Source organism: Microcaecilia unicolor, chromosome 5 (genome assembly GCF_901765095.1).
Source record: "Microcaecilia unicolor chromosome 5, aMicUni1.1, whole genome shotgun sequence".
Classification (NCBI taxonomy): Eukaryota; Metazoa; Chordata; class Amphibia; order Gymnophiona; family Siphonopidae; genus Microcaecilia; species Microcaecilia unicolor.
In genome coordinates, this window is record NC_044035.1 from 362,291,471 (window position 1) to 362,579,828 (window position 288,358).

Consider the following 288,358-nt stretch of genomic DNA (forward strand, 5'->3'; position numbering starts at 1 on the left):
GACCTCACAAAGTTTGGGAACCACTGGTCTAATGTTTGGCAGTTAAATTTGAATTCAAGGAAGTGCAAAGGGTGGGGAGAAATTCAAGAGAGCCATATGTCCTAGAAGGCTGATGTGCACAGACGGGGAGAGGGACCTTGGGGGTGATAGGGTCCGTGGATCTATAGGCGATGAAACAGTGTAACAAAGCGGTGGCCATAGCCAGAAACATGCTAGGCTGTGTAGAGAAGAGGCATAACCAGCAGAAGAAAGGAGGTATTGATGCCACTGTCGAAGTCTCTAGTGAGGCCCCACCTGGAGTATTGTGTTCAGTTGTGGAGGCCGTATCTTGTTAAGGATGTAAAAAGACCAGAAGCGGTCCAGAGGAAGGCGACAAAAATGATATGGGGCTTGTGCCATTGGACATATGAGATGAGATTGTACCACAGAAAGGTGGTATATCAAATCCCGTTACTCTTACCCTTATAGCCTAGAGGAAAGAAGGGACAGCGGAGATATGATACAGATGTTTAAATATTTCAGTTAAAACTGGAGGACATGAGCTGAGGTCGCAGGGTGGTAGACTTAAGAGTAATGTCAAAAAATTCTTTTTCATGGAGAAGGGTGGTTGATGTCTGGAATGCCCTCCCAAGGGAGGTGGAAAAGTGAAAAATGGTGATGAAATTCAAAAAGGCATGGGTGAACAAAGTGGATCTCTGTTTAGAAAATGGATGGTGTGTGTATATATATATTTTTTTTTAACTTAAAATGGCTGCATGTTTATAGGTGTGTGAGTAACGTTTATGGCTACTCTGGCTGTTAAGAACTAAGGCCGGTGCCGGGAAGACTTTGTAGGTCTGCGTTCTGTATATTGCAATCCAATTTAGGATGTGCTGGAAAGGGCTTCAATGGCAACTTCAGTAGCTGGAAGTGAGGGCATAGCTGGGCAGACCTTTACAGTCTGGGTCCCGCAAATGATAAGACAGATTCAGATAGGCTGGCGTGGGCTTTGACAGCAACTCCAGTAGTTGAAGCATAAGGACAGAGCCGTGCTGACTTCTACAGTCTATGTCCCAGAAACACCAAAGACCGGCCTTGATCTTTGGTGTTTCTGGGAGACTGGGCATCCAAATGGCAGATGACATTTAATGTGAGCAAGTGCAAAGTGATGCATGTGGGAAAGAGGAACCCGAATTATAGCTACGTCATGCAAGGTTCACCATTAGGAGTCACTGATCAGGAAAAGGATCTAGGTGTCATCGTTGATGATTTGTTGAAACACTCTGCTCAGTGTGTAGCGGTGGCTAAGAAAGCAAATAGAATGTTATTATTAGGAATGAAATGAAAAACAAAAAATGAGGACGTTATAATGCCTTTATATTGCTCCATGGTGCGACCGCACCTCAAGTACTGTGCAATTCTGGTCACTGCATCTCAAAAAAGATATAGTGGAATTAGAAAAGGTACAGAGAAGGGCGACAAAATTGATAAAGGGGATGGGACAACTTCCCTCTGAGGAAAGACTAAAGGCGGTTAGGGCTGTTTTGAGAAAAGACAGCTGAGGAAAGATATGATAGAGGTCCATAAAATAATGATTGGAGTGAATCGTTTGTTTACTCTTTCCAAAAATACTGGGACTAGGGGGCATGCAATGAAGCTACAAAGTAGTCATTTTAAAACAAATCGGAGAAAATATTTCTTCGCACAACATGTAATTAAACTCTGGAATTTGTTGCCAGAGAATGTTGTAAAAGCAGTTCGCTTAGTTGGGTTTAAAAAAGGTTTGGATAACTTCCTAATAGAAAAGTCCATTAGCCATTATTAACATGGCCTTGAGGAAAATCCACTGCTTATTTCTAGGATATTGCTGCCAAAACTCCTTGGCCAAACTCTTCTCACTTCACAAATAGTCCAAACAGTTAGCTGTGGTTAACCATATGAGACTCTACCTCACGTAGTTAATTCACTAAGCTAACTTGTTTAATACTCTCTGCTATTTTGTATTGGTTTGGACTATTTCTAGGATAAGCAGCATAAAATGTACTGGTTTGGAATCTTGCCAGGTACTTGTGACCTGGGTTGGCCACTGATGGAAACAAGATACTGGGCTTGATGGACCTTCGGTCTGTCTCAGTATGGTAAACTGTGTACTTAAGCTGATCAAGTATATAATATCAGATTCATTGTTAACTTAATCATGAATTGATAATGAGTGTGACTGTTGAGCACACTGGATGGGACCGTTCATGTCTTTATCTGCTATCACTTATTATGTGCTTTTTAATATATTTATAAATGATTTAGAGATGGGAGTAACTAGCGAGGTAATTAAATTTGCTGATGACACAAAGTTATTCAAAGTCATTAACTCGCGACAGGATTGTGAAAAATTACAAGAGGACCTTACGAGACTGGGAGACTGGGCGGCTAAATGGCAGATGACGTTTAATGTGAGCAAGTGCAAAGTGATGCATGTGGGGAAAAAAGAACCCGAATTATAGCTACGTCATGCAAGGTTCCACGTTAGGAGTTACGGACCAAGAAAGGGATCTGGGTGTCGTCGCCGATAACACATTGAAACCTTCTGCTCAGTGTGCTGCTGCGGCTAGGAAAGCGAATAGAATGTTGGGTATTATTAGGAAAGGTATGGAAAACAGGTGTGAGGATGTTATAATGCCATATCGCTCCATGGTGCGACCGCACCTTGAGTATTGTGTTCAATTCTGGTCGCCGCATCTCAAGAAAGATATAGTAGAATTGGAAAAGGTGCAGCGAAGGGCGACTAAAATGATAGCGGGGATGGGACAACTTCCCTATGAAGAAAGACTAAGGAGGCTAGGGCTATTCAGCTTGGAGAAGAGACGGCTGAGGGGAGACATGATAGAGGTATATAAAATAATGAGTGGAGTGGAACAGGTGGATGTGAAGCGTCTGTTCACGCTTTCCAAAAATACTAGGACTAGGGGGCAGGCGATTAAACTAAAGTGTAGTAAATTTAAAACAAATCGGAGAAAATGTTTCTTCGCCCAACGTGTAATTAAACTCTGGAATTCATTGCCGGAAAATGTGGTGAAGGCGGTTAGCTTAGCAGAGTTTAAAAAGGAGTTGGACGGTTTCCTAAAGGACAAGTCCATAAACCACTACTAAACGGACTTGGAAAAATCCAAAATCCCAGGAATAACATGTATAGAATGTTTGTACGTTTGGGAAGCTTGCCAGGTGCCCTTGGCCTGGATTGGCCACTGTCGTGGACAAGATGCTGGGCTCGATGGACCCTTGGTCTTTTCCCAGTATGGCATTACTTATGTACTTATGTTCTTGCTTCACCAAGGTGGTGATTTCCTTCCAAGTGACCTTCCTTTCCAGGTGACGGAGACACTGCCACACTGGACTTGAGAACTGCTCTCCTCTGTCTGCCTCAGCCACTCCAGGTCTGCTATTCTGGCCTCCAGTGACCTATTCAGATCATTATTACCTCCTTTGTTTCTGCTGGTTATGCCTGTCCTTATCATAATACTATCCCTCTGGCTCTTGCTATTGCCTTATCTAACTGTGAAATTATCAGATATAATTAGTCCAGGTTCTCTCTCTTGTTTGATGCACATCAGCTCTTCATGCCCCATCATCATGTACTACTCTCTTGTAGGTTTCTGTGCAAAGTGATTTATTTTTCTTTTGCAGTTAAAGTACTTACCACTCCTCAAGGTTACTTAGATCACTTCTGATTTTATTTCACTTCATCTGGATTATCCGTGAAATCTCATTGGAGATATGTACCCAGCTAGAAAATACAGAAACACATCTGAATATTGGATGCAAGCAGCACTAGATCCTCCTGTGACAGAAGGATATAAAATGAGAGAGGTTGGGGATATGAAGTAAAGGAAGGTTTGAGATTGAAATGCCTTTGACTAATTGATTTATTCTTGATGCAGGTGAAGCAATACCAGGAGCTTATAAAGCAATTAAAGACAGAAGTGACTGCCTGCCAGTTGGGCCAGGATTCTGCTGAGTCTAGCCTAAAGGCCAAAGAAGAATCGGTCAAGATGCTGCAGATAGAAGGAGATGTGCTTCGGCACAAAGTTAAGGAGCTCCAAAGAGAGGTATCAGTTTGGGCTAGCATAGGAAGTATGGGAAAACGTGAATGTTTTCTAGCACAACTAATAAGAATTTCCATGGCAATTATTGAGAATATCCTGAAGACTTTCTCTAATTCTTCATCTTTCTTTGTATACTCATTTGTTTTTCCTTCCCAATTCTCTGGCACACACATTAGTCGATATTCAGCCTGCAGCAGTCAGTGATTTTTAAGCTGCTGACATAACCCAGATACTCAATATTGGGCTGTGTTCAGGCACCAGCATTGAATATCCATAGCTAGGCAACAGCCCAAAAATATTTAGTGCTGGCAGCACATAGCTAAGCAGGCAAAATTGGACTGTGTTGTTCCACCAACACTGAATATAGGGAATGGGACTTATATACCACCTTTCTGTGGTTTTTCCAAGTACATTCAAAGCAGTTTACATAGTATATACAGGTACTTATTTGTACTTGGGGCAATGGAGGGTTAAGTGACTTGCCCAGAGTCACAAGGAGCTGCAGTGGGAATTGAACCCAGTTCCCCAGCATCAAAGTCCGCTGCACTAACCACTAGGCTACTCCTACACTCAGTGCCAGTGCCCACTTAAGTTCCAGCTGCTCCCACTCTCTGCACTACCCAGGCAGTGCTGTGGTGGTCACAGACTCTCCTGCCCACTTAAACCATACTGAATATTCACTACTCACAGTACTTTCTTTTTTGCTGCCTCTTTTCACTGGAACGCTATGCCTCTTTCTATTTGAGCTGAACTCTTTTAAGAAGTTTAAAGTTGCCTTGAAAATGTGGCTCTTCCTTTTTTTTTTATTTGCATTTAAAATTTAAGTACATCTATTACATAAATGTAAGATATGGAAACAAAATTAAATCACAATTCTAACATAGGAAAAGTAACACATTATTTAGACCACTATATATGAGCAAGATACAAGGAATAATTATATTACAAAAAAGAAAAATAAAAGACAAATATTAAAGCAGGGACATGCGGATGTCAGCAGCCGGAATATATCAGCATATTTTCTCTCTATTGGGAGTTCTGGGAAAGTCCTTGACTACTTTCTTTGGCAATTAAGAAATCTTTCATTTTTTGGGGTTCTGTAAACATATAATTCATAGCATTCAAGGACAAAATACAACGACAAGGAAAAGAAAACGTGGCTCTTCCATCAGGCTTTCAACTCGACCTAGGTTTTTGGTTTGCTCCCCTATTACTTTTGCCTTACCTATTTCTGTCACCGTATCCTTTGCTTTGTGGACTTTACTCTTCAGTTTGAATGCTAACTCTCCTATTTAAAATTGTAGTTCCTTTACTTTTCTGATTTTATGTGAAATTTTCGCATTGTACACCGCTGTGATCTGCAAGTTAGTTAACAGCGGTATAGCAAGTCTAAAGAAATAAAGAAACTTCTTAGTCTCTTTCCTAGTCTTTGCCTTTATTCCTCTGATTTTCTTCTCTCTTTTATTGTGTATTATCTTGTTTTCTGTATCTTGTTTGTCTCTGTTCTTTGAGCTGCCAGAGAAGAGAGAGACTGCATTTAACATAGTAACACAGAGAAGGATAGCACTTAAAGAAGGAAATGATCTGTCCAGTCTGCTCAGTAAGGTGGTTAAGCTATTAACTGTTGCTCCATGAAGATTAGCATTTCTTAGGAAGGCATCTGGGGCGGGAGGGGGTTAAAGTAATTTCATTGCTGTTTTGAGCTGTAGAGCTCAGTTCTTGGTTTCCATCCTCTTGCTGTTTATGGATCTTCTATGTTTATCCCACTCTCTTTTGAACTCTATCCCCATTCTTGTTTTCACCTTCTTTTCCAGAAGGCATTCCAGTATACACCACCCTTCATGTGAAAATATGCTTCTTAATGTTGCTCCTGAGTCTGTCTCTTTGCAGGCACATATCATATTTCCCTACAGCTTCCTTTCCTTTGGAAAAGATTTGTTTCTCATGCATTAGTACCTTTTAAGTATTGAACAGATGACAGTGGTTAATTGTCATGCTCCCCTCCTACCTGGTAATGTTCCCGGACGTGGGGCGAAGGTTCAAAGGTCTGGCCCTAGTATCGCAGATCAACTTCAGGGCAGAGTTTTGTGCTGGTGGGTGGCTGATGTCAGAGCCGTGCAGCGGCACGCCCTTGTTTCGACACATTCCTCCCACCGTCAGCGCCCTCTTCAAAAACTCTCTCTCTCCCCTAGCCTCAGTGCTTTGGCAACAGCTTTTCTCTTTGGATTGCTGACGGATGAAGCCTCTGTTCCTGCTACTACCAAGCAAGCTCCGCTTCTGTTCCTCCTATAACCAAATGAGCTCTGTTTCTGTTCCTTCCACAGCCAAGCAAGCTCTGCTTCTGTTCCTGTTATAGCCAAGTAACTCTGCTTCCATCTCAGCTACAACCTAGTAAGTTCTGAATCCGTCCCTGCCTTAGTCCAGTGAGTCTGTTTCCCGTTCCAGCTTTGCCTAGTTAACTCTGACTTCTTTGGATCCAGAAAGTCCCGCTGATCGCCAGCACCTTGGGGGCTCAACTCCTGGGGAAAGGCGGTTGGTTGGGTGAAGACCTTCAGGGTTCGTTGGCTACTCCTGGTCCTTTGGACCTAGAGCTAGACTCACTCTCATTGTGTCTCAGCCTGAACCAGACTGTGTACACAGGTGGGAGCGTTACAGTAATGTGTACAGTTGTAATAAAATATACTTTGTACACAGACACATGCTGTGAGAAATGTAATTCCTTTACAGATTTTTATTAAGAAGCAGTTTGCATTCTTTGTAGCAAACACTTCTCTGTAGGTTACAAAATAGACTTTGAAAAGATCTACACACAAATCGCTTTCTTTGTTATTTTTCACAAACTGTAACACCATTTCATAATTTTTTTTTAGAGAGTCCTCAGAATATAATTGCAAAAACATCTTCAAAAGATGTTTAAGAAAAACATGCAGTGGTGACCACAGGTAATTGATAGAGAGTGTTGTAACCGTCTTTTGTGGTACACAATAGCTTCACAATGCTTCTGTAAAAAAAAGTCCATAATACTGCTTAGAAACAATAAACCATGGCTGCTTTTATTTTTTATTTATTTGTTACATTTGTACCCCACATTTTCCCACCTATTTGCAGGCTCAATGTGGCTTACATAGTACCGTAATGGCGTTCGCCAAGTGAGTTGATAACAAATACAAGGTTATATTGTGCTCTGATGAAGTAGGTGTGTGTCAGGCACCATGAGGGTCGAAGGGAATGTAAAATTGTTTATTGTCCCGTACTATCATTGGTTATGCTGTGTTGCTGGGTGTTTATTTATTTGGTGCATTTTTACCCCACATTTTCCCACAAGAGCACGTGCAATGTGGCTTACAAAAACATGGACTGATGAGACAAAGTCAGCACGGATTTAGTGAAGGGAAGTCTTGCCTCACCAATCTAATGCATTTTTTTGAGGGGGTAAGCAAACATGTGGACAATGGGGAGCCGGTTGATATTGTATATCTGGATTTTCAGAAGGCGTTTGACAAAGTGCCGCACGAAAGACTCCTGAAGAAATTGCAGAGTCATGGAATCGGAGGTAGGGTATTATTATGGATTAAGAACTGGTTGAAAGATAGGAAGCAGAGAGTAGGATTGCGTGGCCAGTATTCTCAGTGGAGGAGGGTAGTTAGTGGGGTCCCGCAGGGGTCTGTGCTGGGTCCGTTGCTTTTTAATGTATTTATAAATGACCTAGAGATGGGAATAACTAGTGAGGTAATTAAATTCGCCGATGACACAAAATTATTCAGGGTCGTCAAGTCGCAGGAGGAATGTGAACGATTACAGGAGGACCTTGCGAGACTGGGAGAATGGGCGTGCAAGTGGCAGATGAAGTTCAATGTTGACAAGTGCAAAGTGATGCATGTGGGTAAGAGGAACCCGAATTATAGCTACGTCTTGCAAGGTTCCGCGTTAGGAGTTACGGATCAAGAAAGGGATCTGGGTGTCGTCGTCGATGATACGCTGAAACCTTCTGCTCAGTGTGCTGCTGCGGCTAGGAAAGCGAATAGAATGTTGGGTGTTATTAAGAAGGGTATGGAGTCCAGGTGTGCGGATGTTATAATGCCGTTGTATCGCTCCATGGTGCGACCGCACCTGGAGTATTGTGTTCAGTACTGGTCTCCGTATCTCAAAAAAGATATAGTAGAATTGGAAAAGGTACAGCGAAGGGCGACGAAAATGATAGTGGGGATGGGACGACTTTCCTATGAAGAGAGGCTGAGAAGGCTAGGGCTTTTCAGCTTGGAGAAGAGACGGCTGAGGGGAGATATGATAGAAGTGTATAAAATAATGAGTGGAATGGATCGGGTGGATGTGAAGCGACTGTTCACGCTATCCAAAAATACTAGGACTAGAGGGCATGAGTTGAAGCTACAGTGTGGTAAATTTAAAACGAATCGGAGAAAATTTTTCTTCACCCAACGTGTAATTAGACTCTGGAATTCATTGCCGGAGAACGTGGTACGGGCGGTTAGCTTGACGGAGTTTAAAAAGGGGTTAGATAGATTCCTAAAGGACAAGTCCATAGACCGCTATTAAATGGACTGGAAAAATTCCTCATTTTTAGGTAAAACTTGTCTGGAATGTTTTTACGTTTGGGGAGCGTGCCAGGTGCCCTTGACCTGGATTGGCCACTGTCGGTGACAGGATGCTGGGCTAGATGGACCTTTGGACTTTCCCAGTATGGCACTACTTATGTACTTATGTACTTATGAGGTAACATACAATGCAAAGATGACTCAGTTACAGACTGTGACAGGCTGGGAAAGGAACACGGGACAACACGGGGTGAAAGATAGGGGCAAGCAACCAGCAGATAGCCATGTACAGTCAGCAAGGGAGAGAGGTTAAACATAGGAGTTGCCAGTGGAATAAGCTCTGGCGAATAAGAATGTTTTTAAAGACTTTTTGAACAGCTGATGGTCGACTAGTTCCTTTAGCTGTCTCGGCAGCACATTCCAGAATTTTGGACTGATGTAAGGGAAGGACGAAGCAAAAAGGGTCTTGTACTTAACATTTCTGCAATTGGGATAATGGAGATTGAGGTAGGTTCTTGCAGATATTAGCGCATTCCTAGAAGGTAGATCAATGAGGTTGAGCATATATTCGGGGGCTTCTCCATAAATTATCTTGTGCATTAGGGAGTAGATTTTAAATTGAATACGATCTTTAACAGGGAGCCAGTGTAGATTAAAACGCAGTGGCTGAGCATGATGAAAACGCGATTTGCCCAATATTAGCCTTGCTACCATGTTTTGAGCAGTCTGTAGCCTTTTCAGAATGTAGTCCCAACAACCAGCGTAAATCCCGCTACAGTAGTCAATATGGGAGAGGACCAGCCAATGGACAAGGGTGCGGAATAGTTCTCTTGTAAGGAAATGCCTGATGCGCTTCAGCCTCCACATCGCATGGAACATTCTCCTAGTGATGATTTTCGCCTGGTTATCCAGTTGTAAGTGGTTATCCAGCTCCACTCCCAGGATTCTCAGGCTGTTTGAGATCGAAAGTTTACAGCAGTTAATGTCGAGGGAGCGTTGGACTATTTTATTGTGTTGGGTTGAAAGGATTAGACATTGTATTTTTTCCTGATTTAGCTTAAACAGGAACGCCATTGCCCAGAAATCCATGATGGAAAAACTGGCGTCTATTTTATCCAGTGCATTTTTTCTAGCAAAAAAGGTGCCGGTACTCAAATGCTAAGCCACCCTTCAGGAATGGGGTGATCACTGAGGGACCCACCCTACAATAGCCAGGCCCCCTGCAACCAGTCACAGAATCTATGACAAGGCAGAATTGGTGTGTAAGGCCTGAGCTCTTTCATTAAAACTTGGGGGTCCATGGGTCAATTTTAGCAGACAATGGAAAAGGTGCCGGTACTCAGTACCCCCTCAAAAAATGCCCTGATTTTATCGGAGATCTCTGCCAGAGTAGACTTGAAAGGAATGTAGATGGTCACATTGTCCGCATAAATGAATGGGTTTAGGCCAAGCTTAGATAATGCTTTTGCTAGTGGAATCAGCATAATATTGAAAAGGGTTGGAGAAAGAGGTGAGCCTTGCGGTACCCCACAGTAGGCTTTCTACGGTGCAGAAATGCATGAATTAGCTTTGACTTGGTATGTACGAGAGGATAGGAAACCCTGGATCCAGTGTAGCACGGCGCCTCTAATTCCGAATGTGTCTAGTAGGTAGATTAAAATCTCATGATCCACCATGTCAAATGCGCTGGACATGTCAAACTGGAGTAATAATATTTTTTTCCCAATGGATATTTCTCTTTTAAAATTGGACAATAATGTAACCGGTACTGTACTGTGGATGGAACCCCGATTGAGAGCAATGAAGAATATCGAAATTATTCAAATAGTCAGCTAGCTGACTATGGACCATACTTTCCATGGTTTAAACAAATAATGGGATGGATGCTACTGGCCGATAATTAGAAATGACATCAGCTTTCATTTTTGGGTTCTTTGGAATAGGGGTGAGAAGAATGCTACCATGCTCACGTGGAAAAAGACCCGTGTCGAGCATGAAGTTCAAGTAGGTTGTAAAATCAACGATGAAGCATTCTGGAGCTGATTTTAACAGATGACTTGGGCATACGTCAAGGCCACAGTGTTTCTTAGAGAACTTGGATAGTGCTCTTGCCACATTATCTGAAGTTAAGCTGCTAAACATGGACCAGCTTCTTCGGTCAGCTGGGCAGTGGTTTGGAGATGAGTCCAGTGTCTTGAGGAAGTCCTTGACAACTGTAATGCTACGGAAGAGTGGTTTCCTTAACAATTGGATTTTCTCATTGAAATATGTGGCACGTTTGTCAGTAGAGGGACTGTCAGCTTGCATGGATGCTGCCTTACTTATGTCAAGAAAAGAATTTAGGAGTTGCTGGAGTTTTTTTGCATCATTGCCAATAGACTCAAGTTTAGTTGAAAAGTATGATCGCTTTGCTTTTTTAATAGCGTAGTTGTACCGCCGACGACTTGCTTTCCACTCAGGGCACATTCGGATCTTAATTTACGCCAAGCTCTTTCAAGTTTTCTAGTTTGCGTCTTCAGTGCTTTCAGCTCCTTAGTAAACCAAGGTGTGGAGCAACAATTGTACGAGGTTTTACGTTTCAAGGGCGCTATATCATCTAGGACACACCTGCATCGTTTCTCCCAGGCAGTTAAATAGTGAGTGGAGGCAGCCTGAGCTATCCAGTTATCATTGTATAAAGACTTCCAAAATAACTGTGGTTCGATTATTCCTCTAGAAAAATAAGCGGTGGGCTCGCTAGGTTGAGATATACCTGATTTTAACCAGTGCAAGGTGAACTGCAGCTTGAGATGATCGGACCATGGTGTTGTAATCCACCTGATGCCGTCGAGCTGGAAATCCGCATCAGTGAGGAATTTGTAGGAAATGAGATCTAGCGCGTGACCCTTTGAGTGTGATGGACAAATACTAGGGCAATTGAGGTCCCAAAGACAGAGGAAATCCAGGAAATGGTTGGCATCCCGCGACTGTGGGTTATCCAGATGGAGATTAAGATCATCTAAAATTAAGATATTTGAATGAGCAATACATGAGTTGGAGATGAAATCCATAAGCTCTGTGTGGCAATAATTCCAATTAGTAGGTGGCCTGTAAAACAGGACGCAAGCTAGATGGTCACAAAGAGTAGAATGATGAATTTTGATTGCCGCAATTTCAAGGTAAATGGATATATGATCTGCGCAAGTTTCCACTTTGAGGTAGGATCGATAAATGAAAGCTATACCACCACCTCTACATAGTAACATAGTAGATGACGGCAGAAAAAGACCTGCACGGTCCATCCAGTCTGCCCAAGAAGATAAATTCATATGTGCTACTTTTTTTTATTTGTACTGTCCTCTTCAGTGCACAGACCGTATAAGTCTGGCCAGCCCTAACCCCGCCTCCCAACCACCAGCTCTGGCACAGACCGTATAAGTCTGCCCAGCACTATCCCTGCCACCCACCACCGGCTCTGGCACAGACCGTATAAGTCTGCCCAGCACTATCCCCGCCACCCAACCACCAGCCCCGGCACAGACCGTATAAGTCTGCCCAGCACTAGTCCCGCCTCCCAACCACCAGCCCCAGCACAGACCGTATATGTCTGCCCACACTAGCCCCGCCTCCCAACCACCTCTCTTACCTATTCTGTCCCAATGCACCAACTGGTAGCCTGGCGGGCAAAGGTCTAACACAACCGGGTCTTTTGGCACCTGGATCCATGTTTCTGAAATAAAGATGAGATCAAGGTCCTCAGATAGATCCAGTCCGATATAAGTTCAGGCTTGTTCATTATGGACCTGGCATTTATGTATCCCACTCGAAATTGATGGAAATGATCAGCCATCTTCATGTCACTCAGGATATTTATAAGGCATGTAGATCTTGCTGGAAGGGGAGCAGGCGAATTATGAATGCGCGGTTGCTCCAAAGGACTGACAGCGTGAGTTCAACAGCGGGTCAATGGTCTTCTGCTGTTTGTGATGGTAGGAATGATGCTGAACTCTGGTTCTGACGCGGTGAGCGTGGTGCGGATTAGGATAGATGAGTAGAGAATGAGGAGGAGGCTGGAGGAAAACATGGTAGCTGAACACTCAAGACGAATGAATTGGGCTCGTACTAAGCTCAGCTTAAATAGGCTTAATTTATTGTTCCAATAAGTTATTAACTGCAGACAGCTCTCAGCACAGGGATCGACAGCCTTATTCAATTTGACAATGGGGGAAGGTGTCAGCTGAATTGCAGTCGCGGGCAGTGATGGCGGACAGATGATGATTCGTTTAATTAGAGAGCAGATGCAATGCAGCAATCTGAGCTGGTAGACACAGTAGCATCCGATCAGCTGATCAACCTTCAAAGTTACCCTGAAGCAACAGGATTAGCAGACCATCCCAAGTTGATAAAACACCTCTGCAGAGCAAGAGGACAGACAGCAGGCACCGTAGCAAGATGAGAGGGAGCAGGAAAACCAGTTGAATGTTGTCCAGAGTTGAATGCTATCCACAGCTGAGCGACTTTTAACACAGAGGCGTCAACGGGCTGGCTCGCACTTCTTAAGTACACAAAATCAATTGTTCATCAGGGACGACCAGCATCGGGTACCCTGCAATACTTCAGACCCAGTGGGTGAGCAAGTGCCGGTTATCCGGATACAGAGTCCGCCATCTGTACTTCGAGCAGATTGGGCCGCAGGTGACCAACGGTGTATATCATTGTTGGTCACGAAGTGACAAATTCCTTTTCTTTTCAGTAACGTCTGTATTATTTAAAAACTCTTTACCGTTATCCATTTGTATTTTTTTAGGTGTACGGCCTAAACTAAATACCTTTTCAAAGGATTCAGCCACATCACAATATTTTTTTATTTTTAGACATGTGGCCTAAGCATATTTTGATAAGATGTCGATAATCGTCAGTATGTATTTATAGACATGGTTAGAAGAAAACAGCGCTGACAGATCCACCAGGTCCGCTTGCCACTCAGCATCCACCTCTGAAACTATGTTTTTCTTTCTTTGAAAATGAATGTGAGCAGGTCGGTGTAAGGTATGAGTGTCTTACTCCCTGAGCCATTCATCGACTTATATTCTGTTGAGACCTTTGTTATGTTTTCTAGAGGCGTGATGCCTCCTAAATTCCCACCTCCAGATTGTAGTAAATTCTGCTTAGGATTTCTTTGTACATGACTTAAGAGGGCGGTGCACGTTTCATCACTAGTGATGTAGGGTGGGAGGGGAGCTGTATAAGGAGGCGGTGAGGGGGGCTTAGGATTAACAGCACATTGCATCTCTCTACGTACAGCAGCTTGACTGGCCAGGGGGATGCAGACAGAGGTTTGCTTATCTATAACTTTTTTCCCCAAAGTAGGGAGGAACAGCCCGAATAAAACATTGTTCTGTTTGGGCTGATGGCTTTGCTAAAGGAACGGAGAAGGAGGGGCTGTGATGTATGGCTTGAGAGAAGGATGGGGTGCTATGGGGAGTGGCTAGGGAGAAGGAGGAGTGGAATATCTGTAAGGCAAAACAATCCCTGTATAAAGCATTTTATTCTGCCACTTTTTTCATTGCTATTTCTTTCACTGGTGCTGTACTGAACTTTTGTAAAACTTGTATGGTTCTCAGATGAACACTGCTAAAGCAAAATAAAGCATTCAGATTCAACATGCAGACTGAGCTCACACAGATGTCTCGAAAACAGGAGGGGGGAGGGTTTGTCACATAAAGCAGCACCACTGTGCCTTGAGAGATGAGTTTTATTGAGCTTTTTTTTAAATGCAGCATTGTTCAGAAAAAAACCTCTGGTTTCGTATGAAACTTACTTCACAAGAACTTTGAAAAAAAGGAAGGTGAACAGGTTTCTGCCTGTGTGAACGAGTCTGAAGGCAAAAACAGCTCTGTTACAACCTCTCTTGAAAAAGCAGGGTGGAAAAGTACATCTGCCTTATGCTGCTGCTTAAGACCACACTTCTTGGAAGATGCAGAGCCAGGATTCCATGTAAGTTAGTTGCTAGGGGAAAGGGGAGAGGATTTCGGGTGGAGGCTACACACCCCTATTGGTCTCACGCAGACCGAGAACAGCGTTCTTAATGGAAAAAGCAAACGGCTCTTGAAAAAACAGGACCATGAGAGTACTTGGAATAACCCCTTAGCGTTCAATTGAGTTCTTTCTATGGAGGATGGCTTGGAAAAGGGGAATTGAAGGCAGCAGACAAATTGGACTGTTAGGATAGAGAAAGGGAGGGGGTTGGTGTGGGTGGCTGCAGACTGAACAATTTTTTTTTTTTTACAACAGAGCCATTGCAGTCTCTTGAAAAAAGCAGGGAGGCTTTGTACGGCAGGCTACTTATCCAGCTTAAAGGTGTCCTTTTTTTGAGAGAAAAAATAAAAACGGTGAGTCCAGAGGTTACAAATGCCTATTTTCTTTGCCTGTGTGAAAAACGTTTGTGCTAAGCTCAAATAAATTCCACTGAGGCTGTAGGAGGCCATGTTGGGTTTTTTTTTACGTCACTTCCCAACATGTGACCCTATCCAAGATGGCGGCTAATAGTGGAAACAGGAAGTGACGTGATGTAGTAACCGCCATCTTGGAAAAGGGATGTGGCTATGATGGCATTTCCCATGACATCATCAAAAGGGGTGGGGCTATGTAATTAATGTGTGGTAAAGGTGGCTATACAAAAGGGGCGTGGCTTGGGCTGGGAAGTTATATCTGGTGCTGTCTCATCCAAGGAGGTGGGGGAGTGGGTATGGTTTGGGCTGTGATATCAGAGGGGTGGGGAGTGGGTGTGGATTGGGCTGTGATATCAGAGGGGTGGGAGAGGGTGTGGCTTGAGTGTGTCCTCACTTTTGATTGGCTGTGAACCTAGAAGTGGGCGTGTCACCTGTCAAAAGCAATTAATTTTGATAAATGCCGGTGAGATACACTACTAATTTATTTATTTATTTGTTATATTTGTATCCCACATATTTGCAGGCTCAATGTGGCTTACATAATACTGTAAAGGCATTTGCCAAGTCTGGTAGGGGATAAGTACAAAAGATGTTATAGTGGGATAGGGAAGATAAGATTCAGTCGAGTTGGGTTAGAGGTAGAAGGGTTTGTTAATGTCCAATATGATCTTTGATAGTGAAGTGTTGCAGGGTTGAGGCATTTAAATTGGGTCTTGGTTAGCGCAAGAGCCTATAAAAAGGTGGCAGTAATCGCAACTTTTCTAACTCCTCTTACCTTTTACACTCTTAGCTATCTATATGTTCCATCTTTGTTTATATATTGTGTTAAATGTATTGTAAATAGTACACTATGCCATTTGTATTATTTGAATATTTTTACTGCTGTAATTGCCTTTTGATTTATTCTTACTGTACACCACCTTGATTGAATTCCTTCAAATAAAGCCTAATAAATAAAAGCATCTTCTCTGTTACTGTTCAGTTCCTCCATTTGAGTCCGGGATCTATAGATCAAACTGGTGTGGATGAAGTGCCAACTGCCGTTTTCCAAAATGCTCCACAGCGCTTTCTGTTTTCCCCCATACCATCTGCATTTCAGTTACTTTTATATTATTTTTGACATGAAGAGCTACTGCTCACTGTTTCTCCTATCTCTGACCCTCCTAAACGGATTATATTCTATTATGGCCTATTCATGGGACTCATTGAACAATGTCTCCATAATAGCCACAATTCCAAGCCTGAGGTCTTCTAAATCTGGAACTTTATTGGTTAGACTACGAACGTTTATGCTCATGGCCTTTTAGCAAAATGTTGATAGCTTGCTTAATTTTTGGTTTTCTCTTGTACTTTGTTCCTGATGAGTCACTGTCCTTTTTAAATAATGATGTTCCTTTCCCTTTCTTTTATTTCACATTTACAAACCACTTTGATGTTCTTAAGTTGGTATAGAAAGTATTGAATAAACTATAAACCATATTTATTTTTTTTCTTTTACTGAGGGGTGACATCCCAAATTCATTTTTTTTCATTTGCTATCTCCTTCCTCTAGTTTGGCTAGCTATTGTTTGATTTTGTTGCTTAGGAATTTTTTCTGCAATGGGAATACAGAAATATTTAATCCATCATTACAGTATAGCCTTTCTTGTTTACACCAAGTTTTGAGCTATGTATTGAAATTGGCTGTATGATGTAGCCTTTCTTCTCCCTTGCTGCAAAATAGTAATTCATCTGAAAATGCTCTAGAATATTATGTTCTTAAGCCTCCCCCCCATATTGAACTTTTTGGTTTATTTTATAATATGCTTAATTAAGAATACTATGGTGGCAAGACTATGGAATTCTTTCCCAATAGAAATATATAGAGAAAAGTAACATTTTTTTCTCCGAGGACAAGCAGGCTGCTTGTTCTCACTGATGGGTGACGTCCACGGCAGCCCCTCCAATCGGAATCTTCACTAGCAAAGTCCTTTGCTAGCCCTCGCGCGCCCGCGCGCACCGCGCATGCGCGGCCGTCTTCCCGCCCGAAACCGGCTCGAGCCGGCCAGTCTTCTTTTGTCCGCACTCGGTACGGTCGTATTTTTCGCCGTGTCGAGCCCCGGAGAGTCGACCTCGCGCGTCCATATTGTTGAACGTGTTTTTTCTTCGGAAAAGCTTTTCTTCTACTCGGGAAGTGCTCCGGAACCACTCCACCGGGTTCCGTTTCAATCCTCCCCGTATTTCCAGCTTTTGGCCCCGATAAGTTTTCTTTCGTCGTCGGGGTAGGCCTCTTTTCGGCCTCGGTCGAGATTTTCTCCCTCTAAAGTTTTTGGTGCTCTTTTTCCGTCATTTCGGACTTTGATTTCGCCGGCGTGATTTTTCCGCCCATGACATCGAAGCCTTCCAGCGGCTTCAAGAAGTGCACCCAGTGCGCCCGGGTTATCTCGCTCACTGATCGACACTCGTCGTGTCTTCAGTGTCTGGGGGCCGAGCACCGCCCTCAGAACTGTAGTCTGTGTTCCCTGCTTCAAAGGCGGACTCAGGTAGCGAGACTAGCCCAGTGGAACGTTTTGTTCTCGGGCTCTTCGTCGGCATCGGCACCGGGATCTTTGAGTGCATCGACGTCGTCAGCGTCCAGACCATCTTCCTCGGCCGCCCTTGCATCGAGTGCATCGAGGCATCGGGCCTCTGCATCGGCGCCGAGACATCGGATAGCTGCATCGACGCCGGTGGTACCGGGACCTCGTCTGCTGATGTCGTCGGACGGTGGTGCATCGTCAGGAGTGCAGGTGAGGGCTGTCCATTCCCCTGCTGGTGGCGGTGAGCCTTCGGGTGGGTCTCCTCCCACCCTGAGGGCTCCTGCGGTACAGCCCCCCCGAGACCGACCTTCTTCGGCCTCGGCCCCGAGGAAGCGACGGATGGATTCTACGTCCTCCTCGTCGGTGCCGGGGAGCTCCGGTGACATGCTTCGGAAGAAGTCGAAGAAGCATCGACACCGGTCTCCTCCCCGCGTCGGCACCGAGAGCTCTGGGTCGCCGAGGGATTCGGCACCTAGCAGGCATCGGCACCGAGAGGACCGCTCACCCTATGTCCAAGAGGTGTCGATGCGCTCCACTCTGGACAGCCCGGAACAGCCTCCTCGCCCGGAACAGGTCCTGACGTCGACGCCTGCATCGACCTCACAGCCTTTCTCTGCAGCCGCTCTAAACGAGAGCCTCCGGGCCGTTCTCCCAGAGATTCTGGGAGAGCTGTTGCGCCCTACCCCTCCGGTACCGGCGGTGCTTGCGCCTCCGGTACCGTCGAGCGTGGCGCCGGCTGGCCCATCGCCCAGGTTGAGGTCCCCGACGTCGGTACCGCGTGCGGTGCCGGCAGCAGCCACCTCCCAGGAAGGCTCCCCGACTACGTCGGCGGAGGGAGCTTCGCCGATGCGGGCGAGGGAGTCTACCTCTCGACGCCCCCATCGTGGACGTGGCTCCACTGAGTCGAGCAGGGCGAGGTTGCAGACACAGGTTCGTGAACTTGTGTCTGACACCGAGGGTGAGGCCTCGTGGGAGGAAGAGGAAGATCCTAGATATTTCTCTGACGAGGAGTCTGAGGGTCTTCCTTCTGATCCCACTCCCTCTCCTGAAAGACAGCTTTCTCCTCCCGAGAGTCTGTCTTTTGCTTCCTTTGTCCGGGAGATGTCTACGGCCATCCCCTTCCCGGTGGTTGTGGAGGACGAGCCCAGGGCTGAAATGTTTGAGCTCCTGGACTATCCTTCTCCACCTAAGGAAGCGTCCACCGTTCCCTTGCACCATGTCCTAAAAAAGACATTGCTTGCGAACTGGACGAAACCCTTAACTAATCCCCACATTCCCAAGAAGATCGAGTCCCAGTACCGGATCCATGGGGACCCAGAGCTGATGCGCACTCAGTTGCCTCACGACTCTGGAGTTGTGGATTTGGCCCTAAAGAAGGCTAAGAGTTCTAGGGAACATGCTTCGGCGCCCCCGGGCAAGGACGCTAGAACCATAGACTCCTTTGGGAGGAAGGCCTACCATTCCTCTATGCTCGTGTCCAAGATCCAGTCTTACCAGCTCTACACGAGCATACACATGCGGAACAATGTGCGGCAGTTGGCGTTGGTTGATGCTCTTCCCCCTGAGCAAGCCAAGCCTTTTCAGGAGGTGGTCAGGCAGCTGAAGGCGTGCAGAAAATTCCTGGCCAGAGGAGTTTATGACACTTTTGATGTTGCGTCCAGGGCCGCTGCTCAAGGTGTGGTGATGCGCAGGCTCTCATGGCTGCGTGCCGCCGACCTGGAGAATAGAATCCAGCAGCGGATTGCGGACTCGCCTTGCCGTGCGGACAATATTTTTGGCGAAAAAGTCGAACAGGTGGTAGAGTCTCTCCACCAGCGGGACACCACATTCGACAAATTCGCCCGCCGGCAGCCTTCAGCTTCTACCTCTACAGGTAGACGATTTTTCGGGGGAAGGAAGACTGTTCCCTACTCTTCTGGCAAGCGTAGGTACAATCCTCCTTCCCGACAGCCTGCGGCCCAGGCTAAGCCCCAGCGCGCTCGCTCTCGTCAGCAGCGTGCGACTCAGCAAGGCCCCGCGGCTCCCCAGCAAAAGCAAGGGGCGAGCTTTTGACTGGCTCCAGCAGAGCATAGCCGACATCCAAGTGTCCGTGCCGGGCGACCTGCCAGTCGGAGGGAGGTTGAAAGCTTTTCACCAAAGGTGGCCTCTCATAACCTCCGATCAGTGGGTTCTGCAAATAGTCCGGCAGGGGTACACCCTCAATTTGACCTCAAAACCTCCAAATTGTCCACCGGGAGCTCAGTCTTACAGCTTCCAGCACAAGCAGGTACTTGCAGAGGAACTCTCCGCCCTTCTCAGCGCCAATGCGGTCGAGCCCGTGCCATCCGGGCAAGAAGGGCTGGGATTCTATTCCAGGTACTTCCTTGTGGAAAAGAAAACAGGGGGGATGCGTCCCATCCTAGACCTAAGGGCCCTGAACAAATATCTCGTAAAAGAAAAGTTCAGGATGCTTTCCCTGGGCACCCTCCTCCCAATGATTCAGCAAAACGATTGGCTATGCTCTCTGGACTTGAAGGATGCCTACACTCACATCCCGATACTGCCAGCTCACAGACAGTATCTGCGATTTCAGCTGGGCACACGCCACTTCCAGTACTGTGTGCTACCCTTTGGGCTCGCCTCTGCGCCCAGGGTGTTCACAAAGTGCCTAGCTGTGGTAGCAGCGGCACTTCGCAGGCTGGGGGTGCACGTGTTCCCATATCTCGACGATTGGCTGGTGAAGAACACATCCGAGGCAGGAGCCCTGCAGTCCATGCAGATGACTATTCGCCTCCTGGAGCTACTGGGGTTTGTGATAAATTACCCAAAGTCCCATCTTCTTCCAGTGCAGAACCTCGAATTCATAGGAGCTCTGCTGGATTCTCGGACGGCTCGCGCCTATCTCCCAGAGACGAGAGCCAACAACTTGTTGTCCCTCGTCTCCCGGGTGCGAGCGTCCCAGCAGATCACAGCTCGGCAGATGTTGAGATTGCTGGGCCACATGGCCTCCACAGTTCATGTGACTCCCATGGCCCGCCTTCACATGAGATCTGCTCAGTGGACCCTAGCCTCCCAGTGGTATCAGGCCGCTGGGGGTCTAGAAGACGTGATCCACCTGTCCACGAGTTTTCTCGAATCCCTGTATTGGTGGACGATTTGGACCAATTTGACTCTGGGACGTCCCTTCCAAATTCCTCAGCCACAAAAAGTGCTGACCACGGATGCGTCTCTCCTGGGATGGGGAGCTCATGTCGATGGGCTCCACACTCAAGGAAGCTGGTCCCTCCAGGAACGCGATCTACAGATCAATCTTCTGGAGTTACGAGCGATCTGGAACGCTCTGAAGGCTTTCAGAGATCGGCTGTCCCACCAAATTATTCAAATTCAGACAGACAACCAGGTTGCCATGTATTATGTAAACAAGCAGGGGGGCACCGGATCTCGCCCCCTGTGTCAGGAAGCCGTCAGCATGTGGACCTGGGCTCGCCGGAACGGCATGGTGCTCCAAGCCACATATCTGGCAGGCGTAAACAACAGTCTGGCCGACAGGTTGAGCAGGATTATGCAACCTCACGAGTGGTCGCTCAACTCCCGAGTGGTGCGCCAGATCTTCCAAGCGTGGGGCACCCCCTTGGTGGATCTCTTCGCATCTCGAGCAAACCACAAAGTCCCTCAGTTCTGTTCCAGGCTTCAGGCCACCGGCAGACTGGCATCGGATGCCTTCCTCCTCGATTGGGGGGAGGGCCTGCTGTATGCTTATCCTCCCATTCCTCTGGTGGGGAAGACTTTGTTGAAACTCAAGCAAGACCGAGGCACCATGATCCTGATTGCTCCTTTTGGCCGCGTCAGATCTGGTTCCCTCTTCTTCTGGAGTTATCCTCCGAAGAACCGTGGAGATTGGAGTGTTTTCCGACCCTCATCTCGCAGGACGAAGGGGCTCTTCTGCATCCCAACCTCCGGTCCCTGGCTCTCACGGCCTGGATGTTGAGGGCGTAGACTTTGCCTCTTTGGGTCTGCCAGAGGGTGTCTCCCGCATCTTGCTTGCTTCCAGGAAAGACTCCACTAAGAGAAGTTACTTCTTTCATTGGAGGAGGTTTGCCGTCTGGTGTGACAGCAAGGCCCTAGATCCTCGCTCTTGTCCTACACAGACCCTGCTTGAATACCTTCTGCACTTGTCTGAGTCTGGTCTCAAGACCAACTCTGTAAGAGTTCACCTTAGTGCAATCAGTGCATACCATTACCATGTGGAAGGTAAGCCGATCTCAGGACAGCCTTTAGTTGTTCGCTTTATGAGAGGTTTGCTTTTGTCAAAGCCCCCTGTCAAGCCTCCTACAGTGTCATGGGATCTCAATGTCGTTCTCACCCAGCTGATGAAACCTCCTTTTGAGCCACTGAATTCCTGCCATCTGAAGTACTTGACCTGGAAGGTCATTTTCTTGGTGGCAGTTACTTCAGCTCGTAGAGTCAGTGAGCTTCAGGCCCTGGTAGCCCAGGCCCCTTACACCAAATTTCATCACAACAGAGTAGTCCTCCGTACTCACCCTAAGTTTCTGCCAAAGGTCGTGTCGGAGTTCCATCTGAACCAGTCAATTGTCTTGCCAACATTCTTTCCCCGTCCTCATTCCTGCCCTGCTGAACGTCAGCTGTTCACTTTGGACTGCAAGAGAGCATTGGCCTTCTACTTGGAGCGGACACAGCCCCACAGACAGTCCGCCCAATTGTTTGTTTCTTTTGACCCCAATAGGAGGGGAGTGGCTGTAGGGAAACGCACCATATCCAATTGGCTAGCAGATTGCATTTCCTTCACTTACGCCCAGGCGGGGCTGGCTCTTGAGGGTCATGTCACGGCTCATAATGTTAGAGCCATGGCTGCGTCGGTAGCCCACTTGAAGTCAGCCTCCATTGAAGAAATTTGCAAAGCTGCGACGTGGGCTTCTGTCCACACATTCACATCCCATTACTGCCTGCAGCAGGATACCCGACGCGACAGTCGGTTCGGGCAGTCAGTTCTTCAGAACCTGTTTGGGCTTTAGGATCCAACTCCACCCCCCGAGGGCCCTGTTTGTTCTGTTCCAGGCTGCACTCTCAGTTAGTTGGTAAATTTTTTAGGTCAATCTCAGTTATGTCCTCGCCGTTGCGAGGCCCAATTGACCTTGGTTGTTGTTTTGAGTGAGCCTGGGGGCTAGGGATACCCCATCAGTGAGAACAAGCAGCCTGCTTGTCCTCGGAGAAAGCGAATGCTACATACCTGTAGAAGGTATTCTCCGAGGACAGCAGGCTGATTGTTCTCACAAACCCGCCCGCCTCCCCTTTGGAGTTGTGTCTTCCCTTCAGAGTTTTGTCTTGCTACATACTGGACTGGCCGGCTCGAGCCGGTTTCGGGCGGGAAGACGGCCGCGCATGCGCGGTGCGCGCGGGCGCGCGAGGGCTAGCAAAGGACTTTGCTAGTGAAGATTCCGATTGGAGGGGCTGCCGTGGACGTCACCCATCAGTGAGAACAATCAGCCTGCTGTCCTCGGAGAATACCTTCTACAGGTATGTAGCATTCGCTATATTTAGGAACAAGTTGAAGGCCTGGCTATTTGGTCAAAAGAAATGAATTCATATTGCTTCAAACTCCATGGGCATTTTTTCTCATGAGGTTTGCATCAGTGATCAAAAGGAAAGTCTGGATGAGCTTTCACTTTGTTTTTTTTCTGCACTTAATTTTCCCACTGGGAAGTAGCTGCATAGTTCTTATTCTCAAAAACTATGTATATACTTCTATAACTGCCCTCGTCTCACCTTCTCAGTGCACTTGCTTTTAGTTGTGGACTGGATCGGCAAAAATCACCGTCTTGATCTTTGTGGGTAAAGTGCTTTCTTCAAGAACAAGCAGGATACTTTTTTTTTTTCTCATAAATGAGGGTGTCTTCCCATAGAGCCTGGGACGGTGCATGTGGGTGTGATTCTTAGTTGGTTTTCTGAAAAGTAGAACTTCAAGAGTAAGTTAGCAGGAGCAGTATTCTTCAATTTGGACTATGGATATGGGAGGTCCACAGGGGTCACTACTATCACCAATCCTTTTTAATTTATTTCTTAATCCTCTAAGACTGGTATTAAAATTTATTGAGCATTTTGTATTATTTATATGTCAGTGATTCTCAACCTTTTTTCAGTTGGGGCACATCTGACAGACAATGCTTGCATATGTGATATACTGCATACATGACCCTCATAGACCTTTGGTCTGACACAAATGGCAGTTCTAATAAATGTAAACATGTTCTGCATCCACACAAAAAAACTATTTACACCCAACAGCAGGTGCAAATCTAGCACATTTTGCATGGAAGTTACCATACAAAACTATAAGTATTCAGATTCTCCGGTCATCTGATTAATAGCAAATGCTTCCAAATAATAAAGAACTTTTGATAATATATCAGTGACTTTCAAATGTGGAGGAAAAGACCCTGAGATATCTATTTATTTATCTTATTCAGTGTTCAGGGATTTTCATACATCAGGCAGGAACCAGCTCAGCTCAGTCCCTAACTTCCCGTTATGCCTTCATGATATAATCATGTTTCCCATCACTTTATTGCTGCACATAAATAATTCAAAGCAAGAGCATCTTATTTCCTCCTCGAAACCAACTACCTGTTCCTCTGATCCTATTCCCACCCATCTACTTAACACTATCTCTCCTACTGTCATCCCTTTTATCTGTCATATCCTCAATCTTTCACTGTCCACTGTGACTGTTCCTGATGCCTTCAAAGATGCCGTAGTCACACCACTCCTTAAAAAACCTTCATTGGACCCTACCTGTCCTTCCAACTATCGCCCCATCTCCCTCCTCCCTTTCCTGTCCAAGATACTTGAACGTGCTGTTCACCGCTGTTGCCTTGACTTTCTTTCATCTCAAGCTATTCTTGATCCACTTCAATCTGGCTTTCGCCCCCTTCATTCAACTGAAACAGCGCTTGCTAAAGTCTCCCATGATCTGTTCCTGGCCAGATCCAAAGGTCTCTATTCTATACTCATCCTTCTCGACCTGTCTGCTGCTTTTGACACTGTTGATCACAGCCTACTCCTTGATATTTGTACCCCGCACTTTCCCACTCATGGCAGGCTCAATGCAGCTTACATATTGTATACAGGTACTTATTTATACCTGGGGCAATGTAGGGTTAAGTGACTTGCCCAGAGTCACAAGGAGCTGCCTGTGCCTGAAGTGGGATTTGAACTCAGTTCCTCAGTTCCCCAGGACCAAAGTCCACCACCCTAACCACTAGGCCACTCCTCCACTCCATAGAGATTTGGATTTCAGGGCTCTGTTCTTTCCTGGTTTTCTTCTTATCTCTCCCAGCGAACCTTTAGCATATACTCTAGTGGGTCCTCCTCTACTTCTATCCCACTGTCAGTTGGTGTACCTCAGGGATCTGTCCTGGGACCTCTTCTTTTCTCCATCTATACTTCTTCCCTTGGTACTCTGATCTCATCCCATGGTTTTCAGTATCATCTTTATGCTGATGACTCCCAGATCTACCTCGCCACACCAGAAATCTCAGCAGGAATCCAGGCCAAAGTATCAGCCTGCCTGTTTGACATTGCTGCCTGGATGTCTCAGCGCCATCTGAAACTAAACATGACCAAGACTGAGCTTCTCATCTTTCCCCCTAAACCAACCTCTCCTCCTCCCCCATTCTCTATTTCTGTGGATAACACTCTCATCCTTCCTGTCTCATCAGCTCGTAACCTTGGGGTCATCTTCGACTCCTCCCTCTCCTTCTTTGCACATATTCAGCAGACTACTAAAACCTGTAATTTCTTTCTCTATAATATCAGCAAAATTCACCCTTTCCTTTCTGAGCACACTACCAGAACCCTCATCCACACTCTTATCACCTCTCGCTTAGACTATTACAACTTGCTTCTCACAGGTCTCCCACTTAGCCATCTCCAATCTGTTCAAAATTCTGCTGCACGACTAATATTCTACCAGTGTCATTATGCTAATATTAGCCCTCTCCTCGTCACTTCACTGGCTTCCTATCCATTTCCGCATACAGTTCAAACTCCTCTTATTGACCTATAAGTGCATTCACTCTGCAACTCCTCAGTACCTCTCCACTCTCATCTCTCCCTACATTCCTCCACGGGAACTCCATTCACTGGGTAAATCTCTCTTATCTGCACCCTTCTCCTCCACTGCTAACTCCAGACTCCGTTCCTTTTATCTTGCTGCACCATATGCCTGGAATAGACTTCCTCAGCCGGTACGTCAAGCTCCATCTCTGGGCGTCTTCAAATCTAAGCTAAAAGCCCACCTTTTTGATGCTGCTTTTAACTCCTAACCCTTATTCACTTGTTCAGAACCCTTATTTTATAATCCTCACTTTAATATTCCCTTATCTCTTGTTTGTCCTGTTTGTCTGTCCTAATTAGATTGTAAGCTCTGTCGAGCAGGGACTGTCTCTTCATGTTCAAGTGTGCAGTGCTGCGTACGTCTAGTAGCACTTTAGAAATGATAAGTAGTAGCATAAAAACAAGAGTATAATAACTCATCTTGTTTACTGCGCTCTGCATCAGGCTCTGCACTCTAGCTGCATTCATTTAAAGCATTCCTAAAAGTATACAAAATATCATAGATTATACTACTTACAAAAATTATTAAAACCCATCCATGCAAATATCAAACTCACCCAGCTTTGACCCCAATAATTCCTATAGGAGGTAAAAAAAAAAAAACCCACAAAGATGGCCCCCAGCCTGATGCAAAGCATTATGCTCAAAACTTGATCACATTGGTCTGTTCAAGTTGTGAACAAGATAAATTCTGCCTATGATGGTGGTACATTGGGAAAGGAGGTGTCTGAGGTGGGTCTTCACAGAGGGTGTGTAGGGAGGAGGGTACAAGGAAGGGGTGAGGTTCCAAGGTCTACAGGTAGGACGCGGGGATGTAAAGTGGAGGGGGGAGGTGTGAGCCTCAGGGAGGGTATAAGTACATAAGTATTGCCACTGGGACAGACCAAAGGTCCATCAAGCCCAGCATCCTGTTTCCAACAGTGGCCAATCCAGGTCACAAATACCTAGCAAGATCCCAAAAAAGTTCAATACATTTTATGCTGCTTATCTCAGAAATAGCAGTGGATTTTCCCCAAGTCAATTTAATAATGGTCTATGGATTTTTCCTTTAGGAAGCCTACCAGACCTTTTTAAAACCCCGCTAAGCTAACTGCCTTTACCACATTCTCTGGCAATGAATTCCAGAATTTAATTACACATTGAGTGAAGAAACATTTTCTCCGATTCATAATAAATTTACTACTTTGTAGCTTCATCGCATGCCCCCTAGTCCTAGTATTTTTGGAAAGTAAACAAATGATTCACCTCTACCCGTTCTACTCTACTCATTATTTTATATACCTCTATCATATCTCCCCTCAGCCATCTTTTCTCCAAGCTGAAGAGCCCTAGCCGCGTTAGCCTTTCCTCATAGGGAAGTTGTCCCGTCCCCTTTATCATTTTCTTCGCCCTTCTCTGTACGTTTTCTAATTCCACAATATCTTATTTGAGATGCGGTGACCAGAATTGAACACAATATTCGAGGTGCGGGAAAGTTTAAAAAAAGATTGAGGGGGGGTCAGGCTTCACTGGACCACCAGGGAAATAGCAAGATGGAGGGGGTGTTGTGGTCCATTGGACCACCAGGGAAATTTTAAAAAAAATTCAAAGGGGGGGGGGGGGGTGCCAGGAGGTGAGAGATAGAAAGCACAAGCAGGCAGTCTTTATAGCTTCCTGCTTGTGCTTCTCTTTGACAGCTCCAGAGCAGCCATAAAATGTCCTCGTTAAATTAATGCTGCTCTGAAGCTGTGCATCCTGTGGAATACACATTAGATTATGAATGAGCTCATTAGAATACATTTGCTTGGGGTTCTCAGTGGCTGCTAATGGTATATGCTTGATTCGCTTATACTGCCTCCATTACATGCAAATTCATTGTGGATAGCCTGAAAACTTGAATGGCATGGGGTAATCCAGGAGCACCTAGGGAAACCTCTCTAGGGCCCAGTGTAATATTTGTAGCACCGTCTTTTCATAGGTAGGTTTATGGTGTTGTAAGTATAGGTTCTGAGTGTCATGTTGCAGAGTTTTGTGTCCTATTTGTCTGGTCCTATTTGAAAGTAGGCTGTGGGGTAGGGGGCCCCCTTTGGTGGCACTTGTCACACAAAATAAAAATGCTCAGGACTAGTGGTCTCCACATCCTGTAGAATCACCACACAAACAAAAGCCCATCTGGTTTCAATAAAGTGTCCATCACTGGAAGGAGTATAAGTGCTGTTCCTGGGATGATGGTCACAATTTTAATATTTTTACTTGTAGTTAAGAAGATTCTCCGAGGACAAGCAGGCTGCTTGTTCTCACTGATGGGTTGACGTCCTCGGCAGCCCCCTCCATCGGAAAGTTTACTAGCAAAGGCTTTTGCTAGTCCTCACGCGCCCATGCGCACCGCGCATGCGCGGCCGTCTTCCCGCCCGAAACCGGCTCGAGCCGGCCTGCTCTGGCCAGTCCAGGGATCTCTTCTGCGTCCTGTCTCCTGATGTAACTTCCTGTTTCCTTGTAGGCAGGACGCAAAAGAGACAGCCTGTATTAATCATTGCCTGCCACAGCCACTGCACCTGAGAACAACACAGGCACTGCTGTCTAGCTGACACCAACCGGCGCCTATTTTATAAAAGTCTGCTCCCCTGTGATGTCAAAACCTGGCTACGCCTCTGCTCCACAACCACAGTGCACTGAGAAGCAGAGTGCTTTGCTGTGCCTTTGCTGCAACATCAGAGCCTCCAGACAACTGAAGCTGCAGAATGTTGGGCTCTTCCCTGCATGAGTCCTCAGAGGCACTGCAGAATGCAGATGCTGTAGATCAGCAGCTTCTCTTGGGGCTGGGGACACACCCCATTCCCCACAGAGCTCTCAGACAGTACCTGTGGGAGAGGTCCAAAACATAGCATGGAATTATCCAGGACTGGGGAACAGGAGTCATGCTAATGAGGCTGATCTCATATGTGTCCTGCACTTCATTGACAGCCTCTGCCCAGAGCAGAGAGTGAAAACAGCTGCTTCTCCCCCATGCTAATGAGACTGACATCATCGGAGTGGAGTACAGCACTGATAGCCTCTACACCTAGCTGACAGCCCGATGCACAAAGCTTACCGTGCTGTCGATGTTTGCTTGAGATTGATTGTAGCCAGTCTAAAGCCTTGGTTTACAATCCGCTGCACTAATCACTACGCTACTTCTTAGGTCTGCATGCTACTGTGTTCAGAATTCCCCTAATATCAGAAAGTGTCACAGAGCCTGGTATTCCTTTCCAGTTTCACTTTCAGTGGAGAGGGAGGGAGTCAGCAACTACTGGGAGATTAAGGAGGGACTATGCCTTAATCCCTCCAGTGGCCAGCTACTCAATCAGAGCATCTTTTTGTTCCCTGGACATGATTGAAACAGGTCTAACTAAGGACTTGGATGTTTCCTTCCCTTTGGTAATTGCTGTTGGATGTCCTGATCTTGAGCCCTTCCTATTCCCACCCAAAACACTCCCACAACGTTCCCCCTCGCTATTTGGACATATGGCAGTGTCGGACGTCCAAATCCTGCCTTTGCAGAATCAGGATTTGGACATTTCGAGCACATGGATGTCCGTTTCAGCATTTTGGGACATCCATATGCTTCAAACGTAAGCTCCATATTGTTCAGCCCTTTACATTCCCATTCTCAGAACCAATTGCTCTAGTCCTGAATTGAAATTCAGGCAAACCTATAAATTTGATAAAGGGAGAAATATGCCAATATAAATTGATTTGCAGGCTCATTTTCATGCCTTGATTTTTGGCTTTATTTTTGTGTTCATGCACACATCAGAGAGTTGCAATCTTTTTAGTTGTAAAGTATTACCATTTTATTTTGAGTCAGTTTTTGATATCATGGAGACTACATTATGGAGGTGATTTTAGAACTTGAATCTATTTCGGGCTAATGTGGGATATAAATGTCATGAATAAATAAATATGCTGTTTACACTTGCAACAAACAAACATACAGCTAGAAATCGACGAGCACATAAGTAGCAATTTTAGAAAAGGCACTGCTTACATGTAAATGCCTCATATATTGATTTCAAGGAGGTACTGTTTTGGAAGTGGGACTCATCCAAAATACCTGCTGAAAAAGACAGAAAGGTGATTTAAAAGAAGGCATCATTGCGTAGAAAAGTCCTGAGGTCCATCTTAAACTTATCTTCCATGGTGCATCTCAGTTTGAGGCAGGGGCTCTCTTCATGTTCAAGTGTACAGCACTGCGTACGTCTAATAGCACTATAGAAATGATAAGTAGTAGTAGTAGTAGTAGTAGTAGCAGCAGCTATGGCCATGTCCAGAGGCCACTCATGAGGTTGCAGAACTCTAACATAGTAACATAATAGATGATGGGAGATAAAGACCAGTATGGTCCATCCAGTCTGCCCAACAAGATAAACTCTGATCTTGATTTATCTTTGCCATTTTTAGAACTACTCAGCTGTATGCCAGAGAGTTGTCTTTCTCTTCCAAAGATATAAGGGGACATAACAATATTGATTTAGGACCAGGATCGGCACCAACAAATGTTGGGAGGTCATAGTTCCACAGCTGTCTACACAGTCAATAAGGCAGACCACTCCGGTCTTGGTGTTCTGAATTTGTTTCCTTAAAGGTCTTTTTAGCAAATAACTGGGACAATAACAATGGCAATGGCAGTCTTGGTAGAGGCAGCAATCAACAGTATTTACAAAGTCTCTTTACCTTCCACATGAAGATGCCAGAACCAGCCAGGATTCCACTCCTGTGGGACAGCACTTTACCAAACCAGAACACTGTACCAGTGATTTCATAGTAAGAATCCTGAAAGGTAACTTTAAAACAATACAGGAACGTAAGACCTTTGAAGTCAGAATGATTGAATATTTTGACACCCACCAGACAGGACTTAACAAAAATCGGGGTTTTCTAGCCCATTATAAACCATAAAGTTGTATTGCTCTGTTTGTCACCTTCCTCTCACCTATCCACCCCCATCCTGTTAGACTGTCACTGAAATGCTTTGATCTTCCCATGCATATCTCCTGGTCTCTCACCTATCCACCCCCACCCTGTTAGACTGTCACTGAAATGCTTTGATGTTTCACTTATATATACTGTCATCTACCAACACTTGCTTATTTCCGATCTGACAAAGAACTACTACTACTACTACTATTTAGCATTTCTATAGCGCTACAAGGCATACGCAGCGCTGCACAAACATAGAAGAAAGACAGTCCCTGCTCAAAGAGCTTACAATCTAATAGACAAAAAATAAATAAAGTAAGCAAATCAAATCAATTAATGTGAACGGGAAGGAAGAGAGGAGGGTAGGTGGAGGCGAGTGGTTACGAGTCAAAAGCAATGTTAAAGAGGTGGGCTTTCAGTCTAGATTTAAAGGTGGCCAAGGATGGGGCAAAACGTAGGGGCTCAGGAAGTTTATTCCAGGCGTAGGGTGCAGCGAGACAGAAGGCGCGAAGTCTGGAGTTGGCAGTAGTGGAGAAGGGAACAGATAAGGATTTATCCATGGAGCGGAGTGCACGGGAAGGGGTGTAGGGAAGGACGAGTGTGGAGAGATACTGGGGAGCAGCAGAGTGAATACATTTATAGTAGATGACGGCAGAAAAAGACCTGCATGGTCCATCCAGTCTGCCCAACAAGATAAACTCATATGTGCTATTTTTTGTGTATACCTTACCTTGATTTGTACCTGTCCTTTTCAGGGCACAGACCATGTATGTCTGCCTAGCTCTATCCCCGCCTCCCAACCACCAGCCCCTCCTCCCACCTCCGGCTCTAGCACAGACCGTATAAGTCTGCCCAGCACTATCCCCACCTCCCGCCACCGGCTCTGCCACCCAATCTCGGCTAAGCTCCTTAGGATCCATTCCTTCTGAACAGGATTCCTTTGTTTGTCCCACGCGTGTTTGAATTCTGTTACCGTTTTCATTTCCACCACCATTTCGAAAGCTAATCAAGAAATGTATTAAGTTATGTCCAATAAAAAAGGCATCATCTTATTTTCTTTTCCATGTTTTATTTTGTTTTATTTTTATTGATTACCTTTAAAAGTGGACTAACACGGCTACCACACCTCTTTACCTTCCTTGTAACTTTCTCCTGGTGAGAATATGTGAATATCCTCTCCTTAATTCTCCTTTATAATAGTGTAGCAAGTGGTATACAGTATATACTTGAATATAAACCGAGATGTTTAGGCCAAGAAAATGGGTCAAAAATGGGGGTTGGTTTATATTTGAGCCCCCACATGATAACCGTCACTACTGTCCCCTCCCTTCCCTGAGGTGTCCTGCCGTGGCCAGCTCTGCCCTCAGCAACCCCCAAAATGGAAACTCCCACTCACTCACTCACTCCCTCATTGTAAAGAGAACACTCCCCTCCCGGACCAGCTGTAGACCCCCTCCCCAGGCCTACCTTACAGCCCTGGTGGTCCAGTGGTGAGCTAGGGCAGAACTATTCTCCTACGCTCTTGCCCGTGCAGTCTCTAGTGAAAGTGGCTGCCGCAAGCTCCCACAGAAATCTCAAGAGACAGCTGCTGAAACTTGTGCAAAATTGAGCATCACAAAGGTGAAGCCCTTCATGGACTTTTTAAGTTTTTAGTTATTAAATCTTATTGCTATTCAGATAATTAAAGGATTTCTTGTCTTTTGCAGGTGTCCCAGCAGCAAGACCATCTAAGCACATATCTGCTAGAGTTTAAGCAACAGGCAGAAAAACACCAGATGAAGAATGAGGAGGTGCAGGACCTAAAAGAACAGCTACAGAAAACTCAATATGCACTACAGTGTATCACAAAAGCCAAGGAAGAATGCCAAAGGGAGGCTGATACTAAGGTGTGAATGCAAAATGAAGTTCTGAAGACTTGAAAAGTCTGAAGGCATAGCCTTGAACCATTATAATGATAATGTTATATAGAATCATAATGGTAGTTAAAGACCATATTTCCTATCCATACCGCCTACTGTCCCCTCCTCTCTATTAGAGATCCTATGTGCTTGTCCCATGCTTTCTTGAATTCAGATAAAGTCTCCGTCTCCACCGTGATGCCATTCCACACATCCACAACTCTTATTTCCTTGGATTACTCCTGAGTCTGTCCTCTTTCATGTTCATCTTATTCCTTTTGGTTGAAAGAAACTCATTTCCTGTGCATTTATGCCATGGAGGTATTTAAATGTCTCTTTCCTATCTCTCCTCTGCTGCTTTTTTTCCCCCCAAAGTATACGTATTGAGATCTTTTAAGTCTGGTCCCCGTACATTTTGTGATGAAGACCACTGACAATTTTAGTACCCACCTTGTAGACCGATTCCATCCTATTTATATCTTTTTGAAGGTATGACCTCCAAAAACACAGACTTGTACAGAGGCATCATTTTCCTGCTGGCCATTCCTCTCCCTATACACCTAGTATCTGTCTGGTGATTTTAAGATTATCAGTTATGATTACACCTAAGATCTGCTCTTCTTTTGTGTGCAAAAGTACTTCCCCCCCTATATTTTACCACTCCTTCATGTTTTTGCTGTCCAAATGCATGACCATGCATTTTTTAGCATTAAATCTTAGCTGCATGTTCTGGACCATTCTTCAAGCTTTGCTAGATTCTTCCTCATCGTCCATACTTTCCAAGGTGTCTAACCTATTGCATATTTTGGTACTATGCACAAAAAGCAAACCTTATCAGGCAGCTCTTCTACAATATCGCTTATAAAAATGTTAAAAACAACTGGAATCAAGAACTGATTCTTGAAGCACACCACTCGTAACATTCCTTTGGTCTGAATGAACTCCATTTACTACTACCCTTTCTCGCCTTCTACTCAACCAGTTTCTAACCAAATGATTCACTTTAAGGCCCATAACGAGGACACTCAGTTTATTTTTTAACTCACCTATGTGGAACCATGTCAAAGTCTTTTCTAAACTAAGTACAACATATCTACTACTAATAATAATCATTTCCATGGCACTACTAGACATAGGCAGCGCTGTACATGTTATATGCAGGTACTCTCTCTGTCTCCAGAGGTCTCACAATCTTAAGTTTTTGTACCTGGGGCAATGGAGGGTTAAGTGACTTGCCCAACCATTAGGCTATTCCTCCACTCTAGTATTCTCCCTTGATCCAGCTGTTTGGTCACCCAGTCAAAGAAATGAATCAGATTTGTTTGACAAGATCTAACTTTGCTGCCTTGGCAATTCATTGGATTCCAGAAGCTTCACTGTCCTCTTTCTTAGAAGCATTTATATTAGTTTACTTATTTATAGAGGTATTTCCCAGCCTCCTTCTTTCTTCCACTTTTGTGGAGACAGCCTTAGTCCGTTCCTCTTCAGTTCTCCAGAACCACAGTCACAACTCTGAAGAAACATTGCAAAGGTCAGACAGCAGAGCCACTAGAACTTCCCTATGTTACTTCAGTATCCTCAGATGTAGCTGATCCAGCTCCATCTCTTTCTCTGCCTTTAGTTTATGTAGCTCTTCGTGACCATAATTTTCTCAAAATTGTTCAAGGTCATTCCTATTTGTGTTTATGTTCTCTGGTTCTACTCCCAACCCTTCATCTGTGAGCATATAAGGACATTACTACTACTACTACTACTACTATGTAGCATTTCTATAGCGCTACAAGGCGTACGCAGCGCTGCATAAACATAGAAAAAAGACAGTCCCTGCTCAAAGAGCTTACAATCTAATAGACAAAAAATAAAGTAATCAAATCAATTAATGTGTACAGGAAGGAGGAGAGGGAGGGTAGGTTGAGGCGAGTGGTTACAAGTCAGCAATATTAAAGAGGTGGGCTTTCAGTCTAGATTTAAAGGTGGCCAAGGATGGGGCAAGACGTAGGGGCTCAGGAAGTTTATTCCAGGCGTAGGGTGCAGCGAGACAGAAGGCGCGAAGTCTGGAGTTGGCAGTAGTGGAGAAGGGAACAGATAAGAAGGATTTATCCATGGAGCGGAGTGCACGGGAAGGGGTGTAGGGAAGGACAAGTGTGGAGAGATACTGGGGAGCAGCAGAGTGAGTACATTTATAGGTTAGTAGAAGAAGTTTGAACAGGATACGAAAACGGATAGGGAGCCAGTGAAGCGACTTGAGGAGAGGGGTAGACATAAGGTTTGCCATACTGGGACAGACCAAAGGTCCATCAAGCCCAGCGTCCTGTTTCCAACAGTGGCCAATCCAGGTCACAAGTACCTGGCAAGATCCCAAAACAGTACAATGCATTTTATGCTGCTTATTCTAGAAATAAGCAGTGGATTTTCCCCAAGTCCATTTTAATAATGGTCTATGGACTTTTCCTTAGACCATTTCTATAGCGCTACAAGGCGCTGCGTATGCCTTGTAGCGCTATAGAAATGCTAAATAGTAGTAGTAGAAGCCATCCAAACCTTTTTTAAACCTTGCTAAGCTAACCACTTTTACTATATTCTTTGGCAATGAATTCCAGAGTTTAATTACACGTTGAGTGAAAAAATATTTTCTCTGATTCATTTTAAATTTACTACTTTCTAGCTTCATTGCGTGCCCCCTAGTCCTAGTATTTTTGGAAAGAGTAAACAAGTGAATCACGTCTACCCGTTCCACTCCACTCATTATTTTGTAGACCTCTATCATATCTCCCCTCAGCCTTCTCTTCTCCAAGCTGAAGAGCCCTAGCCGCTTAAGGCTTTCCTCATAGAGAAGTCTCCCCATTCCCTTTATCATTTTCGTCACCCTTCTTTGTACCTTTTCTAATTCCACTATATCTTTTTTGAGATGCGGTGACCAGAAATGAACACAATATTCGAGGTGCGGTCGCACCATAGAGCAATACAAAGACATTATAACGTCCTTATTTTTATTTTCCATTCCTTTCCTAATAATACCTTTCTATTGCCTTTCTTAGCGGCTGCCGCACACAGAGCAGAGGTTTTCAACATATCATCAACAATGACGCCTAGATCCCTTTCTTGGTCGGTGACTCCTAATGTGGAACCTTGCATTACTTAACTATAATTCATGTTCCTCTTTCCCACATGCATCACTTTGCACTTGCTCACATTAAACGTCATCTGCCATTTAGATGCCCAGTGTCGTAAGGTCCTCTTGTAATATTTCACAATCCTCTTGCGATTTAACAACTTTGAATAACTTTGTGTCATCAGTAAATGTAGTTACCTCACTAGATCATTTATAAATATGTTAAAAAGCAGCAGTCCCAGCACAGACCCCTTGGGAACCCCACTATCTACCCTTCTTCATTGAGAATACTGACCATTTAACCCTATTCTCTGTTTTCTGATGACACAAAGTTATTCAAAGTTGTTAAATTGCGAGAAGATTGTGAAAAATTACAAGAGGAACTTATGAGACTTTGAGTGAAAAAATATTCCACCCTATTTGTTTTAAAAGTATTTCCATGTAATTTCATTGAGTGTCCCCTGGTCTTTGTTTTCTTTTTTTTGAAAGAGTGAAAAATCTATTCACTTTTATCCATTCTACACCACTCAGGATTTTAGACCTCAATCATATCTCCTCTCAGCCGTCTCTTTTCCAAGCTGAAGAGCCCTAACCTCTTTAGCCTTTTATTATGGAAGGGATCTGAATTCTAAACTCATTTGAGTACATCAAGCATAAAGCCTAAGTTCCAAACTTAGACTGGGCAGTAAGAATAAGGACTGGATTCTCAACTTAGATGGGATGGAATTTAAAAGGCTTGTTACTACTATTATTACTACTACTTATCATTTCTGTAGTGCTACTAGATGTATGCAGCACAGTACGCTAAACATATGAGACAATCCCTGCTCGACAGAGCTTACAATCTAATCAAGATAGACAAACAGGACAAATAAGGGATTAAGGAATTACTCATGGTGGGAATGATAAAATAGACATGGGCACTGAACAAGTGAATAGTAGGAGTTAAAAGCAGCCTGAAAAACTGGGCTTTTAGCCTAGATTTGAATACAGCCAGAGACGTACTGACCTAAGAAGTCTGTTCCAGGCATATGGTGCAATAAGGTAAAAGGAACGGAGTCTGACATTGGTAGTGGAGGGGAAGGGTACAGATAAGAGAGATTTACTCGATGAATAGAGTTCCGGGAGAGGTCAGAGTGTAAGGGTACTGAGGAGCTGCAGAGTGAATGCACTTGTAAGTCAATAAGAGGCATTTGAACTGAATGTGGAAATGGAGCCAGTGACAGCACTATGTACCAGCTGATGATAGTACAAAGGAGGGGGGCAGTGGGTTTGGGGGCATCTTAGATTCCCTGTATAGATGGTACAGCAGCTGTAGTAGTAATTCAGGGATCTTAATTTTTAAATATTTGCTCTTCTGTCCTCTCCCTAGTTGAGAGAAAAAGATCATGAGATCAGCAACCTTTTCAGTAAGATCAGAAGCATACAAGAAAATATAAATGGCTTGCAAGAGCTGTGCAGTAAGCAAGAAAGGATGCTGACTGAAGCGAATCAACGTGTTCAGAGTCTGCAACGTGAGAGAGAGACCTTTCTCATTGAGGTAAGTGTGTAAGTTGTACTTATTCTACCAGCACTAGAGACATCTTATCTAATGTTATTGCTCGCCAGAGATATTTAGGTTTTTGGCCCACTGTACAGTAAACCTGTCTCTAATCTTCTGTGTGTGCCAAAAAGCTGAGTGATCTGAGCTATGAACTAATAAACCTGGAGAGCTAATTGGAAATCTATATGCTATACAAGGTACTTTTCTAGTGAAGATATGCTACTCATTATACTAGATAGAAAAGAAGTTGAGCGCTATCTGGAAATGTATGTTGCGATCTCTCTAATAAAAATTATTGAAAGATAAACCCACTTGTGCCCTTCATTCTACCCATCAGAATCATATGGCAATCCCGTCACATTTATAGGTACCTTCCGACGAAACCAGATGTTGCAGTTTTACTGTTATTGCCTCTACCTTGTGGAACTGTCTCCCTCTCTATATTCAACTGGAAACCTCTTATAAAAAATGGGAAAAAAACATTGAAGGCACACTATTTTGCTGTAGCTTACCCCTCTGATTAATTATTGATTGTTTTCAGCCTACTTTGCCTGCCCTGTACTTCTGCTAGGAATTCAAATTTATTACAGAACTTACTACTGATTTGATTTTAGGTGTATTTACCCCTCCCAATATAGTGGACCACCCACTAATACTTGGAAAGAAATAAACCACCCAAGGCTGCATCAGTTTGCTCTTTATTAGATACCTCATCAAGTATTTGTACAATTAACAGATCAGTTCAGTGATATCTTGAAGCCTGAATTGGCCACTGTCGGAGACAGTATGCTGGGCTTGATGGACCCTTGGTCTTTTCCCAGTATGGCGGTGCTTATGTACTTATATCTCACAGGGAATACAGAGTATAGCTACATGGAATTACCTCTATATCTGAGACTCCAAAGAATATACAAGCAACATGTGCAATCAATTGGATATGGGAATATAGCACCAGTCAGCTACACATAGGTGTTCTCTGGGTCTGAGTCTTTAATGCCAAAGCCAATTAGTGGATATAAAAGACTCAAAGCTACTTATGAGAAAGCAATTGGGTTACTTGCCAATTCAGATACAGTTGATTGGTTTCTCATAGGGACAGAACAGCTCGGCTGGTTCAAAGGTACCAGCTGCAGCTATCTCTCTCCTGCTTAAGGCAGGAAGTACAATCACTTTTATATGTCCATTTAGGATACAAGTAATTGGACATATTCACACCTTATTGGATATAATATATTGTAGTCACCACCTTAGTGACCATATATGGTACCATTTACCGTACGTGCTTGGCTTTTTTTGCATTGCTCGGAATCTTCTTGCGAGACCACTCAGCTCTACATTTTTGACCATATCTTCTTGGGTGTAACTGACTCTGCCCTGTTGGTACACCGCACCATCCTGTTTATGAGGTTTTTTGCACCCTTGCTCCTTCCTTATTTTACTGCATGGTGTGTCCCAACAGCTCAGGAGCTTACTGGAACTTCAGAGTTCAAATTACAGTTAAAGGCCTGTACTTTTTCTTGTCATTTCTAGATCCTGAACCAAAGCCAGGCTTTGAACCAAGGCTCAGCTATAGTAATAATATACACTACCCGCCTAGCAGATGCAGCAAGTTTGATTCACTCTTAAAAGTATGATCTAAATAGTGATCATCCCACTTGACTAGCATAGCCTACCATGCAGATTCAATAATATGTATACTGGTCTTAGAGTTATTACAGAATATCCAGGGTGCAGATGGACCCAGCTGCAACCCTCAGATACCCAGTCACAAGGATACCTGTGTTACCACTATGGTTTCTAGCATTTCTTATTGACCTCTTTGGCATCCATTCTGGCAGCCCCAATACCCACTGTTGAATTAGGCAAGGAAAGCTAGGTTGTGCCTTCTGCTCTGTTTAGTTTCAGCATCTATGCATTCCTTTGTTCTGCTAGATATACCCAGTTGGGGGCAGTATTTATTTGGCCATATACAGACAAATTGTGAATGAATATCTGATTAAACATTAGCTAGAGTTAGCCAGAAACAACCCCTAGGCACACTGTTTTTTGTCCAGATAAATTTTGTGTGGCCTATGAGATTTGTCAAGACAAAACTTACCCAAACAACAGTAGGAGGAGAGGGGAAATTAAATGGCAAGGTTTTTCCAACTAAATCCCAAACGTTGGTCAGAAAAGAACTTTGAATAGAAACCTGTTTGAATCTTTCCCGGTAAAAGAGCATTAGAAAGATCCAAGTCCAATATCAAGTCTAGTGCAGGACTATGAGAGCCGTTAAGCTGTGGCTCCTGCCACCAGCGGACATGAGAGAGAGTGGGGCTCATTTTCAAAGCAAAAGTTCCTTAGGTTCCTATGCAACTTTGTAAGTCTGTGCCTCACTATGATATGTCCACTTATCCAGTTTTGGTGCACGTGCTAACATCAGTTCTTCATATCCCTCTGTTATAGAATCAGAGACATGAAGAGTCTTTGCAGCACTTACAGGACAATCTAGACTCATGCCAGCAGTTGCACCAGGCAGAACTGGACCGACTGAAGAATGAAACTTTGCACCTTAAGCAGGAACTGCACATCTGTATGGAAAAGCAAAAGGATACCTTGAGTGAGCGGCAACATTGTAGAGACAATATGGGAAGAATGGAGTCGGAGCTAGCGCAGTCACAGCAGCGGCAGCAAGAGCTGGAGGAAGAGGTATTGAGAGCTACGATGGGACTGGGAGAGGAGAGGAAATCAATGAAATTTGTCTCCAGCAATGAATCCCCTGAATCAGAGTAGAGGCCTATTTGGAGAGGAGTTGGCAGACTGGGTGTTCACTGTTAGTATGTGGGTTAAGGGGACTGAAAGAGGGCAAAGTGTTGCAGAGCATTCTAGTCAGCAACGGGATTGGTGTTGATAGTTCCAAAAGTGCTGAAAAATCATTTAATACCAGTGCAAACATTATCAGCAGTCATGGGTGTAAATGGATATGTTAGTATCGACTAATGTGGTGACTTGAGATTTCTATGTTCAGCACTAGGGGGTCAGAAGTTATCATGAAGTCTGTGCACGGTATTGTGCGTAGCTGCAAGAACACAAGTGCAGAAAAGGGACCAGGCGTATGTGTAATGTGTGACAACAGCACAGTTTGTATTATAATGATATGATAATAAGGTTCTTAACTATTCAATCCTGGGTAAGTGTCACACAGCACAGCAGTTTTCTTTTTGCCAGAGCAAGGGGAAGCACGTGTCTCTGTAAAAATTTGCCCCTGTAAAGCACAAGGGAAGAAATATCATGGGAGGGAGAGGGGGGAGACATTAAACGTGCAAAGATAAATTGTTAGTGGGAATGGGCCAGAAGAAGTAGGAGACATCATCGTGGTGTGTTGCATGCTTCATAACATCGCATCAAACCATGGGATGCTAAATGAAATAGATCCACACCTGTCACTTGAACCTCACATTTGTCCTCCAGCATACTGTGAGGGGAAGCAAGCTCTAAGAAAAGGTTATAGTGGATTTCTTTTCATGAATGGAACTGTTTGAACCCAGTACTAAAAGAAACAGAGAAAATGTAGGCAGATAAAGACCATATGGCCTATCGTCTGCCCATCCTATGCCATCTATTTTCCCTATCACTTCCTATCACATATATAATGAAGCCCCCATGGATTTCTTAGTTTTCAGAGCAAAATATTTTCAGGAACTCATCATGTTGAGTTATAGCCTTATCATAAAATTATGTTGTGAATGTTGGGTCATTTGAGTCTGAAAAGGGATTGAAATTTGATAGCCTCACTAACATCTATTTGATGGGCCAATGATCAGAAGCAAACACAGGCGCTAGAGGCTGTTAGCATCATACTAGTGCCTGCGTTTGCTACCGCCCCATGATCAGAGCCCCTGAGCGCGTGAAACATGCTCGCGGGCTCTGAACACAACTAGCATGCAAATGCATGTAGAACAGGGCTAAACATAGTCATTCCTAATGATCAGCGACCAGCACGCCAAAGATTGACTTGCTGGCCACAGCAAACCGTAAGCCAGCTCGGAGCTGGCATTAGGGTTTGCAGACCATTGGGGAGGGATGGTGAGCCCTGTCCAGCATGTATTTGCATGCTAGCAAGCCCCCATTCCCCCCAATGCAGCAGGAACCCCAAGCCGACCTGACCGACACCCCCCCCCCAACACAGGTTCAGGGGGTGCTGGAGATCCGAGGGGTCTCCAGCAACTAACCCCCCCCCCCCCCCAGCATTCCTGAGATGTTCCTGCCCTGTGGGCCGCGGTCAATCCTTCCACCCCCCTACCTTAAGTTGGAGGTGGCCTCCCTTCTCTTCCATTGACGCCTCCTGCAAAATGGCGGCATCCAGCCCTGCCCAGTGCTTCCTGGGATGCGCTGGCTGGGGCTTCATGCCATTTAAGGGCGTTTCTCCCTTATATGGTGTGAAGCCCCATCCAGCGCATCCCAGGATACACTAGGCAGTGCTGGGTGCCGCCATTTTGCAGGCGGCGCGATAGAAGAGGAGGGAGGCCACCTCCCTCCCCCAACAAGGTAAGGGGTGGGGGGATTGACCGCGGCCCACTAGGCGGGCATGTCAGTAATGCTATGGGGGGGTAGGGGGCCTGGAGACCCCTCGGATCTCCAGCCCCCCCTGAACCTGTGTCGGGGGGGGGGGGCTCGGGAGGACTGGAGGTCCACCGGACCTCCAGCCCCCTGTCGCTGGGGGGGGGGTTATTGGTCACCCACTGGGCCACCAGGGACATTTGCAAGATGTTGGGGAGGGGTTAGAGGGGCTGGAGACCCACCGGATCTCCAGCCTCCCTGAACCTGTCGGGAGAATTGGAAGGACTGGAGGTCTGCTGGACTTCTAGCCCCCATTTCGCCTGGCTCGGGGCAGGGGTAGTTGGGGTCTGGTGGCCTTATGGACCTCCAGCCCCTTGTCACTGTTGGGGGGGGGGTCGTTGGTCGCCCACTGGGCCACCGGGGACATTTGCGAGATGTTGGGGGGAGGGGGGTTAGAGGGGCTGGAGACCCACCGGATCTCCAGCCTCCCTGAACCTGTGTTGGAGGGATTGGAAGGACTGGAGGTCTGATGGACCTCAAGCTCCCATTTTGCCTGGCTCGGGGCGGGGGTAGTTGGGGTCTGGTGGCCCCTTGGACCTCCAGCCCCTGTGTTCGACAGGTCTGAACTTTTGACAGCCCAGACCTGTCAAACAAGTGCGATGCGCTCAGGCACAATCCCCCCGCACTTCTACCCAATGATCAGAGAGAATTGCGTTCTTAAATTTGCATCAGTTATCTCTGATCATAGGTCCAGTAACGCCCCACGCTGTTCCAGCACTATTTTTAGAGCGCTGTTTAGAATCTACCTATCAGTTTTTTTATGTCTTCCCACAGAACTGATTTTGTTTCCATTGACTGTTGATTGCAACGTTCGTTTTTTGTTTGAGGCTTTGGAGTTTAATAAACTTTGTAGGTAACTAAAATGCAGTTGATATTTTTTTTCCATTGGGACTATGGTTGATGGTGTATGCTGGGGAATGGGAGGGCAGCAAAAGAGCTGGTATGGTGGCATCTTTGGGCACCACACTTATTCAGAGGACCACATGAGGGCTAGGTAGGGGTGCAGGTGGAGCAAAACAGATAATGGATGGCAGAGGAATGGGAGGGATGAATGCTGAGGAATGGATAATAGAAAAGGGGGGCAACAGTGGCAAGGGGGATGGTGCCAAGGCATCAAGCACTTGTGGGGCCCAGAAGCATAGCAAGCCGGAAATGCACCGTGTGACACGCCCCCAAGTGCTCCTGCATGCTTCCATCCCGCCCACTTGCGTCGCTCCAACAAGGGAAAGGAAAATGAACGGGGAGCATCTTCCCTGGTGGAGCCTGCACTGCAACTGAAACTGCAGCCAGGAGAGTAAGAGGAGGTCTGGTTCTCAGTGTCCTTGAGCTTGGAACATCCAGAGTAAATGTTTGGAATGCTGCTGGTGGATTTTTAAATAGTTTTATAAAAACATGCCACCCAGTTCCATACTTAGGAATGAAAACCAAAACCCATTTGCAGGCACGGAAATGGCAGAACTCATCTTGCACACATGCATTCACAGCATTGCATGTAGGAAAGTGAAACGGTGGCAGTGGCATATTTCCCATTTATACAAATGTATTCTCAGGTTATAAGCACACAGCTTGGGCAGCCCCCCCCCCTTTCCCAAAAATAATGTTTGCAAGTGCTCAGACCCACTACACTGAAGAAAATAATGCACACAAATGTTCATGGAAACATAGAAAAATGAAGGCAGATAAAAACCATATGGCCTATCCAATAGGCCCTTCCATGCCATCTACTATCTCTTCCTCTCCCTTAGAGATCCTATGTACTTGTCCCAAACTTACTTGAATTTACATACAGTGAAAGGCCATTCCACTTTGTTTCTAAAATCCAGTTTGGTGGGGGTGAAAAAAAACCTTCGGTATCTCATGTGGCTGAACGCCACTTGTCCCTCTAAGAAGTTGGATTCCAACCACTGGAGGTTGTGTAACTAGTTAGCATGGAGAAATCTCATTCGTTATCGGAATTAACCAGAAAAATCAGTCCACCAACGAAGAACGGCTATGCACCACCACCCACAAAATCGAGAAAGCTATCAATCTGTCAGTCTTCCATGTCGGGTAAAATTAAGCCAGAGGCGCCACTCCAGTCTCACTCCTTTTTCTTGCACAAAAGTTGTTTACCCCCTAATCTGTACTATTCTCTTGGGTTTTTGCAGCCCAAATACATGACCCTGCATTTTTTAGCATTACATCTTAGCTGTCAAATTCTGTCCATTCTTCAAGCTTCATTAGGTCCTTCCTCATGTTAGAAACAGAAAGAAACCAAGCAGACGCAAAATAAGGAATAAAAATGTTCTTTAATAGTAAAAGATAAGACGCGACACGGCACCGTGTTTCGGCAAGAAACGCCTGCCTCAGGAGTCTGTGTACAGTAAACGCCAGTAGGTGGAGCTGAACCGAATCAAGCCTTTAAAAAGACTAATGATTGGTGGATATGCAGGATACATTAGTAGAAAGCACTAGCAAAACTGAAAGGAGAATCATGTCCTCGACATTTTTGTGGACACTATTCTCTTTACCCGCAAAAGATCGAGCAGAGCACTTAAGTGCTATTCTTTTTTTTTTTTAAATATTTATTTTCAAACGTGCTCAAACAATGTCCATTATCAGTATAGTTACAAACAGTGCAATCAGGTTATCCTTGACATTGACAATAAATTGTCATAAATAACAACTTAATGGGAAAAAGTATACAGAGAGAACAGACCTCTCTAATACAGAAAAACAGCTTCCAAGTCACGTTGCTTTAGCACTTTTAAATGGTAATCACCCATGCAATGTATTATATCCTTACATCCATTCCACATCCAACCAACATCTATACATCTGACCAAGCACTTCTCTTTTTCTCCCCACACTCCCCCTAATTCAACCCCCCCAGGCTGTACATGGATGGCCACAAAGTTAAAAATCATAAGCAGGCAATCAATATCAGCAGCCCGTATTAGGGATGTATATATTATATAAGCGTCATTTTTGCATAATGAGACCATAAATATAAGTAATGGCACCGATCAGGCGTCATTTGCTTTTCTTTCTCTTTCCTGATCTCAAAACTGGCAACCTCTTTCATTTTTCAGTTTTTTCAGTTTGGTCACTTCAATGCAAAGGAATCTGCAAGTGGTAGAGGATGTACGCTGATCCATCAAAGGTTGACAATGTCCCAAAAGCAACACACTATAGTCCTAATCCACTTTGTGTTGGATGGTAGTCTCCAAAGATTACAAGACCTGGGTCCAAACTGTTAGTTTCGAACATTCCAGAAAATGGTGCAGTAGGATGCCAGGATGTGACTTACATTTAACACATTGATCATCATCCCACAACTTCAATTGACTCCCCTGTGCTCTAGTGATGTACACCCTGTGCACTATTTTAAACTGTCTCTCTTAGAGTTCCACCATTTTGAGAAAAGAAAAGGTAGAAATAAGACAGGTAAAAAGGAGTCTAAAATTCTGCCCCAAATCTATCTGCCACCGCTCACAAAGTTTAGAAATGCACTGTCTATCTGCAATATCCTGAACCATCTTGATAAACTATTGGGCGGGAGGGAACAAAGGCAAATTGGACATCTAATTTTGTTGGTACCCAAACATTACCATATTTATGAGATAAAGATTCATAATAATGATGAGCCTGAAAAAATGCCCATTTGTGGATGCGGGGCAAGTCCCAACATTTCTGAAGTAAGTCAAATGAAGGGAAACTCTTCCCCCCCCCCCCCCCCCCCAGAAGCTGATAAAATGAGAAGCATCCCTGGTCCTCCCAGAGTCTAAAAGCCGAGGCCCCAACCCTGGAGGGAAAATCTGGATTTCTCACCAGTGTAATAAAACAGGATGCCCTTGGAGTACCTCGTAGTCTCTTTCTCCACCACCTCCAAGCTCGTCAGAAAGGTTTCATGAAAATGGTCCTCCCCTGAAAGTCCCTCCCAAAAGGAGAGTCTCTATGTAAAAGATTTATCAGAGAATAGGGCTGACACCAAGAGCGTAACAGCTTCAGGGGAAAACATTTCTGGACTCCCGATGAATTCAGTGCAGCAATGCTGCTACATTATGTATTTGAATATCTAGAAAATTTAGACTTTCCTGTGTCTTATCTAGAATTAATTTAGAATATCCAATTCAAGCTGCCTTCCCCTGCCATACAAACTTGCGGAGTATGACCCTCAAGGCCAGCTTCTCCTTATGCCGAACCCAGATGGGTAGAGCTTGTAATGGGTATAGTGGTGTAGGGATCATTATCATTTTAACCAATGCTACCCTCCCCATAAGAGATAAGGGAAGGTCTATCCATTTCTGACATAGAGATTTAATTTTAGCTATCCCATCCATTATATTTTGCTGGTACATTACCAACTCTGAGGGGTGTAAATAAATACCCAAATACTTCATGTTAACCGCAGTGGATGTGATTGGCAGCGTCTTATGCCACCCCTCCCCCCTGTAATGGCATAGCATCTGATTTGGCACAATTGACCTTCAGCCCCGAGAAAGTACCAAACTGGTGGACTAAATCTAGGAATCTAGGTAAATTCTCGGGAGCCCTATTCAAATAAAAGATCATATTATCTCCGAATGTACTTAGACGGGTCTCCATACCTCCTAAATCTAGACCTTGGATGTCTGGATCTTGCCTGATCATGGCTGTTCCCCTTTAGTGGCCATTAAAGGCTGAAAAAATATACTTCGCCCACTCTGGATTGTTTAAGATTTTCATGTTCTTGAGCCATCAGATGTGCTTCCTGCAAAAATGCTGTGCCTGTCCCCATTTTGTGAAGCATGTTTAGAAATTTAGTGAGAAGTTAGACAAGGATCTGATAGAAGATATTCAAAAGATTGGTATGAAAGGGGAGGTGCTACTGTTGGGAGATTTCAATTTGTCTGACGTGGATTGGAACGTCCCGTCTGCGGAATTGGAAAGAAGTAGGTAGATTGTGGATGCCTGTCAAAGTGCCTTGCTCAGACAAATGGTGACAGAACCCATGAGGGACGGGTCGATGCTGGATCTAGTGCTCACGAATGGAGGTAGCGTTTCCCATATTTGGGTGGGTGCCCACCTAGGTAATAGTGATCTTCACACCGTATGGTTTGATATAAGGGCAAAGGCGGAGTGCGGACACACAAAACTCAAAGTACTGGATTTCAGACATACTGATTTTGATAAAATGGGGGAATACCTGAAGAAGGAGCTGTTGGCGTGGGAAGGCATAGGAGAAGTGGAAAAACAGTGGTCCAAGCTAAAGGCTGCTATAAATATGGCGACTGATCTTTTTGTGAAGAAACAAAAACAAGTACTTATCTGGAGATGGCATCTCAGGACACCATTTTCAACAAAGTGACGTAATCAGCGTATTCAGAGTGAGTAGTAAACGTGATAGTGCTCGTGTATTCGTAAAATAATTCCTCCAACTTCAATTCGACAAATTTCCTCAGTCCAAAACGTTCATTTTCCTCTTTCAGGACTTCCCAACACAAGCTGTGTTTCGCAATACATTGCTTCATCAGGGGAATTAGCATCTCCTAGAAGTTAGAAGCATATATCTCAAATTACTGTGTCTAATTCATTGTGCTATAAGTGGAGCAAAGAAGATGTTTGAGCAAGGTAGAGGTGTGAATTGATCCTTGTTGAATGTTGCATTCAGTGAAATGAGTGGTTGAGAGGGAGTGGTGTGAGATTTAAACCAGCTAAACACAGTCCCAGAAAGACATAGCTCTCTGGAATCCTCCCAGCTGGATCTAGCTGGTCAAGGAGTCCTTGGCTAATAAAGTGTCTATGAGTTGATTTAACATTCCTTTGACACAGAAAAATCTGTTTTGATGGCTCAGGCCTTTGGTTCAGGCTTGATCAAGCTAATTCTGATTTACACATAAAATGGTAACAAGGCTATGCCCCACAATTACCTTTGGAGACAGGAGAAGAAAAGACCATCAGAGAAAATTAATAGGTGGTTTAGTTTCAGGATTTATCAGTAATCTATTCAGCAGCCACAACTTACCAGGGGCAGTGAAAGCAGCATGGGGATAGGTGAGACAGGAGAGCATGGACGAAGAGTCAACAACATTGTGGTGGAGACTTGTTGAGATAAGACAAGGAAAGACTATCAAGGATGTTTTGAACATGTAACAACAAGGGGTCGATTAAATGGGAGCCACAATTTACCAGACGCAGAGAGAACAGCATGGAGATAATTAGGACTGGAGATCAGTAATATGGTGGTGGAGGCCGGTAGAGACATGAATTAATGATGTGCCTGGAACCACAAACAGGAAATGAGGGCGGGACCAGAGCTGAGAGACAGAGAAGGGAAAACTGAAGTGCCGAGCCTGCACGCTTTTTACTGCTGCTGCCGGCTGCCGTAACCCCGACGAGATAAGTCAAAATGACTTTTAAAATTCGGAGGGAGGAGGCCTGGAACTGGAATGGAGGGAGGGACGATGACCCTGGAACTGGGAAGAAGGGAGGGGGACCCTGGAACTGGGAAGAAAGGAGGGGGGACCCTGGAATTGGGAGGGAGGGAGGGGGGACGCTTAAAAACATTAATGGCAGAAGGTGATTACCTTGCTAGCGCCCATTTCATTTCAATGAGAAACGGGATTTTTTTTACTAGTATAGTTATAATAGACTCAACGGTCTTTGGAACCATTGAGTGTGGTGGAATGAGAGATCAGCATTGAATTTTGGGGTTTTCTTTTTTTTTTTTATGATTTTACAATTTTACATCCATTTCAAAAATGTAATAGATTTGGAAAATAATACATCTAAACATATTACTATCTTTATACAGATTAATATAACTTTTATATTGACCACAATCAACACCACACTATGACGCAAGAAACTAGGTATAACAAAAAAAAAAGAGGAAAAAAATAAATGAGTATATTCTACTCTTGACTAAGAGGAAGATAATCCTAAGTACTCGCTAGCCAAAATTAACAGCATATTTTTAAGTGGGGCATCAGGTCTGAACATCAATCTTACTTTGCTCTTTCGATTCTATATATGTTTGCATTTTCTTGGGCTCAAGGAACATGTAATTAACTCCTTCAATAGACAATTGACATCTACATGGATATTTTAGGACAAATGTCCCAGATAAGGCGAGAATTCGTGGTTTTAACACCATGAACTCTCGTCTACGCTTTTGTGTCTCTTTATTGAGATCAGAAAATATCTGAATCATGGCTCCAAAAATTGGATCAGCATTGAATTTTGGGGTTTCCTGAAGAAATATTTAGTGAAATGTGGTCCATGTTGGGACCCGCCAACTTTTGAAGAAGATAAGTGCATTGGTTCCTTTGATCATTTTTGTTTATGAGAGATGACATTCTGTACATATGTATGTTTTTTTGGACTGACATTTTCATAGCATGAAAATTGAATTTTTTGTTTAAAAGACTGAATAGACTATAAAAAGTGGGGATGGGACGACTTTCCTATGAAGAGAGGCTGAGAAGGCTAGGGCTTTTAAGCTTGGAGAAGAGACGGCTGAGGGGAGATATGATAGAAGTGTATAAAATGATGAGTGGAATGGATCGGGTGGATGTGAAGCGACTGTTCACGCTATCCAAAAATACTAGGACTAGAGGGCATGAGTTGAAGCTACAGTGTGGTAAATTTAAAACGAATCGGAGAAAATTTTTCTTCACCCAACGTGTAATTAGACTCTGGAATTCGTTGCCGGAGAACGTGGTACGGGCGGTTAGCTTGACGGAGTTTAAAAAGGGGTTAGATAGATTCCTAAAGGACAAGTCCATAGACCGCTATTAAATGGACTTGGAAAAATTCCGCATTTTTAGGTATAACTTGTCTGGAATGTTTTTACGTTTGGGGAGCGTGCCAGGTGCCCTTGACCTGGATTGGCCACTGTCGGTGACAGGATGCTGGGCTAGATGGACCTTTGGTCTTTCCCAGTATGGCACTACTTATGTACTTATGTACTAAATAAATTGACTGTTTGTGAAGGGTAGTGATTGTTGATTGCTTGTGATAGTTCTCTAGTCAGTCTATGTAAGGTTTTGTTTAGGGTACCAAGTAAATGAACCACCTTGTGGCTTTCCCTCCTCATCTCCTGCCAAATGTCATGTCGGGCAAGGCACATTTCTCAGTGCACGTCCAGCAAGTCTCCCAGAATAACATAATGCCAATCCTCTTGCTGGGTACAAATTTCTGCAACCTGCTGTTGAAGAGGTGTCAATGGCACCACCATTGACCTTCACTGCTTCAGACTCTTAGTTATCCACAATGCCATTGTGAGCAGTGCTAATGATTCATCACCAACATCTGTGGTAACAGGGCCAACCAAATATTTGTGAGAATCAATGGCTGTTTCTCTGTGCTTTGCTTATGTGATGCTCTTCACTGGTGTGTAGCTCATTCAGTGAATCCTCTTCTACCTAGTTAGCAGTCAACCCCTATCCCCCTGAATGCTGGCCCAGCTGCAGTCCCCTTCTGTGGACACAATCCTGTTGTCCCCCCATACCGCCATATATTCCCCCTCCATGACTTTCCCATGGCATAATCGTAAGTTAATGTGTAAGATCTACTCACCTTTTTCTGCATCGATGGACATGTCAGTCGTGTAAATACATTGTGACATACCACAAGGTTCTAACTTCTCCTTTACTTTGGAAGGTAGGAGGGTCTGATCACATTATATCATACTTAAATATATATTATTCATGATACAATTAATGTGTGGAGATGTTCCCATGATGTATTGTGTCGTTTGAGCGGGGAACGTTTAAAATTTAATTTTCCCATTTTTTGCTATTGAATATACCACTGTCGTGTCAGGCTGTATTGTGGCCATAACCAACTACTCCAAGGGTGTCAGCTGTAGTGGAACATGCTGACCCTCTCCCTGTCTGCCGAAAGGAGTAGTCAGTTTCTGCTGACGCCTTCTTAGCATTGCCATGTGTATGAAGCAATGACTCACCTGCCTAGCAGTATGTTTCATCATCCCAAGTGAGCTTATCTCTACAGCTAGCTCGTTTCATATTTTTCTTTCTCTGTCCAGCCGGTGTCCACACCACAGACAGTTTTTGATGTTCAGCTCAGACACAGTGGATCAGCAGATTCTTCTTCTCCTCAGCAAAGTGTGTAGCATGAACACAAATAGTGATAGTGAGCAGGAGGGGACCTCTTGCAACAGTCTTCCTCCAAATTTGTGCCACAGCTTTCTTGCTACCTCTATTCTCTGAAGGCCTCGTGGATACTCTGAAACATGCTAACAGTACTCTTTCCGCTCACCTGCTTTTCATTTTTGCCCACAGGTACACTGCAGCTCTCCTACCCCACATTTATCTACAGTACAACCAGCAAGGATACAGACCTCCTATAAATAAAAGTGTACAAAATGACAGAGGGCTAATGCAGAAACAATTCTGAACACAACACACACAATGAACAAGCAGAAGTACTGTAGATAGGTAGACATTTCTGTGATGAATGCAACCACAAAAACAAAATGGTCCCCTTAACAACTGGCTGGCCTTATATGCCCTCTAGCATTCACAACACTTTTTTTAGCACTTCCTCACTTTCTGGCATATTTTGCTGTTATAAGCATATGCACCCACTTATATATGTATTTTTCTATTTATTTATTTAATTATTGCATTGTGGGGTTGTTTTTTTTTGTCACATTCAGAGTTCTTTTTAACTGGCACAAATATTGGTGCGTAAACATGCCCATGAAAATGGAGGCTTGGAATTTCAATATTATGCACAGGTATAAGTGAGATGCATATATGCAGGCACATCTACAGGTGCTGTTTCAACAACTTTGAGATCATAGACAGGTCCCAGTCGAGTAATATGTTCATGTTCCATGCTGCAATTAGTGCAACTCATGTGCACATGCATCTGGTTAGCACACAAGTTTTGCAGGCATCCTGTTGGCATATAAGAGAAGTACTCTTGTGTTAGGAAGCCATGTGCTAAGCCATCAGTGGCCTCTAGGCCTGATAGAGCATGTGTCAGCAGTAGAATTGCTTGCTTAGTTACTGTCAGTACAGCTGCTATGATGGGTAACAGACCAGCATATCTTTGTATGGCTCCCTTAGGTAACTTGGTATGAAAAGGAAATGCAACAGAAATTGTCAGAATTATCTCAGCTGCAGGCAAAGCTAAAAGATGCAGAAGAGCATTTAGCCACAGTAGAAAGCAAGAGCAACACCGTAGAAAGCAGCCTGGACCTGTACAAGAAGAAGTACCAGGCATGTGTGAGTTGGGTAGGAGAGCTGGAGAGCACCCTTCAAAACCTAGAGGAAGACCTGAAAGATTCTCGTAGTCAGGTAAGGGGGATATCGCTAACCTATTGGATGTCTCCATTCTATTCCTTGCCTTTCATAATCTCTCTGTTTAACTTGGGGAAATACAATTACAATTCAGGCAAGGGTTAACTTGGAGCCAATATGATTTATAGAAATGAAGGGAAAGATCTCAACATCTCTTATCCACAATTTGCAGAAGGTTTTTCTTGCTCAATGACCAAGGGCTCATTTGCCAAATATAGCAGATATAGTTCTGCAAATTGTGGTTAAGAGAAGTTGAGTTTCTGAGGTTTTTCCCTCCATTTATATAAATCGTATTGGCTCCAAGTTAACCCTTGCCTGAATTGTAATTGTATTTTTAGTATTACTTTTGCAAGTGGTAAACCATTTTTGTTTAGTAGTTGTAACTTTTGGAAATCACATGGGGCAGCTTGGAGTGCCAGCCCTCGGCTTTGTGCTCCCTCTGGTACATTGTATCTGTGGGACTGCAATCTCACTTTCAAAGAGAAACTCTACGTGAGGCAACTGAGAGAACAGGACTCCATTTTCAGCACATGCTTTATACCTACTGAAAATAGCCGTGAGCTTTTCAAAGTGAAAAACTTTGCGCACTCTGCCTTCCTGCTTGCCCTCGGACAAGGTGAAGTTGCTTACCTGTAAAAGGCACTGTGGAAGGACAGTAAGATACCAATCCTCACAAAGCTAACCTGCCTCTTCTAGGAGTTCTCTCACTAAGACTAGATTTGTGCCAAACTGTGGAGCCCTATGTGATGGTGATGTATGAGCTCCTTTTTTCTGTTTCAACTCAGGTTCTGTTGGATGGTGTTAATTATAGGTAAGCCCTGGTAACCTGCCTGGTTATAGGGAGGCAGCTTCACTTTTTTTTGGAGGTGGGCTTTCCCATGAAACTTTGACTTACTTTGTTGCAGGTGGCTGATCGTGAAGGCTCCATCACAGCTTTGCGGGGTGAGCTGTTGGTCTTACAGCAGGAACTTGAAAGTAGGTGTGTCCAAATAGACAGGTGTGAAGAAGCCATTGACCATTTGACTCAGGAGCTGCAGGCCACTCAGGAAGACCTGGCTGAAAGCCGTGTGCACGCTCACCAGTGTGAGGGGATGATTCAAAGACTGAAAGAGCAGGCTGCTGATAAGCAGGATGAGGTAAGCAGAGAAGGTGATAGGTAGCCTATATTCTCCGAGGACAAGCAGGCTGCTTGTTCTCACTGATGGGTGACGTCCGCGGCAGCCCCTCCAATCGGAATCTTCACTAGCAAAAGCCTTTGCTAGCCCTCGCGCGCCGATGGGCACCGCGCATGCGCGGCCGTCTTCCCGCCCGAAACCGGCTTGAGCCGGCCAGTCTTCTTTTCTCTGCGCTCGGTACGGTTGTGTTTTACCGTTCGTGCCCCGGAAAGTCGACCTCGCGCGTCGTTTTCGACATTTTTCTGTGTGAAAACCAGAAATTTTTTGGATTAGCCACTTTCGGTTTTTCCTTTTCCTCTACTTCGAGTTCTTTCGCCCCGTTAAGTTTTCTTTCGTCGTCGGGGTAGGCCTTACTTAGGCCCCGGTCGAAATTTCCTTTTTTTCTGTGCCAAATTTCGCCATTTCGTCTTTCGACTTCGCCGGCATGATTTTTCCGCCCATGACATCGAAGCCTTCCAGCGGCTTCAAGAAGTGCACCCAGTGCGCCTGGGTAATCTCGCTCACTGATAGGCACGCGTCGTGTCTTCAGTGTCTGGGGGCTGGGCACCGCCCTCAGGCCTGTAGTCTGTGTTCCCTTTTGCAAAGGCGGACTCAGGTAGCGAGGTTAGCCCAGTGGAACATTTTGTTCTCGGGCTCTTCGTCGGCATCGGCACCGGGGGTATCGAGTGCATCGACATCTTCAGCGTCTAGACCTTCAACCTCGGCGGCCAGTGCATCGAGTGCATCGAGGCATCGACCCTCTGCATCGGCGCCGAGACATCGGATAGCTGCATCGACGTCGGTGGTACCGGGACCTCGTCTGCTGATGTCGTCGGACGGTGGTGCTTCGTCTGGAGTGCAGGTGAGGGCTGTCCATTCCCCTGCTGGTGGCGGTGAGCCTTCGGGTGGGTCTCCCCCTACCCTGAGGGCTCCTGCGGTACAGCCCCCCCGAGACCGACCCTCTTCGGTCTCGGCCCCGAGGAAGCGACGTCTGGATTCTACGTCCTCCTCGTCGGTACCGGGAAGCTCCGGTGACATGCTTCGTCCCAAGAAGTCGAAGAAGCATCGTCACCGGTCCCCTTCCCATGTCGGTACAGAGAGCTCTGGGTCGCCGAAGGAGTTGGCACCCAGCAGGCATCGGCGCCGAGAGGACCGCTCACCCTCTGTTCAGGAGGTGTCGATGCGCTCCACTCTGGACAGCCCGGAACAGCCTCCACGCCCGGAACAGGTTCTGACATCGACGCCTGCATCGACTTCCATGCCTTTCTCTGCAGCCGCTCTGAACGAGAGCCTCCGGGCCGTCCTCCCAGAGATTCTGGGAGAGCTGTTGCGCCCTACCCCTCCGGTACCGGCGGTGCTTGCGCCACCGGTACCGTCGAGCGTGGCGCCGGCTGGCCCATCGCCCGAGGTGAGGTCTCCGGCGTCGGTGCCGCGTGCGGTGCCGGCTGCCGTCGCCTCCCAGGAAGGCTCCCCGACGACGTCGGCGGAGGGAGCTTCGCCGATGCGGGCGAGGGAGTCTACCTCTCGACGCCCCCATCGTGGACGTGGCTCCACGGAGTCGAGTCGGGCACGGTTGCAGACACAGGTCCGTGAACTTGTGTCTGACACCGAGGGTGAGGCCTCGTGGGAAGAGGAAGAAGACCCCAGATATTTCTCTGACGAGGAGTCTGAGGGTCTTCCTTCCGATCCCACTCCCTCTCCTGAAAGACAGCTTTCTCCTCCTGAGAGTCTGTCTTTCGCTTCCTTTGTCCGGGAGATGTCTACGGCCATCCCCTTCCCGGTGGTTGTGGAGGACGAGCCCAGGGCTGAAATGTTTGAGCTCCTGGACTATCCTTCTCCACCTAAGGAAGCGTCCACTGTTCCCTTGCACCATGTCCTAAAAAAGACATTGCTTGCGAACTGGACAAAACCTTTAACTAATCCCCACATCCCCAAGAAGATCGAGTCCCAGTACCGGATCCATGGGGACCCAGATCTGATGCGCACTCAGTTGCCTCATGATTCTGGAGTTGTGGATCTGGCCCTAAAGAAGGCTAAGAGTTCTAGGGAGCATGCTTCGGCGCCCCCGGGCAAGGACTCTAGAACCTTAGACTCCTTTGGGAGGAAGGCCTACCATTCTTCTATGCTCGTGGCCAAAATTCAGTCTTACCAGCTCTACACGAGCATACACATGCGGAACAATGTGCGGCAGTTGGCGGGCTTGGTTGATGCTCTCCCCCCCTGAGCAAGCCAAGCCATTTCAGGAGGTGGTCAGGCAGCTGAAGGCGTGCAGAAAATTCCTGGCCAGAGGGGTGTATGACACCTTTGATGTTGCGTCCAGGGCCGCTGCTCAAGGTGTGGTGATGCGCAGGCTCTCATGGCTGCGTGCCTCCGACCTGGAGAATAGAATCCAGCAGCGGATTGCGGACTTGCCTTGCCGTGCGGATAACATTTTTGGAGAGAAAGTCGAACAGGTGGTAGAGCAGCTCCACCAGCGGGACACCGCATTCGACAAGTTCTCCCGCCGGCAGCCTTCAGCCTCTACCTCTACAGGTAGAAGATTTTTCGGGGGAAGGAAGACTGTTCCCTACTCTTCTGGCAAGCGTAGGTACAATCCTCCTTCTCGACAGCCTGCGGCCCAGGCTAAGCCCCAGCGCGCTCGCTCTCGTCAGCAGCGCGCGCCTCAGCAAGGCCCCTCGGCTCCCCAGCAAAAGCAAGGGACGAGCTTTTGACTGGCTCCAGCAGAGCATAGCCGCCATCCAAGTGTCAGTGCCGGGCAACCTGCCAGTCGGAAGGAGGTTGAAAGCTTTTCACCAAAGGTGGCCTCTCATAACCTCCGATCAGTGGGTTCTCCAAATAGTCCGGCAAGGATACACCCTCAATTTGGCCTCAAAACCTCCAAATTGTCCACCGGGAGCTCAGTCTTACAGCTTCCAGCACAAGCAGGTACTTGCAGAGGAACTCTCCGCCCTTCTCAGCGCCAATGCGGTCGAGCCCGTGCCATCCGGGCAAGAAGGGCTGGGATTCTATTCCAGGTACTTCCTTGTGGAAAAGAAAACAGGGGGGATGCGTCCCATCCTAGACCTAAGGGCCCTGAACAAATATCTGGTCAAAGAAAAGTTCAGGATGCTTTCCCTGGGCACCCTCCTTCCCATGATTCAGGAAAACGATTGGCTATGCTCTCTGGACTTGAAGGATGCCTACACACACATCCCGATACTGCCAGCTCACAGACAGTATCTGCGATTTCAGCTGGGCACACGTCACTTCCAGTACTGTGTGCTACCCTTTGGGCTCGCCTCTGCGCCCAGGGTGTTCACAAAGTGCTTGGCTGTAGTAGCAGCGGCACTTCGCAGGCTGGGGGTGCACGTGTTCCCATATCTCGACGATTGGCTGGTGAAGAACACATCCGAGGCAGGAGCCCTGCAGTCCATGCAGATGACTATTCGCCTCCTGGAGCTACTGGGGTTTGTGATAAATTACCCAAAGTCCCATCTTCTCCCGGCGCAGAGACTCGAATTCATAGGAGCTCTGCTGGATTCTCGGACGGCTCGCGCCTATCTCCCAGAGGCGAGAGCCAACAACTTGTTGTCCCTCGTCTCGCGGGTGCGAGCGTCCCAGCAGATCACAGCTCGGCAGATGTTGAGATTGCTGGGCCACATGGCCTCCACAGTTCATGTGACTCCCATGGCCCGCCTTCACATGAGATCTGCTCAATGGACCCTAGCTTCCCAGTGGTTTCAGGCTGCTGGGGATCTAGAAAACGTGATCCACCTGTCCACGAGTTTTCTCGAATCCCTGTATTGGTGGACGATTTGGTCCAATCTGACTCTGGGACGTCCTTTCCAAATTCCTCAGCCACAAAAAGTGCTGACCACGGATGCGTCTCTCCTGGGATGGGGAGCTCATGTCGATGGGCTTCACACCCAAGGAAGCTGGTCCCTCCAGGAACGCGATCTACAGATCAATCTTCTGGAGTTGCGAGCGATCTGGAACGCTCTGAAGGCTTTCAGAGATCGGCTGTCCCACCAAATTATCCAAATTCAGACAGACAACCAGGTTGCCATGTACTACGTCAACAAGCAGGGGGGCACCGGATCTCGCCCCCTGTGTCAGGAAGCCGTCAGCATGTGGCTCTGGGCTCGCCGTCACAGCATGGTGCTCCAAGCCACATATCTGGCAGGCGTAAACAACAGTCTGGCCGACAGGTTGAGCAGGATCATGCAACCTCACGAGTGGTCGCTCAACTCCCGAGTGGTGCGCCAGATCTTCCAAGCGTGGGGCACCCCCTTGGTAGATCTCTTCACATCTCGAGCCAACCACAAGGTCCCTCAGTTCTGTTCCAGGCTTCAGGCCCACGGCAGACTGGCATCGGATGCCTTCCTCCTGGATTGGGGGGAGGGTCTGCTGTATGCTTATCCTCCCATACCTCTGGTGGGGAAGACTTTGTTGAAACTCAAGCAAGACCGAGGCACCATGATTCTGATTGCTCCTTTTTGGCCGCGTCAGATCTGGTTCCCTCTTCTTCTGGAGTTATCCTCCGAAGAACCGTGGAGATTGGAGTGTTTTCCGACCCTCATCACGCAGGACGAAGGGGCTCTTCTGCATCCCAGCCTCCGGTCCCTGGCTCTCACGGCCTGGATGTTGAGAGCGTAGACTTTGCCTCTTTGGGTCTGTCAGAGGGTGTCTCCCGCATCTTGCTTGCTTCCAGGAAAGATTCCACAAAGAGGAGTTACTTCTTTCTATGGAGGAGGTTTGCCGTCTGGTGTGACAGCAAGGCCCTAGATCCTCGCTCTTGTCCTACACAGACCCTGCTTGAATACCTTCTGCACTTGTCTGAGTCTGGTCTCAAGACCAACTCTGTAAGGGTTCACCTTAGTGCAATCAGTGCATACCATTACCATGTGGAAGGTAAGCCGATCTCAGGACAGCCTTTAGTTGTTCGCTTCATGAGAGGTTTGCTGTTGTCAAAGCCCCCTGTCAAGCCTCCTACAGTGTCATGGGATCTCAATGTCGTTCTCACCCAGCTGATGAAACCTCCTTTTGAGCCACTGAATTCCTGCCATCTGAAGTACTTGACCTGGAAGGTCATTTTCTTGGTGGCAGTTACTTCAGCTCGTAGAGTCAGTGAGCTTCAGGCCCTGGTAGCCCAGGCCCCTTACACCAAATTTCATCATAACAGAGTAGTCCTCCGCACTCACCCTAAGTTCTTGCCAAAGGTCGTGTCGGAGTTCCATCTGAACCAGTCAATTGTCTTGCCAACATTCTTTCCCCGTCCTCATTCCTGCCCTGCTGAACGTCAGCTGCACACATTGGACTGCAAGAGAGCATTGGCCTTCTACCTGGAGCGGACACAGCCCAACAGACAGTCCGCCCAATTGTTTGTTTCTTTTGATCCCAATAGGAGGGGAGTGGCTGTGGGGAAACGCACCATATCCAATTGGCTAGCAGATTGCATTTCCTTCACTTACGCCCAGGCGGGGCTGGCTCTTGAGGGTCATGTCACGGCTCATAATGTTAGAGCCATGGCTGCGTCGGTAGCCCACTTGAAGTCAGCCTCTATTGAAGAAATTTGCAAAGCTGCGACGTGGTCATCTGTCCACACATTCACATCTCATTACTGCCTGCAGCAGGATACCCGTCGCGACAGTCGGTTCGGGCAGTCAGTTCTTCAGAACCTGTTTGGGCTTTAGGATCCAACTCCACCCCCCGAGGGCCCTGTTTGTTCTGTTCCAGGCTGCACTCTCAGTTAGTTGGTAAATTGTTTAGGTCAATCTCAGTTATGTCCTCGCCGTTGCGAGACCCAATTGACCATGGTTGTTGTTTTGAGTGAGCCTGGGGGCTAGGGATACCCCATCAGTGAGAACAAGCAGCCTGCTTGTCCTCGGAGAAAGCGAATGCTACATACCTGTAGAAGGTATTCTCCGAGGACAGCAGGCTGATTGTTCTCACAAACCCGCCCGCCTCCCCTTTGGAGTTGTGTCTTCCTTTGTCTTTGTCTTGCTACACATGAGACTGGCCGGCTCAAGCTGGTTTTGGGCGGGAAGACGGCCGCGCATGCGCGGTGCGCATCGGCGCGCGAGGGCTAGCAAAGGCTTTTGCTAGTGAAGATTCCGATTGGAGGGGCTGCCGCGGACGTCACCCATCAGTGAGAACAATCAGCCTGCTGTCCTCGGAGAATATCTTCTACAGGTATGTAGCATTCGCTTTACTGGAAAGGGCTAGAATAGATTCAGAAAGGCATCTCATGTATCTATGTTCTGCTTACATCAGGGGCGTAGCTACGGGGCCCAGGCCCACCCAATCACAACTCAGGCCCGCCCAGTCAGCGCTCGGAAAATCGGGCATTTAAAAATAAAATCTGTGAAGCCGTTTGACAGGCAGTGCTTCACGTCTGCCCTGCTTGCATTGCAAAAGAAGGAAATCGTCTTCGGGCCTTCCCTCACTGTGTCCCATCTTCCGAGGGCAGGACACAGTGAGAGAAGGCCTGAAGACAATTTCCTTCTTTTGCAATGCACGCAGGGCAGACGCGAAGCGCTGTCTGTCAAACGACTTCACAGATTTTTTTTTTTAAGGCGGTCGCTCCCCCAAATTTGTAAAAAAAAAAAAAGGCGCCTATGTGCACATGCGCTGTGTGGCAGCACCATTTCCCCTGGCAGTTGCACGTGGCGCCTATGAACATGCGCTGCACCACCACCCGCCACGTGGTACCACAGACAGAATGCCTCGGATAATCAGCCCAGCTGTTTGACGACAATGGCGGTGGCAGCGCTGGCTTGGCCTGTTGGCTGCGTTAGGTGAGACTGACGCTCGCCCTCTGCCTGACTGACTCATGTCATCATCAAACAACTGAAGCCTCTTCTTCTTAAGGTAGGGACCGCGACCACCGACACAGTTCCCGCTGTGGGTGCTGACTGCGTGTGTGGTGTGGGCTACTGGGTGGGGGGATAATGGATCCTGGAATTGGATGGGTCGGGTCAAGTCCACCTCCGTGGCACTTGCAGAAGCTCACCCGACCCATCCCCGACAAAGCACAGACAGGGCAGCCAGGAAGTTGGAGAAAACAGAAGATGAGGTGTTTCTTCCTAAGATGTTGTTTTCTTTTTACTTATTTGACAGCTTTTTAATTTATTTAAAAGTTTCCTGTATCTAGGTTTAAGTAGTAAATATGAAATAAAAACTGAACATCAGTAAAACAGCTTAAAAGTGATTATAGCTGGTAGAAACAGCAGTTATAATTCTCTGTATTTTTTGCTCATTTTTCTATGCTGTTCTAAACAATACACATTGCAAAATTTCTGTGAGAATGTTCCTTGATCTTAACTGTTTCTGTAATCTGCCTTTGGGATTGGGAAGCCCTGTGTTATAAAGATGGAATATACTGAAATTCAATGGAAGTAAAATTAAACTCTCCTTTCATTGGGGCATATGGAATCACATCTGCATCTGGTGTCTGTTCTGGTGGCCCTTTACTAGTTGAAAAGAGAGAAGAGGAGGGGAAGGGGAAAGGGAATGGAAAAGAGAAGAGGAGGGGAAGAGGAAAGAAGGGAGGTGGAAAGGGAAAAGTGGAAGAAAAAGGGCATGATAGAAGGGGAAGGAGAAAGGGTGGTAGGGGAAAGGAGAAAAGGGGGGAGGAGAGAGAAGGGAAGGTGAGGAGGGAAAAGAAGAAGAAGGGGGAAGGATAGGAAGGGTAAAAAGAAGAAAAAAGGGGAGAGAGAAATGAGGACAGGAAAGTGGAAAGGGTCAAAAAAGGAAATGGACGAGAGGGGAAAGAAAAGGAGGGAAAAAAGAAAAATGGTGAAAGATGAAAGGGAAGATCTGGTTTCGTTTTACAATAGGTGAATTGCTGTTCTAGTGCTCACTGTAGTGTTTAAGATGCTTTCCTTTTCCTTGTGTGACTCGTAGAAATAACTGCTTATGGTATGGTAGAATTGCTCTATAGGTCCTGAGTGTTTTGTATTCTCGGTATGGTGGTTTTAAGGTTTGCAACATAGATTCCGAATATGTATGTGGTTTATGTTGCTGTAGGACAGCTGTTGGGCAGACTGTTTATTAAAAATGATTTAGGATCCGCAAAAAAACTACTCACACCTATATATACATAGTGCCCACCCATATTAGCTGTGGGCCCACCCAAAATGTCAGGTCTGGCTAGGCCACTGGCTTACATGCCATCAGGACTGGCATGTACCTGGATTCAGAAAAATACCTGATGTACTGTGTTCTGCTTACTTGTGTGCATGTACATATTCTTATAATGCTTCTGCCTTCATAAATACAGGACTGGCTGGTCTACTTTATTATTTATTTTTAGTATGTTTATATTTTGCCGATCCAGCATTTCCCAGAATCTATTGTTACTAAATCACATACATTTTGCATGTGCACTTACGTTATGTTATCAAGGATTTATCTTTCGCTAATTCTCACATTTTGATTCAAGGCGAGTTACAAGCATTACAAAACTAACATCAGAGCAATCAGGAATATTACAAAAAAAGGAAAAACCCACAAGAAAACTTATTAGAAATTATATTTAAAATTTAACATTAAAACCCACCCAGTCTAGTAAATAAGTAAGTTTTCAAGGTTTTACAAAAAAAAAAAAAATTTCATTAGGTGCAATTTTGATGGAAGATTATTCCAGTGATGAACCAGTATGTAGAAAAATGATTGAGAAAAGACGGCCTAAAAATGTATATTTTTAGCTGAAGGAAATGTTAATATCAAATGGTTACACTTCCTTGAAATTGTCTTAGATCTTAACACAGCCTCCAACTGAGAATCTCCTTCAGGACAACATACCATTCAAAAATTTGAATACCAGACAGAGTACTTCAATAATAATCTGAGACTTCACAAGCAACCGGTGTAATTCAACCAACAGAGAACTCACATGATCTGACCTAGTTTTCTGAAATATTAGCTTAGCAACTGAATTCTGAACTAACTGAATCCTAGAAAGTTATTTAGAACAGAAACTCAAATATAATGAATTACTGTAGTCCAAAAGCAGTAAGATAGTTAACTGTATAATAATCCTAAAATGTTCTTCTAAAAAAGAGGATCTTAACAAACGTAGTTGCTTTAGCTTAAAATAACCTTTTCTAATTAAACTATTTATTTGAAGCTCCATAGACAAAGACAAATCCAATATAGTTCCTAAAAAGTTAGACGTTTTTTCTACTTTAAATTGAAATCCAGTGTTGTCCATAATAGTCTGAGGCTTTTTGTTTAGATCCATAGCAAACCACAGAATTTTAGTCTTATCAGCATTGTTTCATTTCGAATCTGTCTGACCAATGTTTTATCCTATTTATACAGCTATGAATTTAAAACATACCAAGAAAAAAAACAGACGATATCACCAACTACCGCCCAGTAGCTTCAATCCCACTGGTAGTCAAACTGATGGAAAGCGTGGTAACCAAACAACTCACTGACGACATAAACAAATTCACAATACTACATGAATCACAATCAGGATTCCGCTCCAACCGCAGCACTGAAACAGTACTTATCACCCTATTAGCTAAATTCAAACAAGAAATTGCAACAGGCAAAAGCGTACTTCTCTTACAATTCAACATGTCTAGTGCATTTGACATGGTGAACCATAACATACTATTAAACATCCTAGAATACTTCGGGATTGGTGGAAGTGTACTTAACTGGATCAAGGGCTTCCTAACAACCAGAACATACCAAGTGAAATCGAAATCGACCATATCTACACCATGGAAAGCAGACTGTGGAGTACCTCAAGGATCACCACTAGCACTGCTCCTCTTCAACCTAATGATGACCCCACTAGCAAGTCTCTATCCAATCAAGGCCTTAACCCTTTCATATACGCTGATGACGTCACATTGTACATCCCTTACAAAAATGATCTAACAGAAATCACCAAAGAAATCAAACTCAGCTTAAACATCATGAACTCATGGGCGAATGCATTTCAACTAAAACTTAACACAGAAAAAACACACCGTCTTATCCTCTCATCCCAATATAACACAGCCAAACCCACCAACATAACTACCCCAGATTATACCCTCCCTATCTCAGACAACCTGAAAATTCTCGGAGTTACAATCGTCTGAAATCTTACACTAGAGAGCCAAGTGAAAGCTACAACAAAAGAAAATGTTTCATTCAATGTGGAAGCTCAAACGAGTGAAACCTTTTTTCCCGAGGGAAATATTTCGCAACTTGATACAATCCATGGTACTAAGCTACCTAGACTACTGTAATGGAATATATGCAGAATGTAAAGAACAAATCATAAAGAAACTCCAAACTGCTCAAAACACAGCAGCCAGGCTTATATTCGGAAAAACAAGATTCAAAAGCGCCAAACCTCTACGAGAAAAACTACACTGGCTCCCAATCAAAGAACGTATCGCATTCAAAATCTGCACCCTGGTTCATAAAATCATCTACGGCAATGCTCCAGGATACATGACAGACCTCATAGACCTACCAAACAGAAACACAACAAGATCAACACAAGCATACCTAAATCTCCACCACCCAAGCTGCAAAGGACTCAAATACAAATCAACCTATGCATCCAGCTTCTCTTATATAAGCATGCAACTATGGAACGCACTACTAATCGCCATGAAAACAACATATGACCACCTAAACTTCCGGAAACTCCTAAAGACTAGCCTATTCGAAAAGGCATACCCTAACAAGCCAACCTAAATGCCTTACCCTGCTACACAACAAGATAAAAGTTTGTACTGGACATAACCTAACCCTTCTTCCTGCAACCTCCAATATGCCCATCACATTTGATCATTACTCTGCCATAACCTCACTTTGTATTTGTTCATACCGGTATTGGCGATCACCTCTACTGTACTATGTAAGCCACATTGAGCCTGCAAATAGGTGGGAAAATGTGGGATACAAATGTAACAAATAAATAAATAGAAGAAAAGAAACTGAATCAATAGCTTAACATATAGGAAACAAGAAGAAAATATCATCTGTGTAAGATAGTTCCTGCTCACCAGGTGCTAATGAAAGTTGACAAAGAGAACTTATGTATAGATTGCACAAGAGTGGAGAGATGGGGGAACTTTGGGGAACTCCACACGGAGAAACCCAAGACGATGAATAGATGCTATCCTTTAAAACTAAATATCGTCTGTTCTTTAAGTAAGATTAAACCAATTGGAAAAAGAACCATATAAACTTAATTCCGATAACAGAGATAAAATATCGTGGTTCACTGTATCAAAGGTGGCAGAAATATCAAATTGTAATAGAGCCGTCTCTCCCCCATTACAAAATCTTTGTCTTACTTCAGATGTTAAACCAATAAGAGTCTCTGTACTGTGACATGATCTAAAATCGTACTAAGGTTTATGTAAGAGATTTTGTTCTTCAATATAATTTGATAATTGAGAACTCGCCACAAATTCTATCACCTTAGCAAAACATGGAATATTTGCTATAGGTCAAAAATTAGAAACTGAATTTAAGCCCCCATCAAGCTGTTTAATAATGGGTATAAGAACAATCTTCCCTATATCATGAGAAAAACAGCCTAATTTTAATATAGTATTGACAAAAAAAAGCCATGTTCGTAGCTCCATAGGTTAAATGAAATAAGATCTAGCGGACAGCCAGCTTTAGATAATCTAGTTACTAAAGGGTGAAGAGAAGATACGGAAACATGATCAGAAGTAGGCCATATCCTATCAGAAGGACTGTCCACAGAAGCCTCATCTTCTGTACTTAACTTGACATAGTCATCATCAAATTCAAGAGAAGAGCTAAATGATAAATGAATATTAGATACTTTGGAGACAAAATAACCCACAAAAGCCTCTGCAGAAGTTTGAACCGAAGTAGCAGATCTAGATAACAGTATATTTTCATGGAACAAACCAGATAGTTTCCTCAAATCAGGTTGTTCAATCCCTACCAAACTGGAATAGAAAGTTCTTGTAGCTAAATTTAAACCTGTTTTATACTCAGTCTGAACAATCTTCCAGTTGACCTTTACTGCATCACTTTTTGATTTTCTCCAACAATGTTCAAGCCTTTGACACTGCTTCTTTAGCCAGGGCCGCCACTTCGCCTCCCCTCCTCCCGGATTGCCGCCGCCCCTCCCCCCAGCCATAATTCCACATACTTGGCCCCGCCAGCAGAAGACGCCTTTCTCCAGCACTGTTCTTCACTCCGCTGCATTGCCTGCCCTGCCCCTGTGGCTGCTTTTCCTCTCACATCACGCATGCTCATTTTCAGCAAAACCGAGCATGAGCGGCATGAGGGGAAAAGCAGCTGCAGGGCAGACGATGCGGCAGAGTGAAGAACAGCGCTAGAGGAAGGCTTCTTGTGCTGGCGGGGCCTGGGGACCCTCGCCAGCCAAAAAAGAGGCCCCGAAGCCCTGTGTCTGCTCCTCCCCAACCTTTAAGAGGGGGCCCTGCGCCAGAGTTTTCTCTCTCTTGCTTCTGTCAGGATGTGGTCACCAAAGTCCCATCAGGAGCAGGAGAGAGACCCCAGCACTGGGCCCCCCTTTGAGGCCGAACCCGAGGGAATCTTGCCCCCCTCTCGCCGGCCCTGTCTTTAGCTCTAGTAACTCATTAATGAACGATGGTGATTTCAATCTTCTTGAAATTTTAACCTCGCGCTCAGGAGCTATCTCATCCAATATTCTCTGAGTTGTAAACTTCCAATTAGATAATAAAACATCTGGATGTTCTTCTAACATATCTAAGTGAGGAATAACCTTAGACCAGTTCTGCACTGTCAGTCTCTCCCCTTCCCCATCTCTGTTTCCTAAAATAATTACATTTAACATCAGAAGTTGTAACATTCAAGGTAAAATTAAAACACAGATGGTCAGTCCAAATCGCAGGTTCCCAGTTACAAAAGCTTATCAAAGCTGGATCATTTGCAAAAAAGGAAATCTAGTAACATAGTAGATAATGGCAGATAAAGACCTGTACGGTCCATCCAGTCTGCCCAACAAGATAAACTCATTACATACGGTATGATGAGATACATCATATGTATTCCTGAGTGGAGGAGTGGCCTAGTGGTTAGGGTGTTGGACTTTGGTCCTGAGGAACTGAGTTCAATTCCCACTTCAGGCACAGGCAGCTCCTTGTGACTCTGGGCAAGTCACTTAACCCTCCATTGCCCCATGTAAGCCGCATTGAGCCTGCCATGAGTGGGAAAGCGCAGGGTAAAAATGTAACAAAAATAAAATAGGTACTATTGGAGATTCTACATGGAATGTTGCTATTCCACTAGCAACATTCCATGTAGAAGGCTGCGCAGGTTTCTGTTTCTATGAGTCTGACGTCAGACTCACAGAAGCAGAAGCCTGCGCAGCCACATTGGTGATCTGCAAGGGCCGACTTCTTCATGGAATGTTGCTAGTGGAATAGCAACATTCCATGTAGAATCTCAAATAGTAGCAACAGTGGTCCTGAGGAATTGAGTTCGATTCCCACTTCAGGCACAGGCAGCTCCTTGTGACTCTGGGCAAGTCACTTAACCCTCCATTGCCCCATGTAAGCCGCATTGAGCCTGCCATGAGTGGGAAAGCGCGGGGTACAAATGTAACAAAAAAAAAATCTTGATTTATCCTTCAGTGCTACAAATACCAGCTTGTATACAAAGCAATTATTCTCTCACAGTTTCCTTAAAGATATATCTATATATTAAACAATAGAAACCTCAAAACTTCCCAGTGAGTAAATTCAATGATGAATACTTGTATCACTACTGGATACACCTCAGCAGTACATGGAGCAAGATATTATCATTAGTTTCTAAATCTGATAAGGAGGAAAAAAAGAACCAAACATTTTTTTAAAACTCCTTCAAAAGGAGAAAAACCATTGGTTCCAAAAATCCCCCTCAATTCTCAATATGAAACTGTGAGAGAAAGTGCTTAACTAAAGTATAATAGCAACCTTAACTTCAAAAAACATTCCACAGACCTACATCAAAAAAACATAACAAGGAATGGTGCACCAATTTGTACTTATCCGACAAAAGAATATGAACTTCAAAATCCCATGTCGCTTTTTGATAACTTTCAACAATGTCACCATCCACTCTGTGCTGTCGAAATTGTTCCTAAACAAGAAAAAGAAATCTGCAAAATCTTCAACGAGCACCTTGTTTCGCTGGAGCTCACTGCTTCAGGAAGAAATGCTTCCAAATACACTCATCGCAAACTACAGGATGGCTATGGGATTCAAAAAGGCGCCAACCCAAGCATCTACCAGTTAGTATCAGGAATGTTTTTAAAGGCACATCATCTTAAAAGAACACATTCCTTTCAACATTTTTATTTAACTCGTGAGGCTCCAGGGGGCGTGGATGGGGAGGGCGCGGGCAGGTCAGGGGTGTGCCAAGCAATTAGGAACTAATTTATCGAATACTGTCAGTTATGCAATTAACTGCCAGAATTTGGGTAGGAACATTTACATCAGCCATTGACACAGTGTAAGTGGCCACACCTAGAGTTAGGTGCCAAAGTATGGACTTACCTTAGTATTCTATCACGACAACTATATGCAATACAGCCGCACCCTCCTCGATCCATCCTGATCCTTGACCTTCAAGCAGGTTACAAGTGTCAGCCCTCTTCCCCCACTTTTTCCTCTGGCACCTACTGGGGTTTTCCTGGTGCTTAGTGGGGAAACAGGAATGACTGCACTGGTGGCTGGAACCTGCTAGCAGTCGTATTGTTGTTGTTTGGCAGTGGTACAGCTGCTACCACACAACATTTATTGCGGTACCATAGGTTAATGATTCTCATGGTAAACAAGTGCACAAATGTACTAGTTTACCATAGGTTAGTAAACAGGTGCCTATGTTTGTAACTAAGGCAATAGAGGATGGTATGACCTGCTGAAGGTCAGCAGGAACAGTGGGATTTGAACCCTGGATTCACTGATTCTCAGCCTTCTCTTACCACTAGGTAGAGAATGACAAGGGGACGAGGACCCACGGGGGACAGAGTCCGCAGGGATGGGGCAGGATCCCACAGGGATGACGCGGGGTTGTCCCCGTGTCATTTTCTACTTTGAAGCCTGTAAATTAACTGGACTGCTATTTATGTTTGAGTGATGCAGACAACGATATTTTGATTTTTTGGAAAACAAGCAAACATGCTGGCTACAACTAGCAAAATTTGCAAGGGGGATCCTGTACATTCCTGCTATCAGCACATCTTCTAAGAAGACAAGTTGCTCGTTTTTATTATTGTTTTGTATTTGTTCCTTTTTCTACTTTAATAAAAAGATTTAAATATAAAATCATAAGTGTTCGATGCTTCTGCAGATGAGGACAGAGCCCGCGGGGATGGGACGGGGACAGAACCTGCAGGGACAGAGACAGGGATGGCGGGGACAAACTTTGTTTCCATGTCATTCTCTACCACTAGGTTATGTCTATTCTCCAATCTCCAAGGTGCCCTTGGCCTGGATTGGCCGCTTTCGTGGACAGGATGCTGGGCTCGATGGACCTTTGGTCTTTTCCCAGTATGGCATTACTTATGTACTTATAATCTCATTTCTTGCTTCGTTTCTTGGTAATGATGGGAGTGGTGACTCTGACTCTCCTGTGCAAACTTTGGATTAGATTTATTGGCATGTGTTAACAGATAAATGCATTTTAATTTGTCTTTTTCTTGCTTTAGCATGATAAACATGCATTGTTAATAAATAGGCCCCACTGAGAATAATGAACTTGCATTAAATAATGTACATTAATGTGTAATAAAATACATCTCTCACTTTTTGACGTTCTTGGTGGTGAAAGAGGCCAGTGTTGTGTTGTAACTCTAATTGGATTCCTTGCAGCTGGTAGAATTGGATGAGACCCTTGTGCAACTGCAGACAGAGTTTGCCTCTTACAAGGCTTTGCACAGGCACTCTGACACCAGTTACAGCAGCCAGCTTGCCCAGGCAGAACAGCTCACACAGGTACAAACTCTATGTTACTCATTCTCTATTCCCTATTTATCCTTTCCTGCATCATGTTTCTAGCTCTGGTATCTGTGCAATGTTCATTTCCCTTTTAACTCTAAAACATGAAGAGGTAAATATCCGAAGGAACTTATCCATTAGCAGGTACTAGCCAGAGAATGCTGCTGAATATTCCCTATGACCTATCTGGGTAGTGGGAGGAGCCCAGTGGTTAGAGCAGCAGCCTAAGAACCTGGGGAACTGAGTTTGATTCCCACTGCAACATCTTGTGACTCTGGGCAAGTCACTTAACCCTCAATTGCCCCAGGTAAGAATAAGCACCTGTATATACTATGTAAACCGGTATAGGAGCCGATGAGAGAAGGAAAAATTTTAGACTTACTCCTTAGTGGAGCGCATAATCTGGTGCGGGAGGTAATGGTGCTGGGGCCGCTTGATAACAGTGATCATAGTATGATCAAATTTGATATTAGCTTTGAAGTAAGTATACACAGGAAATCCGATACGTTAGCGTTTAACTTTAAAAAAGGAGACTATGATAAAAATGAGAAGAATGGTGAAAAAAAACTTAGAGGAGCGGCTGTGAGGGTCAAAAATTTACATCAGGCGTGGATGCTGTTCAAAAACACCATCCTGGAAGCCCAGGCCAAATATATTCCGCATATTAAAAAAGGAGGATGGAAGACCAAACAACAGCCATCATGGTTAAAACGTGAGGTGAAGGAAGCTATTAGAGCTAAAAGAAAATCCTTCAGAAAATGGAAGAAGGAACCGACTGAAAATAATAAGAAACAGCATAAGGAATGGCAAGTCAAATGCAAAGCGCTGATAAGGAAGGCAAAGAGGGGCTTTGAAAAAAAGATTGCGTTTGGAGGCAAAAACACATAGTAAAAGTTTTTTTAGGTATATTAAAAGCAGGAAGCCGGCAAAAGAATCGGTTGGATCGCTAGATGAACGAGGGATAAAAGGGGCGATCAGGGAAGACAAAGCCATAGCGAAGAGATTAAATGAATTCTTTGCTTCGGTCTTCACTGTGGAAGATTTGGGAGAGATACCGGTGACAGAAATGGTATTCAAAGCTGACAAGTCGGAGAAACTGAATGAAATCTCTATAGACCTGGAGGATGTAGTAGGACAATATGACAAACTGAAGAGTAGCAAATCTCCTGGACTGGATGATATTCATCCCAGAGTACGGATAGAACTGAAAAATGAACTTGCGGAACTATTGTTAGTAATATGTAATTTAACCTTAAAATCGAGCATGGTACCGGAAGATTGGAGAGTGGCCAATGTAACACCGATTTTTAAAAGGTTCCAGGGGAGATCCAGGAAATTATAGACCGGTGAGCCTGACGTCAGTGCCGGGCAGAATGGTAGAGACAATTATAAAGAACAAAATTACAGCGAATATTCAAAAGCATAGATTAATGAGACAAAGCCAACATGGATTTAGTGAAGGGAAATCTTGCCTCACCAATCTAACACTTCAATCGCTTCTCTGTAGAGTTCAGCGGCAGACGGATTATTTGCCAAGCAGTCTTTTTCAAGACCATTTTTAAGTCCTTGTCTGCAGATTTTTCATTTGTGATTTGAGATTCCTTTATTATATCAATTGATGATCTTATTTCACTGTTGATTTCAGTTACAAGACTCCTGATGTAGGCCATCTGGCCGAAACACAACGTTGTGTCGAGTCACTTTTAATGTGGAATTGTTTTATTATCATTAGTTTGAAAATTATTAAACGCTGTTTATTTTAAATTTCATTTTGGTTCCAGTTTTTGGATAGCCTGGCTCATATTCACACCTTTTTATTTTCAACTCACCAATCTACTACATTTCTTTGAAGGGGTGAACAAACATGTGGAAAAAGGGGAGCCGGTTGATATTGTGTATCTGGATTTTCAGAAGGCGTTTGACAAAGTATCTCATGAAAGATTCCAGAGGAAATTGGAGAGTCATGGGATAGGAGGTAGTGTCCTATTGTGGATTAGAAACTGGTTAAAATATAGAAAACAGAGAGTAGGGTTAAATGGTCAGTATTCTCAATGGAGAAGAGTAGTTAGTGGGGTTCCCCAGGGCTCTGTGCTGGGACCGCTGCTTTTTACATATTTATAAATGACCTAGAGTTGGGGGTAACTAGTGCGGTAATTAAGTTTGCTGACAACACAAAGTTATTCAAAGTAGTTAAATCACGGGAGGATTGTGAAAAATTACAAAAGGACCTTACGAGCCTGGGCAGATGATGTTTAATGTGAGCAAGTGCAAAGTGATGCATGTGGGAAAGAGAAACCCGAATTATAGCTACATCATGCAAGATTCCACATTAGGAGTCACCTACCAAGAAATGGATCTAGGTGTCATCGTTGATGATACGTTGAAACCTTCTTCTCAGTGTGCTGTGGCGGCTAAGAAGGCAAATAGAATGTTAGGTATTATTAGGAAATGAATGGAAAACAAAAATGAGAATGTTATAATGCCTTTGTATCGCTCCATGGTGCGACCACACCTCGAATATTGTGTTCAGTTCTGGTCGCTGCATCTCAAAAAAGATATAGTGGAATTAGAAATGGTGCAGAGAAGGCTGACGAAAATGATAAAGGGGATGGGATGACTTCCCTATGAGGAAAGGCTAAAGCGGCTAGGGCTCTTCAGCTTGGAGAAAAGACGGCTGAGGGGAGATATGATAGAGGTCTATAAAATAATGAGTGGAGTTGAATGAGTAGACGTGAAACTTCTGTTTACGCTGTCCAAAAATACTAGGACTAGGAGGCATGCGATGAAGCTATAAAGTAGTAAATTTAAAATGAATCAGAGAAAATGTTTCTTCACTCAATGTGTAATTAAACTCTGGAATTCGTTGCCAGAGAATGTGGTAAAGGCGGTTAGCTTAGCAGAGTTTAAAAATTGTCTGGACAGCTTCCTAAAGGTAAAGTCCATAGACCATTATTAAATTGGATTTGGGGAAAATCCACTATTTCTGGGATAAGCAGTATAAAATGTTTTGTACTTTTTTGGGATCTTGTATTTGTGATCTGGATGGCCACTGTTGGAAACAGGATGCTGGACTTGATGGATCTTTGGTCTTTCCCAGTATGGCAATACTTATGTACTTACGTATCCTTCAGTGAGATTTTTCAAATATAAGAAATATCATTTCGCCATATTTGCATTTCAAGCTGTGAGATGTTTAATGTTCTTCCTTCTTCTATTATATTAGAGACATGCTGCTTAAAATTAGAAAATTACTGAAGGAACTTTTATTCATTATGTTTTTAAATTAAGTGTTAATTGAACTTTGTATAGTAAGTTACCGTAAATGGTTATCATTTTTTTGTTATCCACGCAGAACCTTTTTGTTTGCATCGGAATACAAGTATTGTATGTTTCTATGAATACAGGAGCATTCTGGAATAGTAGGGACCCTGCAAGTATCCTTATATAAACCTGGAAGATGTAATGGTGCAATTTGACAAATTGAAGCATAGCAAATCACCTGGACTGGATGGTATTCATCTCAGAGTAGTGATAAAATTGAAAAATGAACCTGCAGAACTATTGTTAGTAATATGTAATTTATCTTTAAAATCAAGCGTAGTACTGGAAGATTGGAGGGTGGCCAATGTAACGCCGATTTTTAAAAAAGATTTATTTATTTGTTGCATTTGTACCCCACATTTTCCTACCTATTTGCAGGCTCAGTGTGGCTTACATAGTACCGTCAAAGGCGTTTGCCCAGTCGGTGGTTAACAAATACAAAGTTGTATAGTGATCGTATGAGGTATAAGTGGAGGGTCAGAATGAATGAAGATTGCGTGTTGACCTGTTCAATCATAGTCATGCTGTGCTGGTAGGTGAAGAGGTTCCACAGGGGATCCAGGAAATCATATACCGGTGAGCCTGATGTCGGTGCTGGGCAAAATTGTAGAGACTATTATAAAGAACAAAATTACAGAGCATATTCAAAAGCATGGAGTAATGAGACAAAGCCAACATGGATTTATTGAGGGGAAATCTTGCCTCACCAGTGTACTCCATTTCATTGACGGGGTGAGGAAACGTGGATAAAGGTGAGCCAGTTAATATTGTGTATCTGGATTTTCAAAAGGCATTTGACAGAGTATCCCATGAAAGACTCTAGTGGAAACTGGAGAATCATGGAATAGGAAGTAGTGTTCTATTGTGGATTAAAAACTGGTTAAAAGATAGAAAACAGAGAGTAGGGTTAAATGGTCAGTATTCTCAATGGATGAGGATAAATACTGCTTTTTAACATATTTATAAATGATCTAGAGATGGAAGTAATTAGTGAGATAATTAAATTTGCTGACGACACAAAAGTTATTCAAAGTTGTTAAATCGCAAGAGGATTGTGAAAAATTACAAGAGGTCCTGTGCGGCCGTAATGCAAGGTTACACGTTAGGAGTCACCGACCAAGAAAAGATGGCTGAAGGGAGATATTATAGAGGTGTATAAAATCATGAGTGGAGTGGAATGGGTAGACGTGATTTCCTTTGTTTACTCTTTCCAAAAATACAAGGACTAGGGGGCATGCGATAAAGCTACGAAGCAGTAAATTTAATACAAATCGGAAAAAAATTTTCTTCACTCAAGATGTAATTAAACTCTGGCACTCGTTGCCAGAGAATTTGATAAAGGCGGTTAGTTGAGCGGGATTTTAAAAAGGTCTGGACGGCTTCCTAAAGGAAAGGTCCATTGACCATTATTATATTGACTTGGGGAAAATCCACTGCTATTTCTGGGATAAGCAGCATAAAATGTATTGTACTTTTTTGAGGATCTTGCTAGGTATTTGTGACCTGTATTGGCTACTGTTGGAAACAGGTTGCTGGACTTGATGGACCTTTGGTTTGTCCCAGTGTGGCAATACTTATGTACTTATGTAGGACCTTACGAGACTGGGCATCCAAATGGCAGATGATGTTTAATATGAGGAAGTGCAAAGTGATGCATGTGTGAAAGAGGAATCTGAACTATAGTTACGTGATGCAAGGTTCCACATTAGGAGTCACCGACCAGGAAAGGGATCTAGGTGTCATCGGATACGTTGAAACCCTCTGCTCAGTGAGAGGCAGCGGCTAAGATAGAAAATGGGTATTATTAGGAAAGGGTTATAATGCCTCTGTGTTGCTCCATGGTGAGGCTGCACCTCGAATACCATTTGCAGTTTTGGTCATCATGTCTCAAAAAAGATATAGTGGAAGTAGAAAAGGTACAGAGAAGGGTGATGAAAATGATAAAGGGGATGGGAAGACTTCCCTATGAGGAAAGGCTAAAGCGGCTAGGGCTCTTCAGCTTGGAGAAATGACGGCTGAGGAGAGATATGATAGAGGTCTATAAAATAATGAGTGGAGTGGAATGGGTAGACGTGATTTCCTTTGTTTACTCTTTCCAAAAATACTAGGACTAGGGGGTACACAATGAAGCTAGAAAGTAGTAAAAAGTTAAATCTGAGAAAATATTTCTTCACTCAACATGTAATGAAACTCTGGAATTCACTGCCAGAGAATTTAGCAAAAGCAGTTATCTTAGCAGGAATTAAAAAAGGTTTGGATAAATTCCTAAAAGGGAAAGTCCATAAGCCATTATTTAGATGAACTTGGGGAAAATCCACTGCTTATTTCTAGGATAGGCTGCATAAAATGTATGCTATCTTCGGATCTTGCCAGGTATTTATGACCTGGATTGGCCACTGGTGGAAACAGGATGCTGGGCTTGATGGACCTTTGGTCTGTCCCAGTATGGTCCCAGTATGGCAATGCTTATGTTCTTAAGTCAACAAACCTCTCTGCTTCTTTTGCATTTTTCCCTCCATTTCATTCTCACGTTCCTCTCCCTCTGCTTTGCCATTGTTGAAGACCACCATTATTGTGATCACTCAGAAACTGGAGTCTAAACTAATCCGTTTGTATGTCTAGATGCTGAGCTTGGCAGAAGAGGAAAACTTGGCCTGTGCCCAGCAGGCTGAAAAATACCATTCTTTGGTCCAGGATCTGACCATGGAACTTGAGAAGACCAGCAAGCAGAACACCACCACCAAGAAAGGCAGGATATTGCAATTTTTTAGAGGGGGAGGGATAAGCTCTGCTCTCACTGTTATGGATCATTTGCTTTCTTTGTACACATTTCTGTAGATGTCAGAAAAGACTAAACCACACCAGTTCTGTATTGTTGTTTTTCATCACACAAATAACCCTTCTTCAAAGGAGGAGAAGCTGTAGAATTAGGGGACATGATATGAAGGTGCAAAGAGGTATACTCAGGAGCAATGTTTGTAAATATTTCTTCATGGAAAGCGATGGAACTGAGCATTGGTTTATACAGAGAATTCCTAAATGGCAGCAGGATAATACTCATGCTATAGTTTGTGCACTATAGGGATAATTCCAGAAGGAGCCGTCTTGTTTTAGATGGCAGGAAGGCATGTGAATGGCAGTATTCTAGTCATTTATGTGTGTATGTGGTCTATATTTATTTATTTATTATTACATTTGTACCCCGCGCTTTCCCACACATGGCAGGCTCAATGCGGCTTACATAGTAACATTAAAAAGAAATACAAGTCGTACTTTGCATTACCGCCAGGTAATGCAAAGTAGTGCCAATTAACAGCAATTAGAGCCAATAATTGGTTCCAAGTTTCCAAGTTTATTCGGGGCTTTTACCTATCATACAAATGTCTAGGCAGCTTGCATAATATAGGTAATAGAGGAAGAAGGAGATAACTTACAAAATTATACAGCAAATAGAGACCACAGCAGGGCAATCATTAGCCACAGCCATCTGAAAATAGAAAAGTCTTAAGAGCAGAAGAAAATTCCTGAAGGGAGGGACAACTTTGAATGAAGGGTAGGCTATTCCAAAGGACAGCCTTGCACAGAGAAGATGGCGTGTGACAGCACACAAACAGGAGGAGCTTGGAGCAAACATTGTTATGTGCAGCTTTGTGAAGGGGGATTATGTGGCAGTTAACGCCAATTAGTATCTACTTTTTAAATTACATTACTGCACAGCTGACCTTATTCTATTAATTGTGCGCATATATTTGCATGCTAGTCACAAATTTGGGTATGCAACTTTATAGAATTAGGAGAAGAATGTTTTCCTCATTATAGTCATCTTTTCGAAAATTAAATGCCGCTACAGTGGATTTCTTTTGTGGGTTCATCGCTGATAGTAGCTCAAACTTGATCATGTTATGATCACTGTTGCCCAGGGGACTCAACTCTGCCACCTCTCACATTATACCACAGATGGGGCATATATTATGATTTATTTAGAAAAAAATCGAAACTATATATATGTGGCAAATTGCAAAGCACTTAAAAAAATAGATTATCACCAAATATATACACAGATATATGATTATCCAAACGGACTATCTAAATGAGTGATCACACACTAATCACAAAACTGATATCCTGCTGATTATGAAACTATACCACTAACCTGACTTGTGTAAAACACTTAGCAGCTAATGATTCACTGACCACCAATCTATCACAGATAAAACTGTGGACTGACTATCTCCCTGACCATAGGTAGTATATCCAGTTATCTCACCTTTCTGTCTGGCAGACTTCCAATGGTAAAGAAACAGATTCCTCCTCTGAGACTCGAGCTGAAGCCCCCAGCGAGTCTCTCAGTCCAGGAATAAAGTCCAAGGTCTGTATTCTGAATACAGATGGCGCAGTCTTTCGGGGAGGCCGTGTATTGTAGCTGAGCTAACCTTGTGACTTTGTAACAAGGCATGCAGTTCACTAGTGTAGGAAATCAGTCTCTCTCTCTCTCTCTCTCTCTCTCTCCGAGCCTTCTATCTTTTTAGCCAGTCTTCTGGTTTTCTCTTCAGTCCAACTTTGGCATCCATCTGGGTCAGATGATACCCATAGACCAATCACAAGTGGCATAATAATGACCAGCCAAATTCATGGTCATGAAGAGAGGCTTTGTAATTAGCAAAGAAACTGTTATCAGATGAGCAAACCTCCCTCTTGACTCTCATTAAAACTGGGAGCCATGGTCTCCGTGAAGTACGCTCCTCCGCTCTTCCCAGGAGATAACTGGAGGCTAGGTTGCAGTAAACAACATGTCCTTGGATGAAGTCATCATGGTATGCCCAGCACTAATTTTCCTTTTGTAGAAAAGCTGGTGGTTTTTTTCCCAGCATTCTAGGTGAAGCACCTCATCTACACCGGTGGATAACAGTTGTTCTTTTTGTGCTGGTTTTTTCATGTTTCTCAAGATTGATGTGAACAAACATCCACTGTAGTACTAGCATTCCATTATACGGTTGATGGAAAAAGAAGCCAGCAGATCAATATAACATCAAAAAGATTTTATTGAAGATACCGCAGGTTTGACAGCAGTGCATCTGCTTGCGTTGTGTTAAGAGTCACATCATTTTAGGCATCTGCTGTATGCGCTGTTTTTTTTCCAATCTATTATACACCACAAGTTTTCCGTTTTTAGAGTTGCTCCTTTCAGAAGGTTTCAAATTAGCCCCTGACGCAGTCCTTGGTGGGCGAAACATGGCCTGTGTCGGGCAATTTGTTTACATGCGGTATCTTCAATAAAATCTTTTTGATGTTATATTGATCTGCTGGCTTCTTGTTCCATATTGGATTTTGCAGATCGTTTGCCTTGTTGTTTTATGGGACCATTATACGGTTGATACCATAGCCCCTGACGCAGCCCTTTGGGCGAAACACGGCCTGTGTCAGGGCAACATTCTGGTATATGGTACTACTAATAAAGTTTTTAATATCTCTCACTGATCTGCTGTTGTGTTTTCCACAATACTCCTACACCTTTGCAGGTGGACATGTGCATGTCCCAGAGTGGGTGGAGTTCACAGGTATGCATGCAAATGATAGAATTCTTTCATTGACATGTCTACATGCTAACATCGAGCCATGGGCATTTGTACCAGCTATAGGGCCATTTGTACTAGAATTCTTTACAGAAAAGTAAGTGTGTTATAGAATTCTCCTCCACATATTTGGAAAGCCTGCAAGCCTGTTGTGTCATTTGCTTTGTGTGTGACAGTTTATGGTTTATTAGATTTCCATTTCCTCCCTCATCCTTTGTGTGCATTGCTCTCGCTCAGATTTAGTGTGCTGTTTATGTACCTTTGAGGAAATTCTGTAAATAGCACACAAATTTCTGCACACAAAATTCTGGGCTATTCTGAGATGTGCTAATTGGGTGCTAACTATCAATTATTTCCATGAATTGACAGTATTTTTGATTTGCGTGCGCATCTTGCTAAGCACAATTCTAGAAAGATTCACATGCAAATCTTATAGCATGCAACTCAGCAGGGGGTGTGGCCATGGGAGGAGTATGGGCGAGTCAGGGGCATTCACTAAAGATGCATTTAGTATTACTGAATACGAGGGATCCGTGCCTTACTTACGCGACAAGATTTACACCAGGTTTCAGTTGGTGTAAATCCTCGTCCTTAAAGTTGGGCAGGAATCCCTGTGCTACACGCTATTCTGTGAAAGGGCAGCCATCTCGGAAAGCCCATTATAGAATACTGTTCCGAGCGCCATATACTGAATCCTGCCCCTTGTGCTTAATATGCACCGGAGTCTCAGGGTTTCTTTTACATTTAGCAAATTGATGCTATATATTTTCTTTATTCAGATATTCTAAGGCTGGAGCAAGAGGTACAGAACCTGCACAAGGACATTGTCACAGAGGTGCAGAACAGGCAACAGCAGCAAATCCTTCAGCTGGAGGCTGAGTTGAGTGAAGCCCACAGACTGTGCACACAGAAAGAGGAGGTGAGATTCAGAGCACAGGAGACAGAGAACAAAAGAAAGAAAGTATGAAAGACTGAGAACAAAAGACACAATGTGCATTAATGAGACAGAAACTGCTTTTGCTGCTAGGGAATCTAGACTTGTCAGTGTGGGTTTGCTGGCAAGTTTTCTGTTTGAAAACTTGGGGAAAAGAGAGATTGTGATTAAATTGTGTTCAGACAGCCCAAAGGGAACAGGTTAAAATTTGTTGTTTAAAAGCTAACAGGAAGTTCAAATTAAAAGTCCTTAAAACCAGTATTCAGTGGGATAGACAGTATGTAATTTCAAACATCAAATTTAAGTGCTGTCAAATTATATATATATTTAGTGGTACTACCCAGTTAGGTAGAGGCAATGAACATATGGCTATAAATAGCACATCCAGGGTAGACATTTCACTTATAACTGCTTTAAGAACATAAAATAAGGTTTGCCATACTGGGACAGACGGAAGATCCATCAAGCCCAGCATTTTGTTTCCAACAGTGGCCAATCCAGGTTACAAGTACCTGGCAAGATCCCAGAACAGTACAATACATTTTATGCTGCTTATCCCAGAAATAAGCAGTGGATTTTCCCCAAGTTCATCTTAATAATGGCTTATGGACCTTTCTTTTAGGAAGTTACCCAAATCTTTTTTAAACCCCACTGAGCTTGTACCACATTCTCTGGCAACGAATTCCCGAGTTTAATTACACATTGAGTGAAGAAATATATTCTCCAATTTGTTTCAAATTTACTACTTTGTAGCTTTGTTACTTTGCCCTGTAGTTCTAGTATTTTTGGAAAGAGTATAAACAAGCGATTCACATCTACCTATTCCACTCCACTCATTACTTTATTGACCTCTATCATATCTCCATCTTTTCTCCTAGTCGCTTTACCTTTCCTATTGTGCAGCTTTTGGACCTGGCAGTACCATGCGATGGTCATTAATGGAGTGAAGTAAATGCGTGGGAGGATAAGGGATGGTCAAAGAGGTCCCAGACAAAAAGCTGTGAAAAGTGAGCAGAAGAATCTTATATTGGATCCTCTAGGAGATAGGGAGCCACTGAAGTTTTCGGAAGAGAGGTGCTGCTCTTGGCTGTTAAGGCATTAGGTCTGAGGACTGGTGGGAGGAAAAACCAAGAGGCAAAAGGTTTGAATTTTGTTGCAGGCTTTATAGCCCTGCAAAATTCCCTCCAAGAAAAACTCCTCCTTTCATTATAATAACTGATTCCTTTACTCCTCCCTACGGAAAGGGAAGAGAGACTATCATTGCTCTTCTTTACTCGGTGATCAGTAATATCACTGAATGCACAATTCAGGCTTCTATTGATGGAGGCTGTGGGACTTTTCTAGCTCACAGTGGAACCAGTGTGAAAATCCCTCAGACTCTACATTTGCATTTGATATGTGCATAAATCAGCACTTAGACATTTATGCAAGATAAACATCTAACATAGAAAATGATGACGGATAAAGGCCATATGGACTATCCAGTCTACCCATTTATATCATCCAGTGTTTCTTCATCCCCCTAAGAGATCCTCCATGCCTAAGAAATTCCCATTTTACAAATCCAGGATATGCATGTCTCAAACCTAGGTATGTGGAAATAGCAAGGAGGCATGGTCTTGGCATGTTTGGGGAGGGACAAGGGCGTAGCAAGATCATAGACATTTATTTCCCATTTCAGATGGGAACTAAACATTTATGTTCTAAAAGATTGATGTTGAGAGTTATACCTGCTACCAAGCACGTTTATGAGTTGATAAACAGCTGCTATTGAGCAGAACTCTACTGGAGGAATTGGGATTGGTTTTCCCCTTCATTCGGCTGTCATTTTTGTTCCCCCGCAAATGCCAAACTGGCAAGGGAAAGTGGTCACTGTGACAGCATCAGGATAATACTTTCTTATATTTCTAAGGCTGTAAAAGATAACTGGTTATGTAATGGCACATCACCATTGTACAACATACCCAGTGAAGTGATTGAATATTAGCAAATTTAAGAGGATTGTGAAAAATTGCAAGAGGAGAGACTGGGCATCTAAATGGCAGATGACGTTTAACCAACGTCACCACTCTGTATTTCCCTACCGGAAATGGCGATCGCCATCACGGTACAATGTAAGCCACATTGAGCCTGCAAATAGGTGGGAAAATGTGGGATACAAATGCAACAAATAAAATAATGTGAGCAAGTGCAAAGTGGTGTATGTGGGAAAGAGGAACCTGAACTATAGCTATGTAATGCAAGGTTCACATTAGGAGTCACCAACCAAGAAAAGGAATCTAGGTGTCGTCGTTGATGATATGTTGAAACCTTCTGCTCAGTGTGCAGCAGCAGCTAAGAAAGCACATAGAATGTTAGGAATTATTAGGGAAGGAATGGTAATCTTTTGGTTAGCTGCGTTAATTTATGACAGATATATCTGGAGTCTGTCTCTACTATTGTGCTTACTCCTATTTCCAAGTCTCCTAGTGTAGATCTATCTGTGGTTGATAATTATTAACCTGTGGCTGGGATTCCATGGATTGCTAAGCTTCTGGAGTTTTTGATTTATTCGCAACTTCATGAGTGTTGGCACTATACACAGCATGGGTTTTGACACCTACATAGTACTGAGACTGTTTTACTTTCTTTGACTTCTGAGTAAAGGAGGTCAGGCTGTTTTACTTCAGTTTGATATTTGTGTAGCCTTTGATGCTATTGACCATTCTCTAATGCTTCATAGGCTTCTGAGTTGGGCATTGGTGGACGAGTATTAAAACGTTTTTCAAAGCTTTTGGAGAAAAGATCATATTTGGTTTCTAAGAATGGAGTTTTTTTGATCCTGGGATCCTTGGCTGCGAGGCGCCTCAGGGGTCCCATTGTTCCCTTTGTTATTTAATATCTATATGAAACCATTAGGTACCTGGATAACATGTCTTGGGCAACTGCGAATGGTATCTCTTTCCTCTGTCCTGTTTCAGATACTTTAAACAATACACTATCTATGTTAAAAACATTAATTGATTCATGGGCCAGTGCTAATTTTTTAAAGCTGAATAAACAAACTGCATTGTCTGATTTGGGGATTATGATATATTATTCTCCCCCCCCCCCCCCCCCCCCCCACCTAAGTTTCTGAGGTTAGATACAGGTGAAATTTTACAGATTTCTAATAGTTCAAAGGTGTTAGGGGTTATACTAGACTGTAAACTCTTCTTCAAGGAGCAAATCACAGCATTGGTAAAAAAAGGTTTATTTTCCAACTACGTCAATTAAGAGCAATTAGATCTATTTTAAATGTGGAATGTTTTTACAGCATTGCTCAGTCAGTCCTCTTACTATAGACTATTGTAACTCACTGTATGGGGAGGACTGACAGTGAAATTAGAAACATGAAAGCAGATAAGGGCCAAAAGGTCCATCCAGTCTGCCCGTCCTCAGTAACCACTAACTCCTCCTTTTCCTAAGAGATCCCATGTGCCTGTCCCACGCTTTCTTAAATTCTGACGCAGTTCTCGTTTCCACTACCTCCACCGGGAGGCCATTCCACGCATCCTTTCCGTGGAATAGTATTTTCTTAGATTCCATCCTTTCCGTGAAATAGTATTTTCTTAGATTCCTCTTAAGCCAATGTCCTCTTAATTTCATCGTATGCCCCATTCCAGAGTTTTCCTTCCCTTGAAAAAGGTTCACCGCCTGTACATTAACACCACTGAGGTATTTAGACATCTCTATCATATCCTGCCTCTCTTCTGCTTCAAAATACTGCTGCAAGATTGATTTAACGAGTCAGCAGATTTGAGAGAGTAACCCCTATTCTTGAGAAATTGCATTGTCTTCCAATTTATTCCCATATCAAGTTTAAAATAAGTTCTGTGATTTTTAAGAGTTTGCCAGGGCAAAATTTGGTTTGTCTTGCTAACTATTTCATTTTAATGTTTACGGGGTGAATTTGTCATTCAGTTTGTCGTAATTCTCTGTTGTTTCCAAGCTTTAAGGGGGTTAAAATTAAAGGCTACTTAACTCATTCTTTCCAATACTTAGGAATACAAATTTGGAATAGTATTCAGTATCAAGTTCAGTCTATCCAATCTTATTTATTGTTTAGAAAACAACTGAAAGCTCTTCTATTCTATGATACTCATCTTGTTTCATATTCTACAATGTTGTTTTGTAATTCCATCTAAATGAGATGTTTCTTATCTTGTAAACCACGATGAATCCTAGTGGAGATATGGTGGAATATAAGCTATGAATAGAATAGAAAGCAAAACTGAGAATATTATAATGCAGTCTTGGTCATTGCATCTCAAAAAAGATATAGCGGAATTAGTAAACGTATAGAGAAGAGTGACGAAAATGACAAAGGGGATGGGACGACTTCTCTTTGAGGAAAGACTAAAAATACTAAGAGTCTTCAATTTGGAGAAGAAATGGCTGAGGCTATGGTAGAGGTCTATAAAATACTGAGTGGAGTGGAACAACTGAGTGGAGTGGGTCGACATGAATAACTTGTTTACTCTTACCAAAAGTACTAGGTTAGGGGGCATATTTCTTCACTCAATGTGTAATTAAACTCTGGAATTCTTTGCCAGAGAACGTGGTAAAAGCAATTAGCGGGGTTTAAAAAAGGTTTGACTAACTTCCTAAAAGAAAAGTCCATAAACCATTATTAAAATGTACTTGGTTAAAATCTACTGCTTATTTCTAGTATAAATTACTGCCAACTTATGCAGCTTACTCCACTCAATGTAACTACTACCAACAAAAAATAAGCAGAGTGCTAAGGGAGAATTATATGGTGGAGTTTGTAGGTAAAGTCTGATAAACATGCAGCAGTTATCGTTTAGTATCTATTATGCTGCTTAGTTATAATCATAGACTGTTACCCACCGTCCTACCATTAAATGAGCTACCTAGCACGCTTATTTGTTACTTTTTTTCTTATATTTTTATAAAGCATGCCATTTGGCTCTTATATTATAATTATAGCTGATGGCGTAAGGGATCAGTCACTTATCTGTATGCCTATGCAGCAGCACACCCCAATAGGAGCCTGTTTCGCCCTCCTGGCTTTCTCAAGGGGTACTCTTCGTGCTGTTTCTATAAGAAAATATAGCAAACAAATATGTCATCCCTTATCCTTATGCCGCTCCCTTTTGTAGCCTAAAATATTTGTCAAAGTTCAGGACTCACCAGGCAATCAGTTTGTTCTCGTCTGCCATCTATCAATGCTTGCAAAATGGCAGCAGCGTCTTTTTAAAATCCTACCTTACCGGAAACAGCTGATCTAACCAATTGTGTTTCACATAAAGCAGGTCCACTGGATGTAAGTATTGAGACCATTTGGTTCCAGCGTATTTAGATGATAAATCCAATAAGTTTCCCGTTGTAGTAGCTGTCTATTATGGTCACCCCCTCCCAGACAACACTGGGATATTATTAAAACCCATTCTGTGTTTTCGCAGTGTGATTTGTGCACTGCCTTCTCTAGAGGAAGGAATCTTAAAGAACTGCTCAGTCCGGCAGAACTTTTTGAACCTGATATTGACGGACAATGCGAACCTATAGGACATTTTAAATGTATGAAGAAGAACTGCAAAACTTGTGATATCACAGTTGAAATTTGATCTTTTGTACATGACGGGAAAAGTTACTATTTGAAGCATTATACTACCTGCCGCACACGCGGAGTTATCTACTGTATAGTATGCCCTTGTGGTAAAAAGTATGTTGGTAAAACCAGCAGATCTTTACACGAGCGTATGGTTGAACATCGTTCTCGTATAATAGCTCAAGTACCGGGTCCCCCTCTAGTGCAGCATTGCATGCAATTTAACCATCAAGTGGAGGCCCTACAAGTCATGGTTATTGATCACATCAGTCCGGCTCCCAGAGGGGGTGCCCATAATAGACAGCTACTACAACGGGAAACTTATTGGATTTATCATCTAAATACGCTGGAACCAAATGGTCTCAATACTTACATCCAGTGGACCTGCTTTATGTGAAACACAATTGGTTAGATCAGCTGTTTCCGGTAAGGTAGGATTTTAAAAAGACGCTGCTGCCATTTTGCAAGCATTGATAGATGGCAGACGAGAACAAACTGATTGCCTGGTGAGTCCTGAACTTTGACAAATATTTTAGGCTACAAAAGGGAGCGGCATAAGGATAAGGGATGACATATTTGTTTGCTATATTTTCTTATAGAAACAGCACAAAGAGTACCCCTTGAGAAAGCCAGGAGGGCGAAACAGGCTCCTATTGGGGTGTGCTGCTGCATAGGCATACAGATAAGTGACTGATCCCTTACGCCATCAGCTATAATTATAATATAAGAGCCAAATGGCATGCTTTATAAAAATATAAGAAAAAAAGTAACAAATAAGCGTGCTAGGTAGCTCATTTAATGGTAGGACGGTGGGTAACAGTCTATGATTATAACTAAGCAGCATAATAGATACTAAACGATAACTGCTGCATGTTTATCAGACTTTACCTACAAACTCCACCATATAATTCTCCCTTAGCACTCTGCTTATTTTTTGTTGGTATTTCTAGTATAAGCAGCATAAAATGTATTGCACTGTTTTGGTACTTGTGACCTGGATTGGCCACTATTGGAAACAGGATGCTGGGCTTGATGGACCTGTCTGTCCCATTGTGGCAACGCTTTTATTCTTAGCTTCTTAAAGCAGTTATAAGTGAAATGTCTGTTTTACTCTTTTGGGATCTTGTCAGGTACTTGTGACCTGGCCTGGCCACTGTTGGAAACAGGATACTTGGCTTGATAGACCTTAGTCTGTCCCAGTATGGAACTTGTAACTCTAGGGTATAACATTCATCAAATATCAAATTCTCTAGTTGTGTCTTCACAACCTTTTGAAATTATTGGCATATAGATTGCCTACATATTTCCCATATTGGAATTTTTTGTTATTGGTTCAATTCTTTTTAATCTTATATTCAATAATCCACTTGCTCAAAACATCATACACCATTATATGAATGATATCAATAACGTCAAAGAGGGGGAAAAAGTTGACTTTAAAAAGCAGGGTATAAAGTTCCACTAGTTTAAGGTAAGTATTTTCAACCCAGTCCTTGGTACACACTCAGCTAGTCAGATGTTCAGGATACCCACAATAAGTATGCATGAGATAGAGTTGTATTAAATAAATTCCCTTCTGATATCCAATGAATCTTATAGATATCAGCAAAATCTAGCCAAAACATAAAGATAAATGTGTTGGACAATGAACCTTGGCAGTACCGCACTGCGCCCACAGACTCTTGCGTAGAGACTTACTCAGATCGTCATTGGATCAATGGCCGCCACCTTCCTATATTGTTGTTTTAACATCTAAATTTAATTCGGTAACTAATTTATTTATTTTACTTAGTACTCATCTTAAAATGAGAGCTCTTGGTCTAGTCGGCTTACAGAATTTTGGATGTTAAAACAACAATATAGGAAGGTGGCGGTCACTGAACCGATGACAATTTGAGTATGTAAGTCTCTTCGCAAGAGTCTGTGGGCGAAGTGCGGTACTGCCGAGGTTCATTGTCCAACATATTTATCTTTATCTTTTGGCTGGATTTTGCTGATATCTATAAGATTCATTGGATATCTGAAGGGAGTTTATTTTGTACAAACCCAGCATATATTGTATTTTGAAGCCCATTTTTGGTTGATGAGATAGAGTTGTATGCGCTACCTCCATTCTTGTGGCTGTGACCCCATGATTGCGGCCAAATAAAATTGTGTAACTCCCCTGGTGATGCAGAAACATAGAAACATACATAACGAGATATTTAAGTCTGTTCCCATATACTTTATGATAAAGACCACTGACCATTTTAGTAGCTGCCCTCTGGACCAACTCCATCCTATTTATATCTTTTGAAGGTGCGGTCTTCAGAATTGTACATTCCTCTCTATATGCACCCAAGAACGCTTCTAGCTTTTACCATTGTCTTTTCTACCTGTTTAGCCACAAAAGATCATTACATATGATCACAACCTCTTTCGTGTACAAACATTCATCACCCCCTAAACTGTACTGTTTCCTTGGGTTTGTGCAGCCCAAATGCATCACCCTGCATTTTTTAGCCTTAAATCTTACCTGCCAAATTCCAGACCATTCTTCAAGCTTCGCTAGGTCCCTCCAGCCTGTTATCCACACCATAAGGAGCCCTTTTGCAGATTTTGTTGTCATCTGCAAATATGGAGAGAGATTTTGTGGCTGCCGCAGGTGATGACTGCTATAAAATATGTCTTTAACGTTAGAGAAATGTCTAATTTGAATTCCACAATGTGGAGAAAAGAGAGAGATGGATCGGAAAGTCTACTGAACTCTACAGCTTTACATTTGATTATGTGGATATCCTGAAAACCTGACAGGCTGGTTTGGGGATCACTGATCTACATGAACCTTATTCAGGCTTTAACCGTGAGACTGGATTTAAAAAAAGCAGAGGAGCCAAGAAGATGTTAAAAAGGATGGAGGCCAGAAGACAGCCTTGATGTACCCCACTGCAATAAAGCTTGTGCCTGAGATAGGCTGTAACTTGAGAATACTCTAAAAGTGCTTGAACCAATTTAGTACCAGTGCAGTGATGCCTATTGCCTGAAGACCTTGAATAAACATATAGCAAGAATTCTCAACCCAATCCTTAGGACACACCTAGCCAGTCAGTTTTTCAGAATATCCACAATGAATATGCCTGTTAGTTTTGTAAACTGCCCTGCTGTCACTCCACTAAGGGTGGTATATTAAGTCCATAAACAAAGTTAATAGCAATAAACAGTACAGTGAGTAGACGAGAAGAGGAACAACATGAGTGTCCATATCACCACTGCCAATCTTCCTCACATTGCCACTCCAGGGAAAGTGAGGGAAAACAAATGTTTTTTCACGGCTGCCTTAAATCTTAGGAAAGATAATTCTTTATAGATTGAGAGATAGTGTGCATACCATAATGCTGGAGATAGAAAAATGCACTTTCAAAAAACAGATGTAATACATAAACGATGTTCAGAACTTGAACAAAGAGCTCTCTGGAGGGTATAAGGTGTAATGGTTGTTGCTAGGTATGAAGGTGTCTCAGTATGGAGAGCTTTATAAGTCAGGATCAAGATTTTGTGGTTTATCCTGTATTTAACTGTGAGACTGTAATGTTGAATGAGTAGGTGAATAATTCGGTCAAAGGGTTTGCATGAGATTGAAGTCAAAAGTGGTATTTTGAATGGACTGAACTCTTTCTAGGAGAGAGGAACGAAGGCCTGTGTGTATTGAATTGCAATAGTCAAGTCTAGATGTTACTAACATATAACGTGGCACAGGCAGGATAATTAATGCAATTGCGAACTGAATGGATAAGAGTGTTGAAGCATGATTTTGAGACTGCAGAGACCTGTTGATGGAAGGAAAGTTGGTAGTCGAAGTGAAAACCTGCATATCAAAACAAATCAACCAATGTCAATGATGTTCCCTGCTTAGAATGGAGGTATGCATGCAAATTTATCTCATGCATATTCACTGTTCGGTATCCTGAATATCTGGCTGGCTATGGGTGTCCCGAGGACTATGTCGAGAACCACTGATTTATATTGTTGATAAGCTTCAATCAAGAACTGGGTTCAGTTTCTGCTTCAGCTCCTTGTGACTGTGGACAAGTCACTTAACCCTCCATCGCCACAGGTACAAAATAAGTACCTTATAGAGGGGCGGCCGACCATTAGGCCACCTGAGGTGCGGGCCTCAGGTAGCACTCTTTCAGAGTGGCATCTCCCCCTTCCTTGCTCCACCCCATTCCCTGAGTTTACCTTCTTTCTTCATGTTTCAAAATCTGGCGACAGCTGGCATGATTCCCATACGCTGCCCTTCCGCCAGTACCTGCCTTTTCTATTTACTGTGGGCCGCCTTTCTGATGTAACTTTCTGTTTCCTCAGAGGTTGCCTCAGTAGAGAAGAGTGTTAAATATTTTATGTCTTTTTACCACCATCCCAATGTTTATACGTATCTCATCCAAAGATTGGAATGATAAAAGACCAAGGTCACGTATGAGAAAAGTAATTCATTTATTAACTTACCAATAAAGTATACAGAATTAATATAAAGTTTTTCTCATAGGAGTACAATTCTGCTTATACAAAAGTATTGGCTGAAAACTGCCTCCGCTGACACACACATACCTCCCCCTACCCAGGGACCTGCATACTGCCGCGATGGACCCGAGTATGACATTTCAGGCTGGCAAAAAAAGTTTTTAAAGTTGTTTTTTTTCAGGGTGGGAGGGGGTTAGTGATTACTGGGGGAGTCAGGGAGGGTCATCCCCGATGCCCTCCGGTGGTCATCTGGTCAGTTCGGGCACCTTTTTGAGGCTTGGTCGTAAGAAAAAATGGACCAAGTAAAGTCGCTCAAGTGCTCGTCAGGGACACCCTTCTTTTTTCCCTTATTGGTCGAGGATGCCCATCTGTTAGGCACGCCCCAGTCCCTCCGACACGCCTCCGGGAACTTTGGTCGTCCCCGCGACAGGAAGCAGTTGGGGACGCCCAAAATCAGCTTTCAATTATGCCGATTTGGGCGACCCTGAGAGAAGGAAGCCCATCTCCCGATTTGTGTCGAAAGATGGGCGCCTTTCTCTTTCGAAAATAAGCCTGATGGCCAACTTATAAATAAACTGAGTGCCTTTGGTATAAACCCTAAAGTGATTAACTGGGTTAGGAATTGGTTGAGTAGAAGATGACAAATGATTTGCACTCCTCACTGGCTCCATTTGTTTACGAAGCATTTGTTGTTATTCTTTTATAGGCTTGGCTACCCTGCCCACTTTAATAAGATACAGGTAATAACTTCTCACACAAAACAGAAAATGCAACTTCACAGACTCCAAAAGTTCAGACCAAGAACCCAGAAATAGCAAAAAAAAAACAACAAAAATTTGACTTAGTGGGTGACGGTGGACAGTAAATAATTTTGAGACCTGTATTCTTCATGTCTCTAGGCAGTCCAGAAGAGAGATAAGCTCCTGAAGAAATCAGAATCTGATCTCCTGCAGGCACGGAGCTCCCTGAAAGGAAAGTCTCTGGAAATACAAAAGAAAAGCTTGGCTGCTGAGGGCCTTGGTCAGGGTGTGCTGCATCTGCAGAAGGAAAAGGAGCAAAAAGAGAAAGAGAATCAATCCCTGAAACAGGAGATTCATCAGCTGAAGGAGGATCTGCAGGAGAGTCACAAACAGTATCAGCAAGTGGGTAAGAGTCAGAAGCAAGCCAGGACAGATAGAAAGGTTACCAGCACTCAGGGGCTGCTGCACTATAGCGTGCTAAGCTTTGTATGGAGGTTAGCTCAAGCTTTGGCACATAATTTTATGCGTACTCTATTTAAAAAGGAGTTTTGTGCTGGAGCTAAACACATTTATATTCATGTTAATGAAGATATTAGCTGTTCTGTGAGGATGCAGAGAAGTACACAGAAGGCAAAGATGCTGAGTACAACACTGGGGCTTTAACACAAGGGCTGAAGAGATGTGAAACATCATTAGTGAGGATTTCATGCCTGTTTTTTTCTCTTTGCTGCTGCTGCTGCTGCTGCAAGTATAAGGAGCCACAACATTTTTGTCTTCCATGAAGCACGTATGCTGAAAACACAGTAAAGTGCTGGACGGTTGACAAATGGGTATCGGCAATCATCGGACTGCATGCATATACATCTACACATATGCTGGAATGCTACTCTGCACACTATATTGTGAATAATTGTGAAAGTAGTAAAACTTTCACCCAAAACATATAAGTCGGATCATCAGATGGCAAATACAGCGATATAATTTCACCCTGAATTTTCACCAGAATTCTTCATTGATCCATTTTCAAAAGTCCAGTTTTCTAAGAGATCCAACTCATAGTAACGTTGTGAATGTAAGAAGATATCAAGACCTGCACAGCCCATCTAGTCTGCCCAACATGGTGGCCAGAGTTGTACAGGTGCCAATTCTTCATCATTAAGCACTGGTATACTTAGGGGCTCATTTTCAAAAGACAAAACGTCTCAAAAATGGCATAAAGTGGCATTTGGATGTTTTTCTCCGCTAGGGACATTTGAAAATGGATCAATGAGGAATTGGGGTGAAAATTCAGTGTGAAATTATGTTGCTGTATTCACCTTCTGATGATCTGACTCAAATTAAAGAAGTTATGGGGCATTGCTGCTTTGTGCATAACACAGAATAATGTTCTAGCATATGAGCAAACATATGCACATGGAATCCAACTAGTGCTGATACTGCATTTTGTGCACTGGACCTAGTTTCCACCAGCATAGACCGTGTGTATATGTCTCTGGTGTGCTATTCCATGTTAGATCCAAACAGGCCAAGCACAAAAATATATGCTATTTGCTTTCAACACTAGGGAGCAAATTGTGTTATGTTTGTGATAGGAAACTGTTCAGTGAGCTTTATGTACAGCATACCTGCCAAGTCTCCCACATTCAGCGGGAGATTCCCACTTTGGCGGGTCATCTACCACACTCCCACCAAAGCGGGAAAGTCTCCCGCTAAGATCTGCCATCACTGACACTGCCACTGCTTCCGCTGCTTCTCTCTTGAGCAGCTGCAGCCGTTGCAAAAGAAGAAAAACAAGCGCGGGGTCGCAGCAGCTTTCAGGCATGCACTGTCGACTCTGTCAGTCCTCTGCCCCCGGAACGGGAAATTTACATCAGTGGAGGCAGAGGACAGCAGAGCCGACAGCGTATGCCTGAAGACTGCTGCGGCCCCGCGCTTGTTTTTCTTCTTTTGCTGACACCACTGCTGCAACATAGGGAGGGAGAGAGGAAACATGGGGTACTGGGTGGAAAGGGTGTCCAGGTGGAGGCAGGAGGTGATAAATGGAGAGAGCAGAGGGGAGAAAAAGAAAGAAGAGTGAGGACACTGGAGGATACAGAGAGAGAGAGATGGGGAGAGAAAGAGGGGTCATGGAAAGGGCAGGGATAAGACAAGCTGCAGGGAAGAAGGAAGGGGAGCAAGGGGGAGACCTCAGATGGAGAGAGAAAGAGGAGAAATGCTGGATGAAAGGAGGGAGACGAAAAATGCTAGAAGGAGGGGGCAGAAAGAGGGAAGATGCTGGATAGAAGAGGGGTAAAGAGAGAGGGAGAGGGGACATGAAAAAGGGCAGAAGAGAGAAAGAAGCTGCTGGGGAAGAAGCATGGGGAGAAACTGGGGGAGACCCTAGCTGGTCAAATGGAGAAATGTTGGATGAAAGGAGGGATAGAGAGGGAAATAGTGGAAAGAGGGGGCAGGAAGAGGGAAGACGCTGGATGGAAGGGTAGGGAGAGAAAGAGGAAAGACACTGGAAGGATGGGGAGAGAGAGAGGACATGCTGAATGGAAAGGGGTAGAAAGAGAGAACTGTCTAGAAGGAAGAGGAGATAGAGGGAGACAATGGATTGAAGGATTGGTGGAAGGATGGGGAGAGAAAGAGGGATGATTCTGGATGGAAGGGTATGAGAGAAAGAGAGAAGGTGCTGGATGGAAGGATATGAAGAGAAAGAGGAGACGCTGGATGGAAGGAAGCAGAGAGAAAGAGGGGGAGACACTGGAAGGATGGAGAGGAAGAGGGGAGATGCTGGATGGAAAGGGGGAAAGGACAGAGTTAGTGAAAAACTGGAGAATAAGAGGAAGGGGCATGGGGAGAACAAAAGTGAGGAAAAGATGAACTGCCATTGGTAGATGAAGTAAAACGAGGGAAATTTAAGAATGCATAGTAAGCATGAATTAAATCTGGACAAAGAGAGAGGCAGAAAAATAAATTGAAGAAGGCTAAGAAAAAGGAGAGAAAAATGACAAATGGACAGGAAACCCTGGCAAGAGAGTTACGAGAAGACAAAGGAAAGCAGAATCAAGAGACTGGGACCAATACAATTAGAAAAAGTAAATGGCCAGACAACAAAGGTACAGAAAATAATTTTATTTTTAATTTAGGATAAAGTAATGTGGTAGCTGTGTTAATAAAGATTAATAAATGCAAATAAAATACAAAATAGAAAATAAAGTGATACCTTCACTGATTTTAAAACATTTTTGACTAGCATTCAGAGACCAGCACTTCCTTCTGTGGAGGAGTAGCCTAGCCTAGTGGTTAGTGCAGTGGACTTTGATCCTGGGGAACTGAGTTCGATCGCCACTGCAGCTCCTTGTGACTCTGGGCAAGTCACTTAACCCTCCATTGCCCCTGGTACAAAATAAGTACCCGAATAGATGTAAACCGCTTTGAATGTAGTTGCAAAAACCTCAGAAAGGCGGTATATCAAGTCGCATTTCCCTTTCCCCTTTCCCTTTCTTCAGGTCAGAAGAGGATACCATAATAGCATTTTCTCTGAGGACAAGCAGGCTGCTTGTTCTCACATGTGGGTGACGTCCAACGGCAGCCCCAGATCAGAGATTTTCCTAGCAACAAACGTTTGCTAGCCCTCGCGTGCGCATGCACGACGCGCTTGTGCGACCGACTTCTCGCCCGCACGAGAGCGTGTTCCTCAGTCTTCTTTTTTCCACGGCTCAAGACGGCTGTTTATGGTCGTTCTGTGCCTCAAGGAGACCCCTCGCGCGTTTTTCACCGCTTTTTTCCTTTTGCAAAGTGTTCGGAAAGTTCTCCGTTCGTGTTCTTGTTTAAAAAACAAAACAACTTTTCCTTTATTCTTTAGTTTTTTCCCGTTAAGTTTTCTTTTGTTCGTCGGAGCGGTCCTTTTGGCAGCCTGTACGGGTTTTTCCCTGTTTTTGGTGCTCTCTTGTTGGCATCATCGCGAATTTTGATTTCGCCGGCATGATTTTTCCACCCATGTCATCGAAGTCTGCCAGCGGCTTCAAGAAGTGCACGCGGTGCAGCCAGACGATTTCGCTCACTGATAGGCACGTTTCGTGTCTTCAGTGTCTGGGGGCTGGTCATCGTCTCCAAGCCTGCACTCTGTCTTCTGTTGAAGAAGAGGACCCAGGCAGCAAGATTGGCTCAGTGGAACCTTTTGTTCAGAGCCTCGTCCGGTACTTCGACGCCCGCGGTACCGAGGTCATCGGAGGTATCGATGTTGTCGGAGGGTGCATCGTCATCGGGAGCGCAGGTGAGGGCTGTCCATTCCCCTGCTGGTAGCGGTGAGCCCTCGAGTAGGTATCCGCCTGCCTCGAGGGCTCCTGCGGTACAGACCCCCCGGGATTGCCCTGCTTCGGACCTGGCCCCGAGGAGGCGTTTGGATTCAATGTCCTCCTCTTCGGTATCGGGAGGTTCTGGTGACGTGCTTCATGCGAAGGCAAAGAAGCATCATCATTGGTCGCCTTCCCGTCACTGTACCAAGAGCTCCGGGACGCCAAAGGATTCGGCACCCTCTAAGCGTCGACGCCGGGAGGACACTCACCCTCCATTCAAGAGGTGTCGATGCGCTCTGCTTCAAAAGCCCGGTACCGCCTCCGTGCCCCAGGCAGATTCTGAGCTCGTCGCCGGTACCAGCCCCACTGCCTTCCTCGACAGTCGCTCTGAACGAGAGTCTCCGGGCCATCCTTCCAGGGATCCTGGAAGAGCTGCTACGCCCGTCCGCTCCGGTACCGGGGGTGCTTGCGCCTGCGGTGCCATTGAGTGAGGTGGCGGCTGGCTCATCGCCCGTGGTGAGGTCTCCGGTCCCGGTACCGCTTGCGGTACCTGCCTCGGCGGCCTCCCAGGCTGACTCTCCGACGACATCGATGGAGGGAGCTTCATCGCCGCCAGTGCGGGAGTATTCCTCTCGGCATACCCACCGTGGCCACATTTCCACGGAGTCAAGACGGGCCCAGCTTCGGACTCAAGTTCACGAACTGGTGTCCGATACCGATGGTGAGGCCTCGTAGGAAGCAGAGGAGGACACGAGATATTTCTCTGACAAGGAGTCTTGTGGTCTTCCCTCTGATCCTACTCCCTCTCCTGAAAGGCAGCTTTCTCCTCCTGAGAGTCTGTCTTTCGCGGCCTTTGTCCGGGACATGTTTATGGCCATTCCCTTCCCTGTGGTTACGGAGGATGAGCCAAGAGCCGAAATGTTTGAGCTTTTGGACTATCCTTCGCCACCTAAGGAATCGTCCACTGTACCCATGCATCATGTCCTCAAACAGACATTGCTGATGAACTGGGCGAAGCCGTTATCTAATCCCCACATTCCCAAGAAAATTGAATCCCAGTATCGGATCCATGGGGATCCAGAGTTAATGAGGACCTAGTTGCCCCATGACTCTGGTGTGGTGGATCTGGCCCTTAAGAAGGTCATGAGTTCTAGGGAGTAGGCTTCGGCGCCCCCGGGCCGTGACTCTAGAACCTTGGATTCTTTTGGGCGGAAGGCCTACCATTCTGCAATGCTCATTTCCAAAATCCAGTCATACCAGCTCTATATGAGCATTCATATGCGGAACAATGTGCGGCAGTTGGCGGACTTGGTAGACAAGCTCCCTTCTGAGCAGGCCAAGCCTTTTCAGCAGGTGGTTAGGCAGCTGAAGGCGTGTCATAAATTCCTGGCCAGGGGTGTTTACGACTCTTTTGATGTCGTGTCCAGGGCTGCTGCTCAAGGTGTGGTGATACGCAGACTCTCATGGCTGCGTGCCTCCGACCTGGAGAATAGACTCCAGCAGTGGATTGCGGATGCTCCTTGCCGGGGGGGGGGGGGGGGGGGGGGAAATAATATTTTTGGAGAAAGGGTCGAACAGGTGGTAGAGCAACTCCACCAGCGGGACACCACGTTCAACAAATTCTTCCACCAGGTGCCTTCAGCATCTACCTCACTGGTAGACGTTTTTATGGGGGAAAGAGGACTGTTCCCTATTCTTCTAATAAGCGTAGGTACAATCCTCCCTCTCACCAGCCTGCTGCTCAGGCTAAACCCCAGCACGCTCGTTCCTGTCAACAGTGTGCGCCTCAACAGGCCCCGGCAGCTCCCCAGCAAAAGCAAGGGACGAGCTTTTTGACTGGCTCCAGGAGAGCATAGCCGAAATCAAAGTGTCCGTGCTGGACGATCTGCCGGTCAAGGGGAGGTTAAAATTTTTTCACCAAAGGTGGCCTCTCGTTACCTCCGACCAGTGGGTTTTCCAAATAGTCCGGCTGGGATACTCCCTGAATTTGATCTCAAAACCTCCAAATTGTCCACCGGGAGCTCAGTCCTTCAGCTTCCGCCACAAGCAGGTACTTGCAGAGGAACTCTACGCCCTTCTCAGCGCCAATGCGGTCGAGCCCATGCCACCGGGGCAGGAAGGGTTGGGATTCTACTCCAGGTACTTCCTTGTGGAAAAGAAAACAGGGGGGATGCGTCCCATCCTAGACATAAGGGCCCTGAACAAATATCTGGTCCGAGAAAAGTTCAGGATGCTTTCCCTGGGCACCCTTCTTCCCATGATTCAGGCAAACGATTGGCTATGTTCTCTGGACTTAAAGGACGCTTACACTCACATCCCGATACTGCCAGCTCACAGTATCTTCGATTCCGTCTGGGAACATGGCATTTTCAGTATTGTGTGCTACCCTTTGGTCTCGCCTCTGCGCCCAGGGTGTTTACAAAATGCCTGGCTGCCGTAGCGGCGTCCCTACGCAGACTTGGAGTGCACGTGTTCCCTTATCTCGACGATTAGCTGGTGAAGAACACCTCCGAGGCAGGAGCTCTATGGTCCATGCAGATGACTATTCGACTCCTGGAGCTGCTAGAATTCATAGGAGCTCTGCTGGACTCTCAGACGGCTCGTGCCTACCCCCCCCAAAACGAGGGCCAACAATCTCCTGTCTTTCGTTTCCTGGGTGCGGGCGTCGCAGCAGATCACGGCTCGGCAGATGTTGAGATTGCTCGGCCACATGGCCTCCACAGTTCATGTGACTCCCATGGCCCGCCTTCACATGAGATCAGCTCAATGGGCCCTAGCTTCTCAGTGGTACCAAGCTGCTGGGGACCTAGAGGACGTAGTCCTGCTGTCCACGAGTTTTCTCCAGTCCCTGCATTGGTGGACAATTCGGTCCAATTTGACTCTGGGACGTCCCTTCCAAATTCCTCAGCCACAAAAAGTGCTGACTATGGATGCGTTTCTTCAGGGGTGGGGAGCTCATGTCGATGGGCTTCACACTCAAGGGAATTGGTCCCTCCAGGAACAAGGTTTGCAGATCAATCTCCTGGAGTTGTGAGAGGTCTGGAACGCTCTAAAGGCTTTCAGGGATCGGCTGTCCCACCAAATTATTCAAATTCAGACAGACAATCAGGTTGCCATGTATTACATCAACAAGCAGGGGGGCACTGGATCTCGCCCCCTGTGTCAGGAGGCCGTCAGAATGTGGCTTTGGGCTCGCCGGTATGGCATGTTTCTTCAGGCCACGAATTTGGCAGGCGTAAACAACAATCTGGCCAACAGATTGAGCAGGATAATGCAACCTCACGAGTGGTCGCTCAATTCCAGAGCGGTACGCGAGATCTTCCAAGTGTGGGGCACCCCCTTGGTGGATCTCTTTGCCTCTCAAGTTCTGTTCCAGACTTCAGGCCCATTGCAGGCTAGCGTCGGATGCCTTTCTCCTGGATTGGGGGGAAGATCTCCTGTATGCTTATCCTCCCATACCTTTGGTGGGGAAGACTTTGCTGAAACTCAAGCAAGATTGAGGCACCATGATTCTGATCGCTTCCTTTTGGCCGCTTCACATATGGTTCCCTCTTCTTCTGGAGTTGTCCTCCGAAGAACCGTGGAGATTTGAGTGTTTTCCGACCCTCATTACTCAGAACGAGGGAGCACTTCTGCATCCCAACCTCCAGTCCCTGGCTCTCACGGCCTGGATGTTGAGGGCGTAGATTTTGCCTCCTTGGGTCTCTCCGAGGGTGTCTCCCGTGTCTTGCTTGCTTCCAGGAAAGATTCCACTAAAAAGAGTTACTCTTTTCTATGGCGGAGGTTTGCCGTCTGGTGTGACAGCAAGGCCCTAGATCCTCGCTCGTGTCCTATACAGACCCTGCTTGAATACCTTCTGCACTTGTCTGAGTCTGGTCAAGACCAACTCTGTAAGGGTTCATCTTAGTGCGATTAGTGTATACCATTACTGTGTGGAAGGTAAGCCAATCTCGGGACAGCCTTTAGTTGTTCGCTTCATGAGAGGTTTGCTTTTCTCAAAGCCCCCCATCAAACCTCCTACAGTGTCATGGGATCTCATTGTCGTTCTCGCCCAGCTGATGAAACCTCCTTTTGAGCCACTGGATTCCTGCCATCTGAAGTACTTGACTTGGAAAGTCATTTTCTTGGTCGCAGTCACTTCAGCTCGCAGAGTTGCTAGGAAGATCTCCGATCTGGGGCTGCCATTGGACATCACCCACATGTGAGAACAATCAGCCTGCTGTCCTCGGAGAATACCTTCTACAGGTATGTAGCTTTTGCTATACTGTCCTAACCTGAGGCAGGAGGTTTCGGCCTCTGAAAGCTAATTGAAAGAGGTATTAGGCTATTAAATAAAATATTTTCTGGAATGACTGTGGGATTGAGTTGTGCCAGGGGGCGGAGCCATACAGAGTGGGTGGGGGCCAATGCAGAGTGAGGCGGGGCTGGGGCGTGTACTAAAATCTTCCTTTCAAAAATTGGGACCCCTTAGCAGTTCTGGTACAGCTGTAAGGCAGTGTAACTGCATTGGCCCCTCAGATAGACAAGGACATTTAGGATTGTTAGAGAAATAGTAGAGCAGATCATTGAGCTGTGATGTGCAGAAGATTCACTCTTGCTCTTGCAGCTCAGGACTTGGCACACCATGAAGAGAAGGCGTTGCTTGCTGACATCAGTCTGCAGACCACACAGAAGCAGCTGAGCAAGCGTGTTGCTGAAGTTGTGGGCTATGAGCAGGCTGTACGGAAATTAGAGTTGGAATTACAAACCGTGCAAGATCAAGCCTTTGGCAGCAGCCAAGAAGCTGAGCAGTACAGGTACAACTAAGACCAGGACTGACTGTAGGTGATCCTGAACCCTGTGTGAAAAGTGAAATTGTCCTCTATTCCCCCTCCCCCATATTAGTAGTGGCTCTGGCTCAGCACTCCGAGCTACTACTACTGTTTATTATTGTTATAGAGCAGTGCTGTTTAAATACATGTAAGAGATGGTCCCTGCTCCTTGGACCTTACAATTAGATCCTGTAGGGTCAATCAGACAATGGAATGCATTCTCGACACATGTCCACTCACACGTCTGCCTGGTGGTCTTGGGACTTTGCATACCACATCTGACTCTGCTGTCGATTTTAGAAGGGTGAAAGGAGTCAAAGATGACTCCAAGATTACAAGCTGAGGGGACTGGGAAGAGGACAGGGTTATTTGCAGAAATAGAGAGATGGAGAATGAGGGTGGTGGATTTAGGGGAGTCTCCAATCAATAAACCTTTTTGAGAAACTGCACATTGTTCTCCTGGTCTGTTGAGCTTCTGGTTCTCTTCCCATTGTCCTTGTTCTGGAACAGAATAAGTTGCAGATAAATGTTGCAAAAACTGAGGTGATGTGGGTTACATCAGATTCTACAATGGCATTGCCTGAAATGGGGATGCCTATTAAAGTTTCGAAGCATGTTAAGAATTTAGAGGAATTTTGCTTGATTCGGCTCTCACTTTTAGGTCCCAGGTGCAAGCTTTGATTCAGACTATGTACTTTAAATTGAGAATGTTATGTAAATTGAAACCTATCTTTTCCTGGGCTGATTTTAAGAAAGTGATGCAGATGATGGTATTCAGTGGTATGGATTACTGCAGTATTGTTTATCTTGGATTACCGGAGTTTTATCTTCAGGCGGCTATGAATTTGGCTGTGCGGCTTTTATTGGGCCTTTCACGGTCCGAACACATATCCCCGCATATGCAGCATTTGAAATGGTTGCCAGTGTGTTATAGGATCTTATACAAACTGTTATTGATGGTTATTGGAGTCGTCTTATTACTTAAGAAATGCTGTGAAATGGTATCTGCCAACCCAATCCTTGAGATCTCAACATAAGTACATAAGTGTTGCCATACTGGGACAGGCCAAAGGTCCATCGAGCTCAGCATCCTGTTTCCAACAGTGGCTAATCCAGGTCACAAATACCTGGCAAGATCTCAAAAAAGGTACAAAACATTTTATGCTGCTTATCCCAGAAATATTTTCCACAAGTCCAATTTTATAATGGTCTATGGAGGCAAGATGGCAGCTTGAAGGGAGCAGTGAGAAGCTGTTCTTAACCTGCCTACCTTAGTTTCTTCGGAACGCTGAAATTTCTTCATTCACATGCCTAAGAGGAGGGTCAGACAGCGCACTGGTCCCGCAGCGCCAGTCACACCAATGGCGGGTTCTTTGGACTTCTTCTTTTCTCCAGGCACATCGTTGGGATCTATTACTTCGTTGCTGGAAAGTGCGGGGAGAGCTTTCCTGCACTCCCAGCCAGAAGCTATGACAGCGCTGAGTCCCGAGACACGGATAGCTCCTCCCATGCCGGCAGACATGCCGAGAAGGGGCCAGAAAGCCCTTAGCTCTCAAGAGGTACCAGAGCTTCCTGGCGTGGGATCCAGCTCGGGGAGTGCACTGCCGAATTATGCTGCAAAGAAAATTGTGGTTCAGTGGGAAGAGACAGCTCTCGAGGAAAATAACTTGACGAAGGAGACACAGCCCTCAAAGGAACATTCAGCTGACTTTGGCTCTTTAAGTAAGTCTTTCCTGTCAAAAAAAAACCAGATATTACCTTAGATATCATTTGGGAAGCCCTTATGGGCTTAGAAACCTCCTTCTCACAAAAACTTTTGTCTTTAACTCAACAATCTCAAATTTCATTAGAACAACTACCAATATTAGAAAATAAAATATTAACTATGGACAAAATGGTGGGGACTAACACAAAGGATATACCATCTCTTCAACAAATTCAGCTAAACTTGACAAAAGAGTATATGATTCTTCAGAACAAAATTGAAACTTTGGAAAACCAGCAAAGGTCTAAAACATTAAGACTAATCAGACTGCCACAACCTTAATCAACAATGGTCATGTAGCCTCATCTATGTATAAGTTCCTGCTCTCTCAACAGTACAAAAAAAGTGACATACTCAGAGAAACGTGGGAAACAGATATTGATCAGATCATTCCACAATCTGAGCATTAACAGCTGTGGAGATCCTTGATCAGACCTTTGTCTTCTGCTAACATCATACAGTCTGTTTTTTTTGTACCACAGAGCTATATGGACCCCACATAAGCTTCATGTTGCTAAACTGGTAGAATCTACTCTGTGTTGGCACTGTCAACTGCAAATTGGTACACTTGTTCATATGTTGTATGAATGCGATCAAATTAAAAAAAAAATTGGCAGAGAATATGGGTAACCATATGCTCTATTTTTCATATCAGTGTTGAACTTACTGCCTCATTAATCTTATACAAATCTTGCTCTCCTCAAATTTCTCTGCCAGATCAACATCAAATCTTGTTTGATATCTTAGTCACTATTGGTCAATTTATGATACTAACGAACTGGAAAAATGCTTCAATGCTCAATGAGCACTTCTGGTGGCAATCAGTTTTATTATACCATAAACTGGAAACAGCCTCTCACTCTTTACTGGATCCCTCAAAAGGAAAATACTGTCATGGTCTCCTCTAATGGACTATATTCATCACATGGACAACACTGAACTCAGTCAAATATGTATTTTTTGATCCTAAACAATTAAGTATTTTTTTTATTCTAAGATAGCTGTGAGGCATATTTTCAAAGCACTTGCCTTCCAAAGTTCTATAGGTTTCTTTGAAAATATGCGTATGTGATTCCTTCAACACAACCAAGACTAGTAATTACATCGACTCCGTAATTTAATTATTAAGTGAGCCTGGAATCTCCTTTCTAGCCTCATATTTCTTTAATGAAGAATGATTCTTTAAATATCCACAGATATTGTGATGCCTCCTTTATTTGTGGACTAAAGATCTTTTTAAAAGGTTTATATTTCTTTAAATGTTATTTTTGGAATAGTAATAGTTATCGTTTCTGTATCAAGAATGAATTCTTGAATTATTTGTAAACTTCTTTTTTAAAAAAATGGTCTTTGGACTTTTCCTTTAGGAAGCCGTCCAAACCTTTTTAAAACTGCTAAGCTAGCTGCCTTTACCACATTCTCAGGCAACGAATTCCAGAGTTTAATTACATGTTGAGTGAAGAAAAGTTTTCTCTGATTCGTATTAAATTTACTACTTTGTAGTTTCATCGCATGCCCCTTGTCCTAGTATTTTTGGAAAACGTAAACGCTTCATGTCTACCTGTTCAACTCCACTCATTATTTTATAGACTTCTATCATACCTCCCTTCAGCTGCCTTTTCTCCAAGCTGAAGAGCCCCAGACGCTTTAGCCTTTCCTCATAGGGAAGTCGTCCCATTCCCTTTAACATTTTCGTTGCCCTTCTCTTCACCTTTTCTAATTCCGCTATATCTTTTTTGAGATGCGGCGACCAGAATTAAATACAATATTCGAGGTGTGGTCACACCATGGAGCGATACAAAGGCATTATAACGTCCTCATTTTTGTTTTCCATTCATTTCCTAATAAGAGCGGAGGAGTGGCCTAGTGGTTAGGGTGGTGGACTTTGGTCCTGGGGAGCTGAGGAACTGAGTTCGATTCCCACTTCAGGCACAGGCAGCTCCTTGTGACTCTGGGCAAGTCACTTAACCCTCCATTGCCCCATGTAAGCCACATTGAGCCTGCCATGAGTGGGAAAGCGTGGGGTACAAATGTAACAAAAATAAATAAATACCTAACATTCTATTTGCTTTCTTAGCCGCAGCAGCACACTGAGCAGAAGGTTTCAACATATCATCGACGACGACGACACCTAGATCCCTTTCTTGGTCGGTGACTCCTAACGTGGAACCTTGCATGACGTAGCTATAATTCGGGTTCCTCTTTCCCACATGCATCACTTTGCACTTGCTCACATTAAACGTCATCTGCCATTTAGATGCCCAGTCTCCCAGTCTCATAAGGTCCTCTTGTAATTTTTCACAATCCTCTTGCGATTTAACGACTTTGAATAACTTTGTGTCATCAGCAAATTTAATTACCTCACTAATTGCTCCCATCTCAAGGTTAAAAAGCAGCAGTCCCAGCACAGACCCCTGGGGAACCCCACTAACTACCCTTCTCCATTGAGAATACTGAACACATACGTTTAGAGGTTACGCAGACTGGCACGTTTTCCATCTATGGACCTATTGAATGGAATAACTTGCCATTGCGAATTAAACGTGAAACCTGCTTGTCTACTTTTAAGAAATGTTTGAGTCTTTATTGTATACAGCTTATGATAACTCCACCTGAAGGAGTGGTGTAAATTGACTGGACTCCCTGTTGGATGTTTTTGTAATTGTAATTCATTTTGTTAATTTGATTTTATGTATGTATGCTTGTACTCTGCCCTGGATAAGGGCAGACTAGAAATAAGAAATTTAAGTTCAAATCATGTGGTTCATCAGCTTGTCCAGCAGAGGTCAGTGTGATTACTGGGCCTCCCACAGGTGCTGTCCTCCTCATAACATGAATCCCACCTCAACTCCCTCATTGCCCCTACCACACCCTGTATCCTCAACCCCCTCCCAGTGCTCATGTAACGGGTCCGAAAATCAGGAGACGAAAGACAAATTGGTTCCAAAACAAAACAGCTTTTATTGCTAGCAATTCACACAGCACCGAGTACAATCTCAGAATACTGTGTGTCAGAAATCATCTGACACTCACATTTATACTTCCCTATGGGGCCTGCGCACTAGGCACCTGATACATCACATTTGGCATGCGCAGTAAACAGTTGTAGTTCTTACAGTGCATATTTGTAGTTCTCAGTACATACACACGTCATAATACTGAAAAGATACTGGCAAAAGAAACGAAACTTAGCAGCTTATTCCACACACACAATGCTCCTTTCTAGCTCAGGAGATAAGATTCATCGGCTCAGAGATGCAGGGCGGGGGTGTTAGCACCCTCCAAGGCCACCTATTCATGTGGCTCCTACGTGCAAGCTGATCTCGTATAGGCCTTGCTACTACAGTTACAGTTACAAGCTATGTGTCTAATAGCCCTGCATTCTGTCTTACATTAGTAAACAATAAAACTGGGTAAGGCACAAAGGTTCAGTGCATTAATAAAGTATGGCTAAAAGGCCAAAAACAGAGGTAGAGTACATAAGTATAAGTCCATCAGTAGGCACAAAACATGAGATTGTTCTGGTGGTCAGTAGTATGCATAGAATTCGAGTAGTATCCGGTGGTCCACTCCTACAATTCCCCCCTTTTGATACTAGAACATTCATTCTGATGGAGAGTATCACTCCCAGAACCCTGAAAGGGAAAAGAAAGAGAAGAATCATTAGCAGAGAGGCAACAAGGAGCCCTAAGCCCTTGCGCAGCCGCTGGTTACTTCACCGGGGTTGAGACGGAGGGCCCCTAGTGGAATCCCCCCCCCTTTGTATCCGGTCTTATGCTGGCACAAGGGTACTGGCCCATTAAGTGACTCAGGAGGACAAAAGTGCACGTCAGCCACAAGGTGCTTCATCGGCAGCTTCATCAGACTGGGGAATGGGGGAGTACATCTGGAGAGCCATAAGTTGGGCAGCAGCTCGGCGGTCAGCGATGCTTTCCATGGTGGAGCGGAGACACCTGAGAACTAAAGGAAAAGACAAAGGTATTAATAGGCAGGACAGCAAAAATAGGCCCCCCATGACGAGGAGGCCCTTTAGGCTCCCGGAGGTCGGCAACCAGCTGGTTAGGGAGGAAGTCCAATCCCAAGCGCTGTTCCAGGTTTGGACGGGGACGTGGGCCAATTTGACCATCCGGTCAGTTATCTCGCTGATGACTTGGCTTTGGTCATCAATCTGTAAGCAGCAATTACTGAGGTTAAACTTGCCACACACCCCGCCTTCCTGGGCCAAGAGGTAGTCAAGAGCCAAGCGATTTTGGTAAACTGCGGTAATAAGCTTAGTGTTCTGTCGGGCTAGAATGTTGAGGGCAAAGGCCGAATCATTGGTAAGGATCTCGAGCACTGCCTGCAAGCGGATAATGCGGTTCAGCATGTAGATAGGAGTACGGTACCCGTATGTACCATCTTCAGCCCATGTGGCCGGTCCATAGTAATGAATGATACGTTCTGGCGGCCACTCGTTGTCCTTCCAGTCTCCTATCTGGACTTTGGGTTTGGTGCTCGGGAGGGACCGTTTACGTCTGCCAATGTTATCAGGTCCCTTTTCCATGTAAAGGGGGATGCCCAACGTCTCGCCGACTCGCAGGGGCAGAAGGAAGAAACTAGGTCGGACGGTGCCCAAGAGACAGGTACCGTACCAGCGGGCCGGGAGCTGTTCATAGGCCCTGCGCCCGCAAATATAGTAGTAGCCCTCCGGGGCTACCCACTTAAGGGAGGCATTCCCTCCATGTGTCCACGTTGCGTTCAAGGTGGGTTCAGTCCAGATGGGCTCCGGGGCAGGCAGGCGGTCCGTCTGCCACCAGGTATGTCGACTCCCGTTAAACTGAAGGACCCCCGTGCAAGCGGAATCTCCCACGGGTACAGAATATCGTTTCGATGGCGCTCGACTAGCGCAGAGAGTACCTATGATGTTGGTTCTCAGGGCCCATTCGTACGGCTTCGGGCGCTGGGGAAAGGTAATGTTTGTGGTGTTGAGCGCATCCCATGTCTGCTGTCGGATCTCCCTCGCTTCCCAAGGCCATTGCTCACCCATATCGGTGCCTCCACAGACGAAACAGTTGGTAATTCCCAAGGAGAAGGCGATGTTTTCGGCCAGGTTGAGGAACATATTCCGAGCTTCTGGGGAGATGGGGAACTTAGTAGCTGCCTCTTCAGCGCGAGCGATTTCATCGAATACCTCTTGGTACCCAACGACAGTAGTCTGGTAGTTCGTGGGAGGCTTTGTTTCAAGGCTTTGATATATGGTAATATACGTCAGCGGATCCATTCCTCCTCCGTCAATGCCAAGGCCCCACGTTCCTCTCCATGGCATATCGTGGCCTCGGATAGGCCAGTCTAGGGACACATAGAGGCATATTTTCAAAGCACTTAGCCTCCCAAAGTTCCATAGAAACCTATGGAACTTAGCCTCCCAAAGTGCTTTGAAAATATGCCTCATAGTTACCAGAACCTCGACGAAATTCGCCCAGGCCGGTGCATCCGGTATATCCTCCTCCCGTGTAAGCGCATACTCGTTCCCAGCCCGAGGCTCGAGTGTCGCCGGCACACGGGAGCCAGACCCAAGGGGAGCAACATCTCATGTCTGGACTGAAGGGGCAGACATACTTGTGGTCGTTCACATATGCCTCACGCCAACTTTGGCTTCCACACTTACGGGACCAAGGGTGTTTGTCCATGGCGGCGCAAACGTCGAAGGTGAGTGTAGCCACAGTTTGGGCGCCGCCAGCAAGGATGCGAGTGGAATTGACGTAATACAGAATGCCATCCCCTTCAACCCCCGGGGGCCCGGCCACATACGCAGGGAGTCCTACACTGAGGGTGACATTGTAGTATCTTGGCTTGGTGGGGCTATGACAGACGGTGAGGTTGCCTTGGAGGCACCTGTGGAACTGTTGGAGGCCAGCCGGGGTGATGATGGCACAAGTTGGAAGGAGCCGACAATCGCTGTCCGGGGGCTGCGACTGGTGGATGAGGGTGGTGACTAGGTGGTACCCTCCTTCTATACGATGGCGCACCAGGCGCAAACATTCAGTACAGTTCTGGCTCAGGGGGTGGTAGCTCGGGACTGAGCAAAGGAGGAGTAGTAGACTCAGCATCATCATATATGTGGTGGGAGGTATCCGAGCCTTTGCAGCAAGAAGATGATAAGGCCCACGATTATGGCTACAATAAACGCAGAGCCAAAGACGCAGTGGGTCCAGAAGCTGAGGTCCTGGCGCTGGGCAGGCATGGATCTTCGGTTCACGTTTTTCTGAGGGTCAGCCGCAGTGGAGCGTTAGGATGTTGATGCGCAGTCCAACGCTTCGGGGTGCTGCTAGTAGGAGCAGCAGGCTTCAGTCGGGTCCAATGTATCCACACTGGGTTTCCTGCAATTTTAACAGCGGTTGGGGTCGTTAGGAGAACAAGGGAGGGCCCTTTCCATTTGTGTTTCAGACAGTCTGATTCATCCCACTCCTTTACCCAGACTTCATCCCCCACCCTAAACTGGTGTGTAGGACTAGTAAGGACTAAGGGACCTACACTCTCAGTGTATTGTTGGATGTCCTGCACTACCTCGCGTAATGCCTTCATCTGTCTCACTAAGGAACTCTCGCCCTGTATCTGCAAGGATTCGGGAAAAGAGGGTAGTGGTGGTGGCCTAGCGTACATCATCTCGTAAGGAGTAAGGCCAGTAGCCTTGGGGGTACACCTAAGATGTAGCAAGGCCAGCGGAAGCAGGTCGGGCCATTTGGCTTTAGCTTCCTGGCATAGCTTGGCCAGCTGGTTCTTCAGGGATCGGTTAGCCCTCTCCACTATACCACTGCTCTGGGGCCTCCAGGCACAATGCAACTTCCAGTCGAGGCCCAGTCTCGTACTGAGCTGTTGTGTAACTTCGCTGGCGAATGCAGGGCCGTTGTCAGAGTTTATCTGCTTGGGGAGGCCGTATCTTGGCAGGATGTGATGGATCAATAAGGAGGTGACTTCCTTCGCCATTTCCGTTCTGGTGGGCTGAGCTTCAATCCATCCAGTGTAGGTACACACAGCGACGAGGATGGCTTTGTAGCCCCGGGCCGGGGGCATATGCGTGAAGTCAATCTGGCAAACGTGGAATGGGCTAGTTCCCCGGAGAACATGTCCTGGCATAGGACCGGGCCCCGTTCTGGGGTTGTTCCGAGCACAAGTTACGCATTGGCTGGAAGCATTTTTGGTCCACAGGGACAGTTTGTTGATGTAGTAGGTCTTCTCGAGTAGGCGTCCCAGAGCTTCCTTGCCCAGGTGTGTACGGTCGTGGGCCTCCTTGGCCACAGTCCACGCCAGGGCTTCGGGTATCCATATGCGTCCGTCTTGTAGCATCCACCAGCCATTGCGTGACTCCAGGCCCTCTTGCCGGGCCCACTCCGTCTCTTGTGGGGCATAGATAGGGATCTCGGTGGGGAGGTGAACGACGAGTACAGGGTCAGAGGAACAAGAAGGGTAAGGGAGTTGACTTGCTCTTTTTGCAGCGTCGTCTGCCCGCTGATTTCCCCGGGCGATAGGGTCCGTTCTCCAGGTGTGGGCCCTGCAGTGCATCACAGCCACCTTCTTCGGTTTCCATACTGACTCGAGTAACTGGCAGATCTCAGCGGCATTTGCAAGTCCTTTCCCCTCAGCTGTCAGAAATCCCCTCTCCTTGTACAAGGCTCCGTGCACCTGGAGGGTGAGGAAAGCGTATTTGGAGTCGGTGTAAATGTTAACAACTTTTCCTTCAGCCCACAGGAGGGCTCGGGTGAGGGCGATCAGCTCCGCTTTCTGGGCTGATGTTCCGGGTGTCAGAGCCATAGCTTCGATCACATGGTCCTCAGACACCACCGCATAGCCTGCCCTTCGAATTCCCTCTATCACCTGGCTGCTTCCATCGGTAAAAAGGGTGATGCCCCCTTGCCAGGGTTGGTCCTTCAGGTCAGGTCTGCTCGAGTGCACAGTGGCCATTACCTCTTCACAGTCGTGGAGTGGTGGTTCGGGGGCCGGAAGGAGGGTGGCAGGATTGAGGTTGGTCGTGTCCAGGATCCGCACCGCCGGATTTTCGCACAGGAGGGCTTGGTATTTAACCAATCGGGAGTTAGTCATCCATCTGGGTCCGTGGCTCTCGAGTAGGCCGCGGATGGTGTGAGGCGTCGTCACAAAGAGTGTTTGGCCAAAGGTGAGTTTATTTGCCTCGTGTATCAGCAAACAGGCAGCCGCAATGCTTCGGAGGCAGCCCGGCCATCCTCGTGCCACATTGTCCATGCTCTTGGAGAGGTATGCTACAGGGCGTTGCCAGGTGCCGACCAGTTGGGTGAGGACTCCAAGTGCCAATCCCTTCTTTTCGTCGATGAACAAGTGGAACGGCTTAGTCACGTCTGGCAGTCCGAGCGCTGGTGGGGCCACAAGGGCATCCTTAAGGTCCTGAAGGGCTTTCAATTCGTGTTTCTCCCACCGGAGATTTTGGCCCTCGAGTTCAGGTCCTTTCAGTTTGGCATACAAACTGTGGGTCAGGATGGCAAAGTTGATGATCCAAATGCGGCAATATCCAGCGGCTCCGAGGAGTGCCCGTAATTCCTTCTTATTTGCAGGAGTGGGTTGGTTGCGGATGGCTTGGGTTCGGGGGGTACCGAGCCTCCGGGTTCCTTCTCGGAGGCGAAATCCCAGATACTCGACTTCGATCTCGCATATCTGGGCCTTCTTGCGACTGGCCCGGTACCCCTGGGCTTCCAGGGTTTTCAAGAGGTAGAGGGTAGCTTCGGCACATTCGGTGAACGTTTCACGGGCCAGCAACAGGTCATCCACGTATTGGACGACCGGCCCATGCTCGTCCTGATACGTCTTCAGGTCCTGAGCGAGTTGGTCACCGAAGAGGGTAGGTGAGTTCTTGAACCCCTGGGGCAGCCGGGTCCATGTGAGTTGCTGTTTATTTCCAGTCTGTAAGTCTTCCCACGTGAAGGCAAACAACTTCTGGCTGTCGGCAGCAAGGGGGATGGAGAAGAAGGCGTCCTTCAGATCAATGACACTGTACCACTTGGTCTGGGCTGGCACTTGGGCGAGAATGGAATAAGGGTTCGGTACGAGGGCAACTATGTCGGCTACCTGGTTGTTGACCTTCCTCAAGTCTTGGACGGGCCTATACTCCGATGTTCCTGGCTTCTTCACGGGCAATAATGGGGTGTTCCAAGCAGATCTGACAGGTCTAAGGACCCCTTGCTGAAGGAGTTTCTGTAGGTGTGTTTGCATGCTATGCCGGGCTGCATAAGGGATGTGATATTGTCCTTGGTTGACAACTTGGGCATTTGGTTTGAGTTCGATCCAGATGGGAATGGCGTTGACGGCTAGTCCACCAGGGTTCACTTCTGCCCATACGTTGGGCACCTCCGCCATTAGGTTCCTCCTCTGTTGTGCGAAAGGGGTATCCTGGTAATAGCGGCCGTCGTCTGGGCCTACAATAAGGGGGGCATGTAGTCTCCATTCTTCCCGTACCGGGCAGAGGAGCGTCACCGGTTGGTCTTCAAAATGGGCTTCCACTTCGCCCGTTGGTTTAAACTTCAGGGTGGCTTGGAGTTTACACAGTAGGTCACGGCCAATCAGGGGGACGGGGCACTCGGGGATATGGATGAACTGGTGAGACACCATCGTTCCACCGATCTGGACTTGGCGTTCCCTGAGGAGGGGGGCTGTGAGCGATTTTCCAGAGGCACCGATAATTGGTATGGTTTCTCTTGTGGCCGGGGCGATGGCAGTGGTGATGACGGAACGTTGGGCCCCCGTGTCTAGGAGGGCCTTCATCAATTGCGTCCCCACACGGATCTCCACCAGAGGGTCAGTGGGGACTCTGCCCTCCCGGTCCCTTCATGCCGTATGGTCCCGGGTGGCGTCCAGAGCCATCTGCCATTCCTGCTGTTCGGCCCGTTCCCGGCCGCGGCCCCGTCCTCGTTGTCCTTGTCTGGGGCCCCTTGGGCGGTCGGTGTCTTCCCCCTCTCTCTTCTGGTCCCGCGGTTTCTCCGGGCAGTCCGCCCACCAGTGCCCTTCCTCCCGACAGTTTGCGCATTGGTTGCGTCCTATGGGGGACCGTGTTCCTCTTCCCCCTTGGCCTCTGCCTCTGCCCCGTGGCCTGGACCCCAAACGTTCTTCCAGCACCGTGGCCAACACATCCGCATTCTCGCGCATCCGCCTGGTCGACTCCTTCCGGGCTTCGGCCTTCTCTTCTTGGTCACGGTATCCGAACACGCGATCAGCTATGGCCTTCAGTTGGATGATGCCCATCCCTTCAAATCCTTCGGTTCTCTGGAGTTTTCTCCGTATGTCGGGTGCTGACTGGCTAACAAAACTCATGACCACTGTGGGGACGTTTTTTGGGTCCTCGGGGTTTATCGGACTATGTCTCCTGAATGCGTCCATAAGGCGCTCGAGGAAATCCCCCGGACTTTCATTCTTCTGTTGGACTACATTGTGAATTTTTCCCATATTGGTAATTTTCTGCTTTCCCTTTTTAAGGGCCGCCAGGTATGCCTGTTGGTACCGGCGAATGACGGCCTGTCCCTCCTCGGTCCGGTAGTCCCATGCAGGGACCGCGGTAGGGGCTTCTGTGTCTACGATGGCCTGTACGTTAGCATTTCCCGGGTTGGCGTCTCGGATCGCTTGTTCCATATTTTGCTGTAGGAGGCGGCGTTCTTCGGTGGTCAGGATGTGGGCGCTCAACTGCCTGAGGTCAGCCCACGTGGGATTATAACTGTAAATGATGCCTTCTACCAATTCTATCAGTTGTTCGGGTTTCTGATCATAAGAAGGCCCGTGCAGCTTCCAGTTATATAGGTCAGCGCTGGAGAAGGGAACGTGGCTGTAGACGGTCGACTGAATGGGCTGGGCATCGGCCACTGGGTTAGGGGTGTAGGTCGTAGACTGCCGGACCGGGTATAGGTTAGTCACTTCAGTCCTCCGGGGAGCCGGAAGTGTACTTCCCGGACTCGACTGGGGGTATCAGGTAACGGCCTTTACTACTCGGCGACTCTTCCTGTAAGTTGTGGGGTCCGGGATTATAGCGTCTCCAGTGTCCGACTCGGACTCGGAGGCCTCAGCGTCGTCCGGGCCATCCGACGAGTCCGCGAGGTCGGGGTATAGGGGGACGTATGGAGGGGGCGCCACATCCTCCTCGTAGGCTTCCGTGGTAGCAAGAATTGGGGCCTTTGGGGGTACCTTTTCGGGCGGGCCCTGAACTTTCCCTCGGCCTTTCATGGGTGGTCTAGGTTTGGAAGGCACACTGGTAGCACGGGGCGTGGCCTTCTTGGCGGTAGCACGGGGCGTAGCCTCTGCGGCTGGGGCGTCAACGGCAGGGGCGGTGGGCGTTGTAGGGGCGGTTCCCCTGGCCTTTGGAACGGCAGCGGCTGCCGGGGTTTGGAGAGCGAAGGCCGGGGTTCGTTTGACTCCCCGCCCCTTCCTCTGTTTTATCACCATAAGAGCGGCCTTCTCTACCTTATGTTGGGCCCAGTCGGGCGGGTCTCGGACAACGCTTAACCACGCCTCAATGTAGGGTATGTCCTCTGGGCAACCGGGGTTTCCCCCAACTATAACAATATTCATGACCGCCGCCACCTTTTCGTACTCAAATGACCCTTCCGGGGGCCATTCAGCAATTCCTAACCCGGGCCACATAAATTGACATCGCTGTATCATCCCGGCCCTACTGCATTTATCTTGGTCAAACACTTCGCTAAAGTGTTCAGTCATTAGATCTAACGGTGTGGAACCACCCCCGCCCATCCTAACCTGAGTGCCAAAGGATAGGAGACAGACGAAGGGGAGAGGGGTGGTGGAGGAGTAAGGGGTCTCGTTCCACCGGACACAGAAGGGTCAACACTCGGCCTGACCAGGGCGTGGTCGCCCAGCCTGGAACTGCAGGCCCAATCTCACAACTTTCACACACTACAAGAAACCCTCCCGTACGGTTTCTTCGCCCAAGCCTAGTGAGGTTCCGGGACCTAGTCCTTATTATTCACTGGCTAAGAGGGTGATCAATCCTCTTCTTCGGCCCTTTACCGAGCCGGTCACTACGTTGAGTATACTCGCCTGTCCGTCGTCCCAGCAGGCCGCGCCGTCGTACGCGTCTCTCCGGAGAGAAAAAGGGGGAAAAAAATGAGAAAGCTGTTTTGTCGGAGCCACACAGTCCCACTTGCAGCCGGCCGGAATTGATCGGCCCTCCCGCCGTGAGGTGGACGCTGAAGTCAGCGGTGGCCACTGACCACCTTCCCGGCCGGGGGAGTCGGTGAACCGATCCGCCTGCAGTGGGGAGGGGAAAGAATATAATCCGATTTCCCTTTCTACTCCTGTCCCATCTGGGTCGCCAATGTAACGGGTCCGAAAATCAGGAGACGAAAGACAAATTGGTTCCAAAACAAAACAGCTTTTATTGCTAGCAATTCACACAGCACCGAGTACAATCTCAGAATACTGTGTGTCAGAAATCATCTGACACTCACATTTATACTTCCCTATGGAGCCTGCGCACTAGGCACCTGATACATCACATTTGGCATGCGCAGTAAACAGTTGTAGTTCTTACAGTGCATATTTGTAGTTCTCAGTACATACACACGTCATAATACTGAAAAGATACTGGCAAAAGAAACGAAACTTAGCAGCTTATTCCACACACACAATGCTCCTTTCTAGCTCAGGAGATAAGATTCATCGGCTCAGAGATGCAGGGCGGGGGTGTTAGCACCCTCCAAGGCCACCTATTCATGTGGCTCCTACGTGCAAGCTGATCTCGTATAGGCCTTGCTACTACAGTTACAGTTACAAGCTATGTGTCTAATAGCCCTGCATTCTGTCTTACATTAGTAAACAATAAAACTGGGTAAGGCACAAAGGTTCAGTGCATTAATAAAGTATGGCTAAAAGGCCAAAAACAGAGGTAGAGTACATAAGTATAAGTCCATCAGTAGGCACAAAACATGAGATTGTTCTGGTGGTCAGTAGTATGCATAGTATTCGAGTAGTATCCGGTGGTCCACTCCTACACTCACAGAGTGTCCACATGAACCCCCAACTCTTCTGCAGCCCTAATGACTTCCCGTCCCAACTTTTCTTGCTCGGTTCTCATTTTTTTCATTTCCTCTTTAAATCCTCTCAGCAGGTCGCTCGTTACAGCTACAGCCTTTTGCTTCTGCATGCACACATAGCCCCAGCACAGCAGAAGCTTGCCACAGAAGTGCTGTTCTTTCCCACAGTTCAACTTCCAGTGCCATGGCCCACACTACTCTCTGCCTCAGCCTTCCTTGCCACTGTCACCACCTCACTGCAATTCCAATCTCGGCCCTTAAATCTGTAGACCCCAGACTCTAAAATTCTTTCAAAATTCCAGCAGATCTGTTCATAGTTTTGTGGTGGCTCCAAATGTGAACGGAATATCCATAGTGTGCAGATTTGTGCATTTTGCTTCTGTGTCTACTGATGTATGCTCTGTCTATAATGAAAAACCCATCCATTAAACGCACAGTACAATTATAAACAATAAAAAATTGAAAAATTATTTTGGACCTTCAGATGAGAGAAAGGTCAACATGACCATATATACTGAAGGCTCAAACGTTGCCAAGCGCTCTCAATATTCAATCATCGGTCCCAAATTTCAACAAAAATACATATACAGTTCAACCATAGGCATCTCTATGGGGTGACAAATGCCACCCCAAAATTGACACACATCTCCTTTGAGGCTGGCCTTGTTTCCGTACTCCCCTCTCCCCCAATTCCTTCTATCTATCCCCCCCCCCCCCCCCCCCCCACCACCACCACCATGCAAGCCCTAAAAGAAAGAAGCCTTGGAGCGGCCGGACAGAGCCTGATGCAATGCCGGTGAAGTTGCAAGTTTGTAGGGCCTACATGGAGAGGGAGAGAGGATAGAGAGAAGGGAGAGAGAGATGCTGGACATGCAGAATGGAATGGTGGTGGGGGGGGGGTGGATTCTGCACTTGGATGGAACGGAAGGGAGAGGGGGGAAATGCTGCACTTGGATAGGAGGGAAGGAAAGGGAGGAAAGGCTGCACATAGATGGAAGGGAAAGGAGAGGAAAGAAATGCAGAGGAGGGGAGAGCAGAGGTATGTTCAGGCTGCTACCTAGAAGTTATGCAGGTACCAGCCGATAGCTAAATGACCAAAGTTAGGACAGCCTGTCTATCGCTTAGCTATGCACACACTGAATACCACCAGCACCCGCATAATTCCAAGCTTCTCCCTGACTCTCCTCAATATCACTCCTCCACTGCCTGGTTTGGATATGTCTGGTTAGAGCCAATATTCTTTATAAAACAGGCTCCTACAGTGATGCACACAAATTTACACCATGTAAAAATATGTGCTTATGCATTTACAGGCAAAGATAACATTTTATAAAATACATGGATACATCACAACTCTGCCCACATTATGCCTCCAGGAATGTCTACACCCAGATCATATATGTGTATGTGCTATCGTGTGGGCATGTGTACATATAGGCAGTTATTTGGCAGCCCGATTTAATATGAGCTTTCTGTTGCATGTAAAATATACTTTATATGCATTAAAAATGTGATAAAATTGTCCCCACACTTTCATTTATCTGTAACTATGCCACTAACCCACACACTCTCTCTCTCTCCATGCTTGTCAAACACCTTTCCCTCTTTGACTACCCCATTCTTCTTGTCTAATTGTCAGTTTATTTGCAGGAAGCTTGTAGATCATCTACAATCAGAGCTGAGGCAGGCTAAAGAAAGCTTTGACAGTGCAGCTCAGGAAGGGCTGAAGCAGCAGCAAGCTATGACTGGGATGGAGCAGCAGCTGGTGGGTAGCAGGGAACAACTAAAACTCATACAACAACAGGTATGTGGAAGTAAGTGTCCATTCTTTTTGTGTGTGAGCCTATTGTGAGTCTAATTGTGAGGGAAGAAGTTGACACCCTAAGGTCTAGGGACAGGTGTCTACAGGACAGCACTAAGTCTAGAGGATAAGTACACCTAATCACTATGCCCAAAGGTCAAAAATCCTCCAAAACGGAACATAATACTCCATGTGGGGCCTTACCAACGATTTGTACAAGGGCATGAACATCTCCTTTCTTCTGCTGGTTACAGCGGCGGACCAAGGGCGGGGCGGTCTGCCCCGGGTGCACGCCGCTGGAGGGGTGCAGAGAGCAGCCACGCGCCTGTCAGCTCCGCTGGTTCCCTGCTCCCTCTGCTCTGGACCGGGGGGGGTGTCGTGCAGCTCCCTGGGGGGGGGGGGGGGAATGCGCATCAGCGATCCGCCCCGGGTGGCTGTCGACCTAGGATCGTCACTGGCTGGTTATACCCCTCTCTATTCAGGCTAGCACCCTTCTTGCCACTGCCACCACCTTGTTGCATGTTTCGTCACCTTCAGATCCTCAGACACCTTCACCCCCAGGTCCCTCTCCTGAGCCGAGCTTACCAATTTTTTCCCCTCCTATCTGGTCCATTTCTTTTGAACTTCTGTACCCCAAGTGCAACACTCGGGGAGAGTCTGATAGGAACGGACGGGGAGAGGGATCATGGGGTGATAGTATCTGAGGATCTGAAGGCGACGAAACAATGTGTCAAGGCGGTGGCCGTAGCTAGAAGGTTGTTAGGCTGTATAGATTGAGGTGTGACAAGCAGAAGAAAGGGGGTGTTGATGCCCCTGTATAAGTCGTTGGTGAGGCCCCACCTGGAGTATTGTGTTCAGTTTTGGAGGCCGTACCTTGCGAAGGATGTTAAAAAAATGGAAGTGGTGCAAAGAAAAGCTACGAGAATGGTATGGGATTTGCGTTCCAAGATGTATGAGCAGAGACTTGCTGACCTGAACATGTATACCCTGGAGGAAAGGAGGAACAGGGGTGATATGATACAGACGTTCAAATACTTGAAAGGTATTAATCCGCAAAAAAATCTTTTCCGGAGATGGGAAGGCGGTAGAACGAGAGGACATGAAATGAGATTGAAGGGGGGCAGACTCAAGAAAAATGTCAGGAAGTATTTTTTCACGGAGAGAGTAGTGGATGCTTGGAATGCCCTCCCGCGGGAGGTTGTGGAAATGAAAACGGTAACAGAATTCAAGCACGTGTGGGATAAACATAAAGGAATCCTGTTCAGAAGGAATGGATCCTAAGGAGCTTAGCCGAGATTGGGTGGCACAGCGGGAGGCGGGGATAGTGCTGGGCAGACTTATACGGTCTGTGCCAGAGCTGGTGGTAGGAGGCGGGGCTGGTGGTTGGGAGGCGGGGATAGTGCTGGGCAGACTTACACAGTCTGTGCCCTGAAAAGGACAGGTACAAATCAAGGTAAGGTATACACAAAAAGTAGCACATATGAGTTTATCTTGTTGGGCAGACTGGATGGACCATGCAGGTCTCTTTCTGCCGTCATCTACTATGTTACTATGTTCTTTGCATTAAATTTTAACTGCCAGACCCTTGACGATTCTTCCAACGTTTGGCGATCCCTTCTCATAGTTTCTACTCCTGCTGGGGTATTCACTGTATTGGCTATCTTTGTGTCATCTGCAAAAAGGCAAACTTTTTCCTTCTAACCCTTCAGCAATGTCTCTCACAAATAAATTAAACAGAATCGGCCCCAGCACCGACCCATGAGGCACTCCACTACTCACTTTCCTTTCCTCCGAGCAGATTCCATTTACCTCCACCCTCTGTCACCTGTTGGTCAACCAGTTCCCAATCCAGTTCACCACTTTGGAACCTAAGTTCAGCCCTCTCAGCTTATTCACTGTATCAAAGGCTTTGCTGAAATCCAAGTAGATTACATTTAGCTCATGTCCTTCATCCAGTTCTTTGGTTACCCAGTCTCACATATGGGGAATGAGTTGGTTGCAGAGCAGTGGCCACTATTCCTGTAAGAAGCAAAATGACAGAACTTTAATGGTTGTGGACAAGATCAATGCGAGGAAACTGATGATGTTTGGACACATCTGTAAGACAGAAGACAACAGGTTGATAAAAACAGTGATGCTTGGAAGAGCCTGAAGGAATGAGGAAAAGAGGAAGACTGAAAAGAAGATGCCTGGATGAAATCTGAGAGTTGGCTGAACTGGATATACATATGGCTCAGGGCAGGAAGGGACCTTGGGCAAGGATGGTTCCTACCACAGGCTCCAGTGGTCCATAAGGACTATGGAGTGCAATGATGATAAATGACCGAGGGTATTTCTGGGTCAGAATAGAAGGGGTTTGTAAGATTCCTAAAGGTAAGACTGGGGGCTTTGGGGAGAGATAAATTGATTTTTATGGGCAGTAGCTGTGTGATAGAAGTAAGTTAGGGATGCAATGGCTGTGCTTAAGGGTGTTTGAAGAAGCAGGCATAGGGCCTTTTGTGGGTGTCAAGGAAGGTGGGGGAGGGAAACCTCACTTTCACTGCTTATAATATTCTCCTCTAAGACTTTGCTATTGGAATTGTAGTTGTATTAAGTATGTACGTCGCATTGAGCCTGCAATGTGTGGGAAAGCGCGGGGTACAAATGTAATAAATAAATCTTATGGTTTCCAGTATCATCTCTATGCTGATGATACCCAGCTATATCTGTCCACACCAGACATCACCGCAGAGACCCAGGCAAAGGTATCAGCCTGCCTATCCGACATTGCTGCCTGGATGTCCAACCACCACCTGAAACTGAACATGTCCAAGACCGAGCTCATCGTCTTTCCACCAAAACCCACGTCTCCTCTTCCTCTATTTTCTATCTCAGTTGATAACACCCTCATCCTCCCCGTCTCATCTGCCCGCAACCTCGGAGTCACCTTTGACTCCTCCCTCTCCTTCTCTGCGCATATCCAGCAGATTGCCAAGACCTGCCACTTCTTCCTCTTTAACATCAGCAAAATTCGCCCTTTCCTCTCTTTACACACCACCCGAACTCTCGTCCACGCTCTCATTACCTCTCGCCTTGACTACTGCAACTTACTCCTCACCGCCCTCCCACTTAGCCATCTATCCCCCCTTCAATCTGTTCAGAACTCTGCTGCACGTCTTATATTCCGCCAGAACCGATATACTCATATCACCCCTCTCCTCAGGTCACTTCACTGGCTTCCAATCAGATACCGCATTCAATTCATGCTTCTCCTCCTTACCTACAAATGCATTCAGTCTGCTGCCCCTCACTACCTCTCTACCCTCATCTCCCCTTATGTTCCCGCCCGTAACCTCCGTTCACAGGACAAATCCCTCCTCTCTGTACCCTTCTCCAACACCGCCAACTCCAGGCTCCGCCCATTCTGCCTCGCCTCACCCTATGCTTGGAACAACCTTCCTGAACCCTTACGCCAAGCCCCCTCCCTGCCCATCTTCAAGTCTTTGCTTAAAACCCACCTCTTCAATACTGCATTCGGCACCTAACTCTTACCGTTCAGTAAATCCAGACTGCCCCAATTTGACCGCCCCTATCGGACTGTCCGTTCACTTGTCTCTTAGATTGTAAGCTCCTTGAGCAGGGACCGTCCCTCTATGTTAAATTGTACAGCGCTGCGTAACCCTAGTAGCGCTTTAGAAATGTTAAGTAGTAGTAGTAAATAGAGATAGGAAATCATGGGCTGAAAAGGGCAGATACTGTCTAGTTCAAGTGAGCTTTAAATGATGTGCCGGCCAAGATAGGATTAGGAGGTTTTTGCTTGGGTTTCTCTTACATAGTAACATAGTAAATGATGGCAGATAAAGACTTGAATGGTCCATCCAATCTACCCTACATGATAAACTCATTTTACATGGTACTGTATGTGATACTTTATATGTATACCCAAGTTTGATTTCTTCTTGCCATTGTCAGAGCACAGACCGTAGAAGTCTGCCCAGCACTGTTCCTGTACTAAAAGTTCTGAAGCTGACGTTGAAGACCCTTAAAATTTATGCTCCAACCCATCCAAATCTATTCAGTCACAATCAGGGCGTAGATCGTAAAAGTCTGCCCAGCACCAGTTTTATTCTCCAAATACCGGCATCGCCACCCAATCTCCGCTAAGATTCCATAGATCCATTCCTTCTAAACAGGATTCCTTTGTGTTTATCCCATGCATGTTTGAATTCCATTACCGTTTTCATCTCCACCACCTCCTGCAGGAGGGCATTCCACGTGTCTACTACCCTTTCCGTGAAAAAATACTTCCTGACATTACTCCTGAGTCTGCCCCCCTTCAACTTCAATTCATGTCCTCTAGTTCTACCACCTTCCCGTCTTCGGAAAAGGTTGCTCTTCTTTGGTGCAGGGGAGTGGCAAGGAGAAGATGGAGACCAGAAGTCGTAGGAATGCGGAGGAGTAGGTGGATGGGGCAATTAGCTAGAAGAGGGTATGGCAGAATGATTTTCAGATTTAATGTTTTGATGTATGTTTTGTTGTTTGGTGACTGGCCTATGCCTTTGTGATCTGGGAGCTGACTTGGGAGGGAAAGGAGTCTGGAGCTGGGAGGTCCTAAGCAGGGGTATGTGGATTGATCTGTTCAATGGTTCTCATGACTCACCAGTTGAAGGTAGTGACTTGGAATGTGGAGGGCTGCAATCACCTGATTAAAAGCAGTGAGTATCAGCATACTGGAGAAGAAGATTGATTTTGTATTACTGCAGGAGACCCATCACTTTGCTTTTGAAGCATGAGAGATTGCAGAGAGCTTGAGGGGATAAGATATTTTTCTCTGCCTATACTCCACTGATAAAGAAAAGTTTCATTGGTTGCCTGTTCAATATAGGATATTACTTAATGTTTTTGTTCTTACTTTTAAGACCTTATAATTGGAATTTCACAGTATTTTGCTAGTCTGACTATTCAGTATAATCCTATTCAGCTGTTATGTTCCTTAAATGATCACCAGGTAGTGATCCTGAGCCCTAGATATTAATTTAGTTATTTCATTTATATCCCACATTTTCCCAATCAAATCAGGTTCAATGTGGATAACAAATTTTATACTAGCAATACAAATATAAATCAAAGTATACAATAATATAAGAAAGGTAAGTACATAAGTATTGCCACACTGGGACAGACCAAGAGTCCATCAAGCCCAGCATCCTGTTTCCAACAGTGGCCAATCCAGGTCACAAATACCTGACAAGATCCTGAAAAGATTCAATACATTTTATGCTGCTTATTCCAGAAAAAAGCAGTGGATTTTCCCCAAGTCAATTTAATAATGGTCTATGAACTTTTCCTTTAGGAAGCCGTCCAGATCTTTTTTAAACCCCCTCTAAGCTAACCGCCTTTACCACATTCTCTGTCAACGAATTCCAGAGTTTAATTACACATTGAATGAAGAAATATTTTCTCCAATTCATATTAAATTTACTGCTTTGTAGCTTCATCACATGCCCCCTAGTCCTAGTATTTTTGGAAAGAGTAAACAAACGCTTCACGTCTACCCGTTCCAGTCCACTCATTATTTTATAGACCTCTATCATATCTCCCCTCAGCTGCCTTTTCTCCAAGCTGAAGAGCCCTAGCCGCTTTAGCCTTTCCTCATAGGGAAGTCGTCCCATCCCCTTTATCATTTTCGTTTGCCTTCTCTGCACCTTTTCTAATTCCACTATATCTTTTTTGAGATGCGGTGACCAGAATTGAACACAATATTCGAGGTGCAGTCACACCATGGAGCGATAGAAAGGCATTATAACATCCTCATTTTTATTTTCCATTCCTTTCCTAATAATGTCTAACATTCTGTTTGCTTTCTTAGACGCTGCAGCACACTGAGCAGAGGGTTTCAATGTATCATCAATGACGACACCGAGATCCCTTTCTTGGTCTGTGACTCCTAACCTGGAACCTTGCATGACGTAGCTATAGTTCGGGCTGAGATGCTCGAGGTCCTGGACTACACCTACCTAAAGAGGCAGTGACAACTCCTTTGCATTAGGTACTCAGGGAAGTCCTTGTGTGAAACTGGGCATCCCCTCTGTCTGGCCCCAAGAAGACTGATTCCCAGTATTGGATCCATGGTAAACCTGGGTTGATGAGGTCTCAGTTACTCCATGGTGGTGGACTCCGCCCTCAAAAGAGCCAAAGGTTCTAGGGACTATGCTTCGGCGCCCCCAGGCAGAGAAGCTAGGACATTGGATTCTTTTGGGAGGAAGATGTATCAGGCTGCTATTCTCACTGCTGGTATACAATCATACCAGCTCTTCACGAGCATCCACTTGCGAAACTCAGTTTGATAGCTGTCTAGTTTAGTTGATACCCTCCCTCCGGAACAGGCCGAACCTTTTCGCCAGTTGGTCAGGCAGCAGAAGGCATGTCGTAAATTCCTGGCCAGGGGCGCATACGACCTCCAGGATCTCTGCTCAAATTATAGTGATGCGCAGACTCTCATGACTGCGTGTCTCTGACCTAGACCATTCGGTCCAGCAGAGAAGAGCAGATGTTCCTTGCTGGGGAGATAATCTTTTCAGAGAGAAGGTAGAGGATGTGGTTGACCAGATCAAGAAGCACACGAATGCTATGGCTAGATCAAGAAGCACACGAATGCTATGGCTTCTCTCTCCTGCCGGGCGCCTTCTGCTACCACCTCCTCAGCTGGGAGGTATTTTGGTGGGTTGGGGAGTGCTCCCTATTCCTATTCTAGGCGTAGATACATTCCTGCGTCTTGCCAACCTTCTCAGGCTCACCCCCAGTGCGCTTGTTCTTGTCAACAGCGTGCGCCCAAGGCCCCTACTGCTCCCCAGCAAAAGCAAGGGACAGGCTCCAAGAAAGCATAGCCACAATAAAAGTGTCCATACCGGGCGACTTTGCAGTTTGGGAAGGTTAATGTTTTTTCACCAAAGGTGGCCTCTCAAAACGTCTGACCAGTGGATTCTTCAAATTGTCCGGTTAGGATACACCCTCAATCTGGAATCCAAACCCCCAAATTGTCCACCGAGAGCTCATTTGTACAGCTCTCAGCACAGTCAAGTACTTGCAGAGGAACTCTCCGCCCTTATAAAGACTCATGCGGTCGAACCCGTTCCACCAGGAGGGGAATCTTCTCCTGAAGTGCGAGGATTCTATTCCAGGTAGTTCATTGTGCAGAAGAAAACAGGGGGGGTGCGTCCCATCCTAGTCCTAAGGGCCCTGAACAAATTCATAGTACGAGAAAGTTCAGGATTTCCCTTGGCAACCTTTCTTCCCATGATTCAGGAGAACGATTGGCTATGCTCTCTGGACTTAAAGGACGCTTACACACACATCTCGATACTTCCAACTCATAGGAAGTATCTTCGATTTCGGCTGGGAACGCAGCACTTTCAGTACCGTGTACTGGCTTTTGGCCTAGCGTCAGCTCCCAGGGTATTCACAAAATGCCTAGCAGTAGTTGCAGCATCGCTACGCAGACTGGGAGTGCATGTGTTCCCTTGACGATTGGCTGGTAAAGAGCACCTCAGAGGACAGTTCTCGGGAGTCCATGCGGATGACTATTCAGGTACTGGAACTACTAGGGTTTGTAATAAATTACACCAAGTCCCATCTCACTCCTATTCAAAAGCTGGAGTGTATTGGAGCGCTGTTGGACATGAGAACAGTTTGGGCCTATCTCCCCGAGGCACGGGCAGACAACCTTCTGTCCCTGGTGTCCACGGTTCGGGCGTCTCAGCAAGTCACAGCTCGGCAGATGTTGAGACTCTTGGGGCATATGGCCTCCACAGTTCATGTTACGCCCATGGCACATCTGCATATGAGATCTGCTCAATGGATCCTAGCTTCTCAGTGGTATCAAGCTGCAGGGAATCTAGAAGATGTCATCCAAGTGTCCACAGACTTTCAGAACAGTGGTGGACAAGTCAACCTAATTTGACCATGGGATGACCATTCCAAATTCCTCAGCTGCAGAAAGTGCTGACGATGGATGCATCTCTCCTGGGGTGGGGAGCTCATGTAGATGGGCTTCACACTCAGGGAACCTGGTCCCCCCCAGGAAACTGGTCTTCAGGTCAACCTCCTGGACCTCCGAGCGATCTAGAACACTCTAAAGGCCTTTAGAGATCGACTGTCCAACCAAATTATCTTAATTCAAACAGACAATCAAGTTGCAATGTACTACACCAACAAGCAGGGGGTCATCGGATCTCACACTCTGTGTCAGGAGGCCATCCAGATATGTCTTTGGGTGCACCATCACGACATGTTTCTCCAAGCCATTTATCTGGTAGTTGTAAACAACAGTCTGGCTGACAGGCTGAGCAGGATAATGCAACCTCACAAGTGGTTGCTGAATATGGGTGTAGCCCGCAAGATCTTCCAAGCATGGGGCACCCCCTCGGTGGATCTTTTTGACACTCAAACCAATCACAAGGTCCCTCAGTTCTGTTCCAGGCTTTAGGCCCACGACAGACTAGCATCAGATGTCTTTCCCCTACATTGGGGAACAGGCCTTCTGTATGCGTATCCTCCCATACCTCTAGTGGGAAAGACTTTGCTGAAACTCAAGCAAGACAGCAGGACCATGATCCTGATGGTGCCCTACTGGCTGCATCAGATTTGGTTCCCTCTTCTTCTGGAATTATCCTTTGAAGAACCGTGGAGATTGGAATCACCCAGAACGAGGGGTCACTTATACATCCCAACCTCCAGTCTCTGGCTCTCACAACCTGGATGTTGAGAGGCTAGGATTCGTTTACTTTGGTCTTTCGGAGGGTGTCTCCCAAGTCTTCCTTGCTTGCTTCCTGGAAAAATTCCACTAAGAGGTGTTATTGTTTTAAATGGAGGAGGTTTGCCATCTGGTGTGACAGCAAGGCCGTAGATCCTCTTTCTTGTCCTACACAGACCCTGCTTGAATACCTTCTGCACTTATCAGAATCTGGTCTCAAGACCAACTCCTTAAGGGTTCACCTTAGTGCAGTTAGTGCTTATCACCAACATGTAGAAGGTAAGCCTATCTCTGGACAGCCTTTAGTTGTTCGCTTCATGACTGGTTTGCTGTTGTCAAAGCCTCCAATCAAACCTCCACCAGTGTCATGGGATCTCAACGTCGTTCTCACCCAGCTGATGAAAGCTCCTTTTGAGCCACTGAATTCCTGTCATTTGAAGTATTTGACCTGGAAGGTCGTTTTCTTGGTGGCTGTTACTTCAGCTCGTAGGGTCAGTGAGCTTCAGGCATTAGTAGTGGATGCACCTTATACTAAGTTTGATCACAACAGAGTAGTCCTCCGCACACACCCCAAGTTCCTGCCAAAGGTGGTGTCGGAGTTCTATCTGAACCAGTTGATTGTCTTGCCAGCTTTCTTTCCCTGTCTTCATGCCTACTCTGGCAAAAGCAGCTTGCACACCTTGAACTGCAAGAGAGTATTGTCCTTTTACATGGAGTGGACTAAGCCCTTCAAACAGTTCGCCCGGTTGTTTGTTTCTTTTGATCCCAACTGGAAGGGAGTCTCCATCGGAAAATGCACAATCTGAAATTGGCTAGCAGATTGCATTTCCTTCACTTACGCCCAAGCTGGGTTGCCTCTAGAGGACCATGTCACATCTCATGTAAGAGCCATGGCTGTGTCGCTGGCTCACTTGAAGTCAGCCTCCATTGAAGAGATTTGCAAGGCTGCAACATAGTCATCAGTCCACACATTCACATCACACTTCTGCCTTGAGCAGGATACCCGATGGGACAGTCAGTTTGGGCAGTTGGTGCTGCAGAATCTGTTTGGAGTTTAGAATCCAACTCCACCCCCCCAGACCCATTTTCTTCTGTTCCAGGCTGCACTTTCATGTGGCTTGTATATAGTTTCAGGTTAATCTACGTTATGTCCTTGCCGTTGTGAGGCCCAATTGACCAGTGTTTATTGTTTTGGGTGAGCCTGGATGCTAGGGATACCCCATCTGTGAGAGTAATGCAGCCTGCTTGTCCTCGGAGAAAGCGAAGATACTTACCTGTAGCAGGTATTCTCCGAGGACAGCAGGCTGATTATTCTCAAAAACCTGCCCACCTCCCCTTGGAGTTTTATTTCTTTATGCTTTTGGACTTAACTGAGGAGCGCAGTTGCGCGACAGGTGGGAAGGCATTTTGCGCATGCACGGTGTGGCACTGCATAAGCGCCAGAAGGCTCTAGCAAAACTTTTTCATTTTGCTATGCATTATGCCAATTCCTGGGCCGACACAGATTGTCGACCCATCTGTGAGAATAATCAGCCTGCTGTCCTTGGAGAATACGTGCTACAGGTAAGTATCTTCGCTTTCAATCTGATCCATGCCTCCTTGGCTCCATATTATTTGGTTGTCCTCACTGTTCTTCTGCATTATTTGTTTAGTGGGGAATTTATTCTTCCCCTTTTTTGGTGTTTTGAAGAATGGCCTCCACATTGTCCAAAGGTACAGAAAAGATCTTGGAAAATCACACACTATTTTCAGGAGGGTCTCTCAAGATTCTGATGGCTGGAATTAGGTCAGTAGAGTCCATTGCTTATTCTTGTGTGGAGGATTTGGAAGCTTTGTGCCATGCGAGATGTATCTGAAACCTAAAGCCAGCCTACATTAAGTTTCTGAGTTGAGTGTATCAACCCTTTCTCAAATGTCATTTTTCATAGTTCCAGGACCAGGAAATTATTAAGAGGAACCTCCGAGATGAACTAAACCAGCAGTTTGCACATCAAGAAGAGCTCCACCAACAAGTTCTGAGGTCAAAAGACAAGGAGAAGGTGCTGGAGAGAGAAGTACAAGATCTAAGAGGGACACTCCAAAGCAGCAAGAGACTGGTGAGAGAAAGAAACAACATATCTGGGAAGTTAGTGTACATGATAATGTGTGCACAAGTCAGACTAGACATATCTTAATTTAATGGTTCAAATTCAGTAGAAGTATGTTTTAATTAATTCTAGTAGCTGTGCCTTAAATTTATAGAGGTGTGCTCCTACTAAAGATTCAATGCTTATTTATTTACAGACATTTTCAAGTTGCTAATTTGGGAACAATGGACCTGATATTCAGCCAGCAGTGATCAATGTTTTGCTGCCTGCCATCGACATTAAACCCAGAAATTCAATGCCCAGCCATATCGAGGCACCAGCATTGAATTTCCGGGTTTACAGAGCCGCCTAACCCATAGCCGGTTAATTGTGATATTCAGCACTTAACCATTCTAGGAGGTTTTATGTGGTTAACCTGGCTGGTTAATATCAGCACTTAACCAGCCAAGTGATGATTCCGCCCCTGGAATGCCCCCAAAATAGCCGGTTTTCATTTTGGCACTAACCAGTTATTTTCAGTAGCACTAATCGGTTATGTACCACTGAAAATTAGCAGTTAGTCCCAAACAGGCAATTTCAGCAACCAGGAGCCATTTCTGGATGGTTAAATTGCTTTGAATGTCAACCCAATAATTCTACCTAAAATATGTCAAATACACATAGGGGGCAATTAAGTGCCAGATTTATGCACACTGAGTGCTATTCTGTCGGGTCAGATACACGTGTGGTGCTGAATAAAGTTGTTTTTACAGACCTTGGGCTGAGGTGATTTCTTGGTCCACCCCTACTTCTTGAACCTTTTCTTGGATTACATGTAGGGGTTCTTACCTTTACCTTTGGGTTGTTCTCTGGTCTATTCTATAAACACACTTGTGTAAGTGTTTTTATAGAATATTAGCCTAAGTTGACAGAAATGCCCTTACGTTTAGGAGCACCCACTTACACTATGCCGGTAGCAGGCGAATATGCATGAACCTGAATTTGGCACTTCAGCACTAATAGTACAGTATTCTGTAACTTACGTGCATAAATGTTGGACACATCCATAACTATGTTCCTCCCTCTGTGCACACCTCTTGCATTTATGTGCTAAGTGAGATGTGCGCTGAAGTTAGGGAATACCACTTAAGCCATGCAAGTATTTTATACATTATGGCACACAAAGATTGGCACCAAGTTATAGAACGAGGGAGTTAATGAGTTTTCAAATCTTTCTACTCTTTACCTGTTGGCATCTAATCTATATCTATAGCAAAATTTGGGACCATCAGAAACTTCTTCAAGTGCATTAGTCAGTCACCAAGCACAGTTTCTAATCCCAAAATAGACCTCTGTTTTTTTCAGAATTTGAACTTGTATTTAATTTTTGAAATTGCACATAAAATCCAGGTATTAGACAGTTTATCAGGTCTTAAATTATTTTGCATTAGTTTAAAGTTAATTGTTATAGCCTTAGAGTAATGTGTAGTTGAGAGAGTACATAAAGAAAAGGGATGGTGAATAAGACCGAAAATACTATAATGCCACTGTATCTCGCCATAGTCCGATCGCACCTTGAGTATTGCATTCAGTTCTGGTCGCCATATCTCAAAAAAGATATAGTAGAATTAGAAAAGGTTCAAAGAGTGGCCAAAATAATATGAGGAAAGGCTAAAGATGTTAGGGCTCTTCAGCTTGGAAAAAATATACATGAGGGGAGATATGATTGGGGTCTACAAAATCCTGAGTGGTGTAGAATGAATAGAAGTAAATCAATTTTTTTCTAAAAGTACAAAGACTAGGGGACACTTGAGGAAGTTACATGGAAATACTTTAAAAAGAATAGGAGGAAATATTTTTTCACTAAACGAATAGTTAAGTTCTGGAACTGTTTGCCGGAGGATGTGGTAACAGTGGTTAGCGTATCTGGGGTTTAAAAAGGTTTGGACAAGTTCCTGAAGGAAAGTCTATAGTCTGCTATTGAGACAGACATGGGAAGCAACTGCTTGCCCTGGGATTTGTAGCATGGAATGTTGCCACAATTTGGGTTTCTGCCACTACTTGTGACCTGGCTTGGCCACTGTTGGAAACAGGATACTGGGCTAGATGGACCATTGGTCTGATACATTATGGCCACTCTTATTTTCTTATGAAGGTCCGCCACCTTTGTACCAGGCAGACAAGTAACCAACCTATCCTGAAGTCCACCAGCCACCCAGCTATCTACATGCCTAATGATTGAATCTCTAACTAATATGGCCATCCTAGCCCCTGGAGACACATCCTCGATGTGAGAGGATATTTCATCCCCTGGAGGAGCAGATCCTGGCTACAGGACCACTAGCTGCCTCTCCAAGGTGATGCTTTCCTTTCAGGTGACCTTTCTCCTCCATGGCAGAACTGAGGTTATCAGAGTAGAGGTGGGACTTCTCTACTATGTCACTGTAGGTCTTCTCTATATATCTCTCTGTCTGTCTCAGCTCTTCCAAGTCTGATACTCTAGCCTTCAGGGATCGGACCCGTTCTCTGAGTGCTAGGAGCTCTTTGCATTGAGTACATACATATGACCTCTCACCAACTAGGAGATAATCAAACGCTTTACACTTAATGCAAAAGACTGGATAGCTCCCATCTCACTGTTGTCTGCATCTACATCTTATTGTTGATAATTTCTTAATTGTTACTAATGGATTAAGACTATGTAGACTGAAGTCCCCTGTAATTGTTTGTTATATTCTTGGCTATACTAATATTTAGGGTTTTTTATTATTTGTATTGTTATTTGTAGGTTCCCCTCTGTGGACCTAAGTAGACTATTTCTAAGAGCTAATTACTGGCATATAGAGATGCTCTAATTAACTTTCTAGCCTTCTAATTGATTCAAGGGCCTATAAATCAGAGATCCGGCCAGCGGTGGGTGGGAGGGAATTAAACTCTAAACTGAGGTTTCCTATCAGCTCTCCTCTACACTGATGCTATGGTAAACTGTAGAATAGTCCCTTAACTGCTAGCATATAGAACTATAATAGAGACTTTAAATACTGAACAAACAAAAAATCACTATTCCATAAATTTCCTAAGTTGCTAAATAAGCAGCAGAGTAACTTAAAAATAGAGACCCTGAGATTCCCTATTTAACTCTAAGTCTATTTTGAAGCAAATAACTTACCAGTGAAGTCCTGTCCTATGCTGTGCTGGAAAAACTCTCACAGCACCTCTTCTAGACCTGTGAATCTATGCTCCTGACTTCTGAAAATGTTTTTTAGTTAAAGGAGGCAGAAAGGAAGTTGACAAGCCTTCAGAGTAATGTGATGAAACTGGAAGAGAGATGCCAGAGTTCACAGGAGGAGCTAAGAGAGAACATAGAGCAGCTTCAGCTTGTCAAACACAACCTTCTGATGGCGAACAAGAAGAACCATCAGCATGCCCAGGAGGTAATTGGTACAGCAAGGCCTGCAAGTTTAGCACCAATTCAATGTGTCTCCTGTGGTCATTTGATTGTGTTTGGTTTCTATTGCCCTTGAAGCATATGGTAGTTGCTGCTAGGTCCCAGATCAACCGTTCCTTGATATCACCAACTGAAGCACTTTTAGTACAGCACCCTTGACTTTTTGCCTCCTTGATGCAGTGTTCTTCCATTAATGAATTTACATCCTGACAACTATGTAATTTGAGGTAATGTCAGTATTTTCTGTATCCCCCAGCTACTTTGTGCTGTGTGTTCTCATAATTTTAATGGACTCACCTTATGAAGCTCTGTCAATAGAATTTGCTTCTGTACTGGCCAGTCTTCACCAAGGAAGATGTGGGAGAGATACCGATGCCAGAAATGGTATTCAGTGCTGACAAGTTAGAGAAACTGAAACAAATCTCTGTAAACATGGAAGATGTAATGGAGCAATTTGACCAGATCGTATACATCCCAGAGTACTGATAGAATTGAAAAATTAACTTGTACAGCTATTGTTAGTAATATGTAATTTATTTTTTACATCAAGCATGGTACCGGAAGATTGGAGGGTGGCCAATTTAACGTTGATTTTTAAAAAGGATTCCAGAGGTAATCTGGGAACTTATAGACTGGTGAGCTTAACATCAGTGCCGGGCAAAATGGTAGATACTATTATAAAGAACAAAATTATAGAGCATATACATAAGGATGGATTAATAAGACAAAACCAACATGGATTTAATGAAGGGAAATCTTGCCTCACCAATCTACATTTCTTTGACAAGGTGAACAAACCTGGACTCTTTTGCCGGCTTCCTGCTTTTAATATACCTAAAAAAATTTTTTTACTTACATTCTGGTTTTTCTTTAAGCTTTTGTGAAAAAGCAAATGGGGTGGGGGGTGAGTACCTGCTAGAAATGTAACTCGCTGGCTAAATAGCAGGGAAACTTTGCACTGTCAGCTTGGGAGACAATCATACTACCATCTGTGCAAATGAATGAAAATTGTTACTAGGGAACACCAGCTACAGGTAGCTAATTCCACTTTCTTTTTTTCTGAAGGAAGAGCGTCTTGAGATGTCCCTGGCCAGGTTACGAACAGAACTGGAGACTGCACAGGAAGCTATAAGGCTGAAGAACTGTGAGCTAATATCAGCTGAAGAAGTACTGGAAAAGATGAAAATGAGACAGGCATCCTTGCAAGGAGCTCAGAAGGAACTGACAGAGCAGGTCTCGCGCTCTCTCTGACCTGGAGAGCATGTTATCTAGAGCTGTCCTAGCGTCCCTTGAATCTAAATATGAATGGATATTTTGTTGAGAGGAGGGGTTACAGGACAGGATTTGTATGGCAATGTCGTCCTCTGTCCCTGTGTCAACAGCAGGAGACTGCAGGTTTCCATTAATGAAATGGAATGCAGAGTGACAAATAGTGAGAAGCTTGGAAGCTGCGTTTTGTACATATTTGTATTTCTCCCCTTCTCGTTCTCTCTGCCTTGGAATCTTAGCGCAAGTCTTAAAATCTTACCCTTTCTTTCCCCACTCTTAATGGCAGCTAGATGAAAAGAGCCAGGAGCTTTTGACCGTGCGGAATAAGCTCATGCACAGTCAACAACAGCGATCACAGCTGGAGAAAGAGACAGCAGCATATGAGCGGCAAATTGAACAGATGGGTGAGGAGCTAAAGAAGCTACAGGGGTCCCAGAGGCAGCGTCAGGAGGAGGTGAGCCCCTGGAATCCCCCTCTCCATCACACATATCCTCTCACTCTTCTATTAGATTTTGAGGACCAGATTCACACAAGAGGGTGCAAAAGCCTATGTCTATTTGGAAATTTCCGGCAATCTTGAAAGGGAAAAATTATACATGTGTAAAGCAGCATGGGAATTGTTTGTTTTTTTTGCTAGTTTCTTAAATTTCGGATTTGGAGCAAAGACATCTGAGAAAACTGCCAGTTCCCCTCACAGCTCTGTCCCCCCTCCCCATCCAGGCTATGCTTGTTCTGCAACTGATATCTTAGTGAAGATTTTATAAATGGTACAAACTTTGACTCAGAAAGCCCTCAATACAGCAAAGTGGGAGTGGAAAGAGAGCAGGTTATAGCAATTCCTCTGTAGCAGAGAGGAGTGACTGAATCCAGAGCCGTAGCGAGGGGAGCTGACACCCGGGGTGGGTCGCCGCTGCGCACCCCCATCCGGGTGCAGCACGGCGCACCCTCCTCCCGCTGGAGCGCATACCTGCGGTGAGGGACGGGCGGGAGGGCCGATCCGCCCCAACTGCACGTTGCTGGGGTGTGTCGGCTCCACGCTGATTCACTGCTCTCTCTGTCCCGGAACAGAAAGCAACCTGTTCCGGGGCAGAGAGGGCAGTGCACCAGCGCGGAGCCGACACCCCCCAGCAGTGTGCACCCGGGGCGGACCACCCCCCCTTCCTACGCCACTGACTGAATCCTAACTCTAACTCTGCATGACAGGTAGCTGCACTAGACATCCAGGTGCAGCAGTGGCAAAGGCGGCACTTGGATACTTCAGATCTTCTTCATGACAAGGACAAAGAGCTGACCACACTCCGAGTAGAGCTGGGATCTCAGAAGGAAAAGCTGCATTGTGAAGGGACAGAGGTAATTCATTGTTGTTTGTTTATTGTACAATCTCGCATTCTTGGCAATGCTTGTGTATACACAGTTATATGTGATCCCACATCCTGAAGCTGCACTGTCAAGGAGGGCTTCCAAGTCCACAGTCAGACTGATTCTGCCTTCACCTTGGAGAGTTTGTGGCCCTTTTGCTGCTCCAGTTCTGACCTGACCACAACATTGGCAGGATCTAGCTTAAAACGCCCATCTGTACCTACATGGAGCAGCAATTTCTCACAGCAGGGAGGGACATTCCTACTTACCACATTAAACACTGGTTCCTTGATTCATGCCTGTTCGGATTACTCAACTTCTTCAGCCCTGTCTCCTTCTTGTAGGTGACATCATTGGAAGAGGCTGATGCAACACTTCAAAGGGAGCAGGCCACTCACTAAATGACCACGCCTAAGGGTCATCTGTGGCTCTTAGTATGACATGAGTGTGGATTTTGGAACAATTACAAGATTTCCATTGTGGGGTGACTACCATTAATTTTGTAGATATTGTGGGCAGAATGTCATTAAAGTCAGAAGCTTATTCTATCCCTGTCTTGCAGGGAACTTTAAGGTATCCTAAATATAAATTTAAAATTGTACAGAACAATAGGTGTTGGGTTAAATATGCAAACACTGTGGCAAGAAATATTGATGTAACAGGTGGGAGCATAGAAAGCAGGAACAGCTTTGCTGGAGGATGTAGTAAAGCACTTGGCATAGCTGAGTTTAATAAGTTTTGCACAGAAGTCCATAACCCATTTTTAAAAGAAGCCTGAGGAAGCCACTGCTTATCCCTAGGGTTAAGTAGCATTGAAATCTTGTAAAAGCAGTTCGCTTAGCAGGGTTTTAAAAAGGTTTGGATACTTTCCTAAAAGAAATGTCCATAAGCCTCTTCCAGAGACGTAGGGGTCAGTGGCGTAGCCAGAAGTCAATTTTTGGGTGGGCCAACAGGTTGGATGGGTGGGCACTAGACAGTGGTGTGCTGGTAAATGTTTAACAACAGGCTCTCTCCCCGGTCCACCTCTGCGCCCCCCCCCCCCCCCCCTCCATCCACCTGTGCACCTCCCCTCAAAATTGCAGAGCTGGCTATAGCCGGGGAGAGAGCCTGGGGGGTGGCCCATCCAGGCCCACCCGTGGCTATGCCCCTGGTAGGGGGCAGTAAAAACTAGAGGACATGAATGAAGGTTGCATGGAGGTAGACTTCGGAGTAACGTCAGCAAATACTTTTTCACAGAGAGGGTAGTGGATGCCTAGAATCCCTTCCAGGAGAGGTGGTACAGTCAAAAACGTTGAGCGAATTCAAAAATGTGTGGAATAGACACGGGATGGAAATACAACATGGCTGTTGAAGTGTTATGTTGAACAACAGTAGTAGGAAGTAAGTTCGATGCTAGACAGACTTCTAAGGTCTGTGTCCAGCAAATCCAGCATGGAGAAAGTAAGGCTGATGTCAGACACACCTGTACGGTCTGTGTTCCGCAAATGGCAAAAGACAGGTGAAGCTTCAGCAACTCCAGTGTTGCAGATCACTTTATTGTGCTGTGCAGCTCATGGGGGGAGGGGAAGACATAGTAAGTTGAATACTGTCAGCAGTACTTGTACCCCGCGCTTTCCCGCTCATCGCAGGCTCAATGCGGCTCGCTGCCTATCTGGTCGGCATGGTGGAGAGTTGACAACCAGTGTTTAAGCATGGGTGACTGGGGTCCGCACAAAGTGACGGGCACAGCTGAGGCCACTTTTTTGGGCAAACTGGATGGACTGTGTGGGTCTTTTTCTGCTATCATTTACTGTGTTACTGGGTGTGAGCCATTATTAAAAATGGACGAGAAAATACACTGCTTATATTTCTAGGATAAGCTGCATAAAATCTGTTTTACTGCTTGGGGTCTTGTAATTCTTTATATATTGGTCTAAATGTTGTTCTGTTAAAAAAAAATTGCAACTAATTCAAAATACGGCAGCTAGTGCCTTTAGAGCGTTCCAGATCATTTTTACTTGTCCCATTTTAGCTATATAATTTTTGTTTTTCCTCATTATTGTTTAGGTGTCTTTTTTATAAGTTGCGTAGGACCTACAGTGGGGGAAATAAGTATTTGATCCCTTGCTGATTTTGTAAGTTTGCCCACTGACAAAGACATGAGCAGCCCATAATTGAAGGGTAGGTTATTGGTAACAGTGAGAGATAGCACATCACAAATTAAATCCGGAAAATCACATTGTGGAAAGTATATGAATTTATTTGCATTCTGCAGAGGGAAATAAGTATTTGATCCCCCACCAACCAGTAAGAGATCTGGCCCCTACAGACCAGGTAGATGCTCCAAATCAACTCGTTACCTGCATGACAGACAGCTGTCGGCAATGGTCACCTGTATGAAAGACACCTGTCCACAGACTCAGTGAATCAGTCAGACTCTAACCTCTACAAAATGGCCAAGAGCAAGGAGCTGTCTAAGGATGTCAGGGACAAGATCATACACCTGCAGAAGGCTGGAATGGGCTACAAAACCATCAGTAAGACGCTGGGCGAGAAGGAGACAACTGTTGGTGCCATAGTAAGAAAATGGAAGAAGTACAAAATGACTGTCAATCGACAAAGATCTGGGGCTCCACGCAAAATCTCACCTCGTGGGGTATCCTTGATCATGAGGAAGGTTAGAAATCAGCCTACAACTACAAGGGGGGAACTTGTCAATGATTTCAAGGCAGCTGGGACCACTGTCACCACGAAAACCATTGGTAACACATTACGACATAACGGATTGCAATCCTGCAGTGCCCGCAAGGTCCCCCTGCTCCGGAAGGCACATGTGACGGCCCGTCTGAAGTTTGCCAGTGAACACCTGGATGATGCCGAGAGTGATTGGGAGAAGGTGCTGTGGTCAGATGAGACAAAAATTGAGCTCTTTGGCATGAACTCAACTCGCCGTGTTTGGAGGAAGAGAAATGCTGCCTATGACCCAAAGAACACCGTCCCCACTGTCAAGCATGGAGGTGGAAATGTTATGTTTTGGGGGTGTTTCTCTGCTAAGGGCACAGGACTACTTCACCGCATCAATGGGAGAATGGATGGGGCCATGTACCGTACAATTCTGAGTGACAACCTCCTTCCCTCCGCCAGGGCCTTAAAAATGGGTCGTGGCTGGGTCTTCCAGCAGGACAATGACCCAAAACATACAGCCAAGGCAACAAAGGAGTGGCTCAGGAAGAAGCACATTAGGGTCATGGAGTGGCCTAGCCAGTCACCAGACCTTAATCCCATTGAAAACTTATGGAGGGAGCTGAAGCTGCGAGTTGCCAAGCGACAGCCCAGAACTCTTAATGATTTAGAGATGATCTGCAAAGAGGAGTGGACCAAAATTCCTCCTGACATGTGTGCAAACCTCATCATCAACTACAGAAGACGTCTGACCGCTGTGCTTGCCAACAAGGGTTTTGCCACCAAGTATTAGGTCTCGTTTGCCAGAGGGATTAAATACTTATTTCCCTCTGCAGAATGCAAATAAATTCATATACTTTCCACAATGTGATTTTCCGGATTTAATTTGTGATGTGCTATCTCTCACTGTTACCAATAACCTACCCTTCAATTATGGGCTGCTCATGTCTTTGTCAGTGGGCAAACTTACAAAATCAGCAAGGGATCAAATACTTATTTCCCCCACTGTATATAGGGATTTTGCAACTAATTGTCATGTCCCCTACCTCAACGCAAGCGGCGTCCTCGGGCTGCGCGGGGTCCCGTTGACATGCACACTTGACTGGCACAGCCCTGAGCCATGTGTGTGTAGTCCTTCTCTGGCTGCAGGCTCCTTGATTGCTTTGCTTCCATGCACCTGTTTCTGCTCTCTCTCTCTGCCTGGCTTCCAGGCTCCTTGATTGCTTTGCTTCCACCCACCTGGGTCTGCACTTCCTCTGCCTGACTTCCCTTGCTTCTTTCCTATTGGTCTTCCGGTTCCTCCTTCCCCTGCTCTTGTCCTATGGCTGTGCCCCTTCTCCCTGCTGATGTCAGACGCCAGCACTTTATCAACTGAGCTCTCCCTAGACTCCTTGCTTCGGTTTCTGCTTTGGTAGGTGTTCCTAACTCTGTAGTCTGCTTCTTATCTACTGGTCCCTCGTTGCTGACTTTGCCTGTACCTGGATTACCCTTCTGCCTGCCGCCTGCCTACTGACTTTTGCCTGTACCTGGATTACCCTTCTGCCTGCCGCCTGCCTACTGACTCGCCTGTACCTGGATTACTCTCTTGCCTGCCACCTGCCTACTGACTTGCCTGTACATGGATTACTCTCTTGCCTGCCACCTGCCTACTGACTGCCGCTTGTACCTGGATTACTCTCTTGACCTGCTGCCTGCCTGGCTGATACATTCATCACCCTGCTTCCAGCTCCGTCCCGTAAGTCCTGCAGGCCGCCCGCACCTAGGGGCTCAACCTCTGGGGAACGGCGGTCAACGCAGGTGAAACCCGGGGTTGTCCAGCCGCCAAGCAGAACCTGGTCCGAGTACCGGGCTCAGCAGCGCTCTACTTGGTACAAGAACTCACAAGTCTGACACTATTCAAGTCCTAGATTAGATTAGATACTTGTGTGCTGGATTGGCCACTGCTGGATACAGGATACTGGGCTTGATTGACCTCTTCCCGATACAGTTGGTCTTCCTAGGGGAAGGGGGGTCTGTAATGTCTTATGAATTTTAGGGACAAAAAAAATTACAGGTGTTACTGGACACGATCTATAAAGATATTAATATTCCTTGGGTGATATAACTCCTTGAGTTTGAGCTTCAGTCAAAGTTAAAGTTACTTGTTCTAATTCTGTTAGATCCCATGGTGATCTCTAATAAAATCTTACATCACTTAACTGCCTAAGAGGTTCTCTTTCATATTGTAACCTATCTTGAATTTCTACCCCTCTCCCCTTGTAAGCCTGCATGATAACTATACACTGATCTTGTAACTCTTTCAAAGATACTTTCTGCAGACTGTAAAAAAATTGGAGGAAGACCTTAGGAAACTGGAAGACTGGGCATTCAAAGGGCAGATTAAATTTAATATGGACAAATGCAAAGTGATGCACATTGGGAAGAATAATTCAAATCATAGTTACCTGATGTTAGGGTCCACCTTGGGGGTCAGCATCCAAGAAAAAGATCTAGGTATCATTGTGGACAATATGTTGAAACCTTCTGCTCAGTGTGTGGCGATGGCCAAACAAGCAAACAGGATGCTAGGAATTAGGAAAGGGATGGTAAATAAAACCAAAAATATTATAATACCTCTGTATCACTCCATGGTGCAACCTCACCTTGAGTATTGTGTTCAATTCTGGTCACCACATTTCAAAAAAGATATAGCAGAATTAGAAAAGGTTCAAATAAGAGCAAACTAGGCCCTCCTGTGTCTTCTAGAGGCTGTCTATTAATTTATTTATTTTAGATTTTGCTTACACCTTTTAAGTAGTAGCTCAAGGTGAGTTACATGCAGGTACATTGGGTATTTCCCTGTCCCTGGAGGGCTCATGATCTAAGTTTGTACCTGAGGGTTAAGGGACTTGCCCAAGATCACAAGGAGCAGCCACCTCTGGATGTCAAGAGCTGTGCTCTAACCACTAGGCCACTCCTCCTCTAATGCTGTAGGCTGTGGCGGAAAGTTCAAGTTTAAAACTATGGGGAAAAGGGTTTTATACTATGGAGACTGCCTTTATCAATTAACCTACAATTCATCTTTTTTATTATTATTATTTATTTATTCATTTTGTATTACATTCATGTCCAATACATAAATGAGAGAAAGAGAGAAAAAATGTCCATAGTTATTAAAACAATAAGTAAGGAAAATTATTATATAATTAGTCCACATTAAATGATCCAAGAACAGGTACTTAACTAATTCAAGGCTGAGATGGATTCCCATCTCAACCAACAGATAATTAAACATTAAAAATAATAAGAGAGGGACAAGAACTCAAGATCGAGCAGCCGATTAGCTTCCATCAAGGATAATCAACACATTACTCCTTACTAATAATAAATTCTATAAACTTGCCAGGTTCAAAAAATATATAGTTAGTAGATTCAATGGAAATATGACATTTACATGGAAATTTAAGTATGAAGGTCCCCCCTAATTGTAGGACCGTCGCTTTTAATGCTAGGAACTCTTTCCTTCTTCTCTGGGTCTCGAGAGAGAGATCTGGAAACACCTGAATTTTAGAACCTAGAGATATGACGAAAAAAAAAGCCTGAATATATTGTTTCGGTCCAGTTCCAAAGCAAACGAAACCAACAATGTCGTCCTTTCCGTGATAGTTTCCAAAGAACTTTCCAAAAACTGTGTAAGATTTAAATCAGGATGGGGAGATTGTAAATTACCATGTCCAGCCCCTGAAATGTAAAGAACTCTAGTCAATGGGGGGAAAGCTTCCGGGGGAACATCCAGAATTTCTGTAAAGTATTTTTTCAACATTTCCTTGGCCGGAATCAACGGTGATTTGGGGAAATTTAAAAATCGAAGATTATTTCTCCTCAATTGGCTTTCCATATAGTCAATCCTCTTTTTTTGGATAGTAGTATCTCTAGTAATTGCTAATAGCAAAGCTTTGTTGGAATTTACCTCGGATTCAAGGGAGTCCATCTTGGATGTCTGCTGAGAAACCTTACCAGAAAGTTCAATCTGTTCTTGGGGCAATTTCCCCACTTCTTTTTGAAATGATTCTACCACTTTTAGCAACATGCTGTTCATACCTTGAATCGCCTCCCAAATGGAGTCCATAGTGACAACCGTCGGTCTCAATATCTGCCGAACACAAACGGAGGGCTTGTCCTGGCTTCGCTCGAGATGGAAAACACCAGGCATCAACCCCGCTTGTGATGATGGCTGAAGCGGGGACGAGGTAGCTAACGGGTCTCCACCTCCAACTGCAGGGGCTACACTTCCGGAAGCCCCTGCATGTTGACTCTGCGTAGCCACCAGTTCCCCTCCTGGTCTCGGGAGCGTTTTTATCGGAGGGGCACTCCCTCTATGCTGGGGTCCGAGATCTCCATCGGACCCCTCGAAGCTCCATTCTGAGTCCTCCGTGATAGCAGACCTGATTCCTCCAGCGTCGTCTGACGGGTGGTAAGCGAATTTACCCGACTCGTGGAGCAGGGTACACCGGGTTTTCCCTTTCTCTTCCCCATTGCCAGATGGGGAAGATTTCCACTCGCGACTCTGCGGCAGAAAATCAGGAGCTGCCGTTCAAACATCCCTCTCAGTCGCCATCTTGGATCCCCTTATCCTACAATTCATCTTTTATCCCAATCTTTAAATTACCAAAGCACAGATGTAAAAACAAACTACAGTTACAGCAAAACATTATTATAATATAACACAATGATAAATAAAAAGCTATGTATTAAAAAAAACTTTAAATGTTTCTCCTGTTAAGTAGCCATATCACCAAGACTACAGCTTGCTAGATTACAGGTTGTCCTTCCTACTCTTCCGTGTCTTTGGACAATCCGTTATTTAGAGGTTATAATTGATTCCCAATTATCTTTTTCTGATAGATCTAAGTTGCTGCTAAACAAAGAAACCCATTAACCTGTGAAGTAAATTATTTTGATCTTGCTTTTTTTCATTTGCTAGTGACTAGATTATTGTAATGTTGTTTATACTGCTTCTCAACAGAATTTGAAGAAACTTCAAACATTCAAGAATACAGCCATTTGTTTACTTTGCTGAGACCATAAATATGATCCTGTTGCTCCTTTATTATTTCAGTATCACCGGCTCCCCATCAAATTTAGAATTCAGTTTAAGGTGTTGATACATTTAAGGCAGTTCATCTGGGCATCACTTACTATTCCTTATACACCTACATGGATTTTACATTCATTAAACAAACATCGCTTGGTACTCTCTAAGCCTGCACTGGCAGAATATGAACCTACTCCAGCCACTTCGAACAACCTTCCAATTCTTAATTCTTGCTGAATTATAATTTCTTAAGTTTTAAATCTGTTGTAAGACTTTTCTCTTTCAACCGTGCGCCTCCACCTACCCTCCTCTCTTCCTTCCCGTACACATTAATTGATTTGATTTGCTTACTTTATTTTTTGTCTATTAGACTGTAAGCTCTTTGAGCAGGGACTGTCTTTGTTCTATGTTTGTGCAGCGCTGCGTACGCCTTGTAGCGCTTTAGAAATGCTAAATAGTAGTAGTTCTGTGAAGCAATTATTTATAGCATCTTCAAACTTTACCTCTGTAGCCTGCCTTGACAAAATGTTCACCCAGCTGATATTGGGATAATTGAAATATTCCATGATTGAGTTTCCGTTTATTAGCTACTCTTATGTCATCCAACTTCTCTCCTTCACTCTACTCTCCCTGACACCTCTCACCCTTGCTGGACTCCTCATGTGCAGTCCCCATCAATGCATTCTTTTCTGTGTACACATTATGCCTCTTCTGTTTTTCTCAACAGAAAGATGCCTTACAACATGAACTTGCCGTACTGAAGCAAAGATGCATAGTGCTTAGCCAGGAGGTGAGTGATCCTATGTATATATAAATATGTACACATAGAGATAACTTCTATTGTGCAATGCTGAATTCTGTGTGCTTTGTACGGACAATCACTCTAGTATACTTGAAGTCTGATAAAGCATGAATAACCTCTCCCATACACCGTTTAGACTTCTGCACGTACATAAGTACATAAGTATTGCCATACTGGGAAAGACCAAAGGTCCATCGACCCCAGCATCCTGTTTCCAACAGTGGCCAATCCAGGTCACAACTACCTAGCAAGATCCCAAAAATGTACAAAACATTTTATACTGCTTATCCCAGAAATACTGGATTTTCCCCAAGTTCATTTAGGAAGCCGTCCAAACCTTTTTTAAACTCCGCTAAGCAAACCGCCTTTACCACATTCTCTGGCAACGAATTCCAGAGTTTAATTACACGTTGAGTGAAGAAAACGTTTTTCCGATTCGTTTTAAATTTACTACATTGCAGCTTCATTGCATGCCTCCTAGTCCTAGTATTTTTGGAAAGCGTGAACAGACGCTTTACATCTACCCGTTCAACTCCACTCATTATTTTATAGACCTCTATCATATCTCTCCTCAGCCACCTTTTCTCCAAGCTGAAGAGCCCTAGCCGCTTTAGCCTTTCTTCATACCCGGGGTTGTCCAGCCGCCAAGCAGAACCTGGTCCGAGTACCGGGCTCAGCAGCGCTCTACTTGGTACAAGAACTCACAAGTCTGACACTATTCAAGTCCTAGATTAGATTAGATACTTGTGTGCTGGATTGGCCACTGCTGGATACAGGATACTGGGCTTGATTGACCTCTTCCCGATACAGTTGGTCTTCCTAGGGGAAGGGGGGTCTGTAATGTCTTATGAATTTTAGGGACAAAAAAAATTACAGGTGTTACTGGACACGATCTATAAAGATATTAATATTCCTTGGGTGATATAACTCCTTGAGTTTGAGCTTCAGTCAAAGTTAAAGTTACTTGTTCTAATTCTGTTAGATCCCATGGTGATCTCTAATAAAATCTTACATCACTTAACTGCCTAAGAGGTTCTCTTTCATATTGTAACCTATCTTGAATTTCTACCCCTCTCCCCTTGTAAGCCTGCATGATAACTATACACTGATCTTGTAACTCTTTCAAAGATACTTTCTGCAGACTGTAAAAAAATTGGAGGAAGACCTTAGGAAACTGGAAGACTGGGCATTCAAAGGGCAGATTAAATTTAATATGGACAAATGCAAAGTGATGCATATTGGGAATAATCTGAATCATAGTTACCTGATGCAAGGGTCAACCTTAGGGGTCAGCACCCAAAAAAAAAAAGGTCTAGGTGTCGTCGTAAACAATACACTGAAATCTTCTGCCTAGTATGTGGTGGCGGTGGCCAAAACAGCAAACAGGATGCTAGGAATTATTATGAAAGGAATGGAAAATAAGATGAAGAATATTATAATGACTCTGTATCGCTCCATGGTGTGACCTCTCCTTGAATACTGTGTTCAATTCTGGTCAAGTATCTCAGAACACAAGAGATCTTTCGATTTCAATAGTCCAGAAGAGTTCACCCGATATGGGAACACCACCTGCTGCTTTTATCAACTTAATAATGGTCTATGGACTTTTCCTTTAGGAAGCCATCCAGACCTTTTTTAAACCCCGCTAACCGCCTTTACCACATTCTCTGACAACGAATTCCATGTCTGTTTTATCATTCCCATCTCTCTATATAAAAGGCAAAACCAACGTTCTATGAAGCCTCCAGCCGGAAGTGTGAAGGGGGCGAGATATCCGTTTTCCCTATGAGTGTCTGCCCCGCCCTCTCTGTAACACAGTCAGTGAAGGAAAACAGCAGAGCAGGAAATCAAATCGCTGGCTCTGTAACAGTGAAGGACTCAGAGGGGGGAGGGGAGAGAGGCCAGAGGGCAGGGACACACACACTCCCACATGCACACAGAAGAAAATATTGCTATCCCCCGTTTCATTTGCATCAGAAACGGGGCTTTTTTACTAGTCTTAAATAATTCCCTTATCCCCGTATTTGTCCTGTTTATGTGTCTTGATTAGATAGTAAGCTCTGTCGAGCAAGGACTGTCTCTTACATGTTCAGTGTACAATGCTGCATACCTCTGTGTTTGTTTCTTTATTCAGACTTACTATACTATCTTTTTTTTTTTTTTGTTACATTTGTACCCCGCACTTTCCCACTCATGGCAGGCTCAATGCGGCTTACATGGGGCAACGGAGGGTTAAGTGACTTGCCCAGAGCCTGTGCCTGAAGTGGGAATCGAACTCAGTTTCTCAGTTCCCCAGGACCAAAGTCCACCACCCTAACCACTAGGCCACTCCTCCACTCCTACCAAACTAGCAGATCCAATCGGTTTACAGACTAAAAATAACACCACGTGAAGATAAAAAAAAGGAAAGGCATGACATACATACAAGGCACACACACACACTTCTTATCATTTCTATAGCACTAAAGACTTCTAGATTGTGTTGCATCAAATAATCCTGTAGTTGTCATGTCACAGCTGCCTCTTTAATTTTAGCTAAGACTGGTAGATTGGCAGCTGGCTGATATTACTATAAGTGGCATCCAGTTTTTCCCCTGTTAACATGCCATTTTTAATTTTTTGTATTCCTAAGCTTTTTCACAGGCTACTGTAAAACGGTATCTTAAAACATTGATAAAATCCAAATGAATAGTAACATTGCTCAGAATTGACATACTGTTGTGTGGACATCCTTCTCTCCCCTCCTAGTGTTGTCACATTGCAATGTGTTATCTCTTACAGGTGGAGGCTCTGCAGAATTCCCTGGGGGCTGCAAGATCAGATAGCCGCAGACTTTACCAGGAAAGTGAGCTGGTTGTTTCCAGTGTTAATCAGTGGGTGCAAGAGCAAAAGTGAGTGTCAAAATGTACATAACAGAGTCAGACAGTAGAACTCTTGTGCCCACCACTAGCTCCCATTCATCCAGCTTCTCCTCCCCTAGTCCTCTGCCTGCCTGCATTAGCTCCCTTCCAACTAGCATCCCCTCCCAGATAACCGCCCACCTACATCACCTCCCTTTTAGCCAGCTTCCCTTGCATCCTGCTTGCCTGCCCACCCATATCAGTCCCCTTCTAGCCAGCCAACTCCCCCCCCTCGACTAACTTCTTCTTTTCTACTCTTACCCCCATGATATCCCTCCCAACACACATTCAGACAGGCATATAGCTCCCCTCCAGCATGAACACCCCAGTCCTCAGCTTACTCTCCCTCTTTCCTCTCTCCACTCTTGCACTTTTTTGTAGAAACAGAAGAGGAGGAGTATGGCTTTGACTGTAAAATTTGAACATGGTAGAGCCCCACGGTTCAAATTTTACAGTTAGAGCCAGCACAGCAAAGAAGGAGATTGTGACCCAGCATTCAGACACTTTTCTCCTCATACATTTTTATGAAAAATGCAGGAGAAACAGTGGAGAGAGAGGAAAAAGCAGGTTGAGCAAGGAGATGACACAGGGTGTGTGTACGCTGGGAACACCACAGGGAAGAGAGAGAAGCGATCTGCAGAGGAAGGGGGCTGTTATAATGCTGGAGTGGTCAGCTGGTGAGGCAGGCTCATGATGCCCTTGGGCTTTGGTGCCCTGAGCCAGTGCCTCACTTGGTTCATTCCTTAAGTTGACCCTGGTAGAACTACATGGCAAATTAATAGAACTGTGAGTAAAAGTATTTCCATGTGTATGGATGAAAAAAGGGACAAAAGAACAGTGTGCTGAGGGAGAACAGATAGGAGGTTATCTCCCTCCACCCCCAGAACTGTGTTTTGAGAGGGGAAGAAATAGCATGGTGGGAGTGATGATACCTCCATGAGTTGATGACACTAGAGCTTAGATCTCCAAACATATCTCCTGATAGGAAAAATACGTTTGGCAATGAAATGAATTTGAAGAAAGTGTCAAGTATTATATTCTCTATTAAACTATCCAGGGACTCCTCCTAATCATAAGGAGCATTTGGATATGATAGATCTCACCAGATCAGTCCAGGATGAAGACCCTATCCTGCTAGATGTACTGATGGATTGATCATGAGTATGGAGAATGAGAGTTTGCAGTTTTGAGAACATTCCCCATTGTAGTCATACAGGGAAGAGAGTATAGATCATCCTATGAACTTTGCCTAGAAGTGCCTCACCACAGGAAGCTTTATTCATGAAACTGCTAAAGAATTCAAGGGGGACAAAAGCCTGAAGTGGACATTTATTTGGTCTCTTGGAATATATTGTCGCACCAAAAGATACTGTGGCAGTACTTGGTGACAGGCTAGTCAGTTTAAAACTAAAATGTTGGTAGAATCCGGTGTGTTGCACACTGGTAGCAAAGAAACTGGATCTCAAACAAAGTGCAAGCAAGCCTGAGATTTCATAAGGTACGGTTATCACAGTACTCTGTAGTTGTGGAATCTACCGTGAAAAGAGTGAAATATTCTAACCGTTCTACCAGGGAAAGAATTGAAAACCCTGGATCATATCATTAAAAAAGTATTTCAAAGTGCAAAGCTCAGTTCAAGAATTGCAAACCAGCTTTTTATTATACATTTATTTAGATTTTGCTCAGACCTTTTTCAGTAGTAGCTCAAAGTGAGTTACATTCAGGTACACTGGATATTTCTCTGTCCCAGGAGAGCTCACAATCTAAGTTTGTGCCTGAGGCAATGGAGGGTTAAGTGACTTGCCCAACATCATAAGGAGCAGCAGTGGGATTATCTCTTTGGAAGCAGTGCCAATGCGCCACCCTCCCCAAAGCTGAGTCTCTGCCTCTGATTCAGCTCCTTCATCATCGCAGGCTGTCTCTGTACCAGCACTGGCCCTGCCTTTACCGATGGCTGTTCCTGGTCATGTTACAAGAAGACCTGGAGTGCATCCTGGCTTGCCATGATGTTGAGGCATTGAGTGTGTCAAAGCCAGCCATAGTGCTGCCCCAGCCCATAGTGGAGTCCAACACTCTGACTGGGCATTCATTGACACGTATCCCTACTGGCATCAGATGATCCGGTGATTCTCTCCAGCCTATTGGTGGAGGAAGCAACCCTGAATTTGGGAGGAGCCCATACCTTGGTGCTCTCAACCAGAGTTTGGCTGTGTCTCCAGTGGTCTGAGTCAAGTGCAGTCTCAAATGTCTCATGAAGTGTACTTTATAGAGTCTGATATGGACCATTCCTGGGAGTCTGAGGTGGAATCAGAGGAACTCTCGGAGATCCCTTGGCCTGCCTTCAGACCTCTGTTTGCCCAAGAAAAGGAGAAAATCTTCCCCAGAGGAGCTCTCCTTTGTGTTCTTTCTGAAGGAAATGGCTGAGTCCATCCCATTTAATTTAGGACAAGCCCAGGACATAGATGCTGGATGTCTTTAATAAGACACCCTTCCTAAGGAGGCTGTGACAGTGCCCATGCACAGCATCCTTAAGACAGTGCAGATGAGGAATTGGGAGACATCTCTCCGTGCAGCTTGTGCCAAATAAGGTGGACTCTATGTCCAGAAGTCTCCCAGATTTGAGAAGCAGCAGCTTCCTCACTGTTCCGTGGTGGTTGAATCCACCCTCAAAAGAGCCAAAAGTACAAGTGCTCAATGCTCATCTCCCACATCCAGTCATACCAGCTCTACATGAACATCTACTTGAAGAATTTGAGGACATTCTACCTCCAGAGAAGCTTGCAAGCTAGTAGCTAAGCAGGAGTATCAAACGCACATGGTCCAGGCAACCTATGATGCTTTTGATTTGGCATTCAGACTTTCTGCATTAGGGTATTGGGATACATGGCTTAAGAGTGAGAGAGTTTCCAAGGTCCTGCTGGCTTCCAGAAAGATTCCACTAAGAGGTGTTATACTTGTTAAGTGGAAGATGTTTGCCATCTGGATCCTTTCTCTTGCCCTATACAAAAACTGCTTGAGTACCTTCTTACACCTCTCTGAGCTTAGCTTAAAGACCAACTCTGTAAGGGTTCACCTCAGTGCAATTAGCGCTTACCATCACTTGGTAGAGGATAAGCCCATTTCTGTACAGCCTCTAGTTGATCGCTTTATGCGAGGTTTGCTTTTAACAAAGGCCCCATCAAACCTCCAACTGGGTCATGGGACCTCAACATCATTCTCACTCAGCTGATGAAAGCTCCTTTTGAGCCACCTGACTTGCCATCTGAAGTACCTGTGGCAGTCACTTCAGCTTGCAGGGTCAGTAAGCTTCAGACCCTAGTGGCGGATCCAAGTTATACAAAGTTTCATCATAACAGAGGAGCTGTCCACACATAGCCTAAGTTTTATTTTAAAGATTATTTTGTAAATTAGGTTTATTTGTATTAATCTATGTTTATTGTAAATTGTTTAATTATTTTATGTTTATTGTAAACCGCTTTAAAACGTTTTGTGTTAAACGCTATAGCAAGTAAATAAATCAAATCAAATCCTAAAGTAATGTCAGAGTTTTATCTTACTTAATCAGGTGTGGGATTTAAACAATAAACCTGGTGTTGGATATCATTCAATTCTTAATGTCACCAGAATCATAATCACTAATATTTTTATAAAAAGTTTTATGCTGTGCTTAGTAACACTGTCGTCGTGCCCATTAAACCAAATCAAACTCTAGAAAGGGTACACAGTCACCAAACATCATCGCACATACCCTTCCTTCCTTCCGTTTTAAATTACGAGTTAAATGCACTGGATATTATATAATGTAAAAACTTATAGGAGAATTAAACTTATCTTGATTGGCGATGTGCGCTGACTGTAGCACCTCCAGACACCATAAAACTAGTGCTTTGTGATTAAAATCTCCGACTCCAATGGTTTAATGGACACGACAGTGTTACTAAGCACAGCATAAAAAATTTTATAAAAATATTAGAGTTTTATCTTAATCAATCAACTATCCTTCCAACAGTTCTGAAATCTCATGCCCATCCTGATGAAAGCATGCTGCCCACCTTGGACTGCAAGCGAGCCTTAGCCTTGTATCTGGAGTGGACTAAAGTCAATAGACAGTCCACCCACTATTTTTGTTTCTTTTGACCCAAACTGGTTGGGATCAACCCTCAGTAAATACACTTTATCAAATTGTCTAGCAGACTGTATTTCCTTCACTTATGCCCAGGCTGACTCTCAAGGGTCATGTCATGGTTCATTATGTCAGAGCTCTGGCTGCATCGTTAGCCTACTTGAGATCAACCTCAACTGAGATTTTCAGAGCTGCGACATGGTCTTCAGCCCACATATTCACACCTCACTACTGCCGCCTTGTGCAGAATTCCCAACGTAATGACTGGTTTACTCAGACAATTCTTTACAATTTGTTTGGTGCCTAGAATCCAACTCTGCCCTCCTAGGCCCGTTCATCTCTTTTCCAGGCTGCACCTTCACAACAGGAAATGTTTTTGTTTAGTGTTATTGCTTCTAGTTGGCCTTCCCATTGCAAGCCCCTACTGACTGTTCTTCGTTGTTTTGAGTGAGCCTGGTGCCTAGGGAATCCCATCTATCGTAATCTCATGTCATGCTTGTCCTCAGAGAAAGCAAAATTACTGACTTGCAGCAGGTGCTCTACAATCTAGATGGACTCTCCATAGGTATATCATTATTCTACATCTCCAGGTGATCACACAATTATACTTGGCTGCATTCATATGGTCACAGCCACAAAAAGATTGGAAAGCGCTGTTTTTTAGCCAACTGTGAGTCACCCGTGAGTCGGGCAGGTGGGAAAGCAGACACGCATACATGGCCGGGCCTGCTTAAAGCTTCTGGAAAGAAATTAGACAATGTGTCTGGGCTCTGTTGATGATGTCACCCATCTGTGGTAATCTGTGTCCTCTGTCCTCAGAGAACACCTACTACAGGTGAGTAACTTTGCTGTACAGAGGAGTAAGAAAAAGAAAATAGACCACTATTTAAAGTGTATATCTAGCTCTTCATATCCTTTCGTCCTAGCACATTAATTGCTGCAGTAAGTAGAATGACTTTCTAGTCTGCTTCTACAGAGCTGAAGGATTGCAACTAAGCGATCCAGTGAAGTTACATAAGCAAAAATAGGCAGCTGAAGTTGTCATGGATCTGAGTTGAGCTACAACATGGTTTTTCATTCACATCTTTACATATTATTATCTAGACAATGTCATGAAGGGAGAATGTATTTAGATGAGCAATTCTAAAGGTCTTTTAATTGTCAACGAGCCCCAACAATATGGAGGTCATTTTGGAAGGCTTGTACATCTTTTACACCTATAAATGACCAGTGCGTAGATCTGCAGCACACACAGTTTACAAGGGGATCTGTTGTAGGCATGTTTTGAATATATGTGTTCTTCCAGTTTTGCAATAGCAATGTGTGAATATTGAAGTAGGACATTTGCAATTATACCTGCTGTAAAACAGGCATAAGTGAATGCTAACTGCTCGTGGGAATTTTTGCTCATTTCCTTAATTGGCTGTTCCTAGATATATCTGGTACTTACACATTCAAAATCCCAAGTAATGCTGCTCTTTTTGTGAAAGTGTTTGTTCCTTACATGGCTGTCGCCAGCTATATGTGCTGCAATTAGCATCCTTATATGTATTTTACTAAAGAATCAATCTTCAGCGAGCCTATTGTAAAATACTTTGGAAACTCAGCACATTCTAACCTTGACTTGATGTCCTAATTACTAAGCTAGACACCTTATGGAAAATCAGACTTTGTAACCCTCAGCTATGGGATTCTCCACTTAAGTGAGTGATTCATCCTGCTTTTTGACAGAGAAAGCATTTTGTTTTATTTTGTGTATGTTGGTAGTGAGGGGTGAATCTTGGTTATTGAATATTGTTTGATGGCATCTTCTTGATTTTCTCTACAGACAGGCTAATGAAAAACTTGGGATTAAGATTCGACAGCAAAGTAGGCAGATTGCACAACTTATGGCTGAAAAAGAGTAAGTGTGCTTAGTACTTTATTTTATGATCTGGTTTTCTTGCACAGGAACGTGAATATTGATGGATGGACATATATATACCATTTAAGGTTGAGCAAATTCCTAAAGTCCGGGAGTTCTCTTAGATGTAACACTGAACCACAGGTTGATCGTGTTATCAGCACTGTTTTTCTAAAATTGCATCAACTTCATAGTATCCTCCCTTTGTTTGCTGAGGAGCATTTTCAGTGATTAGTCTAGGCAACTGCCTTATCACATTTAGACCATTTTAACAGCTTGCACTCAAGTATTACAGCTAAACTTCAGACGCAGGACTACTCCTGCTCTAATTCACTTACACTCTAATTCTCTTCCGCTCAATGTGCTGTGGCGGCTAAGAAGGCGAACAGAATGTTGAGTATTATTAGAAAAGGGATGGAAACCAAGCATGAGGATGTTATAATGCCGTTATATCGCTCCATGGTGCGACCACACCTGGAGTATTGTGTTCAGTTCTGGTCACCTCATCTCAAAAAAGATATAAAGGAATTGGAGAAGGTGCAGAGAAGGGCGATGAAAATGATAAAAGGGATGGGACGACTACCTTATGAGGAGAGGTTAAGACGGCTGGGACTCTTTAGCCTGGAGAAAAGGCGGCTGAGGGGTGATATGATAGAGGTCTACAAAATAGTGAGTGGGGTAGAGCGGACAGATGTGAAGCATTTGTTTACGCTTTCTAACAATAATAGAACCAGGGGACACAAGATGAAATTAGAATGTGGTAGGTTTAAAACAAATTGGAGAAAGTTTTTCTTTACTCAGCGTGTGGTTAGACTCTGGAACTCATTGCCGGAGAAGGTAGTGACGGCAGCTGGCCTTGCTGAGTTTAAAGGGGGTCTGGACAGATTCCTGAAGGAAAAGTCCATTGATCGTTATTAAACTTTGGGTTTTTGCCAGGTTCTTGGGGCCTGGATTGGCCGCTGTCAGAGACAGAGTGCTGGGCTTGATGGACCTTTGGTCTTTTCCCAGCGTGGCAGTGCTTATGTACTTATGTACCTTTGCAGGCCCACATTAGCTTTAAGCTAGTATGTATGATCTATACAAGCTTTGAGGGAACCAGTCTGGAATATTTAATTAGTTTTTCATTTCCTGCCAGTGTTAGATCTTCTGGAGCCGGCAACTCTTGTTTAATATATTTTCCTTCAGTATCGGGAGTTTGCTGTAAGAAGGCCCTGGAGAACTCTATTTTACGTGTGGTCCTATTTACTAAAGGAATTAAGAACATTGAATTCATATCTCTCTTTTCATAATGTTTAAGAAATAGTTCATTTAAATTTTTCTTCTTTTTATAGTTCTGTTTTTTCCGCTTTGAACTGTATAGGGATTTGGTGGAATACAAATGTCACAATATATCACATTACATATGCTGACGTTAACAATTACTTTGTACACCAAGGAAGATGTCAGACCTGTGAGTTCTTGTACCAATTAGAGGGCTGCCGAGCCCGGTACTCAGACCAGGTTCTGCTTGGCAGCCGGACAACCCCGGGTTTCACCTTCGCTGACCGCCCTTCCCCAGAGGTTGAGCCCCTAGGTGCAGGCGGCCTGCAGGGCTTATGAGATGGAGCAGGAAGTGGGGTGATGAACGTGACAGGCAGCAGGCAAGAGAGTAATCCAGGTGCGGGCAGAGTCAGTAGGCAGGATCTGAAGAAGCTAGAACAATGGTCTAAGGTCTGGCAATTAAAATTCAATGCCAAGAAATGCAAAGTGATGCACTTAGGGAATAGAAATCCACGGGAGACATATGTGTTAGGTGGCGAGAGTCTGATAGGTACGGACAGGGAGAGGGATCTTGGGGTGATAGTATCTGAGGATTTGAAGGCGACGAAACAGTGTGACAAGGCGGTGGCTGTATCTAGAAGGCTGTTGGGCTGTATAGAGAAAGGTGTGACCAGCAGAAGAAAGGAAGTGTTGATGCCCCTGTATAAGTCGTTGGTGAGGTCCCATCTGGAGTATTGTGTTCAGTTTTGGAGGCCGTATCTTGCTAAGGATGTAAAAAGAATCGAAGCGGTGCAAAGAAAAGCTACGAGAATGGTATGGGATTTGCGTAACAAGACGTATGAGGAGAGACTTGCTGACCTGAACATGTATACCCTGGAGGAAAGGAGAAACAGGGGTGATATGATACAGACATTCAAATATTTGAAAGGTATTAATCCGCAGACGAACCTTTTCCGCAGATACGAAGGCGGTAGAACGAGAGGACATGAAATGAGATTGAAGGGGGGCAGACTCAAGAAAAATGTCAGGAAGTATTTCTTCACGGAGAGAGTGGTGGATGCTTGGAATGCCCTCCCGCGGGAGGTGGTGGAGATGAAAATGGTAACGGAATTCAAACATGCGTGGGATAAACATAAAGGAATCCTGTTCAGAAGGAATAGATCCTCAGGAGCTTAACCGAGATTGGATAGCAGAGCCAGTAGTGGGAGGTGGGGCTGGAGGTTGGGAGGCGGGGATAGTGCGGGGCAGACTTATACGGTCTGTGCCAGAGCCAGTGGTGGGAGGCGGGACTGGAGGTTTGGGAGGCAGGGATAGTGCTGGGCAGACTTATACGGTCTGTGCCCTGAAGAGCATAGGTACAAATCAAAGTAGGGTATACACAAAAAGTAGCACACATGAGTTGTGTTGTTGGGCAGACTGGATGGACCGTGCAGGTCTTTTTCTGCCGTCATTTACTATGTTACTATGTCAGACCAAGGGTATATCTAGCCCAGTATCTGGTTTCACCAGTGATCAGTCCAAGTCATATGGTAAAGTCCCAAAAAGTAGCAAGGTTCCATGCTATGCAAACCCAGGGATAAACAGCTTTCCTTAGCTCTATCTTAATAACATTTTATGGAACTTTTCCTCTAGAAATTTCTCCAAACCTCTTTTAAACCCAGCTACATTAATTAGTACATAAGTACATAAATATTGCCATAATGGGAAAGACCAACGGTTCATCAAGCCCAGCATCCTGTTTCCAACAGTGGCCAATTGCTTTTACCAATTGCTCTAACAATGAGTTTCACAGTTTAACTATGCGTTCAAGTGAAAAAATATTTTCTCCTACTTGTTTTAAATGTGCTATTTTGTCTAGTCTATGTACTTTTTCAAAGAGTAAACAATTGATTCACATTTAGCCATTCTATTCCAATCAGGATTTTATAGTCCTCTATCATATCTTCCGTCTACTGTCTCTTCTTCAAGCTGAAGGGCCCTAACCTCCTTAGCCTTTCTTCATATGAGAGTGATTCCATCCTGTTAAACATTTCAGTCACCCTTCTCTGTACCTTTTCCACCTCCAGATATGCAGTGACCAAATTGCTCAAGATGATATTTAACTACAGAGCAATACAGAGGCATTATGATATTCTGTGGTTTATTCTCTATTCCTTTCCTAATAATTTCTAACATTCTGTTTGTCTTTTTTGGCCGCCACCACACGCTGAACAGAAGATTTCACAATGACACCTAAATCCTTTTCCTCAGTGCTGACTTCTCTATGGACCCTAGCATCGTGCAGCTATAATTTGGGTTATTCTTCCCAATGTGCATCATTTTGCACTTGTCCACATTAAATTTTAGCTGCCATTTGCCATTTTAGCTGCCAATTTCCAGCCTCCCACGGTCCACCTGCAGTTTCTCGCAGTCCTTCTGGAGAAGAAGAGAAAGGACTCTATTCCAGGTACTTTCATGTAACCAAGAAAATGGGAAGATTTCATCCCATCCTAGACCCAAGGGCCCTGAAATAATTCCTGGTCAAAGAAAAATTAAGGATGATTTCCCTGAGCACCTGTCTCCCCATCATTCAGGAAAACGATTGGCTATGCTCTCTGGACTTAAAGGATGCCTATACCCACATTTCAATACTTTGGGAAGTATCTCAGATACCATTACCAGTATCACGTACTGCCATTTGGCCTTGTGTCAGCTCCCAGGGTCTTCAGCACATGTCTAGTGGTAATAGCGGCATATCTACTCAGGCTGGGAGTGTATGTGTTTCCCTATCTGGATGATTGGCTGATCAAGAGCACATCACAGGAGGAGGAATGTCAAAGTCAATGTGCCTAACTATTCAGGTGTTGGAGTTATTAAAGTTCATCATAAACTACTCAAGTCCCACCCTCTCCCAGTACAACGATTCAAATACATAGGAGCCTTAATCAGTCAATCGTTCTACCAACATTTTTCCCAAAATCACATGCCCTGGGATTGGTAGCATGGAATGTTGCTACTACTTGGGGGTCTGCCAGGTATTGTGACCTGGCGTAGCCACTCTTGGAAACAGGGCTAGATGGACCATTGGTCTGACCCAGTATGGCTATTCTTATGTTCTTATCCTGGCGAGAGTGTACTAAATACCTTAGATTGCAAGTGAGCCTTAGATCTCCCAGCTTTTTGTTTCTTTTGACCCAAACAGGATGGGATTAGCCATCAGCAAGTGCACAATTTCCAGTTGACTAGCAGATTGCATCTCCTTTACTTATGCCCAGGCTTGGCTGACTCTAGAGGGACATGTCAAGGCTCATAATGTCAGAGCCATGGCTACAATAGTAGCCCACTTGAGGTCAGTCTTCATAGAGGAGATTACAAATCTGCAACATGGTTATCTGTCCACATATTCACATCTCATTACTGCCTTGAGCAGGGTACCCAGTTCGGGCAAGCAGTCCTGCAGAATTTGTTTGGTGTCTACAATCGAACTCCACTCCCCTAGGCCCAGTTTCTTTCTGTTCCACAACTAGTAAATAAATTGTTTTAGATTGATTGAATAACAGGCCTCAACTTTTCAAGTCCTTATGTCCTAGCGTTGTTGTTAGCCTGGTAGCTAGGAATTTCCAGTTGTGAGAACATGAAGACCTGCTTGTCCTCGGAGAAAGCAAAGTTATTCACCTATAACAGGTGTTCTATGAGGACAGCAGGCCAAGTATTCTCACATACCCTCCCACCTCCCCTTGGAGTTGAATGTTTTAGCTTTTTACAAATGACTGAGGGATGCGCGTTGGGTAGGAAGGCACCAGCGCATGCACTGTGGGACACTGCTAGAAAATTCTTGATCTTGCTAGTCAGCGTCGGCACCAGGCTCTGTCGGATGACATCACTCAGATGTGAGAATACTTGGCCTGCTATCCTTGAAGAACACCTGCTACAGGTGAGTAACTGCTTTCTCCACATGGGTGCCTAAGACATTTTTACAACTTTATACATTTGAGGATAGAGTTCTGGCAATCATGAACTAACCAGTTTTTGGGTATGGTTTGTGATTGAATATTCCTGATTATCTTTTATGAAAATACTCTCTTTGGTGAGCAATGCTTGTCTTTTCCTGTGCTGCAGTACTTACAAGCTGTCTATCTCTCCTTTCAAGTCACACACAAGAAGTAATGGAGAGGCTGCAGCAAGAGAACCGGCGACTCAAGAGTGAGGCAGATAAGCACTGGATTGAGAGTGAACGGTGCAAGGTGAGACGGAGATGACCTTTTCTATTACATTGTTTGTTCTATTGTATTTACCCCTTGCATAATCAACCCTTAAGTGTAACCATAATCTGCTTATAACAAATAAAAAACATTGCCAGCAGTACATTCCATACAATATACTTGATAAAACAATATAAACTAAACATCATATTATCAATGATTAACATGATACCACACAACAGGGTAGTGTTCCCATCCCTCATTAAGGAGCAAGTACAGCAGCATTTGCCAGTATTCTAAAACATACATTTCTGTATTAAAGTAACAAATAAAATGAAACACCCCACAGCATCATAAAAAAATAGCCAACTCCCAATTCTTAAATAGTTTCTAAGGCCCAGAAAAACTAACCTCAATCTCAAAACATATTCAGCCTCATCTTAGACAGGATGTAGAAGTTGGAATTGAGATGTTCAGGACAGGATGTCTCAAGTTTCACTAATATTTTGGAACAGAATCTGCTGATGTAGAGGCTGTTCTAAAACTCAGGTTTATGATGTGGAATAATTTCATACGCATGTATGTGCTGTGCTCAGACAAATGGTGACAGAACCCACGAGGGAAGGAGCAATGCTGGATCTCGTGCTCACAAATGGGGAAAGTGTATCTAATGTTCCCACCTGGACAGAAATGATCATCAAACAGTTTGGTTTGATATAACAGCTAAAGTGAAGAGCAGCCACTCAAAACTCAGTCCTGGATTTCAAACATGCCGACTTTAGTAAAATGGGTGATTACCTGAAGAAAGAGCTGATGGGCTGGGAGGACATACAAGAAGTGGAAATCCACAAAAAATCCACAATTTCGGGAATAACTTGTATAAAATGTTTGTACGTTTGGGTAACTTGCCAGGTGCCCTTGACCTGGATTGACCGCTGTCGGGGACAGGATGCTGGGCTCGATGGACCTTTGGTCTTTTTCCAGTATGGCATTACTTATGTACTTATGGAAGTGTTCCAGGCTGAATGGAACTATAAATATGGCTACTAACCTTTATGTAAGGCAAGAAAAAAAAGAAACTGATATGGTTCTCCAAGTAAGTGGCTAAGAAAATAAAGGCTAAAGAGTTGGTGTTCATGAAATACAGAAAAACTCAAGAAGAGGAATACCGGATGAAACTGAAAAAAGCCAAGAGAGATATACAGCGGGCAAAAGCACAAATGGAAGAACAAATGGCTAGAAGCGTAAGGAGGAGCAAAAATAATTTTTTCAGGTATATTAATGAAAGGAGGAAGACTACAAATGGAATTGTGAGACTGAAAGATGCTGTGAATTGCTATGTGGATAATGATGAGAAAAAAGCAAACATGCTAAACAAATACTTCTGCTCTGTGTTCACGGAAGAAAATCATGGAGAAGGACCACGGTTGACTGGCAAAGGTACTTACGAGAATGAAGCAGATATAGCACTGTTCATGGAAGAAAGTGTTTATGAACAACTTGAAAATTTGAAGGTGGACAAAGCCATGGGACCAGATGGGTTCCATCCCAGGATATTGAGGGAGCTCAGAGAGGTTCTGGCAGGTCCTCTTAAGATTTGTTTAATAAATCCTTAGAGACTGAGTTGGTTCTGTGAGATTGGAGAAGAGCAGATGTGGTTCCTCTTCACAAAAGTGGTGACAGAGAAGAAGGTGGAAACTACAGGCTGGTAAGCCTCACCTCGGTTATTAGAAAAGTAATGGAAGCAATGCTGAAGGAAAGAATAGTGAATTTCCTGGAATCCAATATGTTACAAGATCCGAGAGAACATAGTTTTACCAAAGGTACATCATGCTAAATGAATCTGATTGAATTCTTTGACTAGGTGACATGCTGTAGGCATGGTTCATAGGAGGCTCTTGAACAAACTTGACAGGCTGAAGTTAGGACCCAAAGTAGTGAACTGAATTAAGAACTGGTTGACAGACAGACGCCAGAGGGTGGTGTTTAATGGAATTCACTTTGGAGAAAGGAAAGGTGAGGAGTGGAGTGCCTCAAGTATCAGTGCGGGAGCCAATTCTGTTCAATATATTTGTGGGTGACATTGCCAAAGGGTTAGAAAATAAGGTTTGCCTTTTTGCGGATGATACCAAGATTTGTAAAAGAGTGGACACCCCGGAGGGAGTGGAAAACATGAAAAAGGATCTGTAAAGTTAAAAGAATGGTCTAATGTTTGGCAATTAAAATTCAATGCAAAGACGTGCAAAGTGATGCACTTAGGGAGTAGAAATCCAAGGGAGACATATGCATTAGCTGGTGAGAGGCTGATATGCATAGACAGGGAGGGGGATCATGGGGTGCTAGTATCTGAGGATCTGAAGGCAACAAAATGGTGTGACACGGCGATGGCCATAGTCAGAAGGAAGCTGGGCTGTATAGGGAGAGGTGTAACCAGCAGAAGAAAGGAGGTATTGATGCCCCTATATAAGTAATTGGTGAGGCCCCACCTTGTGTTGTTTTAGAAGCCATATCTTGCTAAAGATGTAAGAAGACTTGAAGCGGTCTAGAGGAAGGTGACAAAAATGATATGGGGCTTGCGCCAAAAGACATATGAGAAGAGACTGGAAGACCTGAATATTTATAGCCTAGATGAGAGGAGGGACAAGGGAGATATGATACTGACGTTTAAATACTTGAAAGGTATTAATATAGATACAAATAAGGAGACATGAATTGAGGTTACAGGGTGGTAGACTTAGGAGTAATGTCAGCAAATTCTTTTTCACGGAGAGGTGGGTGATGCCTGGAATGCCCTCCAGATGGAGGTGGTGGAGAAAAAATAAACTGTGGTAGAATTCAAAAAGGAGTGAAATGAACACAGAGGATTTCTAATTAGAAAATGAATGATATAAAAAACAAAAGTTAAAGGGTTGCAAATGAGCTTGCTTGTGCTTAGATGGCAACTCTGGCTGTATCAACTAAGTCTGAGTTTCGCATATAGCAATCTGGTTGTAGGATGGGCCGGAGAGAGCTCCAACAGAAATTTCAGTAATTTGGAACGTGAGGACAGTGCCGGGCAGACTTTTACAGTCTGTAGCCCACAAATAACAAGACAGATTCGGATAGGCTGGAGTGAGCTTTTCCGAGCGGACTTCTATGGTCTATGTCCCAGAAACATCAAAGAAAGACCATGATCAAGTATATAATATCACTTTATTGTTGATGTAATCTTGAGATGGACAATTCAGGTCTTTTTCTGCTGTCACTATGTTACTATATTTATCTTTCCCATTTTACAGGGATGGTATTTGATATACTGCCTTTCTGTGGTTACAGTCAAAGCGGTTTACTTATTTTGTATTTGGGGCAATGAACAGTTAAGTGACTTGACCAGAGTCACAAGGAGTTGCAGTGGGAATAAAATCTGGTTCCCCTGGTTCTTAGGCCACTTAACTAACCATTAGGCCACTCCTCCACTCAGATTGAAAATAAAATGCTTTTTACATAGTAACATAATATATGATGGCAGATATTGGGCAGACTAGATGGTTTATTGGGGCTTAATATACCGCTGTGATACCCCAGGCGAGGGTTGCGGGGTGGCACTCATTGGCTTTAATTAGAAATTACGCGCACAATTTTCTAGGCGTATTCTATAACACGGTGCACGTAAAGTCTAATGTACTCAGTTGAAAAGGGGGCATGGCCATAGGCGTGGAATGGGCGGGTTGTTGGGCATTTTAAAAAACTATGTGCACTATTATGGAATACACCCAATCCTTGCCTAACTTAGGGCCAGGTATTTAGACCTGGTTTTAGGTGGCCTAAATGAGTGCGTCTAAATTTTAGTTGCAAGAACAGTGTGTGCGCATATTCTATAAACTACGCCTACCTTTTTCGGTACCAGTTATAGAATTTGGACCCAAGTGTCCTGCCAAATTCTGTTCCTTCCTTAACAAGAAATCTATGAAAAGAAGGTAGTGGGATATGGCAGGACTTTAAGCGTTACGCATAGGCTTCGAGGCTCCTCACACTTCACAGTACTGGATTAGTCTCTGAGGTGCTGTGGCCACACCATCACTCATGCCAGCCCATGGGACCAGGAAGTAGCATGGCAGCAGTGCTGTAGATCACCTATAAATCCCTTGAATATCTACCCTACAGTGTTTCTCATTTCCACCTTTTTCTATATTATGAACTGGTGAAGCTTGTAACTCCATCTCTAAATAATTATTTTCAAAATATGATGTGTGATGAGACTTTAGCAGTCTTATCATTTTTAAATCCCATCTTCTCAGCTACAACCCAAAGGCATTTATACTTTTAAATTTCATAAATATATGATTGTATGAGTTCCACATAATAAAATGTTATGGAGATGAATATCTGCTCTGACCATCGTGGTACTCTCCGTGTAGTGCCCAGGTGGTCCGAGGATTGAGTCAGCAGGTATCGGTGGCAGTAATGGTGCCCCAGCTGAATTGCAGCAGTGCTGGGGTAACTCCTGGTGGATTGCCCCCAACTCAGATATTACCCCCTGTGCTCCTATACGAGTGGCTTAGCTTTACATCTGATAAGAAAACTGGCATTTCAGATGTTTAATTTGTCTGATGAGATGTGGATTCCTATTCAGCAGCAGAAAGCCAAACATGTTGTTACTAATTTCTGAGATTTAACGTCCTGTTTTCTCACTACAGACTCTCCACTCCATTGACCAGATAATTCTCACTCCATTGCCAACTGAACTCCAGGATCATAAGTGAGTCCCTCTCCAGCATTTCTTTTCTTGACCTGAACAGCAGTCACTAACCTCCATCTAACCAAAGGCACAACTAATTCTACTTCCCCCCTACAAGCTATCATGGTTTCTTCACATTTTTTGAGTTTGAAGCTGACTCAATATAATTGATATTATCTGAAACACACAACTTTTCTTTCTGCTGCTTACAGCGCACTGTGCTCAGTCGGGAGTGTCAGTAGCCTGAGGAAACACAAGCCACTTGCAGCCAGCTGGAAGACGAATTAGTACTTCAGCCATCAGCTCCACATTATCAAAGCAGAAGATCTTCCTGGGTAGGAAACCTCAAGCTGTCCATGTGCATTCACCCTTCCTTGCCAGAAGGTCCAAGCTCTCTCTCGCATCATGCACAAGGATGGTTACCGAAGGACAAAACTGCAGGAGAGGGAATAGATACTTCCCCCCATGTTTCCCTAGAGAAATGTCTCTCCCATGGATCTGGTGTAGAAAGTTTCAGAAGAATGCAGCAAGATCTTTTTGTACACATGATATTAACCTTCAGATTATACTGCAGAAGAACTAAGAACTACATTCTTCCTATCTGAGAACATAAGAGCTCCTGCCTTCAAGGTGCAGCTATTTTAATTTTTATTGTAAATATTTTTTTATTAGCATTTGAAAGCAATCAAGATGTATTCTTAATTATATACATTTTAACAATGACGGATCAGGTAATATGACAATTAAAGGAGTCATTGAAGCTATACCGGCAGTTACATGATTTGCTGTTTGTATGGTCTGACAGTTTTATGTTGGCAGTTTAAAGATAGTAATTTGAATGAGTAGGTTTTAGTCACATTTATTTATTTGTGGTGTTTATCGTGTGGTCTAAGCGAGTTACAATAAACATGCACAATGTTTAATGTGGGATATATTTGATAAATATAAGCTGTTTGACACCCAGATTCCTTAGCATTAGATTCTTCAACTATTTCTGAAGAAGTTGATTTATAAACAATAAAAAAAATTATATTCCACTACATACCAATACTGGATCCGTAGAGACTAGGCAACCCTAGGAAATAACATCATTCTGACAAATAATCATTACCACTAAAATATCTCAATTCATTAATGTGGGTGTAAGTATCATCCAAACAAATAGGTTATGAAAACAAAGATGATTTCAAGTTAACCTTACTTCTAAAGGCAATGAATTCCAGCATTGTGTTGAAATGTAAGCAAGACCCATAACATGAATGGACTTAAATCTAACTCCTTTAAGTGTAGGAAACTGCAACAGACCTTGGCCTCGTAACCTAACTGATCGATCTGACCTACCAAAATTTAGAATATCTATCAGGTAATCTGGAGCAAGACCACAGAGTACCTCATGTATTAAAGTACATAATTTGAACCGGCAGTGGGTCTCCAGTGGAAGCCAATGAATGCCCGCTCTTGAATTTGTTGAATTTCACCTGAAATCAGTAAAAACAACCCAAACCCAAATTTGCCATATTCACAATTTCTCAGGTTACGTAGGTTATGTACGGATTTTGATGATTTTCAAGAGAAATCTAAAGGCATGTCTAACAGGTTAGTAATATAGGTTATCCTCATAAATGAATTAATAAGAGTCTGATGAGAGCCATTGACAAAGATAGACAAGACCTTTTAAACGGAAAGTTAGATAAACAAAGTCCAGACCTAGTTTGCACACTAATATTCTCACAGTTTTCTGGTGGCATTAAGAATATTATTTTAAAAACATTGGCACGTTTTACATCAGATAAATGTTTCACAAATCTTGCTCCAGTAATAGCATATTCAAGGAATCGTAACATAAAGGAATTTTTGGTGCCATCTACTCTTCCAGAACCCAGAGTTACAAGTGATGAAGGTTTAGGCCACATACCATGTGGCAGATGTTCTGTCTGTAAACATTCATTGACTGTGACATCATTTTACAGTCAAGAGTAATCACAAAAATTATATTCTCAAACATTTTTCAGATTGTAACACTGTGGGCGTGATTTACATCATAGTATGTCCCTGCAATTTATTGAATGTAGGTAAAACCAAGAGGGCTATCAAAACAAGAATAATAGAACACAGGAGTTGTTTAAGCGCCCCGTTGGTTTTGCACTGGACCGAAAAAAATCATACTATAGAAGACCTTAAGTTTTTTGTATTTAAGAGAATACATATGTCATGGCGTGGTGGCAACATAGATGTTAAATTGTTGAGAGAGGAACAGAGGACAATATATATCCTCGGTACAGTCACACCACATGGATTTAATACAGATACATAGTAACATACTAGATGACGGCAGAAAAAGACCTGCACGGTCCATCCAGTCTGGCCAACAAGATAACTCATATTTGCTGCTTTTTGTGTATACCCTACTTTGATTTGTACCTGTGCTCTTCAGGGCACAGACCGTATAAGTCTGCCCAGCACTATCCCCGCCTCCCAACCACCAGCCCCGCCTCCCAACCACCGGCTCTGGCACAGACCGTATAAGTCTGCCCAGCACTATCCCCGCCTCCCAACCACCAGTCCCACTTCCCACCACCGGCTCTGGCACAGACCGTATAAGTCTGCCCAGCACTATCCCCGCCTCCCAACCACCAGCCCCGCCTCCCGATCTTGACTAAGCTCCTGAGGATACATTCCTTCGGCACAGGATTCCTTTATGCTTATCCCACGCATGTTTGAATTCCGTTACCGTTTTCATTTCCACCACCTCCCGCGGGAGGGCATTCCAAGCATCCACTACTCTCTCCGTGAAAAAATACTTCCTGACATTTTTCTTGAGTCTGCCCCCCTTCAATCTCATTTCATGTCCTCTCGTTCTACCATCTTCCCATCTCCGGAAAAGGTTTGTTTGCGGATTAATACCTTTCAAATATTTGAACGTCTGTATCATATCACTCCTGTTTCTCCTTTCCTCCAGAGATACAGATTTCAGCTCATTCTTGTAAGTATCCTTTTTTGTTTTTATATATATACTAGCTGTTAAGCCCGTTAAAACGGGTGAGATTTTTGTTTTTAACAATGTAGTGGAACAGCCAAAGAAAAATGAGAGTTGGATGTCCAGCATTTCTTCTCTCTCCCTTCCCATCCATCCATGTGCATCTCATTCCTCTGTGTTCCCTTCCCTTCATGTCCAGAATTTCTTCTGTCTCCCCTCCATCCATGTGCATCTCCTTCCTGTCTTCCCTTCCCTCCCCTCCATCCATATTCAACAATTCTCCTCTCTCCCTGCCCTCCCCTCCATTCATCCATGTGCAGCAACCCTCTTCTCTCCCCTGACCTCCCCTCCCCTCCATCCATCCATGTCCAGCAACCCTCTTCTCTCCCCTGACCTCCCCTCCATCCATCCATATCCAGCAACCCTGTTCTCTCCCCTGGCCTCCCCTCCCCTCCATCCACCCATGTCCACCAACCCTCCTCTCTCCCCTGCCCTGTAAGAGAGAGGTTTGTGCTTCAAATTCGCAGCGCCCTCCCCGCTGCTCTCCCTGCATCTCCACGCTCAACTCCGCGTACATCATGCTAACGGGAGCCCACGCTCTTTCCCTATTCACCAATACGATGTACGCAAGCTCTGCCTGCCAGCCAGCTCATGCGCTCCCCAGCACCGTCGACCCCACGTGTTGGTGGGTGGCTGGTGCTGCTCAGGACTGACTGACGAATCATCTTTGTTTTCTCTGCTCTGTATGTGGAGCGCCTGCGACCGAGAGGAGGGGTTTGCGGGGGCGCGACCTCAGGGGAAGGTGGTTTCGTTTGGCTTAGAGAGAGAGAGATGGTTCGTTACAGGCCCCGCCCTCTGACATCATGACGTTTTGACACGAGGGCGGGGCCTGTTACGAACCCAGGCAGCCACAGAACCTTGGAGGAGCAAATCAACATAATGAGAAGTGACCGCTGTTCTGTGACTGCAACGCATGCGCGGAACGTTCATGACAGCTGCTCTCTACTGCGTATTTGCGGGTGAGTCGGTCACTTGTCATTTATATAGATTGATATGGATATTATTCTATCTTTTTAATAATTTTTAATATTTTCTGTTCATGTTCATATTTTCTGTTTATGTTTATTTTGAACTCCTTTTTATATTTTTTGGACATTTGTTTATTTTATGTTTTACCTAACACTATTCATCATGGACTATTATTGTTTTAATGTATGTATAATTTTATGGCACAGACAGGTATAAAAGGTCCTTTTGACACAGTTTTTATTAATTCAATATTGATCATAATACTTTTTGTTTTTTATATGTTTGATTTTTGATTTAATTTTTTTATTATTTATTTTGTTGCATTTAACCTATTATTAAATACACTTTGTTATTTCATTTTACATGTCCATTGAGGCAATACATGTTGGATTTCTTCCTAAGACTAGATAAACCAATCTTTTTATATTTTTTTTATATATTTTCTTGTATATTATTTTCAATATTATATTATCTAGTCATCGCAAAATTTTATCCATTTCTTTCATACTTATTAATCATTTATGATCTTTATGCTTTTTTAGGTAATAAATCTTCCTCTTTCTTGGTTTGGGTTGTTTTTATTGATTTGAATAAAAGACCTTGTTTAGGAAACACCATTTGTGAAAGGACTGTTTTGGATCCACTGTTCATTTATTTGGCTTTCGGTTCTCCTGTGGAGAGATCACCTTCTGTAGGTGTTGAATTTCACCTGAAGACGTCATATAGCCTTGTGGTTTAATGATGAATTGACAGATTTAAAAAGAAAGCAAAGTGAAAAAGAATGGCAGAAATATCCATCAAGGGTTACTCTTGAGATATATAATTTGAGCACTGTTCCCCCTTAGCTGAACGGGAGTGCTCCACCTAATGTCCTGCCAGTGGGGGGTGCTGTTGCATTATCACATTTTCAATAGTGAGGGACAGGCAAGCTCTGCAAGACTTCAGGAAACCTGTTTGTCCCTAGCAATTGAAAACACACTATTAAAGCACTGCCCCCTACTGGCAGCAATGCAGTTGGAGGATTCCTGCTCGGCTTAGAGGGAACAGTGAATTTGAGAGCTCAAAACATATCAAGCTTCTATACAATTAGATGAAAGACAATGTTTTAATAATGTCATTGAATCATCTTCCACTAGACATCAGGAGTTATTTGTGGTACTTAATAAATTATTGACTGACACAGAATTCTGTTACTCTAAATCTGGAACAATTTCCTGTGATAACTTTGCTATTGTATTTCATGATTTGTAAGACAGTTGAGTCGTTTCTCTCAGTGGTTTTCCTATTGAAGTTAGACTGTTTGACAAGGAGAGTCAGTTGAAGGAATTTGCTCCTGTGTCCCCTCAATAAATAAAAAGATTTTCCTAGAGTGCGAAATTCTGTTCATTCTCCAGACCCTTGTCATCCTTCAGCCTTATACTCTCACCCTTATATGCAATGATTTTGTTTTCTGATGCTTTGAAAAATGCAATAGTAAAACCTTTATGTAAAGGCCATTCATTAGATGTAGCTTTACACAAACTGGTCAAGAAGATATTGGCCTACAATTCTCTGGTAAAGACTTTTGAGAAATTAATCTGTGATTACAGGATTTTGTTGATAAGAATGAATTCTCCAAGGACAAGCAGGCCTTACTATTCTCATATGTGGGTGAAGTCATCCTGACGGAGCCCGGTGTGGATGCTGACTAGCTTACAGTGTAGAATTTTCTAGCAGCATCCCACCTTGCATGTGCTGGTGGTTTCCCGCCCGTCATGGGAGCACAGTTCCTCCAGTCTTCATTTTTCCACTTTGCTGAGAGGACGCGCTTTGTGTTCTCTTCCTTACTCTGTGCTGTTGATTTAGTGAGTGCCTTCCCATGCGGGTCTTTTTATTGTATTTTCTCTCATATTTTATTTTAGTTTCAAGTTCTCCCTTCCTGTTACTTATTTTAGTTCGTTTTCGGCATTATTAGTTTTCCTTTATTTTTCATCAGTGGCTGCGTGTTTAGGCCACAGCCTCGACCCTTTTTCGCAGTTCAAGATTGAAGAATGTAATTTAGCCAAGGTCTTTATTCAATGCTCTGAACTGCAGTCAACGACCTCCAAATTGTCCACCGAGAGCATCTTACATCAGCTCTCAACACAAGCAGGTACTTGTAGAGGAAATCTCTGCCCTTCTGCAGGCCTGAGCAGTCAAACCCGTACCACCAGGGGGAAGAAGGAAAGGGATTCTAGTCCAGGTATGTTCTTGTCATCAAGAAAATGGGGAAATTCTGGCCCATCTTAGACCTAAGGGCCCTGAACACATTTTTGGTAAAGGATGATTTCCCTACTCCCTCTAATTCAGGAAAATGATTGGCTATGCTCCCTGAACTTGAAGGATGCCTGTACCCATATTTTGATACTTCCAAGTCACAGGAGGTATCTCAGATTTCGAGTGGGGAAATGCCAGTACCAGAATCACATTCTGCGGTTTGGCCTGGCATCTGCCCCCAGAGTTTTCACCAACTGTGTGGTGGTAGTCGCAGCGTATCTGTGCAGACTGGGGGTATATATGTTTCCCTACCTGGATGATTGGCTGGTCAAGAGCACATCTCAGGAGGGAGCCATGGAGTCAATGCAAACAACTATTCAGGTGCTAGAGCTGTTGGAGTTTGTCATAAATTATCCCAAGTCCCATCTTCAACCAGTTCACCAATTGGAGTACTTAAGAACCCTGCTAGATATGATACAGACTCGGGCCTTCCTTCCTCAAGTGAGTGCTTGCCTTGCAGGTCTACAGCAGCCAACTTTCAGCTCGGCAGATGTTGATATTGATGGGCCACATAGTCTCCATGTCACGCGCATGGCCTGGCTCCATTTGAGAGCAGCCCAATGGACCTTAGCTTTCTAGTTGTCTCAGGCAACAGGGAACCTAACGGATGTCATTCACATTCCACTGTACCAGGCTCACGCCCTTCTCTGGTGGACAATCCAGTCCAATTTCACTCTGGAACTTCCATTCCAATTTCCACCATCTCAGAAGGGGTTGACAATAGATGCATCTAACCCAGGTTGGGGAGCTCATGTGGATGAGCTTCACACTCAAGGTCAATGGTCTGCTCAGGAGGTTCAGTTTCATATCAATCCCCTCAAGCTTCGGGCCATTTGGAATGCTCTTCTTTCAGAGATCGATTCCAGAACTAAATTGTACAAATTCAGATAGACAACCAGGCTGATCAGAAACAGAAGGAAGCCTTTTGCGAGAAGATGAGGACCTCGGCTGGTGGGAGTTGGGGTCCCCCGCCAGCAAAGGCAGGCGACGGGGTTGGGCGGGTAGTCGGCAGGGGGGTCCACGACCAAATCTACGGGGGCCCAGACCCCCCCAGGCCCCACGTAGCTATGCCACTGCCCCCTATATTGTACCATTCCCTCACATTCTTGTGACCCAAGTGCATGACCCTGCATTTTTTTAGCTAGGTCCTTCCTCATGTCATTCACACCCTCTGGGGTGTCCACCCTGTTGCAGAGTTTGGTATCATCCAGAAAGAGACAAACCCTACCAGACAGCCCTTCCGCAGTATCACTCACAAAGATGTTTAAAAAAAGAGAGGGACTTGGGAGTGATTGTGTTTGATGACCTTAAAGCTTCCAAACAGGTAGAAAAAGCTTTAAGGCATCAACCACCCTTTCAGTGAAAAAGAATTTTCTAACATTAAGTACATAAGTATTGCCATACTGGGAAAGACCAAAGGTCCATCAAGCCCAGCATCCTGTTTCCAAAGAGTGGCCAATCCAGGTCACAAATACCCGGCAAGATCCCAAAAATGTACAAAACATTTTATACTGCTTATCCCAGAAATAGTGGATTTTCCCCAAGTCCATTTAATAACGGTCTATGGACTTCTCCTTTAGGAAGCCAGCCAAACCTTTTTAAAACTCCGCTAAGCTAACCGCCTTTACCACATTCTCTGGCAAGGAATTCCAGAGTTTAAATACACGTTGAGTGAAGAAAAAGTTTCTCCGATTCGTTTTAAATTTACTACATTGTAGCTTCATCGCATGCCTCCTAGTCCTAGTATCTTTGGAAAGCGTGAACAGACGCTTCACATCTACCCGTTCAACTCCACTCATTATTTTATAGACCTCTATCATATCTCCCCTCATATCTCCTAAGTCTACCACCCCACAACCTCAATTCATATCCTCTAGTTTGACCATTTCCCCTTCTCTGGAAAAGATTTGTTTCTATATTAATACCTTTCACGTATTTAAACGTCTGTATCATATTTCCGTTGTCCTTTCTTTCTTTTCATGTCTTTGGTGCAAGCCCCATATTATTTTTGTTGCCTTCCTCTGTACCGTATCTAGTTTTTCACATCCTTAGCAAGATATGGCTTCCAAAACTGAACACAATACTCCAGATGGGACTCACCAGCGACTTATACAGGGGCATCAACACCTCCTTTCTTTATGCCCTCTTGATGGAGTGGAGGAGTGGCCTAGTGGTTAGGGTGGTGGACTTTGGTCCTGGGGAACTGAGGAACTGAGTTCGATTCCCGGCACAGGCAGCTCCTTGTGACTCTGGGCAAGTCACTTAACCCTCCATTGCCCGCTGCACAGAGCCTGCCATGAGTGGGGAAAGTGTGGGGTACAAATGTAATAAAAATAAAAAAAAAATGCAACCTAGCATCCTTCTGGCTATGGCCACTGCCTTGTCACACTGTGTTGCCATTTTAAGATCCTCAGAAACCATTACCCCAAAGTCCCTCTCCCAGTTTGTGCATAACAGCCTCTCACCTCCTAGGACATACGGCTCCCTTGCATTTCTACTCCCCACTTCTTTGCATTAAATTTGAACTGCCAAATATTAGACCATTCTTCTAACTTTTGCAGATCATTTTTTCATGTTTTCCACTCCCTCCGGGGTGTCCACTCAATTACAAACATTTTAACCCTTATTGAAGAGCATCGGCCTGAGCACTGATCCTTGAGGCACTCCACTACTAACTTTTCCTTCGTCCAAGTGAATTCCATTAACCATTACCCTCTTGTAGGTTTATCAGCCCTCTAGGTCCTTGAGACCTGATCCTAAAACTCTTTTGGAAGAATGCTGGGCAAATATTTGTAACACTGCAGAACCAAAGCTTTGGAATGCTTTACTCCTTCAGTTTCGATCGTTAAAATGTTATGATCCATTCAAAAACTATCTTTGAAAACCCATTTAGTTAGAGAAGCTTATGGGGAATAAATAACATAGCATTTTTGCTTATGGTAATGCATTGATCAGGCATGGTATAAATGTTTTTATGTTTTTGGTGTATGATAGTATTTTATTGTGTATGTAATTTTGTATGCTGCCAAGAATGTTAGATTGAGTGGCCTATCAATTTATAAATAAATATATTTCTCAATTGATTAGAAAATGCTCTGCTTCAAGAATTTGCTCATAGTAAAGCTTAATTTTTTATTCAGGATATGGAGAAGGTAGAATGCTTGATGAAAGCTGTTAGCCTAAGCAGCAACACGACCATCAAGACAGGGTAGGGAGAGGCTTTTTCTATTCACGCTCATCTTCCTCATGTATGCATCTTTGAAACTGGAAGAAACAGATAATGAAACTCAGTTTCAAATTAGGAGACAAATCATTAAAGCTTGGCTTGAAAGCTCCAATACTCCTATTTTAACCCTCTCTGTCAGAGTGGCAGTTCTCTACTTAAAAAGGCATTCAGCCAGAAAATTGTGATGATAAGAGGCTTCTCCTTGGCATGCACTGAGGATATAATCTACTGTCATATGGCCCCAGTCATACAGCCAAGGACACAAGTAGCTTCTCACTGGAATATTTCTTAATGTAGTGAAATGATAGTTGTTAAGGAGTTTGACATATCACCCCCTAATGTTTTATTATGTGGAGCACACAATCATATATTTACGAAATGTAAAAATTATAAATACCTTAGGGGATTTAAAAATAATAATAGACTGCTTTAAGTACATATAAGCAAACTGCTTTTACTACATTCTCTGGCAACAAATTCCAGAGTTTACACATTGAGTGAAGAAATATTTTCTCCAATTCTTACTACTTTCTAGCTTAATTGTGTGCCCTCTAGTATTTTTGGAAAAAGTAAACAATCGATTCACATCTACCCGTTCCATTCCACTCACTATAGATCTCTATCATAACTCCCCTCAGCTGTCTCTTCTCCAAGCTAAAGAGCCCTAGCTGCTTTAGCCTTTCCTCACAGGGAAGTCATCACATCATCTCTATCATTTTCATCGCACTTCTCTGTACATTTTCTAATTCCACCATATCTTTTTTGAAATGCACACAATATTCGAGGTGCGGTCGCACCATGGAGCGATACAAAGGCATTATAATGTCCTCATTTTTGTTTTCCATTCCTTTCCTAATAATACCTAACATCCTATTTGCTTTCTTAGCTGCCACCGCACACTGAGCAGAGGGTTTCAACGTATCATCAACAATCAATCCTAGATTCCTTTCCTGGTCGGTGACTATTAATGTGGAACCTTGCATTATGTAGCTGTAGTTTGGGTCCCAAAAAACAACAAGGCAAAATTCATTGCTTTTTTTTTTTGTTACATTTGTACCCTGCGCTTTCCCACTCATAGCAGGTTCAATGCGGCTTACATATTATATACAGGTACTTATTTGTACCTGGGGCAATGGAGGGTTAAGTGACTTGCCCACAGTCACAAGGAGCTGCAGTTTGGGTTCCTCTTTCCCACGTGCATCACTTTGCCCTTGCTCATATTAAACGTCATCTGCCATTTAGATGCCCAGTCTCATAAGGTCCTCTTGTAATTTTTCACAATCCTCTTGCGATTTAACAACTTTCAATAACTTTGTGTCATCAGCCCAATTAATTACCTCGCTAGTTATTCCCATCTCTAGAATATGCTGTGTAATTTTGTTCTTTATAATAGTCTACCATTTTGCCCAGCACCAACATCAATCTCACTGGTCTATAATTTCTCTGACATCGGTGCTGGGCAAAATGGGAGAGACTATAATCAAGAACAAAATTACAGAGCACATTCAAAAGCATGGACTAATGGGACAAAGTCAACATGGATTTAGTGAAAGGAAGTCTTGCCTCACCAATCTGCTACATTTCTTTGAGGGGGTAAACAAACATGTGGACAAAGGTGAGCCGGTTGATATTGTGTATCTAGATTTTCAGAAGGCGTTTGATAAGGTCCCTCATGAAAGACTACAGAGGAAATTAGAGGGACATGGGATCGGAGGTAGTGTCTTACTGAGGATTAAAAACTGGTTGAAAGATAGGAAACAGAGAGTAGGATTAAAAGGTCAATATTCGCAATGGAGAAGGGTAGTTAGCAGGGTCCATCAGGGATCGGTGCTGGAACCTCTGCTTTTTAACATATTCATAAATGACCTAGAGATGGGGTAATTAGTGAGGTAATCAAATTTGCCGATGACACAAAGTTATTCAAAGTAGTCAAATCGTGGGAAGATTGTGAAAAACTACAAGAGGACCTTATGAGACTGGGAGACTGGGTATCTAAATGGCAGATGACGTTTAATGTGAACAAGTGCAAAGTGATGTATGTGGGAAAGAGGAACCCAAACTATAACTACGTCATGCAAGGTTCAGCGTTGGGAGTCACAGACCGAGAAAGGGATCTAGGTGTCATCGTTGATGATACGTTGAAAACTTCTGCGCAATGTGCTGCTGCGGCTAGGAAAGCAAATAGAATGTTGGTATCATTAGGAAAGGGATTGAAAACAAAAATAAGGATATTATTCTGCTATTGTATCGCTCCATGGTGTGACCGCACCTCGAGTATTGTGTTCAATTCTGGTCGCCACACCTCAAAAAAGACAGTGGAATTGGAAAAGGTGCAGAGAAGGGCAACAAAGATGATACAGGGGATGGGACGACTTCCCTATCAGGATAGGCTGAAGAGGCTGGGGCTCTTCAGCTTGGAGAAAAGGCGGCTGAGGAGAGATATGATAGAGGTCTATAAGATAATGAGTGGAATGGAACGGGTCGATGTGGAGCATCTGTTTACGCTTTCCAAAAATACTAGGAGAAGGGGGCATGTGATGAAGCTGCAGTGTGGTAAATTTAAAATGAATCTGAGAAAATTTTTCTTCACTCAATGTGTAGTTAAACTCTGTAATTTGCTGCCGGAAAAGGTGGTTAAGGCGGTTAACTTAGCGGACTTCAAAAAAGGGTTGGATGGCTGCCTGGAGGAAAAAGCCATAGAATGTTCTTGAATGGATGAGGGAATAATACACTATTTCTAGGATGGGTGGGACAAATTGCTTGTTCTTTTGGCCGCTGTCGGTGACCGGGTGCTGGGCTCAATGGACCCTTGGTCTGTCCCAGCATGGCGATGCTTATGTACTTATGCTTGGAGTAAGTCATTCCTGGAAGACTTCTCCCTTGTCTCCGTCCTCTCAGATAAGTTTGGTGTTGGTCACTCTCCAGGGTAGTCCTGCATACTGTGTGGCCGTTTCCACAGATGACTCATCTGAAAAACTTGCTGGCATGTATTATTACGTGAAGGGGGAGCAGTACACATTGAGGTAGAGGGATCAACCCCTTCATCTGATGGACTGCGTGGTCTCTTCTTCTCTCTGACAATCTTGGGGCTAGAAGGTTCCTGTCTGAGGCCATCTCTCTCTCTTTGTGTACTAGAGAATTTGAGCTGGGGTACAAGCCTACTTGCACTTCTAGTCTTTCTCTGCCAAGGAAAAACTGTGCCAAATTTAAAATTCGGTTCATGTTGTCTAAATTAGTCTAGCTTATTCACTTTTCTTTTCTGAACACATCAACACTTTTCTTAAAGTCCTCATAAAGAAGATCAAAACAGACATGATTTCTTTTGAAGAACTCTAATTCTTTATCTAAATCTGCCTTTTATCTTCTCTCTTTTCTGCAGGTTTGTACCCCAGCACAAATAGAACACAAGATTGATAGGCAGAAGAGACCATGCAGTGCATCAGATGAGGTGTTTGATAGTGCAGCTACAGCCCAAAGAATCACTCCAATCCCCCCCCCCCCCCGCATCAATAGTTACCTTCCATATTCCGTAATTCCCTTACCCCACCCTTTCCCCAAAGCCATACCATCCCTATTCCCCCATCTGATCTAATCCCCAGTTAAAGGCCATGCTCCCCAATCGAGTCTGATTCCCTCCCCACCCACCTTGACAACATACCCCATGATTCCAATCTCAGTCCAATCCAATCTCCCTTTAAAGGCCATGCCCCCTCCCCTCTGAGCAGCAAGTGTTTCCATTACTTATTAAAACATTATTTTGTATATCCTTTTGTTAAGGTAGATCTGGGAAAAGCCATTTATTTATTTGATTTTTACGTATTTGTTACATTTGTATCCCACATTTACCCACCTATTTGCAGGCTCAATGTGACTTACATGGTACCGTAATGGTGTTCGCCAGTTCCGGTATGAACAAATACAAGGTGTTATCGTGGTAGAATAGGTTCATGTATGGTAGAAATTTAGGCCACTTAGGAAGAGGGAAGGGGTGACTCCGTTACGATCTTTGGTTTTGTTGTTTTGCAGGTATTCAGGCTTTTATGTTGGGTCGGTGGGATATGCTTTTGTAAACAGGTTTGTTTTTAGTTCTTTCCGAAAGTTTAGATGGTCGTACGTTGTTTTTACTGTTTTTGACACTGTGTTCCATAGTTGTGCACTTAGATAGGGAAAGCTGGATGCATACGATGATTTGTATTTGAGTCCTTTGATGCTTGGGTAATGAAGATTCAGGTATGTTCGTGCTGATCTTGTGGTGTTTCTCGTTGGAAGGTCTATGAGGTCTGTCATGTATACTGGGGCTTCACCATAGATAATTGTCCCAGCACCTTTATCATTTTCGACACCCTTCTCTGCAGGCCTCCTCTATGTACCCTCTCTGTCTCCCTTAGGTCCTCCAAGTGTGCTATTCTAGCCTGAAGCGAACAGACTCGTTCTCTGACAGCTCAGAGCTCTTTGCATCAAGCACACACATATAACCTCTCACCAACTAGGAGAGCTAATCATACATGTGACACTCAATGCAAAAGACTGGATAGCACCCCTCTCCCTGCTGGACTGCTGTCTGCATCTTAGTATTATAAAGTTGTTTAATTCCGAAGTGCGGTACAGATCCAGCCACCTTTGGCCACATGTTTTGGTCATGTTCGCAGGTGGCCAGTTTCTGGACAGAGATTCTAGAGGCTATTCGGGCATATTGGGATCGAACAGTGTCTCTAAAGCCTTTACTTTTATTTGAGGAATTCAAATACGGGGGCCTTAAAATACCGGGACTGAAGGGCTCTTTACAGAGATCTATATTGCAGGGAAAGAGAGTACTGCTTCTGAACTGGAGAGAGCCTACCAAGCCAACTTTGGCTCAATGGAGGGTACAGATGATTGAACAGCTAAAACTGGAATGACGTGGAGTACATGACCTTGAAACGCCAGAGGGCAGGCATCTACAACGGGTGTGGAGCCGATTCTGGGACACATTGCAGCCAGCAGCTAGAAGTCGCCTTCTTAACTGTTAAAAACTTTTGGTGTACCTCATTGAGATACGTGGTGCCTCCATGCCTATATACCAATAAGCATCTAGACTGGGGAAAGGGAAGGGGGGGGGGTGTAGAAGGGGTTAGGGGGGATGGGGAGCAGAAGGGAGTAGGAATGGGTCAATTTGAGGAGGGAATAATAACAAAATCCCTGTCAGATATTAGACTCTAGACTAGTTTGTTATATAGTATTGTTGTCCTGTTGCAACTTTCTGTTTGTATTCTTTTTTTGAATATCTGTCAATAAAAATGATTTAAACATAAAACTTCTTAAGGTACTAGTGATATCAGATGAATATAAAGAGCCTTAAGATTATATGGTGTAATATGTAATTTATTTATTTGCTTCTCAGAAACTAATTTCAAATAATTAAAACTCTAATGAAAACTCTCCTCTTGTTGTCCTAATTAGAATAATTGACTATAGATGAAGAATTGAGCTAGAGGTGGGTGAGGACTGAACTAGGCCCTTCTGTGAGTCTATCTGTTAATGCTGTGACACAAAATTCAAGTTTTACAACTATGGGGGAAAGTGTATGGAAACTAGCTAATCAAGTTTTTTTTAAAATTCTATCTGTGTTTATCAATATCCTACAGTTCCTCTTTTAAACCCAATCTTAAAGTTACAATTTCTTCTACTAACCTATAAATGTACTCACTCTGCTGCTCCCCAGTATCTCTCCACACTCGTCCTTCCCTACACCCCTTCCCGTGCACTCCGCTCCATGGATAAATCCTTCTTATCTGTTCCTTTCTCCACTACTGCCAACTCTAGACTTCGCGCCTTCTGTCTCGCTGCACCCCTACGCCTGGAATAAACTTCCTGAGCCCCTACGTCTTGCCCCATCCTTGGCCACCTTTAAATCTAGACTGAAAGCCCACCTCTTTAACATTGCTTTTGACTTGTAACCACTCGCCTCCACCTACCCTCCTCTCTTTCCTGTACACATTGATTTGATTACTTTATTTTTTGTCTATTAGATTGTAAGCTCTTTGAGCAGGGACTGTCTTTCTTCTATGTTTGTGCAGTGCTGCGTACGCCTTGTAGCGCTATAGAAATGCTAAATAGTAGTAGAGTAAAAAAAAATGTCAGTTACCCAGAGAAATGTCCTGTCAGAACATCTGTAACAAAATAATCTCTTAGCAGGCACCACACAGGGGGCTAAACGTGTCAAGGTGCTTCTTCACTGTGACCTCAACATCTTTTTCTTATGGGGATACCTTATTCAGAAGCCAGAACTTTGTACCTATCACAGGGATTATTTTTCCTTGGGTGCATCACCTTAAATTACATCCACCATATAGATGCCTATTTTGCTACTCTCACAATCCTCAGGTGTTTTAATGACGGAATTATGAGTGGGGTGATCAGATCGGTGGATGACAGAATTCAATCTCCAGTTCACTTATATGTTAATCAGCATATCTCCCACCCATGGGCATGCCACTCATGACCCTTTTCCACTATACTAAGCGACAGGACAGAGAACAGAAGGGCAAACTAGCCATACTATGTGGAATAAATTTCCACAGGAGTTGAAAGGGTAAGGCTCCTAGTTGATGTTTATAAAGAAATTTAAATAATGGTTGTTTCAGGATTATTTAAACAAAAAAAAAAAAGTTGAAGTAAATTTTTAGAGACCTATAGAGTGATCTACAGAAATTATATTGGGTGGGTTATAGAAATGTTTAGTCTTGTATTGCATATTTTATGAAGCTGTATAACCTGACCCCTCCCCCAGACTTCCCAATGCCAACCACCATCATCACGTTTAAAGGCAGCAGCAATGGCCAACTGCTTCTGCCTCTGGCACGTTTCAGAAGACAACACTGCTGCTAGGGAGGGTTAGGATCTGCCATTTTGAAAGATACTGACGGATCAACACCATCAGGTACTGCTGATTTCTTACTCAAGAGTCTGTCAGCTTTTCTGTTATATCTTCTAGTTGTACAATGATTTGCTTCAGTTACTCTACATCCTCACCAAAGATTTCTGATGTGGATATGACCAGTATCCTTATAACTAAAGGGCAAGGCAAATAATGCATTTCCTTTTAAGTATTGTATTCTCCCGGAGCACTCCATTAACATATAGCAGTCCCAATCAGCTCCCACCTAGGTTTTTGCATCGCATATATTTGAAAAAGTGTTTACTATTAATTTGTACCTGTACAAGCTTCTTTCCTAAATTTTTCACCTTTCCTTATTGCTGTTTTATCATATCAAATCAATTTCTGCTAATATCCCCTTTCCAGGGTTGACTGCGATTTACATTCCAGGTGAGACAAAAGCCGATAATGTTACTGTGAGGTATGAGAAACATTAGAGACCATTGGATTAATGCATGAGACCAAAAGTCGTGATGAATTGTTATGAAGCATTTTTGGGAAGAGAAAGATTTTTTAGCCTCTTCTGAAGCTAAGGTAGCTGTTTTCTGTTCTGTTGGGAATAGGTAGAGAGTTCTATAGTTTAACTCCACTTATGTGGCTAAAAATCTTCTGATTTTGAAATGTCTTTTGAAACAGTGACGCTAGCAGCAGCTGGTTTTGTTTTGTTTTTTGAGACTTGACCAAACCTAGTGAAGTGGTCTTAGTCAGCAGTTCAGCGGTGAAACCCTGTAAGATTTGAAAAACTAAATCTGAGTCTTTCCGCTATGGGAAGACAGTGCAGTTTTGTTAAGATGAGTTGAAACACTAGTATATCTATTTAATCTGTATATTACCACTCCCCAGCTTCTTTACAAAGTTTTTGAGAGTGCTGCACATAGAATGCAAATCTAAAGGGGAAAATGGGAGGCTATGGGCAAGGGCGTAGCTACCATAGAGAAAGCCTGGCAAAATACCCAGGGCCACTGGTAGCTGAAACCGCCCTTTCTCTTCCCACACCCAGATCCAGCATATCTCCAATTCCTCACCTGGCCAAGGTCCTCTAAATGGTGCAGCAGAGACAGCGCTGAAAGCTGCTTCTCTCTGGCCAGTGGAGCCTTTCCTCTGCTGAGTCCTGCCCCCCAAAAGTTGCATCAGCGGAAAGGCAGCTTTTAGCGCGGTCTCTACTACAACCCACTGCACCATTTGGAGGACTGGTGAGTGGCTAAGGAGCTAAAGCGATGCCAGGACCAACAGAGAGAGAGGTAAGAATGGGGGCAAATGCTGGACTGGGGGTGGAGAGGAAGTGAGAGCATGAGAAAAACCCTGGCTCAAAGAGGGAGGGAGGGAGAGAAAGAAGAGAGGCCAGACTATGAGGAGAGGGGAAGAAATCAGAGGTAGGGGGAGGAGAAAAAGTAGACAAGGGACAGGGAAGAGATGATGGGCATGAAGGGTGCATAGAGACTGGGGCAATACTGGACAGAATACGATAGGGATACGAAGACAGAGATGAGATTCTGAACAAGGGGGTGGGACAGAAAGACACTGGATAGAGGCTAGAAAGGGATACAGAGGAAAGATGCAGAGGACAGAAGACCCTGGAGAGAGTTAACAAAAAAGAGAGAAGCCAGAGACACTAGGACCAAAGAAATGCTCAGGCAATAAATTCAGGGGGAAAAATATATATTTTTCTACCTTTAATTGTACTATGTCAGCTTTGGGAAAGGTACATTTCTCATAACCCTTCACAGTAACAGACATTGAAAAAGCAAGATTGCTTTCTTCAGGGTTTATTTACCCCACCCCAAAACCTTGAGAGATATGCTGTAGCTACACCAGTGGGTACGTGAGAATGTGTATGCTTCTCTCAATGAAGAACACCTGCTACAGGTAACCAACGCTGTTTTCTCCAAGGATAAGCAACATGCCATATTCTCACATGGAGGATGTCCCAGCTACAGGCTGCCTTCAAACAAAAAAGGCAATAAGTGGTCTGCAATTGGTAAGGCCTAAGAAGTGAATGATTTCTAAACAACTGAAATATTTTTTTTTTTTTTTTGGGGGGGGGGGGGGGGTGAGGGAAGCAGTCTGGAACAGAAATTGGCTGGGCTGGGAGAGGTGGGGTTGGGGTTGATTCTGAAGGACTGCGTGCTTAACTGTAATGTGATGTGACCAAGACACAGCTCTCCAAATCTCTTCTATGGAGGCTGATCTCAGCGGGCTACCAATGCAGCAATAGCTTAGACCTTGTGAGCTGTAACATGGCCCTCTAGAGTAAGCCCAGCTTGGCCAAAAGTTAATTAAATGCAGTCTGCTAGCGAATTTGAAAGAGTGTAGCCCCCATCCCATTTGGATCAAAGGAAACAAAAAGCTGGGTGGTAGCCTTTCTATGGATTTTAGTCCACTCCACATGGATGATCAAGGCTCTCGTGCAGTGTAATTTCACTTTTGTGAGCATGGTTATTTTATTATGGAGCTATAAACTGCTTTGAGACTGTTTTTATTAACACATAGGCAGAATCAAAGAATGTTAATTAATAAATAATAAGCTTTGAATGCCAAACAGTTGACTAGTTAAGATGATATTCTGACACCACCTTAGGAAGGACCTTAGGAATATACACACCACCATTCTATTGTTGATGAACTTTGTGTAAGGTAGACATTAATAGGGCTTGGTACTAATGACCACCACCAAAAATATATCTTCCAGGTCAGCTACATCAGATGGCAAATATTCAGTGGATCAAAGGGAGTGTCGTCAGTTGGGTTTGAATGGACCTTGCAACCACATCCAAAGCGTTTTATCTGGGGCGACGGAGGGTTAAGTGACTTTGCCCAGAGTCACAAGGAGCTGCAGCGGGAATCGATCCCCGCTGCACTTACCACTAGGCTACACCTCCACTCCTTGAAGTCCCAAAAGACAGCTGGGTCTTGATGGGAGGCTGCAAGAGACAAAATACCTGCATAATTGAACTAAAGGCTAAACAAGGATAGGGTTACCTTTAACTTGATCATAAGCTCTGATTTCACAAAAGTGACTCCTAATAGAGTTGTGTAGAACAGGATAAAGGGTCCAGGGCCTTGACCTTATACCAGACAGCAACCACCCTCTGTTTAAATCAATAACATTTCATAGAGGAATCTGGTCTGGAAGCCAAGACAACCTAAGACACACTATCAGATAAGCTGAAGAAATCCATTATAGTATTATAGGAGAGATCCTTGATCTTGAGTTCTCACTGTTGGAAAACATTCAAAATGCAATTGTGCTCTAGCTGAAAGCTTCAGGAAAAGAGGGGACCACATCTGTCTTGACCACTAAGGCAGAATCAGAATCATGGCTCCCTAATCCTGCTTGAATTTCAGAAGTGTTCTCTATGAAAGCCTTGAGGGCAGCGAATTAAGCTTTGAGTACTTGATTCCACTGCCTCATGACTTGACATCAATGCCCTCGACACCACGGCTTCTTGCTGAGAAAAGACACACTCCATGTGATCTTTGAACTCTGTCAAGGGCAACGGTCAAGGAGCAGCTCATAAGTAAGGTTGGGGTATTATAATCATAGTGCCCACATTCTCCTGAGTCACTTGGGGTGTAGCTGATAGCTACGGCTCAGCTTTTTAGAGGCTATTGCACCTTCTCTGATGTTTCAGGGTGCAGGTGACCTGGGTGGCTCATAGCTCTCAGCACCATGCTTCAAAGGGGTGAGATGTTGGTGATGCCCAGCCTCCACCCAACATGTCATCTTTTTCCCTTGGCGCCAAAGTGGATGAGGACGAATCCTTCTCTTCCCCAGGAGGGGATCAGAGATGACTGATTCCAATGGCCAAGATGTTCACTGTCAAGGGTGAACAATGCACTCTCAGTAACTCCCTAGAGCCATGGAGAATAATGCTTCCATGCCTAAAGTCAATGGACTGAACTTATCTGTGCTAAAAAAATATTTTCACGGTGCTTCTCTCAACTGTGGATTTCCCTCTTTGCCATCTGTGAACCCAGGAGAGAAGCAGAGGAATCATGATCAGGTCCCAAGCATTTCAGGCACTAAGAGTGAATATCCATTAGGGATGTGGTTCTGTTACACCTGGAACACTTCTTAAGGCCACTGGGAGCTTTTTTCTGAGAAATGTCTGGAAAAATAGACACAACACTATCGACTGACTTGATGATGAAAATTTTGCCCAGTCAGCACCCAGGGTCTAACAACACCAGAAAGGACCAAGAGAAGACAAAGATAAGTTTAAATGCTCATAAACCTACTATATCTAAGGTGAGTAATGGGGAACAAAAAGGGGTCCCTGCATGACAGTGACAGCACTTACACAAGGAACAGGCAAAAACAAACAAAACTTTTTCATCAAAATTAATTTTAAACATGAGGTTACAAGTGGCTAGGGCCCATGTGCCAGTGGCAGGACTCTGGCAAGGACTCTGGCGGCTGACATCACCCACATTGGAGAATACATTTTATTGAGGGAGATAATGGCACTAATTATATTCATCCACAGGCAGGAACCTAGGAATAATAAATCCCTCCCACAACTGCACACTGGCATGTACAATGCAGTAATGAAAGATTCTCATATCCAAGCTATAAGTCACGTTAAAAAAAAGTTGAAAATGTGTTTTTTCAAGGGGGTTTTGGATTAATATCGGGGAGGGCAAAGTGAAGATATATTTCTTTGTAACTCACTTTGAGCTTTATGGTGAAATGTGTCATCAAATTTAGGGGCCCTTTTACAAAGATGCGCTGAAAAATGGCCTGTGGTAGTGTAGACGTGTGTTTTGGGCACACACAGAATCACTTGTCAGTGCACCTGTAAAAAATGCCTTTTTTAAATTTTTGCCAAAAATGGACGTGCAGCAAAATGAAAATTGCCACACGTTCATTTTGGGTCTGAGACCTTACTGCCAGCCATTGACCTAGCGGTAAAGTCTCATGCGGTAACCGGGTAGTAATGACCTACACGCGTGAAATGCCACTTGGCGCGCCCAATACGTGTGTCCGAAAATAAAAATTATTTTCGGACGCAGGCCAAAAATGAAATTCCCACAAGAGCCATGCAGTAGACAGGTGGTAACTCCATTTTGGTGCACGTAGACGCTTACATGGCTTAGAAAAAGGGCCCCATAATAATGTAATGTTATCCTCACTGATTGTTGACAGTAGCCAAAAAGAAAAGACTCTGCACAGATTCCTACTGAAAGCTAACAAAGAAACACACTGTAAATACATGTCATGGTGGAAACAAAACTGCCACTTCCTTCAACGCTGTTCCTACTAAACTATGAAGTGACACAGGCAACTCCCCAGGTACTGTAGCAACAAAAATATCCCAACATGTGACCATGAGTAGCTTCTTAACTATTACCATCACTTAACCCAAAGATTTAGGGAGAAACAGGATAACTAATGGGAAATGAAAAGGGACACAGAATTTACTTTTAAAAAATATTTAACATTCATGGTACACGACAAGACAAACATTTCTTTCAAATTGAATTTTTAAAAATAAAAATGTTCCATTTTTATATGTTATAGTAAAGAAATGCTTAACATCTCTGATCATGTACCACTTTTACATCTTTCTGGAGGTTACTTACTGAGTTAGTGCCTGTAGTTGGTATGGGAAATGAGTTCAGCCAGTAGCATCCCAAACACAGATGATAGCACCCACTGGACGAAAGGTCAGAGATGGAAACACTTCTATCCCTTTCCCAGATGGGCTGTGCTCAATATGTTTTCTGAGGCCAAGCCTAACCAGTGTACCAGAAAATGATCCCCATGTGCTAAATCCTCACACAGTCCAGCGTTAAACCTAAGAGTCCCACCCACCGCTTTGACGTTATCAGATACTCCAGAACCCTTGTCAGCTCCGACAAAAGCAGCAGGCATCTCCTAGTAGCAAGTGTACAAGTAAGCAGTCTGTATGGTCTTTCACTGGTCTCATTTGAGGATCCTTTGCATCTTGTAAATTAGTCATTTAAAGGACACAACATAAGCAGAGAACTAGAAGAGTCTTCCAGCAATGCTATAACCCAAAGCGGGCAGGAGTGCGACGAGGTGTCATCGGCTGCCCCTGTTCTTTTCGCCCTGGGGTGTAAATCTTCACAGACCTACAGAAAAGAGCGAATGGATGAAAACTTGATAAGTCTGAATTTACTACTTCAGAATTTGCAAAAGTCTAAGCAGAGAAGCAATAGGAAAAATTTCTAACACAGCATCTCAGTACTAGCTCAGTGCATACAGAGAGACAAGTCTCGCATTTCCACTATTAGGACCTCAACTTTTTACACAGTGAGATTTTATAATAGGAAGCATATAATCCAATCAGAAGACCCTACCCACCTCAGCCTAACAGCTCTTCCCTATGCACCCCAAATACTCCTAATCCAATAACACATTGGTCAACCACCTGAACTAAGGGAAGGTCTCAGTGAGAGAGACAAACTTCTGTTGGACATCCTTTTAAATCATTGTTGGCCTTCCCTGCCCAAGGCTTCTCACCTTGTACTACTCAGTGTATTTCTCCTCTCCTGCTCTTCCCGGCGTGCTCTCAGTTGTTCCTCAGCTAAGACCATCTCCTCTTCCATAGCAGATGCCTCCTCTTTGGCTCGACGGCGAGTCTCCTACATACCACAGAATTGGTAAGTCAGTGGTATAAAAGTCTCTGATAAGACCTCATTTACAGTGTGTACATTTCTTATTGTCCCAGCAGACCACTTGGATTTGTGTCACCCTACCAGCAGGTGGAAACTGAGAAATACAGTCAGGCCAGTCTGTTGCACAAGATTCTTAAGAGAAGATATCACGTTTCAGTAGTTCTCAGTCTCCAGCAGGTGACAGATCTCACATCCTGTTCACTCTCGCATGGTCTGGTAGGACTCTCTCTTGTTGTTCATTTAAAAGTATAAAATATTTTTTAAAAGTAGAGAAATAAAGGGGAATTTGTTCTGAGAGGTAAAAAAAAAGGTTTGTGGCCAACACTTTAAAATTTTTAAGCTTGGCAAATTGAAATTTATTATTTCTAACCTGGCATTATCCAGGGCGGATACAAAAAGAACATATGTAATCAAAAAAACAAAACATACATATAAAATATAAAAATTAACTATACTACTACTACTACTTAACATTTCTAAAGCGCTACTAGGGTTATCCAGCGCTGTACAGTTTAACAAAGAAGGATAGTCCCTGCTCAAAGGAGCTTACAATCTAATGGACAAAATGTGCAGTCAATCAAATTGGTGCAGTCTAGATTTCCTGAATAGAGGTATAATGGTTAGGTGCCAAAGACGACATTGAAGAGGTAGGCTTTGAGCAAGGATTTGAAGATGGGCAGGGAGGGGGCTTGGCGTATGGGCTCAGGAAGTTTATTCCAAGCATAGGGAGATTTGATGTAGAAGGGGCGGAGCCTGGAATTCGCGGTGGTGGAGAAGGGTACAGAGAGGAGGGATTTGTCCTGTGAGCGGAGGTTTCGGGTAGGAGCGTAAGGGGAGATAAGGGTAGAGAGGTAATGAAGGGCTGCAGATTGAGTGCATTTGTAGGTTAGTAGGAGAAGCTTGAACTGTATGCAGTACCTGATCGGAAGCCAGTGAAGTGAGTTTCCTTGGCGGAAGATAAGACGTGCAGCAGAGTTCTAAGTGGGAGACCAGTGAGGAGTAGGTTGCAGTAGTCAAGGCGAGAGGTAATGAGAGAGTGGACGAGAGTTCGGGTGGTGTGCTCAGAGAGGAAAGGGCAAATTTTGCTGATGTTATAGAGGACGAAGCGACAGGTCTTGGCTATCTGCTGGATATGCGCAGAGAAGGAGAGGGAGGAGTCGAAGATGACTCCGAGGTTGCAGGCAGATGAGACAGGGAGAATAAGGGTGCCATCGACTGAGATAGAGAGTGGAGGGAGAGGAGAAGTGGGTTTGGGTGGAAAGACAATAAGCTCGGTCTTGGACATGTTCAGTTTCAGGTGGTGGTTGGACATCCAGGCAGCAATGTCAAATAAGCAGGCCGATACTTTGGCCTGGGTTTCCGCAGTGATGTCTGGTGTGGAGAGATAAAGCTGGGTGTTGTCAGCATAGAGATGATATTGGAAACCATGAGATAAGATCAGCGAGCCCAGGGAAGAGGTGTAGATTGAAAAAAGAAGGGGTCCAAGGCCAGATCCCTGAGGAACTCCAACAGAGAGCGGGAAGGGGGTGGAGGAAGAACCATGAGAAGGTACGGTGGGAGAGATAAGAGGAGAACCAGGAGAGGACAGAGACCTGGAACCCAAATGAGGACAGTGCAGCAAGAAGTAAATTATGATTGACAGTGTCAAAAGCGGCAGATAGGTCAAGGAGGATAAGGATGGAGTAGTGACCTTTGGATTTGGCAAGGCACAGGTCATTACAGACTTCAGTGAGTGCCGTTTCTGTCGAGTGTAGAGGGCGAAAACCGGATTGAAGCGGGTTGAGGATGGCATGAGGAGAGAAAATCAAGGCAGCGGCTATGAACGGCGTTCAAGTATCTTGGAGAGGAAGGGAAAGCGGAAGATGGGACGGTAGTTGGAGGGACAGGTAGGGTCTAGTGATGGTTTTTTGAGGAGTGGTGTGACTACAGCATGCTTGAAGGTGTCAGGGACAGTTGCAGTGGAGAGAGAGAGAGGTTGAGGATATGACAGATGGAGGGGGTGACAGTAGGAGAGATGGTGTTAAGTAAGTTTGTGGGGATGGGGTCAGAGGAACAGGTGGTGCATTTCGAGGAGGAAAGAAGGTGGGCATTTCCAGCAGGAGTCTAATACTTGTCCAATGTTTCAGCTTTTAAGCAGGTTCACAAAACTGAAAAAAGTAATAGACTGTGTAATCTCCAATCGTACATGTTGACGTGTGGGAACAACAAGCACACATTTCTGCAGAGATCTCAAAGCCCAAGATGGTAAATACAGCATGATGCAAATAATATGTAGAATCCTGGTAGAGTGCTTGATGAAGCATTATTAACAACTTGTACAAAATCCTACTGCACACTGGCAAACATTTCAGATGCCTCAGGTGGACAAACTGCCTCCTGCCCCCAGCTACCTCTCAACGGTCAGAGAGTTTTGTGCCTTGGGAGTTTCCTTTGGGCAGGAAATCCTAGAGTAACTGAACTATGTTAACTGATCAACCGACACTATTATTTTTCTGATGCAAAAGTGTCCTTTTTCAGCACTTTCTACAACTAGGGAGAAAGAGGTCTATGAAACGGGTCCTTATTTGCTATTTGTGAGCGTTTTTGCTTGCAGTGCACTACTTTCCTGACAGTTCTTAATGGCGGCACCACATGAGTTGGGTAATTGCTGATCAGTGTGTTGAGAACAAAAGGTTGAGAATTTTGGAAGTAAAGTGTTCACATTGTTGCTGCGTTTCAGTTCAGGAGTAATCATCTGACCAACACGACTCTCCTATTCATGTCAGACTAAGGGGAATTCTCAGTCAGTGGGAACTACCACCAAAGTGATTCAGTCAGCATTGGTTTCTGACAGAGATGACATGTATCAATTGCTTCCCACCCAGTAATCTCCGCCGACTCCTGCCCTTTCAGGAATATGGGGAGGTGAAAGACCAGGAATTTTCTTCTTTAGACCACTGGGAAGGTTTGGAAGATATTTTTCCTGAAGGGAAGGAAACTCCTCCTGGGGAGGATCCTTCTGTGGTCAGAATTTTTTCTAAGGAGGATTTAGCAACTTTACTCAAATCTTGTCTAAATTTTCTGAGGATCGACCTTCTAAATCCTTCTACTTCAAGATCCTTTGTTGATAGGCATCCAAAAATCGTCTAAAACCTTTCCTATGATTCAGGTGGCAGATATTATTGTTGTAGAATGGGAAAGTTCTTGATGCTTCTTTTCTCTGGCAGCGAGAGGGGTGCTATCTAGTCTTTTGCACCGAATGTCACATGTTTGATTATCTCCCAGTTGGTGAGAGATTATATGTGTGTGCTCGAAGAAAAACGCTCCTAGCTCTCAGAGAACTAGTCCGTTCTCTTGAGGCTAGAGTAGCAGACTTGGAGGAGCTGAGGGAGACAGAGAGGTACATACAGGAAGCCTACAGGGATGTTGTAGAGAAGTCCAACCTCCAGTCTGGCAGCCCCTCTGCTGCCTTGGAGGAGGGAGGCCTCCTAAAAGGAGAGCATCATCCTGGTGAAGATGGAAATAATCCTGTAGCCAAAACCAGCCCACCAGGGGATGCAATATCCTCTCGTAGGGTTAGGACCTATCCTCTCGTAGGGTTAGGACCGCTGTTATAGTTGGTGATTCGATTATTAGGCATGTAGATAGCTGGGTGGCTGGTGGACATGAGGATCGCCTGGTGACTTGTCTGCCTGGTGCAAAGGTGACGGACCTCATGCGTCACCTAGATAGGATTTTAGATAGTGCCGGGGAGGAGCCGGCTTTCTTGGTACATGTGGGTACCAATGACATATGAAAATTTGGGATGGAGGTTCTGGAAGCCAAATTTAGGCTCTTAGGTAGAAATATGAAATCAAGATCCTCCAGGGTAGTATTTTCAGAAATGCTCCCATTCCATGCGCAGGGCCTAAGAGACAGGCAAAGCTCCGGAGTCTCGATGCATGAATGAGACGATGGTTCAGGGAGGAGGGTTTTAGATTTGTAAGGAACTGGGCAACATTCTGGGGAAGGAGGAGCCTATTCTGGCGGGAAGGGGGAGCCTATTCCAGAAGGAAGGGCTCCACCTTAACCAGGGTGGGACCAGGCTGCTAGCATCGGCATTTAAAAAGGAGATAGAGCAGCTTTTAAGCTACAAACTGGGGGAAGGCCGACAGGCGCTCAAAAGTGCATGGATCAGAATAAAGTATCTTTAAAAGATAACACCGAAACAGGGAAGATAGGGCATCCCAACAGCGAGGTTGCAAAAGAGAGCACAGTAGACCAGGTATCTTTAAATAAAAAGCAGACAGATCTTCAACATTGCACATTATCACTGTCAGCTGCTAAGCAAGATGTAAATAGGAACAAACATAGTTTGAAATGTCTATACGCGAATGCCAGAAGCCTAAGAAATAAAATGGGAGAGTTATAATATATTGCACTAAATTAAAATTAGATATATTAGGCATCTCTGAGACCTGGTGGAAGGAGGATAACCAGTGGGACACTGTCATACCGGGGTACAAATTACATTGCAGTGATAGGCAGGGTCCTTCAGTGAATACCCATGTGGGACTATAATTGCAAATTGGCCAAGGATGCCTTGATATGGTGATCTAATGAGAATAAAAGGTGGAGGAACATCTGATATTCTCCAGCAGAGTCCCCCTATTAGGGCAAGGCCCAATTATAATACAGGATGCAAGTCCATTTTGTCTTATAGTTTGGCTTTTGAGAGGGCAGAGCTGAGGAAAATAGGTTATTCAGGGAAAGTGATTTTTTTTTTACTCCTTTACATTCTAGGAAAAGGTCTATTTCACTATCGAGTGTGAAGGATTTTTGAAGGATGGTGTGAGGAAAGGGTGGTGTTGTTCTAGGCTCTTTGATTCCAGACATTCTAGACTGTCTACAGGATGGTCTGGTTAAGGAATTAGTAATTTGCTTCCTTAAAGGTTCATCTGGCAGGTTTATCATGCTTTAAAGTCTAGTAAAAGGGAGAGCGACTAAATTGATTAATTCTCTATGTTGTCTGGTTTTCCCTCCTTGGGATTTGAATTTGGTTCTCTGCTTTAGTGCTAACTCCTCTGAACCCCTTCTGGGTGTGTATGAAGAATCTTACTCTTAAGGCAGTTTTTCTTATCACCATTTGTTCTGCTCACAAATCTTAAAGTTCCAAGCTTTATCCTGTAGGAGAACCCTTCTTGGTTTTTAGTAAGGAGGTGGTTGTTATTTGACAGTTACCATCTTTTCTTCCTAAAGTGATTTCCTCATTTCAACTGATTCAGTCTATTTCCTTACCTGTTTTCCAGGAGGTTAAAGATAAGAAAAAAAAGTTTCTGTCCTATACAAATTAGACATAGGTCATGTTTTGAAGGAGTATCTTAAGACAACACATGATATACAGAATACAGATAGGTTGCTTGTCCTCTCTGGTACAGCCAGAAAGTGAGAACCAGCATTGAAAGTGACAGTACGCACTGGATGTCCCCCCCAAAATGTAAGCAGACATGATTGCTTCTGTAATTCACTGAGCTACTATTTTGAAAGCTCACTCTACTAGAGGACAGTCCGCTGCTTAGGTAGATCATTCCTTAATTCTATCACATAAAATATGTAAGGCGGTGGCCTGGGCTTCCATGCACTCTTTTGTCATGGGGTTGGATCTGCAAGCATGCAGTGATAAGGCCCTTGGTGCCAAGGTGTTAAGAGGAAGGGATCATGGGTCCCACCCTATGTGATTACTGCTTTGGTATGACCTAAGTGTCTGGACTGGTCTGGTGGGACAATAAGGAAGGTTAAATTAGTTCTTACCTGCTTTCTTTTCCCTCGAGTCCCTCCAGACCAGTCCAGAGCCCAGTCTTTTGAGAATTTTCAGCTATATATTTTCTTTTAGATGTGTTCAGTTTTCTTTCATGCTTTTTCTCTCCTGCTTTATATTTTTGGGGGGTTTCTTTCATATCTGTGTGTTGAAAAGTTCTTAATTCTTTGGGGAGTTTTTATATGTCCTTTGACCACTGCTCTGTTATAAAAATACTGGCTGGCCAAGTTGCTGCACAGGATTCTTAAAGGGATGACATCACAGTTCAGTAGCTCTCAGTCTCCACCTGTGGGTAGGGTGACACAAACCCAAGTGTCTGGTGTGGTCTGGAATGACGCAAGGAAAGAAAATTAGCAGGTACGAGTTAATTTAATCATTCTGGAGACAGCACCTACAAAAAGATACAAACAGGATGGCGCTGGTACAGAGGGTAGCTACTAAAATGATCACTGGTCTTCTTTATAAAGTATATGAATAAAAAAGGTCACAATATATATATATTGGAAGAAAAAGCAGGAGAGGGGAGATGACAGATTTTTAAATACCTCTGTGGACCTCTTAATTAAAAGGAAGCTCTGGAACCAGGTGAAACGGGACGGGAGTAATCTAAGGAAATATTTCTTTACAGAAAGGCTAGTGGATGTGGAGGTGGTGGAGACAAATACTGTATCTGAATTCAGGCACAGATGATCTCTAAGGGAGAGGAAGGGATGATAGAAATTAATAGTTGCTATGGATGGGCAGACTGGAGAGTCTACATGGTCTTTATCTCACATCGTTTTCTATGTTTCTCCATAACATGAAGTAGGCATAAATGATGCAAAAACCAAATCATCATAAAACAAGGGAAGAGATGATATTAATCCACCCTCTCACAGACACACGCCTGCAAAAACAGGTTTGATAGACTTACCTGACGAGACTTCCCTGCATGCTTTATACTGTAGAACATGGGTCCAAGCTCTGCCAACCATTCACCATCCACTGCAGTGACGCACTGCATGTATTCCTAGAGAAAACAGCCCCAGTTACAAACTGCAAGTATTTCACTTGAAGAAATGGAAACTTTGGTTGCATTAGTTCTAGAAAACAAGACCAGGTCCAAATCTGTTTTCACTACAAGCTCCCTCTCTGGTAGTACAGCCACTGATGTTCCTCCTCCCTCCCAGTCATTCTGAAAACACTGCAAAGGAAATAAGCCTCCCGTGTTAACTAGAGGAGGGAATTCTTCCAGACTGTCAGAGTAACATAATAGGAACTGACCAAGGTAAATCAAATTCCCATCATATATGTTCCCTAGACAGCAAGGCCAAAGCAAAATTAATCTTAAATGATGAGAAATATTGTAGCCTTATTGTTCCTTTCAAAGGTTGCAGCCAATCAAACCCACTTATGCAGCTTATGTTGTGGTCAGTTTCCCAAATTCTCCCATTCAAGCTCAGAAAGAAGTAGAGACCCCTCTTTTCACAGATCTGACAATTCAACTTTCATCAGCTCATACGCGTCCAAATTACAGCAGCTGAGCCATCTGGAAATGGGACATTCAGAACAAGATAGACTGAGGCTGAAGACAGACTGAAAAGGGGAGCTCGGCAGCGATAACAACTGACCTTTATCTCAAAGACCAGAAATCACTGTTAAGTTTACGTCCGGAACATTTACACAAACGAGAGAGGAAAACCCACCAGAAAGGATCAACAGGAAATAAAGAACCAGTGGGATACCAGGTCCCAATAACCAAAAAGGGTTTGAATCCTATATATAAAAGAAAAAAGATTCAAAGAAGGCGGAGTATGAGTAACTCCATCCAGTTGTGATTCAACATGTTCCAGCCTGCATCAGCGGCACATATTTTAAACCAATTCAAAATCTGGACAATGTCCTTAAGACCTGAAGACTCACAAGAAAAAAAAAATGATAACAGATGCCCTAAGCTTGAGCAAATAATTACTTATTTCCTGTTGAAACGAATACTATATTTTCCCTCCTCTTTCATTGGACTCGCTATAGTTCCACCACATTGTCATGCGTGTTGCAGAAGTCTCCTCTGCAGTCTTTCTATCACTTCTTTTTATTTTTTGCATTTCACTTTAATAATCATAAAATCCCCTCTCACTGATAATGTTTTTACTAAAAACAAAACAAGAACAATAATTTGCTACAAAATTACAATAGTGGTTATTCACTTATTCTAGGTCTTTTTAATACCGTTTGCAGATTCTTCATTTACCTCCTCTAGGTCAGGCACATTTACAGCACATTCAGCTTTCACTATCACAAATTACTTTTACTTTCTAGTTCAGTTTTCAATACATTTTTTGATTTCCTATTTGGAGCTATTTGTCATTATTATCCATTCAGAGTAGGAAACATTTGTTTGAATGATGCTGGTGGTTTGCTGTTGCATTTTGTATCAATGGCATGGCTTGGTATCTGTATACAGTAGTGACTTTTCCCTTAAGCAACTATATATTTTCTGTTTAGTTTGTATAATTAGATAATACAGTCAGAAAATCGCCTGTCAGCTGTGTGAAGAGCAGGAAACTTTTCTTTAAATAATGGCATCTCACAGCTTTTTCATTGTTCTTTTACACTGACGACAAAGGTATCTCGACCACAGGAGCGATTCTGCTGTCAATTATGTAGACTTAGGGCTCCTTTTACTTTACTAAGGTGCACTAATAGATTTAGTGTGCGTTAAATCCATTAGCTCATCTTAGTAAATGAAGCCCTTAGATTATGTATTGTTCATCCTAAACAACTGAATTTTTTATATTTAAATCTATTTTATTAATGAAATAGCAGTACAGACCAACATATAAATTCACCCTCTTCCATGAACGTCAATGTATTTTCCAATTTCTCCCCCCACCTCTCCCTTCCCCCCTGCATGCAAATTATATTGCTGCTATCTAAGCTTTGCAACAACAGGAGCACGACCAACACCCAACAATCGTGTACCCTCTCCCTACCTGCCCAACCCCCACCCCATCACCACCCAACCTATCAACATCATGAACCTCGTACAGAACCATTCAGGACTGTGAATTACAAAATTCACATATTCAACAGCCGGCCTCTAGCCGCTGGGGACATTGTATTCCAGAAAGGACTCCAACAGTTTTGAAAATCTGCTCCCTTAGCAGAGGTAACATCTTGAATTCCTATCCGCTCCATTCTTAACACTATCATACATGCTCTCCATTGTTGAAACGTGGGGTATTTATCAGACAACCATTCCGTCAATATGACTTGCTTTGCTATTAGTGCAGCTTTAAGTACAAAGCTACTACTATTACTACTCATCATTTCTATAGCGCTACTAGACATACGCAGTGCTGTACACTTGAACATGAAGAGACAGTCCCTGCTCGACAGAGCTTACAATCTAATTAGGACAGACAAACAGGACAAACAAGAGATAAGGGAATATTAATGTGAAGATGATAAAATAAGGGTTCTGAACAAGGGTTAGGAGTTAAAAGCAGCATCAAAAAGGTGGGCTTTTAGCTTAGATTTGAAGACGGCCAGAGATGGAGCTTGACGTACTGGCTCAGGAAGTCTATTCCAGGCATATGATGCAGCAAGATAAAAGGAACGGAGTCTGGAGTTAGCAGTGGAGGAGAAGGGTGCAGATAAGAGAGATTTACCCAGTGAACGGAGTTCCCGGGGAGGAAAGCATTTAAATCCTTTGGGAACTGGGGAGCTTAAAAGTGGATTCCCAAAGAGAAGTAGTGGATCATAACGCTAGTCTGCAGACCACATGTTCGATACTTGCAACAATACACTTTTCCAGAAGTACACCACACCCAAACACATCCAAAACATATGTCCAAGCGTTACCCCCTCCATTCCACATTTAGGGCAACAACCCCATGAAGATGCTCCCATGTGGAATGCTCTGCGTGGAGAGATATACATCTGCAGCACAAACTTATATTGGAGTTCCCGATGTACCGATATTACGAAGTATTTATGAATTCCCAAGATGAATGCCTTCAATTGCGATAGAGTCAATGAAACTTGCAAGTCCTTTTTCCACAGCTCCAGCAGATGGGCATAATCCAATTCGGACACTGTGTCTCGAATATGACGATGGTGAAAGCATAGTGATATCCTCTGTTCTGCCTCCAAAGAATACGCCAAGGAATGTTCCACCTGCACATCCTCAGTCAGATCCCTCCAAGGGAGTGTTTTAATATAATGACACAATTGAATATAATGAAAAAGGTCTCTGGAGGAAACTGTGTGTTCAGCTTGCAGGTCCGCGAAGGGTTTAACTCCTCGTCTGGCGTCACCACATGCAAAAGGTATAGTATTCCCATGCTGTTGCCATCTGCGAAAGGCCAGGTACACACGACCCAGCGGGAGAGCTGGATTTTTACAAATTGACAAGAATGGTGTTGTCCTAGATGAAAATCTGTGCAAGCGACAAATCCATTTCCATGCTGCTTTAGCCACAGTCATAATGGAGGACGTCTTCAGAACTCTAGGAATTTCGCCTTCAGTTGTGTATAAAAGATTGCTGAAATGCACACTGGGAGACAGCTGAAGTTCTAACTCCATATTAGAGTAATCAGATGTGGACTGATACCAGTCATTAATGTGCATCATACTACATGCCACTGTAATGTGGCACATGCTAATCAGGCCCAGACCACCATGTTCTACTGAAATCTGCAATACCGACAAGGGGAGACGCGCTCTCGTCCCCTTCCACAGAAAACATCTCAGTTTTCTTTCATCTATCGCCCTCAAATAGTGATAATGATTGAAAAACATATAACCATTTAGGCACAATAAACATGCTATGCTCCCCAAGAGAGAAAGAGGCAAAACCCCCCAAGCCTGTAATTTCATTTGTGTGTCTTGTAAAAGCCCTTGAATATTTACCATATATAATATGGTCAACTCTGAGGGCACATATACTCCTAAATATTTGAGTGCATCTGTCGCCCATCTGAAAGGAAATGCCCCCTGCCATCGCTCCCGTGTTTCTGGTAGTACTGGCGAGACCTGAGACTTGGCAAGATTTAATTTAAATCCAGAGTAATCCCCATATTTCTGTATACAGGCTAACAATGTATGAAGGGATCTGGCCAGGTCTGTCAATACCAGCAGTAGATCGTCTGCATACACCAGTACTTTAATCTGCTGCCCCACTAAGGTCACCCCCTTTAAATCATCTGACAGGGAAATGCAGCGCAACAGAGGCTCCAATGACAGTACAAACAAGTTAGGTGACAGCGGACATCCCTGCCTAGTTCCCCTCCCTATCGGGAATTCCTGCCCCCGGGTGCCTTTGGGTTGTTGTATAAGGATTGCACCGCTCGTAGATACTACCCCTGAAATCCCATATAATCCAAAACTTGAAACAGGTAATTCCAGCCCACCCTGTCAAAGGCTTTCTCGGCATCTAGACTCACTACCAGGGTAGGCATTTTAGGTTCTTGACATTCCACCACTGCTACCAACAATCGTCTGACATTAAGCACTGACTGGCGGTGCCGCACAAACCCTACTTGCTCAGGACCTATCAGTCTAGGCAGGATTGGCGCTAAATGTGCAGTTAAAATTTTGGCTAACAATTTGATATCCACGTTCAATAATGAAATAGGCCGATAAGATGCTCCATCTTCCGCGGGCTTACCCGGTTATTAATGCTGTATTAGTGTGTAGGGGGAAGAAACCTCTACCAATCACTTCATCATAATAGGCCAACAGCGCACCAAGTGCATCAATCGTCAACGACTTGTAATACTCCCCCGAATACCCATCCGGTGCTGGGGCGGAATGCAACTTTAATGTTTTGATTGCCGCTTGCAGCTCCATCAACTGTAAGGGGGCACTGAGTGATTCAATTTCCAATGCGGACACTTTGCTTGCTCTAAATAATCTGCTGCTTTCGCATTCGTCTTTACCTCCTCCACAGCATAGAGGGAAGAAAAATACTGTCTAAGTATTTCCACTATTTTCCCATGATCATTTGTTGTTATTTTACCGACAGGGTCTCTAAGTGCCTCTACCGTCCTTGACCCTCCCCAATTTTTCAACATTCTGGCAAATAATCTATCCGGGCGGTTCCCGTAACGATGCAACTTATACTTGCAATAAAAAATAGAATGAGTCTCCCTGTCATGTGTGTTAAGTGCCACTTGTGTTGCCTGATGATTCTCTAAAGTCTTGCGGGTAGGCTGCCTAATGTGCTGCTGTTTTACTTTTTTCAATTGCTTTTCTAGCTGTAAAATACTCGTTGCCAACCTTTTTTTCCTAGCGCACACATAAGATATAACATCACCCCCTTAGAGGCCGACCAGGATAATGTCGGTTGCTGATCATGCACTGCATTATTAAATGCACATTCTTGCCATTTGTCCTGAAAATATTTGTTAAAGTGCGGGTCCTTATGTAAATAAACTGGGTATCTCTAACCTGGCTCACCCTCTTGATCTGCTCTGGTCTCTAAATCCATCCTTTCGCCACATTACCACCTTTTCCATCACTACCTGCAATCTTTCCTCCCAAGTGACTACCTAATCCTGAACTTTAAAAAAAAAAAAAAATCCTCCAGGGAAAGAATTTATCACAGGTGAAAGAATCTAAATCCACAGCTGTAAAATCCCAAATCATAATCCCCTCTCTGATTCCAGATTGTACAACTCCCCCTAAAAATAACAAATCAAAAGGAAATAAAAAATCTGTCCAAGATAAAACAACCGGCAAACCACATACTGAAACCCTCCCCCCAAATACTACATCTAAAGCATGTCCCGCTTCATGAAATCCCAAATCCTCCATAAAGGCAATAAAATCGCCCTACCATCTGGCTGATTATATATATGCAAATTGGTCCCTATTAATATTAAACTTACAATTATCTGGGGGAAGTTAGCAAACAAGTTATCTGAGATGTTCAGAGATTGCATAAGAAACCCGTTAAGGGAGAAATTTACAAATGATAACAGAGAGGGAAGGAGAAATCTAGATTAGCATTCAGCTTACCTTCGTAGTCATAACCAGCTCATGGTACAGAATGTAATCAGGCGTGTACCCCATACCAAAAAGGGAACTTGTGGGGTGCAGGTGGCAAGGCATTCCTGTGCGGATATTCACGTACTCGCCAATACCCTGGAAAGAAACAGCAGCACTGAAATAAATACATTCAACTGCAGAAGTCCACATATTACAAACCCTGCAGCTCGCAATTACAGTAAACCCAGAGAAATCAGCGTTATGTTGCCAAATTTATTTTCTAGTGTTTTTTTTCACAGCTCTGCCCTCATTTCGAGAGCTCAGTAACCAAGAGAAACAGCCAGTGCTGCGTCATAACAACATTCTGTAAGCCACATTGAGCCTGCAAAAAGGTGGGATAATGTGGGGTACAAATGCAATAATAATAATTCTCAAAGACCGCATAAAAAGGTGCTGATTTTCTAGGTGGGGGACGACACTTTTCTGAGTTGTCCTTGTTGGATTATTTGTAGTAAATAATTAGCAGATCTTAGTACACACAGCTTCAGCTTTAGAAATGTTAATTTCTTTCTTCATCTCTCTCTCATTCACCCCTGAATAATTCACTGCTGAGTCACTTTAAAGTTGAAGTAACAAAACATCTGTTTACTCACAGTTTGTAGTTAGATTATAATCAGACAGGCTTATATATACATATTACTATACATTTGTATTATCAGCTCCTTCCATGTGCTTAGATGGTAATGGATGCTCACACCACCATAGATCCTCTCAGGTTAGGAGAGAACATGAGCTCCATGTGCTCCATGTGCTGCATGTGCTGCATCTATCCCCCACAGGAAGTTACATAGCTGTGACCTCTCTAAGTAATTCACATCAGAGGTCACAGAGTAATCACAGAGAAATAATAGGTGACAGGCAATGCATGTAAAATACAATTACATTCCAACAAACCCCTTCTCATGCATAACTGTCATGCAATTATTTATTCATACAAAGTCCAAGCTTTATACGCAGATTCACAAAATGTTCTCTGGGTAACGGTTTGGTCATGATGTCAGCTGTCATCTCACTGGTGTGACAATAGTGTAGACTGATGACCCCTTCTTTCGCCAACTCTCGCACGTTGTGGTATTTCGTTGCGATGTGCTTGGTGCGTGACTGAACCTTGTCATTCTGTGACAGTCGGATGCAGCTCTGATTATCTTCCATTATCTGGATTGGTCTCTGTTCAGCTATTCCAAAATCCAGCAAAAGTTTTTCAATCCACATCAGTTCTCTGCACGCTTCCGATACGGCCACGTATTCAGCTTCTGTAGAAGACAAACTCACAATACTTTGTTTATGACTGGCCCATGAAATTTGTACATTTCCATACATAAACACATATCCACTTGTGGATTTATAATCAGAATGATCCCCTGCCCAATCTGAATCACAGTAACATATTAGTTTTGGATTACTATTGGCTGAAATCTTTAATTTACAATCAATGGTACCCTTTAAATACCTTACCATCCTTTTAACTGCAGTCCAATCTGATTTGGTAGGTGAGCTGACCCTTCTGCTCAAAATTCCTACTGCATTTGCTATATCAGCCCTGTATGTGGTAGCTAGATATAAAAGCTTACCTATGGCTGATCTATATTGGATGTTATCTGGTAAAGGTTCTCTTACTGTTTCATCCTTCAGAAAATCAGTGATCATGGGAGTGCTTACAACTTGGGCATCTTGCATACCTAAACTTTCAATAAGCTCATTTATTTTCTGCTTCTGGCTTAGAAGATAAGAACCATCATTTTGTTTCTCAATTTCTATCCCAAGATAGTATGACACATTACCAAGTTCTTTTATCTCAACATTCTGGTTTAAACACTTTACAATGTCCTTGTACTCTTGCTCACTTTCGCTTGCAATGAGCAGATCATCAACAAAAGCTAAAATGTATGCATATTGTCCATTTGTGCACCTAGTGTAAATCCTAAATTTGTCAATATTTCATGCAATTTGTCATTCCAACATTTTGCACTTTGCTTTAATCCATAAAGACCTTTGTTTAATTTACACACTAGCTGTCTTTGTTTTGTATTTATGAAACCTGTTGGCTGTTCCATGTACAAGTCTTCAGTTATATCTCCATGAAGAAACGCTGTTTTCACATCAATGTGGTTGACTTGCATGCCTTTTGAGACTGCAATGCTCAGAAGTGTTCTTATTGTCGTGTGTTTCACTACAGGTGCAAACACTTCATCAAAATCTTCTCCATATTTTTGAAGATATCCCTTTGCGACTAATCTGGCTTTATACCTTTCCACTTTTCCTTGTGCATTCCTTTTTAACTTGAATACCCATTTGCATCCTATAGCTTTCTTGCCAGGAGGTAATTTTGTAAGAATCCAAGTATTATTTTTATCCAATGCATCAATTTCTTCTTGTGCAGCTTTATGCCATTCAGCAGCTTCTTCTGCTGGCATTTTCTCAATCTCGTCCCATGTTAAGGGCTCTTGAGCTTCTGCTGACTTTGTTAGGTAAGACAGTCTTGGGGGTGGAACACCTTTGTTTTCCCTGGATGAGCGTCTGACAACAGGTTGGTCTGACCTTTCCGCATCCTCTAAATCTGAGAGTCCTTCTCTAATTGATTCCCCTTCTCCAACTGTACTGTCTTCTTCAATGATCCTTTCTGTGTCTGCTTCCTCTGCCTGTTCCTCGTTAGATACAGGTGAGTTGCTTTCAGACATCTGCCTTGGTATGGCATTTATATACACTGGCATGTCTATTATGGTTCTAGTTTCATATTCTGGATGATAAGGCTCATCTGGGATAATCCAGCCTTTATCAACCCTTTTGTTTTCATCAAAATATGTAACATGTCTTATGCCAACAATGCCAGTTTTCAGATTCAAAATTCTATATCCTTTGTGTCCTGGAGCATAGCCAACTAAAATGCCCCTTTCTGTTGTGGAATCCAGCTTATGCCTTCTTTGCTTTGGTATATGAGCATATGCTGTACTTCCAAATGTTCTTATGTGTGACAGGTTTGGCTTCCTACCATGCCATGTCTCATGTGGTGTGCGCTCAGCGCCTTTAGTTGGCATTCTGTTTTGTAGGTACACTGCTGTGAGAATGGCTTCCCCCCATAGTCTTTTAGGGAGATTGCTATCTGACAGCATACATCTGGTCATTTCCACAAGTGACCTAAATTTTCTCTCTGCAACAGAATTTTGCTCTGGTGTATAAGCTACTGTTGTGATATGCTGAATGCCTTCTTGTTCTAGTAATGTGCGCATGCTTTGTGAAGTGAACTCACCACCATTGTCGGTCTGAAGAACCTTTGGTTTTCTTTCAAATTTATTGCTCACCATGGCTACGTATTTCTTCAGCATGTCTGTGACTTGACTTTTTTCTTTCAGCAAATAGGCCACACAATATCTAGAGAAATCATCCAAGAATATTAGCACAAATCTGTTATTTCCCAATGATGGGATATTAAACGGTCCACATAAGTCACTGTGTATTAAGTCCAGTACTTTATTACTCCTATTTCCTGTGTATGCAGGAAATGAGGGTCTTACACCCTTTTGAGTAACACAGTCTATGCATTTCTCTATTTTACCAGCATCTGCACTTATCTGAATGCCGGTGGCCAGTTGCTTACTGTAAAGATCCTGGATCACCTTAGAATCACGATGTCCCAGGCGGCGGTGCCAGATTTCCGGACTACATTTACCATCATTCTTCCTTACTTGCGCCAGATGTGAGGCTTCACCTGAAATGTTCAGCTTATAAACATCATTATGCATAAAAGCTTCAGCATACACTTCATCATTTTTAGAGATTGTGCACTTACTGTTTTCAAAATGAATCACAAATCCCTTCTTATCTAATGTAGATACACTAAGCATATTGCAAACTGCTTGGGGAATATACAAGACATCACTTACAGGAATTTCTTTAACTTCATTAGACACTTTGCATTTTAAGAATCCAATCCCTTTTGCTTGGATCTTAGCAGTCCCTGCGTTTGCAGTTTTAAGAATACCTTCCTCTGGACACATTTCCTGAAAGAAATTCTTACAATTGGTTAAATGGCATGTGCTCCCCGAATCCAAAATCCAAGTACTTTCATTTGAATTATTATTTACCATAGTCAAAGATTTTTCTGCCATTAGAAAGCCCTTGTGTTTATCTTTGTCCTTCATACATTTCCTGGTTTGAAAATTCTTTAGTTCCATTGGCTTAGGTGAGCTAGAGGGAGTGTTTTGTGTTTCCTTACACCATTTAGATACATGTCCCTCCTTTCCACATGAGTAGCAAATCAGCTTGCCCTTGGGTGGAGTTTTCCCATAGCTCCGCCTTTCTCTGTTCTTTGCCAAGAAATTTGTTTCATTTCTCTCTGACTTGCTTTGAGAACACATCTCCTCAGAATCATTTATTATGCATTCCTGCCTTAGTTTTGATGTTGTCTGTTCAAAAGATTGCCCTTCAATGGCCTCATTTACAGACCTAAAAACATCAAACTTCTTTGATAGTGAGGTAAAAAGAAATGCTCTTTTCAATGCATCACACATGGGAATTCCTGAAAGTTCTAGCTTTTGAAATGAAGACATAAGATGCATAATGTGATCATTACATTTACTTTTATCCCTTAATTTGGTTTCATTCAACTCTGCCAACCAAATTGGTTGCTGCTTTGCATATGTAGTTGCATACATAGTTCTCAGTTTATATAAAATGTCCTTTGGTGTATCTTTTCCCTCCACTAATATGGCTTGTTTCTCTGAGAGAGCTTCCAAAAGCATGCACTTCACATAATAGTTTGCATTGTCCCATTCAGCCATATTTTCAGCTGTTCTGTCTTGGTCTAAGCATATATTTAATCTTTTTGCTCGAAGGAGACATATGAATCTTAGTTCCCACTGCCGATAATTAAACTCAGTTAATTTAGGCACCTTGAGAGAATAGAAAAATGGTGAATTTCTTCCCTCAGCCATTTTCTTAGCCTTCTGTCTGCTGTGTGGGGGGAGAGAGAGACAGACTGAATCTTTCCTTTAAAACTTAAGAGAAAAATGTGGCCTTTTTTTCTGCCTGGTAATATTTCTCTTCTTTTTCAATTCCTGAGCCCTGGGCCCGTAACCCTTTTGTTGGATTATTTGTAGTAAATAATTAGCAGATCTTAGTACACACAGCTTCAGCTTTAGAAATGTTAATTTCTTTCTTCATCTCTCTCTCATTCACCCCTGAATAATTCACTGCTGAGTCACTTTAAAGTTGAAGTAACAAAACATCTGTTTACTCACAGTTTGTAGTTAGATTATAATCAGACAGGCTTATATATACATATTACTATACATTTGTATTATCAGCTCCTTCCATGTGCTTAGATGGTAATGGATGCTCACACCACCATAGATCCTCTCAGGTTAGGAGAGAACATGAGCTCCATGTGCTCCATGTGCTGCATGTGCTGCATCTATCCCCCACAGGAAGTTACATAGCTGTGACCTCTCTAAGTAATTCACATCAGAGGTCACAGAGTAATCACAGAGAAATAATAGGTGACAGGCAATGCATGTAAAATACAATTACATTCCAACAAACCCCTTCTCATGCATAACTGTCATGCAATTATTTATTCATACAAAGTCCAAGCTTTATACGCAGATTCACAAAATGTTCTCTGGGTAACGGTTTGGTCATGATGTCAGCTGTCATCTCACTGGTGTGACAATAGTGTAGACTGATGACCCCTTCTTTCGCCAACTCTCGCACGTTGTGGTATTTCGTTGCGATGTGCTTGGTGCGTGACTGAACCTTGTCATTCTGTGACAGTCGGATGCAGCTCTGATTATCTTCCATTATCTGGATTGGTCTCTGTTCAGCTATTCCAAAATCCAGCAAAAGTTTTTCAATCCACATCAGTTCTCTGCACGCTTCCGATACGGCCACGTATTCAGCTTCTGTAGAAGACAAACTCACAATACTTTGTTTATGACTGGCCCATGAAATTTGTACATTTCCATACATAAACACATATCCACTTGTGGATTTATAATCAGAATGATCCCCTGCCCAATCTGAATCACAGTAACATATTAGTTTTGGATTACTATTGGCTGAAATCTTTAATTTACAATCAATGGTACCCTTTAAATACCTTACCATCCTTTTAACTGCAGTCCAATCTGATTTGGTAGGTGAGCTGACCCTTCTGCTCAAAATTCCTACTGCATTTGCTATATCAGCCCTGTATGTGGTAGCTAGATATAAAAGCTTACCTATGGCTGATCTATATTGGATGTTATCTGGTAAAGGTTCTCTTACTGTTTCATCCTTCAGAAAATCAGTGATCATGGGAGTGCTTACAACTTGGGCATCTTGCATACCTAAACTTTCAATAAGCTCATTTATTTTCTGCTTCTGGCTTAGAAGATAAGAACCATCATTTTGTTTCTCAATTTCTATCCCAAGATAGTATGACACATTACCAAGTTCTTTTATCTCAACATTCTGGTTTAAACACTTTACAATGTCCTTGTACTCTTGCTCACTTTCGCTTGCAATGAGCAGATCATCAACAAAAGCTAAAATGTATGCATATTGTCCATTTGTGCACCTAGTGTAAATCCTAAATTTGTCAATATTTCATGCAATTTGTCATTCCAACATTTTGCACTTTGCTTTAATCCATAAAGACCTTTGTTTAATTTACACACTAGCTGTCTTTGTTTTGTATTTATGAAACCTGTTGGCTGTTCCATGTACAAGTCTTCAGTTATATCTCCATGAAGAAACGCTGTTTTCACATCAATGTGGTTGACTTGCATGCCTTTTGAGACTGCAATGCTCAGAAGTGTTCTTATTGTCGTGTGTTTCACTACAGGTGCAAACACTTCATCAAAATCTTCTCCATATTTTTGAAGATATCCCTTTGCGACTAATCTGGCTTTATACCTTTCCACTTTTCCTTGTGCATTCCTTTTTAACTTGAATACCCATTTGCATCCTATAGCTTTCTTGCCAGGAGGTAATTTTGTAAGAATCCAAGTATTATTTTTATCCAATGCATCAATTTCTTCTTGTGCAGCTTTATGCCATTCAGCAGCTTCTTCTGCTGGCATTTTCTCAATCTCGTCCCATGTTAAGGGCTCTTGAGCTTCTGCTGACTTTGTTAGGTAAGACAGTCTTGGGGGTGGAACACCTTTGTTTTCCCTGGATGAGCGTCTGACAACAGGTTGGTCTGACCTTTCCGCATCCTCTAAATCTGAGAGTCCTTCTCTAATTGATTCCCCTTCTCCAACTGTACTGTCTTCTTCAATGATCCTTTCTGTGTCTGCTTCCTCTGCCTGTTCCTCGTTAGATACAGGTGAGTTGCTTTCAGACATCTGCCTTGGTATGGCATTTATATACACTGGCATGTCTATTATGGTTCTAGTTTCATATTCTGGATGATAAGGCTCATCTGGGATAATCCAGCCTTTATCAACCCTTTTGTTTTCATCAAAATATGTAACATGTCTTATGCCAACAATGCCAGTTTTCAGATTCAAAATTCTATATCCTTTGTGTCCTGGAGCATAGCCAACTAAAATGCCCCTTTCTGTTGTGGAATCCAGCTTATGCCTTCTTTGCTTTGGTATATGAGCATATGCTGTACTTCCAAATGTTCTTATGTGTGACAGGTTTGGCTTCCTACCATGCCATGTCTCATGTGGTGTGCGCTCAGCGCCTTTAGTTGGCATTCTGTTTTGTAGGTACACTGCTGTGAGAATGGCTTCCCCCCATAGTCTTTTAGGGAGATTGCTATCTGACAGCATACATCTGGTCATTTCCACAAGTGACCTAAATTTTCTCTCTGCAACAGAATTTTGCTCTGGTGTATAAGCTACTGTTGTGATATGCTGAATGCCTTCTTGTTCTAGTAATGTGCGCATGCTTTGTGAAGTGAACTCACCACCATTGTCGGTCTGAAGAACCTTTGGTTTTCTTTCAAATTTATTGCTCACCATGGCTACGTATTTCTTCAGCATGTCTGTGACTTGACTTTTTTCTTTCAGCAAATAGGCCACACAATATCTAGAGAAATCATCCAAGAATATTAGCACAAATCTGTTATTTCCCAATGATGGGATATTAAACGGTCCACATAAGTCACTGTGTATTAAGTCCAGTACTTTATTACTCCTATTTCCTGTGTATGCAGGAAATGAGGGTCTTACACCCTTTTGAGTAACACAGTCTATGCATTTCTCTATTTTACCAGCATCTGCACTTATCTGAATGCCGGTGGCCAGTTGCTTACTGTAAAGATCCTGGATCACCTTAGAATCACGATGTCCCAGGCGGCGGTGCCAGATTTCCGGACTACATTTACCATCATTCTTCCTTACTTGCGCCAGATGTGAGGCTTCACCTGAAATGTTCAGCTTATAAACATCATTATGCATAAAAGCTTCAGCATACACTTCATCATTTTTAGAGATTGTGCACTTACTGTTTTCAAAATGAATCACAAATCCCTTCTTATCTAATGTAGATACACTAAGCATATTGCAAACTGCTTGGGGAATATACAAGACATCACTTACAGGAATTTCTTTAACTTCATTAGACACTTTGCATTTTAAGAATCCAATCCCTTTTGCTTGGATCTTAGCAGTCCCTGCGTTTGCAGTTTTAAGAATACCTTCCTCTGGACACATTTCCTGAAAGAAATTCTTACAATTGGTTAAATGGCATGTGCTCCCCGAATCCAAAATCCAAGTACTTTCATTTGAATTATTATTTACCATAGTCAAAGATTTTTCTGCCATTAGAAAGCCCTTGTGTTTATCTTTGTCCTTCATACATTTCCTGGTTTGAAAATTCTTTAGTTCCATTGGCTTAGGTGAGCTAGAGGGAGTGTTTTGTGTTTCCTTACACCATTTAGATACATGTCCCTCCTTTCCACATGAGTAGCAAATCAGCTTGCCCTTGGGTGGAGTTTTCCCATAGCTCCGCCTTTCTCTGTTCTTTGCCAAGAAATTTGTTTCATTTCTCTCTGACTTGCTTTGAGAACACATCTCCTCAGAATCATTTATTATGCATTCCTGCCTTAGTTTTGATGTTGTCTGTTCAAAAGATTGCCCTTCAATGGCCTCATTTACAGACCTAAAAACATCAAACTTCTTTGATAGTGAGGTAAAAAGAAATGCTCTTTTCAATGCATCACACATGGGAATTCCTGAAAGTTCTAGCTTTTGAAATGAAGACATAAGATGCATAATGTGATCATTACATTTACTTTTATCCCTTAATTTGGTTTCATTCAACTCTGCCAACCAAATTGGTTGCTGCTTTGCATATGTAGTTGCATACATAGTTCTCAGTTTATATAAAATGTCCTTTGGTGTATCTTTTCCCTCCACTAATATGGCTTGTTTCTCTGAGAGAGCTTCCAAAAGCATGCACTTCACATAATAGTTTGCATTGTCCCATTCAGCCATATTTTCAGCTGTTCTGTCTTGGTCTAAGCATATATTTAATCTTTTTGCTCGAAGGAGACATATGAATCTTAGTTCCCACTGCCGATAATTAAACTCAGTTAATTTAGGCACCTTGAGAGAATAGAAAAATGGTGAATTTCTTCCCTCAGCCATTTTCTTAGCCTTCTGTCTGCTGTGTGGGGGGAGAGAGAGACAGACTGAATCTTTCCTTTAAAACTTAAGAGAAAAATGTGGCCTTTTTTTCTGCCTGGTAATATTTCTCTTCTTTTTCAATTCCTGAGCCCTGGGCCCGTAACCCTTTTGTTGGATTATTTGTAGTAAATAATTAGCAGATCTTAGTACACACAGCTTCAGCTTTAGAAATGTTAATTTCTTTCTTCATCTCTCTCTCATTCACCCCTGAATAATTCACTGCTGAGTCACTTTAAAGTTGAAGTAACAAAACATCTGTTTACTCACAGTTTGTAGTTAGATTATAATCAGACAGGCTTATATATACATATTACTATACATTTGTATTATCAGCTCCTTCCATGTGCTTAGATGGTAATGGATGCTCACACCACCATAGATCCTCTCAGGTTAGGAGAGAACATGAGCTCCATGTGCTCCATGTGCTGCATCTATCCCCCACAGGAAGTTACATAGCTGTGACCTCTCTAAGTAATTCACATCAGAGGTCACAGAGTAATCACAGAGAAATAATAGGTGACAGGCAATGCATGTAAAATACAATTACATTCCAACAGTCCTGATCTCTGGCTTTTTTTTTTTTTGCGGTCTGGCTATTTCCTGCATGTTATTTACTTATTTAGCAAGCCCAGTTCAGATTTATATTTTTCTGGAGGGCTTGTCTCTGTTTTTAGAGATACTGTCTTTGGATTGCTAGGATTTAGTGCAACCTATGATGATACTGTATCTATTATGTAGACACAGTGCATGCTCTTAACATCATTCATTTCTAAACATCCCTATTATATACAGTGATATGAAAAAGCCCCCCCCCCCCCCCCCCCCCCATTTACCCTATGATTATATTACTTCATTCTCATGGTAAGGCTCAATATATAGTAAGGTGTACATTCAACAGGGCTTCCTGAAATCAAACCTGGCTGTGTTCAAATAACAGAATCTAATTATCAATTAAATTTGGCCAGTTGGTTGATTTTGCAACCAAAGGGGCAGTCACTTTTTTACATGGGTGATATGGGTATTGGATAACTTTGTTCCTTAAATAAATGATGTAATAATTTAAAAAAAAACGTGTTTATGTGTTTACTCAGATTCCTTTTGTCTAATATTACGTTTTGTTTAAAGATCAGAAACTATTCAGTGTGACATATAAGGAATAACAGGGTGGAGGAGTGGCCTAGTGGTTAGAGTGGTGGACTTTTGTCCTGGGGAACTGAGGAACTGAGTTCGATTCCTAGCACAGGCAGCTCCTTGTGACTCTGGGCAAGTCACTTAACCCTCCATTGCCCCATGTAAGCCGCATTGAGCCTGCCATGAGTGGGAAAGCGCAGGGTACAAATGTAACAAAAAAATATAAGGAAGGGGGGAAGTTTTTCACATCACTGTAATACAATAGTTACATTTAAAATGCCTTTCATTCATTCATTTATTATATTTGCTATACCGTCTTGGTCTGCCAGTTAGCAATCTAAAAACAATTTACAACAATTTAAGAGTAATGAAAAGAACTACAGCAGCTGAAGGAAAAGAAAATTCAGGCATACACAAAAGGCCATCAACAAGAGATCCTAGCTTACAGGTTTCACAACAACCACCACCCACATATTAGAAAACAATAAATGGGAAGAAATGCCATGGTCAGATCACAATAAACTCACTTTCACACTTCAGTGGACAGAAAAAGGCAAAAACAGGGAATCAAGAACACCACAATGCTTTATGACAAGAGGAAAAGATAGACAACCACAATTTCTGGCAAACAACATTGAACGAACAAACAAAAATAGAATCCAGCAATATCCAATTCATGAGAAACTGTGACGAACAAAGCAAAACCACATTGGACAAAACAGCACCACTCAGAATGAAAAAAATGTAAAAAAAAGAACCACGTCCCTGGTTTAATGAAGAAACTATGCAGGAAATTAGAAAGACAACGGTTCAAAAACAAATCACTAAATAGAACTAGCAAGTAATAATTAATTTGCTATAGAGAAATTCAAGGAGGAAAAAGAACTTCAGTGGCTTAGGTTACATCTAAAGTGGAACTTGGACTAATGACCAGCCTTTACTTCTTCATTAGTCCTAAAAACATCCAATATTTAATTGCATAATTTTTAAACTTTGTAACAATTTTTAAATTTTTCTATAAAGTCCATTAATATTTAAACTCTTCAAGGTACTTATCTGAAGAAACACTGCTACGCTCTACAGCATGGCTGTTTCACCCTGGCTTCGTCAAGAACGTTTTTTTATGCAGCACTCAGTACCCTAAAAATCATATTTAACAAATTAACCACGACTATGCTTACTTGACTACATAAGTACATAAGTATTGCCATACTGGGAAAGACCAAAGGTCCATCGAGCCCAGCATCCTGTTTCCAACAGTGGCCAATCCAAATCACAAATACCTGGCAAGATCCCAAAAAAGTACAAAACATTTTATACTGCTTATCCCAGAAATAGTGGATTTTCCCCAAGTCCATTTAATAACGGTCTATGGACTTTCCTTTAGGAAGCCGTCCAAACCTTTTTTAAACTCTGCTAAGCTAACCGCCTTTGCCATATTCTCTGGCAACGAATTCCAGAGTTTAATTACAAGTTGATTGAAGAAAAAGTTTCTCCGATTAGTTTTAAATTTACTACATTGTAGCTTCATTGCATGCCCCCCAGTCCTAGTATTTTTGGAAAGCGTGAACAGACGCTTCACATCTACCCATTCAATTCCAGTCATTATTTTATAGACCTCTATCATATCTCCCCTCAGTCGCCATTTCTCCAAGCTGAACAGCCCTAGCCGCTTTAGCCTTTCCTCATAGGGAAGTCGCCCCATCCCCTTTATCATTTTCGTCACCCTTCTCTGCACCTTTTCTAATTCCACTATATCTTTTTTGAGATGCAGCGATCAGAATTGAACACAATATTCGAGGTGCGGTCGCACCATGGAGCGATACAAAGGCATTATAACATCCTCATTTTTGTTTTCCATTCCTTTCCTAATAATACCTAACATTCTACAAGCTTAAGGTTATTTCTCACATCAACAGAATATTCATAATTCTTGGAAAAGTTTCTTACCTGTGCCGTATTAATGGAAAAATGAAAAAATTGTTAAAAAATTGAAAAATAATGCAATTAAATACTGGAGGTTTTCTAGGATTAATAAAAAAGTTGAGTCATTAGTCCAAGTTCCACTTTAGACGTGGCCTAAGCCGCTGAAGTCCTTTTTCCTCCTTGAATTTCTGTATAGCAAATTATTACTTGATAGTTCACCATTATCACTGATACTGTTCAACGTAATGATGGCCCCAACTCAGCAAAACACTGGAAAAATGGGTTTCAATCCATTTATATATGTCGATGTCACCATCTATATAGCTTTCACAAACATCATAAGTACATAAGTCCATAAGTAGTGCCATACTGGGAAAGACCAAAGGTCCATCTAGCCCAGCATCCTGTCACCGACAGTGGCCAATCCAGGTCAAGGGCACCTGGCACGCTCCCCAAACGTAAAAACATTCCAGACAAGTTGTACCTAAAAATGAGGAATTTTTCCAGTCCATTTAATAGCGGTCTATGGACTTGTCCTTTAGGAATCTATCTAACCCCTTTTTAAACTCCGTCAAGCTAACCGCCCGTACCACGTTCTCCGGCAATGAATTCCAGAGTCTAATTACACGTTGGGTGAAGAAAAATTTTCTCCGATTCGTTTTAAATTTACCACACTGTAGCTTCAACTCATGCCCTCTAGTCCTAGTATTTTTGGATAGCGTGAACAGTCGCTTCACATCCACCCGATCCATTCCACTCATTATTTTATACACTTCTATCATATCTCCCCTCAGCCGTCTCTTCTCCAAGCTGAAAAGCCCTAGCCTTCTCAGCCTCTCTTCATAGGAAAGTCGTCCCATCCCCACTATCATTTTCGTCGCCCTTCGCTGTACCTTTTCCAATTCTACTATATCTTTTTTGAGATACGGAGACCAGTACTGAACACAATACTCCAGGTGCGGTCGCACCATGGAGCGATACAACGGCATTATAACATCCGCACACCTGGACTCCATACCCTTCTTAATAACACCCAACATTCTATTCGCTTTCCTAGCCGCAGCAGCACACTGAGCAGAAGGTTTCAGCGTATCATCGACGACGACACCCAGATCCCTTTCTTGATCCGTAACTCCTAACGCGGAACCTTGCAAGACGTAGCTATAATTCGGGTTCCTCTTACCCACATGCATCACTTTGCACTTGTCAACATTGAACTTCATCTGCCACTTGCACGCCCATTCTCCCAGTCTCGCAAGGTCCTCCTGTAATCGTTCACATTCCTCCTGCGACTTGACGACCCTGAATAATTTTGTGTCATCGGCGAATTTAATTACCTCACTAGTTATTCCCATCTCTAGGTCATTTATAAATACATTAAAAAGCAACGGACCCAGCACAGACCCCTGCGGGACCCCACTAACTACCCTCCTCCACTGAGAATACTGGCCACGCAATCCTACTCTCTGCTTCCTATCTTTCAACCAGTTCTTAATCCATAATAATACCCTACCTCCGATTCCATGACTCTGCAATTTCTTCAGGAGTCTTTCGTGCGGCACTTTGTCAAACGCCTTCTGAAAATCCAGATATACAATATCAACCGGCTCCCCATTGTCCACATGTTTGCTTACCCCCTCAAAAAAATGCATTAGATTGGTGAGGCAAGACTTCCCTTCACTAAATCCGTGCTGACTTTGTCTCATCAGTCCATGTTTTTGTATATGCTCTGCAATTTTATTCTTAATAATAGCCTCCACCATCTTGCCCGGCACCGACGTCAGACTCACCGGTCTATAATTTCCCGGATCTCCTCTGGAACCCTTCTTAAAAATCGGAGTAACATTGGCTACCCTCCAGTCTTCCGGTATTACACTCGATTTTAGGGACAGATTGCATATTTCTAACAGTAGCTCCGCAAGTTCATTTTTTAGTTCTATTAATACTCTGGGATGAATACCATCAGGTCCCGGTGATTTACTACTCTTCAGCTTGCTGAACTGACCCATTACATCCTCCAAGGTTACAGAGAATTTGTTTAGTTTCTCCGATTCCCCCGCTTCAAATATTCTTTCCGGCACCGGTGTCCCCCCCAAATCCTCCTCGGTGAAGACCGAAGCAAAGAATTCGTTTAATTTCTCCGCTACGGCTTTGTCCTCCTTGATCGCCCCTTTAACACCATTTTCGTCCAGCGGCCCAACCGACTCTTTGGCCGGTTTCCTGCTTTTAATGTATCTAAAAAAGTTTTTACTATGTATTTTTGCTTCCAACGCTAATTTCTTCTCAAAGTCCTTTTTTGCCCTCCTTATCTCCGCTTTGCATTTGGCTTGGCATTCCTTATGATCTATCCTGTTACTTTCAGTTGGTTCTCTTCTCCACTTTCTGAAGGATTGTTTTTTGGCTCTAATGATTTCCTTTATCTTACTGTTTAGCCACGCCGGCTGACGTTTAGTCTTTTTTCCCTTTTTTCTAATACGTGGAATATATTTGTCCTGAACCTCCAGGATGGCGTTTTTAAACAGCATCCACGCCTGATGCAAGTTTTTTACTCTGCGAGCTGCTCCTTTCAGTCTTTTTTTTTTTTTTTTTTTTTTTTTTTGGGACTTGATATACTGCCTGTGTTTTTTTGCAACTACATTCAAAACAGTTTACATAGTATATACAGGTACTTATTTGTACCTGGGGCAATGGAGGGTTAAGTGACTTGCCCAGAGTCACAAGGAGCTGCAGTGGGAATCGAACTCAGTTCCCCAGGATCAAAGTCCACTGCACTAACCACTAGGCTACTCCTCCACTCCACAAGGTCAAACAAGGACTGGCCCTCATGGAAAACTGGGCCACCATTTTCAAACTCAAACTAAACAGAGACAAAACCAAATTCCTAGTTCTATCTAGACCGCACAATCCTATTTCTGACTGACACTTCAAAACTGACCAAAACACATACCCAATATAATCTCAAATGAAAATACTAGGAGTCATCTTTGACAAATATCTAATCACTTGAAAATCACGTATCTGCAATCATGTCAAAATGTTTCAGAACGCTCTGGAAACTAAGAATTAGAGACTACTTTCCCACACAATCCTTCCAACTAATAACACAATCGATGATAATGTCACAAATAGATTACTGCTATGTAGCATATATAGGATGCAAAAAAACATATTGAAATCTTTGCAGACTGTGCAAAACACGGCAGCAAGACTAATATTCAAAAAGTCAAAATATGAAAGGGTACTCCACTGTTCTTAGTAACATAGTAAATGACAGTCCATCCATTCTGCCCAACAAGATAAACTCAATTTACATGGTATGCAATACTTTATATGTATACCTGAGTTTGATTTGTCCTTGCCTTTCTCAGGGCACAGACCGTAGAAGTCTGCCCAGCACTGTTCCTGTACTAAAAGTTCTGAAGCTAACATCGAAGCCCCTTAAAATGTACACTCCAGACCCTTCATATCTATTCAGTTACGATTAGGGCACAGACTGTAGAAGTACGCCCTGCACCGGTTTTATTCTCCAAATACCGGCATAGCCACCCAATCTCTGCTCAGATTCCATAGATCCATTCCTTCTAAACAGGATTCCTTTGTGTTTATCCCATGCACGTTTGAATTCCATTACCGTTTTCATGTCCACTGCCTCCCGCAGGAGGGCATTCCACTATTTACCACCCGTGAAAAAATACTTCCTGACATTACTCCTGAGTCTGCCCCTCTTCAACCTCAATTCATGTCCTCTAGTTCTACCACCTTCCCATCTCCAGAAAAGGTTTGTTTGCGGATTAATACCTTTTAAATATTTGAATGTCTGTATCACGTCACCCGTTTCTCCTTTCCTCCAAGGTACACATGTTCAGGTCGGCAAGTCTCTTCTCGTATGGTCTGCAACGCAAATCCCATACCATTTTCATCATGTTACACTGGCTCCCATTCAAAGCCAGATTGTTCTTTAAAACTAGCATGATTATTTTCAAAATCCTGTTCAGCATGGCACCTGACAATATGTTAGACTTGATTGAACTATCACCTAGAAACTCAAGTCCAGAAACCAGAGGATACTTACTACTCCACTACTGCAGAAACATAACTTACAAATCTATATATACTGCTGGATTCAGTTACCTAGGCTGCAAATGGTGGAACTCGATTCCGCAGGCCACAAGAAGGATTACTAATTATCTTCAGTTCAGAAAAGATCTAAAAACATCTCTCTCCAAGACATTCTATAGATAACACACAGGAAATAACGACCCAGAACACTTGCTAATGAAAACTGAAACATCTCACATGTACTATTCATGGCACAAAATATCTGCTACTATTTATTACATTTGTATCCCACATTATCCCACCTTTTTGCAGGCTCAATGTGGCTTACAATTCATCGTGGATACTGGAAAAGGAAGAATATACATTTGGTTTTACAGAAAGCTTTGGGTACATGATGGTGAAATACATGACAGTGTTAGAGCAAAGACATTAAAGAGCTTAAAGAACATTTCTGGATATCTTAAAGAATGAATAGTTACACGTGTTGATCTTTGTGATATATTCTGTCGAAGAGATAAGTTTTCAGCAGTTTGCGGAAGTTGGTCATTTCATAGACCGTTTTCAGGTTGCGTGGCAGCACGTTCCAGAACTGTGTGCTTGTATAGGAGGGGGTTGATGCATGCATTAATTTGTATTTCAAGCCTTTACACATAGGAGGATGAAGATTGAGGAATGTGCGAGAGGATTTTTTCGTGTTTCTGGGTGGTAGTTCTATTAGGTCTGACATGTAGGCTGGGGCATCACCATGGATGATTTTATGGACCAAGGTACAGAGTTTGAACGTGATGCGTTCTATAGTTGCAACGGTGTAACAATAATGCAACCACTCTTAAGAACCAACTAGTTTTGGAAAATTGTGGGATAAAAGAATGCATAAATAAATATCAGAGGGGTTTTTCTTGTATCACTTCCCTCTCAACCCATACAATGAACAACCTCTATTTCCCACATCTCTGCAACATCGGTGCCCGTATCTTCCTCACTTTTTCCAATGTGCCATAGACTCTGGCCGCCAGTACCTCCATATCCATTACCTTACTCACTTCCAGCCACCAAAACACCAATGTAGTTTTTGGATCAACTGATTTTAGGAATCATCATATTCTTGTCAGCATAAGTAAGGAAGATTATTCTCCAAAGGAAGAACCAATTGCGTGAATTCCCTAATTTCCTTCATTACTCCCTCCCACACCTCTTGAACCAAGCCCTCGCCAGCGCTGATCACTATAGCCTTTCCTTTTAGCAGCCAGTCTCACTAGTGTCAAATAACTCCATACTAAGATCTTATACTATTGCCCCACTATAGATGCATTAAATGAGGCCTTCCAAACATCAATTGATAAGGTTTCCCATATGTCCTTCTCAAACTCCTCCTCCAACTCTTTCTGCCAGGCTCCTCTTGCCCCCAGTTCCTCCTGCTCTAACTGAGCCTGTACACACTTATATAATCTCCCTATCTGTCCTTTTCACCTTCTTCCTTGAGAATATCTCCCTTTCTAACCCCACAGGTTGCCTCACGAACGTCACCCTGGAGGGCGTGGATGGCATGAGGAAGGATCTAAGCTTGAAGAATGGTCCGATAATTGGCAACTAAGATTTAATGCAAACAAATGCAGGTTCATGCACTTGGGTCACAAAAGCCCAAGGGAACTATATGAGTATAGGGGGTGAAGTGCTTCTGTGTACGAAAGAAGAGCAGGTCTTGGGAGTACCTGTGTCTGATGATCTTAAAATGGCCAAACAGGTAGAAATGGCACACTCAAAATCAGAGGGATGCTTGGTTGCATAAGGAGAGGGATGACCAGCAGGGGAAAAAAAAAAAAAAAGAGGCGATAGAGCCCTTGTACAAGTCTCTGGTGAGGCGCCATTTAGAGTACTGCGTGCAATTCTGGAGATCGCACCTACAGAAAGATATAAAACAGGATGGAGTCGGTCCGGACAGTGGCTACAAAACTGGTAAGCGGTCTTGGTCATAAAACATATAGGGCCAGGCTTACGTACCTCAACATGTATGTATACAACGGGAGAGAGGAGATATGATAGAGACGTTTAAATACCTCAATGGAGTTAATGTACAGGAGGTGAACCTTTTTCAATGAGAGGGCATAGGATGAAGTTAAGAGGAAACAGGCTTAGGAGGAATCTAACAAAATACTCTTTCGTGGAAAGGGTGGTGGATATGTGGAATGGCCTCCTGGTAGAAGTCGTGGAGAAGAGGACTGTGTCAGAATTTAAGAAAGCATGGGATAGGCACATGGGATCTCTTAGGAAAAGAAGGAATTAGTGGTTACTGAGGAAGGGCCTTTTGACCCTTATCTGCTGTCACGATTCTGTTTCTACCCAGCCCAGACACTTAACTGTAGATATGCATAAAATGGAAAGTCATTCAACTGAAACTGATTTTTAAACTCCAACCAAGTACAGAAAGTGTCCTCTTGAAATAACTGCTTAACATACTGCAGTAAGAAATGTTGGACCATTTCCCTTGCCTGCAGTGACCAAACTTCTCAACTCCTCCCACGGTGGAATAATCGGACTCACACCCCCTCTCCTTTCTCCACAATTTTATGACACTGTCCTCTAGCCCCCCTCAGTCCCATATCTCCCCTCCCTGCTAACCAATTCATCTATTCCTTTCCCCTCCTGTGTCCCATTCCGCTGATGCACTTTAGGGAAAAGACACTGATTAAATAACCCAAATAACACTTCTAGGTAATAAAAAATAAAAAGAAATTGGGCAAGTTAATTCCTTTATTCTTCCACCTTTGCTGCACGGTTTTCAGTCATAGCCCTCAGTTGACGTCATAGCCAAGTTAAATCAGAAACCAACTTATGCACCCGCTTAAATAAGGAATTCTTGGCTTTCCTTTTCAACTAACACAGGAGGGGTTTAGATACCAAAGTGGAGGATTTATATCTACTCAATTATGTTCCTTAGTTGGGAGCAAAACAACAAGATAGAACTGTGAGGGAAAGTATGTCTCACTTGGTGAGGTTGCGTGGCCTTGGATAAATTTTATTTAGTTGTTGCATTTGTATCCCACATTTTCCCACCTATTTGCAGATTCAATGTGGCTTACAAGATTCTGTCATGACATTCGTCATTAAAGTAAAAGATACAATTGGTATTACATAAAGAACATGGATAACATAATAGAATTAAGCAATCAGGTACAGAGGGGAAACATTCAGAATATTAGGTAAGTGGTGATGCATTGCAGTTCCTATCATGGATCGTTGTGGTATGCCTTGTTGAAGAGATAATGATGATCCTTCCCAAATTTCTTTTCTTGTTTTTGCAATTACCTATCTGGCCCATTATGGCATCCCTCGTTACCATCATCTCACACCCTTTGATCTACTTTTTACCCTTTCCTCCCCCTTCTCCCCCATTAAATGAAGCTGGATCACGCCCAGACCCATTACCCCCCTTTTCCTCTGCTATGCTGCCCCCTCCCCTACTCCCTGCAGGGAACTGAGAAACAAATAAGAAGGTTAAATGTAAGATGCTCCAACATACTTCAAGAAATTCCATATATACATCTCTACATTTGAGTGACATCTGCCCCCTCTCTTTTCCCCCATCCATCCACTACCTGAAATGCTTTTAATTACAACAATGCAAACAACATTCCACAGAATTTTCAATGTTGACAGCTGTTCGTACAGTCCACTACTTATGTCATGGTAAAATTGAGTATATTTAAATTTTTCCTTAGTATCTGGGGCCCTCAATCTCTCTCCTTGTTCTATTTTTATGATCTTTGACTTTTTATATTTTTATACAATATAAAGCAGCTTTTTTTTATTGCATTTCACTGGTATGACAAAACTGTTAATGGAGTCTTTCAAGGATACATTTATATTTTACACCCTATTATTTGCCCTCAAAGCTATAGTGCGGTGACCAAGGCAAAAATAAATAGATAGGATACATAAATAAAAGGGTAAAACATCATCGAGTGGCCCAATCTTAGCCTTGATCAGAATCCAGTCAAAACTGTGGCATGACAAAGACTTCTGTCAAATGTTCAGTTATGCAGAGAAGAATGGCGAGAAATCTAGGCTGAGGCTCACAGTTATTCTTGCTTCTACCAAGTACTGACTCAGGGAGGAGGAGAGACTTATCAAGTTGTTGCATTTCAGTTTTGTCTTTTAGATAAGGGAGAGTGAATAGCAAAACATAAAACATCAAAAACCAATTCCACTGTAAAGCTTGAGAGTGACTTTGCTAAACCAATAAAGGTATTAATATTAATGTGGGAAAGAGGGAGATTCAGTATAAGGTGTCTCCGCAGCTCAGTCAATTTTCAATGCAACTGCCACTATTTCATGGCCAAGCATCACAATCTTGAAGCGATAATACAATAAGTAAATCATTCCCCACATATCACTTTACAAAAACCGCATCCAGTCCTTGAATAGAAATGTTTTTGTGGTGACAAGTCTCTTAAACATTAATCAAATTAGACTTACATAATAATATAAGGAAGGGAGTACCATAAATGACCCAACCAGCAGTGCAGAACACTTACCTGGAGTTCATTGCTGGTGGTAGTTCTCCGACAGAGTACTCCATTTCGGAGAATCGTTCCTCAGGGACAGTGGTGCTAAGTCTCCCCACGTGTCATGCAGTTATCAGGCTCTGGACACAGCTCTTCCCCACATTAATATTAATACCTTCACTCCTATTCGCTATCTCAAAAGAGAGATGCCAAATAGGAGGGGAGCGATTAGTAAGCTCGACTCAGGAGAGAGACCTTGGGATGTTGGTGTCAGAAGATATGAAGGTGAAGAAACAATGTGACAAGGTGACGGCTGTGGCCAGAAGGATGCTAGGCTGCATAGAGAGGGGTATAACCAGCAGAAGAATGGAGGTGTTGATGCCCCTCTATAAGCCGTTGGTGAGGCCCCACTTGGAGTACTATGTTCAGTATTGGAGGCCGTATCTTGCTAAAGATGTAAAAAGACTGGAAGCAGTGCAAAGAAAAGCTACAAAAATGGTATGGGATTTGCGTTGCAAACCGTACGAGAAGAGAATTGCCGAACATGTATACCTTGGAGGAAAGGAGAAACAGGGGTGACACGATTCAGACGTTCAAATATTTGAAAGGTATTAATCTGCAAACAAACCTTTTCTGGAGACGGGAAGGTGGTAGAACTAGAGGACATGAATTGAGGTTGAAGGGGGGCAGACTGAGGAGTAATGTCAGGAGGTATTTTTTTATGGAAAGGGCGGTAGATATGTGGAATGCCCTCCCGCAGGAGGTGGTGAAATGAAAATGGTAATGGAATTCAAACATGAATGGGATAAACACAAAGGAATCCTGCTTAGAAGGAAAGGATCCACGAAATCAGCAGAGATTGGGTGGCAACGCCGGTAATTGGGAAGCTAAACCAGTGCTGAGCAGACTTCTACGGTCTATGACCTGATTGTAACTGAATAGATTTGGATGGGCTGGAGCGTAAATTTTAAGGGGCTTCGACGTCAGCGTCAGAACTTTTTTTTTTGTTTAATGTTTTTACTGAGGTTTTCAATAATACAACAAAAGAGAGGAAGGAAAAAAAACCAACAACTTATACAAAACAATACACAGGAAGCCGAGATCAAACATTAGGCAATACAATTAGACAGCTGATGTCAGAAAGAGGTCGAGAGTTTTCCATTTCTGAGAACCATAATGAGACCCCGGAATAGCAGGCACTGAACGCTGCTCATATTTCTTGTACAATAAAACCCAATTCCACCAAAAAATGACATTGACTGGAGAGTTGTCTTTTCAATGCGATATTATTAATTTCAATGCAATAGAGACCAAGAAGTCAAAAAGAAGTTTCTCTCTCTCTGCAAATAGAAATGGGGTGCAAATTGACTTCCAGATGACATACTTTGGTAGAAAAGAGCCCTGAAACCCCAAAATCCCTTGCAGCTTCAGAACTTTTAGTACAAGAACACTGCTGAGCCGACTTCTATGGTCTGTGCCCTGAGAAAGGCAAAGACAAATCAAACTCGGATATAAAGTATCACATACCATGTAAAATAAGTTTATCTTGTTGGGCAGACTGGATGGATGGACTGTTCAGGTCTTTACCTGCCGTCATTTACTATGTTTTCTGTGTTACTGTGGTTTAGATAAGTCTCTCACAAACTTTACAGTGGGGATTGGTTTTCATTGTTTTGTGTTCCCCCTAATAAAACACTTTTTTCTCCTACAAGGTGTGGGGTATAAAGCACAGACGAGTGTGAAAAAAAATCACAAATACATGGACAATAAAATGTGGAAAACATTCTTTAGCCACTGTTCAGAGTCCAGCATCCTTGCAGATAACCCACAGCACTCTCTCACTCACCTTCAGCTTGGCAGCCTGGTGGAAGTAGGCTGCACAGATGCACTTCCTAACGATGTCCCAGTCTGTACCACATGAAGAAAGGCTCATTCTCTGCTGTACCATGATATCTTTCAGCTGGGCCCGCACCTCTCTCACCTAGAAGAGGGACCCAGAGGTGGGGATTAGAATCCAAGCACAAGACAGAATTTTAGTTACCTTGCTCAATTCCTGTTTCATTAATTCTCTCAAACTCTAGTATATAGTAGACTCCTTATGTTGCAGACTCCAGTCCAGTGAGGACAAGGTCTTACACCACTTTCTTTATCCCACTCCCTGGCACAAAAATACACCTTCATTGCTTCAAGCTAAAAAAAAAAAAAAACAAATTAAATATAGTAAAATAATATAAAATGAAAAATCAACAGATTAAAGAATCACTGAAGAGCCTGGATGTTTAAGCCTTTGCTCTATAATACTTGCACATATCTCTGTGATTTAGGCCATCTTAAAACTGCGCAGCTGTAAATGGCTGAGAGATCAGCCTACAATTTTGGACTAGACTATTATATTCTGCTTAGTTCCTAATTGGATTCAAGGTGAATTACATAACAAGAAATCCTTAATAACAGAGGAGAGTTTCAACAGACAGATTTATTTACTAAACAGAGGTTAGCTGTGTGGTTTTTGCCAAATCTGTTTTTAAAACTTCCCAAAATGGCACCGGAAAAAAAGAAATTGGTGCAGAATGGTTTTCTATAATGGGTGATCCAGGATTGGCCCGTTTTAAAGAACGGCGCTCACTTTTGGGTACAAGGAGTTACATCAACTGAAACCAGATGTAAATCCCGGCATGCAAGTTAGGTGCAAATCTCAGAATCCTATAACAATGTGTGCATTTTAAGGGAACACTCCTGTCCCGCCTATGCTCCTCCCATGACCACATCCCCTTTAGAGATCCGCACAGAAGCATTTACACGCTATTCTATAAATGGAGGTGTGTGTTTTTACGCAAATCTCCGGTTTCTGTCCTATTCTGGTGTCTTGCAGCTGTTAGAATTCTTTTTTCACGCCAAAAGTTCAGCACGGAAGTAGCGCCACGTATAGAATTTCACCCTTAAGATCAAACAAGCTGTTTTGAATTCAATATATGATTTCATTGGGAGCCAGTGAAGGCTTTCCAAAAAAGAAGATGCCCTTTCAAATTTGCCTAACTTGTAAAGCGATCTTGCTACAGCACAGCCAAGGAAAGTTAGGAACTTTGGTAGGGCTTTTTCTGCTTTCTTTTTCTTTCTACTGGTGCAAATACTTCTGCAACTGCAGTATGGTTGGAAAACATCATCAAAGTTGTTGCCCCAGTTATAGCTTCTGCCTCTGTGCAGACAGAAAATGTGATTCCAGGAGAGGGGCTGGTTCCATGTGCAAGATGTCTTCAGCTTGAATCCCTCATGAAAGAAATGAAAGAACTGAGAGAGGAGGTGGCAAGGTTGAGAAGCATCCGCGAATATGAGAAATACATCGATGAAATGCTTCAAGAAGCATCAAAGATTTCCAACAGTGGGAAAAAAAAAGCTGTGCTGAAAGAGGACAGCTTGATTCAGATCACGAGACCCTGCAGGATCGACACCACTTGCCCTTGAACTAAAGGACCGACATCCAGCACTTGAAGTGGAGGAGGTGACAGCATCCCAGGGACAGAAGGAATCAGAGCTCGAAATCCCCAAAGTTGATGGATCAGTGACTGCTAAGAGGTGAAAGGTAGTGATGGATGGTGATTCTCTTCTGAGGCGTACAGAGGCGTCCATCTGCAGGCCAGACACGATGACCCGGGAAGCGTGCAAGTACCAGGTACCAAAACTCAAGATGTTACAGAGCACTTACAGAGACTCATCAAGTCATCCATGCTTATTAATTTTTCTGTAATTCCTTATGTTTTGTATCAATGTTTTGGGGTTTTTTTTTTTCATTTATTGTATCTCACCTTGAATCTCAAACTGAGGGAGTTGACAGGTGACAAGTCCTCTATACTATAACATAACAAATAATACAATCGGAAGGGTACCCAGCAGTATCAAAAGTGACTTCATGGCTCTGGGAGAGAGGGTGAAGCAGACATGCACAGCTGGTGGTCTCGTCGATCCTCCCTGTTTAGAGTAAAGGCCAAGGCAGAGAAGCTCACATCCTAGAGATGAATATGTGGCTGTACAGATGGTGTTATCAAGAGCATTTTGGCTTCCTGGACCATGGGATGCTTTTCCAAAGGCTGTTGAGTAGAAATGGGGCCAATCCAGGTCACAAATACCTGCCAAGGTCCCAAAAAAGTACAAAACATTTTATACTGCTTATCCCAGAAATAGTGGATTTTCCCCAAGTCTATTTAATAATGGTCTATGGACTTTTCCTTTAGGAAGCTGTCCAAAGCTTTTTTAAACTCCACTAAGCTAACTGCCTTTACCACATTCTCCGGCAATGAATTCCGGAGTTTAATTACACGTTGAGTGAAGAAACATTTTCTCAGACTCGTTTTACATTTACTATATTGTAGCTTCATCGCATGCCCCCTAGTCCTAGTATTTTTGGAAAGCGTAAACAGACGCTTCACATCTACTCGTTCAACTCCACTCATTATTTTATAGACCTCTATCATATCTCCCCTCAGCCGCCTTTTCTCCAAGCTGAAGAGCCCTAGCCGCTTTAGCCTTTCCTCATAGGGAAGTTATCTCATCCCCCTTATTTTCGTTGCCCTTCTCTGCACCTTTTCTAATTCTACTATATCTTTTTTGAGATGTGGCAACCAGAATTGAACACAATATTCGAGGTGAAATTGCACCATGGAGCGATACAAAGGCTTTAAACTAGAATTGTTGGGGCAGGGTGATCAAAGCCCCCAGTAAGTACAAGCCCACAGGTAAATTTATTTTAGATTTTGCTCACACCTTTTTCAGTAGTAGCTCGAGGTGAGTTACATTCAGGTACTCTAGATATTTCTCTATCCCAGGAGGGCTCACAATCTAAGTTTGTACCTGAGGCAATGGAGGGTTAAGTGACTTGCCCAAGATTGTAAGCTCTTCGAGCAGGGACTGTCCTTCTTTGATAAACTGTACAGCGCTGCGTAATCCTAGTAGCGCTCTAGAATGTTAAGTAGTAGTAGTAGATCACAAGGAGCAGCAGTGGGATTTGAACCGGCCACCTCTGGATTACAAGATCGGTGCTCTAACCACTTGGCCACTCCTCCACTCCGACTCATGAAGCGTTAAATACCTCTACACAAATGGGAAAAAGGGGCAACATCTAAGCAGTATATACTACTGCCCAAAGTATGGGAAACCATGGTTTTAGATCCTTGACAGCGATGAAGAGGCTAATTCGGGCTATAATCTGTTCAGGAAAGACAGGGTAGGAAGAAATGAGGGGGAGTGGCATTATATGTTAAAGATAATATTAAAATCACACAACTGCAAGACCTACAAAAAGGTTTGGACAAGTTCCTGGAGGAAAGGTCCATAGTTTGTTATTGAGATGGACATGAGGGAAGCCACTGTTTGCCCTGAGATTGGTAGCATGGAATGTTGCTACTATTTGGGTTTCTGCCATGTACTTGTGACCTGGATTGGCCACTGATGGAAGGAGGATACTGGGCTAGATGGACCATTGGTCTGATCCAGTATGGCTATTCTTATGTTATGTTCTACAGCTTATGGAAGAGGCACTGGAAATGCAAATGGAAGAAAAAACAGCCAATATGGTGAAATGGGGGGACAAGACATTTTTCAGATGTATTAATGACAGAAGGAAGCGCAAAAGTGGCATTGCGAGACTCAAACGTGGGGAGAAATATGTAGAAGCTGATAATGAGGCAGAATCGCTTAATAAATATTTCTGTTCTGTGTTTACAGCTGAAGGGCCAAGAGCAAGACCACCAAAGATAAACACAAATATGAATGGAGGGGCAGTAGTCCCTGAACGATTTTCATAAGAACATAAGCGTTGGCATACTGGGACAGACCGAAGGTCCATCAAGCCTAGTATCCTGTTTCCAACAGTGACCATGCCAGGTGACAAGTTACCTTGCAAAATCCCAGAAGACTGTGTTCATGAGGAGCTGGTTAAACTAAAGATGTACAAAGCAATGGGGTCGAAGATCTGCAAAATTTCTCTTTTACCACTGGTACTTATTAATCATATTTATAAATAAACTGATTCTCATATACTTGTTCTGAATACAATCATAAAAAGCTATCAAAGAAAATAAACAGCTCTCATTGTCAAAGCATACATAAGCAGAATTTTGCTATCTGATTAGCAGAATCTTGTGTCAACTGGTAAACAAGAGATTAGGTCCTCACCCTTTAAAATCTACACAATCTAATGTGAACCTACTGGGCCAAGAGACACTGATTCATGCCTTCATAGCCATCAATCCAAGGATTCCTTGACCTTGGAACCAACATGAATTGAAAGTGTAGGTCAAGCCTAGTACCATGTCATATGGCTATCAACCAAAACTGAGACAGCCTTGCTCAAAATGCAGCCCCTCATGCGCAATGATGTATTCTCAAGAGAAGATGACAAGTTTCTGCAGACACCAAAGTTTGCTGAATTACCAAATCTCAGGCATTAACACAGAAGCCTTGTCCAACTGTGCAGAAATTCTTGCTCCCGAGAAAGAATAACTTCTGAGACAGATTAAGAGCGTCATCTAGTTAGTAATCCACAATAAGAGTGCAACGCTGCAAGCATTCCAGCACTATCTGAGCTCAGGCAAGAAAACATCCTCAATCACAGTGAAAAAGCTTTCACAAGATGCTAACTAGTGTACATTTCATGGCTAGGATTAGAAATATTTCACACTACTTGAGCTTTTGAAAAGCTGTAAAATCCTGCTTATTCCAGCATTATTTCTGCTGCCGCTCTTGCAATTTGTCTAAGGTTGTACTGTTTTTATTGTTGTAACCCGCCTTGAACCCTGTGGTTAGGCGAGATATAAATGCTGTTATTAAATTACATTTTTATTACTAGTTCACTATGACAGTTCTGGGTTTTAGTGCTGCATTAAAGTGATACTTTCTGTGATACCAACAGGCTTCTTTAAGCAAATAACTAAAAAAGGACTAAGGAAGAGAGACTTTATGGCCACAAACATTTATGATGGAAATGTGTTTTTCTTGGTGTTTTCCTCCTCCACACGTCTGATAAACTCTAGTTTTGTTTGAGTCGTAACAGCATGTTTTTGGAAACTACTCTAGCCAAAGCAATTTTGATGGTGAAGCCTGAGTGAAATCATTAATTAGATTTACTGGTATAATAATGAACTGATTCAATCTTTATTCTTTCCTTTCTGTTCCAGTTTCTGGTGATGTTTTTGGAAACGTCTTTATTACTTAGAATTTTACTTTGTAATATGTAGGGACAGAAAAATGCAGCAAACTTGGACATTAGCTCAGAATTCTTAAGAACGCAGGCAATAATTTTTCTTAATGATTATAAGTTTCTCCCCTTTATTTCAAATGCCCTTCGAACATCCTCTTCATTCTCCCTACTTTAACAATTCCCTCCAAAAGCCCTATGGATCAAACCAATGGTTCATCAAGCCAAGCATGCCGTTTGCAACATTTGAAATGCTCAAATACCATGTCCCTGTTCTTTCCCCAGATCCCTATGTCTGCCTAGTGTTAATGGCTCTGTCCTCCAGATACTTCTTCAAAATTCAGCTATGCTATTAACATTGACCCTATTCTTGGAAAACAAATTCCACAGTTTGTGTACAAAATAAGTACATTCACATTTTACAGAGTTCACTGTGGGTTACATAACCATAAATAAATGACGTATTTGTCCAAGAGCTTAAAAGCATAAATTACATAATCAGCAAATAATCAGAAGGACAAGTACTACAAACGTACCCAACAGAAACATCTTAAGCATCCTTCTAAAATCTATATAATGTCTATCAGAAAAGAATTCCATAAAGAACAGCTTGATATGAGGAAGAGGATAAGACAACCTTTTTAATAGTAGAAAAGCCCAATAATACTTGCTGACATAGCCGATCGGATTTGTATCCTAAAAGATGAACCAATTCAGTCATATAAAAAGGAGATTTTCAATAAACAATTTCAAAAACCATTACCCCAAGCTTAAACTAAACCTTGGCTTCTATTGGAAGCCAATCAAATGATATACTTTGTATATAATATGTAAACTGCTTTGATTATTACCACAGAAAGGGCGTATATCAAATCCCATCTCCTTTCTCCCTATTGACTAAACATTACCTATTACCTGTTTGAACTAGGACTAGGGAACATGGCAGTAAGATTACTATATTGGTTGAACAATGAATTTAAAAATCAAGTTAGAAAGGGAAAGGGAAATGGGACTTGATATACCGCCTTTCTGTGTTTTTTTGCAACTACATTCAAAACGGTTTACATAGTATATACAGGTACTTATTTGTACCAGGGGCAATGGAGGGTTAAGTGATTTGCCCAGAGTCACAAGGAGCTGCAGTGGGAATCGAACCCAGTTCTCCAGGATCAAAGTCCACTGCACTAACCACTAGGCTACTCCTCCACTCCGCTTACAGCGCAGAATGCGTAAGAGTCATATTTTTAGCAAAGATGATTCTATCACTCCGTTAATGAAATAATTACGCTGACTACTGATAGAAGCTAGATTAGAATTTAAGATGCTGGTTCATAAGACTTTTACTGAGCTGCTCCTGCCTATTTGTCCAAATATGTTTTAAGAACAAGCAGAAATTGCTTCACACTCCTTCTGTCGCCCCCTTAAGGTATCTTTATCAAGCCGCAACTTATTGGAATATGTTACCTCTGCTCAATTGGCAATTGGAAAATTATAGTTTATTTAGAAAGATGCTGAAAACCTTGCTGTTTAGGAAATATTACCATCTGAATTCATTATTGTTGCTGCGGTCTGTTTGAATTTGTTGGGTATTATATTTTCTTGAAGAATGCTTCGATATTTTGATTGTAACCCGCACTCAACTGGTTGGTAGTTGTGGGATATAGGACTAAAATAATATAATAATACTAATGATAAATACCCTATTTATTAATCCCATTTTCTTTGTGATTTTAAAATCTCTCGTGTCTTCTCTAAGCTGAAGAGCAATAACTGCTCAGCTTTCTTCACAGGTGAACCACACCAACTCTTTACCAATTCTGCTGCCCTTCCCTGTGTTTGTCTTCTTCCTCAAGCCCTCCTCTACCCCTTGCATCTCTCTACTCATAGGTCTTCCTTATCCCTTTCCCCAGACCTTCATGCATACCTTCCTCATAGCCTTGGTATGAATGAAATGTTCGTTACACCAGATACTTGAGTAGTTGTTGTTCTTCCATTGCAGGTAAACATTCAGGTATGTCAGATGATCACTCTCAGGCACAGCAAACTTCTCCCGTATCTGATCACTTTCCTCTTCTCGACCCTGTGGAGAGTGTGGAATGGGCAAATCCCAAAGTTAAAACTATGCATAAAGAGAAAGACAGCAGTTATCAGGGGACCACATACACATGAGTATTCCATGCAAACCAAGGAGTCCACCAAGGATCAAGTTTGATTAGCCCCGACACCTTTCGTCCTCCCCCAATACAGCTTAGTGCTATCCCTAATGGACACTTAAGCAATGCTCAGACCATGCCCCCAACTAGAACAGCATCCTCCTACCCATCAGCTGGGTTTCCACTTACTGCCGACCAGCCGTGAAAGTGCTTACCTGTAATGAGGGTTCTCTGTAGACAGCAGGATAAACCAAACAAGCTTATGGGTGACATATAACAGGTTCAAGACAGACCAGCTCTCCAAAATCAAAAACAGAGGTGATGTTCCTAAGCATTCATGGAGCTCCTGCACAGCTACTACCTCACAGAGAATTTATGAAGGTGTGTGGGTACATACATCTAATCCCTCCTGCAGTTTTCTCTTTGACAAGGAGGATGAATTGGCCACACAAGGAGGTTGCCCTAATCCTGTCTGATGGATTCTACAGGGCAACTGAACAAGCAGTTTTACAAAGCTCACAACCTACCCCTCCCCCATAGTATGCTCTCTATTAAACAATTGGTGAATACACGAAGTGCTGAAGTGAGACCAAACGGTAGTACTTTGTATTGATAATGTATTCTGTTCAGTGTGAAATGGAGATACTGCCTTGAAACTGGATGTACTGGAATATGAATGTAAGCATCCCATAAATCCAGGGATGCTAAATAAACACCTCAATGCAAAAACGGAAGAATGGTTGCTAATGTGGTCATATGGAATTTCTCCTTTTGAGATATCTGTTGAGATGTCCGAGGTCCAGAATGGCATGATAGCCCCCTGTCTTTTTTGGGATTAGAAAATACCTGGAATAAAATCCCTGAGCCTTCTGGGCAGCAGGGACCACTTCGATCGCCTGTGCTTCCAGAAGCCTGGCAACCTCACCTCCCTTTGTAGAAGCTGAAGATGATGGCGCTTGATTTGAGGCGGACCTCTGACTGGAGGACAGCTTAAAAAAGATGAGATGGTAACCCTCTCATACGACTTGTAGCACCCATGAATCGTTCGTAATAGTTGTCCAAGCATTGTAAAAATCAAGAAAGATGACCACCCCCCTTTAGTTTTTGCTGAAGGGAGTTGTCCAAAACTTGTTCCTGGCTTTTGTGATTGAGCCTGAGGAAATTTCTGACTTTTCTTGTCACGGGAATTCTTAACAAGATAAGGATGTCATTGCCTATTCTGCCTATTCTGACAACTGGATCTAGAATAAGGATATGACCTCTTACTGTGATATCTATTCCTAAGATTATAATATAGAAGATGCTTATAAGCAGATTTAGATAGCTTCAAATGATCTTCTTCTAGGGTATCCAAAGTTGTACATTTATCCTTTATGCCCTCTATCATTTGAGAGACTTCCTCCCCAAAAAGATTATCTCCAATGCAAGGAATATCAGCACCTTTATCAAAAATATCCTTATTAAGGGCTGAAGACTGTAGCCACGCCATCCATCGTGTAGAGATCACAATAACCGATCCCGTAACAGCCGTCTCATAACTATTATTAGCCACCCGAATCATGTGTAGAGAGCACTCTTCAAGGTTGTCTAATACTGAACGCAGGAGAGTGAGGTTAGTATCTGTCAAATTCGATTCCAACTTTGTGAGGTCATCCATTAAAGTATAGATATATTGTACATAGTGATAAGCGTGTACAGCAATTCTAGCCTGCAACATGAAGTTCTGATAAGACTTTTTCCCCATCATATCCATACTCTTAAGATCTTTGGAGGGCAGATGAGATGTAGATTCCTTCCCCATTTTATGTTTCCTCATGGCGGATTTAACAACCACTGATGTGTGAGGAAGTTGTTGTACCCCATGTTCTACAATATTTTGTACTTTATACTTATCTAGAATATGTTGAGTAGGGCGAATAGAATATGGTGCTGCCCAAAGCTTTTTGTTGTTCCTGAAGGATATCTTCAATAAGAAGGAGAACACACTCTCTGTTCAGTTTGAGATATTTCAAAACTGAACGTTTCTTGGCAGGTTGGTCAGCAGGCTGAGAAGGTGATGACAACTCTAAAGCCCGAGCCATTTTCAGACGGAACCTAGGGTAGGAAGAATCTTCCTGTATACGCTGTGCATCCTTTTTAAACAGTAGTATCAGTATTCTTATTTTGAGTAGACCTGTTTGCAGACGAAGCCTGCGAGATTGGAGACTGTGATCTAGAATGACATGCAGAAACACTGCAAGACAGAAGATGTTTATCCTGAGAAAATACTGGCGATCCTGTCCAAGATTTTTTCCTAGAACTAGGAGACACATGCATAGGATGTTGAGTCTGCTGAGGTTGTTCTGAAGTCAAGACAGGATGCTTCCTAATAGAAAGAGCCAGAGGTTTGTGGTGGAGAATTTGAAAGCTGCTGCAAAAACTGTGTAATGAGAGATATAAACCCCAATGCTACTGTATCTAACTGCTGAGTCTAATAAATTTCCATCGTACGCACTGACAGTTGTGGAGGAGGTGGAGAAGCTGAACAGACGATCTGATTGAATGATTAGATCTAGACGAAACTGTATGTCTAGATGACCTGGCTGTCAAACAACAGCATCTGTGATGCCAATGACTGTGCCTGCCTTGATGATGGGGAGAAGACCAGCTGCAACTGGACTGAGATGAACGTTGGTGATGTCGACTGAGACTCCTAGAATGTGATCGACACTGAGACTCAACAGAAGTGCGAGAAGTACAAGATGACAAACTGACCACACTCCTAACAGATTCCAAAGATCGAATCTGAGCGATATCCACCAGCATCAACTGCATCAAGCCAATAAGAGACTAAGAAGGAAGATCTGTACAAATGGGCTTCCCATCGTAAACGAGTCCACCCACTTTGACGTCAACAGCACGTACAATGCCGGACGTGTCCTGTAAGACAGAAGCCACCTGATCCTGATCCCCAGGCATTGTAGCAGGAGGGATAACAGAATCGGTTATAGAGCTTTAACTTTGAGTAAAACCAGACATCTCCATCTTTTTAACAAGGTGGCGAGTCTTAGTTTTTTTTATTTGAGTAGATTTGTCCAAAGCTGTTTAATGGACTAAATCTTTTAGTTTTAAAGAACGGATCTCCAGCAACTTCACTGACATCTAATTACAATTTGCACATTTATCAGTGCTGTGTTGCTGACCTAAGGCACTGCGAATGTAGGTCCGTAACTGACACTTTTCAGTTACAAAGAGAACAGTCCTCAAATCCTGGCTTTTGGGACACAGGGAAAAATAAGTCTGCTAAACTGAATTAAAAAATTATAGGAATTAATAATTAAAGTTAAATAAAAATACGAAGGCTAAATAAAATAAATATAAATATTTGACAGAACTGAAAGCACACGGGTCGCTGTATCGCACTGTGGAAAAAATAAAGCTGAAGTGTGAGGGAAGATTCTAATAAATATATAGTACATGCAGTGGCGGGAAGGCAGGAGCATACGAAGACAACTCTGTAGTTTGCTGTGCTAAGAGACCAAGACATCACTTCAACTGTGTGGCTAAGTAATCCCACCGTCCATGGAAAGCCTCCCAACTCAAAATATACTTTAGCTCATGAGGATCCCCAAACTCTGTCAGCTGAAGACTTCCTCCATAAACGGCCAGAACTCCTTTTCACCAAGCTTGGCAGGCTGCAGCAGCAACTCTGAGCCACCGATGCCAGCACCCCACTCATGCTTAGTTATCGGTGGCTCAAGGATGTTGCTGTCGTCTGCCAAGCTTAGTAGTAGGGAATTCTGGCTGCCTTCAGAGGAGGTCCTCAGTTGATGGGGCTTGGGGAATCCCATTAGCGACAGCAAGAGTCAGGACTGGTGATAGACGTGTTAGGGCCAAGGAAAGAAAATAAAGAAGACCCCCCCCCCCCCCAAATTCCCTCACCTCCCTGCCTCCCCTCCAATCTCCCCATCTGACATTACAATCACACTGACAGACCCTCACCAAATACAGAACAAGGGATCACAAATTAGAAATAAAAAAAATGAAGACAAAAATTGAACTGGGAACCTCGGCATGTACTGCAACAGCAGAGAAATAAAAACAGAAATGTATTTCCTTTTCTACTGAACACAATAAAATGACATCCACTATGCACATTTCTCAAGATAACAAATTTCAGTTAATAAATTCAAAATAAATTGCCTTTTCTACCTTTGTTGTCTGGTCATTTTATTTTTCCATCATGTTTGTTCCAGTTTCTCTTTTACACCTTCCTGTCTTTCTACTAATTCTCCTTTAAGTAGCTGTTGTTCATTTGTCTTTTCTCCTCTCTCATTCCATCACTACATTTGCCTCTAACATATTGATCTTCCATTTTAGCTCATTCCTCTCTTTTTTTCTGTTCTGCTCTGTCCATTCAAATTTCACCCTCTTTTTAACCCTTCTTTCTTTTTACTTTTCAGATATCAGATTTCCATCCCCTTCTTTCATCCACTAGCTCTATTCCCCATCTCACTCCTTTCCCAGCCTTCCATTCCCTTCCATCTTCAATCTACTCCCTGTAATCACTATCCTCCTCTCGTTCATTTCCTTGCCACCCACCTTGACCTTTCTCACATGGTTCCATCAATCCCAGTGTCTCCCTCCCTTCAACCTTCTAGCCCAGCATCTGTTCACTCTCTCCTCTCTCACCCTCCACCCTCTCCCAGCATTTTCCTGTCCCTTCTCTCTTGCCCCCTTCCCCAGGGCCCAGCATTTCTCCCTCTCTCTTCCCTTCTGCCCATAGTCCAGCATCTCTCCCTTATTCCATTCTGCCCCTGGATCCAACATCTCCCTCCTTCTTCCTCCCTCCTGTGCAGCATCACTCCTTCCCTCTCCTCCGCCCTCATATCTAACATCATTCCCTCTCTCCCATTCTCCACCATTCTCTCCCTTGTATCCCAAATCTAACATCTCTCTCCCCCTGCAACTTCTATCTCTCCCTTCCCTCCACCACCATGTCTGGACTGGTCTGGAGAGATGTAAACAAATTAGTATTTTTCAAAAGAAGTCACTAACATGAGGTACTACAGGTTAGACACTGCTGCAGTAAAATGCATGATTTTGCTGAAGCATAGTAAATACCTCCCTGATTGTGGAACATGGAGACAGTCTGGGATTATGTGAGAATTTTGATTTTATAGTTTTTTATTTTTTTACGATGAGTATTTGATACTGCCTTGTACTGCACAATTGACAAGTAGAATATAAATACCAATGTAAATATATATTTATTCATCTCACCTTTGGTCTATAAAAGATAGCAGGCACAGAAAGCATGGATACAATGACAAGGATCTCACAGCTGCAGCCCATATCACAGGAAACAATCACCATCTTGGACAGTGCCGGATCCAGGGGGAATTCCACCATCAATCGCCCCGTAGACGTCAAGCTACCTAGAAGGGATATATGTACGCAAACTGGTTACGGAACAAAGCCGGGGCCTAACGACTCCAAAGCCATTACTGATACAGAATGGGATAGCAATGTACCACTAATAATCTAATCTTACAAAGTGCTGAAAAAGTTTGTGAACCCTATGCATAACGAGAAATACAAGTTCTTACCATGATACCCTTGTTTAATTGAAGCCAGTCATTTCTCATGCAGTAAAAAGGCGATAAATGCAACAACGTCATGTTATTGACCCCATAATCCTCGAACTATGCCCTCCAGGATATAAAATCACCCACTGGACCAGATCGGAAAAGAGAGGTGGAGGCATTGCACTAATATATAGAGAACAATTCACTACCGAAACCACCGCTGAGTCCATAACACCCCAACTAGAAATCGTCTCATTCAGAATCCAAAACAAATCTCCGATTGATCAGTTGAATTGCATCTTGTTCTACAGACCACCCGGCAATTGGAATGAAAGCCAACCAATCTTCACGGACTTCATCTCAAACACTTGTGTTAATAACTGCAACACACTAATACTAGGTGACATAAACCTTCACCTAGAAAATCCCAACTCCGCCAATGCACGTGAATGTAAAGAATTCTTACAGTCCTGGGATCTCAAATGCCTCAAATACAAACTACCCACACTAAGGGACACATACTGGACCTCCTAGCACACAAACTGTACACAGATCATAACCTAGCAATAACAAACATCAAATAACATGTTTAGAGTGTTTGTACATTTGGGAAGCTTGCCAGGTGCCCTTGGCCTGGATTGGCCGCTGTCGTGGACAGGTTGCTGGGCTCGATGGACCCTTGGTCTTTTCCCAAGTACTTATGTACTTAAATGGTCAGAAACACCTTGGACCGACCACTACAAATTGAACCTATCCCTAAACTGGCGAAAAAAGGGATTAACTCGCACATCAGAACAAACAACTTACACTATGAGAGGACAAATAGATCCACAAATATTCTGGCAACAGATATATGACAATGGTTGGATAACAAGATCTGACTCCACACATTACCTCAATCAATGGGAGGATAGATGCAGAACCGTACTAAACGAAATAGCACCTTTAAAGACAAGAACATCAAGAAGACAAAACTCAATACCTTGGTACAATGATGAATTAAAAAATAAAACAACACACAAATCAGAAAACTAGAACGAGCATGGAAAAAAGCAAAAGACGAACACACACTCAATGCATGGAAACAAATATGCAATTAGACAAGCCAAAAGGTCCTATTACAAAACCAAACTAGGACCGGACAACAAAGATCTCAAGAAACTATTTCAACTTGTAAATAAGCTATTAGACACCACCCCTGTCACCACATCCAACACAGACATCCCACCTGCAGACAAACTGGCCACCTACTTTAAAGATAAAATAACAAAACTACGCAGCACCCTTCCTCATCATAAAACCGATATCAAAAACGTCTTCGACAACCTGGACCTAATCCCGGGCGGATACCCAGCTGACTGAACCTGGTCAACATTCAACCCACTCACCACCGAATCAGTCACACAAGAGACCCATAGGTTCACCAACACCCACTTCAAACTGGACACATGCCCCAGTCACCTACTTAAATACAACCCCAACCGATTCATAGAAGACCTCACATCTTACCTAAACGTCATGCTACAACAAGGCTCCTTCCCTAAGGAATATAGCAACATCCTACTTACCCCAATACCTAAAGACACCAAGAAAAAAAAAATGATCTCACCAATTATCGACTAGTTGCATCTATCCCTCTAGTAGTAAAACTGATGGAGAGCTTGGTAACTAAACAGCTTAAGGAATATTTAGACAAGTTCTCAATACTGCACGACTCACAATCAGGATTCCGCTCCCACCAAAGCACTGAAATCGTACTAGTTACTCTCCTGGTCAAATTCAAGCAAGAAATAGCTATAGGTAAAAGCATACTTCTCCAATTTGACATGTCGAGCATATTCGACATGGTAAACCGCAACATATTACTGAGACTGCTTGGCCACTTTGGGATTGATGGAAATGTACTTAACAGGATCAAGGGCTTTCTTACCACCAGCTGGTGTAGGGTTTGACGTGGACAGCACGCCAATGTTTGGCATGCTGCTCGCTGATCATTGTGGAGGAATAGGTTTAGCACGCATTTGCATGCTACTTGTGCTAAAAGCCCTGTTTAGCATGCATTTGTATGCTAGTTGCATTCAGAGCCTGCGAGCATGTTTCACGCACTTGGGCGCTGTGATCATGGGGCGGTAGCAAACACAGATGCTAGTATGGCGCTAACAGCCTCTAGCGCCCGCGTTTCCTTCTGATCATCTGTCCATGAAAGAAGGGTGAGAAAGGAGATGAACTGGAAGGATTAGAAGTGAAGAGAGAAGGAAGGAGGGAGAAGGTGGTGTGGAGAAAAGATGCAAGGAGGGAGGGAGATGTAAGAAAGAGGTGGAGAAAAGTAAATAAATGGGAAGGCCAGGAGCAAGAGATGTGTGTGAGAGAATGGGGGTGGGGGGAGAGAGTGAAGAGAATGGAAGAGTACAGATAGTATAAAGAAAAATACAAATCTAAACAAAGTGATGGAAGAAAATGAGTAACAAGAAAAACATAGAAGTCAACGGGGGAGAGGAAATGATTGGATTTTTTTTTTCATTTTTTATAGCCATTCGTTATTTAATTAAGGAATGGCTATAAGAAATGGGAAAAAAATCCAAACAAAATTACAATAAAAATAAACAAAGGCAATTAAGAATATATTAAGACATAAAGAGGTATGAAAACATGATATCCTATCATGCTGAGAAAGTTGAGGTTACCAGCAGCAGCAGACCTGGGAGAGGGGGGTGGGACATTAATATTAGAGAGTTTGTGAAGAAGATCACTAGAAATAAAACATAAAAAAGAAAATAAGATGATACCTTTTTTATTGGACATAACTTATACCTTTAAAAGTGGACTAACACGGCTACCACACCTCTCTACTGAAGAGAGGATGAAACTGTCAGGGACGGGGGGAGACCAACAGATGCCAAACAAAGCAGACAAACTATGTCTATGGCTACTAGTGACCGCAGAGGAAAGTGTAAGGAAGAAATGTTTTTAAGGTAGGAAAGAAAGCTCAAATCAAACATCAATGTACATGTTGTAAAACCTCTGTATTTCCCCAGTCAAGAAATCTCTCCACTAAATAATGTGTGATAAAGACACTGTCATAACTTGGGACATGCCCTTTCGCTCATCATGGGCGATATCTATATTATTGCCTCACCTCGAGTGTACTCATGTTATTCTGCTTCCCAGACCCTTCCTGTTCTCTCAAACGTGGCATTACTTGTGCCAGTCTGCTCAGTAATCTGCTTCTTTGGCTACTCATGTCATGCACCAAATTAAGCACTAGGCATTCCATTTATCACTCTCAGTACGGACATTACCCATGTTGCACCTGCTCCAGTATATTACTTAGTAGGGGGGTGAGAGTTAACCATCTTAATAGTTTCCCCCATCAATTACTTATGATTCGGCTCTGCCCCTCTCGCTCCTTACCTCCAGTTTTTACCCATCTTAGTTCCCCCATGCTAGATAGGACAGCATGAGATAAGCATGTGGGATCACTTAGGAAAAGGAAGAGTTAGGGGTTACAGAGGATGGGCAGACTGGATGGGTCTTATGGCCTTTATCTGCTGTCATGTTTCTATTTGACTTGCTCCACCTCTCTTAATGCACAGCACATATCACATTCCCCTGAAGCAGCCTTTGATATCACACCCCTTACTCCTGTATATCATAGAGGCCATGAAAAGGTGCAAACCATACATATTTCTAGCTATTTTGCTTTTCTTGAGCTGGGAGCAGACTTAAGAGTTGCAAGAGAGCTATAATGTGCTTTTTCTGAAAAATATCTTTCTAAGGCTGTGGTCTGACATTTGGCCTATGCTAACGTGATAAGTTGCTGGTCAGGAACTAAGACTGAGACTCCTATGAGTAAGGACATCTGCTGTATCCAGATAATCAAAAAGGGCAGACTGGATGGACCGTTCAGGTCATTTATCTGCTGTCATTTACTATGTTACTATGTTAAAATTGAAGTCTTAGCAAGAGGGTGGGGGCAGTAACATGGTAACTTTACCCTTAATGAAAACGTATGCTTATGTGCATGACAGGCCCTGTCAATTTAAAAGAAATAAATTATAGAATTTCATGGAGCGTGTTGGAACATGAGTCGTCATAACAGGTAACAGAATATTCTGGAAAGATGCATATTCATTAGGTAGGAAAGGTAATTATAATTAAGATAATGAAGAAAGGAAGAAAAAAGTATTTAAGAGGAAAAAGAACTGAGGATGGCGAGCCTCAGTGTGTCCACTAGCAGGTGGACATATTGACAGCTCCCAGGGAAAAACTGTTTTTATTTGCTACATATTATACTCTATTGGGAGTTTATTTCTTATTATTTCAATGATTACTGATTGGCTTCTTTGACAATTTGAATAAGCATTTTTTATGTCTAATACTTACTTAGTAGCCAGAATTTTATTGCCTGGAATTCTACCTGGGGGAGTAAAGATTTACTCAAGCGTTCACCCCCCCCACCCCCCCCCAGGAGACCTCCAGAAGGTTACTTCTGTTTCAAAGGCAAGAAAGAAAGGGGACACTCCTTCCCCCGTTACCCCTACTACCCTCCCTCACCTGTGTTATCCAAAGCTCCCAGGATCCAAAGCTGGTACATAGAGTTCAACATGTTGTCCTCTGGGGGTGGATCCATGAAGTGGAACTGCAGCAGGTCCTGGACACCAAGTGACTTGAGTAGCAGCACCACATTGGCCAGATTTGTACGCTGGATCTCCGGGACAGTAGTGCACAGCAATTCATTCTTGTAGGCACTTTGTGTGTACAGCCTAGGGGTTGCAGAGAATGACTCTTAAGTGCACACAAGCTACATAAAGCAAAACCACTCCCTCTAAGGAGCACCATACTCAACTGTACAAGGCTTCCAAGCACCCTGGCCTCCAGTCATTGAAATATACTAGAATTTGGGTGAAGGCTGATTTGGTTTTCTTGCAGACAGTTGTCCGCTATGAGCTAGATGGAATGAAAAACAGACATCTCATAAGCAAAAAAGGGCATTTCATACCTGAAGCACTGCCCTGGACCTGTCCTGCCAGCTCGACCTGACCGCTGATTGGCGTTGGCTTGACTGATGGGATAAATCTGCAAAGCATCCATTCCTATTCTAGGATTGAAGACCTGAGAACAGTTAAGTGGGATTTCGGAAAGAAAGGGTTGAAAGAAACAAGAGAAATGAAGTTAAGCAAAAAGAAAGAAGAAAGTGAAAGAAAAAAAGGAAGAAGCAGATAAAAGACCATTAGTAATAGAGAACACAAATCTCTTTCCAGCAGTCCAAGAGCAAGTAGACCTAACCACCCCCAAACACACAGGGCTAAGTATATTAATGGGTTTTACCTATGTTATTGTGAGGAGTTACCTAAATTAAAGGTAAGTGATGGGGCCAGATGTTAAAATGCCTTTGTATTGTTCCATGGTACAACCGCACCCCGAATACTGTGTGCAATTCTGGTCACCGCATCTCAAAAAAGATATAGCAGAATTAGAAAAGGTACAGAGAAGGGTGACAGAATGATAAAGGGGATGGGATGACTTCCCTATGAGGAAAGGCTAAAGCGGCTAGGAATGTTCAACAAGGTGCAAACTTGAGGCCACAAAAGCCATTAAGTATAATACAAACAAGATAAGCTAAAAATCCCCTCCCCTTTCCAAAGATTGCTCTACAGGGTCTCACCTCCTGACACCCAAGTGGTACACAGTCTCCTAAATGTCTCAGGATAGCAGGTAAATCATCCCTGAGACGTCTAAAGATAATTCAGTCTGTATTGCTAGATCTCTCTGTGGTTTAAATAGAACTTCTGATGGCTGAATTAAAAAAAAAAAAAAAATTTCTTCCATTTTTCCACTTTTTCATTTATTTATTTTTTTGTTTTGTTTTGTTTTATAGTAGTTATAAATTGAGTAAAACTTCAATTCTTTGAGTCTAGCATTTGGTTCATTTGCATAATGTCAATTATTGACATCATTACGTCAACAAAGGTATTTTTCCCCCTTTTTAAAGGGCAATGGAGTGGTGGCATCTTTTTTAGTGGCCCGTCATGTTAGGCCTACAGCGTGAGCATTGAAAAGCTCATCTTTGGTAAGTATTGTTTCATTTATATAAATAAAAGTTCTCTCTATATCTTTTTTGAATCACAAGTGGCAGGTCATATATTCATTATGGTTTGTTTCTTTTGACTGTGGCTTTTTTCCTAGATTGCCTTAAAATTTCCTTTTAGTATTCTCACCATAAGATCATTGATGCAATGTTCTGGTTTTGTAAACTGGTTGGTATTGTGATGTTTAATATTATGTCTATGTAAATAGGTCTTGTCTTTAGCATCTGGCACCCTTCTTCACACTTTTTGCATAAAACTATACTGCTTTCTCACCCTTTTATCAGCCATCCATCTCTCCCTGTCTCTCACCCACCCAGCTCTCCCCATTTCTCACCTAACCCACCCTCTTTCTGTGAGACTGTCATTGGAATGCTTTTGTGTTTCACTTATATATTTGCTAATTTCTGATCTGAAGAAGGGTTACCTTCGAAAGCTAATCAAAAATTGTATTAAGCTAATAGTTTAATAGTTTAAGAATCTTGATACACCCAGCTTTCTAATAACCAAAGTGGTTTACATTCAATACTTTATATCATAAAAGAACACCAATAAAAACAGGAAAGAATCATCCAACCAAACCTTCCAAACGCACATTCATACTAAAATTAGCATTTAAAAAAAACCAAATTAAGAATACACAAATAATGTATTAATCAAATAATCCTTTGATCTGAAGTCTTCCCAAGAACCTCCATCAAACCAATCCAAATGCCTTCTAACAAAAAAAAAAAAAAAAGTTTTTAAATGCAAAAGCCATTTTTCCCCCTCAACTCCAAAGGGAGTTGGTTCCATAATGCCAGGAGTTTGATAAAAAAAAAAAAAAAAAAAAGCACTTTCCCTGCATGCCCGTGCGTTACTGCAGAGAGCCAATAAGAAAGAGGAACCAAATCTCAAGTATCTCCCAGGAACATAATTACCAATCATCAGAACCAAATATGATGGCATACCCTCATGCAAAACCATATTTACTATTATCAGAATCTTATAAAAAATATATATATAGTCTACTGGTAACCAATGACACTGAACAAATAATGAAGTAACATACTCCCTCAATCTTATACCCCCAAAAGACGAATGGCCACATTTTCCAATGTCCTTAATTTCTTCCACAGACACCTGGGCAATCCTAAATACAATCCTATAATCTAAGTTTGATAATCTGATTTCTAATTACAAAGGAATGTAAAAAGATATGCAAAGAATCACTATCAAAATATGACCTTGCCATAATTACATCCGTAAAGCTGCAAATCCAGAATACAACACCCGAGATCTGCTGTTCGAATCTTATGGCAGAGTCTAAGATTATTCCCAAGTATCTAAATGAATCACATAAAGTTACTCGCCCTGCATAACTAATAAACCTTGGTCTTTTCTATGTTCAAAATCAATCTATGGCTCTTAATCCTGTCCAGAATTGCTAATAAGCATCAAGTCCAATCTACAGGGGTGTGTGGAGGGGGGAATACCAATAAAATTTCATCCACATAAACACATAACTCTACAGGGTACTGCTGAATCAACAATCAATGAAGCCAAAAATAGATTAAATAATACTCAAGAGAGGAAGATACCTGGGGGACTCCACACTTTAATATCAAACCATGGATCGAATTCCCTTATCTTGCACAAGAAAAATGGACAAAAATGAGTGAAACCATTCCAAGACCCGACTGAGCAGACAGTCTAACAACAACCGATGGTCCAGATCTTATGTTAGTCCAATAAAAAAGGTTTTGTTTTGTTACATTTGTACCCCGCACTTTCCCACTCATGGCAGGCTCAATGCGGCTTACATATTATATATAGGTACTTATTTGTACCTGGGGCAATGGAGGGTTAAGTGACTTACCCAGAGTCACAAGGAGCTGCCTGTGCCTGAAGTGGGAATCGAACCCAGTTCCCCAGGACCAAAGTCCACCACTCTGACCACTAGGCCACTCCTCCACTTCAATTTTTATCTCTGTTTTGTTTTATTTCTATTTATTACCTTTAAAAGTGGACTAACACAGCTACCATACCACTTTACTCTGAGAAAATTAAAAACCCATGGGACAGGAGGCAAAGTTCTGTTGTGGATTACAAACTGGTTGATGGATAGAAAACAGAGGGTCGGGTTAAATGGCCATCTCTCAATGGAGGAGGGTGAACAGTGGATTGTTGCATGGATCTGCACTAGGACCAGTGCTATATAACATCTATATAAATAAAATCCCCCCTCAAACGTTCTGAAGCTCACTCCCTGGCAGTGAAGCACTGAACTCCTACTGTTCGTAGGCTAGGCTATCACCCTCACTCATAGACCCTGTAGGGCTATTTCCCTGTGAGCCTCACTCTGCTGCTCTCAGCCTGTGTATACAACTATGTCAAGATGGAGTCTGTGAACTAAGACCCTGCACTTCAGTGACCAAGCAGATTCAACTTTCTGTTTGTGGCAGAGCTCTGCTTGTGGTAAATAACTGGCAGGTCTGGAAAAAACTCAAGGATAAGCAGTGGGCTACCTGACCCTTGCACCTCCTTGATGAGCTACAGGGGGTAAAGGCCATGGTGCCAGCGAGTCTGATGAGAGACAGGAATACATACCACAATGTAACAACTGAAAGATCAAAAAAAAAAAAAAAAAGGTTTTCTTGCTCAGGGAAGGAGCTGGACAAGATCCTGATTGGTTGCTGTCTGGTCACCTGGGAATCAGGGGCCAGAGAGCGAAAACCAGAATGAGAAGGACAGAGAGGACAGACAGAAGAAGAAAGAAAAGAAGAAAGGGAGAATTTGTCTGGTTCTACGGGAAGAAGGGTAGCTGAAAAGAAGACCAGCGAGACCTGAAGTGGTCCACAACCTTGTGAACTGACCATCTGAAGAAAGTACCTGTTGGTTCAGCTCTACCGGCCAGAGAGACTGTAATCCTGCATGCTGCAGAGAGCCTGTGTTGTTTCCTAAGACGGGGACTCGCTGTGGAAAACAGCTGGAGTCTAAAGGGAAAAACCTGTGTCCACTTCATCTGAGAGACCACCTAGAGTCAGCTCGGTGAGGATTACAGAGATTTATTTCCTATAGTCGGGGATTAGCTAGTCGGTTCTTACCTCAGCAAAGGCGGGTTAGTCAGAACTTTGTGATCAGGAAGATGTGCTGCTAACTGTATTACTTCATGACCTAGTCAGTATTACTAATCAGGATTGTGTAATAACCTAGTAACCAGTGATATCAGTGTTTTTGTTAGACAATACATTCTACAGTTGCTTATCAGCATAAGGGAGCTACAATTGTACAGCTGAGCTGTAGTGTAGGGTGTATTATTCTATTTTCTTACCTATATAATAAATTAATATATTTCATAGCAGTGACTTTACTTTTATTCCAGTTCTCTCTAACAGAAGAAAAGTTCTGGTGTAGGCCCAGAACAGCCAGGTTCCTTTATAATATATAACCCCTGGACAGAGCTAGGAAGTTAGTTTAGCCAGACTCCTGTAAACGGAACCTGGGAATTACTCATTGGGTAGCTTTGCCCAGAAGAGTTATTCATCCTATAAATGCTTACAACCCCCCCTCAGCCACGCCCCATCTGCACATAAAAAGCAACCTCAATGTTCTAAGGCTCACTTTGTGGCTTCAGGGTTCGTAAGTTCGAAGCTCTGTAACCACTTTTAGTAACCATCTATCTGTGCCCCGTCCTCATGTCACAACGTTATGACGTCGAGGGCGGTTCATAATGAACACAAGTACACGAAGGTAGGAAGCCCATTCTGTCATCTCTCTTTCAACTCCCCAACGCAGCCGTCATTCCCATACAGTGTAAACGAAGCAACATCGACACTACCTTACAACCCCCCCTCAGCCACGCCCCATCTGCACATAAAAAGCAACCTCAATGTTCTAAGGCTCACTTTGTGGCTTCAGGGTTCGTAAGTTCGAAGCTCTGTAACCACTTTTAGTAACCATCTATCTGTGCCCCGTCCTCATGTCACAACGTTATGACGTCGAGGGCGGTTCATAATGAACACAAGTACACGAAGGTAGGAAGCCCATTCTGTCATCTCTCTTTCAACTCCCCAACGCAGCCGTCATTCCCATACAGTGTAAATGAAGCAACAACGACACTACCTACGCGTCGCCCCCCCTCCAAAATCCAACGCCCCCTGTCTTACTCTCAGAGATGCCCCTGCACGTCACCCCCCTCCAAAAACGACACCCGCGCAACGGCCCTCCCCTCCCCAACATAGGCCCCGCCCATCCCCCTACGTGCACAGTCGCCCCCCTCCAAAATCGCTAGCCCCCATCTGCTACCCTCCCTTCCTCTTACCGGGGTCCCGGCGCATGAACTGAGGGGCAAGGTAGCTCGCAAATTCTGCTGCCTTCCGTTGTCTTCGCTATGAGCTCTGTGCCCTGACTCTCTGGTCCCGCCCAACAGCAAATGAGGGTGGGACCAGACAGTCAGGGCACAGAGCTTATAGCGAACACAACGGAAGGCAGCAGAATCTCAGAACTACCTTGCCCTTCAGTTCTGCCGCTGCGGCTGGGACCCCGGTAAGAGGAGGGGAAGGTAGTAGAGGGAAGTTGCCGATTTTGGAGGGGAGGCCGACGTGCACGTCCGCGGGATGGGCGGGGCCTGTCGGGCATCAGAGGACCTTGCTAGCGCCAGTTTCATTGCTGCCAGAAACCGGCCTTCATTACTAGTATTTATTAATGAACTGGACATTGGAATGATGAATGAGGTGATTAAATTTGCAATGACACGAAACTATTCAAAGTTGTTAAAATACATGCGGATTGTGAAAAATTGCAGGAAGACCTTAAGAAATTGGAAGACTGGGCATCCAAATGGCAGATGAACTTCAATGTGGACAAATGCAAAGTGATGTGCATTGGGAAGAATAATCCAAATCCTAGTTATTTGATACTAGGTTCAACCCTAAGGATCAGCACCCAAGAAAAGCATCTAGGTGTTTTTGTAGACAATACACTGAAATCTTCTACACAGTGTGTTGCGGCGGCCAAAAAAGCAAACAGGGTGCTAGGAATTATTAGTAAAGGGATAGAAAATAAGATAAAGAATATTATAATGTCTCTGTATCTCATCATGGTGCAACCTCACTTTGAGTACTGTGTGCAAATCTGGTCACCATATCTTAAAGCAGAATTAGGATGGCCAAAATGATTAAGGGGATGGAACTCCTCTAATATGAGGAAAAGCTTAAGAGGTTAGGACTCTTCAGGATGAAAAGGAGTTGGCTGAGGGGAGATAGGAAAGAAGTCTACAAAATACTTAGTGGTGTAGAATGGGTAAACGTAAATTAATTTTTTACTCTTTCAAAAAGTACAAAGGACACTCAAGGAAGTCGCATGGTACTACTTTTAAAACGAACAGGAGGAAATACTTTTTCACTCAATGAATAGTTAAGCTCTGGACACAGCTGCCGAGATGGGGGGGAGGGGGGGGTCCGGCGCCAGCAATAAAAAAGTCACTTTCTTAGCTTCCGATGACAGGCACAGGCAGAAGGCTGGATTGGTCTTCTGCTCCTGTGTGCCGGGTTATTGTGTTAACTCTGCTCTGCCAGCCACTTCCTATGTGAAGTACTTCTATTTCTACAAAGGCAGGAGGGAACACAGCAGGAAGAAGGACCCATGGCTTGCAGAGTTAACGCGATAACCCGTGGATGGGGAGGGGGGGGGGGGCTCTCATGATTGTTTACCTCGCCCCAGATTGGTCTCTCGGCGGCCCTGGCTCTGAAACTCGTTGCCAGAGGATGTGGTATCAGCGGATAGTGTTATATGGGTTTAAAAAAAGGTTTGGACAGTGGGAATTGGATCAGAGACTCAAGTTTTTGTATTGTTAAATAATTTCTGGTTTTAAAAGAGAAAAAATGAAATCAGTTGTATTATTTCCACTAATATTGGACAATAAGTATGTTTCCAACAAAAGAGTATAGAATTACCTGATTGAAATAATTCTTGTGTGTTATTTTCTCTATTTCTGGCAAGTTATTTTAGTGCTTGTAAAATTAAATTGTTATAAATAAAATTACATAAAATAAAAAGGTTTGGACAAGTTCCTGGAGGAAACGTCCATAGCCTGAAATTGAGAAAGACATGGGGAAGACACTGCTTGTGCCTGGGATCAATAGCATGAATTTTGCTACTATCTGGGATTCTGTCAGGTACTTGTGACCTGGATTAGTCACTGTTGGACGTATGATACTGGGCTAGATGAACCACTGGTTTGACACATTATAGCTATTCTTATGTGCACGCAAGAAAGGAGACGTTAGTTCTTACCTGCTAATTTGTTTTCCTTTAGTCCCTTTAGACTGGAACAGATGGGTTAATGCATTTTTACCAGCAGATGGAGACTGAGAACACAATGAACTTCAAGACACAATATATGTGGGCTGTGCAGTCCCTTCAAATTCAGTCTACTACTACTACTTAACATTTCTAGAGCACTACTAGGGTTACGCAGCGCTGTACAGTTTAACAAAGGACAGTCCCTGCTCGAAGGAGCTTACAATCAAAAGAGCCAACAGAACAAGATCGAGCTGCAAGAGGAGACCACCAATGGGCAGAGAAAAGACGAGCCATTGACCAAACCCCCTGCTTTCTGCCATGCCGCTGCCAAGGCTGATGAAGACCTCCAGTGCAGCTGAGGAACAGCCGGAAACAAGGACCAATGCCCCGACTAGGTCGCCCTCACCAGGCAGAACACTTTATGGAACTCATGGGCATCCGAAGGAACAGAGGCAGTCCCCAACAGAACTGCCTATGTGCCACCATGCATTATTGTTCCATGATTGGAACTTTTTTTCATGTTTTTGAGAAGGTAAATACATTATTCCATTCTGCAACTCCCTCTCACAACCCCAACGACCAGACCATAAGAGGAAGAAAACTCGCGGACCAACCCTAGACAGAATCCAGAAACACATCCTGCCGAGCATGTACATACAAATGGTAATGCCTGGTAAAGAAATGCAGACAAGACCAGACAGCAGTCTTACAAATATCTAGAGGCGCAACCAAAGAATGCTCCACCCAAGATGAAGTCTGAGCCTGGGCGGAATCAGCCTGTAAGAACTCTGGAACCAGAATCCCGCAGAGAACATTGTGAAGAGTAAGGGGCTGTCCTGTCCTGGGTAGGCCACTAGATGGCGCTGTTCCCATAGAAATGGGGGGAAATGTCCAGGATGTGTCACTAGAGGGAGCCAGTAGGGGAATGTCCAAGTGGAAGTTGCTAGGACCAAGGGGAGTCCTGGGCTGGAAACAGGTGTAAGTTGTTATGGGCTGAGTCCTACCTGGAATTAGGGGGAAGAGCCTAAAGGGGTGGATAAGCTAATCATCCATCTTATACCTACCTGAGTTTTGGAAAGGAAAGAGAAGAGAGAGGAGCTGGAGACCTGGCAGCTGAAAGAAGAAGATCCCCTTTGAAGGTACTGGCTGAACTCTGGGGACTTTTGATGAACTATGTGTGTGCATAGAGCTATTTATTAAGAACAAGGGAACTAGCAGCCGGGGGCTGGAGGACAGAGCACTTTACCTTCAATTTACAGTAACCAGAGTCGATGACAAACATGATACCATCCACAGTGAGCGATGTCTCAGCAATATTAGTAGCTACAACACACTTTCTGATGCCATCTGGCGCCTGAAAGACAAGAAAGTTAATTACGCAACATGGAAAATATTTACTCTCAAACTCAGACAGGGGTGCACTACATCTGACTGCTTCCACAAAATCCTCATGCCACCATTTCTGCACCCTCTTCCAAATAAACTTCCACCCTGGTAGGCAGAAAAACAGCATGGCTTTGCCCTCAATCTGACAACTAAGTGGTGGATCCCTTCCTCCTCACATTTCTCCCATTCTTTCACATCAAGACTTTAGTATCACTTTCAGAGGCAAGACTCATACTGAACGTAGTTCTTCCTTCTGCTGATTTCATTTCTCAGAGAACAAGACCCCAAAACAAAGAAACATACAATATTCAGTCTGTCCATTCACAACATGAAATCTCCCTTCTCATGTCCCTCTTGCTCCACTTTCACTCAATTCAATTAATCTTTCACTTCTCTCCTAAATTTAACAGGTTTCACACCTGTTATCTGATTTATTTTTATTGATATGAGTGGTATATGTGTGTCTATCTTTCCCACTGGACTATTGTAGTTCTTTGTTGGTGTTTTATGCGTTTTTAATATTGTACAACACTGGGGTCTTTTTTTTTTTTTGTAAAAAGTTAAGCAGTATAACAAATTCAATAAACTGTAACCTTCTATTCAAAACGTTTGCTTTATTTTTGAGTTGTGTCCGAAGAATTAGGGAAGGGACGTAGGGCAACCAATCCAGGCAGGACACCAAAGATGGATGAATAAAAGCTTTATTGCCAAAGACTAGATATAATAGACTTGACACAGTCCCGTGTTTCGGCAATGATAAGCCTGCTTCAGGAGTCAAGAGCATCTACATACATAAACGCATAAAAACCATACATTAAAAAAATGAAAAAAAACTTAGGGGTGGGGAACGATTAGCAAGCCCATTCGCGATTAATTGCGTGATTGAATTTTGATTGCGTGATTAATCATGCTTAATTACAGCATGCATTTTGGGCAATAAAAAATGGTTTTAAACAACAAAAATTGTCCATCCAATAAAAACACTTACAAAAATATTTAGCAGTGTCGTCATAAACATTGAACACATATGTAAAACAATAAAATTACAAATTAAACCAACAAATCATATACAAATTGTGAAACAGTGAGGACCCCCCTTTACTAAGCCATGCTGTAGGCGCTCAAACTCTTTAGCACGTGCTGAGACACCCATTATATTCCTACTGGTGTCCCTACTGTTAGCGCACGCTACAAAGTTTGCACATCTACAGCATGGCTTAGTAAACAGGGCCCCGAGTTAAGCAAATCACTCATACCAGAGCCCCAACATCAATCCCCAGGAAGCTTATGAGTTCACAAATTGATTAAAACTCCTCCAACCAACCAACTCATCACACCCTGATGTAATAGCAGCTATAAGTGATCCAGTCATTCCAGAGCTTTTAGGGCAGCACCATCTGACTGCTTACATCTAACTTAGTTAAAGTTCTGGCTCTTCTCCAGAACAGCCTGCTGACTCCAAGATGGCGGACAGCCCGAATGGGATGGTGAGTCAGTTTACCAAGGGAGCCTTGTCAGAGCTAACCAATACTATGGTGCAGGCACTTGAGCCATGGTTCCATCAATTATCTCAGCAAATCACTCATTTGGAGCAGTTAACATCTGATATCAAGCAGTGTACTACAGAACTTGAACACTGAATCTCTGGTGTTGAGCATGATACAAATAAGTTGCAGTCTGATGGATGCTTTTTGCAAGCCTTGGTGTGCACACATACTGAGAAATTAGAGGACCTAGAAAATCAGTTCCAACAAGGAAACCTGCAATTTTTGGGCATTCCAGAAATTATTTCAGATCAACAATTGGTGCCTGTGTTGGAACACTGGTTGGCCTCTAAGCTACCATTACACGAGGGCATGAGCCCTTTACAGCAAGAAAAGGCATATATATTGACTGGGCAAAAAAATCTGTTGGAGACACCCATCCTTGTACTGTAATTGCCAAGTTTCACGACTATATCCATAAAGTTGAAATTTTAAGACTATATAAATCGAAGCGAAATACACTCAGTTATGATAGTGTTCCAGTCCATATTTTTTAAGACTTCTACTACTACTTATTTCTATAGCGCTACTAGACGTACGCAGCGCTGTGTTCACTGAAAAACGTTATTTAATCTGTTGTGCAATACTTTAGCAGCACATAAAAAGCGGTTCATGTTTTTATATCCTGCACTTTTAGAAGTCTATCACAAAGGAACCTGGAAATCATTCTACAAAATTTTGGAAGCCCAAGAGTTTGTTCAAGAGTTACATCCCTCGGGATTAACTTGATTTCTGTACGATTGACTTTGAGTATAACCTTTAAAAATCTGTGTCAGAAACTTTCACGTGTTATATACCTATCATAACTTATTTAGATGTTTACTTTGATTGTTATATTGAATTGTTGGACCTATCTTAGTCTGGGAATTCTGGACTAAGCACTGGGATGGATTGGGTAAACTCGAAGCACAGGTGTGTGACCTCTGAAGCCGGCTTTGTGGGTTTGCTGTTAATTCTGGGTGGGTATCTTTAACGTAGTTGATAAAGACATAAAGTGTCTCCTTGTTGATAAGATATGTTGGTTTGCAGAGTTTCCCTCCCTCACACCCAATGCTTCTCTGTGGTGGACTTCTATTTTGGTTTATTTTTGGATTCTTAGATTTATTTATGACATTTATGCCTTGGGTTTGTCTTTGTCCTGTTCCAGGTAGAGGCTGGTCACCACATGTGTTATAATTTATTTACCTTCCCTCTTTCCTTACTGTCTGAACGTCCCCAGGCACAACAAGAATCTCATCTTGGAATGCTTCTGGTGTTTCCTCTCTGATAAACTGTTCAGAAATATTAACATTATAAAGCTGACATTGCATGCCTTCAGGAAACTCGTTTGACACATCAGATACATCAGAAACTGTGTAGGAGTTGGATGAGGGAAATTTTGTATCTGTCTACTACATGTAGACGTGGAGAAGTAGCAGTGTTGATCTGGAAAAACTTACAATGCCATGTCAAGTTGGTTACTAAAGACTCATATGGTAGATTTTTAACATAAAGGATAATGGCACAGGGGCAAGATTTTAATTTGTTGGTTATTATGTACCTAATAATTTAAAAAGTTGATAGCTTCTGCTATGACAGATGTCTCTATCCTACTGTTTATTGCAGGAGACTTTAATCAAGTTTATGATCCCCAAATGGATAGAACATTCCAAGCAGCCCACCTGTGGTTGGGCCCAAGTAAGGGGTTGCCTCATCTTTGTGCCTCCCTAGGTTTGGTAGACCAGTGGAGGTTGTTACACCCTACTGCGAAAGATTATACATGGAACCATGTCACGAATAGATTACATATTAGTTTCACAATCTCTGTTTTCCATGGTGGTGAGTGCAAAGATTGGTCTTGTGTCCATCTCTGATCCCTGGTTTGGATAGATCTGGAGAGGGATTTTTTTTACAGTCCTGGAGTGGGCTGGCATTTCCCATCCTCTATCAGGATTTGGATTTCCAGGCCTATTTGAACAAAAAATGGGATGAATATTCTACTTTTAACACCCAGCATGTGAATGATTCACAACTCTATTGGAATGCTTTGAAAACTGTGCTTTGGGGAGACATTATTTTCTATACAGTGGCAGGGGCTAGGTGTACCCTCTTCCCAGTCAAACATCTCCTCAGACGCTCATTGGTTTATGAGTCAAGAATGCAATTGAAAATTTGGCTGGTTCTCTCTCTACCTTTGTCTTGCCCTCTAAGGCTCTTCTAGAAAACAATCTAAGTACTATTAAGACTACCATGGCCCCATTTGATCCCATGGTGTCGGGGCTTATTAAATGGTTTTCCACCCTGTTTCTACCTTTTATACATATGATTGTTGAGAGCCTAGAGACAGGCCCTGGTACCTCAAAACCAGAAGAGAATCACTATTTTCCTAAACTGAAGCTGTTTAAGGATAAGGATGTCACCAATTACTGTCCTATAGCAAACCTGCCTTTCTTAGGGAAGTTAGGGAATCAATAGTTCTTGCTCAGTTAGGGGAATTTTTGGATAGAGCTGCAATTCTACATCCCAATCAGAGTTCCAGAAAGGTCATAGCACGGAAACTGCTTTGCTTGGGATTACTTCCTTCTGGTGTCTGATTCTTCCCCTCTGCCGTCCCCGGTTCGTGCGGCCTAGACTGGCACCTTTAGGAACGTTTGTTGATCTGCAGTTCCCCTTTCTTTGTTCTTCTCTCCTCTTTTTCTTCTTCCTATCTTTTCCATTTATGTCAACTGCCTATTTTGTTTGAATGATATATATCATATCATATATATTTTACATAAACTTGGAAACTTAGCAATAGCAAGGACAGGAAAGTTCTGCCGGAGTCCAGGGAACCTACCTATCTCTAGAGATAAAAACACAATATTTTTTTTTTTTTTTTTTAATTTGTACCCCGCACTTTTTCCCACTCATGGCAGGCTCAGTGCGGCAGGCAATGGAGGGTTACGTGACTTGCCCAGAGTCACAAGGAGCTGCCTGGGCCGGGAATCAAACTCAGTTCCTCAGTTCCCCAGGACCAAAGTCCACCACCCTAACCACTAGGCCACTCCTCCACTGGTATTGAAGCACCCCCCCCCCCCACCCCCACTGGTAGCACTTGCAGTTAAAAGACTCCCGCTCAGCTTAGAGGGAGCAGTGCTGGCAGGCACTTGTGACCTGGATTGGGCTAGATGGACACTGGTCTGACTCAGCATGGCTATTCTTATGTTCTTTCAGCTTCATTTTCTCTCTTTTCTTCACTACTAAAACCTCTCACTTCATCCAATCTTCCTCTCCTCCTCTTATATCCAAACTTTGCTACTTCTACCTACATTACACCAGAGCAAATTTTTTGTTTTGAGAACAAGATAGTGGATCAGATAATATTCTTCTCTCACCTTTTGGAAAATTTTAGCCTGAAGGTCAGAGGGCAATTGAGAGTAGATAGGTAGCACTGCCAACGCCGGGGCATTCTCCAGCTCTTCCAACCTTTCCACAATTTGATCGGAGCTCACCTGACGATACAAAGGGCAAATAATAGGATACAGGGAATGAAAAGGAAACCAGGACCCATTCATTTTGGCAGCCAAATGCTATTTTAAAAACTCTGTGGTCTGATCACACTGTTCAACAGACCACAAAAACACATCAATGTTAAAAACAGCAAAATATAAAGCAAAGTTACTTACCTGTAGCAGGTGTTCTCTGAGGACAGCAGGCATATATTCTCACACATGGGTGATGTCATCCACAGAGCCCTGTGCTGACACTGCCATAGTGCACTGTCACTTTAAAACTCTGAGACAGCGCCTCACCATGCACATGCATGGGTGCCTTTCCATCCAATGCTCAAAACTAGGACCAGCAGTATAATACTAAAGTTAAGAAGACAACTCCAAGGGGAGGCAGAAGAGATGTGAGAATATACGCCTTCTGTCCTTGTAGAACACCTGCTATAGGTAGATAACTTTGCTTTTTCCGAGGACAAGCAGGCATGATATTCTGACATGTGGGACTCGCTAGTTGCCAGATTCACAATATAATAATGAACTTGGCAACTAAGGAGACAGTGAGTCTGGAGGTAAAAAGGGGCTGAATGGTGGATTTGACATTCAAGTAGTAAAAGAATTTTTTGCAGGACTGCTTGTCTAAACCAGCTATCCCGCCTAGAGTGCTAATCCAGACAACAAGCAGTGAAGGTGTGGATAGACTACCAAGTTGCCATCTTGCAAATTTCTTCAATGGAGGCAGAGCAGAAATGGGATACCAAAGCTGGCATGGTTCTCACACTGTAAGCATTGACACAGCCATGAAGGGTCAAGCTCAGCATGAGCATACGTGTAGGAGATACGTCTTGGCTGACAGGCTGGCTGACTGTGATAGTGTATTTGGCGATGAGAAACCCTAATCTGTTAGGGTTGAAAGATACAAAAAGATTTACTATGAGGTTTTGTAATCTCCAGATAATACACTAGAACACGCTTGTAGCTTAAGACATGCAGTGCTGCTTCTCCAGGATGAGACTGTAGCTTAGGGAAGAAGACACGAAGTATGATGAACTAATTGAGGTGGAACTCCAATACCACTTTAGGGGGGAATTTGTGGTGGGTTCAGAGAACAACTCTGTCGTGGAAGAACCTGATGTAAGGTGGGTCTGCCACAAGGGCTTGAAGTTCGCTTACTCTTCTGGCAGAAGTGCTAATATGAATACTTTATATGCAAGGAGCTTCAGAGAACAGGAATGGAGTAGTTCAAATGGAGGTTTCATGAGAGCTGTGAGGATGACATTGAGATCCCACGCTACCAAGGGAAACTCATTCTGTGTTATTAGGGTCAGAAAAGGATCTAACCTCAATGGTTCCTTGGACAATAACTCTAGAAGAGGGAACCAAATTTGTTGTTGCCAGTAGGGAACAATTAGGATTATGGTCCCATGGTCTCCACATAGCTCAAGACAAGTTTTCTCAATGAGGGGCAGTGGGGGAAAGGCGAATAGAAGATCTGTTCTCCAAAGGAGCAGGAAGGCATCTGAGGCTACACAGCTGGGAACTTAAATTCTGGTACAAAAGTGGGGAAGTTTGTTATTCTGAAGAGAAGCGAAAAGGTCTATCGTTGAGGTCCCCCACTGCTGGAATATCTGATGAGCCACAGGCATGATGAGGGACCATTCGTAAGGCTGAAGAAATCTGCTCAATTTGTCTGCAACAACATTCTGCTTGCCAGCTAGATAAACAGCTCTTATAGAAGCTGCCCAAGTCCATATTTGGATTGTTTGTCGACAGAGATAGTAAGAACCTGTTTCTCCTTGTTTGTTCAGGAAATACATTACAACCTGGTCTGTGCAAATGAGAACTATCAGATCAAGGATGCAGTCTTAGAAAGTTTTGAGGGCATTCCAGACCACTTATAATTCCAGCAGATTGATATGATGTCATTTCTCTTGAGGGACCAAGAACCCTGCGTATCGAGACCATCAACATGAGCACCCCATGGAAGCATCCATGGTGAGGACTGTGATGTGGAAGGGTCAGAAAAGGAAGTCCCCAGGTGAGATTCTAGGGAACCATCCACCACTGTAGAGAGTGGCATAGCTGTGGATTAACTCAAATATGCACTGACAGCATTCCCATGGCTTGAGACCACTGAGATATTTGGAAATGAAGCCAAGCCAATAGTGTTACATAGACTGTTGAAGCCATGTGATCAAGTAGGCAGAGCATATAACGAGCAGATACTTCCAGTCGATGCAGAAATCTGAGCAGAAAGATGCATTATGTTGTCTGCCCTTGGTTGAGAGAGGAAGGCTCGACCTTGAGCAGTGCCGAGGAGAGCAACAATGAACTGTAAGGTTTGAACTGGCTGAAGATGTGATTTGAGGTCATTTATCATAAAGCCAAGGAGCTCCAGGAGATGCATGGCAGATAGAATTGAGGACTGTGCTGACTCTTGGGAGCTGACTCTTGGGAGGCTGCCTTGATTAACCAGTCATCAAGGTAGAAGAAGCTATATATGCCCCACTTGCGGAGCATTGCAACTACCACTATCAGGCATTTTGTGAAGGAATAAACAAGCAAGTGGACAAAGGGGAGCCGGTTGATATCGTGTATCTGGATTTTCAAAAGACGTTTGACAAGGTACCTCATGAATTTACAGAGGAAATTGGAGGGTCATGAGATAGGAGAAAATGTCCTATTGTGGTTGAAGGATAGGAAACAGAGAGTGGGGTTAAATGGGCAGTATTCACAATGGAGAAGGGTAGTTAGTGGGGTTCCTCGGAGGTCTGTGCTAGGACCGCTGCTTTTGAATATATTTATAAATGATTTAGAAATGGGAGTAACTAGCGAGGTAATTAAATTTGCTGATGACACAAAGTTATTCAAAGTTGTTAACTCGCGACTGGATTGTGAAAAATTACAAGAGGACCTTACGAGACTGGGCGACTAAATGGCAGATGACGTTTAATGTGAGCAAGTGCAAGGTGATGCATGTGGGGAAAAAAGAACCCGAATTATAGCTACGTCATGCAAGGTTCCACATTAGGAGTTACGGACCAAGAAAGGGATCTGGGTATCGTAGTCGATAATATACTTAAACCTTCTGCTCTGTATGCTGCTGCGGCTAGGAAAGCGAATAGAATGTGGGGTATTATTAGGAAAGGTATGGAAAACAGGTGTGAGGATGTTATAATGCCGTTGTATCGCTCCATGGTGCGACCGCACCTTGAGTATTGTGTTCAATTCTGGTCACCGCATCTCAAGAAAGATATAGTAGAATTGGAAACGGTGCAGCGAAGGGCAACTAAAATGATAGCTGGGATGGGATGAGTTCCCTATGAAGAAAGACTAAGGAGGCTAGGGCTTTTCAGCTTGGAGAAGAGACGGCTGAGGGGAGACATGATAGAGGTATATAAAATAATGAGTGGAGTGGAACAGGTGGATGTGAAGCGTCTGTTCACACTTTCCAAAAATACTAGGACTAGGGAGCATACGATGAAACTACAGTGTAGTAAACTTAAAACAAATCGTAGAAAATTTTTCTTCACCCAACATATAATTCGTTGCCGGAGAACGTGGTGAAGACGGTTAGCTTGGCAGAGTTTAAAAAGGGGTTAGATGTTTTCCTAAAGGACAAGTCCATAAACCACTACTAAATGGACTTGGGAAAAATCCACAATTCCAGGAATAACATGTATAGAATGTTTGTACGTTTGGGAAGCTCGCCAGGTGCCCTTGGCCTGGATTGGCCGCTGTCGTGGACAGGATGCTGGCCTCGATGGACCTTTTGTCTTTTCCCAGTGTGGCATTACTTATGTACTTATTAACTCTTATCCCATAACTTTCTAATTTCCTCAGGAGTCTTTCATGAGGTACTCTGTCAAATGCTTTTTGAAAATCCAGATACACAATATCAACTGGCTAACCTTTATCCACATGTTTATTCACCCCTTCAAAGAAATGTAGTAGACTGGTTAGACAAGATTGCCCTCCACTAAATCCAGGTTGGCTTTGTTTCATTAATCCATGCTTATATACATGCTCTCTAACTTTGTTGTTTATAATAGTCTCTACCATTTTGCCCGGCACCAACGTCAGGCTCACCGGTCTATAATTTCCCAGAAGGTGGTATGTGCTTGGAGGGGAGAGAGCTTCCTTGTGTTTAGCCATTGCTGTAGGAGAGAGAAATGGATGGATCCAATACATATTGAGCATCTTCTTTTGCTAATTTCTTCTACAGGGCTAAGCTGTAGGACTGTGCTGGAGTATGCACTTGGTAGAGTGACAGTGGTGCTGGCTGCTATGCCCCCCCCCCCCCCCACCTCGGTCCTTTTGTTTTGTGGCAGGCTCAGACTTTCTGCAGTGCCGCCTTTTTTGGAGCTTCCTTGCTGGAGGCCTGGGTAAAACTGTGCCCGGTTATCTTTTGTCTCCTACTCTCCCCTGTTTACTACAAGAGGTGCTCCCCACTCTAAGTTTCTCTCATACCACTTTCTGGACACTTTCCTTGGATGACTGTGTGCCTTCTTACATGGTTGAGGCTAATCCAATTGCATTGTATTCCATCACCAGCTCTAGCCTTTTTTCAGAGCCTCTGTGGCATTTTGTTGACATTTGCAGTCTTGGCTTGTTGCTGTTGGAGTTGAGTGTCTCCACATGGCATCTAAAGGGTTCAGGAAGAGTCGTAGAGGTGGTCTAAAAATGGCAGAGAAGAGTGCTCCTACCTCACCTACAGCAGGCTCTGAATGGGTATTGAAATTGTTACAGAAGGGTGGAGCGGTGACGTCACGCTGAGCGATGGCTGTGTGAGAGAACAGCTCCACACGCCAGTAACGAAGATCAATAATATATAACTACAGGTGGCGAAATCGGAGCACACGATCGGACTTAGTGAGCATTAGAGGAGCTGCGGAGCACGGGGATGGCAGGCAAAGAGGCGTCTGGACCCCGCAAATCTTTAAAAGACTTTTCTTACCGGCCGCTGCAGATGGTGGACAAGATGGCGCCCGCGGAAGAAAGCGGGAAAGCAGACAAGGCCCGACGCGATAGATCTCCAGTAGATATTGCGGTGGAGGGGGAACTCTCTGCAAAAGACTTCTGGGCACTGCTGGAGGTGATTCGAGCGGATATTAAAGGGGTCCGCGAAGATTTCGCGACCCTAGCAGCTGAGCTCCGGGGCGAGGTCTCCGAGATGGGACACCGCGTGGAGGAGCTGGATGAACAAATGGAGAGCCAGCAGGAAGCCCTGAGCTCCGTCGAACTGACGCTGGAAGCGCAACAGGCCATGTGCAGGTCCCTGAGTGAGAAGGTGGAAGACCTAGAAAATCGAGGGAGGAGAGCTAATTTACGTTTCAGAGGCATACCGGAGCAAGCTGAATATGTGAACTGCGAACAGACCATACAGCAAATTGCGAGTATGCTGCTATCAGAAGAGGGGCAAGAAATGACGCCCTCCATGATCAAAATAGACAGAGCGCATAGAATGCTGGCACGCACGAAAGCTAACGTGCCCCGGGACATTATTGCATGCTTCACGGAATACAAAACAAAGGAAGCTATCCTCCGTAAGGCACGGAAATTGGAAGTGGTGCATTGGGAATCCCTCCCTATTGAAATATATCAAGACCTTGCCCCTGCCACTTTAAAACGACGGGCGGAGCTGCGGAACTATACCAGATACTTGCGAGATAAAGGAATACCTTACAGATGGCAGCACCCTTTTGCTTTGACATATAACCAAGATGGAAAATGGCACAGGGTTACTACTGCGGAGGAAGCTCGGGATAAATGGCCAGAAGTAGAGGCACCCCGGAGGCCCCCGGAGGAACAGACCAGAGTGGAAGGGGATGCACGCCCGATAAGACAACGCTGGACGCGAGTGGCGAGAGGCAAGGGACGCCTCACTAGACAACAATCTGAGAAGCAGCTGACATCAGCACGATTTAATATAACTTGACTGCTGTATTATGAACATTGAGGCTCAAGGTTTGGTTGATGTGATGTGTGTGCTCACGAGTTGATATGTATGGGGAAAGTAAGGGAGATAAGAATGTAGTTATAAACAAGGATATGGGACACTGGGATATCTACTGGCGAATGGGTAGTCACCGTTCTCACAATTTTGGAGGTGGGATACAGTTTTCCCATCGGTTAAAGAAGGAGAGGGGAAGGGAGGAGGGAGGGGGATGGGTTTCGGGGTTCTCTCAGGAAACTGATATCACTACACATTGTTTAGATAAGTTGCAACGGACCAGGAGGAAGGCTGATAGACTTATAGATAAGGCCCCACCATGATTGGGTTTACATGCTTATCATTTAATGTACGAGGTCTTAACTCTCCTCTAAAACGTAGGAGGCTTTTTCGAGAGGCACAAAGGGTGAAGGCAGAAGTGCTCTTTATACAGGAAACACACCTGTTACCCCGACACGAACATCTGCTACAGCACTCTAGATACCCTCACCAATTCCTGGCATCTAATAGGCAACCAGCAAAAACAGCGGGTGTGGGGATACTATTTAAACAAGGGCACCAATGGGAAATACAAATGGTCAAGAGAGATGTGGGGGGCAGGTTTGTGATTGTGGTGGGGAGCCTCGGGGGTCATACCTACACCTTAGTTAACATTTATGCCCCGAACCACGCGCAAGGAGCCTTTTTTGAGACACTGAGCGCTCAGCTGTCACGCAGTGTGCAAGGGGAGCTTTTGCTGGGAGGGGACTTTAATTTGACGATGGACCCCTCTTTAGACAACTCTAGTGGGACAGCGAATTATGCACAATCAGATCGGGATAACTTGCTTCAGTTCTTAAATCAATGGGGCCTGGTGGATATGTGGAGGGTGTTACATGGGGGAGAGAGGGACTATACATGCTTCTCGGCTCCCCATGATTCCTATTCAAGAATAGATATGTGGATGGGGAGCGCGGGTGTGACTATGCAAGTGGAATCTTCAGAAATACATACAAGAACATGGTCGGATCACGCCCCTCTCTCTATAACACTCCGGGGATTCCCAGTAAAAGATAGACAGGTGAGGTGGCAGCTCCCCGATAGAGTATTAGACGATCCAAAAACTGTTCAGAAAATCGCAGGAGAGATCAGGGAGTTTTTGCAATTTAATGATATTCCGGGCATAGCACCAGAGATTTTATGGGAAAGCCTGAAGGTAGTGATTAGGGGGTCCTTGATCTCTATACAAGCCTTTATTCAGAAAGACCATAAGGAAAAAGAAACAATCCTGAGACAAACAATACATCGGTTAGACCCATTGGCCAAACAGAATCAGGCCTCCCCGAGCCAGCAAGAGGAACTGCACAGAGCTAGGGTGCAATTGCTGGACTTGGACCTCAAAGTTATTAAAGAGCAGATGCAGAAGACACAACAGGAATTCTATGAATTCAATAACAAAGCTAGTAAATTACTAGCATATAAATTAAGACAGTTAAGGCAAAGGAATGTCATTAGTAGAGTGAGAACAGAGGATGGGCGGCTTTGGGATCAACCGGCAGAGATTAAGAGACTCTTTGTGGAATACTATCAGAGACTCTATAGCCCAGAGGAGGGGATGGAGGAGGAGGTCATTCGGGCCTATCTGAGTAACATAGATATGCCAACTCTTAGGGGGAATGATTATGAGATGCTATCTGCCCCCATAGAGCTAGAAGAGGTGACATCAGCAATCAAGGGTCTGCCTAGTGGAAAAGCTCCAGGAGCAGATGGGTATAATAACCGATTCTATAAATGTTTTAACTCGTTATTGGCACCAATTCTACTTAGAGTATTTAATACTATACAGGCTGACACCGGGCTCCCAAGATCTTGGCGCCTAGCTGAGGTGGTTTTATTATTAAAGCCACATAAAGATCCGCAAAGTTGTGGCTCATATAGGCCTATTTCCCTGCTGGGGACTGACTATAAAATATTGACCACCATCTTGGCTGCCCGGCTGCAGAAAGTACTCCCATATCTGGTTCACGAGGACCAAGCCGGGTTCATAGCAAATAGACAGACCTTTGACAATACTAGGCGAGCACAATATCTATTGGATAGAATTAAACAATTGGGACATCCGGCAGTGTTTGTGTCACTGGATGCCGAGAAGGCGTTTGATAGAGTGCTGTGGCCCTTCCTGTTTGAACTGCTACGGAAGGTTGGAATTGGCGGGCAATACTTAAGCTGGGTCACGGCGCTCTACCAACGGCCGATGAGTCGGCTGCGAATTAATGACACGACAACAGAGCCTTTTGAATTGTTTAGAGGTACAAGACAGGGATGTGCCCTCTCCCCATTACTGTTCGCACTAGCCATGGAACCACTAGCAATCTTGATCCGAGCAGAAGTTACAGTACAAGGCATTAGAATTGGGAGGCATGAAACCAAACTACTGCTTTATGCAGATGATATACTGCTGACACTGTCGCAACCTGAGATATCGTTGCAAGCTGTAATGCAGATAATTCAGGGATACGGTCAGGTGGCTGGTCTCAAAATTAATATGCAGAAGTCTGAGATCATGCCCATACAGTGCTCGAATGAGCTACAGGAACAGCTACAAACCTCCTTCCATCTTCTCTGGTCGCCTCAGTATATTAGATACTTGGGGGTTAATTTAACGCCAGACACTGGGGACCTATTTCGAGAGAACTTTTTACCTAAACTACGCGAACTTTTGCAAGAATTGGACAGATGGGGAGGGTTACACATGTCATGGATGGGTAGAATAGCAGCGGTTAAGATGACACTGCTCCCCAAACTCCTGTATCTGTTTATGGCAGTGCCAGTTCATATACCATACACATTTTTTCACACTCTTCATAAGAAAGTGTTCGCCTTTATCTGGCGTAGAAGACCTCCTCGAGTGGCTCGTAGTGTCCTCTTTCAACTACGGAAAGATGGGGGTATGGGAGTGCCCAACTTTAGCCTATATTATAGAGCTGCCCTATTTCAGATGCTATCCACAGTACAGAGAGGCCCGAATAAGCGGTGGACCTACGATGCGCAATGGGGCTTAAAAGGGGTGCCAATATGGGCAGTAGCGTGGCTCCCCTTGCCGCTCATACGAGACCTTATTTCGGAAATACGGGGTCCGATGGGGGTGATCCTGGGGGAATGGGTTAGATGTAGAGCGGCATGGTTCCCTGGGCGTAAATATCATGTGATGACCCCTATCATTTTTGCAACCGACTTCACTCCAGGTCGGACAGATGGGGTATATAGACATTGGTCTGCAGCCTCGTTGCGCTTACTGGGCCAAATATGGGAAGATGGGAAATGTCATTCATTTCACACACTCCAGGAGGAATTTGGGTTAGGGGACAAAGACTACTTCTCGTACATGCAGATTAGAGACTTTATACAGAGAAAAGCGAGAGAGGACTTATCCCTTGCAGACACAGAGCTTGAGTTAGCCATCAGATCAGGGGAAGGTAAAGGGGGGATATCCCGCATTTACAGAGCTCTGTTGCATAAGACCCAACCACTGGGCAAATACATTAAGAAGTGGGAGACGACACTGGGTGCCACATATGATCCACAGGTCTGGAAAAGAATATTTAAACGTTTATTGGCATTTTCAGTAGCTACTCCTTTATTGGAAAATGGGTATAAGATGTTGTATCAATGGTATATGACCCCGAGCCGACTTTTCCGCATTTTTAAAAATGGATCGGCACTCTGCTGGCGTAGGTGCGGGGCAGAAGGTACATTTTGGCATATCTGGTGGGATTGCCCAATGATACAGCAGTTCTGGCAGGACTTACAGTCCAGACTGCAGAGCGGGATGGGGCTGGTGATAAAGTTTGATGCTGACATATGTCTGTTAAATTTAGTTGCAAAAGAGAGTAAAGGCTCCTGCTCAGCACTTTTACGATACATTGTTACAGCAGCCAGGACTTTAATTGCAAAGTACTGGAAACAACAGACACTGCCCACTGTGGACCAAGTGCTCACTAAGGTGGACTATTGCTGTATGATGGATAAATTGACTGCCATGCGAAGAGGAGGAATGATGAGATTTCTTAAAACCTGGTCCACTTATGTAGAGTGGCGAGGGCTTACAGAATGAGGAGTATATTTGGTGATTTTGGTGGCAAAACAATGTGTAACCTTTTGATGATGTGTTCCTGAGAGGGGTGGGAGGGGGGAGTTCAGGGGGGTTTTATGTTTTTTTTTTTCTTTTTTTTTATTGGTACTGCATAATGTATGGCATATACTGTCAATACGCGTTAATGTATGCTCTGAAAATTGTTAACTTTAATAAAAAGATAAATAAAAAAAAAAGAAATTGTTACAGAAGTTTGCTTGGCAGTGGAATAGGCTATGGTTACCTAATCGCAGCAAATAACTGATAAACTGGACGGTAATCAGGCGAGCTCCCACCCCGACAGTTTCCACCGGACATTTCCCCCTGGGACAATTCCCACCAAGGATTCCCCCCCACCCTCAAAGCCTTTTTTTTTTCCCTTTAACCAACCGTTGCTTCTTTCTTGTTTTGGGTCCCATAAGACCTGGCAGTGCTTTTTTTTTTTTTTTTTTTTAATGGCATCTGGAACAAGGAGGTTAGAGCAGCATATGGATGTACACAGAGGACGTATAACAACAAAATAACTTTTCACTGGTAGAGTAGTAATTTCTTATAGATCATAATCAGTGTGTCAATTTGAGGGACTGAATTAGGTTCAAACCTAGTTTGGGGGTGTGTGAGGGGCATTGGCTCCCCCACACACACACACATAAATTGCATGTCTAGAATGGGAAAGGGATGTGTAAAAGATAACTTTTTTTTTTTTTTGTTACATTTGTACCCTGCGCTTTCCCACTCATGGGAGACTCAATGCGACTTACATGGGGCAATGGAGGGTTAAGTGACTTGCCCAGAGTCACAAGGAGCTGCCTGTGCCGGGAATCGAACTCAGTTCCTCAGTTCCCCTGGATCAAAGTCCACCACCCTAACCACTAGGCCACTCCTCTCCATGATGCTGTGGGGGGGGGACCGCCCCCCCCCCCAACGATTTGGAAGAGAAAAGGGAGGGAGATTACTTGCCTTGTGTGTTGTGTACTTTTTGGGTTATGGGTGGGAATTGTCCTCCCTGGTGTGGTGGGAATTGGTTCAGTGGGAATTGTCCAGATAGGAACTGACCTAGAACTAACTGGACAGCATGGAACATTGTCTCACTACTTTCAAAGAGTGGAGTATCCTTAAAGGATACTATTGAAACAGGACATTTAGGGAATTCCAGTAAAGAGGTTTCAACAATGCTGGGAGGCGGGGCTGGTGGTTGGGAAGCGGGGATAGGGCTGGGCAGACTTATACGGTCTGAGCCCTGAAGAAGACAGGTACAAATCAAGGTAAGGTATACACAAAAAATGGGGATGGGTATAAAAAGGCCACGAAGCCATAATTAACCCCAAGGAAGGTAGGACACCTAATGCCTCTATAGAAGTGAATAAAAAGATTAAAACCTGGACAGCCTTGTATACCAATTCCCATAGTATGGGAAACAAACTTCTAGAACTTGAGGATACAATGATGGAAGCGGACTTGGATTTAGTGGCAGTCACGGAGACGTGGTTCACGGAGGACCATGACTGGGATGTTGCTATACCTGGCTATAATCTATTCAGGAAGGACAGAGTAAGAAAAAAGGGTGGAGGTGTGGCATTATATGCTAAGAACGAGATCCAAGTGACAGAACTGCAGGACAAGTGGGGTATGGAAGAAGCGCTGTGGGTTAAACTGGAAAGAGGGAAAGGTAAACGTATCTATATCAGAGTGATATACAGACCTCCCTCACAGTCGGAGGAAATGGACAGGGGCTTAATTGAAGACATCCGCAAGATAGCTAGGAAAAGGGAAGTACTATTGATAGGTGACTTCAATATGCCGGATGTTGACTGGAGTGTCACTGCTGCGGGGTCGTTTAGAAGCAAAGAGATCTTAGATTCCCTACAGGAAGAATTGTTCCAGCAGTGGGTAACGGAACTGACGCGGGATGGAGCTGTTCTGGACCTGGTGCTTACGAATGGAGAGTACGTTTCTGACATCAAGGTGGCAGACCATTTGGCGTCTAGTGATCATCGTATGGTATGGTTCAATATTAAAAAAGAAGAGAGGGCTCGTTCGAGATTGAAGGTCCTGGATTTCAAAGAAACTAACTTTGTTGAGATGGGGGAATTTCTCAAGGAACAGTTAGCGGGATGGGAACAGCTGAAGGATGTAGAATAGCAATGGACAAGACTGAAAGGAGCTATATTAAAGGCAACTAACCTTTATGTTAGAAAATTACATAAAAGTAAGAGGAAAAGAAGGCCTCTCTGGTACTCAAATATAGTGGCTGAAAAGATAAGGGAAAGGAGGCTAGCCTTTGCACATTATAAGACGTCTCAGAAAGATGAAGACAGGAGAGAATACCTAAATAAGCAAAGAGAAGCTGGAAAAGCTATCAGGAAAGCGAAGCGGCAAATGGAGGAAAAGATAGCTAATACAGTAAAATTGGGGGACGACCTTTTTCAGATATGTAAGTGACAAGGGGAAGTGCCATAATAGCATTGTGAGGCTCAAAGCTGAGGGAGAGAAGATGATAACGATAAAGCTGAACTGCTTAATGATTATTTCAGCTCTGTGTTCACAAATGAAAGACCGGGGGTTGGGCAGAAGAAAACAAAGGCTAAAGGGGATGGATGTATGGTAGACCAAGACCCGTTTACGGAGGACTGTGTTCGTGAGGAGCTCGCCAAACTAAAAGTAGACAGAGCGATGGGGCCTGATGGGATACATCCGAGGGTGCTTAAGGAACTCGGAGAGGTTCCGTCGGCTCCGCTGACGGACCTCTTCAATGCTTCCTTAGAAACTGGAGTGGACCCGGAGGACTGGAAAAGGGCGGATGTGGTTCCTTTGCACAAGAGTGGAAGTAAGGAGGAGGTTGGGAATTACAGACCTGTCACAGTCTGACCTTGGTGGTGAGTAAGCTAATAGAAACACTTCTAAAGAGGCTTATTGTGAGTTTTCTTGAACTACATGGAATATGCGACCCGAGGCAGCATGGCTTCACTAGTGGCAGGTCGTGTCAGACGAATCTGTCTTCTTCGACTGGGTGACCAAACAGTTGGATGTGGGAGGGGCGCTTGATGTGCAATACTTGGATTTCAGCAATGACATGGTTCCGCACAGGCGACTGATAAATAAATTGAGGGCCCTCGGTATGGGACCTAGAGTAACGGATTGGGTTAAAAATTGGTTGAGTGGTAGGAGACAGAGGGTAGTGGTAAATGGAGCTTGCTCTCAAGAAAAGGATGTCGTCAGTGGAGTACCACAGGGATCGGTCCTAGGGCCGGCTCTTTTTAACATCTTTGTGAGCGATATTGCGGAAGGTCTGTCTGGTAAGGTTTGTCTCTTTGCGGATGATACTATACTCTGCAACAGGGCGGATACCCTGGAGTGTGTGAATGACATGAGGAAGGACCTAGAGAAGCTGGAGAAATGGACCGATATTTGGCAACTAAGGTTTAATCCCCAAAAATGCAGGGTCATGCACTTGGGTCGCAAAAATCCGAGGGAACAGTACAGTATAGGGGGTGAAGTGCTTCAGTGTGTGAAGGAAGAGCGAGACTTGGGGGTGATTGTGTCTGATGACCTTAAAGCTTGCAAACAGGTAGAAAAAGCCACGGCCAAAGCCAGAAGGATGCTTGGGTGCATAAAGAGAGGCATGACCAGCAGGGAAAAGAAGGTGATAGTGCCCTTCTACAAGTCTCTGGTGAGGCCCCATTTGCAGTACTGCATGCAGTTCTGGAGACCACACCTACGGAAAGATATAAACAGGATGAAGTCGGTCCAGAGGGTGGCTACGAAATTAGTAAACGGTCTTGAATGCAAAATTATAGGGACAGACTTATGAACCTCAACATGTATAGTAGAGCTATAGAAATGATAACTAGTAGTAGTAGTATGAACCTCAACATGTATACGCCGGAAGAGAGGAGGGAGAGAGGAGACATGATAGAAACGTTTAAATATATCAAGGGCATTTATGTACAGGAATAGAGCCTTTTTCAAATGAAGGAGAGCTCTGGAATGAGGGGGCATATGACAAAGTTAAGAGGGAATAGGCTTAGGAGTAACCTACGAAGAGAGGCTGAGAAGGCTAGGGCTTTTCAGCTTGGAGAAGAGACGGCTGAGGGGAGATATGATAGAAGTGTATAAAATAATGAGTGGAATGGATCGGGTGGATGTGAAGCGACTGTTCACGCTATCCAAAAATACTAGGACTAGAGGGCATGAGTTGAAGCTACAGTGTGGTAAATTTAAAACGAATCGGAGAAAATTTTTCTTCACCCAACGTGTAATTAGACTCTGGAATTCGTTGCCGGAGAACGTGGTACGGGCGGTTAGCTTGACGGAGTTTAAAAAGGGGTTAGATAGATTCCTAAAGGACAAGTCCATAGACCGCTATTAAATGGACTTGGAAAAATTCCGCATTTTTAGGTATAACTTGTCTGGAATGTTTTTACGTTTGGGGAGCGTGCCAGGTGCCCTTGACCTGGATTGGCCACTGTCGGTGACAGGATGCTGGGCTAGATGGACCTTTGGTCTTTCCCAGTATGGCACTACTTATGTACTTATAACCTAAGGAAGTGTTATTTCACAGAAAGGGTGGTGGTGGTGGTGGTGGCGGTGGTGGCATGGGATAAGCATGTGGGATCGCTTAGGAACAGGTAGAATTGGGGGTTACAGAGAATGGGCAGACTGGATGGGTCATATGGCCTTTATCTGCCATCATATTTCTCTGTTTCTATTACCACCAAGTATGTGACACCATTTGTGGGCCTCTTGGCTCGGTGTCACAGGCTGAGAGAGAGTGGCTGGATCATCACTGGACTTCTTGGTCTTAGCCAGCTTGGATTCCATCATTAAACACCAAGAATGCACAGCCTGACTGGTCCAAAAGAATCACCTGAAGACTATGGACAGAGTTCTACTGAGAGCCTTTGCTGGACACAGGAAGCAGATTTTACCTGGCACTGAACCAGAGTGGCAGCTGTGCTGACAACTCTGAAGACACTATCTCATTGTGCCAAAGAACTCTAATCTCTGGCAGGGACTTAAGCTAATAACTACGGCTGACCGGTACTAGGACTGGCTGCCTGGGCTAAGGTTATCTCTTTGCAGATCAGCTGGTTGCCTATAGCTGTAGCTGACAGAAGAAGCCATCCATCTATCCAGAGATCATTGAAGAAGCAAGTCTTGGGTGAGATTTCAGCCTTACTTCTACAGTGGGGAGTCTGACTTGTATTGCTTGTTGCCAAAGGCTGGCTTAGGATTCAAGCTCATGGTTTATTTAGCTGATTATTTGGCTGGATTTGGTTCCCTGGTATATTTCTGTAGAAATGTATTTGCATTTGCTTTCTTTTTTCACTATTATATTTATTGTCATATATAATAAATAAATATATTTCACATATTGGCATATTGATTCTTGGAAAATTGCCAGCAGAAAGTACCTGGCTGGATCTGTAGTTCCAAATGTGCCCACATAACCTCTAGACACAGGCAAGCTTAGTATCCTTTCTAGGTGAGTACTGCCGATGGCAGAGGCTTACTGGGAAAGGGTATGATACATACCTGTAGCAGTTGTTCTCCGAGGACAGCAGGCTGATTGTTCTCACGACTGGGTTGACGTCCGCGGCAGCCCCCACCAACCGGAAGAAGCTTCGCGGGACGGTCGGCACGCAGGGCACGCCCACCGCGCATGCGCGGCCGTCTTCCCGCCCGTGCGCGACCGCTCCCGCCAGTTGAATGACTAGCAAAAGATGAAACACACAACTCCAAAGGGGAGGAGGGAGGGTAGGTGAGAACAATCAGCCTGCTGTCCTCGGAGAACAACTGCTACAGGTATGTATCATACCCTTTCTCCGAGGACAAGCAGGCTGCTTGTTCTCACGACTGGGGTATCCCTAGCTCTCAGGCTCACTCAAAACAAGAACCCAGGTCAATTGAACCTCGCAACGGCGAGGGAACAACAGAAATTGACCTACGAAGAACAACTAACTGAGAGTGCAGCCTGACCAGAATAAATTCGGGTCCTGGAGGGTGGAGTTGGATTTACACCCCAAACAGATTCTGCAGCACCGACTGCCCGAACCGACTGTCGCATCGGGTATCCTGCTGGAGGCAGTAATGAGATGTGAATGTGTGGACAGATGACCACGTCGCAGCCTTGCAGATCTCTTCAATAGTGGCTGACTTCAAGTGGGCCACCGACGCTGCCATGGCTCTGACACTATGAGCCGTGACATGACCCTCAAGAGTCAGCCCAGCCTGGGCGTAAGTGAAGGAAATGCAGTCTGCTAGCCAATTGGAGATGGTGCGTTTCCCGACAGCGACCCCTAGCCTGTTAGGGTCGAAAGAAATAAACAATTGGGCGGACTGTCTGTTGGGCTGTGTCCGCTCCAAGTAGAAGGCCAATGCTCTCTTGCAGTCCAATGTGTGCAACTGACGTTCAGCAGGGCGGGTATGCGGCCTGGGGAAGAATGTTGGCAAGACAATTGACTGGTTAAGATGGAACTCCGACACCACCTTCGGCAGGAACTTTGGGTGGGTGCGGAGCACTACTCTGTTGTGATGAAATTTGGTATATGGAGCATGAGCTACCAGGGCTTGAAGCTCACTGACCCTACGAGCTGAAGTAACTGCCACCAAGAAAATGACCTTCCAGGTCAAGTACTTCAGATGGCAGGTATTCAGTGGCTCAAAAGGAGGTTTCATCAGCTGGGTGAGGACGACGTTGAGATCCCATGACACAGTAGGAGGCTTGATAGGGGGCTTTGACAAAAGCAAACCTCTCATGAATCGAACGACTAAAGGCTCTCCAGAGATGGCTTTACCTTCCACACGATAATGGTAAGCACTAATCGCACTAAGGTGATTCCTTACTGAGTTGGTCTTGAGGCCAGACTCTGATAAGTGCAGAAGGTATTCAAGCAGGTTCTGTGCAGGGCAAGAACGAGGTTCTAGGGCCTTGCTCTCACACCAAACGACAAACCTCCTCCACTTGAAAAAGTAACTCTTTTTAGTGGAATCCTTCCTAGAGGCAAGCAAGACCCGGGAGACACCCTCAGACAGACCCAACGCAGCGAAGTCTACGCCCTCAACATCCAGGCCGTGAGAGCCAGGGATTGAAGGTTGGGGTGCAGCAACGCTCCGTCGTTCTGCGAAATGAGAGTCGGAAAACACTCCAATCTCCACGGTTCTTCGGAGGACAACTCCAGAAGAAGAGGGAACCAGATCTGACGGGGCCAAAAGGGCGCTATCAGAATCATGGTGCCGCGGTCTTGCTTGAGCTTCAGTAAGGTCTTCCCCACCAAAGGTATGGGAGGATAAGCATACAGGAGGCCGGTCCCCCAATGAAGGAGAAAGGCATCTGACGCTAGCCTGCCGTGTGTCTGAAGCCTGGAACAGAACAGAGGCAGCTTGTGGTTGGTCTGAGAGGCGAAAAGATCCACCGAGGGGGTGCCCCACTCTCGGAAGATCTTGCGTACCACTCTGGAATGGAGCGACCACTCGTGCGGTTGCATGACTCTGCTCAGTCTGTCGGCCAGACTGTTGTTTACGCCTGCCAGGTACGTGGCTTGGAGAAGCATGCCGAAGCGACACGCCCAACGCCACATACCGACGGCTTCCTGACACAGGGGGCGAGATCCGGTGCCCCCCTGCTTGTTGACGTAATACATTGCAACCTGATTGTCTGTCCGAATTTGGATAATTTGGCAGGACAGCCGATCTCTGAAAGCCTTCAGTGCGTTCCAGATCGCTCGGAGCTCCAGGAGGTTGATCTGCAGATCCTTTTCCTGGAGGGACCACAGACCCTGGGTGTGAAGCCCATCGACATGGGCTCCCCACCCCAGGCGGGATGCATCCGTCGTCAGCACTTTCGTGGGCTGCGGAAATTGGAATGGACGTCCCAGGGTCAAATTGGTCCGTATGGTCCACCAGAGCAGTGAAGTGCGGCAACTGGTGGAGAGGCGGATGACATCCTCTAGATTCCCGGTGGCTTGGAACCACTGGGAAGCTAGGGTCCATTGAGCAGATCTCATGTGAAGACGAGCCATGGGAGTCACATGAACTGTGGAGGCCATATGACCCAGAAGTCTCAACATCTGCCGAGCTGTGATCTGCTGAGACGCTCTGGTCTGCGAAGCCAGGGCCAAGAGATTGGTGGCCCTCGCTTCGGGAAGGTAGGCCTGAACCGTCTGGGAATTCAGCAGCGCTCCTATGAATTCCAGAGACTGAGTTGGCTGGAGATGGGACTTTGGGTAATTTATCACAAACCCCAGCAGCTCCAGAAGTTGAATAGTGCACTGCATGGACCGGAGGGCTCCTGCCTCCGAGGTGTTCTTGACCAGCCAATCGTCGAGATATGGGAACACGTGCACTCCCAGCTTGCGTAGGTAGGCCGCTACCACCACGAGGCACTTTGTAAACACTCGTGGGGCAGAGGCGAGCCCAAAGGGCAGCACACAATACTGAAAGTGCCGTGCGCCCAGGCGGAATCTGAGATACTGTCTGTGAGCTGGCAGTATCGGGATGTGAGTGTATGCGTCCTTTAAATCCAGGGAACATAGCCAATCGTTTTTCTGAATCATTGGCAGAAGGGTGCCCAAGGAAAGCATCCTGAACTTTTCTTTGACCAGGAATTTGTTCAGGCCTCTCAGGTCTAGGATGGGACGCATCCCCCCTGTTTTCTTTTCCACAAGGAAGTACCTGGAATAGAATCCCTGCCCTTCCTGCCCGGGTGGTACGGGCTCGACCGCATTGGCGCTGAGAAGGGCGGAGAGTTCCTCTGCAAGTACCTGCTTGTGATGGGAGCTGAAAGACTGAGCTCCCGGAGGACAATTTGGAGGCAGGGAGGTCAAATTCAGGGCGTATCCGCACCGCACTATTTGGAGAACCCACTGGTCGGAGGTTATGAGAGGCCACCTTTGGTGAAAGAATTTTAACCTCCCTCCGACCGGCAGGTCGTCCGGTACGGACACTTGTAGGGCGGCTATGTTCCCGTGGATCCAGTCAAAAGCCCGTCCCCGGCTTTTGCTGTGGAGGCGCAGGGGGCTGCTTAGGCGCACGCTGTTGACGGGAACGAGCGCGCTGGGGCTGTCCCTGTGCCTGACGAGGCCTTCGGGCCGGCTGGTTGTACCTACGCTTCGCAAAAGAATAGGGTGCAGCCTGCCGAGCCCGGGAAAAACGCCCGCCCGCGGGGGCGGGTGCTGAAGGCGCCCGGTGGGAGAGCTTGTCGAGAGCGGTTTCCCGCTGATGCAGTTGGTCAACCATCTGCTCGACCTTCTCGCCAAAAATATTATCCCCCCGGCAAGGGACGTCAGCCAGTCTCTGCTGGGTGCGGTTGTCCAGGTCAGAGGCACGCAGCCATGAGAGCCTGCGCATCACTATACCTTGGGCCGCAGCACGAGATGCCACGTCACAGGTGTCAAAAATCCCCCTGGACAGGAACTTTCTGCACGCCTTCAGCTGCCTGACCACCTCCTGATATGGCCTGGACTGCTCCGGCGGGAGCTTATCGACCAGGTCCGCCAGCTGTTGCACATTGGTCCGCATGTGGATGCTCATATAGAGCAGGTAAGATTGGATGCGGGTCACGAGCATGGAGGATTGGTAGGCCTTCCTCCCAAATGAATCCAGAGTGCGAGACTCCCGCCCCGGGGGCGCCGAGGCGGTATCCCTCGAACTCCGTGCCCTCTTGAGAGCAGAATCCACGACCGCTGAGTCATGGGGCAACTGGGGCCGCATGAGCTCTGGGTCAGAGTGGATCCTGTACTGGGACTCTGCTTTCTTGGGAATGGTGGGGTTAGTTAGTGGTCGCACCCAGTTCCGAAGCAGCGTCTCCTTCAGGACATTGTGCAGCGGTACCGTGGAGGACTCTCTAGGTGGTGATGGATAGTCGAGGACCTCGAGCATCTCGGCCCTCGGCTCTTCCACAGAGACCACGGGAAAGGGAATGCTTATAGACATATCCCGCACAAAGGAGGCAAAGGAGAGACTCTCAGGAGGTGAGAGCTTCCTCTCCGGTGACGGCGTGGGGTCCGAGGGAAGGCCCGTAGACTCCTCTGAGGAGAAATATCTCGGGTCCTCCTCTTCCCCCCACGAGTCCTCATCCTCGGTATCGGACATTAGCTCATGTAGCTGAGTCCGGTACCGGGCCCGGCTCGACGTCGAGGCACCGAGGTCTCGGTGTCGTCGAGCGGTGGACTCCCGCGCCGGCGGGGACGGAGCTCCCTCCATCGACGTCGACGGGGACTCCACCTGCGTGGCGGTCGAGACCGGCACCGCAAGCGGCGGCGGTGTCAACAGCCCCGGCGCCGGGCTAGAGCTCGCCGGCGCCACAGTCATCGGCGCCGGGGGCGCAAGCACCCCCGACGCCGGCACAGCCTGGCGCATCAGCCCTTCCAGGATCCCCGGAAGGATGGCTCTGAGGCACTCGTCCAGGCCCGCTGCCGGGAAAGGCGGTGGGGCCGGTAAGGGTGTCGGTGCCAGAAGCTGCTGGGGGCCAGGAGACGGCACCGAGGTGCCGGAACCCCGACGCGTCGGTACCTCCACCACCGACGGAGATCTCTCCTCTCTGCGATGACGCTTCGGCGTCGACTCCTCTTCAGGGTGCACCGAGGGCTCCCGGTGACGGCGCTTCTTATCTTTTTTCCGGTGCACGTCACCGGCGCCGGAGGGCATGGAGAAGGAGGAGGTCGATCCCCCTCGGTCTCGAGGTACCGGGTCCGACAGGGTTCGGTCCCGTGGCTCACGAGCTGAGGGAGTGACCGGGGCCGACTGCCCACGCGGCCTCTCAACCCCACTCTCACCGGCGGACCGGCGGGCCGACGGGACCTGTTCTCCTGGGGTCGCTGCCATCGGTGCCGATGTCTCGGGCATCGATACCGGTACCGAAGACCCGGCCTTCGATACCGATGCCGTCGAGGTCGACGTCGAGGGGCCGGCGCAAGTTCCAAAAAGACGGTCCCGCAGAACTTGCCTCGCAACCTGAGTCCGTTTCCGGAGACCGAGACACAGCGCGCACGACTTGAGATTGTGCTCCGGCCCGAGGCACTGGAGGCACCAAGCGTGGGTGTCGGTCTGCGAGATCGGCCGGCCGCAGCGACCACACTTTTTAAATCCACTCGGGACCTTCGAGGACATCGACGGAAAAATCGCGTCGGTGAAGTCAAAGTCGGCAATGGTGGCTAAAATCACACCACGAAAAAACTAGCCGACCGAGCGGCCACTAGGCCGCAACGAGGCGTCCCCGCTGGAAGCGAGGGAAAAGGGGAGCGCGTGCTCCACACGCGCGAAAATCTTTTTTTTTTTTTTTTTTTTTAACAATACAAAGAAAGAAAAGAAAAAGGAACCGAACGGGAATCCAAAGCAACGATCCGCGTAAACGCGGTCGAAAAATCCGGCGGCTGAACGGAGAGAGAGGCAATTGCACAACTCTCTCCAGTCGCGGAAAAAAAGTAACTGGCGGGAGCGGTCGCGCACGGGCGGGAAGACGGCCGCGCATGCGCGGTGGGCGTGCCCTGCGTGCCGACCGTCCCGCGAAGCTTCTTCCGGTTGGTGGGGGCTGCCGCGGACGTCAACCCAGTCGTGAGAACAAGCAGCCTGCTTGTCCTCGGAGAACGGTGATTAGCTGCCCTGCAATTCACACTACAACACCCTGGAAAAAAGAAGAGTCAGAGATGCCCGAACGCAGAGGGAAAGGAAAGAGCGGAGAGCCTAATGAGGTCGTCACATGAAATTTATTACCGGGAGTTAACATTTTAATGCGTTAATAACACATTAAATGTGCAAGTCTGCTACTCCATGACTCCCTTCCCACCTGTCCCTTTTATCTCCTCTCACCCCTTTATAAGTACATAAGTAGTGCCATACTGGGAAAGACCAAAGGTCCATCTAGCCCAGCATCCTGTCACCGACAGTGGCCAATCCAGGTCAAGGGCACCTGGCACGCTCCCCAAACGTAAAAACATTCCAGACAAGTTATACCTAAAAATGCGGAATTTTTCCAAGTCCATTTAATAGCGGTCTATGGACTTGTCCTTTAGGAATCTATCTAACCCCTTTTTAAACTCCGTCAAGCTTCTCTCTTTCTTAGTGGGTCTTTTGTTGACAGGGGTTTGGAACCCCACTGGCATTTCAGAGGTTTTCTCTTCTGCTAGCAGGGATTGAGAACCTAGCCAGCAATGCAACTGTTTCCCATCTCACTACACCTCCTCCTGATAAAACATACCTATACATATGCACAGGTGCTTGAGAACAGGTGTTTTCACAGGACTGAAATATCAAAACAAAATGGCAAAAGTTTCTGCTGAGATTAGATTAATTCCTAAATCTTCTCACCTCAATGTCTTCCTGGCCTGGCATGAAGATGAGAATATCACCTGGAGCACCTGACAGGTGAATCTGAAGGGCTTGCTTCACAGCTGCTTCCACGTAATCTTCCTGGGGTGTCTGAAACAAGGAGAATGATTACCTCAGCAGAGAGGCCGTAGCTCTGACCATGTCCAACAGAGGTCTAGAAGAGGGAGAGATTTTCACTGGTAACAATTAAAGTTAAATAGGTAACCTCAGGAACTTTACTCTGCTTTTCTTAGCCTATAAAGTCTCTGGTACAGTTCCATAGGCCAGCATTTAAGGGGGCTATTTTACAGGTACTGTAGTATCAGTATAAAGCACAGCTAATAGGCATGGGAAGCTTCAATTTAGACTTTAATTCCTGCCCACCCCTAGCCTAATCTCTGATTTATATGCCCTTTCAATTTGAAGGCTACAAATTTAATTAGGGCCTCTCCATCAGCAAGTAATTAGCTCTTAGAAATAAAGTCTACTTAGATCCATAGAGGGGAACCTACTAATAACATTAAAAAAATAATGTTGTTAAAAACTAAATATTAGCATAGACTAACATATAACTAGCAATGTTAGGGAACTTTAGTTTACATATTCCCACTCCATTAGCAACTTAATTAAGAAATCTCTCTTATCTGCACCCTTCTCCTCCACCGCTAACTCCAGACTCCGTTCCTTTTATCTTGCTGCACCATATGGCTGGAATTGACTTCCTGAGCTGGTACGTCAAGCTCCATCTCTGGCCGTCTTCAAATCTAAGCTAAAAGCCCACCTGTTTGATGCTGCTTTTAACTCCTAACCCTTGTTTACTTGTTCAGAACCCTTATTTTATCATCCTCACTTTAATATTCCCTTATCTCTTGTTTGTCCTGTTTGTCCTAATTAGATTGTAAGCTCTGTCAAGCAGGGACTGTCTCTTCATGTTCAAGTGTACAGCGCTGCGTACGTCTAGTAGCGCTATAGAAATGATAAGTAGTAGTAGAAGAGATGGGGGCTATCTAATCTTTTGCACTGTTATATGTTTACCCCCCCAGTTGCTGAGAAGTTATGTGTGTGTGTACTCGGTGCAAAGAGATCCCAGCTATCAGGGAATGGGTACGATCTCTGGAGGCTAGAATAACAGACCTAGAGGAGCTGAAGCAAACAGAGAGGTTTATAGAGGAGGCCTACACGGACACAGAGAAGTCCCACCTCCACTCAGGCAACCTCTGTGCTGCCATGGATGAGAAAGGTCTCCTGAAGGAACAGCACACTGTGGCGAGGCAGGACGTGGTCCTGTAGACAGGATCTTCCCTAATGGGGATGCAATATCCTCTCGCACCGAGGATGTGTCTCCAGGGGCTTCTGCCTAGAAGGGGTTAGGACAGCTACTGTAGCTGGAGATTTGATCATTAGGCATGTAGATAGCTGGTGGATGTGAGGATCGTTTGGTCACTTGCCTGCCTGGTACGAAGGTGACAGACCTCATGCGTCAGCTAGATAAGATTTTAGACAGTGCTGGGGAGGAGCCTGCTGTCTTGATACATGAGGGTACCAAAGCCATAGGAAAATGTGAGAGGGAGGTTCTGGAAGCCAAATTTAGGACCTTAGATAAAATGCTGAAATCCAGAACCTCCAGGTTGGCATTTTCAAAAGTGCTCCCCGTTCCATGTGCAGGACCCAAGAGACAGGCAGAGCTCTGGAGTCTCAACGCGTGGATGAGGCGATGGTGCAGGGATGAGGGTCAGATTTGTTAGGAACTGGGCAACATTTTGGGGAAAGAGGAGCCTATTCAGGAAAGATGGGCTCCACCTTAACCAAGGTGGAACTAGGCTGCTGGCACCAACATTTAAAAAAGGAGATAAAGCAGCTTTTAAACTAGAAACTGGGTTAGGGCCGACATTTGCTTAAAAGCGTATGGTTCGGAATAAGGTATCTTTAAAAGATATCACCAAAATAGGGCACCCCGATAGCGAGGTTGCAATACAGAGCACAGTAGACCAGGTGTCTTTAAATAAAAAGCAGACAAGATCTTCAACATTGCACATTATCACTATCAACTGCTGAGCAAGATGTAAATAGGAACATAGTCTGAAATGTCTATATGCAAATACCAGAAGTCTAAGAAATAAGATGGGAGAGTTAGAATATATTGCACTAAATGAAAAAATAGACTTAGTAGGCATCTCTGAGACCTGGTGGAAGGAAGATAACCAGTGGGACACTATCATTCCAGAGTACAAATTATACTGAGTGATAGGGTGTATCGAATTGGTGGAAGGGTAGCATTATATGTTAAGGAGGGTCTTGAATCAAATAGAGTAAAAATTCTGTAGGACACAAACCATACCTTGGAATCCCTATGGATAGAAATTCCATGTGTAAAAGGGAAAAGGACAGTGATAGGATATCATTAATACATAGACCACTAGGAACATGGGTTTTAGCTCAGCAGAAGTTGTTTGAAGTTATATTACATTCTACTTCTTTTTTTAAGGAGTTAGTGATTTAAATCGTCATTTAAAAGACCAAAATGATCCTAATACTATTCAGTTTTCCCTGATTCTTAGACTCCTTAAATATAGTTTTGAGTCCTGCTCTGCCAACTCATTTTAATAGATTATTTGCCCTATGTGAGCAAAATAAAACCCCAACTGACCACTCAGAATGGAAACCGGTCGCCGGTCAGATCATTATCTTTTAAATATTTATCTCAGACTGCCAAGTGTACTAATGATGTCAACTGCACTTTTTGTTATAAACATGGTAAATTTGATCCATCTTTGTTCTGCCAGGAATTGGGGGAGAATTTGGATTTCCAGACAAATCAAGCCGATTTAATGCTTGTTTCTTGGAATTCTAATGTGACATGTTCTGTCAGAATTGTCTCTTTTAAAATTAAAAAAGGTTATTAGGGGAAGGAAGGGGAGTTTAGGATGGGATAATCTGGATGGAGCTTTAATACTCGATTGGAAGGAGGAAGAAGTGATGTCGGCACCCTGGATGGCTGACTGATTTCGAGCTCCCACCTTCACTCCTTAAACAGCAGCTATCATCACATATCATCAGGCTTTTTTGAAGCACTGGTGGTGAGAATTCGATATACCCCTCTTCAGGCAAGACCTCCAAGTTGAAAAATGCGAATATTAAGGAGTCACTCCAACAATTTCACTGACCTGCGGCCTGCACTGCAACCTACTGCCCTGGACCAAGAGCTCCCCTGTCTGCTCTGAGGACGATGAGGAGACGAACAGATTAATATGTGCATCGGAGCAGAGAAGTCAGATGCTCTTTTAAAGATTTGCAGGCAGAATCGCAGGATATGAGAGGACAACTGGCCACGTGGATCGATACCCTACATAGGGATGTTCGAGACCTCGGCATTCAATTAGAGAACATGGAAGCTCAGGTTGAGGAATATTCATTTTTTGAGGCAATTTATGAAGATTTGCAATATAAAATGGAAGACATGGAAAACAGGGACCAGAGGAAAAACCCCCGTTTTAGAGAAGTACCAGAGAACAACAGCCAGGAGGATGTCACAAAAATCGTGCAGGCCCTGCGTTGTTAGCTGTTTGAATGGGAGACACTGCACCTGATATTGAACTGGACTGGACGCATCACGCTCTGAGGGCTGTGATGGACAACCCTCCCGTGATACAGTGGTTTGATTTACTCGTTATGCTGATGAAGAGGCGATCCTTCAGAAAACTAGAACCAGAGACTTTAAAATTTCAGGGTGCCTCCATATTTATGTTTCAGGATTTGTCAGCCTTTTCATTGGCTAAGTGAAGGGAATTTAAACCTGTGATTGAATTGCTACAGAAAGAACAACTAAAATATCGTTGAGCGTTTCCTCTAGCTTTGTGTTTCCCAGTGAAGGTCTCCCTTTGCCGTGTCAGGAGCCATAAAGAGGATTGGAAGCTGCTGAAAGAAAGCAGGCCTGGCGACAGATAAGACATAAGCATCACCACACTGGGACAGACCAAAGGTCCATCTAGCCCAGCACCCTGTCTCTGACAGTGGCCAATCCAGGTCACAATCACCTGACAAGATCCATGGAGCAAAGCATTTTATACTGCTTGTCCCAGGAATAGTGGATTTTTCCCTACGTCCATTTAATAACATGTACAATTGGGCGCAAAGTCAGTCCCTTCCTTTGTAGTGAAAGCAAAACGCTATTCGCTCTTTGGCTGTTGGAACGTTCCCGGGACTTGATGGTCTTCCATCAGAATTTTATAAGACTTTTGCTTCTGAATTTTCTCCTCTACTAGCCAAAGTCATGAACAGGGTTCGAGAAGGTGATTCGATACCAACAACTACGAAAGAAGGTAAAGATAGGTCTGAATGTCAGTTGTATCGTCCCATTTCTGTTTTGAATGCAGATGTAAAGATTTTAGCAAAGGTTTTGGTGATGAGGTTGGGTACAGTTTTGCCTATTTTGGTGCACCACGATCAAAGCTGCAGATAATATTTGTAGAATTATAAACTTGAATTATGTACCCTGTCAAAGAGCCCAGAAATCCTTCTTGTTAGGGATCGATGCTGTAAAAGCCTTTGACAGGGTACACTGGAATTTTCTAGTAATGAAGCCATTGGCTCAGGCCATATAGGCTAATCCAGATATTGGGGGAGTGGTGTTGGGTGACAGGGAATATAAGATCAGTCTTTTTGCTGATGACGTATTGCTATTTTTGACATCTATCACCACTCTGCCAAACTTACTGGTTGAACTTAGAGTTTACTCCTTAGTATTGGGATTTAAGGTTAATATGGGAAATTAACCTAATATTATAGATGGCCCTACTTTGAGAACTTTGCAGGCTTCCTTCCCTTTTCATTGGGTCACGAAGGGGTTAATATAGCCAGGTGTTTGGCTGCAGCACTATTATAATAAACTATATAAAGCCAATTATTCTCAGTTATTTGCTAGTGTTTCTCTTTAATAGAGTCATTCCCAGCTATTGTAAGAGTCAGGTCCTTCTGATCAGACATAAGAACATAAGAGTAGCCATAATGGGTCAGACCAATGGTCCATCTAGCCCAGTATCCTGTTTTCCAAACAGTTGCCAAGTACCTGGCAGAAACCCAAATTGTGGCAACACTCCATACTTGAAATCCCAGGGCAAGCAGTTGCTTCCCATGTCTGAACTTTTCCTTCAGGAATTTGTCCAAACCTTTTTTAAACCCAGATATGTTAACCGCTGTACCACATCCTCTGGTAAAATGTTCTGGAGCTTAACTATTCATTGAGTGAAAAAATATTTCCTCCTATTTGTTGCAAGCTGCCAAGTTGACCTTGGCGGAGGCCTGGAAGGATCCTGGAATACCTTTCTTACTCAAGTGCCATATGAAATTATTCTATGTATACAGAATGGAGAAGCTGACCACCATTCAGCATAAAACAGTGGAAGGGTGATTTCGGGAGCTGCCTGTAATTTGAACTTTTCTGGGTGATGCTGGTCTCACGTTACGATAATGCATGAAGGTATATTGGGGAAATTTTACTTTGTTTGGAATACATCCTCGCTACTTCCAACCCCTCTTTATTTTTTTTTAGGGGGGGGGGGGAGAAGTTGTGTTGAGTTGGGATGGAGGGAGGAGAAAACGTTTAAAAATTGAGGTTTTATGAGGTTTGAGCTTAACTGTATCTTGTTGTCTGATCCAGCTATATGGTATTGCATTTGTCTGTTCATTGCTGTAAAAGTTTTTTTGCTGGTAGAATAAATATCTCCTTGGAAAAAAAAATACTTGGTTGGAAGGGGGAGGTATAAGAGTGCAGCTGACCCCCTGTTCTTTATTTTATTCCGAGAGTTGGACGGTATAATATCGTACTGGAGTATTAATAAGCTGACCTTATCTTCTGGATAATCAGTAATATATGGGAGGTGGGGAATTGGGGAGGTGCAAATAATGTATATGTAAAGAAAAGGTATATTGTCATCGAGAGTTTACATAAGGCTGTTGTAATCTTTTTATTGTCTCATTCCTTTATTTTAATAAAGTTTCAACCTAAAATTAAAAAGGTTAAGACCAAAAAAAAAATACCCTTGGTATTCTGAAACACTGGCCATATTAAACAGAACAAGTAGGAAGGTGGAAAAACTTTGGAAGACGACAAAGGATAAGTCTCAATATTTAGTTTGGCACTCTAGTGGTAAACGTGGAGGGGCATAATAGAACGCAAACGCCCATCTCCATGGGCGTCTATGTCCGAGAACAGGTACATGAAGGGGCGGGTCAGACCGTATTTTCGGAAAAAATGGGCGCCCATCTTCTTTTCGATAATACAGTTTGTGCCCGGCAAATGCATCGGATTTGTGCAGATTTGAGCTGGGCGGTTTCGTTTTTCAGCGATAATGGAAACCGAAGGCGCCCAGCTCAAAAACGAACAAATCCAAGGCATTGGGTCGTGGGAGGGGCCAGGATTCGTAGTGCACTGGCCCCCCTCACATGCCAGGACACCAACCGGGCACCCTAGGGGGCACTTGTAACAATTAAAAAAAATTTTTTTAATACCTCCCAAGTCCATAGCTCCCATCTCTTGGGTGCTGAGTCCCTCAAATCCCCCCCCCCCCCCAAAACCCACTGCCCACAACTCTACACCATTACCATAGACCTTATGGCTGAAGAGGGGCACCTACATGTGGGTACAGTGGGTTTTGGGGGCGGTTTGGAGGGCTCCCATTTACCACCACAAGTGTAACAGGTGGGGGGGGATGGGTCTGGGTCCACCTGCCTGAAGTCCACTGCACCCACTAACAACTGTTCAAGGGACCTGCATACTGCTGTGATGGAGCTGGGTATGACACTTGAGGCTGGGACAAAAAGTTGTTTTTCTTTGGTGGGAGGGGGTTAGTGACCACTGAGGGAGTCAGGGGTGGTCATCCCCAATTCCCTCTGGTGGTCATCTGGTCATTTAGGGCACTTTTTTGGGACTTGTTTGTGGAAAAAAAAAAAAAAAAGACCCAAATTCTTTTTTCGATTATCGGCCGAAGGCGCCCATCTTTCCTTGGCCAATAAACACGCCCCGGTCCCGCCTTCACCACGCCTCCGACACGCCCCCGTCAACTTTGCCCATTTCCGCGACAGATTTCACTTGAAAACGCCCAAAATCGGCTTTCGATTATACCGATTTGGGCACCTTTGCGAGATGGGTGCCCATCTCCCGATTTGGGTCGAAATATGGGCGCCCAACACTTTCGAAAATAAGGCTGATAGTATCATAGTAGATGATGGCAGAGAAAGACCTGTACGAACCATCCAGTCTGCCCAACAAGATAAACTCATATGTGTTACTTTATATGTATACCTGACCTTGATTTGTCCCTGCATTTTCAGGGCACGGACCCTTGAAGTCTGCCCAGTACTAGTCCCGCCTCCCAACCACCGGTGCTGCCACCCAATCTCCGCTAAGCTTCCGAGGATCCATTCGTTCTGAACAGGATTCCTTTATGTTTATCCCATGCTTTTTTGAATTCCGTTACCATTTTCATCTCCACCACCTCCCTCGAGAGGGCATTCCAAGTATCCACCACTCAGTGAAAAAAAAGAACAGTATAAAAAAGCACTTTCTGAAGCTAAGATAGAATATTATGACCAGAACTTACAGGAAGCTGAGAACTCTTCTAAGGACCTGTTCAAAATCTTTTAATAGTTTGGTTAAAATTTGCAACAGTCTGCAGAAAATCTGGCAAAGTTTTTTCAACCTAAGGTAATTAAAGTTAGACAGTCATTTTGTTTAGTTAGAACAGACTATGTCATGTGTTTTGTTTTATAATTTACAGATACTTATACTTGAATGCTGTGTCCTCTCTGAGGTGAGCCTGAATGACCTTGAGGCATATTTTCAAAGCACTTAGCCTCCCAAAGTGCTTTGAAAATATGCCTCCTTGTATACTATTCCCTTCTATCTTATAAAAATTGTAATTCAACCCTTACCATCCTACACATCATATCTTGTTTTCCCTTCCTGCAACTCAAAGCGGGTCCAAGAAAACAAAATACATTATTAAAATATCACTCAATGTGGTCCACGTTTCACCCAAACATGGACTGCTTCAAGGGTACAATATATAAAACACAAAAAACTCATGATATAGACCAGTGGCTGGTATTCCTTAGCTAGTCGAGTTACTGGAATTTGTAGTTTATCAACAACTTTTAGACTTAGAAAAGGTACAAAGAAGAGCAACGAAAATGATAAAGGGGATGGGACGACTTCCCTATCAGGAAAGGTTAAAGCGGCTACGGCTCTTCAGCTTGGAGAAGAGATGGCTGAGGGGAGAAATGATAGAGGTCTATAAAATACTGAGTGGAGTGATCTACTGGCTAGATGTGAATCGCCTGTTTACTCTTTCCAAAAATACGACTAGGGAGCATATAATGAAGCTACCAAGTAGTAAATTTAAAACAAACCAGAGAAAATATTTCTTCACTCAATGTGTAATTAAACTCTGGAATTCACTGCCAGCAAATGTGGTAAAGCAGCTAGCTTAGCAGGGTTTAAAAAAAGGTTTGGATAATTTCCTAGAAGAAAAATCTATAAGCTATTAAGATGGACTTGGGGAAAATCCACTGCTTATTTCTAAGATAAGCAGCTTAAAATCTATTTTACTCTTTTGGGATCTTGCCTGGTACTTGTGACCTGGATTGGCCACTTTTGGAAACAGGATACTGGGCTTGATGGACCTTTGGTCTGTCCCCGTATGGCAACGCTTATGTTCTTATAAAGCTTTGAAAAATGCCCTCCGTACAAATTCATGATAAAGACTTGAATATTTTGCTACCAAATTTATAAAGTGCACTGCAACACAGCCCTGACAATTCTGAGCAGCTTTTGCATATGCATATCACTCTCTCTCTCTCTCAAGCAGCAGTTTCATCGACTAGAACCCTACAGGACAACAGCTACATTTTTACCTTGCTAAACAGAATATCCACAGGGAACGTGCGTCCAGGAATATGGAAGATTGGAATATTTCCAAAAAATGCAGCAAATTTTTCAGCATCCATAGTGGCTGACGTGACTATTAGCTTCAAATCAGCACGTCGGGCCACCACCTGCAAACACGAATAGATTAGTTATTAAAAGAAAAATACCTATGACAGCTCATGTGACATGGCTTAACCCCAGCATGAAGAGACACAGAGGAGTCACACCCATGCTACTTCCAATACACACCCATGCTACTTCCAATACTAAAATGTCTATCCTTTGTGTCCTGCGCGGAACATGAACTTTCCAAGTTGCTTTCTTCTGCCTCTCCCTCAGTTCGGGCTTGTACTGTGACTTTAAGGAGCTTGAGAATCAGGAGCAGTGCCGTAGCAAGGGCGGCTGACACCCGGGGTGGGTCACCGCTGCGCACCCCCCCCCCCCCCCGAGCGCTTTCTTACTGCCATACGAAAGTGGAGGGCGGGCGGGAACGCCAATCTGCCCCGAGTGCACGTCGCTGGGAGCTGCGTCAGCTCCGCTGGTTCCCTGCTCTCTCTGCCCCGGAAGTAACCTGTCCTGGGGCAGAGGGAGCAGGGAACCAGCGGAACTGACACCCCCCCCAGCGGCGTGCATCCAGGGCGGACCGCCCCCCCCCCCCCTTTCTACGCCACTGACCAGGAGTCTTTATGTTTTGTATAGTTTATTTTTTTCTATTCCTCAGTGCTTGAGTTAATGTCACAGTCATTTCGTTCTAGCTTTGTACTGCTATTCTTTGTCCCTTAGAGATTATACAAGATGAACCAACTGATGTCGCAGCCAGAATAAAACAAACTACTGCTGTTTGTGTACAAAGGTTTTAAAACAAAAGAAAGAATAGCCAGTGGAAAGACCCTTGTTTCTAAGCTCTTGGGAAGTTACTATACCACGTTCTCTAAAAACCTAGTTTAAATGTTTGTTTTCAAAAAATGGCGTTTAGTTTCTGATTTCTGCCTATTTCAGATACCAGTGTGAAAAACTGAGGAAAAGTGTGCCTGCCACTTTATGTTCGCAAGGAAAAAAAGCAACACTGGGCCTTCAAGAGTGGCTTTTTTTCCTTGCGCTTCTCTTACTGTATACTGTATTACCCTCTCTGCCTGTACTATGCCACTTTATGTTCAGCATGTCCTGTGTGCATGTGTGTGCTCACCTCTCGCAGCAGCCCAAACAGCACATCTGTATTCAGGGATCTCTCATGGGCTTCATCCATGATGATGGCACTGTAATGGTCAAGATCAGCCTCTCGCAGCGACTCACGGAGTAAGATCCCATCTGTCATATACTTGATCATGGTCTTCTCGGAGGTACAATCTTCAAATCGGATGGCATAACCAACCTAAAGGGGCAAGGAAGAGCTCATCAAAGAATAGCCACTAGGTCTACCTATGCAATTCCTCAGACCCCTGATGATCTTTCTCTGAAATGATTCAGTTCCTCCACTAGGGGAACGTTTTCATGAGGAAATATTTCATAATATGTTTTTCCCAAGTCTACGCTCTTCCCCTGTACCTAAAGTCGCAAGCTGACCACCCTCTTTTCAAGAAGCTGCTGAAAACGTACCTTTTTGAACAAGTGTATTCCATTAGTGACTCTGCTGTTTAGTCATCCTAATTGCTGTTAACGTTTTATCCTTATTCTACTGCTAAATTCATGTGCTGTATCTCTTAACTTTTGTAATTCATGGAAGCCACATTGTGTCTCCATTTGTGGGAAAATGTGGGGTAGAAATGAACCGTAAATAAATAAATATATATATCATTGGCATTTCACACAATGGCTTCTTGTTCCAAACCCTTCTTTCCTCTGAAAAAGGTTTGCATCCTGTCCATTTCCAATACCTTTGATATATTTGAAATGTCTACCACATGCCCCCTCTTGACTCCTCTAAAATAAGTATGTTTAGGTCATGGCTTTTGGTACAAACAGCAATATTATTCACCTTGTTGATAACAAGGGAACGGACAGCCACACAAATAAGGGAGCCATGACAGGCATCAATCATCAGCTCTCCCTAAAGCTCATGAATTCTATATAGGGCCTCCTGAGCATGCACGTGTTCCACGTATGAAGAAAACAAGAAGCAACATAAACACTGGCAAGTTTGATGCAAAGAATAGATAAAGAAGGTCAAAGAGAATACAAAGAGAAACTTGCCTCGGAGGCAAAAACTCATAATAAAAACTTTTTCAGGTATATCAGAAGCAGAAAGCCTGTGAGGAAATCCATGGGATCATTAAATCATTAAGGAGTAAAAGGCGCACTCAGGGAAGACAAAGCCATAGCACAGAGACTGAACGAATTCTGTGCCGCGGTCTTTACTGAAGATGATGTAAGCGATCTACCTGTACCACAGATGGTTTTCAAGGGTGATGAAGCAGAGGAACTGAAAAATCTTGGTGAACCTGGAAGATGTACAGAGCTAAATCGATAAATTAGAGAGTAATAAATCACCTGCACCAGATGGTATACATCCCAGGGTACTGAACGAACTCAAATATGAAATAGCAGATCTGCAGTTACATGTCGTTACAATGTCCGTACTACCTGAAGATTGGAGGATGGCCAATGTAACGCCGATTTTTAAAAAGGGATCCAGGGGTCATCTGGGAAATTAGACTAGTAAGCCAGACTTCAGTGCCAGACAAAATAGGGGAAACTATTACTGAACACATAGGCAAACGTGTTTAATGGGACACAGTCAACATGGATTTGGCCAAGGGACGTGTTGCCTCACCAATCTGAACCATTTCTTTGAATGCGTGAATAAACATGTACCACACCATACAAGCTTATATCCCACTAATACCTTGCGGTTCAAAGCGGGTAACAAAGCAAGACAAACCAGAACAGACCTCTGAGACAATTATAGAGAGGGGAAAGAAAATGAATCGAATAAAATATGATGATGATGAAACAAATCTTTGAAACAGTGAAGTTTTAACCTTTCTTCTAAACATCATATATAAACCAGAAGGAGAAAGTATCTGAGTAAGCTCTTTCCAATACTGAGCAGCTTGGAATGCTAAGGTGAATTCTAGTATCCTTAGTCTCTTCTTACCCTTGGGTGAAGGAAAAGAAAACATAATCCGCCCCCGATCGCTTCATAGCAGATCTCACAGCCCACCTAAACTACATGCTCCAACAAGGTCTCTTCCCTAAGGAATATGGCAACATCCTACTCACCCCAATACTAAAAGATACCAAGAAAAAAAACAAACTCATCAATTGCATCCATCCCACTAGCTGTCAAACTGATGGAAAGCATGGTAACCAAACAACTTCTCAATATTACACAAATCACAATCAGGATTCCATCCCCTCCATAGCACTGAGACTGTGCTAGACACTCTCCTATCCAAATTCAAGCAGGAAAAAGCATACTTCTCCAATTCAATATGTCGAGCGCATTCGACATGGTAAACCACAATATACTACTAAGACTCCTAGATTACTTCGGTATCAGCGAAAATATACTTAGTTGGATTAAGGGTTTTCTAACTACCAGAACATACCAAGTAAAATCAAATTCAAACATATCACCACCATGGAAAGCAGACTGCGGAGTACCCCAAGGATCACCACTATCACCAATACTATTCAACCTAATGATGGCCCCACTAGCCAAGTCCTTATCCAATCAAGGCCTCAACCCGTTCATCTACACAGATGATGTCACAATATGCATTCCCTTCAGACATGATCGGACAGAAATCACCAATGAAATCAAGCTTGGTTTGAACACAATGGACTTGTGGGCAAATTCATTCCAAATGAAACTGAAAAAACACACTGCCTCATCCTCTCATCTCAATATTACTATTATTTATTGCACTTGTATCCCACATTTTCCCACCTATTTGCAGGCTCAATGTGGCTTACAGAATCCTGTAATGGCATCACCATTTCAGGGAGCAGAAATACATTTGGTGGTACAAAGATATAATAATAACAACAAGGCTAGTATTCAATCTAATATTACTACTACTATTAAACATTTCTATAGCGCTACTAGACTTACGCAGCACTGTACAAATTAACATGAAAAGACAGTCCCTGCTCAACAGAGCTTACAATCTAAATTGGACAGACGAACAGACAGCTAGGGGTGGGGAAATTGCAGTGGTAGGGGTGATAAGTGAGGGTGTTGAGTAAGAGAGTCATGGTTAGGAGTCGAAAGCAGTAGCAAAGAGGTGGGCTTTAAGCCTAGACTTGAAGGCAGCCAGAGACTGAGCCTTACGTACTGGCTCAGGGAGTCTATTCCAGGCATAGGGAGCAGCAAGATAGAAGGAACGGAGCCGGGAGTTAGCAGTGGGGAAGAAGGGGGACGACAGGAGACATTTACCCAGCGAACGGAGTTCACGGGGAGGAGTGTAGGGAGAGATGAGCGTGGAAAGATACTGAGGAGCTGCGGAGTGGATGCGAACAAACCCAAAATTATAAAAAAAAAAACCAGACCACACCCTCCCTATCTCAGATAACTTGAAAATACTCGGCGTTACTATCGACCGCAACCTTACACTTTAGAGCCAAGTGAACTCCACAACTAAGAAAATGTTCCACTCAATGTGGAAACTAAAACGCGTGAAACCTTTCTTAGGGCTACAGGGTGTATATCGCTGCAAGCGAGAGCAGAGGAGCCGCTGTACACAGACTCGACGCGGGTGCACATATTGATGAGCTCTTGAAAATGAAGATAAGTGCCTTTTGATTTATTGAATGCTCGCCAGATGGTAATAAGGTCTGTTTTTTGAGCCTTTATCCTACAGAGAGACTGCAGAACCATTATAGTGGAATTATTTATGGGCAAGCAGTACTCCTCTATTGAAGATTTTTTACGGCCAGTGATGAAGAGAGGATCAGTTAGATCCGATTAAGCTCTGTAGATACATGATATCCGTGAGCTCTTTGAGGCCGTTTTCCTTCTGAAGAGATTTCAGTAGGAGGCATTTCAGATCCTACCCCTCTATGTCCAGCAATTTCTCCTCTCTCCCTGAGCCCTGCCCTCCCATCCATGCCCATCCATGCTCCTCTGTCCCCTGCCCCCTCCATTCATCCCTATCCAGCAATTCCCCTCTCTCCCTGAGCCCTGCCCTGCAATCCATATCCATCCATGCTCCTCTGTCACCTGCCCCCTCCAGCCATCCCTATCCAGCAATTCCCCTCTCTCGCTGAGCCCTGCCCTGCAATCCATATCCATCCATGCCCATCTGTCCCCTCCATTCATCCCTATCCAGCAATTCCCCTCTCTCCCTGAGCCCTGCCCTCCCAATCCATGCCCATCCATGCTCCTCTGTCCCATACCCCCTCCATTCATCCTTTTCCAGCAATTCCCCTCTCTCCCTGAGCCCTGCCCTCCCATCCATGCTCCTCTGTGCCCTCCATTCATCCCTAATTCCCTACCCAGCAATTCCCCTCTCCCTGAGCCCTGCCCCTCCCATCCATGCTCCTCTGTCACCCTCCATTAATCCCTATCCAGCAATTCCCCTCTCTCCCTTCCATGACCCCCCCACCTCGCATCCACGCTCCTCTCTCCTCCCGCTCCCATCATGTCCCAGTTGGCCTGGCCCGCCCTCTTCTCCCCTCCCCCTTTGCATCCATGCTCGTCTCTCCCCTGCTGTCCCGTTACCATTGTTCAACTACTGCCCACCCTCTTCTCTCCCACCAACATCCCTTTTCTTGTTTTTTCTTTTTAAATTTACCTCCGTGGCGGTCCAGCAGCGCAGCGTCAGTGAAGGAGGCGGCGCTCGCCTCTCAACGTCTCTAGCCTTCCCTTCGCTGTGTTCTGCCTTCTTCTGACGTCATTTCCTTGACGTCAGAAGAAGGCGGAACACAGCGAAGGGAAGGCTAGAGACATCGGGAGCGCCGCCTCCTTCACCGACGCTGCGCTGCTGGACCGCCACGGAGGTAAATTTAAAAAGAAAAAAAAAGAAAAGGGATGTTGGGGGGGGGGAGAAGAGGGCGGGCAGTAGTTGAACAATGGGAGCAGGAGGGCGAGCGAGGTGAGCATGGTGCGGCGGCGCCCCCCAGAGGGAGGCGCCCCCCCTACCATGCTTACCTCGCTTACCGTGTTGGCACGGCCCTGCCACTATGGAGCCAGCAAGAGGGGAGATGTAGAAATATGGTGCAGCCTGCTGCCTTTTGGAAAAGATAGGTCAA

The 288,358-nt window shown here is 44.1% G+C and overlaps 2 protein-coding genes across 2 annotated transcripts in view; one reads left to right on the top strand and one right to left on the bottom strand.

Moving 5' to 3' along the window:
- The first annotated feature begins 9,472 nt into the window (after nt 1-9,472).
- PMFBP1 (polyamine modulated factor 1 binding protein 1) lies at nt 9,473-160,918 on the top strand. The gene is made up of 24 exons (XM_030205073.1): nt 9,473-9,546; nt 10,576-10,636; nt 32,378-32,557; nt 37,054-37,221; nt 39,670-39,912; nt 51,882-52,112; nt 53,021-53,251; nt 69,091-69,213; nt 75,160-75,286; nt 78,890-79,029; nt 90,037-90,283; nt 98,767-98,956; nt 115,427-115,580; nt 126,237-126,404; nt 129,641-129,808; nt 130,888-131,055; nt 131,378-131,545; nt 132,295-132,441; nt 140,913-140,975; nt 143,769-143,878; nt 149,839-149,913; nt 155,303-155,396; nt 160,031-160,092; nt 160,284-160,918. Exons 1-24 carry the CDS (start codon nt 9,473-9,475, stop codon nt 160,357-160,359), a joined length of 3,468 nt encoding a protein of 1,155 aa, XP_030060933.1. The 3' UTR covers nt 160,360-160,918.
- Nucleotides 160,919-181,557: 20,639 nt separating this feature from the next.
- Nucleotides 181,558-288,358, bottom strand: part of DHX38 (DEAH-box helicase 38) — a 144,788-nt gene continuing 37,987 nt past the window's right edge. Inside the window, exons 14-27 of the mRNA XM_030204672.1 lie at nt 283,353-283,538; nt 282,154-282,294; nt 273,244-273,354; nt 250,763-250,879; nt 245,726-245,833; nt 237,108-237,220; nt 236,663-236,871; nt 231,804-231,958; nt 226,313-226,468; nt 219,046-219,180; nt 195,935-196,060; nt 189,846-189,941; nt 183,002-183,123; nt 181,558-182,610 (exon numbers count right to left, since the gene is read on the bottom strand). Of these exons, the coding sequence (XP_030060532.1) occupies nt 182,526-182,610; nt 183,002-183,123; nt 189,846-189,941; nt 195,935-196,060; nt 219,046-219,180; nt 226,313-226,468; nt 231,804-231,958; nt 236,663-236,871; nt 237,108-237,220; nt 245,726-245,833; nt 250,763-250,879; nt 273,244-273,354; nt 282,154-282,294; nt 283,353-283,538 (1,860 nt within the window). The 3' untranslated portion in view covers nt 181,558-182,525. The remainder of the gene's footprint in view (nt 182,611-183,001; nt 183,124-189,845; nt 189,942-195,934; nt 196,061-219,045; nt 219,181-226,312; nt 226,469-231,803; nt 231,959-236,662; nt 236,872-237,107; nt 237,221-245,725; nt 245,834-250,762; nt 250,880-273,243; nt 273,355-282,153; nt 282,295-283,352; nt 283,539-288,358) is intronic.

Bases quoted from the DNA above. Each gene is read 5' to 3' on its own strand.
- PMFBP1 (XM_030205073.1), top strand. From the start codon at position 9,473: ATGCCTGATGCGCTTCAGCCTCCACATCGCATGGAACATTCTCCTAGT. The intron at 9,547-10,575 runs GTAAGTGGTTAT...TCTTTGGAATAG, and splicing joins TTTCGCCTGGTTATCCAGTT to GGGTGAGAAGAATGCTACCA. The intron at 53,252-69,090 runs GTAAGCAGAGAA...GATTCCTTGCAG, and splicing joins CTGCTGATAAGCAGGATGAG to CTGGTAGAATTGGATGAGAC.